The 288,358-nt window shown below is 44.3% G+C and overlaps 1 protein-coding gene and 1 pseudogene across 2 annotated transcripts; both read left to right on the forward strand.

Moving 5' to 3' along the window:
- Positions 1 to 24,653: 24,653 nt before the first annotated feature.
- Positions 24,654 to 179,351, forward strand: ercc6l2 (excision repair cross-complementation group 6-like 2). Of its 2 annotated transcripts, XM_078568432.1 has the most exons (20): positions 24,654 to 24,728; positions 46,127 to 46,212; positions 46,341 to 46,762; positions 49,049 to 49,168; positions 52,043 to 52,236; positions 53,897 to 54,058; positions 59,525 to 59,732; positions 64,327 to 64,467; positions 66,725 to 66,841; positions 70,949 to 71,068; positions 95,199 to 95,270; positions 127,912 to 128,057; positions 128,195 to 128,290; positions 129,511 to 129,610; positions 142,774 to 142,926; positions 151,132 to 151,212; positions 155,259 to 156,465; positions 159,283 to 159,437; positions 168,180 to 168,364; positions 177,894 to 179,351. In XM_078568432.1, the coding sequence occupies exons 2-20, from the start codon at positions 46,164 to 46,166 to the stop codon at positions 178,882 to 178,884; spliced, it is 4,719 nt and encodes a 1,572-aa protein (XP_078424558.1). In that variant the 5' UTR covers positions 24,654 to 24,728; positions 46,127 to 46,163; the 3' UTR covers positions 178,885 to 179,351. The 2 variants fall into 2 exon arrangements, with proteins under 2 accessions (XP_078424558.1, XP_078424566.1); XM_078568440.1 differs by lacking the exon at positions 95,199 to 95,270.
- A 31,253-nt stretch (positions 179,352 to 210,604) lies between these two features.
- Positions 210,605 to 211,000, forward strand: LOC144690482 (ATP synthase F(0) complex subunit C1, mitochondrial pseudogene; annotated as a pseudogene).
- Positions 211,001 to 288,358: the final 77,358 nt, after the last annotated feature.

Genomic DNA, 288,358 nt, shown 5'->3' on the forward strand with positions numbered 1-288,358 from the left:
CACCCGTGGATGAGATTTCATGCTTTTTCTGAAGCCCGCCAGGGCAACCTTAAGGTTGGACGGGCAGGTCCATTAATGATTTTAATTAATGTCTCAATGGCCTCAATAGGCAGTTGACAGGTCGACAGGTGCGCAGCTGACTTGGCTGCGCCCCTGCCAACCTGAAAATGGAAATGACACGGGATGATGTCAGGAGTTCCACCCGAAGTCATCCCGCGTCATTTTACGTATTGGCGAGCGGGTCCCGCCCCCGCTCGCCAACCGTAAGACCCTGCCCAGTAGGTCTGACAGCATCTGTAGAGACTGTCTCCACAGATGCTGTCAGACCTACTGAGTTTTTCCAGCATTTTCTGCTTTTATTTCATATTTCCTGCATCTGCAGTATTTTGCTTTTATCTTACTGTTTTAAAGCAATGCTTACTGTGTGAAGCCATTCTTGCGTTTAAGTGTAATTGTGTTTTTTTTCTCTCTCTTTTCTTTTAATAAACATTTACTGTACTATAAAATCATCCCAAGTAGTCGGGGGCATCATTTCCTGATTTCCGAACTTGCCTTCATACTATACAAATTGCAAAGACCATTTTGGCAGCTGTTTCAAGTTTCCCTCTGGGATTTGGGCAGCTCAGCATTTATCATCAGCAGTGCCATAAAAATACATACACAGAACATGTAACTCAGGAGAAGATGATGTTTGTGTTATTTGTGTCTACACTTAGAGGTGTCATCTTCATATACTTTTTTCCAACTCTGTTCTCTATTTGAGAATTAGATTTATTGTCTCCAGTGGTGAGGGAAATCGATCCATGCCGCTGGTCACAAAATTGGCCATGATATCGCACTTTCATTTGAAACTATGCTAACATATAAAAAATGTTAAGGACAGTCATGTTTGTCCATCCAGTAAAACGTGCGGCCTCAGAAATATAAACACCCACTTTCTAGTACTGATGTCTTCTGGAAGAGGAAAATACCACAAAAAAGAAAAATCTGCGTTGAATTCAGGAAAGTTTCTACAAAATTCCCCTCCAACTCCCTAAGGCAATCAAGTAAGCTCTGGAACACCGTGGTTTTCTGTGATACATCACAATCTAAACTAACTAACCACTTACCCCATAAAGCTGGCAATTTCCTGACCTCAAATAAACAAATTGGATGAATCCTACTTTTCTATCAGCTTTTTCAAATATAACTAGAAAAGCTGGTAAAAGAGTAAGAATTCTCACAAAAGCCCTGTCTTGCTTCTCATCATTGACAGCTTCACCATTCTACAAACCCCATATGTGCACAAACCACGGAGAAAATTTAGAGCAGATTTTTCTCTGAAGTCCTGTAAATTTTCCATCAGGACTAGGGCAGGACAAATTGGATCAGGGATGTTGAATCTCTGCCCATTTTTGTCAATGTGAAATTTTGTGATAGAGCTGACATACTGAAAATACAAATATAGTCAAATGACACAGTAATAACAGACTGGTGTCATATATAACATCTTTCAATAGCATAAGTGCTCAAACTAATAAAACTCGTATGCAACAGGCATCCAGCATTGCTAGGGCCAGCACATAATATTTTGTCTCACATGATGCCAAGCTTTTCCGGTAAGAGGAGGGAAGATTACAACTGAAGGCCTGTGTGGTAGCAGTCGAGGCTATGGGGACTTGTTAGAACTAGCACACTGGCCTCTGTCGTGAAGGACTGCACTGTAGATGGCCCTGCAACAATGCCCTTTGCAAGGTTGACTGAATGCTTTTGATGTTACAGTGTATGAGAACCTCACACATGCTGTATCCTCCACACCTGCCAACATCCGTCGAAAGCTGTTCAGTACATCGCTCAATTACTCCAATGTGTTCACAAAGCATTCTTCTTCTAAAAGCTGGGTGGATCTTTAGCCTTAGCAGCTGTGGTTAGAGGTGACCTGACCTTCTGGCTGAGTGCTTCCTGCTCATCTTGACCACTGCCACCTGCTCTTGCTCATTTGTTCTCTGTGCTGCATCTTGTGTCCTGTTCTCAAACTGAATGTCTTAACCCATCCTCCCCCAAACCCTGCACTGGATGGAGCTGTGCTGCTGTTTGCTAAAGTAAGGTGGAAAGGTAAGGTGACAGACGTAGTGCTAGGTGAGCCCTGATTTAATAGAGCAAATTCAGGGCTAAAACCTTTCCTATCCTGAAACAGATGGTAATTCAGAAAGGAATCCAGACATATTGTAAATGGATGCAACAACAACAACACTACATCTATATAGAGTATTTAATACAACAGGAGGTTTTGTGGTGCAGTGAATAACGTCCCCACCTCTGAGTCAGAAGCTCCAGGTTCAAGTCCCATCCCAGGACTTGATGGCCATGGAAGGTACATTCTTGGTGTGGCCAAGCCGGTTGACTGTCAACCTGTAAATCCTTCAGGTACACCTATGGCAGGTACAAGTGGGAGAGTTTCCTGGTCAGCCAGAGCCTGCAGAAAGCAATGGCAATCCAGTGCAGTACCTTGGTAAGCAAAACCATGGGCCAACACATGGAAGTCCATGGTTGCCAACACCTTCTTACGGCATGGTACCTGAAGAGAGATTTAATGCAGCAATACATCCTAAGGCTCTGAACAACAGCAATATCAACAAAAATGTTGTTGATTCTTTTTGATACCCAGCCATAGATGGAGAAATCAGGAAATATGACCAAAAGCTGAATCAAAGAGGAGAGAGGGATTTGGAGGTTGGATATCATAGAGGTGGAAGTGGGCAGATATGTCATCAGAAATTCAATTCAGGAACAAGCACAATATCCGAGGCTGTGAACAGTCTTGTTCAGTTTAAGACAATTACCAGGGATGTAAATTGTGGGCAGGGGATAGAGTTTTTGGTGGAAACCGAAGGCAATAGATTCAGTCTTCCCAGCAGTTAGCTGGAGGAATCTAACTCTGCTCATCCAATATTGGATGTCGGACAAGCAGTGTGACAAATCGGACAGTTAAGGATCCAAGGTTGTGGTAGAAAGATAGAGCTGTGAGTTATTGGCCTACGTGGAAGCTGACGTGTTTTCAGTTTATATTGCCAAGGGGTAGCAGGTAGATAAGAACTAGAAGGGGGCCAAGAATAGGTAACAGAGCGTGAGTTGGTATTTCCATTTCTGTCAACCCCACCCATTCCAAAAACACCCCCACTCCAATGATAATGAGGGCCCCTTACAGCTTCTTCTCCCGTATCAGCAGAAACAAAAACAGACAATGTGTCAACCATATGTCCTCAGAACAATTTGTTGCCTTCTCCAGACAACTAGCACGGAGCTGCTGATGTATGTAAGCTTGTGTTTACATGCTCATGTGAGTTAATAGAATGAAGCGAAAAGGAAGGATCAATGCTGCGCAAACTCTGAGCTGGGATCATACCTCCTGATATGTCTCCTTCTCCAAATCCTGGCCCTAAGCTTGCAAGCATTTGTATTTCAGATCATGCAATGCTGCCAATCCATCTCCAGTTGTGGCTATTTGCATCTTGTTGTGAACTGCCTTCTACAAAAGCAGAAGCATATATTAATTATTTGGCCATTGCTGCATGGAATCTCCCTAGCCTCAAGAGTGGAGGGTCATTCTATAGGATTTATGGACGGAATTGTGCAACATGCAGGTTCTGGTCAAGGAAGGAGTTAGCTATAGGTAGTATAAGGAAACTTTTGTACGAATATAGGAATTGCTGTAGGCCATTCAGCCCCTTGAGTACATTCCACCATTCAATGAGATACTGGCTGATAAATATCTTAACTCCATTTACCCACCTTGGCTTAATTTCCCTTAAAACCCTGGCTAGTAGAGATCTATCAAGCTCAGAATTCAATTTATTAATTGAGCTAGCATGTACTGCTTTTTGTGGGAAAGAATTCCACACTTCTATCACCATTAGTGTGAAGAACTGTTTTCTAACTTTGCTCCTGAATGACTTTACTCATCCCTTATCCCAGATATCCCTAGCAGCGGAAAATGTTTACCTCTATCCACTCTATCATTTCCTTCCAAAACCCTAAAACCTCAATCAAGTCAGCTTCTACATTGGTCATCCTGTTACAGCAGAAGGTTATGTGAGGTGAGCGAGATACGTAGCTAAATAGAAGGAGAGAAAGTCAAGCAATGCTCAGGTAAGATAGAAGAGATTGTGCTGGTATTACTTAGTGCCAAAATATGAGCTCAAATGAGTGCCTAACTTGCCTCCTAGTGAAGTCATTGATTTTTTTTTTGTTGCAGCCATATCTTTTGTACAGCGCCATTAGAAGTCATCATGTCGGCAATATACTGCCAAAGTCATGTCACCACTGTGTGCAAAATGCTGGCTTTGCCAGTGACACTCAAATCCCATGAATGAATAAAAAAAAAACTGCAACTGAAAACTTTCTCCTGCCCAGAGGGAACTCAGCCACCTGACTGCCCTGCTGTGGCGTGGTACTGGTACATTCTGAGGCAACATGGGAATCCTGTTGATAGTTATTTTGGAGGGACTATGCCTTATAGTAGCTACCTGTCCCTTTTGTTTGCCCTTATATCTACAGCAGAAGATGCTGCAAATCCTAGGCAGCCTCTTAGAAATGTTGTTTAGAAAGTCCTCCAGGTGCTTCTGTCCCCTTAATTGTCCTTCCTCCTCAACTTCATGGTACTGCAACTGGACTAGGTTTTCCTGGCCTGTAGCGTGTGGTTATTTCTGTGTGATGGAAAAAACACTGAAGAATCACCTTGCATATTTATTGACACCAAGCCCGGGAAATCGGGCTTGCACGCTGAGGTTAGGCTGGTGGGAGAAAACCCGGCTTTGGCACGCCCCTGGTGGTAAAATTGCCTGGAAGAAACCTAGGTGGAAACAAAAGGCCACAGAGAATTTCATGTGCCACTTTTCTCTGTGGAATTCTTTTCCAGGTGGCCTTGCCGCCTGGAACTCTATCTGCTCTAGACATTTCATTCCAGTCAGCTGTCACTGAACCCAAATTATTGGAATATCTGTAAAACCATGAGAAATATAGTGCCTCTGTGGTCAGGCCCATTGTTTTACTCCCCTGTTACTTACAAAAATAAAACACCAAAAAATTGCCATGCACATTAGTGTACATGCTTAGATATGAAGCATGAAGATAATTTTTTTTATGATGAAGAACATATGTGTGCATTATAAAGCCATCAGTTAGATGTTTGTGTCCTGACCTGAGATATTATCAGGTACACTAATACATTTCTGGCAAAACCTGCTCTTTTAACTTCTATTGGTCTCTTTGCATTAAATAAATGTAATCTGATTACTTAAGTGAAAGATGGTGGATTTCCAACAGGTGCTGTTGATCAACAAATAGAGTCAAGCTGTGTAAAGGAAATAAGAGGACTTTATACATTCTGCCTTGAACAAATTAATCCTTTGCATTTTGTAAGGTCGGTCAGTAGAAATAAAAAAGGATTCTTAACATCTGTCATTGATTTGTACAGTACTACTCGCAATAGCAATTGCAAACTGAGAAAAAAAATTAGCTTGTACTGATGAATTACATTCTTATCTATAAATTCTTAAGCTAAAAATATAATTTTGTTGCATCAGTGCATAGAGTTTTCATTACCAAGGCCTTAGGTGACCTCAGGAAAGTGTACAATACCAATAAAACAGTATCCTGCTATTAAACTGGCTATTTTGGATTTCACTGTTATTGAGGGTGAAAAAAAAATCTATGAAGATTTTCATTCTCTTTCCTTACCCATGATTTGCTTTGGATAAATTCTGAACAGAGTAATTTACTTCTTTTCACCCATTGACAACTTTCCTTTCAGCTGGGACAGGGATTTGACACAGTTTAGAGCTCCCTCTAGCCTGCGCCAGAAAATAACGAGTATTGTGGTCTTGACCAGAGCCTTAAAAGACGTACTAATGTGGCATTTCCATTTATTACACCAGTCATTTTCCTAACCTTCTGTATGAAACTTCCAAATTATTAAGCGTTTTATGCCATGCCTATCTACTGAAACATTTGTTGACATCTCTTGTACTAATTGAATAACTTTCAGAGATAAAATTTCACCCAGTCACTTCAGACTGGATTCAAACTGAGGGCTTGTGTGTGTGCTTTTTTCTTCCTCCTCTGAAAGCACTGAGTTTTTCTGTACCACAGTTCCATAGAGAAAGGTGGTTCTCTGATACCTTAATAAATGACAACATTTCATCTTTGAAGCTAGACAGTGAAAGGCCAAAAATCTGTGATCTAGGGCTGCGACTATAACTATCTGGACCTCCAACTATTTCACTTGGCCCCATGCATTTCAGGGCCATTGAGTCCAACAGTACTTCAAAATGGTGGCAAGTAAAAACAAAAATCTTGAACTGCTCATAAATTAAACAAGAAACTTCTTATTTAAATTCTGACCTACTGTTCAAAGAAACGTACAGCTCACAAGGAGGCTTCTGTAGAAATGGATGGATCCACAGAGGTTTCAGTTTAGGGGGAAAATCTTTTTGTCTCCTATGTCAACAAAGTACAGGCTCACTTTGGTCTTTTCAGACACAAGACCACCGACGGTCTGTTCCTGCAGCTGCTCATTCTCCAGAAACTCCTCCACTTTTGTAACTTCACTGTGTTTGGTCCATATCATCTTCTACTCTGCTATCTAACTCATTCCACTTCCGTTCCGTTCCGTTCCCTATAGCCCTGCAAATCTTTCCTTTTCAAGTATATATCCAATTCCCTTTTGAAAGTTCCTGTTGAATTCGCTTTCACCACCATTTCAGGCAGTACATTCCAGACCATAACAATTCATGTAAAAAATCCTCATCTCCGCTCTGGTTTTTTGCCAAATACCTTAAGTCTTTTTGTCTTCTAGCTATAGAACCTACTGCAAGTGGAAACAGTTTCTCCTTATTTACTCTATCAAGACCTTTTCATAGGATTAGAATAAGAAGATTGCAAACAGCCTATTCCACGGCTGGTTTGTGATCAGCAATAAACTAACACATAAACAAATCAACATTCTTGCACAATTATAAATCGCAATGTAAAAAAAAAAATTCTTTAAACATTTTTAACTATCTACCAACGCATCATAAAACTAGAAGGAAGCATTCAGTGTAATCTAAAACCTCCAGTTGAATATAACTTGTGTAAACTGTATTGTGTTGTCATATTAGCTTTACATCTTCTAAAACGCTCTTCTAAAACGCATTTGATAAAGTTCTGCACAACAAACTTGTGAGAAAATTCAGCGCTCATGGAATAAAAGGGACAGTAGCAACATGAACATTAAATTGGCTGAGTGACAGGAAAAATATTATAGTGGTGAATGACCATTTGTCAGACTAGTATAAGGTTTATAGTGGAGTTCTGAAAGGGTTGTGTTAGGACCTTTGCTCTTCCTGATGTACACTAATGACCTAGACTCCTAGACTTTGGCATACAGGGCACAATTTCAAAATTTGCAGATGGCATAAAACTTGGAAGTATTGTGAACTGTAAGGGATATAGTGATAGATTGCAAAAGAACAGAGACAGGTTGGTGGAATGGGCAGACATGTGGCAGAGGAAATTTAATGCAAAAAAGTGTGAAGTGATTAATTTTAGTAGGAAGAACACAGAGAAACAATAGAAAATAAAGGGTACAGTTCTAAAAGGGTTTCAGGAGCAGAGGGACCTGGGATATATGTGCACAAATCATTGTCGGTAACAGGAAATGTTGAGAGCGGGGTTAATAAAGAATACAGGATCCTGGGCTTTATAAACAGGGGTTTAGGGTACAAAAGCAAGGAAGTTATGATAAAACTGTATAAAACACAAGTTTGGCTGCAACTGGAGAATTGCATCCAGCTCTGGCCATCACACTTTACGAAGGATGTGAAGGCATTAGAGAGAGTGCAGAAAAGATTCACAAGGTTGGTCTCAGGGATGAGGAACTTCAGTTACGTAGATAGATTAGAGAAGCTGGGGCTCTTCTCCTTGGAGAAGAGAAGGTTGAGAGGAGATTTACTGAGATATTCAAAATCATGAGAGAACTGGACAGATCTCACTGGGAGAAACTGTTCCTATTAGTGGAAGGATTGAGAACCAGAGGCCAGAGTAATGGGAAAAACAAGCAATGGTCACAAGTAGAAAATATTTTTTACATAGTGAGTGCTTAGGAGCTGGAATGCATTGGCTGAGAGTGTGATGGAGACAGGTTCAATTGAAGCATTTAAAAAGGGAACTGCATCATAGGGTGGAATTTTATGGCCCCTCCCCCACGATAATGAGGCCATAAAATTTCACCCATTATCTGTAAAGGAAAATTTTGCAGGGCTACGGAGAAAAGACCATGGAGTGGCACTAGGGGAATTTCTCTTGCAGATAGCCAGACAAAATGGGCCAAATGGCCTCCTTCAGTGCTTGTGCTTCTGTGATTCTCTGATCTTGGGGTAGAAAGCCCTCTAGCTGGATTTAGCTGTGTATTGTAAGAATAAGATGGCATTTCTTGAGCACATTTGAGAGAAGACTTTGACTTTTTCCTACAGCATGTTTTCACAACACCTCACATGCTCCAGTACCTTGCTTAAGTGGCCACTATTCACACATGGGCTGTGCAGTAACATGCATCAGGTTATTTAACAACAAGGCATCAGTCAAACTTACCCTGTCCTCACTCAGTATTTACACACAATCACTTACAGCAAAGGCTTACTGGCTAACAGTCAACTATACAAACCTTAGCCAAATAACACTTTAACACTGTAAATTGTAGCCAATTGTAGCACCTCTACCAGCCTGATTGTGATTGGCCAATTCAATACAGACCACAGATCAAATCTAGGAGCAGAATTTTGCCCTTGACAGACGGGCTTGGCCGGGGCAGGCGGGGGTGTTCGGGAAGCCAACTGGCACCCGTGATCGGAACCGGACCACGATTTCACGCTGGCGGGCCAATTAAAGTCCGCCCAGCGTGAAATGCAAACGGCAGCACTGCCTGTGCGGCGGGGCGGTGGGGTACAGCAAGCGGAGAACTTCACACATGCGCACAAATGAGCGCTTCGTAGTCCCCCTGAGGCACAGAGCTGCCTCAGGGAGATGAAGCTTTGTTTAAAAAAAGTGAAGAAGATAAAAATGTAATAAAACATGTCCCCTCATATGACTCTGTCACATGAGCAGGGACATGTTATTAATTCAATTTTAAAACTTTTATTTTATTTTTATTTGCTTTTGGAAACCTCAAGCCGCCCGTGGATGAGGTTTCCAAAAAAAAGACTGTTTAAAAGCTTGGCCTTTTCGCCTGCCCGCCAACCATTAGGTTGGGTGGGCAGTGAAAAGTTTAAGTTAATTGATTACTTAATGGCCTTAACAGGCCTTTTAATTGTTGGTAGGCGCTCTGACCGAACTATCCCGTGACTGTGCGCTGATGTCGTCATGCTCGGCTGAAGTCAACGCACATCATTTCACAATCGAGTGGGTCAGGTGTGCCCCTGCCTGCCAAGCGAAAATTTCTGCCCTCTGACTCTCCTGTCTGGTTACTCAGCTACTTGCAGGGTAACCTTGTGTCTTGATCAGGGGAGCTCACAAGTTCTGTTTTAATGAAATGTATATGATATATGTAATTTACACTGTTTGTTTACATCAACATTTGAGTGAGAGAAGGTAAAGCTCTGCATGTGCATTGCACAGAACTCCACTCATCGTTCTCCAACTGATGACAGGATGAGGTCAATTGTAGCACTCCCATTGTTGTTCTGAGTAGCTACACAAACTAGGGATCAAACCTGGTCTGCATGGCTTAGTGTTCCAGCATTAATGCACTTACCTGCTGAGACAATAAGTCCATTTTGCAGTTTCTACAGTGAGAAACAAACTGCTAGTTCTGGTTGTATAACCATTATGTGTTAAAGGCAGTGCAAAGCTGTTTACTGTTGTAAAGAACATATCTTTTTATTTCTGTTGGACTGTGGATTCAAATTACAATGGCTGCAGTTTGAAGGACATGTCTACTAGAACACTGTGAGGGATATATACAAGGTTGCTGTCCGAGAATAGAGTGTGCCATGAAAGACCGGATGGTGCCAAGGAGGAGTCTGGTCTAATGGGGACCTGCCTGGCAACAATGTTTTAATTGGCTCCTGACCAGGTGGCCAGGGTTTGTTGAAGAGCAGTGCAGCAGAATAGCTCCTAGCCTGAAAGGAAAAAGACCTAAAACCTCTTGCTCCTGTGTGTGTGAGATTCCAGTAATTCCACAGCTGGCTTTCTTTCCTCATATGTCTATAACCTGCTCTCTCACTGAAAACCCCTGTCAAGAGGCAAAGGGGAAAATTACCGTTAGAGACATTGAAAGGCAAATGCTCAAACAGTGAACGAAAGACTGAAGGCACTGGAAGACCACCTTGTATTATCAACAAAGATCTGAAAGGAATTTGGAAGACATTGATCAAAATCAACCCATTGAATCCTGTACTCCAGGATTGGTGCTATTGGACTGTTTTATCCACCCTTAAGATCCATGTTTTTGTGCGTCTTATGTGTCTTGTCTGTGTGTGTATAGGGATTTAAGAAGGGGTAGAGTTAAGGTTATAGAGTTAGAAACTAGCAGTTTATATTTCTTTCTTTTGCCACCGGTTAAAGACAATTTGTTCAATAAACAATTATTTACTTATTAAGTTTACAAACCTGGTGCTCATATTCTGTTAATCTAAATTAAACAATTATATGGGTCGATCAAATGTTTTCATATTAGTCGCAGCTCGGGGAGCAATGGGGCTTGATATTGCAGCGCACTATCCCCAGTGAATCATGACAACTGGTTTTAACACACAACATTACCTAAGACCTGACCACCCCTAAAATAATAAACTACCTGGATCTTTTCAATTTACCAAACATGTAAAATGGAAAATGTCATCCAAAATTTAGTAGCTTTCTGACTAGTGGGCTACAACACAATCATATGCTGTACATTGACTATGGTTAACAAAGTATAAGCTTCAATGTAGCACCTTTAACACTGTGTAGCTATAAAAACCAACAATAAAAACAAGTTAATAAAAATCACAGAATTGTTACAGCATAGAAGGAGGCCATTCAGCCCATCATGTCTGCACTGGGTCTCCAAATGAGCATCATAACTTAATGCCATTCTCCTGCTTTTTCCCCGTACCCTTGCACGTTGCTTCTATTCAAATAATGCACTCTTGAATGCCTCCATTGAACCTGCCTCCACCACACTTCTGGGCAGTGCATTCCAGACTCGAACCACTCGTTGTGTGAAAAAGTTTTTTCTCAAATCACATTTGCTTCTTTTGCAAATCACTTTAAATTTGTGCCCTCTCGTTCTCGGTCCCCTAACGAGTAGGAGCAGTTTCTCCCCATCTATTCTATCCAGCCCTCTCATGATTTTGAACATGTCTATCAAATCTCCTCTTAGCCTTCTCCTCTCCAAGGAGAACAGTCCCAACCTCTCCTATCTATCTTCACAACTCAAGTTTCTCATCCCTGGAACCACTCTTGTAACCTCTTCTGCACTCTCTCCAATGTGATCACATCATTCCTGAAGCGTGGCACCCAGAACTATACACAATACTCCAGCTGAGGTCTAACTTGTGTCTTATATAAGCTCAGCATAACCTCCCTGCTCTTGTACTCTATGCCTCTATTAATAAAGCACAGGGTACTGTTAGCTTTATTAACTGCTTTCTCCACCTGTCCTGCCACCTTCAATGACCTATGCACATACATACCCAGGTCCCTCTGCTCCTGCGGCCCCTTAAGAATTGTACCCCTTATTTTATAGCATCTGTCCATGTTCTTCCTACCAAAATGAATCACCTCACACTTCTCCACGCCACCCATCTGCCCACTCCACCAACTTGTCTATGTCCTTTTGAGTTCTATACTGTCTTCCTCACAGTTTATAATGCTTCCAAGTTTTGTATCATCTGTAAACTTAGAAATTGTCCCCTGCACACCAAGATCTAGATCATTTATATATATCAGGAAAAGCAAGGGTCCCAATATCGACCCTTGGGGAACTCCACTACAAACCTTCCTCCAGCACGAAAAATATCCATTGACCATTACTCTCTGTTTCCTATTACTCAGCCAATTTTGTATCCACGTTGCTACTGTCCCTTTTATTCCATGAGCTATAACTTTTCTCACAAGTCTTTTGTATGGTATTGTATCAAACACCTTTTGAAACTCCATGTACACCACATAAACAGCATTACCCTGATTAACCCTCTCTGTCACCTCTTCAAAAACTCCCCTTTAGAAATCCATGCTGGTTCTTCCTAATCAACCCACATTTTTCCATGTGACTACTAATTCTATCCCAAATAATTTTCTCTAGAAGCTTCCCCGCCACTGAAGTTAAACTGACTTGTTGGTAATCGCTGGGCTTATCCTTACAACCTATTTTGACCAAGGGTGTAATGTTCGCAATTCTCCAGTCCTCTGGCACCTCTCCTGCTTTGAATGGTGGTTTGCTGTTTGTTCCAGTTTTTGCGAATACTATCACTTTCCCATTGCTTTGTTCATTAAAGCATTATGGTAAGCATAACAGTAAAGTAAGGATTTGTTCCTACTTATCTCTTCTTTGTTAATTTAAAAACAGGGGCCTGGATTTTCTTGGGTTACCACCCGTATGGTAAACAAAGGAGAATGAGCTCTTAAGGACTACTAACAATCACAAAAAAGTGCACTCAAGTTCTTTTCCCAAAAAAAAAAGCTAAGATCTGCCTCAAGACTGCTACACCAGATTTAAATGTCTCTGTATGGATGTGGCTAACCTTTCTGCCACATCCACCTCTATATCAGTGGTGGTCAGAGCATTTGCAAGGTGTGCTGGTATTTCTTTGCCTGTATAAGGACCTTCTTCAGACTTGGAGTGTTGAATCAAGCTTCAGAACCTTTGCTGCTACTTTTATTCCGCTCTGGTTAAAGTGCTGCTTTTTTTTATTTTTGGCATGGATTTCTCAATGGGAATACCTTTATTTTGATGTTATGAAGAGGAGGAGGATGAACATATGGAAAAAGCAAGGGTATGGGCTGTTGGGAGGAGATTTTTACTGGGACTGTCCAATAAACTTACTGCCCTATTCCTGCTCCCAAACTTGCCAATGCCAAGCTTAACCACTGGGCAGCAGGATCAGTTGGTGCTTCAAGCAGTAGGCCCATTTAATATGAAAATTGGAGTCCAATGACACATATCACCATGCCATGTATATGACATACATACGGCCAAGGCAACCAAAACCAGTAAGATTAAAATTATTTTTGTTGGGTTAGGAAGAGCAGGAATGCTATTTTCGGTTTTACAAAAATAATATTAATTGCTGTCTCCCTCTACAGTTATCTGCTAAAATCCCATGAGGCCGTACAAACCCTCCAATTCACCCCAGCCTCCACTTCCTTGACCACCAGCACCCCACCCCCGACTGCTGACTGCATAACTGCTGGTGGTGCAGAAGCTCAAAGTTCAAAGCTTCTCCACCAGCAAGCTGCCTGGGCATGCTCAGGGGGATTCTGCAGCTTGTCAATATTTAAATAAGTCCTGAGTCACAATATTGGGTGACCTCTTTACAGCCTTGGTCCAAGCATGGACAAAAGAGTTGAACTCAAGAGGTGAGAGTGGCTGTCCTGGACATCAAGACAGCATTTGACAGAGTGTGGCATCAAGGTGCCCTAGCAAAACTGAAATCAATAGGAATCAGGGGGAAAGCTCTCTTCTGGTTGGAGTCATACCTAGCACAAAGGAAGATGGTTGTGGTTGTTGGAGGCCAATCATCTCAGTCGCTGGATATTGCTGCAGGAGTTCCTCAGGGTAGTGTCCTAGGCCCAACCATCTTCAGCTGCTTCATCAATGGCCTTTCCTCCAACATAGGGTCATTAGTGGGAATGTTCACTGATGATTGCACATTGTTCAGTACCATTCATGAATCCTCAGATACTGATACAGTCTGAGTCCAAATGCAGAAAGAGTTGGACAACGTTCAGTCTTGGGCTGATAAGTGGCAAGTAACATTCACGCCATGAAAATATCAGGCAATGACCATCCCCAACAAGAGATAATCTAACCATCTCTCCTTGACATTCAATAGCGTTACCATCACTGAATCCCCAGCTATCAACATTCTGGAGGTTACCATTGACCAGAAACTTATCTGGGCCAACTAAAGAAACACTGTGGCTACAAAAGCAGGTCAGAAGTTGGAAATTCTGCAATGAGTAACTCACATGCCAACTTCCCAATGCCTGCCCAGTATATACAAGGCACAAGTCAGGAATGAGATTGAAGACCCTCCATATACCTGGATGATGCAGCCCAACAACATTCAAGAGGCTCAATACCTTTCAGGACAAAGCTGCCCAATAGATTGACACCCCATCCACCACCTTCAACATTCACTCCCTCCACCACCGATACTCAGTGGCAGCAGTGTGTACCATCTACAAGATGCAATGCAGCAACTTACCAAGGCTACTTAGACAGCACCTTCCAAACCCATAACCTCTATCATCTAGAAGGACAAGGAGAGCAGATGCATGGGAACACCACCACCTGGAGTTCCCTTCCAAGTCACTCACTATCCTGACTTGGAACTATATCACTGTTCCTTCACTGTCGCTGGGTCAAAAACCTGGAACTCCCTCCCTAACAGCACTGTGGGTGTACCTACAACTAATGGACTGCAGTGGTTCAAGAAGGCAGCTCACCACCACCTTCTCAAGGACAATTAGGGGTGGGCAATAAATGCTGGCCTAGCCAGCAATGCCCACATCCCATGAATGAATAAAAAGTAAGTAGAGAGGGTATGGTAAATTGAGCAGTCTGTGAGGCTAGTGGTTCAGTTGTAAGAATATGGCATTTGGGGATAAATTCACTGACCTTGACCATTATGTGAGGTCATTAAACTTCTTCTAGCATTGTATCCAAGACCTCAGAGCTACACTGTCTACATCTTCTTCTGTCCTTCTCTCTTTTCCTGTTCTCCTGCATCAAGGCCTTCAGTGCCGTGTTGGAGAACATTGGTTCATGCTTTCTGTCCTGTAGCTCTATATTCACTCCTTGCTCTGCTCAGAAGGCAGTCTTTTCCCCTGAATTGCACTTAAGTGCGGTGGTGGGCATGAAAAGAGATGTTTTTCCCCGTTGCCTGCAAGGTCAGGTTTTTGTGCCGTATTGTTTGCTTCCCGTCTCATTAATTATGCAGGCACAGGAAACACGGCATATCACTGGTGGGCAGCCTCTGAATCACCCACCATAATGTTACCTCACCGTTTCCTCACTCCAAGTGCCATATCTAAACTGCAACCGCGCACACAGATCTCAATTCTTGCAGCCCAGGTCTGCTCCAGTGAAGACATGTCCCCAAAATCCAAGAAGATTTCAGTGACCCGTCCCTGGAATGCCTTCTGGAGGACTGCTGTGATATTCTCTACCTTCACTCTGGCTGCAGGAGGTCCAGCAATCTAACCACTCCTACTTGGGCGATGGTGTCAGTGTTGGTCAGTGCCACCGCTGCACAGAAGAAGTTGGCCAACCAGTGCAGAAAGAGGATGAATGATCTCATCCATGCCACCAGGGTAAGGCAACCATCTCACCACTCTAAACTCACACACTCACAAGGCCATCACGCATTCACTGGCATCTCACTCACTGCCAGCCTCTGGGATATCACCACTCACTCTCTCACACATACCTTGACATCTCTATCTGGCCTCATCTCCTTTGGAGGCTGCCTCCTCAGCCCTCACCATCTTGAGGCCACTTGGACAGATCAACATGTGCTCCCACACACATCCTGGGATACATGCCTTCCCCAAGCAAGCCCTAGCCCTGCAGCTGTCGAAAAGCCACCCCCTGCCTTACCGTGGTCAGGATAGGTAGACACCTGCCCATGAGCCCCCCCTAAAAACAATGTGATGCTGCCTGAAAAGCCCGGCACTGATGACTATGAATGCTGCCTAAAGCAAAGTAGGCAAATGAACCTCAAAGTCCTGAGTGAAAGCAGGTTGCCAGGCGCATGCTTATGTGTCGTGAAAAACATTGGCGTACAATCAAGCCAACATGAGCTCATGATCCAGCGTGGGCTGGTGATTCTGGTGAGCAGGGCTTGTAATGAGATGCTAAAGTATTGAAATTAGGTTCCTGACGAGCGGCAGCGGGAAATATTGCCTGCCATTGACAGGGGAAGCGGACTATTGCAAACAGGTTTTATGACGATGTGAAACCGATTTTTGTGATCTCCCAATATTTTCCACTCCTGCCCGCTATGACACCCACCACAAATGGAAGTGGAAAATTATTTATTTATATTCATTCATGGGATGTGGGTGTCGCTGCCTAGGCCAGCATTTATTGCCCATCCCTAACTAAGCGTCTGGAGTCACATGTAGGCCAGACCAGGTAAGGATGGCAGATTTCCTTCCCTAAAGGACATTAGTGAACCAGATGGATTTTTGCAACAATCAGCAATGGTTTCATGGTCATCATTAGACTTTTAATCCATATTTTTGATGGATTCAAATTTCACCATCTGCCGTGGTGGGATTTGGACCCAGGTCCACAGAGTATTACCCTGGGTCTCTGGATTAATAGTCCAGTGACAATACCACTACGCCACCACCTCCCCCTGCAATCCCATCCAGAATGTTTTCCTCACTCCAGCCACTTCCAGCATCTGCTGCAGCCAGAATGCGCCTTCCCTTTAAGAGGTGCAGGTCAGCTTTAAGGAGTGCAGACAAGCTTTAAGCAATGTGTTATATATTGTTGTATTACCTGTAAATATCTGTAAAGAGCTAGGAATTAATTGTTATGCGTAAGTGTTTCAGGGGGCCATATTTCATGGCTGCATGAAAGACTCACAAGATGTATAACAGATTCAGTTCCAGCCAGTCCTTCTGTGACTACATGGCAAAATTAAACATAAAGAGTTTCTGATCTTCCCAAGCTTCAAGTGTGATTATTAACAACATCTGGGAAACAAAAGACAACAAAAACACAGCACAATGCTAGCCTCACACAAATGTGGGCTCTCGCTGAGGCATGCAGCCACTCAAAAGCACATTTAGTACTGGGCTGCATGCTACTATTATTTAAATTAGCAGGCGCATTAAGTTGTGTGCTGCCTGCATTGGAAGGATCGGACAAGAGTTAATTACACATTGTGACCCCATATCCTTTTTCAGCAGCCACCAAATTTTTCTCCTTAAACATGGTACAGACTTGGTGGGCGAGTAGCCTGCTTCTTCACAATACCTAATGATTCTATAATCCAGGTAAATCGGGTGTATCCCTAATCGGAATTTCACTTTGGGAAAACAAAAACCCTTCCTGTGTAGATTTCTCGATAGTTCACATTTAGAGGCCCTTAAATCGAGTGATGAGCATCTACTTGTTTCAAGACAATGTCTGACCAAACTAAATATATTAATGTGCAATTGATTAGAAAACACATTCTGATGTTAAATGTAAAAAGTACAATTTGCACTATAACACCTGGAATCTGCTGACTGTGTTGAATTTAAAGGATTTTCTGGATGGTTTTTAAAATTTACAACTTCAAAACTTAATTGTATGCTGTAGTTCAGTTGGTAGCTCTCGCCACTGAGTCACAAGGTTGTGGCTTCAAGTCCCACTCCAGGACTTGAGCACAAATATCAAGGCTGACACTCCAGTGCAGTACTGAAGGAGTGCTACAGTGTCGGAGTGCTATCTTTCAAAGTTGGATATGAAAGATCTCATGGCACAATTTCAAAGAAGAGCAGGGGAGCTATCCCCTGGTGTCCCGGTTAATATTTATTGCTCAATCAAAATCACATAAACAGATTAAGTGGCCATTATCACGCTGTTGTCTGTGGAGACTTGCTGTGTGTAAATTAACAACTGCGTATCCTATATTACAACAGTGACTATAATACACAATTACTGCATTGGCTGTGAAGCTGTAATATGGATAGAAATAATTGAAATGACCATGTAACTGATCAATTTTAGGCTGCATGTTATGACTACAGTTATGCCTGTCATGCTGTGAGAATGTACATAAAACAGGATGGGATTAAGTCAAATTGGCCATTACTGAATTTGCTAGCTTGATCTTTGTGGGAACACAAGAGCTAAGGGAGCGAAAAAAGAGTAAAGGTCAATTCACCTGTGAAGCAAGCACTTAACAGAAAATCAGTAAGAAGTGTTTTTGTGTGTTGCATTCCTACAGGCAGGATACAGGCAATAAAATGACTAAGAACCTGTAATTATAAGGGGTCAGGAAACATTCCAATGGTACGAATGCCTACGATCATCAAGACACTAAAAGGAAGGACCTCATTAAACAAATCTTGAAATTTTTTCTGATTTATTGTGGTCAGGAGAGTGAGAAACTTTGAAACAGTGTGAAGATGCGGCTTTGTGATGCTTATCAAACATATGGAATGTTTGGAGGTCTTGCAACAGTCAAAAAGGGCATTTTGAAACAGTTCATAGGGACTTTATCCATGAAGGTGACATCGCTTTTGACCACTCATGGAGCTGGTTATGCAGGGAGTAACCATCCCTGATTACCACAGGTTTTGAACACATGTACAGAAGGGTATAAGAAAGGTGTACCTTTCCTTTGTTCCTCGCTGTACACCCAGATGTTGGCCAATACATCAGGAGTTACATGTTTTTCCCTGGGCATCTGATCAGCACTTCAGATGTGGACAAGCACTGGGGTATTGTATCGTTTTGGGAATGTGTAACCTTTAGTCTCCTGACTGAGTTACAAACAGAAACCCTGGGTGAAAGAGACCAGTAGTTTTTCTGTGATTAAAGGGTATTTGACATTTTGAAATGATAGGATGTTATGATGTGGCAGATGATGTGTGCTGGGTGAACCAAATCTACAAGGGAAACTTGGTTGCACTATCACAATGGTTTGGCAATTTTTATTTATTATAAGATGTGTGCACTGAATTCAGACATAATAAGTCCACCAAGACCTTTAGAGATTTTTAAAAATTAAATTAAAATATTTACTAATAAAATATAAAATATTTCAAGCACATACATAAGAATACAAATTACTTACTACTATAGTGACTCCTAAAATTCCTAATTAACCTGTTACACCACATTTAAGGCAATGGTCCAAAGTAGATTTTAGATTTAAAACAAACTCAGCAAGTTAACATAATACCCTGGACAGCGGAATTCCAAATGGCTTTTCCCCAACTTCAGTTTCGTTAAACAGCAGACTTATGCACTAATGCTGGAGGCTTTATTAAGGCTTTTTCACACACTCCTGTTGGATCTTACATGGTCTTCTGACACATAACCTTTTATTATCCTTATAAATGTTTCTCTCTTTTTAATATATAAATTCTATTGTTCCATATGTCTTCGAAACTGTATCTTCCTCATAATATAAAAACTTTCATGTTGCTACTTTATATTGTCAGAAACCTTTGGGAAAAATAAACACATTCCTTAGCCTTGCTTATCTGGTTAGTTGCAAACAGACTAAGATCCCTCTGAAATCCAAATCTCCCTTAATTTAACTAAAAATGCAAAATTCCCTTCACACTTTACATGCTAAGCCAGCATCCATGTTTACTCATTAGCATGTCAAGTACCTAGCTTCTTTTGATGATTTCAAACTTGCGGTCTCCTTCTCTACAAAATGTAATTAAATCACACACAGACCCAACCATAATTACCCAATAAACCTACTTCACAATAAACCAGAAAAATATTATGAAAATTATTATATTTTCATCAAAAGGAAGCTAGGAAAAGATCATGATGTAGCTCTGATAATTAAGGATGTCATTAGTACATTAGTGAGAGATGACCTTGGTTCAAAACAACAAAATGTAGAATCAGTTTGGGTAGAGATAAGAAATAGTAAAGGTAAGAGGTCACTTGTGGGCATAGTTTCTAGGCCCCCTAACAGTCATTACACAATAGGACAGGGTATAGAGGAAGAAATAAATGGGGCATATAAGAAATCTACATAGAGATTGGGCAAATCAGATTGGCAAAGGTAGCTTGGAACACGAGTTCATTGAGTGAATTCGGGGCAACTTCTTAGAGCAGTACATTCTAAAGCCAACTAGGGAGCTGGCTATTTTAGACCTGGTAATGAACAATGAGACAGGATTAACCAATAACCTTATAGTAAAGGAGCCTCTAGGCGACAGTGATCATAACATGATAGAATTTCATGTTCAGTTTGAAAGGGAGCAAGGTGGATCAAAGGGAGTCTGTAGATGTTGTGTACATGGATTTTCATAAGACATTTGATAAGGTGCCACACCAAAGGTTACTACACAAGATAAGACTAAATTGTGTAGGGAGTAACATATTAGCATGGATAAAAGATTGGTTAGTTAACAGGAAGCAAAGAATAGGGATAAATGAGTATTTTTCTGGTTGGAAATCTGTAACAACTGGAGTGCCACGTGGCCTCAACTATTTACAATCTACACCATAAAGGGATAAAGGGACCGAATGTATGGTAGCTAAATTTGCTGAAGACGTCAATATAGGTAGGAAAGTAAGTTGTCAAGAGGAGGTAGTCTGGAAAGGGATATAGACAGGTTAAGTGAGTGGTCAAAAATGGTGTATAATGTAGGAAAATGTGAACTTTTCCAATTTGGCAGAATAGAAAGCAGTATGCTATTCAGATGGAGTGTTATATTCAGAACTATTGGTACAGAGGGATCTAGGTGTCCTGGTACATGAATCACAAAAACTTTAATGTGCAGGTACAAGTGATCAGAAAGGCCACAATAGAGTGTTGGCATTTATTGCAACGTGATTGGAATATAGAAGTATGTAAAAATAAGTTTTACTGCAGCTGTACAGGGCCTTGGTGAGACCATATCTGGAATACTGTGTAGGGTTTTGGTCTCCTTATTTGAAAAAAGATATAATTGTCTGAGAAGCTGTTCAGAGAAGGTTCACGTGACTCGGTCTTGGGATGAGGAGCTTATCTTATGAAGAAAGGTCTCACAGGAGGCCTTTACCCATTGGAGTTGAGAAGATTGAGAGGTGATCTTATTGAAACATATAAGTTCCTGAGGGGATTTGAGAAGGTAGATGCCAGGAGGATGTTTCAACTTGTGGGAGAGACTAGAACCAGCAGACACAATTTCGGAATCGGAGATCTGCCGTTTAAGACAGAGATGAGAAGAATTTTTTTCTCTCAAAGTATCATTAGTTTATGGAATTCTCTTCCCCAGAAATCAGTGAAGGTTGGGTCATTTAATTTATTCAAGGCAGTGTTAGACAGATTTTTGATAGAAAAAGGTATCAAGGGTTATGGGGGGGCAGATGGCAAAGTAGTGTTGAGACCACAACCAGATCAGCCATTATCTTATTGAAAGGTGGAGCAGGCTTGAAGGACAAAATGGTCTATTTCTGCTCCCAAGTCTTATGTTTGTAAAGTAAAGAGATAAAGAGATTGAGGGGCAAGGTGGGGGACTGTGTGAAAGATTTAGTTTTGTGGGTATCATCCAGACAACTGGATGTGTACACCTTTGGTCTCGTAGTTTAAAGTAGGTCAGGGAGCTGGATGAAACAGGCTGGTTGTCCTGTAGTTTAAAAAATAAAACACAAACTGAATAGGGAGGATTCAACTTCTGTGGGGTATTTATAAAATGAGGACATAACTGAATTGAAACAAATCAATTTGTAGGTTTTGTCTTTCATTAATACATCCTGCAGGATGTTATTTGCCTGTTCATCAGCCATCAGTTTTAATAAAATCAGTTTGTGTGCTTCATAATCCTAGATCTTTGCTAGCATCATTATTTTATTCTATTCAAGTCTGAACCCTTGTAACAGTTCAAATGTTACAAAGCTCTTTTGAATGTCCAGTGGGTATCAATGAAACTCTTTATTTTATTTTAATAATGGATCCTAATATAGAACTAGTGGTGCTCCTTTGTTTGCTAAGACTTTGCTGAGTGTGGTGGCCTTGTCTCCTCCCTTCAGTGGATGTGGCACATACCTTGATGTTACCCACACTGCTTTTGGTTTAAAGTGAAATGCTTAGGAATGAAATATAACTATTAAACCAGTGACCCCATTTGGAATGTCTTCTAATTTACAGCAACTCACATTTATATAGCAGCACCTTTAAGGTAATAAAACATCACAATTTGCTTTACAGGAGCATTATGGAACAACATTTGACACCAAGTCACATTAGGAGATATTAGGCCAAATGACCAAAAGCTTGGTGATAGGTAGGCTTTAAGTATTATTTTAAAGGAGAAAAGAGAGGAAGAGCAGCCAAGGCAGCTGAAGTCACAGCCTCCAATGGTGCTGTAATGTAAATTAAGAATGCTCAATAGGCCAGAATTTAAGGAGTGCAGGGATTTAGGGATATTGTGGGGTTGAAGGAGATGAGAGGTAGGGAGGGACGAGACCATGGAGGGATTTGAAAACAAGGATGAGAATTTTAAAATCAAGACATTGCTTGACAGGGAGCCAATATATGTCACAGGGGTGACAGGTGAATGGGACTTGGGGTGAAATTTTACCCTCCTGAGCAGACTGGCAGGTTGGGGGGGGAGGTGGAAATTGGGTACCATGGTGGCGGTGCCATGCCCACCACCTACGTGAGTATTTTATGAGTATTATTAATGGCCACTTAAAGGCTTCTTCCCACCACCGCTGATAGCTTACTAGTGGCAAGTGCTGTCCATAACAGAATGGCCTATTTTGGGCTGGGAGGATGGGGCTTCCCTCCTGTTAGGCACTCTGTGCCCAATGGAGTCAACCACCCCCAAAGTCTTCCAACCCTGTGGGTTCCCCCCCTGTTGACAGACTGAACTCGGCCCCTTCCCACCACCCCACCCCCCCTTGGCCAGTGCCTTATGACCTGGCCCCTGCGAAATCCTGGACTTATTTTGGTGTCCAGCTCCATGCCTTTAGGGACTTCTGTGGTCCCTGCAGTGAGTACTGCTTCTTGTGATGCTGGTAGGGCTAGGCTGATGACCATTTGTTTGGCAAGCAGCTCTTAGAGGTCAGTCTTGCTCCCAGATGGAGGCGGAAGTCCCATCCGAACCAATTAACAACCCAATGGCCCAATCTCTACGGGGCAACGCAGCCAAGCAGAGGCAGATTCGGCATCAACTTATCAGCTGGGGGCGGGGGTGGGGGGGCGGCAGTGCGGTGGGTGGTGGGGGTGCACCTCCATTCTGGTCTTGGTGTGGGGACATGAGCAGTAGAGTTTTGGATGATCTCAAACTTACTGGGGGTAGTCGTGGGAGACCAGTCAAGAGTGCATTGGAATAGTCAGGACTAGCGGTAACAAAAGCATGAAAGTTGGTTTCGTCAGCATATGGGCTGAAGTGAAGTCGAGTGATATTACGGACATGGAGCCAGATGATCTTGGTGATGGGTGGTTTTTTGGCTGGAAGTTCCTCTTGCAGACAAATATGACACCAAGATTGCGAACAGTCCAGTGCTGATTTTAAAATTCTCAACCTTGTTTTCAAATCCTTACATGGCCTCACCCTATCTCTGTAATCTCCTTTGTGCCCCACAATCTTCTGAGATATTTGCGTTCATATAATTATGGTCTCTTCAGCATTCCTGATTTTAATCGCTCCACCATCAGTGGACCTCCAGCTTTGGAATTCCCTCCCTAAATGTTCTCCTGGTTGTATGCATTGGGACGCTATTTGTCCTGTGTTTGAGATATTCGAATCTCATGCATGCACGAACCCCCTACCTGTACACTTTTACAGGTTTGCCAGCATCCCCCTCCCAAAGCTCTTACAATTTTGGCAGCACACCACCCCCTCCCTTACAGGTTCACAAACCCTCCACACCCCCTGTGCTTGGATGCCAAAGTATCCATTAATTTATTCCTTGCGTATTTGTCACCCTGCCAAGGAGAGGGATACTCAATCAGTGGCTAGGATGCTGAGCTTGTGGTAGGATGGAAGCCAATGGTTCAGTTTTCCCAGTCCTAGATGTTGAGGGGCAGGGGGAGGGTGGTGCAGTGCAGATGATGGTGGGGTGGTAGAGCTGGATTTCTTTTTTATATTCATTTATGGGATGTGGCTGACATCCCTAATTGCCCTTGAGTGGGTGGTGGTGAGCCACCTTCTTGAACCACTACAGTCCATGTGGCTCCTCAATATATATAGGAAGGGAGGTTGAAACCTCTCAAAGAGCAGCTGGGTGGTCTTCAGACACTCGGACAACTTCCACATTTTCCATAACAAAAATAAAAATACCTGGAAAAACTCAGCAGGTCTGGCAGCATCTGCGGAGAGGGACAGAGTTAACGTTTCGAGTCAGAAGAGTCATACGGACTCGAAACGTTAACTGTGTTGCTCTCCGCAGATGCTGCCAGACCTGCTGAGTTTTTCCAGGTATTTTTATTTTGGTTTTGGATTTCCAACATCCGCAATTTTTTGCTTTTATCTTCCACATTCTCCGTGTTGAGAATAGCACAAGTCTTTGTACCTTCCCGCTCGGGAACCTCACTAATCAGGTTAACCCGCTTGGGGTTAAACAATACATTAATAACAGTCGAAATGACAGTAGGAAAATGGAATGATATGCAGCTTCCTTAGGGATCAGGTGCTCCAAGGTCAGGGTGTGTGGGGAAGAATCTGCACTGACTTGAGCAGCAGCTCACTGCATGTCACGTGCTACAAATGAGACTTTCGGTCACGTGACCCGTGCTGTCAAAAGTACTTCCGGGTGATCGGCTCTTCCGGGCCTGCAGTGAGCGGCGCGCGGGTGGTTTGTGACACTGTTGTCGCCGTTGGTAAGTGAAGCTCCCCTGACAACAAGCGGAGGTGATACCGTACACAGAGGCACAGTAATATGATGGATATCATAGGGGTAGGGCATATTGAATTCTCATGGTGGCTGAAAAATTCATCATCTCGTCCCACTGAGTCCAGCGTCATTCCAGCTATTATGGGGGAGTGTATTATCATCCTGTCCACTTTTCCCCCTGTGATAGGGGATTGCATTGAGCAATCCTGCCCACTTTTCCCCCTGTGATAGGGGATTGCATTCAGTAATCCTGTCCACTTTTCCCCCTGTGATAGGGGATTGCATTCAGCAATCCTGTCCATTTTCCCCCCTGTGATAGCGACTTGCATTCAGTAATCCTGTCCACTTTTCCCACTGTGATAGGGGATTGCATTCAGTAATCCTGTCCACTTTCCCCCCTGTGATAGCGAATTGCATTCAGTAATCCTGTCCACTTTCCCCCCTGTGATAGCGAATTGCATTCAGTAATCCTGTCCACTTTTCCCACTGTGATACGGGATTGCATTCAGCAACCCTGTCCACTTTTCCCCCTGTGATAGGGGATTGCATTCACTAATCCTCTCCACTTTTCCCATTGTGATAGCGGATTGCATTCAGTAATCCTCACAATTTTCCCCCCTGTGATAGCGAATTGCATTCAGTAATCCTGTCCACTTTTCCCACTGTGATAGCGGATTGCATTCAATAATCCTGACAATTTTCCCCCCTGTGATATGGGATTGCATTCAGTAATCGTGTCCACTTTTCTCACTGTGATAGGGGATTGCATTCAGTAATCCTGTCCATTTTTCCCCCTGTGATAGGGGATTGCATTCAGTAATCCTGTCCATTTTTCCCACTGTGATAGGGGATTGCATTCAGTAATCCTGTCCACTTTTCCCACTGTGATAGGGGATTGCATTCAGCAATCCTGTCCACTTTTCCCCCTGTGATGGGGGATTGCATTCAATAATCCTGTCCATTTTTCCGACTGTGATAGGGGATTGCATTCAGTAATCCTGTCCATTTTTCCCACTGTGATAGGGGATTGCATTCAGTAATCCTGTCCACTTTTCCCACTGTGATAGGGGATTGCATTCAGCAATCCTGTCCACTTTTCCCCCTGTGATGGGGGATTGCATTCAATAATCCTGTCCATTTTTCATACTGTGATAGGGGATTGCATTCAGTAATCCTGTCCACTTTTCCCCCTGTGATAGGGGATTGCATTCAGTAATCTGGTCCAGCTTTACCGCTGTTTTGGGGATTGCATTCAGTAATCCTGTCCACTTTTCCCCCTGTGATAGGGGATTGCATTCAGTAATCCTGTCCACTTTTCCCCCTCTGTTAGGGGATTGCATTCAGTAATCCTGTCCACTTTTCCCACTGTGATAAGGGATTGCATTCAGTAATCCTGTCCACTTTTCCCCCTGTGTTAGAGGATTGCATTCAGTAATCCTGTCCACTTTTCCCACTGTGTTGGGGATTGCATTCAGCAATCCTATCCACTTTTCCCCCTGTGATAGGGGATTGCATTCAGTAATCCTGTCCACTTTTCCCCCTGTGATAGGGGATTGCATTCAGTAATCCTGTCCATTTTTCCCACAGTGATAGGGGATTGCATTCAGTAATCCTCTCCACTTTTCCCACTGTGATAGGGGATTGCATTCAGCAATTCTGTCCACTTTTCCCCCTGTGATAGGGGATTGCATTCAGTAATCCTGTTCACTTTTCCCATTGTGATAGCGGATTGCATTCAGTAATCCTGACAATTTTCCCCCCTGTGATAGCGAATTGCATTCAGTAATCCTGTCCACTTTTCCCACTGTGTTAGGGATTGCATTCAGCGATCCTGTCCACTTTTCCCTCTGTGATTGGGGATTGCATTCAGTAATCCTCTCCACTTTTCCCCCTGTGATAGGGGATTGCATTCAGTAATCCTGTTCACTTTTCCCACTGTGATAGCGGATTGCATTCTGTAATCCTGACAATTTTCCCCCCCTGTGATATGGGATTGCATTCAGTAATCCTGTCCACTTTTCCCCCTGTGACAGGGGAATGCATTCAGTAATCCTGTTCACTTTCCCCATTGTGATAGCGGATTGCATTCAGTAATCCTGACAATTTTCCCCCCTGTGATAGCGAATTGCATTCAGTAATCCTGTCCACTTTTCCCACTGTGTTAGGGATTGCATTCAGCAATCCTGTCCACTTTTCCCCCTGTGATTGGGGATTGCATTCAGTAATCCTCACCACTTTTCCCTCTGTGATAGGGGATTGCATTCAGTAATCCTGTTCACTTTTCCCACTGTGATAGCGGATTGCATTCAGTAATCCTGACAATTTTCCCCCCCTGTGATATGGGATTGCATTCAGTAATCTTGTCCACTTTTCTCACTGTGATAGGGGAATGCATTCAGTAATCCTGTCCATTTTTCCCACTGTGATAGAGGATTGCATACAGTAATCCTGTCCATGTTTCCCACTGTGTAGGGGATTGCATTCAGTATTCCTGTCCACTTTTCCCCCTGTGATAGGGGATTGCATTCAGTAATCCTGCCCACTTTTCCCACTGTGATAGAGGATTGCATACAGTAATCCTGTCCATTTTTCCCACTGTGTAGGGGATTGCATTCAGTAATCCTGTTCACTTTTCCCCCTGTGATAGGGGATTGCATTCAGTAATCCTGCCCACTTTTCCCACTGTGACAGGGGATTGCATTCAGTAATCCTCTCCACTTTTCCCCCTGTGATAGGGGATTGCATTCAGTAATCCTGCCCACTTTTCCCCCTGTGATAGGGGATTGCATTCAGTCATCCTGTCCATTTTTCCCTCTGTGATAGGGGATTGCATTCAGTAATCCTGTCCACTTTTCCCCCTGTGATAGGGGATTGCATTCAATAATCCTGTCCATTTTGCCGACTGTGATAGGGGGTGGCATTCAGTAATCCTGTCCATTTTTCCCACTGTGACAGGGGATTGCATTCAGTAATCCTCTCCACTTTTCCCCCTGTGACAGGGGATTGCATTCAGTAATCCTGTCCGCTTTTCCCCCTGTGATAGGGGATTGCATTCAGTAATCCTGTCCACTTTTCCCACTGTGTTAGGGATTGCATTCAGCAATCCTGTCCACTTTTCCCCCTGTGATAGGGGATTGCATTCAGTTATCCTGTCCACTTTTCCCACTGTGTTGGGGATTGCATTCAGTAATCCTGTCCACTTTTCCCCCTTTGATAGGGGATTACATTCAATAATCCTGTCCATTTTTCCTCCTGTGATAAGGGATTGCATTCAGTAATCCTGTCCACTTTTCCCCCTGTGATAGGGGATTGCATTCAGTAATCCTGCCCATTTTTCCCCCTGTGATAGGGGATTGCATTCTTTAATCCTGTCCATTTTTCCCCCTGTGATAGGGGATTACATTCAGTAATCCTGTCCACTTTTCCCACTGTGATAGGGGATTGCATTCAGCAATCCTGTCCACTTTTCCCCCTGTGATAGGGGATTGCATTCAGTAATCCTGTTCACTTTTCCCATTGTGATAGCGGATTGCATTCAGTAATCCTGACAATTTTCCCCCCTTTGATAGCGAATTGCATTCAGTAATCCTGTCCACTTTTCCCACTGTGTTAGGGATTGCATTCAGCAATCCTGTCCACTTTTCCCCCTGTGATTGGGGATTGCATTCAGTAATCCTATCCACTTTTCCCCCTGTGATAGGGGATTGCATTCAGTAATCCTGTTCACTTTTCCCACTGTGATAGCGGATTGCATTCAGTAATCCTGACAATTTTCCCCCCCTGTGATATGGGATTGCATTCAGTAATCCCCTCCAATTTTCTCACTGTGATAGGGGAATGCATTCAGTAATCCTGTCCATTTTTCCCACTGTGATAGGGGATTGCATTCAGTAATCCTGTCCATGTTTCCCACTGTGTAGGGGATTGCATTCAGTAATCCTGTCCACTTTTCCCCCTGTGATAGGGGATTGCATTCAGTAATCCTGCCCACTTTTCCCACTGTGTTGGGGAATGCATTCAGTAATCCTGTCCACTTTTCCCCCTGTGATAGGGGATTGCATTCAGTAATCCTGTTCACTTTTCCCCCTGTGATAGGGGATTGCATTCAGTAATCCTGTCCATTTTTCCCACTGTGATAGGGGATTGCATTCAGTAATCCTGTCCATTTTTCCCACTGTGTTAGGGGATTGCATTCAGTAATCCTGTCCATTTTTCCTCCTGTGATAAGGGATTGCATTCAATAATCCAGTCCACTTTCCCCCCTGTGATAGGGGATTGCATTCAATATTCCTGTCCATTTTTACGACTGTGATAGCGGATTGCATTCAGTAATCATGTCCACTTTTCCCACTGTGTTGGGGATTGCATTCAGTAATGCTTTCCACTTTTCCCCCTTTCATAGGGGATTGCATTCAGTAATCCTGTCCACTTTTCCCCCTGTGATGGGGGATTGCATTCAATAATCCTGTCCATTTTTCATACTGTGATAGGGGATTGCATTCAGTAATCCTGTCCACTTTTCCCCCTGTGATAGGGGATTGCATTCAGTAATCTGGTCCAGCTTTACCGCTGTTTTGGGGATTGCATTCAGTAATCCTGTCCACTTTTCCCCCTGTGATAGGGGATTGCATTCAGTAATCCTGTCCACTTTTCCCCCTCTGTTAGGGGATTGCATTCAGTAATCCTGTCCACTTTTCCCACTGTGATAAGGGATTGCATTCAGTAATCCTGTCCACTTTTCCCCCTGTGTTAGAGGATTGCATTCAGTAATCCTGTCCACTTTTCCCACTGTGTTGGGGATTGCATTCAGCAATCCTATCCACTTTTCCCCCTGTGATAGGGGATTGCATTCAGTAATCCTGTCCACTTTTCCCCCTGTGATAGGGGATTGCATTCAGTAATCCTGTCCATTTTTCCCACAGTGATAGGGGATTGCATTCAGTAATCCTCTCCACTTTTCCCACTGTGATAGGGGATTGCATTCAGCAATTCTGTCCACTTTTCCCCCTGTGATAGGGGATTGCATTCAGTAATCCTGTTCACTTTTCCCATTGTGATAGCGGATTGCATTCAGTAATCCTGACAATTTTCCCCCCTGTGATAGCGAATTGCATTCAGTAATCCTGTCCACTTTTCCCACTGTGTTAGGGATTGCATTCAGCGATCCTGTCCACTTTTCCCTCTGTGATTGGGGATTGCATTCAGTAATCCTCTCCACTTTTCCCCCTGTGATAGGGGATTGCATTCAGTAATCCTGTTCACTTTTCCCACTGTGATAGCGGATTGCATTCTGTAATCCTGACAATTTTCCCCCCCTGTGATATGGGATTGCATTCAGTAATCCTGTCCACTTTTCCCCCTGTGACAGGGGAATGCATTCAGTAATCCTGTTCACTTTCCCCATTGTGATAGCGGATTGCATTCAGTAATCCTGACAATTTTCCCCCCTGTGATAGCGAATTGCATTCAGTAATCCTGTCCACTTTTCCCACTGTGTTAGGGATTGCATTCAGCAATCCTGTCCACTTTTCCCCCTGTGATTGGGGATTGCATTCAGTAATCCTCACCACTTTTCCCTCTGTGATAGGGGATTGCATTCAGTAATCCTGTTCACTTTTCCCACTGTGATAGCGGATTGCATTCAGTAATCCTGACAATTTTCCCCCCCTGTGATATGGGATTGCATTCAGTAATCTTGTCCACTTTTCTCACTGTGATAGGGGAATGCATTCAGTAATCCTGTCCATTTTTCCCACTGTGATAGAGGATTGCATACAGTAATCCTGTCCATGTTTCCCACTGTGTAGGGGATTGCATTCAGTATTCCTGTCCACTTTTCCCCCTGTGATAGGGGATTGCATTCAGTAATCCTGCCCACTTTTCCCACTGTGATAGAGGATTGCATACAGTAATCCTGTCCATTTTTCCCACTGTGTAGGGGATTGCATTCAGTAATCCTGTTCACTTTTCCCCCTGTGATAGGGGATTGCATTCAGTAATCCTGCCCACTTTTCCCACTGTGACAGGGGATTGCATTCAGTAATCCTCTCCACTTTTCCCCCTGTGATAGGGGATTGCATTCAGTAATCCTGCCCACTTTTCCCCCTGTGATAGGGGATTGCATTCAGTCATCCTGTCCATTTTTCCCTCTGTGATAGGGGATTGCATTCAGTAATCCTGTCCACTTTTCCCCCTGTGATAGGGGATTGCATTCAATAATCCTGTCCATTTTGCCGACTGTGATAGGGGGTGGCATTCAGTAATCCTGTCCATTTTTCCCACTGTGACAGGGGATTGCATTCAGTAATCCTCTCCACTTTTCCCCCTGTGACAGGGGATTGCATTCAGTAATCCTGTCCGCTTTTCCCCCTGTGATAGGGGATTGCATTCAGTAATCCTGTCCACTTTTCCCACTGTGTTAGGGATTGCATTCAGCAATGCTGTCCACTTTTCCCCCTGTGATAGGGGATTGCATTCAGTTATCCTGTCCACTTTTCCCACTGTGTTGGGGATTGCATTCAGTAATCCTGTCCACTTTTCCCCCTTTGATAGGGGATTACATTCAATAATCCTGTCCATTTTTCCTCCTGTGATAAGGGATTGCATTCAGTAATCCTGTCCACTTTTCCCCCTGTGATAGGGGATTGCATTCAGTAATCCTGCCCATTTTTCCCCCTGTGATAGGGGATTGCATTCTTTAATCCTGTCCATTTTTCCCCCTGTGATAGGGGATTACATTCAGTAATCCTGTCCACTTTTCCCACTGTGATAGGGGATTGCATTCAGCAATCCTGTCCACTTTTCCCCCTGTGATAGGGGATTGCATTCAGTAATCCTGTTCACTTTTCCCATTGTGATAGCGGATTGCATTCAGTAATCCTGACAATTTTCCCCCCTTTGATAGCGAATTGCATTCAGTAATCCTGTCCACTTTTCCCACTGTGTTAGGGATTGCATTCAGCAATCCTGTCCACTTTTCCCCCTGTGATTGGGGATTGCATTCAGTAATCCTATCCACTTTTCCCCCTGTGATAGGGGATTGCATTCAGTAATCCTGTTCACTTTTCCCACTGTGATAGCGGATTGCATTCAGTAATCCTGACAATTTTCCCCCCCTGTGATATGGGATTGCATTCAGTAATCCCCTCCAATTTTCTCACTGTGATAGGGGAATGCATTCAGTAATCCTGTCCATTTTTCCCACTGTGATAGGGGATTGCATTCAGTAATCCTGTCCATGTTTCCCACTGTGTAGGGGATTGCATTCAGTAATCCTGTCCACTTTTCCCCCTGTGATAGGGGATTGCATTCAGTAATCCTGCCCACTTTTCCCACTGTGTTGGGGAATGCATTCAGTAATCCTGTCCACTTTTCCCCCTGTGATAGGGGATTGCATTCAGTAATCCTGTTCACTTTTCCCCCTGTGATAGGGGATTGCATTCAGTAATCCTGTCCATTTTTCCCACTGTGATAGGGGATTGCATTCAGTAATCCTGTCCATTTTTCCCACTGTGTTAGGGGATTGCATTCAGTAATCCTGTCCATTTTTCCTCCTGTGATAAGGGATTGCATTCAATAATCCAGTCCACTTTCCCCCCTGTGATAGGGGATTGCATTCAATATTCCTGTCCATTTTTACGACTGTGATAGCGGATTGCATTCAGTAATCATGTCCACTTTTCCCACTGTGTTGGGGATTGCATTCAGTAATGCTTTCCACTTTTCCCCCTTTCATAGGGGATTGCATTCAGTAATCCTGTCCACTTTTCCCCCTGTGATGGGGGATTGCATTCAATAATCCTGTCCATTTTTCATACTGTGATAGGGGATTGCATTCAGTAATCCTGTCCACTTTTCCCCCTGTGATAGGGGATTGCATTCAGCAATCCTGTCCACTTTTCCCGCTGTGATAGGGGATTGCATTCAGTAATCCTGTTCACTTTTCCCATTGTGATAGCGGATTGCATTCAGTAATCCTGACAATTTTCCGCCCCTGTGAAAGCGAATTGCATTCAGTAATCCTGTCCACTTTTCCCACTGTGTTAGGGATTGCATTCAGCAATCCTGTCCACTTTTCCCCCTGTGATTGGAGATTGCATTCAGTAATCCTCTCCACTTTTCCCCCTGTGATAGGGGATTGCATTCAGTAATCCTGTCCACTTTTCTCACTGTGATAGGGGAATGCATTCAGTAATCCTGTCCATTTTTCCGACTGTGATAGGGGATTGCATTCAGTAATCATGTCCACTTTTCCCACTGTGTTGGGGATTGCCTTCAGTAATCCTGTCCACTTTTCCCACTGTGATAGGGGGTGGCATTCAGTAAACCTGTCCATTTTCCCCACTGTGACAAGGGATTGCATTCAGTAATCCTCTCCACTTTTCCCCCTGTGATAGGGGATTGCATTCAGTAATCCTGTCCACTTTTCCCCCTATGATAGGGGATTGCATTCAGTCATCCTGTCCATTTTTCCCACTGTGATAGGGGATTGCATTCAGTAATCCTGTCGATTTTTCCCCCTGTGATAGGGGATTGCATTCAGTAATCCTGTCCATTTTTCCCACTGTTATAGGGGATTGCATTCAGTAATCCTGTCCACTTTTCCCACTGTGACAGGGGATTGCATTCAGCAATCCTGTCCACTTTTCCCCCTGTGATAGGGGATTGCATTCAGTAATCCTGTTCACTTTTCCCACTGTGATAGCGGATTGCATTCCGTAATCCTGACAATTTTCCCCCCCTGTGATATGGGATTGCATTCAGTAATCCTGTCCACTTTTCCCCCTGCGATAGGGGATTGCATTCAGTAATCCTGTTCACTTTTCCCACTGTGATAGCGGATTTGCATTCAGTAATCCTGACAATTTTCCCCCCTGTGATAGCGAATTGCATTCAGTAATCCTGTCCACTTTTCCCACTGTGTTAGGGATTGCATTCAGCAATCCTGTCCACTTTTCCCCCTGTGATTGGGGATTGCATTCAGTAATCCTCTCCACTTTTCCCCCTGTGATATGGGATTGCATTCAGTAATCCTCTCCAATTCTATGACTGTGATAGGGGAATGCATTCAGTAATCCTGTCCATTTTTCTGACTGTGATAGGGGATTGCATTCAGTAATCCTGTCCATGTTTCCCACTGTGTAGGGGATTGCATTCAGTAATCCTGTCCACTTTTCCCCCTGTGATAGGGGATTGCATTCAGTAATCCTGCCCACTTTTCCCACTGTGTTGGGGAATGCATTCAGTAATCCTGTCCACTTTTCCCCCTGTGATAGGGGATTGCATTCAGTAATCCTCATCACTTTTCCCCCTGTGATAGGGGATTGCATTCAGTAATCCTGTCCATTTTTCCCACTGTGTTAGGGGATTGCATTCAGTAATCCTGTCCATTTTTCCTCCTGTGATAAGGGATTGCATTCAATAATCCTGTCCACTTTCCCCCCTGTGATAGGGGATTGCATTCAATAATCCTGTCCATTTTTACGACTGTGATAGGGGATTGCATTCAGTAATCATGTCCACTTTTCCCACTGTGTTGGGGATTGCATTCAGTAATGCTTTCCACTTTTCCCCCTTTCATAGGGGATTGCATTCAGTAATCCTGTCCACTTTTCCCCCTGTGATAGGGGATTGCATTCTTTAATCCTGTCCATTTTTCCCACTGTGATAGGGGATTGCATTCAGCAATCCTGTCCACTTTTCCCACTGTGATAGGGGATTGCATTCAGCAATCCTGTCCACTTTTCCCGCTGTGATAGGGGATTGCATTCAGTAATCCTGTTCACTTTTCCCATTGTGATAGCGGATTGCATTCAGTAATCCTGACAATTTTCCCCCCCTGTGAAAGCGAATTGCATTCCGTAATCCTGTCCACTTTTCCCACTGTGTTAGGGATTGCATTCAGCAATCCTGTCCACTTTTCCCCCTGTGATTGGGGATTGCATTCAGTAATCCTGTCCACTTTTCCCCCTGTGATAGGGGATTGCATTCAGTAATCCTGTTCACTTTTCCCACTGTGATAGCGGATTGCATTCAGTAATCCTGACAATTTCCCCCCCGCTGTGATATGGGATTGCATTCAGTAATCCTGTCCACTTTTCTCACTGTGATAGGGGAATGCATTCAGTAATCCTGTCCATTTTTCCGACTGTGATAGGGGATTGCATTCAGTAATCATGTCCACTTTTCCCACTGTGTTGGGGATTGCATTCAGTAATCCTGTCCACTTTTCCCACTGTGATAGGGGGTGGCATTCAGTAAACCTGTCCATTTTTCCCACTGTGACAAGGGATTGCATTCAGTAATCCTCTCCACTTTTCCCCCTGTGATAGCGGATTGCATTCAGTAATCCTGTCCACTTTTCCCCCTATGATAGGGGATTGCATTCAGTCATCCTGTCCATTTTTCCCACTGTGATAGGGGATTGCATTCAGTAATCCTGTCGATTTTTCCCCCTGTGATAGGGGATTGCATTCAGTAATCCTGTCCATTTTTCCCACTGTTATAGGGGATTGCATTCAGTAATCCTGTCCACTTTTCCCACTGTGACAGGGGATTGCATTCAGCAATCCTGTCCACTTTTCCCCCTGTGATAGGGGATTGCATTCAGTAATCCTGTTCACTTTTCCCACTGTGATAGCGGATTGCATTCCGTAATCCTGACAATTTTCCCCCCCTGTGATATGGGATTGCATTCAGTAATCCTGTCCACTTTTCCCCCTGCGATAGGGGATTGCATTCAGTAATCCTGTTCACTTTTCCCACTGTGATAGCGGATTTGCATTCAGTAATCCTGACAATTTTCCCCCCTGTGATAGCGAATTGCATTCAGTAATCCTGTCCACTTTTCCCACTGTGTTAGGGATTGCATTCAGCAATCCTGTCCACTTTTCCCCCTGTGATTGGGGATTGCATTCAGTAATCCTCTCCACTTTTCCCCCTGTGATATGGGATTGCATTCAGTAATCCTCTCCAATTTTCTGACTGTGATAGGGGAATGCATTCAGTAATCCTGTCCATTTTTCCCACTGTGATAGGGGATTGCATTCAGTAATCCTGTCCATGTTTCCCACTCTGTAGGGGATTGCATTCAGTAATCCTGTCCACTTTTCCCCCTGTGATAGGGGATTGCATTCAGTAATCCTGCCCACTTTTCCCACTGTGTTGGGGAATGCATTCAGTAATCCTGTCCACTTTTCCCCCTGTGATAGGGGATTGCATTCAGTAATCCTGTTCACTTTTCCCCCTGTGATAGGGGATTGCATTCAGTAATCCTGTCCATTTTTCCCACTGTGATAGAGGATTGCATTCAGTAATCCTGTCCATTTTTCCCACTGTGTTAGGGGATTGCATTCAGTAATCCTGTCCATTTTTCCTCCTGTGATAAGGGATTGCATTCAATAATCCAGTCCACTTTCCCCCCTGTGATAGGTGATTGCATTCAATAATCCTGTCCATTTTTACGACTGTGATAGGGGATTGCATTCAGTAATCATGTCCACTTTTCCCACTGTGTTGGGGATTGCATTCAGTAATCCTTTCCACTTTTCCCCCTTTCATAGGGGATTGCATTCAGTAATCCTGTCCACTTTTCCCCCTGTGATAGGGGATTGCATTCTTTAATCCTGTCCATTTTTCCCACTGTGATAGGGGATTGCATTCAGTAATCCTGTCCACTTTTCCCACTGTGATAGGGGATTGCATTCAGCAATCCTGTCCACTTTTCCCGCTGTGATAGGGGATTGCATTCAGTAATCCTGTTCACTTTTCCCATTGTGATAGCGGATTGCATTCAGTAATCCTGACAATTTTCCCCCCCTGTGAAAGCGAATTGCATTCCGTAATCCTGTCCACTTTTCCCACTGTGTTAGGGATTGCATTCAGCAATCCTGTCCACTTTTCCCCCTGTGATTGGGGATTGCATTCAGTAATCCTGTCCACTTTTCCCCCTGTGATAGGGGATTGCATTCAGTAATCCTGTTCACTTTTCCCATTGTGATAGCGGATTGCATTCAGTAATCCTGACAATTTCCCCCCCGCTGTGATATGGGATTGCATTCAGTAATCCTGTCCACTTTTCTCACTGTGATAGGGGAATGCATTCAGTAATCCTGTCCATTTTTCCGACTGTGATAGGGGATTGCATTCAGTAATCATGTCCACTTTTCCCACTGTGTTGGGGATTGCATTCAGTAATCCTGTCCACTTTTCCCACTGTGATAGGGGATGGCATTCAGTAAACCTGTCCATTTTTCCCACTGTGACAAGGGATTGCATTCAGTATTCCTCTCCACTTTTCCCCCTGTGATAGGGGATTGCATTCAGTAATCCTGTCCACTTTTCCCCCTATGATAGGGGATTGCATTCAGTCATCCTGTCCATTTTTCCCACTGTGATAGGGGATTGCATTCAGTAATCCTGTCGATTTTTCCCCCTGTGATAGGGGATTGCATTCAGTAATCCTGTCCATTTTTCCCACTGTTATAGGGGATTGCATTCAGTAATCCTGTCCACTTTTCCCACTGTGACAGGGGATTGCATTCAGCAATCCTGTCCACTTTTCCCCCTGTGATAGGGGATTGCATTCAGTAATCCTGTTCACTTTTCCCTCTGTGATAGCGGATTGCATTCCGTAATCCTGACAATTTTCCCCCCCTGTGATATGGGATTGCATTCAGTAATCCTGTCCACTTTTCCCCCTGCGATAGGGGATTGCATTCAGTAATCCTGTTCACTTTTCCCACTGTGATAGCGGATTTGCATTCAGTAATCCTGACAATTTTCCCCCCTGTGATAGCGAATTGCATTCAGTAATCCTGTCCACTTTTCCCACTGTGTTAGGGATTGCATTCAGCAATCCTGTCCACTTTTCCCCCTGTGATTGGGGATTGCATTCAGTAATCCTCTCCACTTTTCCCCCTGTGATATGGGATTGCATTCAGTAATCCTCTCCAATTTTCTGACTGTGATAGGGGAATGCATTCAGTAATCCTGTCCATTTTTCCCACTGTGATAGGGGATTGCATTCAGTAATCCTGTCCATGTTTCCCACTGTGTAGGGGATTGCATTCAGTAATCCTGTCCACTTTTCCCCCTGTGATAGGGGATTGCATTCAGTAATCCTGCCCACTTTTCCCACTGTGTTGGGGAATGCATTCAGTAATCCTGTCCACTTTTCCCCCTGTGATAGGGGATTGCATTCAGTAATCCTGTTCACTTTTCCCCCTGTGATAGGGGATTGCATTCAGTAATCCTGTCCATTTTTCCCACTGTGATAGGGGATTGCATTCAGTAATCCTGTCCATTTTTCCCACTGTGTTAGGGGATTGCATTCAGTAATCCTGTCCATTTTTCCTCCTGTGATAAGGGATTGCATTCAATAATCCAGTCCACTTTCCCCCCTGTGATAGGTGATTGCATTCAATAATCCTGTCCATTTTTACGACTGTGATAGGGGATTGCATTCAGTAATCATGTCCACTTTTCCCACTGTGTTGGGGATTGCATTCAGTAATCCTTTCCACTTTTCCCCCTTTCATAGGGGATTGCATTCAGTAATCCTGTCCACTTTTCCCCCTGTGATAGGGGATTGCATTCAGTAATCATGTCCACTTTTCCCACTGTGTTGGGGATTGCATTCAGTAATCCTGTCCACTTTTCCCACTGTGATAGGGGGTGGCATTCAGTAAACCTGTCCATTTTTCCCACTGTGACAAGGGATTGCATTCAGTAATCCTCTCCACTTTTCCCCCTGTGATAGGGGATTGCATTCAGTAATCCTGTCCACTTTTCCCCCTATGATAGGGGATTGCATTCAGTCATCCTGTCCATTTTTCCCACTGTGATAGGGGATTGCATTCAGTAATCCTGTCGATTTTTCACCCTGTGATAGGGGATTGCATTCAGTAATCCTGTTCACTTCTCCCACTGTGATAGCGGATTGCATTCAGTAATCCTGACAATTTCCCCCTTTGATAGGGGATTGCCTTCAGTAATCCTCTCCACTTTTCCCCCTGTGATAGGGGATTGCATTCAGTAATCCTGTCCACTTTTCCCCCTGTGATAGGGGATTGCATTCAGTAATCCCGTCCACTTTTCCCCCTATGATAGGGGATTGCATTCAGTCATCCTGTCCATTTTTCCCACTGTGATAGGGGATTGCATTCAGTAATCCTGTTCACTTTTCCCCCTGTGATAGGGGATTGCATTCAATAATCCTGTCCATTTTTCCGACTGTGATAGGGGGTGGCATTCAGTAATCCTGTCCATTTTTCCCACTGTGACAGGGGATTGCCTTCAGTAATCCTCTCCACTTTTCCCCCTGTGATAGGGGATTGCATTCAGTAATCCTGTCCACTTTTCCCCCTGTGATAGGGGATTGCATTCAGTAATCCCGTCCACTTTTCCCACTGTGTTAGGGATTGCATTCAGCAATCCTGTCCACTTTTCCCCTTGTGACAGAGGATTGTATTCAGTTATCCTCTCCACTTTTCCCCCTGTGATAGGGGATTGCATTCAGTAATCCTGTCCACTTTTCCCACTGTGCTGGGGATTGCATTCAGTAATCCTGTCCACTTTTCCCCCTTTGATAGGGGATTGCATTCAGTAATCCTGTCCACTTTTCCCACTGTGATAGGGGGTGGCATTCAGTAATCCTGTCCATTTTTCCGACTGTGACAGGGGATTGCATTCAGTAATCCTGTCCACTTTTCCCCCTGTGATAGTGGATTGCATTTTGTAATCCTGTCCATTTTCCCCACTGTGATAGGGGATTGCATTCAGTAATCCTGTCCACTTTTCCCCCTTTGATAGGGGATTGCTTTCAGTAATCCTGTCCACTTTTCCCACTGTGATAGGGGGTGGCATTCAGTAATCCTGTCCATTTTTCCCACTGTGACAGGGGATTGCATTCAGTAATCCTGTCCACTTTTCCTTCTTTGATTGGGGATTGCATTCAGTAATCCTGTCCACTTTTCCCACTGTGATAGGGGGTGGCATTCAGTAATCCTGTCCATTTTTCCCACTGTGACAGGGGATTGCATTCAGTAATCCTGTCCACGTTTCCCCCTGTGATAGGGGATTGCATTTTGTAATCCTGTCCATTTTCCCCTCTGTGATAGGGGATTGCATTCAGTAATCCTGTCCACTTTTCCCCCTTTGATAGGGGATTGCATTCACTAATCCTGTCCACTTTTCCCACTGTGTTAGGGATTGCATTCAGCAATCCTGTTCACTTTTCCCCCTGTGGTAGGGGATTGCATTCAGTTATCCTCTCCACTTTTCCCCCTGTGATTGGGGATTGCATTCAGTAATCCTCTCCACTTTTCCCACCGTGTTGGGGATTGCATTCAGTAATCCTGTCCACTTTTCCCCCTTTGATAGGGGATTGCATTCAGTATACCTGTCCACTTTTCCCACTGTGATAGGGGGTGGCAGTCAGTAATCCTGTCCATTTTTCTCACTGTGACAGTGGATTGCATTCAGTAATCCTCTCCACTTTTCCCCCTTTGATAGGGGATTGCATTCAGTAATCCTGTCCACTTTTCCCCCTGTGATAGGGGATTGCATTCAGTAATCCTGTTCATTTTCCCCACTGTGTTAGGGGATTGCATTCAGTCATCCTGTCCATTTTTCCCAATGTGATAGGGGATTGCATTCAGTAATCCTGTCCACTTTTCCCCCTGTGATAGGGGATTGCATTCAGTAATCCTGTCCACTTTTCCCCCTGTGATGGGGGATTGCATTCAGTAATCCTGTCCACTTTTCCCCCTGTGATAGGGGATTGCATTCAGTAATCCTGTTCATTTTCCCCACTGTTTTAGGGGATTGCATTCAGTCATCCTGTCCATTTTTCCCACTGTGATAGGGGATTGCATTCAGTAATCCTGTTCACTTTTCCCCCTTTGATAGGGGATTGCATTCAGTAATCCTGTCTACTTTTCCCACTGTGATAGGGGATTGCATTCAGTAATCCTGTCCAATTTTCCCACTGTGTTGGGGATTGCATTCAGTAATCCTGTCCACTTTTCCCCCTTTGATAGGGGATTGCATTCAGTAATACTGTCCACTTTTCCCTCTGTGATAGAGGGTGGCATTCAGTAATCCTGTCCATTTTTCCCACTGTGACAGAGGATTGCATTCAGTATCCTGTTCACTTTTGCCCCTGTGATAGGGGATTGCATTTTCTAATCCTGTTCACTTTCCCCACTGTGATAGGGGATTGCATTCAGTAATCCTGTCCACTTTTCCCCCTTTGATAGGATTACTGAATGCAATCCCCTGTCCACTTTTCCCACTGTGAAAGGGGGTAGCATTCAGTAATCCTGTCCATTTTTCCCACTGTGACAGGGGATTGCATTCAGTAATCCTGTCCGCTTTTCCCCCTGTGATAGTGGATTGCATTTTGTAATCCTGTCCATTTTCCCCACTGTGATAGGGTATTGCATTCAGTAATCCTGTCCACTTTTCCCCCTTTGATAGGGGATTGCTTTCAGTAATCCTGTCCACTTTTCCCACTGTGATAGGGGGTGGCATTCAGTAATCCTGTCCATTTTTGCCACTGTGACAGGGGATTGCATTCAGTAATCCTGTCCACTTTTTCCCCTGTGATCGGGGATTGCATTTTGTAATCCTGTCCATTTTCCCCACTGTGATAGGGGATTGCATTCAGTAATCCTGTCCACTTTTCCCCCTTTGATAGGGGATTGCATTCAGTAATCCTGTCCACTTTTCCCACTGTGATAGGGGGTGGCATTCAGTAATCCTGTCCATTTTTCCCACTGTGACAGGGGATTGCATTCAGTATTCCTGTCCTCTTTTCCCCCTGTGATAGGGGATTGCATTTTGTAATCCTGTCCATTTTCCCCACTGTAATAGGGGATTGCATTCAGTAATCCTGTCCACTTTTCCCCCAAGATAGGGGATTGCATTCAGTAATCCTGTCCACTTTTCCCCGTGATTGGGGATTGCATTCAGTCATCCTGTCCATTTTTCCCACTGTGATAGGGGATTGCATTCAGTAATCCTGTCCACTTTTCCCCCTGTGATAGGGGACTGCATTCAATAATCCTGTCCATTTTTCCAACTATGATAGGGGGTGGCATTCAGTAATCCTGTCCATTTTTCCCACTGTGACAGGGGATTGCCTTCAGTAATCCTCTCCACTTTTCCCCCTGTGATAGGGGATTGCATTCAGTAATCCTGTCCACTTTTCCCCCTCTGATAGGGGATTGCATTCAGTAATCCTGTCCACTTTTCCCACTGTGTTAGGGATTGCATTCAGCAATCCTGTCCACTTTTCCCCTTGTGATAGGGGATTGCATTCAGTTATCCTCTCCACTTTTCCCCCTGTGATAGGGGATTGCATTCAGTAATCCTGTCCATTTTTCCCCCTTTGATAGGGGATTGCATTCAGTAATCCTGTCCACTTTTCCCACTATGATAGGGGGTGGCATTCAGTAATCCTGTCCATTTTTCCGACTGTGACAGGGGATTGCATTCAGTAATCCTCTCCACTTTTCCCCCTGTGATAGGGGTTTGCATTCAGTAATCCTGTCCACTTTTCCCACTGTGTTGGGGATTGCATTCAGTAATCGTGTTCATTTTCCCCACTCTGTTAGGGGATTGCATTCAGTCATCCTGTCCATTTTTCCCACTGTGATAGGGGATTGCATTCAGTAATCCTGTCCACTTTTCCCCCTGTGATTGGGGATTGCATTCAGTAATCCTGTCCATTTTTCCCCCTGTGATAAGGGATTGCATTCAGTAATCCGGTCCACTTTACCCCCTGTGATAGGGGATTGCATTCAGTAATCCTGTCCATTTTTCCGACTGTGATAGGGGATTGCATTCAGTAATCCTGTCCACTTTTCCCACTGTGTTGGGGATTGCGTTCAGTAATCCTGTCTACTTTTCCCCCTTTGATAGGGGATTGCATTCAGTAAACCTGTCCCCTTTTCCCACTGTGATAGGGGGTGGCATTCAGTAATCCTGTCCATTTTTCCCACTGTGATAGGGGATTGCATTCAGTAATCCTGTCCACTTTTCCCCCTGTGATAGGGGATTGCATTTTGTAATCCTGTGCATTTTCCCCACTGTGATAGGGGATTGCATTCAGTAATCCTGTCCACTTTTCCCCCTTTGATAGCTGATTGCATTCACTCATCCTGTCCACTTTTCCCACTGTGATAGGGGGTGGCATTCAGTAATCCTGTCCATTTTTCCCACTGTGTTGGGGATTGCATTCAGTAATCCTGTCCACTTTTCCCCCTTTGATAGGGGATTGGATTCAGTAATCCTGTCCACTTTTCCCACTGTGAAAGAGGGTGGCATTCAGTAATTCTGTCCATTTTTCCCACTGTGACAGGGGATTGCATTCAGTAATCCTGTCCACTTTTCCCCCTTTGATAGGGGATTGCATTTTGTTATCCTGTCCCCTTTCCCCACTGTGATAGGGGATTGCATTCAGTAATCCTGTCCACTTTTCCCCCTTTGATAGGGGATTGCATTCAGTAATCCTGTCCACTTTTCCCCCTGTGATCGGGGATTGCATTTTGTAATCCTGTCCATTTTCCCCACTGTGATAGGGGATTGCATTCAGTAAATCTGTCCACTTTTCCCCCTTTGATAGGGGATTGCATTCAGTAATCCTGTCCACTTTTCCCACTGTGATAGGGGGTAGCATTCAGTAATCGTGTCCATTTTTTCCACTGTGACAGGGGATTGCATTCAGTAATCCTGTCCACTTTTCCCCCTGTGATTGGGGATTGCATTTTGTAATCCTGTCCATTTTCCCCACTGTAATAGCGGATTGCATTCAGTAATCCTGTCCACTTTTCCCACTTTGATAGGGGATTGCATTCAGTAATCATGTCCACTTTTCCCACTGTGATAGGGGGTGGCATTCAGTAATCCTGTCCATTTTTCTTACTGTGACATGGGATTGCATTCATTAATCCTGTCCACTTTTCCCCCTGTGATAGGGGATTGCATTTTGTAATCCTGTCCATTTTCCCCACTGTGATAGGGGATTGCATTCAGTAATCCTGTCCATTTTTCCCACTGTGATAGGGGATTGCATTCAGTAATCCTGTCCATTTTTCCCACTGTGATATGGGATTGCATTCAGTAATCCTGTCTATTTTTCCCACTGGGTTGCGGATTGCATTCAGTAATCCTCTCCACTTTTGAGGAAATGTAAATTTGTCTAATTAATGAAACTCAGAGAAGCTGAGATAATGATTTTGCATCAGTGACTTGCTGTTTTATATGTTTAGGGAAGTTCTGTGAACGAGGAACAAAGTGGCTAAAGGGGACAAGGAATTTCATAGGAGAAAGGATAAGCGAGGATGCAGGATAAGGAGGGAAAGGAATAATGGGAGGGAGATTAGATTCCTTTTTATGACCACTGGAAGTCTTGATGTGCTTTTAAGCCAATGAAGTTATTTTTGAAGTGTAGTCACTTGTAATGTAAGAATAGCAGGAGCCAAGTCGTGCCCAGCAAACCCCCACAAATAGCATGGATTTGTTAATGTTAAATCATTTCTGACTAACTTGTTGGAATTCTTTGAGTTAACAAAAGGTTGTTCAAGGTAGTACAGTGGATGTTGCACATGTAGACTTATGAAAGGCATTTGACAAAATGCCACACAGGCGGTTCATTAAGAAAATGGAAGCCCATGAAATTAAGGGGGAAGTAGCAGTATATATACAAAATTGGCTCAAGAAGCAGAGGGTGGTAATGAATGGATGATGGGGAGGTGCCTTGCAGAGGTGTTCTCCAAGTGTCAGTTTTGTGTCCACTACTCATTTAAATTTATTTTAAATGACCTAGATTGAGCTGTAAGGAGCAGAATTAGAATTTTTCAGATGATACGAGACTTGACAAAGCAGGAGGTCATGATGAGGATATTTATAGGCTGCAGGATGGACATATATAGAATAGTGAAATTGGCAGAAGGTATGTCAGATGACATTCAATGTCGAGAAGTTTGAAGTGATGCACTTTGGGAGGACTAATGTGGAAAGACGATATGGTATAAATGACATTATTTTGAAAAGGGAAGAGATGCCTTGGTATCCATATACATAAATGCCTAATAGTGGCAGGCAAGTTGGCATGTTGGTCTAAAAGGTGTATGGGTTACTTGGGTTTATAAATACAGGAATAGAATATAAAAGCAAAAAGATCACACTGGAACTTTGTGAATCACTGGTTAGGTCTCAGCTGAATATTGCGGACAATTCTGGGAACCACAATTCAGGAAGTTGTAATGGCCTTAAAAAGGGGACGGAGCAGATTTACCAGGATGTTACCAGGGATGAGGAACTTCAGTTATGAGGAAAGGTTGGAAAAGTTAGGACAGTTCTCCATGTAACAGACAAGATTATGAGGTGCCCAAAAATAATTTTCAAGATGATGAGAGGTTTTGATAGAGTAAATAGGGGGAGAAAATGTCCCTCTGATGAGTGTGTCAATAACTTGAGGTCATGGATTCAAAATTATTGGAAAAAGATCTAAACTGGAGATGAAAGGAAATATTTTCATTCAAGAGTGTTGTCGGGATCTAGAATGCTCTAACTGAAAAGGTGTGGAAGCCGGTTCCATAAATAAGTTTCGAAAGGGTGTTGGATAACTTCTTGAGGATGAGAAACTTAAAAAAAGGCAAGAAGTGGATCTGTGGGACTAAGCACGACTGCTTTTTAAAGTGTCAGCACAGTCATGACAGGCAGAATGGCCGCCTCCTGTTCTGTAGGTTTCTATGATTTTATGACTCTAAAAGGCTCTGAAATCTGCTTGCACTGAATCTTTTTGGTCTTGCTATTGAATATTTGTTAAAACCAGGATTCTGGTTGTTTGATTGTCACTTCCTGTAATTTCCATTGTATTATATTCCAATTCATCTTTGAAGAAAGAAGAATGTGCAAGGAGAAAATATGATCCTTGGGAATCAGTGTTGTGTCTGCTGCTGTACTTATGTACGTAAATGACTTGGAATGAGATTGTAAATGCACTTTCCAAGTTAGCAGATGATACCTAATTTTGCAGGGGGTGCAAATAACAGAGAACAGACTGATTTAAAATTATAAGAACTTGGATAGACCAGGGAGTTGGGCTGATAAGTACTGGATGTTGTTTAATCTGGTCAAATGCAAAGTAATGAAAAGGGAAAAGGATAATGATCATAATCAATGACAACATAAGATTAAATTGTGTTATTCTATAGGAAACAACACAGGTGATGGAATTGAGGGTACTGGTGCCATAGATCAGTGAAATCATCGGTAGAGTGTGTGGCAACAGTAAAGAGAGCAAATAGGATCTTGACCTTTATAGCCAAAGAATGGAGATTAGTAATATTTGACTTGTGCTTTATTTTTCTAAAGAGCTGGAAAACCCATGCATTGAAAAGTTCTTCCACAAATGGAGCAAAGCGTCTCAGCCGCTGAATCAAACATCGATACCAGAGCAGGTATGCCTGGCAACCCTTGTACAGTTGAAAAATAATTTTGTTTGCAATCTGCATTTTATAATTGCTCTGGCAGCTATGATTGACATTTTGTTCTTATTTGCTTGCTTACTGGATTTCTTCGTTTTCAGAAAATTGGTTTGTTGGTGATCAGGTTTTTGCTCCCTTTCCTGGAGATGATGAGCTATATGAGGCCACAATAAAGTCCATTTCTACAGGTGACGATGGAAGAACTGTGGCAGTTGTAAGGTTTTCCAGCTTCAATGAAGAGACAGTGGCAATAAGCACACTCAAAAGAAAAAGCAAAAGCGAATGCTGGAAAGGTTTTATTTTTGATGATGATGATTTGGAGAAGCCCTTCTTCCATGACAAAAAGACACCGGGCCCCAAGGTCTCTTTCAAATTGTCTGAGGGCAGCATATGCATACCGTATACAATTAACAGATACTTGAGAGACTACCAAAGAGATGGAGTCCAGTTCATTTGTAGACATTACTTTCGTGGTGGAGGATGTATCCTTGGCGATGACATGGGACTTGGAAAAACAGTTCAGGTAATTAATCTTACTACATGACTTGCCAGGTTAGTAGTGCTGCAGCAGGGCCTATGAGAAAGTCAGTCCATCTCCATTTACCCCAAAGTTGGGTTGTTTGCTTTATTGCAGCATTTCTGCACCAAAAGCAAATTGTGACAGCATTACTTTTTCTGGTAAATTCAGTTTAGTGAGCACTAAAGTCATACTTTCTCTAGTTATTTCTGTTTCTTGAAATCTGTTCTATGGCAAGAAAATTGGGAGAAAGAGGCTTGCACCACCATGAAAGAAGAAGAGTACATGTTGTTTCAAATACTGAACAGGCTTTTTGATAATAAAGGAGTAAAACCAGCGTAGAGATGCCAATAAATTGTAAACCTAATGAAGTCTAGTGTAGGATGTATCTTTTGAAATTATGAGACATGTCAGATTACCTCCTAAAATGAAAGCAAAATACTGTGGATGCTCGAGATCTGAAATAAGGACAAAGTGTTGGAAAAACTCAGCAGGCCTGACAGCACCTGTGGAGAGTCACACAGAGTTAACGTTTCGACTCCAATATGACTCTTCTTTGGAACTTGGGACATTCACTGATGATGTGAATGGTGCTGAACATTGCACGGCACCTCAGACACTGGAGCAGTCCATGTCCAAATTCAGCAAGACCTCTACAACTTCAGACTTTGGTTGATAAATGGCAAGTAACATCCCCACCACACAGGTGCCAGGCAATGACTACCTCTAACAAGAGAGAGAATCCAACCGTCTCCCTTTGACATTCAGTGGTGTTACCATTGCTGAATCCCACACTACCAACATTCTGGGGTGTTACCATCAACCAGAAACTGAACTGGACCAGCTGTATAAATACTGTGGCTACAAGAGGAGGTCAAAGTTAGGAATTCTGGAGAAAGTAATTCACCTCCTGACTCCCAAAGCCTGTCCACCATTTACAAGGCGCAAGTCAGGAGTGTGCTGGAATACACACTTTCCACTTAACTGGTGAGTGCAGCTCTAACAACACTCGAAGCTCAACGCCATCCGGGACAAATCAGCCCGCTTGATTAGCACCCCATGCACCATCTTAAACATTAATTCCTTCCACCACCAATGCACGGTGGCAGCAGTGTGTACCATCTACAAGATGCACTGCAGGAACTCAGCGAGATTCCTTTGACAGGGCCTTCCAAACCTGTGACCTCTACCATCTAGAAGGACAAAGTCATCAGATGCATGGGAACACCACCACCTGGAAGTTCCCCTTGAAGCCACACAGCATCCTGACTTGGAAATATATTGCCATTCCTTCACTGTCACTGGGTCAAAATCCTGGAACTCCCTTCTTAACAGCACTGTGGGTGCACCTACACCACATAGACAGCAGAGGTTCAAGAAGGTGGCTGACCGCCACCTTCACAAGGGCAATTAAGGATGGGCAGTAAAATACTGGCTTAGCCAATGACACCCACATCCCCTGAAAGAATTAATTAAAAAAAAACAATCTAATATGGAGGTTGTGAATGGTAAGAACTTTGTTTATAAAGGACTGACATTTTGGAGGACATTGCTTTCTAAAAGGGCAGTAGGATCCTAGTGGAGGTGGTTGAGGGGAGCCAGAGTAGAGGAGATCAGTGTCCAGTGACTAAAATCAATGGGCTCTGCACCAAGATTTGATAAGGCAGCATGGATAACTGCTCTGGGAAAGCCAGTTGCCAAAGCCATGATGGATGCGATGCAAGACACTAACAGCAGAATCAGTTGAAGCCACGGGTCTATCCTGAACGGGTTCCATTTTGTGGCATCAGCAGGAGAACTGCAGCCAGGGAGTTAGATCAAGAGGTGGGATCTGTCACATAGGAAGTAAATGATAAACAAGGATCAAGAAAGTAGGAGATGGAAGAAAGCGAATCCAAGCAGGATGGGAAAGAAAAATTTAGTATCCCTATTCCTCACAAGGGTTAAATTACAAAATTTATAATGAAGATAATTAGTGTTGGTTCCAAATCCAGCTAGCCCATGTTTGTGCAGTCTGCCTGCAGGTCAGGTACAAAGTCAATGATGTCTGTATTTAAACTATATACTCTGCTCTAGTTGATTACACTAAAAACTAGCAGGATGGAGAAAGTTCCACTCCTGGTCATGAATTTAGCATTGAGATATCGGCAGATTTTCTTCTCAGTAGAGTCACTGATATTATGTCATCAACAATATTCATCTTCTGTAAAAGAATTGATGGAGTTGGTTGTATTTTTCATTTAAAATATAATCATAATCAACTTGGTAAACTGTTAACGTTTCTTCTCACAGGTTATTTCCTTTCTAGCAGCAGTGCTTCAAAAAACAGGGACTCGAGAGGATATTGAAAATAACATGCCCAAGTTTTTAATGAAGACTATGAGGAAAGAATCAAAAGCAACCAATGACAAAGTAATCCTTTATAGCCTGTATCTTGTTGCAAATCTCATTTTGCTAGAAATAATACATTTAATTTTGACGCTAGGAAATTGTTTATTAAACCTTAAAATAAACTGCCATTAATGATATAAATTGCAAACATTTTCTTGTGGAGACTTTGATTCACTGTTCACATTAAATTTGTTGAAAAGCTATATATTTTCCTTTTAATGGCTATTGTGGATGTGTCCACCACTGTTCCTGACAGGATAGTCAATGTCTTGACCCTTTTATTAAATAAATCTCCTAAACTCTTCCATTGTTCTTTGTTGATTATCTTAAATTTTGCCCTCTAGTTACTGACTTATTGGCCAGTGGTTACTTCAACAAAACCTTGCAATTTACAAAATCCCTACAGCATGTCAGTGGCGGCATAGTTGGTAGCACTGTAGCCTCTGAGTCAGAAGGTTGTGGTTCAAATCCCACTCTAGGATTGAGCATAAAAATCTAGGCCAGTGCTCCAGTGCTGTACTGAGGAAATGCGGCACTGTTGGAGGTGTCGTCTATCTGATAAGACATTTAAGGCCCTGTCTGCACCTTTCACTAAGACATTATAAGATCCCATGGCCATTATTTTGAAGAAGAGCAGGGAGTTATCCCTGGTTCCCTGGCCAAATTTATTCCTCAATTAACATTACTAAAACAGATTATCTGGTCATTATCTCATTGCTGTTTGTCAGAGCTTGCTGTGTGCATGTTCAAAAGTGCTTCATTGACTATAAAGCACTTTGGGTTGTGAAAGGTGCTGGATAAATGAAAGTCATCTTATCTCCTAACATTTTTTGAAGAGAGCACACAGTTCCTATTGTCTCATCTCTGGTATCACCCTGTACCTGTAAATCTCTTCTGCACCCGCTACATAACCTTCCTGAAGCTTAAACTCCAAAAAAACAGACACAGCATTCAATTTGCAGCCTAACCATAATTTGTCTAGGTTTTATCCTCCCTCAATACTAATCAATCAAGAGTGGAGATCTCAGAGTTATCTCAGTTGACTGTTGTGTTGGATACTCAGTGTTATTTTTTCCACTAATTCAGTAGATAATTTTGTAGTTGCTATTTTATATTTGATATGGCGAACGGTAAAGAGCTTTCCAGTACCCAGCTAGTTGATGCTCTACAAATCTTCAATGGTAAACCTAATAGAAAATTTACATTTGATCCAGCTCCTATCCTATCTACAGGATCTCCCAGTTATAGCAATATCTGTAAGGGTTGCAGTTACTCTGTACCTTATTTAGAAAATGGGTATAGCAAATGTACCTAGAAGATATTTCTTCAACATGCAACTGGGATGACAAATTCCAGCTGTTTACGTGGGTAGACATTCCACGCATCTGTCTTCTAACAGCACCTTGATTGAAACAGTTAATGTTTCGACCCCAATATGACTCTTATTAAGAGTCATATTGGACTCGACGTTAACTCTTGTTTTTCTCTCTCCGCAGATGCTACCAGGCTTGCTGAGTTTTCCCAGCACTTTGTTTTTATTTCAGATCTCCAGCATCTGCAGTATTTTTTTTCAGCAATTTATATATTTACATGAGCTGGCAGCTTCTGATTTAACCTGATTTTCAGAATCCGCAGTGGGCAGCCGTGTTTCCCAAGCCTTGGACAGCCTAGCAGCTAATGTGAGGTGAGGATAGTAGTGGGAGAGAAGATGAAGCCTTTACAGCACCACTTGTGGGCTGAAGGAGCAAGAGTGCTTTCTCCTGAACCATCACGCTTCCCACCCCCATATCTGTGGGATCAGACCTGACCCTACAACCTGCTCCAAAGCGTGCCCTGTCCAAATGAAAGCCAAGCCTATCAATCTAGCTAGCTTCCAAATAACAAACCTGTTAGTTAAGACTCCACAGCGTGTGGGGCAATCCAGACTTCCAGATATTCTGTCTGAAACTCGGCAACCTTCCCCCACTCACCTTCATTACTTAACTGTTAATCATATCCCCAATGTTCTCCTCGGTTCCAGGGGAAATAACCAAGATTTATAAAATCTCATCTTGTAAGTTACCCTATCTTTATTATCCTGGCCAATTATCACTTGGCTTTCTCCAAGGCCAGTATATCCTTCTGAAGGTGGGAGACCCAAACCTGAACGCTAAATTCCAAATTCCACCTGGTTAAAGATCAGAATAATTCCAGTTCCTTAATATTATACGCCACCATTCCTCTTGTGATGCCAGCATCCCTTTAGCCTTTTGGTCACCTTTTGCACTTGCCAGGTAAGTAAAATTATTTCTGTGCCTAATATTGTACGTTGCTTCTTTCAACTCCGCTGAGTGCCTTTTGTGTGCTGCTATTTTAACGTAACTGCATCATATTTGGTTATCCAAAACTGCCCACAGACTTAATTTACCAATCTTTTCTCTTCACAATTCACCAAAATTCCTGATGAAGCATCATCTGCAAACCCCCATATACTCTCCCCATATTGTCAAATCCAGATCATTTATGGGTGAGAAGTGGGAGCCCTAGCACTGAACTCCAGAGAATACTGTCAAACCATGAAAGCCTCTTTTATCCAAACTCTATCTCTGTCTCCCAGTCAGGTTGTTATCCATGCCATAGAGTTGTCTCCACTTTCACATGCTTTAATTTTAAATACAAATCTCTTGTCCAGAACCTTATCACATAACTTCTGAAAAATCTGTGTATATTACATTCTTTGATTATCCTCTCCATGAAATTGGTGGGCCTGTCAAAGAGCTACTGTTGGGTTAGTTGGACATTACTTACCTTCCATGGTACCATGACGATTTTCACTAATCAGCCTTTAGTTTTTCATGTGCTCGCTTGCTTTACCCCAGCAATGAACCTGAAACTTGTCTTTTTCTTCTTTTGCAGATTTTTCTCATAATTGCTCCTCTCTCTCTGCTGTATAACTGGAAGGATGAACTGGACACCTGGGGTTATTTTAGAGTCTGTATCTTGCATGGCAACCAAAAAGACCATACTTTCAGCTGCATTCGACGGAGGAAGTGCGAGATTGCCCTGACAACCTATGAAACAGTCCGCCTCTGTTCGGCTGATATCAATTGGTAATTGGTTCACATGACAATGTATTTAAAGTTGGATTGCATTGAAAGAAGTTATTTGTGGTATTTAGTTGTTAGGTTTGGTGCACATTAAATGTAGACGGGCCTGAGAGAGCTCATCCATTTGGGGGTTGGAAAATTGTTATCCAGTTAGCTGCTTGTTATACTCCTTCCAGAAGATAATGCGGAGGCTGATCCACAGGAGATCCAATTTGCCCTTGTACAAATCACCTTTTTCCTTAGTTGTCCAGGGGATTAAAATCTTGATAAAAGCAAGATTTTCTCCTGATAAGCAACTGCTTTAATTCCAGTGCAAAAGCTGTGATACAGAAACCAGCACCATCTGTGTGATCTATTGAGGATGCATCAAGGTTTCTATTCCACAAGTGATGATAGATAGTACAATAAGTGTGGGTCACACTCATATCTGCCAGGTCTTTATGATTCATTCTGTTTATAGAATAAGTGAATTAAGAACAGAGTTGTAAAAGGTGGGATAAAAACATAAAATGCTGGAAATACTCAGCAGGTCAGACAACGCCTTTGGAGGGAGAAACAGTTAATGTTTCAAGTCTTTTGATCAGGTTTGAGAAAAGTTGGAAATGTGATAGATTGTAAGCAAGTGAAAGAGGGGAGGATGGAAAAAGAATGAAAGAGAAGACCTGTGATAAGTGGAGGACAGGATAGGTTAAGTGACAAACTGGTGGGGTAGGGTCAAAGGTGGTGGTAATGGGACATATGAAGATGCAAAAGATATGGCTAGAGGAGATGTGAATGGCAGAATGATGAATTGCTGCAATCTGAAAGGAAAGGAAAAGAAAAGCAAGAGTAAAACTGAAACATGCAAAGTAAAAGGAAATGAAATGGGGACACAGATTACAGTCTGAAATTGCTGAGTCCACAAGTCTGCAAAGTACCTAATTGAAAGATGAAGTGTTGTTATTTGAGCTTACATTGCGCTTCATTGCAACATGCAGGAAGCTGAAGACAGTGGTTAGTGTGAGTGCAGGGTGGAGAATTAATATGACTGGTCACCATGTTGTGAACTGACTACTGATGAACCTTGTACAATCAAGATAGCTGAATTTGAGTGACAAGGCAATCACCAAGACACTCAAAATTTGGTTGGAAGTCGCACTTTTAACGGCAATGGGCCGAGCGGGATTTTTCAAATAATGTTCAGTATGAATTTTTAAAATTCAATCTTTATTTTTCTTGGCAGTAAAGATGTGTTTTTTTTAAAAAAAGGCTCAATAATTTGCTGTGACAACTGCCGTATTTTTGAATTTTATTAGTAATCGAACCAACAAATCTTAAAGAAATAAAAACTAAAAGTGCTGGAAAAATTCAGTAGGTCTGGCAGCATCTGTGGAGAAAGAAACAGAGTAAACGTTTAGAATCCAAAGTGACTTTTTGTCAAGAGTTCCGAAGAAGAGTCATATTGGACTCGAAAAGTTAACGAGCATGTTCAGTGTCCTGGAACAGAGCAAAATATTTAACAATTTATTAGCTCTGACTTCAGCTGTGAAGGTGTTTACTCCAGCAACAGCTGGAGAACTGCATTGTTACTGTTCTGGGATTTCTTTACTGGTCTGACCTGTAAATTTATTGTGCTAGGTCAAAAAAATTGTTATATATGGTTCATTTTCCATTTCTTGAACAGTATTGAGTGGTCTGCAGTGTTTGTAGATGAAGTCCATAAGATAAAGAATCCTAAAGCTCAGATCACACAGACTTTGAAGGCACTGAAGTGCAAGGTTAGAATTGGGCTAACTGGAACCATTTTGCAGAACAACATGGATGAGCTATGGTGCGTCGTGGACTGGTAAGCTGTGTAATTATTTCATTTAAACTTATGAAATGTCTAAGTGGAAAATTAGAGTAAGAAATGCACCAGTTAGTCATTGAAAGAGCAGTTGACCAGTCAACATGCAGCACTTCATGTGTTCATTTTCTTCCCAAGTGCCAATAGGTCACAACAAAAGGCAACTGTTAGAAGGATAAATGACTTCAGAATTTGACCCTGGTGGTCACCAGGTGCACAGAAAGATGTGAGAAAGTTGTACTGGCATTTCCAGGATTAAAATTGTGAGCCACCTGTCCCCATTTCAGTTGCTAACAGTTGTAAGTAATTTCCCATAGCCTAAAGAATACCCTAACAACCCAGGGTCAACGGCGATAGTGGAACCTCTACGTACAAGAGACAGAGTTCCAAGTGACTTATGGGTGAGAGGTTTTGTCACTTGCATTCTGTGCATGCACTTTTGAACTGACATTGAACATTAAGCTGCTGTTGCAGCAGCTCCAGATTAACTAATTACTGTTTGTGGAACATTGCTAGCACCGAATGTATGTACATACATAAAAGTGACTGCAAAAGAAGTTGTGTGTAGAACAACATGATAACACACTTCATAAATATATTTTTTTTCTCCAGTAATCCTGGTTTAAAACATGGAGATGCTGTTTAAATGCTTAGCGTTCCCCGGTCATTACTTTGTCTAATAAGAATTTAAATGCAGTTTATCAATTATTACCCAAGGTAGTCATCAACCTGTCTCTGGCTCATGCAGCCACCCTGCCATATGCTGGCTGACTCTAAAGTAAAACTAAGGGGCATGGAATTAGTATTGGAAGAGCCTGTTGTTTGGGTGCTGTTTGGAGTCCACAATGGTGTCCACAGCACATGCTCTCACATTTGGGGTGAGTCACACTTGATACCATATTGGTTTGAATGTGAGTGTGCCTGTAGTGAATAGCCACTGGAAGTATGTTGGCAATCAAGGATTGATGCCAACATTGCTATTTTGGAGCTCAAAGCTCCAGCTAACACCATTTATTTATCTCGCACAGTTCTCATGCGTTCAGCAACAGGAAAGACCACCTATCAGTGCTATTTAAAGGTATCATCAACTGCATACAGTTTAATTGCTGGTTGATTTCTTCTGGATGTTGCTGTGATTCTATAAGTGTTTGGTGCTTTTACAACTTACTTAAAAATTCCAGAAGTCGACAGGGAGTGGTGCGGCAGGTGATTGAGGAGTTTTTGCTAACTCCAAAGTTTCTGCATAAAACGATTTGCTCCCAGGCTTGGGTGTACAATGCTGCCCTTAGGAATGCAGGGTGTTATTGACGGCAAGCATGTTGGTTTAAAGGTTCCGCATGTTAACTCTGCCCTATACTGGAACTGAATGCAAAATTGAGCGATAGGGCATTTTCATCATCATTGTCGTCTTGCTGAACCTCTGCCTGAGAAGATGTCACTTTGAGTAGCTCAAACTAGAAAGGCAAATGGGTGTGGTGCAGAGAGGGGAGGAAAGTAAGAGATGCATGCTTCCACCATCTTCAGTTTGTAAATCAGAAGGGTTTGTGGGATGTGGGGGAGGTGGGATGCGAGAAGGATAGGGTTAGGGTATGAGGACAGCATCATCTTGGGTTTCAATACATCTGGCCACACCCTCAGCAGTGGACAACCAAAAATGGTGAACACTATTTCCTCCAGGGGATTGGGGCATGCAGATGTATCTTCCCCTTTTGGTTACCCCCTGCTTCCTGTACTTGTGTGCCAGCTTCACCTGTTTTTTTTAAAAAAAGATGTATGTGTCATTGAGTGCCAGGCAATCTGTTTGGGTGATGTGGCTGTCATGGTTGAATAGTTGACAGCGTTTTCAAGTTGAGATGTGGTTGTGAGACTTGCAGCATTGCTAAGTGTGTGAAGGTGAGGTAGAGCATAAGAATGTCACCAATGAGTGCTCATTGAAAGTGATTGTTGGTAGTTGAATGATGGGGATGTGATGTACTGAGCAGTGTGTGAGGCTAGTGGTGCAATTGGTGGAATATGTCATTTTAGGATTCATTCACTGACTGAGACCACTTGCGTGAGGTCATTGACCTTCCTGTGGCACTGCATCCAGACCCTTATGACTTTTTAAAAATTCTTTCATTCATGGGATTTCGGTGTTGCTAGCCAGGACAACATTTATTGCTCATCCCTTAACTGCCCTTGAGAAAGTGATGGTGATCCACCTTCTTGAACCGCTATAGTCCATGTGGTGTAGGTACCTGTACATGCACTGTTAGGGAGGGAGTTTCTGGTTTTTAATCTGGCAACAGTGAAGCAACAGCAATATACCTCCCAAGTCAGGGTAGTGTTTAGATTGGAGGGGAACATGCAGCTGATGGTGTTCCTATGCATCTGCTGCCCTTGTCCTTCTAGGTGGTAGAGATTACAGGTTTGGAAGGTGCTGTCGAAGGAGCCTTAGTGAGTTGCTGCAGCGCATTTTGTAGGTGGTACACACTGCTGCTGCTGTGCGTCGATGGTAGAAGGAGTGAATGTTTAAGGTAGTAGATGTGGCGCTAATCAAGCGGGCTTCTTTGTCCTGGATGGTATTGAACTTCTTGAATGTTGTTGGAGCTCCACCCATCCAGACAAGTGGAGTGTATTCCATCACATTCCTGACTTGTGCCTTTGCTTGACAAGCTTTGGGGAGTCAGCTGGTGAGTTACTCTCCACAGAATTCCCAGCCTCTGACTTGCTCTTGTAGCCACAGTATTTATGTAGCTGGTCCGGTTCAGTTTCTAGCCAATGGTAATCCCCAGGATTTTGGTAGTGGGGGATTCAGCAATGGTAATGCCATTGAATGTCAAAGGGAGATGGTTGGATCCTCTCTTATGTTGGACATAGCCATTGTCTGGCACTGAAGTGGCAAGTAGCATTTGCACCACATCATCAGCCCAAGCCTGAATGTAATCCAGGCCTTGCTGCATATGGACACGGTGTGGTTCAGTATCTGAGGAGTCGAATAGTGCTGAGCATTGTGCAATCATCCGAAATAATTAGCTGGCTGGATTTGTCCTGCTTATTGTGTACTGGGCAATTCCTCACATTGCCAGGTAGGTGCCAGTGTTGTAGCTGCACTGGAACAGTTTGGCAAGAAACGCAGCTAGTTTTGGAGCACGAGTCTTCAGTACTATTGCAGGAATGTTGTTAGAGCCCATAGCCTTTGCAGTATCCAGTGCCTTCAACCATTTCTTTGATATCATATGGAGTGAATTGAATTGGCTTAGGACTGGCATCCGTGATGCTGGGGACCTCAGTAGGACGAGCTTTTTCATCCACTCGGCACTCCTGGCTGAAGATGGTTGCAAGTGCTTCAGCCTTGTCCTTTGCACTGATGTGCTGGGCTCCCTCATCATTGAGGATGGGGAAATTTGTGGAGCCCTCTCCTCCAGTTAATTATTTAATTGTCCACCACTCATGACAGGATGTGGCAGGACTGCAGAATTTAGGCCTGATCCAATGGCTGTGGTCCTGTGTTGTAGTTTCACTAGGTTGAAATATTTTTAAGTATGCCTGGTGCTGCTCCTGGCATGCTCTCTTGCACTCTTTATTGAACCAGTGTTGAACCCCTGGCTTGATGGCAATGGTAGCGTGGGGAATATGCCAGGCCATGAGCTTACAGATTGTGGTGGTTGAATATAGTTCTGCTGGCCTGCAGCACCTCATGGATGTCCAAGTTTGAGTTGCTAGATCTGTTTGAAACCTATCCCATTTAGCATGGTGTTAGTGCCAAACAACATGATGGAGAGTGGGATCCTCAATGTGAAGGCAGGACTTTGTCTCCACAAGTACTGGGCTGTGGTCACTCCTATCAATACTGTCATAGACAACTACATCTGAGGCAAGCAGATTGGTGAGGACAAGGTCCAAGTAGATTTTTCTCTCTTGGTTCCCTCACCACCTGCCGCAGACCCAGTCTAGCAGTTATTCTTTTAGGACTCAGCCAGCTCGATCAATAGTGGTGCTACTAAGTCACTCTTGTTGACGGGCACTGAAGTACCCCACCCAGAGTATATTCTGTGCCCTTGCTACCCTGAGTACTTCTTCCAATTGCTGTTCAACATGGAATACTGATTCATCCACTGAAGGCGGGGGCGGGGGGTTGCCGTGGGCGGTACATGGTAATCAGCAGGATGTTTCCTTGGCCATGTTTGAATTGATGCTATGAGGCTTCATTGGGTCCGGAGTCAAATGTTGAGGACTCCCAGGGCAACTCTCTCCCAACTGTGTACTACTTTGCTGCGTCTTCTGGTGGGTATGTCCTGCTGGTGGGCCAGGACATAACCAGGGATGGCGATGGTGGTAGTAGCTTTTTGTTTTTATATGGTGATGGTGGTGTCTGGTTCGTTATCTGTAAGGTATGACTCTGTGAGTATGACTATGTCGGGCTGTTGCTTGACTAATCTGTGGGACAGCTCTCCCAATTTTGGCACAAGCCCTTAGGAATTTGTATGGTCGACAGGGCTGGGTTTGTCGTTGTTGTTTCCGGTGCCTAGGTCGATGTCGGGTGGCCCATACAGTTTCATTCTTCTTTGTAATGGTTCAGTTCAAATGAGTGTCTTGCTAGGCTATTCTGGGGGGACATTTAAGAGTCAACCACATTGCTGTGATTATGGAGTCACATGTAAGCCTGACCAGGTAAGGCCAGCCAATTTTTTTCCTTAAAGGATATTAGTGAACCAGATGGGTTTTTGCAACAATCGACAATGGTTTTATGGTCACCATTAGACTAGCTTTTTAATTCCAGGTTTATTTATTGAATTTAAATTCCACCAACTGCTATGGTGGGATTTAAACCCATGTCCCTAGAACACTAGCCTGAGCTCTGGATTACTAGTCCAGTGACGTTACAATTATGCCACCGCCTCTCTGCTTGATTCCTGGCATTGATCACCATGACTATCTGCTCCCACTACCTTCGCAGCATGTGTCTGGAGGTCTCCCTGCCCCTCTTCAGATACAAAACATCTCTCCTATCAAGCTTCTTCAAGACCTCCAGTGCAGCATTGGAAATGGAATGTGCACTCTCCCAGGTTCCGCTATTGTCCAGTGTTTCACAGTTCAGGCTCAATTTCTACATGACTGCCAGCAACACCTACTCCAACCATAGTGCCCTTCCCTTAAAAAGGTGCAGGCTAACTATAAATGGCGTCAGCCACACACAATATCAGCTTCTCCTTAGGCACACAACCAATTCAATAGCACCATTATATAATAGCAAGGAATTGTAATGTAGTCTCTTGAACTGTCAGGGTGGAGGAAGAATATCAACTGAAACTCTAGAATTCTCCTAGAGGATGTGGCCCCCAAGTAAAAATCTTCATGAAGGTAACAAGGCATAAAAATGCATAAGTAGTTCTTACTAATGTAGTGAGTTTGTAAATTATTGCTTAATGATATTATTTGACTGAAGGAGATAATCAAATGATTCTGAATTCTTTGTACTTGTAGGGCAGTACCAGGTTGCCTGGGCAACAGAGCTCATTTTAAGGAAGAGTTTTGCAATCCAATCGAATTTGGTCAGAGGCACACAGCAACCAAAAGAGAACTTGCTGTTGGGCGAAAGTCTATGAGACGGTTGGCAAAACGCATGTCCTTTTGGTTTCTGAGACGTACCAAGGCGCTCATCAGTGATCAGCTACCAAAGAAAGATGACCGGGTAATGAAGTACTACCTGGGGTAGTGTTTTCTATTCCTGAATGAAAATATAAGACCAACAAACTGTGGGCTCAGAATTATAGGAAATTAAGTCACATCAAGTATACAAACCTTCACTGTGAACTAGACTTGGCTCAAGACCCCTGACTTAACTTTGTGGTGATTCACTGCTGACCTTCCACAGAGTCTTCCTGGCTCTAATATAGGAGTGTTCAAACAATAGCACAGTTGTGTCATGTGAATTTGATTATCATATTTCTAAAAAAAACTGGACAGGCTTTGGGTGGAGCTCCTCCATTCAGTGATACACATCAACTGTAATATAGGCATGCTAGAAACCTAATCAAATAACACTTTCTCTCATACAGGGACTTTCGTAGAAGCAAGGGGCAGAATTGTACGCTGATTAGGTGGGCGCGTGCCTGACCCAATCGGACGTGAAATCGCATGAGATGACGTAGGGCGAGCGTCCCAATGTCATCCCGCACTCACGCAATATTTCAGTCAGCGGGCAGGCTCGAGTGCCAGAGCTGTGCATACCATCAATTAAAAGGCCACTTAAGGCCATTAAAAAGGCATTTGACCACGATTTCACTTTGCCCGTGCATTTTAGGACTCATTGGTGTCTCCAAGGCCCCCAGAGGATTTGGACCATGTAGACCCTTCCAGGTATCAGACAGCCTTCTGTAACTCTGGTAATGGGGATTGTGGCCTCTGCTGGAGTCACCTCCTCTGAGGAGGAAGAGAGGGGCAGAAGGGAGAGGAAGCCAAGTGCTCCTATGCAGCTTCCAGGGGAGTGACCTGTGGGAAGAGAGGTGCAGGGCCAGCAGGTAGTCCAAGGTGCAATGTTGAAGGAGGCTCCACCTCTCCAGGGAGACTGTGACCTCCATTTGCCAGATGATTGGGCCTGAGATCACCTCCGATTGTGTGGGTGGGCACCCATGCTATTGGTTCTGAAGGTCACAGTGGCCCTCAATTTCTATGCATCTGGCTCTTTCCAGGGGTCAGTAGGGGATCTGTGTGGAGTGTCCCAATCTGCTGTCCACAGTTGCGTCAAGTTGGTGTTCAGGCAGGTAATGGCATTTATTCATTTCCATACGGACAAGACCAGCCAGGCTGAACGAGCCAGAGGCTTTGCGGCATTTGCCTGGTTCCCCTGCATCCAGGGTGCCATTGACTGCGCACGTGGCCATCAAGGCGCCAGCAGGTCAGCCGGGTGCCTTTGTCAACAGGAAGGGCTTCTATTCTATGATCATGCAGGTCGTGTGGGACCGCAATATGCATATTTTGCAAGTCTGTGCAAGGTACCCATGGTGCTTATATCCTGAGGCACTCCCAGGGGCCGAGGCTCTTCAGTGCTCCAGCCCAACTGGATGGCTACTGAGTGACGAGAGCTATCCGTTGAAAAGGTGGCTTATGACGCCTCTCCGACACGCAAGAACAGAGGCAGAGCAGTGTTATAATAGGAGTCATGCCTCCAGAAGGGCAGTGATAGAGAGGACCATAGGTCTTCTGAAGATGCACTTCTGATGCCTGGACTGTTCAGGGGATGCACTACAATACCCCCCAGAGCAGGTGTCACTGATCGTGGTTGAATGCTGCGCTCTCCTCAATCCGGCACTAGCAAGCGGGGTCCCACTGGAGGAAGAGGATTTGATGCAGCTCCACAGGGCACAGATGATGAATCCAGTAGTGAGTTAGAAGAGAAGCACAGTGAGGAGAACGCAGAGGACATGGAGACAGATCTCTGTAACCTCCAGGGAGGCAGGGACGCCTTGATCCAGTGTTCGTTCAGCTAAGCCACCAAAGATCAGTTCCTACCTCATGCCAGAGCTGCCGCTTCCATTCAGGTTGTCCAAAATGCTCCTGTCATGTGAACCCAAAGTCCACCCAGTGACTGTATAATAAGGTTTAGAGCATCTCACATCCAGCATTACATGCTGGCGTACCCTGCACCGAAAATAAAAAGTGAAGCATACTCAGGCCGTCACAACAAAAGCAAATTTAATGTTATTGTCACAATGAAATCACATTGACATGATCATTACTGGTGTTGATGTCCAATGTGGTTGACTCTTGAACAGAAGATCACCTGTGAACAGTCGCTTTTGTGCTTATGGTGCCTTAAACTTGTGTTTGCGAGTGCTGAGTCTTGGTGCCACCCCCTTGTTGGCAGTGGCACTGGAGACAGCCTGATGACTCTGGTAACAAAAATAAAAATACCTGGAAAAACTCAGCAGGTCTGGCAGCACTGCGGAGAGGAACACAGTTAATGTTTCGAGTCCGTATGACTCTTCAGCAGAACCAGATGACTCTGGTGTCTTGTTGGCCTTGATGACCTTGGTGGCCGTTCTTTGGCCCACCTGGGAGGGAGCGGCCAGTTCCACGGCTGGCATCTTCCCAGTCATCGCAGCTTCATCAGATGCCACGGTCACTGATGGAGGGGAGGATGAGCTGCTGCCATCATCCAGTGTGCCTTGAGAGGAGCCCGCAGAGATGACAAGCAGGTTGTGCACCAGCGTGAGGTCGCCCTGGACCTCCCTGTTTGCCATTGATGGACGGGCACCAAGCTGGGATACTGGGTGCCCCAGCCATCTCCCACACTGGCCATCTGAGGTCATTGCCTGTGTGAAGGTGACCCCAGGAACCCCTGATACTGTCCCTGGAGCTGTCTCTCCATGAGAGTCGACATTCTCTGTCAATGGAGGAGGCAATGCACTTGACCATGAGGGGCAACGCAGTGCTGATGCTCCACGTGGACTCCTCCACAGCATAGACCATGGCACACAGACCCTCATGAATCTCCGCCAGATCCTCTCGTGCATCCTGTTGGATATCCAGCATCTGCCGCCTAATGGATGACTCCACAGGCTCATTACCTGCCTTCGGCCCAGCATCGACTTGGTCTGCAGCAGTCCTCTGACTGCCAGTGCCCTGGGCTCCCTGCCTCCACCTGCATCTTACGCGAGCGTGAAGTGCCCTCACTAATGTGCACCGACAATGTGGCCGAAGATCTAACTCCACCGAGGTACTGGCATCTGCGCTGGTGCCTGGTTCAGAGTGCGGGTGTGACGCAGGTGCAAATGAAGCCCGGCGGTCCTCTGGCATCAGGGGTGGCCCTTCAGGGTCCTGTGATTGAGTGTGTGCTGGCGAATCTAAGGGAGAAGAAGGACATGTCATTAGTTAAAGTCATCACACTGTCACTGTGCATGCCAGGCACCCTGGTGAGACAACGGAGATCTGCGTCACGATGCCATCATCTTTTAATGATCAATGGGGACTCCAGGTTTGAGGCTCCCATCAATGAAGAGACTACACTAGAATGGTTGCACAATCCGAAACTCTCACCTCTTTGCACTGCGCTCTTACCTTCGTCTGACACCCCAGCCTCTCCACGACCGGCTGCATAGGGAGTGTGCCGGCTCTCCAGCTCGAGGGTGTCCTGCTCGAACCTGGTCAGCAGCAGCAGGTTGAGCTGGTCTCCGCCTCTCCGTGACCTCTCCAATTGGTTATGGCTCGTCTTCTGAAAGGACAGAGGAGCATTTATTAGTGCACTCTCTACCTGCAGCACCATTGAAGCCTGGCTGACCCAACCTCAACCTGAGAAACACCTCGCAGGGCGCATCCGAGTTGTGGCCCTTGAGCCGCAAGGCGCTCAGTCCAAGCAGCCAGGGCTCACCCCCTTGGCCAACTCTGCCGCCATTGACAGTTGGTACTCAGACTCTAACACCCCTGAGCTCCATGGGGAGACGGTCAGCCCTTAACACTTCTGCACACTGATCCATGCCATCATGGTAGTACTCGCCCTTCCTCAGCACAGCAGGTCATTGAACCTCTTGCGGCACTCCACCCCGTGCGCTGCACCATGCCATGGCTGCTGACGTGCGCTGCTACCTCCTCCCAGGCTTTCTTCATCAGGTGTGGTGGCCTCCTTCCGTCCCTTGGTACAAGGGTGTCCCTCCTGGCAACCGCCTCCTCCAGGAGTACAGCGAGGCACTCATCCGAAAAGCTGGAGGCCGAGTGCCCACCTGACCTGCCCTCCTGCCTGGCGTATCCAGCTGCTGGCGAGGCTATAAGTACCATCTCCGCAACAACGTATGTTTCTTCACCGGCAGCCTTCAAGGTGCTGCTGGTGCCATTCTTAAACTGCCTGCCAGATCGCCATTGGACCCGGTGCACGATGCTCCCAGCCCTTCCCGACCATTGGGAAGCTGCTTTTCATGCTGGGCAGGCCTTAATTGGCCAGCCAGCATGAAATCGCAATAACAGGTGGCGCCTCGTTTCCCGGCCAATCTCATGCCCAACAATCGCGCCCGCCGCTGACCTGAAAATTCTGCCCTAGTTATCACTGTAATTGATCTTGGATTTCCATACCTTCATGGTTGAGTGTGTAGAAATAAAATGTGCTTCCCTTGTATGATTTAAATTTAAATAAATGTTGCCTACATCCCATGAATGAATAAAAAAATATATAATTTACTGACACCCATGATTAATTTCCAAAACTGTTTACTGGTACCCTGACTGGCCAACAGTAGATCTGGCCATCAAACAGCCCTGAATTCCCAATTTTGAAATGTATTTGTTGTTCTCAGGTGATATACTGCTCTCTGACAGAGTTTCAGAAGACAGTATATAAGGCAGTGCTGGAGACAGAGGACATAAAGTTGGTGCTGCATGGCTGGAATCCATGTGATTGCAACAGTGGCCGAAAAAGGAAAAACTGCTGTTATAAGGTCAGCCGTACAGCATCACATGTAGAGGCTCTTTTTGGAGAATAGCTGTGTTCAATGAACTTGAGTTACATTAGTATGATGATATAAAACCTGCTTGTGTTTTTTAGTAAATCTAAATTTTCCAAGTCATTTATGTGTTAACTTCATCCATACGTTCACATTCCATCTACTTTGAAAAGGGAAGCTTGGGGCCTGATTTTAACCCATTCAAAACCCAGACATGGAGTTAAAACCAGGCCCTTATTGTCTGAAATCAGCTTGCATATAGGCACAAGGTTAAGGCAAATATTCTCATCTGTTGTACTTAGATTGAGGGATGATGAGTGCTGCAATTGTAATAGTAAACACAAAAATGCTTGTGTAAATCAGCACATAATCTGATCAGAGTTCAAGCTACTATGTTGAAATTCAAACCATTCATCTGTTACTTTAAGGACATTAAAAATAGTGGACGTTCCAGAAGGTGACCCCTTCTTGGCAATTGCTCAATGTTCTGACTTAGCTAGTTTTTTATGTACATAAACATTGCTGGTTTTGAAATGTATATTTTTGGCTGGGTTTTTTTCTGCTCGTCAAAGCAAGGGGTGTCAGTGCTACTGAATGGAACACTTTGGCAGCCAGTGTGAGAATTAAATTTGGGTCAGGAATAGCACAAATTTGTCTCAAAGTAAAGTTCCCTCTGTTCTACCTCCAAATGTGGTTTAACCCTATACGAGAGCATTATGACACTTCCATTTCCTGCCCATTATTGTGACCTCTTCAGTTTTAGTACAGAATTGTGAGCAGGTTAGTGTTACCAGGCCCTGACAAGAACACATTTGAGCCTGTCAAGACCCATTTCATATGGGAGCCTTAAAGCTGACAGATTGGTACTTCTCACATTCACCTGCATCGAGTCTGAATCCAGCCAGAAAGGGCAGTATATTAACCTGCTGCATTCTTCCCTGTCTTCCATAAAGCTACCGAACATCACCTTACCTCAGTTATCATCACCAACGCTGAGTTCCAAGTGTGTGGTTCAAACCCCCCCCCACCCAAAACTAAGCACATAATCTAGTCTGACACTCCAATGCTGTACTGAGGGAATACTGTTGGAAGTGGCATCCTTTGGATGAGATGATGAGCTGTCTGCCTGTCTTGGTTGTTCAGGTGAATAACTAATAATCCCATGACACTATTCAAAGGAAATTAGGAAGTTCTGGTGACCTGGTCGAAGTTTTTCACTCTGCCAACCCCATCAAAAAAGAGATTTACTGGTCCTTCAGTTATGCAACCATGCGATTATGAAAACTGCTGCTACATTAGACTACGTCACTGCTTTAGAGTACTTCAGAGTAATTTCCTTTTATGTGAAGTGTCCTGAGATGTGTTTGTCTCATTCAAGCCTTTTTCTTAATTGTGGGAACGTCTGTCAATTCTGAGATATGTTGCATTACCTTAATTGGAGTAGCAGAGATGGCCAAACTTAAAAGCCAAGTGCTGAAATGGAATGAAAATTGCAGCTCTGTTGGGGAAGCTGCCACGCATTAGCAAAACCCTTTTTTGATATTTTGATATGGGTATCTTAGATCAGCACCAAACCTGGGAAGGTGAGGATCTGTGAGAACCCTAAAGGCTTTTTTTACAGGGAGTATTTATACTCTGGTCACCAATGAGGAAGCGTTTAAGCTGTGCAAATTGAATGTTTTGGATTTTGGAATATGATCCTCGATGATGAAGTGCTCACACCTGATCAGGTTTATCACTGTTCACAGGTACAGACACTGCACCCTTTCCTACACCCTCTGAACCGCAAGCATTTCAGCATAGGGTGGATGAAATGAATGGGTATTGACTGGGGAAAGGGAGCGCTACTGAAATATTAGAGGAGGGTTTTTTTAGGCTATAGCCCTAGGTATCGGGTATATAAAGCACCTTTACTTTAAAAAAATGTCCAAACATCTCCAGCTTGTTCAGACTAAATTGTTGGCTCTCAGGAGAGAGACAGGAAGCGCTGTTTCCCACTCACCCAGCCTGTCATTCTGATAACTGCCCTTCACAAAGAGTCTCCACAACAGAGCATCTGTTTTTGGTGTTCTAGGGGTTCTAAATATGTTTTTGCAAAGGTTGGAGCCTCCTGGATAAATTTGTAATCATATCTTCACAGATTCTAAATTGAGATCCTGGATACTGTTAAATCCGAGAACTGGAATCATTTGACCTATTTGCATTTAAATATACTCAATGCTTCTAAATGCTTTTGTTTTTTTTCCCCCAGCAAAATCAGGATGGCTGTACAGTACGGCAAATTTATTTTAGTTACTTGGCCATTCTCCGTAAGGTATCCAATCATGTTGCACTCCTGCAGCCTGATGAGAACACAAGCAAGATGCAGGTAATTATTTGAATCTTGTTATTGAATAGAGAAATCAGTTTTCCTTTTAGATTCACTCAATAGAATTCTCACTGCTTGAGTCAGAAGGTTGTGGGTTGTGGGGGAAGATGTGAGAAGTGAATGCACTATTGCTAAGTTTGCGAATGACACAAAAATAGGTGGAAAGGAATAAGTGGTGAGGATGACACAAAGAGTCTACAGAGGGATATAGACAAAGTTAAGTGAGTGGGCAAAAACTTGGAAGATGGAATACAATTTGGGAAAATGTGACGTTATGCACTTTGGCAGGAAGAATAGAGGAGCTGAATATTATTTAAATGGAGAAAGACTGCAGAAAGCTGCAGCACAGAGGGATTTGGGGGCCCTCGTGCATGAATCACAAAAAGCTAGCATACAAATTCAGGTAATGGGGAAGGCAAATGGAATGTTGGCCTTTATTTCAAAGGGAATGGAGTATAAAAATAGGGAAGTCTTGCGAAAACTATACAAGGCACTAGTTAGATCCCACCTAGAATATTGTGAACAGTTTTGGTCCCCTTATCTAAGGAAATATGCACTGGCATTGGAGGCAGTCCAGAGAAGGTTCATTAGGTTGATCCTGGGTATGGGGGGATTTTCTTATGAGGAGAGGTTGAGTAGGTTGGACCTGTACTGATTGGAGTTTAGAAGAATGAGAGGCTACCTTATTGAAACATAAGATTCTGAGGGGGCTTGACAGGGTAAATATTGAGAGGTTTTTTGCCTTATGGGAGAGCCTAGGACCAGAGGGCATAATCCCAGAGTGTGGGGGCGCCCATTTAAAACAGATGAGGAGGAATTTCTTCTCTGAGGGTAGTTAATCTGTGGAATCCTTTGCAGAGGGCTGTAGAGGCTGGGTTGTTAAGTGTATTCAAGGCTGAGACATACAGATTTTTAATCAGTAAGGGAATCAAGGGTTATGGGGAAAAGGCAGGAAAGTGGAGTTGAGGATTATCAGATCAGCCATGATCTCATTGAATGATGGATCAGACTAGATGGGCCGAATAGCCTACTTCTCCTATGTCTTATGGTCTAATGATCAGATATTTGAACACACAATTGAGGTTGACACTTCAGTACAGTACCAATGGAATGCTGTACTGTTAGAGGTACTGTCGTTCAGATGGAACGTTAAACCGAGGTTGCAACAGCCCTCTTGAGTGGATGTAAAAGATTCACAGTACAACTAATGGAAAGATTCCAGAGTCCTGGTACCTGGACAATGTTTAGTCCTCAATCGGCACCTTTTTTTAAAAAAAAATGATCTGGCCTTTTATTTAAGTACTCAATAGCTATTGCACAACACTTGGCAAAGGTCCCTAATTTGTTCATGGGATGTGGGCATCGCTGGCTAGGCCAGCATTTATTGCCCATTGTACGATGTATTAGTTGAACTATTCTTGAATTCAGAGGGCACTGAGTCAGCCACATTACTGTGGGTTTGGAGTCACATGTGGGCCAGACCAGGTAAGGTAATTTCTTTTGTGAACCAGGTGGGTTTTTACAACAATTGACAATGGCTTCATGGTCATCATTAGACTTTTAATTCCAGATTTTTATTGAATTCAAATTCTACTATCTGCCTTGGCAGGATTCGAACCTGGGTCCCTAGGGTGTTACCCTGGGTTTCTGGATTACTAGTCCAGCAACAATACCATTACGCCATTGCCTCCCCCGTTGACTAGCTGAAGAAGGATGAAATGAGTGCCTCATACAAAATAAAGTATGGTATGGCCTTAGCAAAACATTGACAGAAAAGTTGGTTAGTAATTTGAAACATACTCCCTTCTCTTTAAACATTGAGGCTACAAGTACAAATTTGCAGAATGTCCTCAGCATCTTTGTGAGCTAATTCTCGGAGTCAGAAGTTGTGGTGCAGCACCTGGCCTTAATCAGTGTAGATAGAGTGAATGCCTAAACCTTGTACGAGGTATTAGTTGAACTATTCTCGAAGCATGAACTGCCATGGATGAACCTTGAGTATATTGATGGACTCTTGCAGTGTCATGCGAGGGTCAAGGACTGGTTTGGAAACTTGTGAGAACAGTTGCTCCACACTTGCTGGATATTGATGGGGACAGATGTCATAATGTGCATAATGCGGCCAAGGCGTTTTGCAAACCCTTCAAAGATTTTCTGGAGACCCTGCTGAATGATTGCTACACTGAGTGATCTACAGATCTTTGAGAGGAAATGCACTATGTTTCTATACTCACGGGATGAAAGTTCAAAATGCCAGAGTGCTATGTATGCCATCGATGGCTTAGTGTCTGTGATGTTACAGTAGATACATTGCAGCAGATGGATATTTTGCCTTTAAGGATGAGGATGAGAAGGTACACAAATCTTGTAGAGCAAATCTACCACAGAGTAGAAGTTAGTGAGGCTGTTCAGTTGGAGATCAAGTAAAACCAAATGGAGTTGTTCAAGAGAAAGAAAATAATGACATCAGAAGGAAAGAACAGAAAGCAATGTATCGTGCAAAAGTGTTTTTGCCAGAGGAGACGAACAAGAATGATCATGCAATGTATTGTGGAGTCCTTCCCCTTCTGAAGAAGTGTGCTTGCCTTTGAAAGTAAGGGGCCAAAAGTGCACAAATTGCATGAGGAACAAAAGCTGTTACTAATTCACTTCCTTGCTTGCTGCACTCAAGCCTGAAGTGCTGAGTGAAGTGACACATAAAGCAGAGAAAATAATCTCATTGGATGTTTCATCAATGTGGTTCCCCCTAGACCGATGCAGCAAAGCTTGGTGCACAAAATCCTGAAAGTCAGGTTACCAAAAAATTCTTAACTGGTATAGGAACCTACCACTGCAGCAAAAGATGCCAGTGGAAAACAGGACTCTGAAGATGTTATCAGTAGTGGATCCACTGGCAAGAAGTCATTCCCTAACTGTGAAATAACTTGAGAGTTTGCCTGCAATTATACAGAATGCAATCACAGGTGAGGAAGATGGTGATTACCTGTTGGAAGTGCCCAGGTACCAGATTGACCAAGGCATTGGACCCAGGCAAGAAGGCATGAGATTAGATGTGTGGTGGGTAAAGATATTTGCTAGTGGCAAGTACCCAGTGTTCTCAAATGTTGTTAGATGTTTCCATGGGTCCGAAATTGAGTGCTCATTCTGCTCCATGGGCGATGTTATCCATGCAAAGACTTGTATATTGGACATTTCAACATATAGTTCAGGACAAATCATGAAGTATGCACTCAGGGCCTCAAAAACGGTTGTTGTTAAGGCATACAAGAGGAATGACATTCAACATGACCCATTAATCAGCGCCTTGTCTAGAAATATCTGAATAGCAAGCCATCAGTACAGAGAGGAAAACAGGCTTGCATGAGGAATCTTCACAGCAGAAGGACAAGTTAACAAGTTACAGTTACGAACGCAGAAGCAAGTGTCAAAAAGAAAGGCAAAGGAATTGACCAGTAAAGCTGCCAAGAAGGCTAGATTAACACACAATTCAGCTGTGTAGAAATTTTGAATAACTGTAGTGTGATCTGAATTCCCAAAGTGATTTCATCATCACTTCCTGTTTATGTGTGAAACAGTGCTACACTTGTGGGTCAAACAAGTTCTGGAATACCCCACCTACATGTCTCTGCCTCTCTCCCTCACTTTCAGACACTACTTAAAGCCTACCTCTTTTATCAAGCTTTTGGTCATCTAAAGTAATATCTCCTTATGTGGCTCAGTGTCATACTATGTTGAGAGAACTGTTTAGGAACATGATTGAAGATTATGGGGATAAGAATATGTATTGCTATAGCGTGACAACTGCTGTATTCTCGTGAAAACAATGTCTAAAAGCAAATTGATAGTTTTGAATATTGTTTGTTACAGCATTACATTAATCTCCAGGAATTCCACTTGAGTGTGTTCTGAAGTCTGGCATGAATTTATGTATTTTATGTTGAGACTTTTCTGTGATTTAGTTACGTTCTCCAGGAGATTAATTAGGAATGGATTTCATGGGACAAGTTGTCTTCTCTCATTCCATACTTCTGTTAATGCTGTTTGATATATAATAAGATTTTGATCACCAAGTTTAATTCATGTTTCTGATTTTTGTCTTTGCTTAAGGCATCTACTGTCAGAAGAGTTTGTGAACATGTATTTTGCAAGTTTCCAGAGTTTGTACAGCAGAGCAAAGAAGCTGCCTTTATGACAATTTCTGATCCTAAATACAGTGGTAAAATGAAGGTAAGCATACAGGCAAATATTGCATAAGTAGGCCCAATGATTCCATATTTGTTGAGCAAAATTGCAAATATTCCTAATTTTTGGTTGTAAAAGCAAGTTGTACTTGCATGACACCTTTAATGTAGATTGCTTCATAGAGGTGAAAATAACCAGAAATTAGGAAATTCGAGCAAGAAGGTTTTGGAGTGGTGATTAAAGAGGCAGGTCTTTAGGTGGCATTTGGAGGAAAGGAGAAAGATAGCAAGGAGAAGGTTTAACATAGGACTGAAAAACCCGGAGGCTGTGAAACTGAAAATGAATTGAAGAAAAGTGGAAGATCAGGCATCACGTAGAGAAACTTACGGCTGAATGAGGCAGCAAAGGTAGGGAACAGCAATGCCATGGGTGAACTTGGAGATAATCATAAATATCTTGAAATTGTGACATAGCAGATAGGATAGGGAGTCAGTGAAGCTTGGTAATCAAAGAAATATTAAGGGAGTGCGGCTTAATCTGAGTATGATGTGGATATGTTTTAGATAAATTGCAATTACAAAGGGGAAAACCAATGAGGCTGGTAAGGAGAGTAATGAAGTCTGAAGAGGAGCTTTTTTTCATCCAGGATGTTAGCCCAATTTTAACTTGGTGTATGAGTTTGGTCTGAATGCAGCAGGGCAAGCTGGACTGAAGCGTGGACCATTTTAACTCCCATGCCTCCTTTCTATCTCCTGCCCAAACCTAGCAAAATGGCAGGCAGAATGGAATTTGGGCAGTAGGAGGTCCTTGGCAGTTGAGTAGGTGGTTTAAGGGTGGTTGGTGTTAATTGTATCATAATTGGGTAGTTAATTGTGATCAGGTGGTGCATTTGTCCATGTCCAAATGCAGCAATACCTGGACAATATCCAGGCTTGGGCTGACCAGTGGCAAGTAATATTCCCACCACACAAATGCCAGGTAATGACCGTTTCCAACAAGAGAGAATCTAACCATCGCCCCTTGACAGCCAGTGGCATTACCATTGATTAATCCTCCACTATCAACATCCTGGGGGGGGTTACCATTGTCCAGAAACTGAACTGGACTAGCCATATAAATACTGTGGCTACAAGAGCAGGTCAGAGGCTGGGAATTCTGCGGCAAGTAACTCACCTCCTGACTCTCCAAAGCCTATCCACCATCTACAGGGCACAAGTCAGGAGTGTGATGGAATGCTCTCCACTTGCCTGATTGAGTGCAGCTCCCACAGCACTCAAGAAGCTCGACACCATCCAGGACAAAGCAGCCCGCATGATTGGCAGCCCTTCCACAAACATTCACTCCCTCCACCACTGACGAACAGTGGCAGCAGTGTGTACCATCTGCAGGATGGTACAGAAACTCACCAAGGCTCCTTGGGCAGCACTTTCCAAACCCACGACCACTACCATCTAGAAGGACAAGGGCAGCAGATGCATGGGAACACCACCGCCTGGAAGGTCCCCTCCAAGCCACTCACCACCCTGACTTGGAAATATATCACCGTTCCTTCACTGTCGCTGGGTCAAAATCCTGGAACTCACTGCCTAACAGCACTGTGGGTGCACCTACACCACCTGGACTGCAGCGGTTCAAGAAGGCAGCTCACCACCGCTTTCTCAAGGGCAATTTGGGATGGGCAATGAATGCTGGCCTAGCCAGCGATACCTACTTCCCATGAATGACTAAAAAAAAAATTAACTGGAGATTCACTTGTGTTCTGATTGAGACTGGTTGTTGGGTCCGGAGTTGCATATTTGTAATGTATATCTCTAGTCATAAAAGTTTACCAAAATGTGTAAAGGTTAGGATGCAGTTCTATGCTTCACTGCCTGGCTTTCTGGAATAGAACATGGTAGCAGAGGATGATTGCCTAAAAGTGAAGGTTTGAAACTAAGAAAACATTTTCAAACATAGATCTAAAATTCTGACGGCTGTTGAGGAAATTGGTTTGAAGTATGTCTAATTGTCATGATATGATTATCCTCTGTTTGAATTACTGGATTGTGCTAATGTATGTCATGTGGACATGCAATAAGTTCTAACTAGTGTTCGGTACGTGGGGAAAGAGACCTTGTTGGATCAGATGCCTACTGCCTTGAAAAAAATTCCTGGGGAAACATTCATTTCCTTTTAGTCTAACTGGAACAAATGAGAGACTCTACTATGACGCAAAGAATAGAAGACTTGATGATTACAAGATTTCAAGACAGTCCAGATACTGGACATAGGCATCAATATAATGTAAGGATTAAAATCGAGCAGAATGAGGATGAAAGCGCATTTAGCAGTTTTAGCTATTGCAGCAGTAGACAAAGTTGAAATAACAAAAATTGGTGAATAAATCCCATGAATACCCAAAGAACATTAATAGGCATTTTGGGTTTGGCTCCAAGGGTGCGGTCCACACTGGCAGGTTTGCAGGGGAACCTTATAAAATTCCCTGGGTGATCTTCCTTCTGTCTGTCCCCGACCTGTTCGCAATTTTACATGGGGCAAGAAAGGCCCAGCGCAGTCCATCCTCCTTTGCTCCAACTGAAGCCCTTAAGTGGCCAATTATTGGCCACTTCCCAGAATCACAGAATTATTACAGTGCAGAAGGAGGCAGTTTGGCCCATTGTGTCTGCATCGGCTCTCCAGATGAGCTTTATGACTTAGTGCCATTCTCCTGCCTTTCCCCTCAGCCCTTGCACATTGGATGATGATTTGAATAGAAACAATGCCCTCTTGAATGTCTCAATTGAACCTGCCCCCTTCACACTTCCAGGCAGTGTATTCCAGACCTGAACCACTCGTGTGAAAAAAGTTTTTCTTACATTATGCTTACTTCTTTTGCAAATCGCTTTAAATCTGTGCCCTCTCATTTTTGATCCTTTTACAAGGGGGAAATGTTTCTCTCTATCTACTCTATCCAGCTACCTCATGATTTTCAACACCTCTATCAAATCTCCTCAGCCTTCTCTCCAAGGAGAACAGGTCCCAACCTCTTCAATCTATCTTCATAACTGAAGTTTCCCAATCCTGGAACCACTCTTGTAAACCTCTTTTCTGCATTCTCTCCAATGCGTTCACATCCTTCTAATAGCGTGGCACCCAGAACTATACATAATACTCCAGATGAGGTTTAACTAATGTCTTACAGACATTCAGCATAACCTCCTTGCTTTGTACTCTATGCCCCTATCAATTAAACCCAGGATACTGTATGCTTTATTAACTGCTCTCTCCACCTGTCCTGCCACTTTCAATGATCTATGCACATCTACACCCTGCTCCTGCACCCCCTTAAGAATTGTATTCCTTATTTTATATTGTATCTCCATGTTCTTCCTACCCAAATGCATCACCTCACACTTCTCCACATTGAACTTCATCGGCCACCTATCTACCCACTCCACCAACTTGTCTATGTCCTTTTTAAAGTTCTACAATATCCTCCTCACAGTTTACAATGCTTCCAAATTTTGTATCATCCGCAAACTTAGAAATTGTCCCCTGCACACCAAGCTCTAGATCATTAATATATATCAGAAAAAGCAAGGGTCTCAATACTGACCCTTGGGGAACTCCGCTACAAACCTTCCTCCAGCCCGAAAAATATCCACTGACCATTACTCTCTGTTTCCTATTACTCAGCCACTTTTTTGTATCCACGTTGTCTCTTTTGTTCCATGAACTATAACTTTTCTCACACGTCTGTTGTGTGGCACTGTATCGAATGCCTTTTGGAACTTAAGGGTTGCTTCCTGCCAGACCTCAATTTTGAAGCTGGCGTTCAGTGGCAGGGGTAGTCCAGCAGGTCACCCGGCTCGGGCCTTAGGCAGAGGGGTGGGGGAGAATGGTGCATGTCTCCCTCAAGGGCTCCCTTTTTGCACCTCCCTGCCCCCCACCCATTTTGGGCCTCAACCCTCCCTTCCATGAGCAGCCCTGCCTCCCTTGTCCTCTCTGACCCCTGCCTACTGGATGCTGGGGCTTTGAATCTGGGGAATGCTTGTTGTCTCAGTCCTCACCGTTGGCACTGCTGGGACTATAGAGCTACTGGCCAATCAGGTTGGCTGGCAACTCTGAGGTTCGGGCGGAAGTCCTATCTCCAGTCAAGTAACACTCCTCGGAGCATTAAATGGCTGTGGGGCTGTCATTATTGGCGGGGATGTGCCCCCTGCCGACTCTTCAGGTGTTGGGGATGGAAACCCTGCCATCTGAAAAATCCTGCCCCAAGTATCATTATGCAGTGAACTGCCCAAAGTGAAGAGGCAGGATCCTTGAAATGACACATGATACTGAGAATTCTGAGGAAGAGAATGAAGGATCTGAACAAATTATACTCGTCACAAGGTGTTTTAGCTCTGTGATGAATGTTTTAGTCGTGACTCCTTTAACCATGCAGCATTGAGTAGTGCTCCCAATTCAACTTTAAGTGAGAGAGATTGGATAAAATGTTACCTTGATTTGCAAGTAGTAAGGATCGATGCAAGGTTATGTTTTGGGTTTGGTGATGCCAACACATTGAGGTCACTGAAGAGTGTTATAATTTGTTTTTTTTATTTATTCACGGGATGTGGGCTTCGCTGGCTGGGCCAGCATTTATTGCCCATCCCTAATTGCCCTTGAGAAGGTGGTGAGCTGTCTTCTTGAACCGCTGCAGTCCATGTGGTGTAGGTACACCCATAGTGCTGTTAGGAGGGAAGTTCCAGGATTTTGACCCAGCGACAGTAAAGGAACGGCGATATATTTCCAAGTCAGGATGGTGAGTGACTTGGATGGGAACTGCCAGGTGGGTGTGTTCCCATCTATCTGCTGCCCTTGTCCTTCTAGATGGTATTTGTCGTGGGTTTGAAGATGCTGTCGAAAGAGCCTTGATGAATTCCAGCAGTGCATCTTGCAGATGGTACACATTGCTGCTGCTGTACATCGGTGGTGGAGGGAGTGAATGTTTGTAGATGTGGTGCCAATCAAGTGGGCTACTTTGTCCTGGATGGTGTCAAGCTTCTTGAGTGTTGTGGGAACTGCACTCATCCAGGCAAGTGGAGGGTATTCCATCACACTACTGACTTGTCCCTTGTAGGTGGTGGACAGGCTTTGGGGAGTCAGGAGGTGGGTTACTCATCGCACAATTCCTAGCCTCTGACCTGCTCTTGTAGCCACAGTATTTACATGGCTAGTCCAGTTCAGCTTCTGGTCAATGGTAACCCTCAGGATGTTGATAGTGCGGGATTCAGTGATGGTAATGCCATTGAACATCAAGGGCGATGTTGGAAATGGTCATTGACTGACACTTGTGTGGCGCGAATGTTACTTGCCACTTGTCAGCCTAAGCCTGCATATTGTCCAGGCCTTGCTGCATTTGGACATGGACTGCTTCAGTATCTGAGGAGTCGCGAATGGTGCTGAACATCTTGCAATCATCAGCGAACATCCCCACTTCTGACCTTATGGTGGAAGGAAGGTCATTGATGAAGCAGCTGAAGATGGTTGGGCCAAGGACTACCCTGAGGAACTCCTGTATTTATGTCCTGGAGCTGAGATGACTGACCGCCAACAACCTCAACCATCTTCCTTTGTGCTAGGTATGAGTCCAACCAGTAGAGAGTTTTTCCCCTGATTCCCATTGACTTCAGTTTGGCTAGGGCTCCTTGATGCCACACTGTGAAATGCAGCCTTGATGTCGGGGGCAGTAACTCTCACCTCACCTCGGGAGTTCAGCTCTTTTATCCGTGTTTGAACCAAGGCTGTAATGAGGTCAGAAGCTGAGTGGCCCAGGCGGAACCCAGACTGGTCACCAGTGAGCAGGTTATTGCTAAGCAAGTTCCGCTTGTTATAGCACTGTTGATGACCCCTTCCATTACCTTACTGATGATGGAGAGTAAACTGATGGGGCGGTAATTGGCCGGGTTGGATTTGTTCTGCTTTTTGTGTACAGGACATACCTGGCAATTTTCCACATTGCCGGGTAGATGCCAATGTTGTAGCTGTACCTGAACAGTTCGGCTAGAAACACAGCTTGTTCTGGAGCACAAGTCTTCAGCACTATTGGTGGAATATTGTCAGGGCCCATAGCCTTTGCATTCGGCCTTCAGCCATTTCTTGATATCACGTGGAGTGACTCGAATTGGCAGAAGATTTGGCATCTGTGATGCTGGGGATCTTCGGAGGAGGCCGAAATGGATCATTCACTTGGCACTTCTGGCTGAAGATTGTAGCAAATGCTCCAGCCTTATCTTTTGCACTGATGTGCTGGGCACTTCCGTCATGGAGGATGGGATATTTGTGGAGTTTGATTGTCCACCACCTCTCATGACTGGATGTGGCATGACTGCAGAGCTTAGATCTGACCTGTTGGTTGTGGGATCGCTTAGCTCTGTCTATCCCCTGCTGCGTATGCTGTTTGGCATGCAAGTAGTCCTGTGTTATAGCTTCACCAGGTTGACACTTCATTTTTATGTCTGCCTGATGCTGCTCCTGGCATGCCCTCTTGCACTCTTCAGTGAACCAGGGTTAATTCCCTGGCTTGAAGGTAATGGTGGTGGGGGATATGCTTTGCCTTGAGGTTACAGATTGTGTTAAGAGTACAATTCTGCTGCTGCTGATGGCCCACAGTGCCTCATGGATGCCCAGTGTTGAGTTGCTAGGTCTGTTCAAAATCTGTTTGTCTCCACAATGACAGTATTGGGAGGAGTGACCACCGCACAGTCATGGACAGTATTCTGCAGCAGGCAGGCTGGTAAGGATGAAGTCAAGTATGTTTTGCCCTCTTTTGGTTCCCTCACCACCTGCCGCAGACCCAGTCTAGCAGCTATGTCATTTATGGCTTGGTAAGTAGTGGTGCTAATAAGCCACCCTTAGTGATGGACATTGAAGTCCCCCACCCAGAGTACATTCTGCGACCCATGCCACCTTCAATGCTTCCTCCAAGTGGTGTTCAACATGGAGGAGCACTGATTCACCAGCTGAGGGAGGGTGGTACGTGGTAATCAGCAGACGTTTCCTTGCCCATGTTTGACCTGATGCCATGAGACACGGAGTCAATGTTGCCTCAGGGCAACTCCCTTCTGACTGTATACCTTTGTGCCGCCACCTCTGCTGGGCCTGTCCTGCCAGGGACAGTGATGGTGGTGTCTGGGATATTATCTGTAAGGTATGATTCCGTGAGCATGACTGTCAGGTTGTTGCTTGACTAGCCTGTGAGACAGCTCTCCCAATTTTGGCACTAGCCCCCAGATGTTAGCAAGGAGGACTTTGTAGGATTGACAGGGTTGAGATTGCCATTGTCATTTCTGGTGCCTAGGTCGATGCCGGATGGTCCATCCAGTTTCATTCCTTTTTTTTGTGATTTTGTACAACTGAGTGGCTTGTTAGGCCATTTAAGAGTCAAGCACGTTGCTGTGGGCCTGGATCCACATGTAGCAACAGATTCCCTTCCCTAAAGGGCATTAGTGGACCAGGTAGGTTGTTTACAACAATGCATTCATGGACATCAGACTTTTAATTCCAGATTTTTATTAAATTCAAATTCCAACATCTGCCATGGCGGGATTCGAACCCGAGTCCCCAGAGCATTACCCTGCATTACTAGCGACAATACCACTGCGACATTGCCTCCCCGACTTCCACAGAAGTAGCTCGAGTAAGCATTTTCTGAGTTCGGATGTAGCCTCTGGCGAGATACCTATGCTGTTGAGTTAACTTTCTATGAAAAAGACACCAATGAACCTTGACATGGAGCATGATAAGGCAATTATTTTTTGGAAAATCAGTTGACCTGCAGTTTCCCCATTTGGGCCTTTTTATATGATAAGACCACAGTTGATGTTATTTGCTGCACAAACCAAGTCCCAGAGGGAAACTTGGCTTACGGGCCATACCCTTTTTTTTGCGCATTCTGAAACCGAGAAGAAGATCTCAGCAGTAAGAGGTCCAGTAACACGTTTGGAATTTAAAAAATTAAAAGAAAAAGTTTTATTAACAATAATAAAAGAAAACCTAAGCACACAAGATTACAGTTTCACATTTAAGGTTAGTCTTACAAAACATTCCCCCCTCAAAAAGACTGTCAGACCCACAAGTAAATATCTTCCAGGCAACACTGTGTTATAGATCTTTAACTATAAGAAATTCAGTAATATTATCCGAGGCAAACAGCTGTAGCTTTAATAGCAGGATACCACATGACCTGTAACTCGCTTCTACTCTGCTGTGAAAAACCAAACTTCAGAATAAAACTGCTTTTTGAAGCCCAAGACTTTTTTGGCTTGACTGGATAATCAATTCAAATTGCATCCTTTCCCAGCTCCAGCTGAACAACTCAAACAGCTACCCCAGCTATAGCTATCCTAAGCTCTCCACAGTAACTCTAAAATACTTTGATCTTACATTGCCTCTGCCCTGCACACACACAACTGCTATCCTTATACCTAGCACAGCTCATTGAATGTAAATTCTCATTGTATCACCTGCCTCTTCTAACAGTAAAACCCCTTTCCTTGTACCAATTTTATTAGTAATATAAACATATTGCTTGGTCTCTGCTAGCTAGGTGCAAAATTTCACTCGCCTTCTTGAATGCTTTGTTCAAAAAATGCAAATACACTCTACCTCTCTTACATCTCAAAACTAGTACACATCAAAGTACCCAGACCAGCTGGCATTAATCGAACTAAGACACACCCACAGACTAAACCTCTATTTTAAAAGAAAAATATTTTCCAATAATATATACACTAATAGCTTCATGACATGTATCTCAAATATAACACCCCTATCCTTTTCATGTTTCAAACCCCCCCAGACAATCTGTCTCCTATTAATTTCTGCCTAGCTTAATTAAATCTCTCTCACACACACACACTCACCCTTTTCCACAGAATAACACAATATTCCCCAAAAATATTTTTTAAAAAACATTCAGTTCTCACAAATAAGACCTGATCTTTCTCATCAAAATGTTAGACAGATATTCATGGCATCTGGTGATGGGAATAAGGGAACAAAAACAAATTGTTTTAAAGTTACATTGAAAAATTGTCTAAGGTTAAAAATCCTGCTAAAAGATGCAGGTATAGTTGATGAGTATACAAGGCAATAGAAGGAATTAGTGAGAATTGTGAAATCTGTTGTTTAAAAAATTGAAGGGATTCTGTATAAGGGACATACTGTAGAAAGTGTACCCATCGAATATTATGTAGATAATTGTCCCTTGTGGATTAATGTACACCCTACAATCTACAAAAAGTGTGGGAGAAAAGGTTACAGATTGACCTTGCTGGCTTGAAACAAACTCTGGAGAGAGAGAAAATCTCAAAAATTAAATAGGTGAATGCAAGTCATCAACTGTCTGATTGTTTTACAAAAAGCAATGCATGGACGAAGAACATGTTAGGGGTCTGCAGGAGGGGCATTTCGCAACAGAATGCTTTGTATAGAATATGGGAGTCTTTGATTAATTTTTAAAAATTATTTGTCCTTATAAATTGTTATTTAAAGAGAGAGAAGTGAATCGGTTAATTATATCATATAAATGTATAGAACATATGAACCAGGAGTGGGAGTATTTTGTGTTCAGGTGATGGCTATTAACTGGGGATTCACTTGTACTCCTGTATAGAAGTTGTGTAGGAGCAGATTGAAACTGAGGTTGTTGGGTTAGGAGGAGCGTGTTTATAATGTGTATCTTTGAAATAAAAGCTTATAAAAGTTTCTAAAGATAAGGCTCTAATTCTATCCTTCAACGCTTGGCTTTCTGGAATAGAACAGTTGATCTGGAGGTGATTATGGTGAGGGAAGTGGGGTAGAAGCTGGGGGACAGGGAAGGCCTAATATTTCTGTGAGAGGGCCAGAGGAGCATTCCTGCTCCATCTGCTCAACAAAGAACCTGTAAATTTTATTTTTAAATCTTATCTTTTCTGCCGCCTTCTGGGCATGCTCCTGCCTGTTGCCAGCTTTTCTGGCAAACTCTGCATAAGTCGTGGGGTTCCAATTGTTGTATATTTATGATACCCAATACATGCCTGTAGCGAGGACCTCACACACTGACCGAACCACATCAGTTAAACTCATGGCAGGTGTGAACATGGTTCTACTCGAAGGGAGAATGTTGCCCCCATTTTAATTCCCAAAAGCCCCATTCTTGTTGGATGTGGGGTAGGAGGGGTGTTACCATGTTCCTAAGCAGGCAGAGGCACAGTTTGGGGTTGAAAGTGCTGACAGAGATGTGAAACTGGGAGTAGTAAGTATACATGCGTGTAGGCACAGTGTCGCCTTTCATAAATGTGTCCCAAGAGGTTGGCAACATATATATGAGGAAACTACAGACACTAAGGTCGCCCTGCCCCGTGACGCAGAGTGGGGTGAAAAGTCATCATAGGAAGTGTGCTGGTTAACTGGGTCAGGTTGGAGTGGAGCCAAGCTAGGACAGGTATCACTGAAGTTGACCACAGAGCTGTAATGGTGAAGAAGTATGGAATGGTGAATTGTCAAATGCCACAGGAAAGATAGAGTGCATTTTCCCTCCCCACAGTGTGTATTGATGTCACGTGCAAATGGTGTCATTGGTGATTTTAAAGGCTATTTCTTTGCTATGGGCAGGGGCAGAAAGCAGATTGATTGGATTTGAAGGAATAATGGGAAAGGTGGATATAGAGCTAGATGATAACACGCACTTGAGGACTTTAGAAAGGATGAGGAGGTTGGAAATGGGACAGTAGTTGTAGAGAACAGAAGGATAAAGGATTTTTTGTCTGGGGAATGGTGATGATGACCGTCTTGAAAGATGGGGTGGCTGATCCTAAACAAAGGGACCCATTGGCAATGTCAGAAATTAATGCACAGAGCAATAGTTGTGTGATGAGTAATTTAGTCAGAGTCAGAGGTGCCAAGGTTATTTGAGATAACTGTAGCTATGGTGTGAAATTGGTGCAATGCAGACTGAAATCATTTGAGAATTAACTATTCAGTACAGGAGCAGAATGAAGAGATGAGATTTCAACCAAAAGTTGCTAGGGAACTTAGGAGGGCAGTAGACATGGATCTTGAAAGAGAAAGGTGTGCATAGAAAGTGAGTGTGCCAGAGGAGTTAAGGACACAAGTGAAAATAGGATCTGGCAATAATAGCCACATTACTATGACTTTGGCAAGTAGCAAGGTGGAATGAATGCCGTCTCTGGTCCTGCCAGGTTCCCACTCAATCCCTTCTGTTCCTCCCTCCTTGCTCTAATTACACACCCATGCCCTGCAGTGTTGTTTGTGGTTCAAGCAGGCCTTTTTACTGTGTTCTGCCAATAGGCCCAATCTTGAGTGTATTGGTTTCACATTCAGTTTAAATAAATCCATGCCCTGTCCCAACTCTTTGGTACTCCAGACCTTTCCTCAGTGCTCCAATGTCTGTTGCCATTGGCACTGCACCATCTCCCCAGTCTCAGCCTATGTGATCCTTCCTCCTCTAGCTCCAGAGGTATGAAGGGTGGAGAGAGGGGACAGATGCAGCCTATTGGGTAAGAGGGAACTAGAAAACCGAGACAAAAACAGAAAATGCTGGAAAAACTCAGCAGGTCTAGCAGCACTTGTGGAGAGAGAAACAGAGTTAACGTTTCTAGTCCTAATGACCCTTCTTCAGACCCTTGCCCTGAAGAAGGGTCATACAGACTCGAAACGTTAACTCTATTTTTCTCTCCACATATGCTGCTAGACCTGCTGAGTATTTCCAGCATTTTCTGTTTCTGTTTCTGATTTCCGGCATCTGCAGTATTTTGCTTTTGTGGAAAACAGAGAAATTGCTGTAATTATAAACAAGTGGAGGAGGTGCCTTGGAAGAACTGATTAAAGATTCTTTCTCCATCTTCAGTTATAGACACATTATTGCTTTACCCTGGGTACTCCATTCTTGTAACGCCTTGACTTTGCAGCTTAAGAGAGCCTGACTCCACAAATAATAGGATTAGGTCCAACCCCGGGATTTAACCCTGCATATAGGATGTGGAAAATGACTTATTTGACACTTAATTGCTGACAGGGACGAACAGAGGTCATGAGTAGCATGTAATATTTTTGCAGGACTCAAAGGAGCACTCCTACTCCTCCTAACTCCACAGTAATGTGAAAACTTGCTGTGGCCATAGTGACAGTGGCCTGAAGGAAGGTAAGGGTGAGGGAGTGCTAGGTAAGAGGTAATGAGGGGGGAAGGGAGGGGGGAACCAATCTTGTGGACTCCGAGTAAGGAACACTCCTACTTTCCCTGGTTCCGTGCCAATATTTCTTGGTGGCAGTTGCAGCTTGGGTCACGGCAGCGGCTTAGAGAATCCTGAGCAGAGCAGGCCTGGCCTCCACTTCACTTCACTTCACTCATCGCAATTTCCTCGACTGATTCTAAACCAGCCCTTAAGCCCCTTGTTCCTATTTCCAAGGGGCTGAATGTTTGTTTTAGGTGTTGTACAGGACATCAAGATCTGGAATCCTGGCTGATTCCTCCCATGCCCACTCCCTATTCCCAAAGCCCTCCCCATCCTCTGCCATTCTAGCCCAGTAGTATTGAGTGCACAGGACTGCTCGAACTGAAGACTAAAGACCAAACTTACAATTTGCTTGACTTGTATCGCTTAGAATTACATCAATTGTTGCATTTACTAACTGACCCATCAGTGGAGCTCCTGATTTGATATTCAATTGGGAAAGTAGCTTTTCCAATGTTTAGCCCGTTAGCGAACACCTGTGGATGACATCACCAGGATAAGGCTGAAGATATATCGCTAAATAAATATTTTAAGGTGCTTTAAATCATATGCGTCATCTAGATCTTTCTGGAGCAGACTGGAATTTATTTATATGTTAAGTTAGTGACTGCATGTATTTTTATTGCTCGTTCTGCTTGTCTAAATGCATGCAGCTTGTCACTACATTTTTGAGCAGTAAATTTGAACCTGCAGCTAAGTTGATGTTGATAGACGGATTCCAACCTAGCTGATTTGAAAAGCTCTGTAAATATTGAAGTACACATTAATAGTTCTGATATTTTATTACTGAATGAATGAAAGCAGTGGACATGGTGCAGAAAATTCCTCATTTCCCTTTGGTGCATTTCATCTTCTGTGTAGTTCATTCAGTCTGTCACTGCCAGATGTGGACATGCTTCCCTTGAAAATAACAGTCCAGCCATTGTACACAAGGCACCAGTTATTTGCTCCCCAAAACCATGGAACATCTTGAGAGTCAGATTATCGGCAGGTCCACATCTGTACACATTCTGGGAAGGCATGGCCTACTGTAAACAGAGCAAAACAGGAGCACCCCCTGGGCATCTAACTGATTATTTGGAGAAGAGAGTTCCAAGAAGATATTGAGTAGAGTCCTTGCTTTAGAAATATTCAGATAGACGAGCTCTGTGCAGACCCATTCTAACAGGCATTTATTGATTTTTTTTTTCACTGAATGACTTTATTGAACTCCTGATGCGTTCCCTAAATCCGCAAGGAAACGTGCAGTGTGGGCTCACAGTAAAGTGTGTGTTTTTAATATACTAGCCTATCCAACTTTCTAGAAATGTGCTTCTATGCACTTGTCAAAAGCATAATGAATAAAGTTCGATTAAACCAAGCTGGTTGTTCCTTGCAGTTTTTTCTAGGAACAATTTTCCTATATGGGTGAAAGCAAATGGATGAATACGTGTTTTCAATTCTGAAATCTTTGAATAGACAGAGAATTGTCAACTATTTGGCAATTATTGTATATTTTGATCAAATATTAAAAATGTGATTTGCAGGCATTTAGAGTTAAAAATATTTAGTTAAATATGCATGTGTTCTATTTTTCCTGTGTGTTTAAGTTTTAACAGAGCAGTGAAATACCAGCTAGTAAATTGGGAAAAATAAACTTTAAACTACATGATTGCTGAGGGAAGTGGCAGGCGGACACTTGACTGAGCCATTACTCCCCAGAACAGACGTTAAAATCTTTTGCAATAGTTATCAAAAATGATGAGTAAATGCAATGCTGATGCCTTAAAAGCAACCTCCGGCAAGATGAGACCCATGATTAAGGATAGTACCACATTCTTCTCGAAAGCTGGATTCTAAGAATAGTAGTGAGGATCAGGATATCTGGTTCATCTTGGTTTTAAACCTCATTTTCATCTCCTAACCTTCCCTCGTTCAAAGTGTTTTTTTAACAAGAATGTTGTGCCACCTCACTGATCATAAGAAATAGGAGCAGGAGTAGGCCTTTTGGCGCTTGAGCCTTCTCTACCATTCAATAAGATTGTGGCTGATCCAATTGTGGCTTTAACTTCACTTTCCTGCCTGCCCTCTGTGCTTATACTTATCCCTTTTGCAATAAAGACCAACATTCAATATGCCTTCCCAATTATTTGCTGTAACCGCATGCTAACTTTTTGGGATTCATGTACCAGGACACCCAGATCCCTTTATGCCATAGCATTCTGCAGTCTCTCCATTTAAATAATATTCTGCTTTTCTATTCTTCCCGCCAAAGTGGGCAACCTCACATTTTCCCACTTTACACTCCATCTGTCACATTTTTGCCCACTTACTTAACCTACCTGTATCCCTTTGTAGACCCTTTGTGTCCTCATCACAACTTGCCTATCTTTGTATCAGCAATTTCCGAAATATCTTTGTTTTGTCACACACAGATTGAATTCCATCAGTAAGGAAATCAAGGGTTATGGGGAAAAGGCAGGAAAGTGGAGTTGAGGATTATCATGATCTCATTGAACGGCAGAGCAGACTGGATGGGCCGAATAGCCTACTTTTCCTACATCTTATGTCTTAGCTATGTTTTGCCCATTCCACCATTTTATTAATTATCCCCTCGCAGCTTCTGTTTGCCCTTAACTCCATGCTCTATTTCCTCCCATCTAACAAGTTATTAATCCACATTGCTACCCTTCCTCTAATTCTATACCCATTATTCTTTGCTGTAGCCTGAAACATGATACCTTGTCACATGAAAGTCCATGTACACCAACTCAAACTGCATTTCCCTCATTCATGCATCTATCACTTTCTTGACAAAAACGTTTGGGTAGAATGACTGTATTGAAACTCAAGACAAGGCTCCAACCTAAGAAGGAAGGACTCAACTGAGAAATATAATAATTAAATTAATCCATCACTGTTAAACCAAAATGAAGGCTGGAAGATGGGTCCATTAACTAACTTTGAATAGAATGAGTACACACCAGTGAACTAGAAATGGCCCAAAGTCAAGAGGTAAAGTTTTAAATTATAGAAAGGCCCATTTTACTAAACTAAAAGATGATTTGGCAAAAGTAGACTGGAAACAGCTACGTGGGAGGAATTCGAGGAGGAAATAGATGGCTTAGATCTCTCAGTTCCCACAAAGAGAAAGGGCTGGATTCCAAGATCCAGCCTACACCCCACCCTCACGCCCAGATGGCTAAGAGCATCCGGATGTCAAAGAGCATACAGAGTAGCATACGGCAAAATTGGAAACTTATGTCAGATGGCAGAAGCTCAAAGTGCAAAAAGCTTAGAGGAGTATAGAAAGTGCAGGAGTGAATTTTTTTTTAAAAATGGGAAGGCAAATAGAGGACATGAAAAAGTATTGGTAAGCAAAATCAAGGAAAACCCAAAGATGTTTTAAAAATACCTAGAGCAAAGAGGCTAACTAAGACTGAAGCCAATTAGAGACCAAAAACACACCTTGGAAGTTGAAGGTGTGGGAATGATACTTAATGAACACTTTGCCTCTGTTTTCACAGAAATGGGGGACAAAGCTGACATTGTAAAGGAGGAGTGTGAAATATTGAACAGCATGCACATAATGAGAGACAAAATATTAAGATGTCAAAGTGGATAAGTCACCAGGACGGATAGAGCGGGATAATTGGATTGGATTGCTTACAGAGAACAGGCAGGGACTCAGTGGGCTAAATGGCCCACTTCTGTGCCTTGATGACCCTGACTATGTAATTATGAGGTAGTGCATTTGAGGAGGACAAACAGGCAAGGGAATAAACAATAAATGGTAGGATTCTGAAAAGTGTAGAGAAATGGAGGGACCTTGGAGCCTGAGTCTACAGATCCCTGATGGTAGCAGAACAGGTAGATAAGATGGTTGAGAAGACGTGGGATACTTTCCCTTATTAGTCTTTATTAGCTTAGAGTATATGAGCAGGGAGGTTACACTAGAACTGTATAACACACTAATTAGGCTGCAGATAGAGTACTGCATACAGTCCTGGATGCCACTTTACAGGAAAGATGATATCAGACCAGAGATGGTACAGAAGAGAGTTACAGGGATGTTGCCAGGAATGGAGAATTTCAGTTATGAGGAAAGATTGGATAGGCTGGGTTGGTTTCTTTGGAACAGAGAGGAGATTTAATTGAGATGTATATAATTATGAGGGTCCTAGGTAGAATGGATAGTAAGGACCTCTTTCTGTTAGCAAATCAGTGAATAACAAGGGGGATAGATTTAAAGTAATTGGTGAAAAGGTCAGTATTGTTGAGGATTTTTTTCACCAAAAGTGTGGTGGATTATGTGATGTGATGTACGTGTATTTTTAAGGGGAAGTATCTTAAACTACTGTCATCATTACCCACTATGAGACAGGATATGATGTAGAGTCCCATGACTCTGTGGACAGAATACAGCAGCAGCCCTACAGGTCAGACATGTCTACAAAGCCCCCCAGTTACCATTATCTATATATTGTCTTATCTTCAAATAAAGAACCCCCATTGTTACCAATCCTTGTCGTATGATTGGTACATTTGCAACAATCAGAAGAACACAAGATGGAGGCAGCATGATTTTTGAAGATTCGACAGAGAAATATAAATGTTTCCACCCTTTCACACACAGCAAGACGATTGATGTGGAGGTGAACAAGTACTCACTGCGTTGAAGTGTGTAAGTTATTATGCACCACTGTAGGAATCCTACAATCAGTACCTTCATTCTGGGACATTGCACCTCGCTCCAGCCAGCGGACATCGGTTTCCAGTAAGGTCGTTCCAATTCGAGAGAGCTTGAATAGTCTTAGGCCTACCTGCTGTGAAGTCTGTGCAGGAACAGCCATTAAATAGATGACTCCAGTGGTCTATGATCAGCAGAACTCCACAGACAGGGGACTCCATTGCTGCTACAGACCATCTCCTCTGGAGATCGCGGATGCAGGGAGGAGGGCCATTAAAACTTGAGACTGGGCCAAGACAGAAATGTCCATAAGAAATATCTCCCAACAGCTTGAAAAAGCCTGCAAACAGTTTTTTCACAACTAAATTTCCCCTTCAAGCCTGCAGTCCATTTTCACTGCTTCATGGATGGAGCTTCTAGAAAGCCTGGGAAGGCAGCAACAGCTCAACAGCACTACCATTGTGGTCAAGCAATAAGCTGTGGCCAGCTAAATTGTGGCCAATAAAGGTACTGCAAATCGCAGATCCACAGAAAAAGTCTGGAACGGCTGTGAAAACTGTTAACATTTGTTCCTGTTCCAGATGCTCGTTATAATCCTGCAAAAAAAGCCAGACGATAACCACAAAATTTCCAACACTCAGTTGGAAGGCAAGCAGACCTCCTCTCTAAGTTTACTCTGCTCTGACAACGCATAGAGTTATGTTTTCTGGACCTGGATAACTGTTCATGGTAAACAAGCCATAAAGATTACAATTTCTATAGGCAATGAAGGCCTCTGCAGACTGAACACTTCAGGTCTGTCAGATGATGACCTTAAAAATCCAGACAGAATGTGGTCAACAATTGAAGGTGAATTACGAGTGAAGCTCAACTTCAGAATACACTGTCTGGAATTTATGCCTTTTAGTATACAACCAACGGAGACCATTGATCAATTTAGAAGAAGATGCAGACACAGGAGCGTGTTTGTGACTTTATGGTCGCAGAGCTAGCCAACAGAATAATCAAGCTCGTGATAGCATCTATCCTTATAAAAGTGTTCCAAAAAGACCTCTTGGATCAACCCAAAGGTTACAGTGTAGAAGCACTACTACAAAGTGCAAAGCTATACTACTGGGTAGATAGAGTCTACAGGCTATACATAATTTGTCCATAATTGGCACCATAGCCAACACAGGCAATCCTAGTAAGCAATGTAGGTGGTGCGACTTCACACATACACCCAGAACTTGCACAGCATTCAACGATGTATGTGAAGCATGTGGCACCAGAGGATACTGGAAACACCAATGCAGAAAGCAAAGGCCAGAACACATGGTTTGACATCAAGAGAAGCCACAACCAGAGGCCTGACAGGTACAGCATTCCATCTGACCAAGATGGTACGAAGCATTGTCAAAACAAGATCCATGGAATGACCAGCTAAGCTATATGGCCAGATGATGAGGATGACCAGAACATGGATAAATCAAGTGAACAGACATTCAATACGGTGAACATCAAAGAATGTATTGGCACAGTGGTACCAACAGAAGCCTTTGCCACTATTCAGATTACCCACAGATGCAAGGACAGCATTACCTAAATGCAAAATTGGATACTAGTGCATGTGCGAGCATTCACTTTGCACACTGAAATTTATGTACCCACAAAAGTGGCAAGTGATGGCTGGAACAACCACTGCCAAACTCACCGCATACAATGGCTCGAAGATTTTGTCCCTGGGATCCATTACACTTGAGTTTCACTATAATGACTCACCTTGGTCACCCCAGATATTTTGTATTGTAGACACCACGGGTCCTGTGATTGAAGGCCTACGAGCATGCACGGACCTGTCCTCGGTCACCATCCATGGTATCATCAAGACAATGAAGAGGACTAGAGATCACAAGGAGCATCGTTGGAAACCCTGTGCTTGCACTGGGAGAAAACTGCTTAATTATGCAACGCAGACCATCAGCCGACAGACTATGTGGCACAGTATGAAATGAATCATGTATCGATTCTGAACTTACAAACTTCATCTTACTGTGGAATTACTAATCAGCAGACAAGTGTGGACATCCCTTCACACCCATCACTCGTCGGTACTCCCAGGAGTGCGTGATGCATTGATCAAGAAACAGGAAAAGATGGATGATGCCCGCGACTGGCATGCAGGCAACAAATTACCCAGCCTAAACGTCAGAAAGAAAGTTTGAGTACAATGCACAACTGATGGCACATGGACTCCAGCAGAAATCGTATCAAGTACGAACACCAAATGGCATGACAGTGAGACAAAACAATGCCAAATTAGACCAATACCACCACTAGAAACACTAACTAACTGTATTGCTAGTAGAATATAGTCTAAGATGCAACCAAAACACAGCATCCCAACCGACAACCAGCTATAAAGACATACAATAGTCCCCAATCAAGATCACCATAACTAAGTCTGGATAAATAAGTAAACTGCCTATAGATTCAAAAACTTATAAATTTATTGTTTTATATGTGATTATATTCAAGCATGACATAATTATTTTTTGATGTAATGTAAATAGTTTTGATTTTTTTGAAGATAAATCTTTAATTTAGGATAAAGGAGGATGTTGTGATGTGATGTACATGTATCTTTATGGCAGTGTATCTTAAAACTGCTATCCATCACTACCCACTACAAGACAGGGTGTGATGTACAATGCCATAATTGCAGGCATAATACCGCAGCAGTCTTACAGGTCAGATGCATCAGCATAGCCTCCCAGTTACCATTGTCCGTATATAGTCTTATCTTCAAATAAAGAACCCACATTGTTTTTTTTTTCGTTTATGGGATGTGAGCATCCCTGGCCAGGCCAGCATTTATTGCCCATCCTTAATTGCCCTTAAGAAGGTGGTGGTGAGCTGCTTTCTTGAACCGCTGCAATCCATGTGGTGTAGGTACCCCCACAGTGCTGTTATGGAGAGAGTTCTAGAATTTTGACTCAGCGACAGTGAAGGAATGGCGATATATTTCCAAGTCAGGATGGTGAGTGACTTGGAGGGGAACTTCCAGGTGGCGGTGTTCCCATATTTCTGCTGCCTTTGTCCTTCTAGATGACAGTGGATGTGGGTTTGGAAGGTGCTGCCGAAGGAGCCGTGGTGAGTTCCTGCAGTGCATCTTGTAGATGGTACACACTGCTGCCATTGTGCGTCAGTGGTGGAGGGAGTGAATGTTTGTGGATGTGGTGCCAATTAAAATTGGTGCTTTGTCCTGGATGATGTCAAGCTTCTTGAGTGTTGGAGCTGCACTCATCTAGGCAAATGGAGAGTATTCCATCACATTCCTGACTTGTGCCTTGTAAATGGTAGACAGGAGTTGCGTTACTTGCCACAGGATTCCTAGCCTCTGACCTGCTCTTGTAGCCACAGTATTTATATGGCTAGTCCAGTTCAGTTTCTGGTCATTGATAACCCCCAGGATGTTGATAGTGGGGCATTCAGCGATGGTATTGCCAGTGAATGTCATGGGGCAACGGTTAAACTCTCTCTAGTTAGAGATTGTCATTGCTTGGCACTTGTGTGGCGTGAATGTTATTTCTCACTTGTCAGCCCAAGCACGGATGTTGTCCAGGTCTTGCTGTATTTGGACATGGACTGTTTCAGTATCTGATGAGTTACGAATAGTGCTGAGCATTGTGTAATCATCAGCGAACATCCCCACTTCTGACCTTATGTTGGAAGGCAAGTCATTGATGAAGCAGCTGAAGATGGTTGGGCCGAGGACACTACCCTGAGGAACTCCTGCAGTGATGTCCTGGAACTGAGATGATTGACCTGCAACTACTACAACCATCTTTCTTTGTGCTAGGTATGACTCCAACCAATGGTGATTTCCCCCCCTAATTCCTATTAACTCCAGTTTTGCTAGGGCTCCTTGATGCCACACTTGGTCAAATGCTGCCATGATGTCGAGTGCTGTCACTCTCACCTCACCTCAGGAGTTCAGCTCTTTTGTCCATGTTTGAACCAAAGCTGTAATGAGGTCAGGAGCTGAGTGACCTTGGCAGAACCCAAACTGAGTGTCAGTGAGCAGGTTATTTCTAAGCGATACAGCAGTTCAAGAAGTCAGCTCACCACCACCTTCTCAAGGGCAATTAGGGATGGGCAATAAATGCTGGCCTAGCCAGCAACGCCCACATCCCTTGAATGAATAAAAAAAAAGTGCCACTTGAGAGCACTGTTGATGATCCCTTCCATCACTTTGCTAATGATTGAGAATAGACTAATGGGGCAGTAATTGGCTGGGTTGGATTTGTTTTGCTTTTTGTGTACAGGATATAACCTGGGCAATTTTCCATATCGTCGGGTAGATGCCAGTGTTGTAGCTGCACTGGAATAGCTTGGCTAGAGGCATGTCAAGTTCTGGAGCACAAGTCTTCAGTAATATTGCCAAAATATTGGCAGGACCTATAGCCTTTGCAGTATCCAGTGCCTCCAACCTTTTATTGACATCACGTGGAGTGAATCGAATTGATTGAAGACTGGCATCTATGATTCTGGGAACCTCCAGAGGAGGCCAAGATGGATCATCCACTCGGCACTTCTGGCTGAAGATTGTTGCGAATGCTTCAGCCTTGTCTTTTGCACTGATGTGCTGTGCTCCCCCATCATTGAGGATGGGGATATTTGTGGAGCCTCCTCCTTCACCACCATTCACGACCGGATGTGACACGACTGCAGAGCTTAGACCTGATACGTTGGTTGTGGAATCACTTAGCTTTGCCTTTTGCTTGCTGCTTGTGCTGTTTGGCATGCAAGTAGTACTGAGTTGTAGCTTCACCAAGTTGACACCTTATTTTTAGGTATGCCTTGTGCTGTTTCTGGCATGCCCTCTTGCAATCCTCATCGAACCAGGGATGTGCTGGACTATGAGGTTACAGATTGTGGTTGAGCACAATTCTACTGCTACTGATAGCCCAGTCTTGAGCTGCTAGATCTGTTTAAATCTATTTAGCACAGTGGTAATGCCACACAACACGGTGGAGCGTATCCTCAATGTGAAGACGGGACTTCGTCTCCACAAGGACTGTGTGATGGTCACTCCTACCGATGCTGTTGCAGACAGATGCATCTGTGGCAGGCAGATTGGTGAGGATGAGGTCAAGTATGTTTTTCCCTCTTTTTGGCTCACTCACCACCTGCCGCAGACCCAGTCTAGCAGCTATGTCCTTTAGGAATCAGCCAGCTCGGTCTATAGTCATGCTACCGAGCCACTCTTGGTGATGGACATTGAAGTTCCCCACCCAGAGTACATTCTGCATCCTTGCCACCCTAGTGTTTCCTCCAAGTGGTGTTCAACATGGTGGAGTACTGATTCATCAGCTGAGGGAGGGCCGTACATGGTAATAAGCAGGAGGTTTCCTTGCCCATGTTTGACCTGATGCCATGAAATTTCATGGGGTCGGGGTCGATGTTGAGGACTCCCAGGGCAACCCCTTTCCGAGTGTATACCACTGTGCTGTCACCTCTACTGACTCTGTCCTGCAAGTGGGAAAGGACGTATTCAATGATGGTGGTGTTGGGGACACTATCTGTCAGGTATGATTCCATGAGGATGACTATGTCAGGCTTGCTTGACTAGTCTGTGAGACAGCTTTCCCAATTTTGGCACTAGCCCCCAGATGTAACTAAGAAGGACTTTGCAGGGTTGACAGAGTTGTGTTTGCTGTTGTCCTTTCTGGTGCTTCGGTTGATGCCGGGTCCAGTTTCATTCCTTTTCAGCTTCATAGGGGTTTGATGCAATTGAGTGGCTTGCTGGAGTCAACCACATTGCTGTGGGTATGGAGTCACATTTAGGCCAGACCAAGGACAGCAGATTTCCTTCCCTAAAGAGCAGCGAATCAGATGGGTTTTACGACAATCAACAGACTTTTAATTCCAGATTTTTATTTTATTGAATTCAAATTTCACCATCTGCCATGGTGGGATTCAAACCAGGGTCCCCAGAGCATTATTTGTCCAGTGACAATGCCACTATGCCACCACCTCCCCCTTATTATTTTATCAATCCTTGTCATGTGATTGGTACATTTGCGACAAACAGAAGAACACAATAGTGGAGGTCAGACACACCGCCTGAAAGGGTAATAGAGGCAGAAACCCTCATCACATTTAAAAGATACTTGGATATGTACTTGAAGTGCCATAACCTACAGGGCTATGGACTAAGAGCTGGAAGTTGAGATAAGACTGAAAAACACTTTTTCAGCCAACACGGACACAATGGGCCGAATGGTCGTCTTCTCAAAAGTAAATATTTCTGTTTCTAAAGTAATATCCCAGGAGAGGGAGATATGCCTGTGAGAGGAACAACAAAAATAATACGAGTAAAGGAAAAGTATAATAACAAGTTATATTTACAAAGCACCTTTAACATAATGAAATGTCCAAAGGCACTTTGCAGGAGCATTATAAAACAAAATATGACACTGAGCCATATAAGGAGAAATTGGGTCAAATGACCAAAACCCTGATCAAAGAGGTAGGTTTAAGAAGGAAAGCGAGGCTGAGAGGTATAAGGAGGGTATTCCAGAGCTTTGGGCCTGAACAACTGAAGCCATGGCCACCAACGGTGGAGCAATTAAAATTGGGGATGCATAAGAGGCCAGAATTAGAAGTGGGTTAAAAGATGGTAAAAAGCAGGATTAAATAATGCCCGCGGCTAAACGAGAGAGTTTCACAGCATTACAGCCTTTTGGGGCAATTAAATCATTGGTCCTTTAATAAAATTTTTCACATTGCTCTGGATCTGGAGTCACATGTAGGCTAGACCAGGTAAAGGGTATTAGTGAACTAGTTAATGACAATCCAGTGGTTTCATGGTCACTGTTACTGAAACTGGGTTTTATTCCAGATTTATTTAATTAAATTTAAATTCCACTAGCTGCAGTGGTGGGATTTGAATCCAACCTCTGGATTAGTCCAGTAATGTTACCACCACGCAACCATACCCCTTGACTTAGAGCTATATCACCGTTCCTTCACTATCACTGGATCAAAAACCTGGAACTCCCTCCTCTATGAGTGCACCTACAACATATGGGCTGCAGTGGTTCAAGAAGGTGGCTCAACACCACCTTCTCAAGGGCAATTAGGGATGTGCTTTAAATGCTAGCCAGCATTCCTGAAAGAATTTTTAAAAAGCTGCCTATTGTGATCTGCAGACCCAGTAACCAGAGGGTTGAAATATCAATGTCTCCATCTGTGCTTTCAGGTTCTTCAGCGGCTTTTGGACCACTGTAGAAGGAACCGGGAAAAAATTCTGCTCTTCTCCCTCTCTACCAAGGTGGGTAACCATACCCAAATATGGTTTGCTGATGAACTGAACCAGACCATTTTACATAAGTATACAGAAATAACTTGAGATATACTGGTTAGAATTCATTTATAGGTGTACCCCCCTAGGAAAGCAGAATACTGTGGATGCTGGAAATCTGAAATTAAAACAGAAAATGCTAAAAATATTCAGCAGGGGAGGTGACATTTGTGGAGAGAGGAATAGAGTTAATGTTTCGGGTCAATGACCGTTTCATCAACATCAGAATGTTCTGATGAAATGTCATTGACCTGAAACGTTAACCCCTTAGGGTTCCAAAATGGCAGCCGCAACATGTGCCCACACCTCTGGGGAAAAACCTGCCTGATGCCATTTTCATAAAGGGATTAAAGCACACATGCTTCCACTACAGCATTCATACTTTTAGTGCAAGCTGCTTTTCCTGCAATACAAGCTGAGACACCAACTGTCAGACAGTGCATCATGGTTGGGTCCACAAGTGTTTTGATGATGTTGTCTACCAATTCCATTCTGCCAAGGTCAGGCTCCAGCCTCTGGGAGAAGCCTTATGTTAAGTCGCTGCTGGAATCCTCCATGCTCTTTGATACTGAACACATGCAGGCTTTCTAGCAGCCTTCCCAATGCACCAAGTATTTTGGTGTGTACGCTCATCAGCTTTTCTCTGCCATAAAAGGCAAAATACTGTGGATGCTGGAAATCTGAAACAAAAACAAAAACTGCTGGAAAAACTCAGCAGCTCTGAAGAAGAGTCATATGGACTCAAAACGTTAACTCTGTCTTTCCACAGATGCTGCCAGACCTGCTGAGTTTTTCCAGCATTTTTTGTTTTTGTTTCAGCTTTTCTCTGTAGTCTGCCCTATCGAAGAGCTCATCTGAGTCCTGTGCAGCCAAACTCATGAGCGACATTGCTGTTCAACGAACTGGTACCTGTGTTATCCTTGTCCCCTGTGCACTTGTGTCCAGTGTCTCACCATGTGCAGTTCCCACCTCTAATCCATCTTCTAAGATACATGCACTGTCAGTAATGACTGCAAATGTGAGATCAACTGACCATGCAAGTTCACCATCAGTGTCTTCTTAATCTTCCTCCATTGCCTGCCAGGTTACAGTTCTTGGGTACTTGATGGTATATTCCCACAACGGGGAATGATTGTGCAAGGAAAGCCAGAGCTCACAGGATGATGAAAAGAGATGGGGAGTAAGATGAAGTCAAAAAGGAGTGACTATGATAGATGTCAAGTTGATAATACAAGTGAGAACCAGGCTGAATGTAGAAAGCTCAGAGAGGAATATGACAGGCAAAGTATAAAAGGGGCTGAGTATGAGAAGAGAGTGATAGCTAACATAAAAGGGAATCCAAAACTCTTTCCACATACGTTTAAATAGTAAAAGGCTAGTAAGGGAAGGGGTGAGGCTGATTAGGGACCAAAAAAGGAATCTACACATGGAGACAGAGGGCATGCCTGAGGTACTAAATATTAAGTTATGTCTGCCTTAACTAAGGAAGAAGATGCTGCAATAACGAAAGAGGAGGTATTTGAGGCACTGCATGGGCTAAAGATTGACAAAGAAGATGTATTAGAAAAGCTAGCCATAATTAATGTTGATAAGTCACTAAGACTGGATGGGATGCATCCAAGGATACTGAGGGACACAAGGGTGGAAATTGCAGAGGCACTGGTCATAATCTTCTAATCTTCCTTAGCTATGGGGGTTATGTCGGAGGACTGGAGAATTGCAAATGTTACACTTTTGTTCAAAAAAGGGCATAAGGACAAACCTAGCAGCTATAGGCCAGTCATTTTAACCTCACTAGTGGCAAAGCTTTTAGAAAGGATAACCCAGGACAAAATTAACAATCACTTGGACAAGTGTTGATTAATAAACAAATTCATTCTTTAATTACAGTAAAATCTTTATTATCTGTCATGCACGGGAAATGGATGCTGCTGGTTAATCAAAAATGCTTATTAGAGAGTTCCATTTACCAGCGGAATACAGCACAATACTTGTAGCATGACTTAAAATGCAAATACTCAGGAAGTAAAGAACAGTATTCTTTTTACTTCTAAATATTCAGCAGTACATTGAAACATAAAGTAAAGTATAAAACACTACAGTATACAGGTATGTGTTCTGGATAGATTCGTAATTGCTTCTGCTTGGTAAAGTGACGATTCATATTAAGGGAACATTAGAAATTCTGGATAGTAGAGAATTCCGGTTGGTAGAATGCTGGATAACACAATGTTTACATTTACTATAGTTTGCTAAAGGCAAATCATGTTCAACTAACTTGATTGAGTTTTTTGATGAGGTAACGGAAGGGATTGATGAGGGTAATGTGGTATACGTAGACTTCCAAAAGACTTTTGATAAACTGCCACTAGTAGACTTGCCAGCAAAGTTGAAGCCCGTGGAATATAAGGGATTGTGCCTTCATGGATACATAGTTGGCTAAGTGATAGGAAACAAAGAGTAGTGGTGAATGTTTGATTTTCAGACTGGAGGAAGGTATACAGTGGAGTTCACCAGGGGTCAGTACTAGGACCACTGTTTTTCTTGATATATATTAATGACTTAGACTTGGGTGTACAGGGCACAGTTTCAAAATTTGAAGATGGCACAAAACTTGGAAGCATTGTGAATTGTGAGGAGGATAGTGATAGACTTCAAGAAGACATAGACAGCTTAATGGAATAGGCTGACACATGGCAGATGAAATGTAATGCAGAGAAGTGTAAAGTGATACATTTTGGTAGGATGAAGGAGGGGGAGAGCATGAACAGAGAGACCAGGGGGTATATGTCCATTGATTGTTGAAGGTGTCAAGGCAGTTTGAGAAAGCAGTTAAAAGGCATATTCGATCCTGGGCTTTATAATTAGAGGCATAGAGTACACAAGCAAGGAATTTATAATGAACCTTTATGAAACATTAATACAACCTTAACTAGAGTATTGTATCAACTCTGGGCTTAGGAAGTTTGTGAAGGCTTTAGAGAAGGCACAGAAAAAGTTTACGAGAACGGTTCCAAGCGTGAGGAATTTCAGTCATGTGGATAGATTGGAGCGGCTTGGGTGTTCTTAGGAAATAGAAGGTTGAGAAGAGATTCAATAGATGTGTTTGAAATCATGAGGGGCTTAGACAGAGTAGATAGAGAGAAACTGTACCCACTGGTGCAAGGGTTGAGATCCAGAGGGCACTGATATAAGGCGAATGGCAAAAGAACCAAAGGTGATATGAAGAAAAGCTTTTTTACACAGCATTAGTAAGGGGCACGCGAGAAAAAAGGCAACTACGCCTGATTGAGACGGAGACTGAGGGAATAGCGAATTAAGTTCACGTGGTAAGTTCTGGTAAGTATTTTTCAGGTTTAAATATAGATTAAGAATCAGGCACTGACATAGATCTAACAACCTTCAAGTAAGTTCAACTAGCTTGTTAAACAGGAAACTGTCTGGTAGTGGCCGTTAACTGTCAATAGAGGCAAACCATACGATCAGTAAAGGATGCGTGAGGAGACAGGCGACTACGCCTGAGTGAGACGGAGACCAAGTGAGTAGCAAATTAGGTTCACATGGGAATTTGGTGCACGGGGGAAAGAGGTGTGGTATACATGGGAATTATTCTAAGTCAATTACTCAAGTGATTAAATTAAGTGAACTAAACAATATAATAGAGCCCGTAAAGCAGCAGAAGTTCAGAGAGAGAAGCCATAAAGCAGCAGAGAGAGAGAGAGCCAGGAGTTTACAGATAAAATCTAAAACAGATGTCACAGGAGTCCCGTAAGTTGATTGGTTGGTGAGTATAGGCCTTTCTGGACTTGGCACAGAAGAGACAATTGGTGAGTGGCAGGTGAAATTATATTATAATAAACACGTTATGTAAAGTTTAAGGTATGTCAGTGCAGCTCGGCCATGTGGGCTGCATCTTGCGGGATGTGAGAAGTCCTGTGGGCACCAAGTGCCCTTGATGACTACATCTGCAGGAAGTGTCACCAGCTGCAGAAACTTGAGCTCCGGGTTGCGGATCTCAAGTGGCGGCTGGAGTTACTGTGGTGCATCTGCAAGGCTGAGGCTTATGTGGATAGCATGTTTGGAGAGGTGGTCACAACACAGCTAAGAAGTACACAGGCAGAGAGGGAATGGGTGACCGCCAAAGTATCTATGAGAAACAGGCAGGTAGTGCAGGAATCCCCTGGGGCTATCTCGCTCTCTAACCGTTCTTCCATTTTGAATACTGGTGAACGATATGGTTCCTCAGAGGACTGTAGCAAGATCCAAGTTCATGGCACCATAGGTGGCACAGCTGCACAGGAGGGGAGGAGGAAGAGTGGAAGTGCTATAGTGGTAGGGGATTCCATAGTTAGGGGAGCAGACAGGCCTTTCTGCGGCCATAGATGTGATTCCACGATGGTATGTTGCCTCCCTGGTGCCAGGATCAAGGATGTCACAGAGCAGCCGCAGAACATTCTTTTGGGGGAGGGTGAATAGTCAGAGGTTGTGGTCTACATTGGGACCAATGACGTAGGTAGGAAAAGGGATGAAGTCCTGAAAGCAGACTTTACAGAGTTAGGAAGAGAATTAAAAAGCAGGACCTCAAGAGCAGTAATCTCAGGATTACTCCCAGTGCCACATGCTCGTGGGCATAAGAATAGGAAGATTGAGCAGTTCAACATGTAGCTGCAGAAATGGAGTAGGAGGGAAGGCTTTAGATTTCTTAGCCATTGGGACCAGTTCTGGGGCAGGTGGAACCTGTGAAGGACAGGTTACACTTTAACAGGACTGGGACTAATGTCCTCGCAGGGAGGTTTGCTAATGCTGTCGGGGAATGTTTAAACTAGATTAGCAGGGCGATGGGAACCTGAGGGGAAATTCAGAGTGGAGAGGAGGGGAACTGAGGGGAAGTAGAGAAGTTTTAACTGATAAGGAGGATATATCAGAGAGTATTATCAAGGTAGATAGAATACTTAGAGAGTTTGATAGAATTAGAGTAGGCAATAGTAAGTCATTAGATGGGGTCAGAGTAAGGGGGAAAGTAAAAAAGCATAAATAAGGGGTAATGTTGCATGTATGTGAATACATGGAATAATATGGTTAATAAGATTGGTGAACTACAGGTACAAGTTGACAAATGGAATGATGATATCATTGCTTTAATAGAGACCTGGCTCAAAGAAGAGCAGGACTAGACATTAAATATCCCTGAGTACAAGGTGTTTAGAAGAGATTGGAAAGGAAGAAAAGGGTGGGGAGTGGCAGTATTGACTAAAGATGGCATTACAGTACTGGAGAAAAAGATGTTCCAGAGGGGTCAAGGGTGGAATCTCTCTGGCTAGAGGTAAGGAATGAAAAAGGTGCAATAACATTGATCGGTGTAGTATACAGACCACCAACTAGTGGAAGGGATGCAGAGAAACAAATCTGCAAAGAAATTACAGAGAAGTGCAAGAATTACGGAGTAATTATAATGGGGGTCTTCAATTATCCAAATAAAGACTGAGATAGGAATAGTGCAGAGGGACGAGAGTTCCTAGAATGTGTTCAGGATATTTTTCTGCAGCAGTATGTTTCCAGTTCAGTGAGAGAGCAGGGACTGCTGGACCTGGTTCTGGGGAATGGGTTGGCCCAAGTGGATCAAGTACCAGTGGCAGAGCACCTAGAGGACAGTGACCATTGTATTGTAATGTTTAGGTTGGCCATGGAGAAGGACAAGGAACAATCCAGAGCAGGGATAATTAATTGGGGGAAAGCCAATTTCGATGGGATGAGAATGCTTCTAAGTCATGTAAATTGGAATTAAATGTTGGCAGAAAAGACAGTGGCTGAATAATGAGCCACCTTCAAAGAAAAGTATTGCAGGCAATGTCAAGGTATATTCCATTGAGGGGGAAAAGTAGGACAAATAAATCCAATGCACCCTAGACAAGAAGAGAGATAGAGGTGAAGATGAAAAGGAAGAAATGCACGTACAACAGATGTCAGGTCGAAAATACAATGGAGGATCAGGCTGAATATAGAAGAACTAGAGGGCAAGTGAAAAAACTAATAAGAAAAGCAAGGAGAGAGCATGAAAAGAGACTGGCAGCTAATATAAAAGAGAAGCCCATGGTCTTCTATAAGCATGTAAATGATAAAAGGGTGGTAAAAGAAAGAGTAGGGCCGATTAGGGATAAAAAGGAGACTTGCACGTGGAGGGAGGAGAAATAGCGGAGGCATTAAACGAGTACTTTGTATCTGCCTTTACAAAGGAAGAAGATGCTACCCAGGCCGAGGTCAGAGAGGAGGTAACTGGTACACTAGAAGAAATTACAATTGAGAAGGAGGGGGTTTTAGAAAGGCTAGCCAGAATTTTCCAGCCCATCATGCTGGTGGGATCTTCTGGTCCCACCGATGTAAATGGAGATTTCAATGGCCTGCCAGTCCCGCCGTGGGGGAACCTGCGATGGGGGTCTGGAAAATTCTGGCCGCGATCTTTACTTAAAATTGATAAGGTACCAGGAGCGGATGAGATGGATCCAAGGGACTGAGGGAAGTGAGAGTGAAAATTGCAGAGATACCAGTGATAATCTTCCAGTCTTCCTTAGACATAGGGGTGGTGCCAGAGGACTGGAGAATGCAAATGTTACACTGTTGTTCAGAAAGGGGTGCAAAGATAAAGCTGTTATGACCGATGCAGTTGGTAAAGCAGAGTTATTTAAAGAAATCCCAGAGGGAAACTTTAAACAACTATCATAACCAATAACTTTAAGTGTTATGTTTGAGATGTGACTCTAAACTCAGGAATCAGACCACTAGTACTCGAGGTTTTACATCAACTAAATGAAACATTTTATTAAGTTACACAGGTTATAATATATACACATGGCTACAAATCACTACTATCATAGTTTTTAACAAATTCCCAAACTAATCTCCATTAAGGCAACAGCAAGCCATAGATTTAACCATAGAACCATAGAAAAGTTACAGCACAGAAGGAGGCCATTCGGCCCATCTTGTCCATGCCAGCCCAAGGACACCCAGGTGCCCTTTCTAATCTCACCTTCCTGCACCTGGCCCACTGCCCTGCAGCTTACAGCACTTAAGGTGCAGATCCAGGTACTTTTTAAAAGAGTTTAGAGTTTCTGCCTCTACCACCAACTCAGACAGCGAATTCCAGACACCCACTACCCTCTGCGTAAAAAAGTTCTTCCTCATGCCCCCCCTACACCTTGTGCCACTTATCTTGAATCTATGTCCCCTGGTTCTAGAATTCTCCACTAAGGGAAACAATTTTATCCTGTCCACTCTATCTATTCCCCTCATAATTTTGTACACCTCAATCAAGTCACCTCTCAGCCTTCTTTGTTCTAAGGAAAATAACCCCAACCTATCCAATCTCTCCTCGTAGCTACACTTTTCTAACCCTGGCAACATTCTTGTGAACCTCCTCTGCACTCTCACCAGAGCTATTACGTCCTTCCTGTAATGTGACCAGAACTGCACACAATACTCCAGTTGTGGCCTCACCAGTGTTTTATACAATTCCAACATTATATCCTTACTTTTATATTCAATACCTCTGCCAATGAAGGAGAGCATTCCATATGCCTTTTTTATAACCTTGTCTACTTGAACTGCTGCCTTCAGGGACCTGTGTACTTGTATGCCAAGATCTCTCACTTCATCTACCCCTCCTGGTATATTCCCATTTATTGTGTAATCCCTGTAACTGTTTGACCTCCCTAAATGTATGACCTCACACTTCTCTATGTTAAAATCCATCTGCCACTTTACCGCCCACTCCACCAACTCATCTATATCGTTTTGGAGATTATGGCTATCCTCTATACTATCCATTACTCGGCCAATATTTGTGTCATCTGCAAATTTCCCAATCGTGTCCCCCATGTTCATGTCCAAATCGTTAATATATAACACAAACAGCAAGGGTCCCAACACCGAGCCCTGTGGAACACCACTTGAGACAACTTTCCATTCGCAAGGGCATCCAACGACCATTACCCTTTGTTTCCTGTTACAAAGCCAACCTTTTATCCAGTTTGCCACATTACCCTGAATCCCATGGGCTTTTACTTACCTGAACAATCTGCCATGTGGGACCTTGTCAAATGCCTTGCTAAAATCCATGTACACAACATCCACTGCACTACCTTCAACAACCCTTCTTGTCACTTCCTCAAAGAATTCAATCAAATTTGTGAGGCAAGACCTTCCTTTAACAAATCCATGCTGACCATCCCTGACTATTCCATGCCTTTCCACATGACAGTTAATCCTATCTCTCAGGATTGATTCTAATAATTTGCTTACCACCAATGTAAAGACTAACTGGCCTATAATTGTTTGGCATTTCCTTTGATCCCTTTTTAAACAATGGAATTACGTTTGCATTTCTCCAGTCCTCCGGTACCTCCCCTGTATCTAGTGAAGATTGGAAAATCATCCTCAGAGCATCTGCTATCTCCTCCCTGACTTCCTTCAGCAGCCTCAGAAACAATCCATCTGGCCCTGGTGACTTATCAACTTTCAAGGATTTCAACCCTTTGAATACTTCCTCTCTCTTTATGACTATCCCATCCAATATCTCGCAGTGTTCCTCCTGGACTACTATATCTACATCCTCCCTTTCCTTTGTAAACACGGAGACAAAATATTCATTCAAAACCCTTCCCACAGCCTCTGCATCTACACACAAGTTTCCATCTTCATCTCTGATAGGTCCCACTTTTTCCTTAACTAACCTTTTAGCATTAATGTATTGGTAAAACATCTTTGGGTTATCTTTAACTTTACTTGCTAATCTTTTTTCATGCCCTCTCTTTGATTTCCTTGTTTCCTTTTGTACTTCGTCCCTGCATTTCCTATACTCGTCTAGGCTATCTGCAGTGCTTAGTTCTTTGTGCCTATCGTACGCTTTCTTTTTCTGTTTGATCTTCCCTTGTATTCCTCTAGACAACCAGGGGGGTCTAGGTTTGGCAGTACCACTCTTATTTTTGTAGGGGACATGTCTACTTTGTACAATTAGGATCTTACTTTTTAGTGCTTCCCACTGGTTTTCCACTGTTTTATCCTCCAGCAATGCTGTCCAGCTCACCTCAGCCAAGTCCCTTCTCATTTCTGCAAAATTTGCCTTCCCCCCAGTTCAAGACTTTTACTCCTGCCATATCTCTGTCCTTTTCCATGGTAATGCTAAATCTAACTGAATTGTGATCACTGTCCCCGATATGGTCGCCAACTGTCACTTCACCCACTTGCCCTTCTTCGTTCCCCAAGGCTAGGTCTAGAATTGCATCTCCTCTCGTTGGGTTTGTCACTAATTGGTTGAAAAAAATTTCCTGGACACACTGCATGAATTTTTCTCCCTCAGTGCCCCTTATATTGTTTGAATCCCGGTTGTTATTAGGATAGTTGAAGTCTCCTACTATTATTGCCCTCTTGTTCTTACAAGCAGAAGTTTGCCTACATATTTGTTCTTCTATCTCCCTTTCACTATTTGGGGGTCTGTAGTATACTCCCAGTAGTGTGACTGCCCTTTTTTTTATTTCTAAGCTCAATCCATAAAGCCTCGTTTGTTGACCCATTTAGTATATCATCCCTTCTCGCAACTGGAACTGGTTCTTTAACCATTAGTGCTACTCCCCCTCATTTTTTATCTCCTACTCTATCATGTCTGAAGACTCTATAACCAGGGATATTAAGCTACCAGTTTTGTCCCTCATTTAGCCAGGTCTCCATTATAGCAATGACACCCTGCTGCCATGTGTCTACCTGTGCCCTTAACTCATCTATCTTGTTTGTAATACTCCTTGCATTGAAGTATAAACAGTTTAACCCTGTCAATTTCCCTTGCTGGACACTTTTTAAACGTTGCCTATCCTGTAACTCCATGTCTATCACAACGTTCTACCTCAATTTTTCTGATCTGAATCTGACCTATCTGATCCTAGTCCTGGGATCCCATCCCCCTGCCACACTAGTTTAAATACTCCCCAACAGAACTAGCAGAAGCCCCCGCAAGGACACTGGTCCCAGCTCTGCCTGGGTGCAGCCCGTCCGTTTTGTACAGGTCCCACCTTCCCCAGAACTGGTCCCAGTGCCTCAAGAATCTGAATCCCTTCCCACTACACCATCTCTCCAGCCACGTGTTCATTTGGTCTATCCTCTTATTCCTGCTCTCGCTAGCACGTGGAACTGGGAGTAATCCTGAGATTACTACATTTGAGGTCCTGGATTTTAATTTATCTCCTAACTTCCTGTACTGAGCTTGCAGGTCCTCATCCCTTAGTTTACCTATGTCGTTGGTACCAATGTGTACCATGACCACTGGCTGTTCACCTTCCCTCCCCAGAATGTGCAGCCGCTCCATGACATCCTGGACCCTGGCACCAGGGGGCAACGTACCATCCTTGATTCACGTTTGCGGCCACAGAAGCGTCTGTCTGTGCCCCTAACTATTGAATCCCCTATCACTATGGCCCTGCCACTTGTTTTCCTCCCGCCCCTCTGATCAGTAGAGCCACCCACGGTGCTGTCAACTTGGCTGTTGCTGTTTTCCCCTAAGAGGCCATCCCCCCAACAGTATCCAAAGCGGTATATCTGTTAGAGAGGGGGATGACCACAGGGGACTCCTGCACTACCTTCCTGAGTCTTTTACTGTCCCTGATGGTCACCCATTCCCTTTCTGCCTGTGTAATCTTCACCTGCGGTGTGACCACCTCGCTAAACGTGCTATCCATGACTTGCTCAGCATCGCGGATGCTCCACAATGAGTCCACCCGCAGCTCCAGCTCCGAAATCCGGTTAGCTCGAAGCTGCATTTGGACACACCTTCCGCACACACGGTCACCAGGGACGCTGGAGGCATCCCTCATTTCCCACATCCTGCAGGAGGAGCATACCACGGGTCTGAGTTCTCTTGCCATGACGTCCCTCTCGATTAAGCTAGTTACTCCCTTAAAAAATACACTAGCTCGGGACCTTATTTATGTTCGCTAGGAACCTTGTATCTTGACTAATTATACTTGTACAGTACTACTCCATTCTTTTTTTTAGCTCCTACCTCAGTATTAAGCAATGAATTACTTTAATAGATTGAAAAAAAACTCACCAGGATTTACTTACCAATCAGCTGCTTTTTTTAATATCCACTTTCAGAAGAGTGTCCCTCGCAGGTCTAGTGCACTCCTGAAGGTACTGCCTCTCCCTCTCTCTTTTTTTTTGGTTTGAGGAGGAGGGAGGGATGGAAACACTACTGCAATGTAATGTTTGGTGCTATTCCGTTCTTTGACGATCCCCTTCTGAGTTGCGGTGACTGCGCTGACTTCTCCCAGAATGCTTCTCAGTCACTTCTCACTACCGCCCTCTGTTGGATTCTCTTCCTCCTTTGAGTGCAAGGGTCCTTCTCCTCGATCCCCTTCTGAGTTGCGGTGACTGCGCTGACTTCTCCCAGAATACTTCTCAGTCACTTCTCACTACCGCCCTCTGTTGGATTCTCTTCCTCCTTTGAGTGCAAGGGTCCTTCTCCTCGATCCCCTTCTGAGTTGCGGTGACTGCGCTGACTTCTCCCAGAATACTTCTCAGTCACTTCTCACTACCGCCCTCTGTTGGATCCAAAACACCAGGCAAAGCATTTTCTCTTTACGAATTCAAAATGAGGTTCCTTTCACTGTGGAGCCAGTTGGAGGCTTGCAGCTGCCTTTTGGTCTTACATTGCCTCTGCCTGTACACCCGAAAACTACTGAAGTTATACCTACCAGCCCCATTGAATATTAATTCTCATTGTATCAACAACCTCTTTGAACTTTACCTTTTAACAATGAAACCCCATTCATTGTACCAATTTTATTAGTAATATAAACACATTGTTTGGTAGCTGTTAGAAAGGGGTCAAGTTTTCACCTCACTTCATGAATGTTCTATTCAAAAAATGCAAATGTACGCTATCTCCCTTACAAATCAAAACTAGTATATCTCAAAGCACCCAGACTAGCTGGCTTTAATCCAATTAAGACATAACCGCAGACCAAACCTCTATTTTAAAAGGAAAATATTTTCCAAAATATTATATACATTAACAGCTTCATGACATCCCCTTCCTTATCAAAAAATAATCATAATTCTAAAAGACGGTTTTATTTTAATAACCTATCTCACACTTTCTCCTGTACTTATTACACTATTACATTACCAGGTGCATGCATTAACATAACAATATATATAGAAGTCCTTGGTATCAACAGAAATCACTGCAATTCAGTGTCCAGGTTTTTTAAAAATGTCCCATTTTCCTTTAAGCTTCAAACTCTTGACAATGCACCTGCGAACAAATCTTTTTCTTCCAGCAATATATATAATACGTGGATTAAATAGTTGTAACAATAGACTCCATCTGAAAAGCCTTGCACTTTTGTCATGAAATTTGCCCAAAAATTTCAAAGGATTATGGTCTGTATAAACGATTGTTTCTGATGATTTATTTGCAACATAAATTTCAAAATGCTGCAATGCTAACACCAAACTCAAAGTCTCTTTTTCGATCGTTGAATATCTTTTCTGTTGTACATTCAGTTTCCGTGAATCGGTTTTTCAGTTCCATTGTCATCTTCTTGTAACAATACAGCCCCAATGTCTATATCGCTTGCGTCAATGGCCAACTTGAATTGCTTGGCATAATTGGGTACTACCAACACTGGTGTCAAAGTCAATACAGTTTTCAAACTATCGAATGGCTTCTGACACTCCAGTGTCCATTTAAACTTCTTGTTCTTTTTTAATAGTTCAGTCAGTGGAACAACCACATGGCTAAAGTTTGTTACAAATTTCCGGTAAAACCCACTCATGCCCAGAAATCTCAAAACTTCTCGGTTTGTTGTAGGCACTGGGAAATTCACGATAGCCTTGACTTTCGCATCTCTTGGAGCCACCTTACCATGTCCAACGGTATGGCCTAGATACGTAACATGCGCTTTCGCAAATTCACTTTTAGCCAAGTTCATCACCAAATTAGCTTCTTGTAGTCGAGAAAATAATTCTTCCACATGCTGTAAATGCTCCTCGCAAGTCTGACTGAAAACAATTCGATCATCAATATAAACCGCACAATTGCTTAGACCTGCAATTACTTTGTCAGTCTTTGAAATGTCGCAGGTGCATTCTTCGTACCAAATGGTATGACTTTAAAATGATATAGTCCACTTGATGTTACGAAAGCTGATATCTCCTTTGTCCTCTCTGACAATGGTACCTGCCAATATCCTTTTAGCTATCAATCTTTGTGATTAGTTTCGATTGTCCCACTTTCTCAATGCAATCCTCCAACCGTGGTATGGGATATGAATCCACTTTTGTCACCGCATTCACTTTTCGATAGTCCACACACAGTCTTTGTGTTCCATCTGGTTTCGGTACCAGTACAAGAGGCGAGCTCCAGTTACTGCAACTAAACTCAATGATATCATTTTGAAGCATTAAATCAATTTCTTTTTGTACTTGTGATAACTTTGCCAGATTTAATCTATAAGGTTGTTGCCTCACTGAAGATGATATTTCTATATATACATCATGTAAAGCTAAATGTGTCTTTCCCAACTTATTTCCACAAATAGCTTTGGGTGACTGCAATAGCTTTTCCAAATCACTTTGACACTTGCTTGGAAGGTAATTCAATGTTGCATTTAAATTTTCAAGCACCCCCTCATTATCCCATTTGATTAGAGGAAAATCAATTTCAGAGTCCTGCGCTTCTACCTCTTTCTCATCATTCACCATCACTAATACCTCTTTTTGATCATCTTCCCTGTCAAAGTATTTTTTAAGCATATTTACATGACACACCCTCTCTTTCTTCTATCTGGAGTTTTTATTAAATAATTTACTTCACTCAATTTCTTTTCAATCCTGAAAGGCCCACTAAATCTTGCATTTAATGAATCCGCTAGTACTGGTAACAAAACTGGTAACAAAATTAAATGTTAATTCTAATTGTATCAACAACCCCTTTGAACTTTACCTTTTAACAATGAAACCCCATTCATTGTACCAATTTTATTAGTAATATAAACATATTGCTTGGTAGCTGTTAGAAAGGGGTCAAGTTTTCACCCCACTTCATGAATGTTCTATTCAAAAAATGCAAATGCACGGTATCTCCCTTACATATCAAAACTGATTCATCTCAAAGCACCCAGACTAGCTGGCTTTAATCCAATTAAGACATACCCGCAGACCGAACCTCTATTTTAAAAGGAAAATATTTTCCAAAATATTATATACATCAATAGCTTCATGACAAAAGCCAACAACTACAGACCAGTCAGTTTGACTTCAGCGGTAGGGAAACTTCTGTAAACTATAGTTTGGGACAAAATCAATAGTCACTTAGACAAGTGTAGGATAATTAAGGAAAGCCAGCATGGATTCATTAAGGGAAAAAAATCATGTTTAACTAACTTACTGGAGTTTTTTGAGGAGGTAATAGAGAAGGTTACTAAGGGCAAAGCTGTTGATGTGGTGTATATGGATTTTCAAAAGGCATTTGATACAGTGCCACACAACAGACTTGGCAGCAAAATTCCAGCTCATGTAATAAGAAGGAGAATAGGGACTTGGATAAGAAATTGGCTGAGTGATAGGAAACAAAAGAGCAGTCTTTAATGGATGTTTTTCAGATTGGAGGAAGGTTTGTAGTGGAGTTCCTCAGGGGTCAGTGTTGGGACCCTTGCTCTTCCTGATATATATTAATGACCTTTTTTTATTCATTTATGGGATGTGGGCAACGTTGGCTGGGCCAATATTTATTGCCCATCCCTAATTGCCCTTGAGAAGGTGGTGGTGAGCTTCCTTCTTGAATCCCTGCAATCCCTGTGGTGTTCAGAAGATGATTTCAAAATTTGCAGATAATGCAAAGATTGGAAATGTTGTCAACTGTGATGAGGATAGTCTTGAACTTCAAAAGGATATAGACATGTTGGTGGATTGGACAGGCAAGTGGCAGATGAAGTTCAATGCAGAGAAGTGTGAGGTAATTCATTTTGGCAGAAGAATATGCAGAGACAGTATAAACTAAAGGGAGAAACTCTAAAGGAGGTGCAGTAACAGAAGGACCCTGGTGTATATGTACATAAGTCATTGAAGATGGCAGGGCATGTTGAGAGAGCAGTTAATAAAACATATAGTATCTTAGGCTTTATTAATAGGGGCAGTGAGTACAAGAGTAAGGAGGTCATGTTGAACTTGTGTAAGATGCTAGTTAGGCCTCATCTGGTGTGCTGCGTCCAGTTCTGGGCGCCATACTTGTGGAGGGATGCAAAGGCATTGGAGGGAGTACAGAGGAGATTCACAAGAATGATTCCTGGGATGAAGAACTATGAGGATAGATTGGAGAGGTTGGGACTGTTTCCCTTGGAGAAAAGAAGGCTGAGAGGAGACTTGATAGAGGTATTCAAGATCCTGAGGGGTATGGACAGGGCAAATAGTGAGAAACTGTTCCCACTCAAGGGAGCATCAAGAACTAGAGGGCATAGATTCAAAATAATTGGCAAAAGGAATAAAAGTGATGTGAGAAAAACATTTTTCACCCAGAGGGTGGTTGGAGTCTGGAATGACCTTCCTGAAAGGGTGGCGAGGCAGGTTTGATCGAGGTATTCAAAACGGAATTGGAATGCTACCTGAAAAGAAGGAATGTGCAAGGTTCCGGGTTAAGACAGGGGAGTGGGATTAGGTAGAGTGCTTTTTCAGAGAGCCAGTGCAGACTCGATGGGCTGAATGGCCTCCTTCTGCACTGCAAAGATTCTGTGATTTTGAACAAGTGGTTAGGATCTGGAATGTACTGCCTGCAGGGTTGGTAGAGGTAGATTCAATCATGGCTTTCAAAAGGGAACTGGATAAGAACCTGAAGAAAAAGAAAATCAAGATATAGGGAGAGGGTAGGAAAGTGGAACTAGCTGATTTGTTCTTGCAGGGAGCTAGCATGGAAATGACAAGCCAAATGGCCTCCTTCTGTGCTGTAACCATTCCATGATTGTATGAAAGGACAAAGATAAGGCTGTGGGAATGGGAGGGGGTGTAATTAAGAGTTGAATACATATGCCATCTGCAACTTTTAAGTCAGAAGAGATTGTGGGATGAGCGGAAGTGGGTGTGAGAAGAAGGAGGATAGTCATCTTCAGTGGATCCGACTCCACCGCTGGTCAGTTTCGGTTCTATGCCAGCTTCTTCTGCAAGGGAGTGGAAGGTGTGTCAATGAGTGTCATGCAGTATGTTTGGGTAATGTGGTTGTCTTGGTTGAATAGCTGGCTGTGTGTGCATTCTGTGATGTGGGTGCGAGGCTTGCAACTGTTCTAAATGTGTGAGGGTGAGATGATGCATCTGAATATTTGTTACGAATGCTGATTAATACAGATTTTTGGTAGATGAGTGATGGGAGTGTGGTGAATTTAGCAGTGACTGAGGTTTGTGGTGCAGTTGGTGGGATTGTGGAATTTGAAGATGTTTTCACCCACCTTGACCACTCATGTGAAATCATTAAACTTCTTGCGGCACTGCATCTAGGTCCCCTTGACATTTAGCGCCAATGCTGTCTTTTCCTGATGTCTTCTCATTGTGCGTCTGGAGGGCCTCCTGACCGCCCCTATGGATACAAGACACCTCTCCTCCTTTCTAGCTCCTCCACTAAGATATCCAGTGGGGCGTTGGAAAAACTTGGTACATGTGCTCTTTCCCACAGTCAACCGTTGTAGTTTGTTGCACTACTCTGTTCCAACTGATCTCAGCAGCTTCAGCAATCTCATTGCACATTCCTTTCAAGCAGATCTGGCAAGTAATGATATTGAGGCCTGTGCTAATGTGTGCAACCAATGAACAGCATAGTTAGTGCTTACACACAGCAATTATGACAATGAGCAGGAAACATGAAGATGACGTGCAGCTGCCCACCACACTTCCTTGTCTAGAAGCTATTGTATATTTTGCCAAATGTGACATGTTACCAAGTTTTTTGAGATTAATTGCTATCTTAGTGACATGCATAAGGCAAATATAGCCCTGTGTGTGAAGTGTTGTCAGGCCATGCTCATTTAAGAAAATGGCTGCTGCTCAACTTAGTCTTAGAAAATGTAGGTAACTAATTGCTTGCTAGTATTTGATTTCCCCATATTTTCTAACCTTTGTTTTAGTCCCTAAGAGGAATACTTCATGTAACCTGGAATTGCACTATGCAGTAGAATGATTTAGGGCAGAATGTAAAATTTATTCAGTCCCACTGGGATCAGTGAAATGGTTAGATGACTAGATGAAGGAAACAAATATATGTGATTTACTCTGGAAAATATTGATGTGAAATTAGTTCTATTCTAAGCATTACTAGCAAAGCCAGCATTTATTGCCCATCCCAAATTGTCCTCAGGAAAGTGCCTTCTTCAACTGCTGCAGTCCCTGTGATGGTGGGAAGGTCATTGATGAAGCAGCTGAAGGCGATGGACCTAGCACATTGCCCTAAGGAACTATTTCAGTAATATTCTGGGACTGAGATGATTGGCTTCTAACAACCACAACCATCTTCTTTTGTGCTAGTTATGACTCCAGCCATTTCCCCCCCTGATCCCCATTAATTTCACTTTGAATGGAGCTCCTTGGTACTGCACTTGGTCAAATGCTGTTGTGATGTCAAGGGCAGTTACTCTCACCTCTGGAATTCTGCTCTTTTGCCATGTTTGGACTAAGTCTCAATGAAATCTGGATGAGTGTCCCTGACAGAACCCAAACTAAGCATCGATGAGTGGCTGTTGGTGAGTAAGTGCAGTTTGAGAGCACTGTTGACAACACCTTTCATTACTTTGCTGATGATTGAGTGTAGGCTGATAGAGCAGTAATAAACCAAACTGGATTTGTCCTGCAAGTTTCCACTTTGTCAGGTAAATGCCATTAATGGAGCTGTACTGGAGCAGCTCGGCTAGAGGTGCAGCTAACTTTGGAGCATAAGCCTTAAACACTCCTGCCATGATGTTCTCAGAGCCCACAATGTTTGCCATATTCAGTGCACTCTACTGTTTCTTGGCATCAAATGGGCTGAATCGAATTGGCCAAAAACTGGCATCTGTGAATGAATTTAGGAGGAGGCTGCAATGGATCATCCACTCAGCACTTCTGGTAGAAGATGGTTGCACATGCTTTAGCCTTGTCTTTTGCACTGATGTGCTGGGTTCTCCCATCATTAAGGATGCGGCTTTCGTGGAGCTGCCACCACCTCCTGATGGTTGTTTAAGCGTAAATTGAAATCCACTGTTATTTGTGACGGGATGTGGCAGGACTGCAGAGCTTTGATTTGACCTGTTGATTGTGCAGTCGCTTAGCTGTCTATAGCTTGCTGCTTTTGCTGTTTTGCATGCATTTGGCCCTGTGTTGTAGCTTCACCAAATTGGCACCTGTACCAAGCACACCTGGTGCTGCTCCTGGCATGCTCTTATACACTTTTCAATGAATCAAGATTGATCAGCTCGTTTGATGGTAGTGGTAGAGTGAGGGATATGCCAGACCATGAGATTACAGATGAGATTTGTGGTTGAATACAGTTCCTCATGGATGCCCAATTTTGAGCTGTTAGATCTGTTCTGAATCTATCCCATTTAGGATAGTGTTAATGCCATAAAACACAATGGGAGGTGCCCTCAGTGTGAAGATGAGTCTTCAGCTCCACAAGGACTGTGCAGTGGTCACTCCTACCAGTAGTGTCAAGGATAAATGCATCTACAATGGGTATATTGGTAAAGACAAGTTCAAGAAGAAGAACCTCATGTTGGTTTCTCTCACCACCTGCAAAAACCCAGCATGAAAGGTATGCCCTTCAAGACTCATATGCTTGGTCAACAGTACCGCTGCTGAGCTGCTCTTGGTGATGGACATTGAAGCACCTTGCCCAGAGTACATTCTGTGCCCTTGCTACTCTCACTTCTTCTTTCAAGTGGTGTTCATGGAGAAGTACTGATTCATCAGTTGAGGGAAAGCGATATTTCCTTGCCCTTGTTTGACCTGATGCCATGGGATTTCATGGGGTCCAGAGTAAGTATTGAGGACTTCCAAGTCTACCCTCTTCCAACAGTACACTACTTTTCTGCTACCTCTGCTGGTCTGTCCAGGTGATAGAACAGGACAGATCCAGGGATGATGATGTAGGAGCCTGAGACATTGGCTGTAAGTATGGCTCTGTCAAACTGTTACTTGTGTAGCCTGTTGGGGTGGAATTTTCGCATCCTGCGGCAGGTCTTGTGGCGGGCGGGAGCGGAGGATCCAGCGGCAGGCAAAAAGTCAGAATCCGCCAGCATAAAAACAGCTTGCAATTCTCCCGATGGTGGGTTTATGACAGGTTGGTTATCCCACCGATTAGTGGCGCCAACGCCATTTGCATTCATTAACACATCATGAATGCTCATTAAAACAGCTGCTCACAGGAATCTTGTCAGGGCTTCCAATCTTGCAGGAGGAAATTATGTCGGCCTCAAACCCGTTTGAAAAGCGGTGACATGCACAAGTCGCTGGTAACTTTGAGGTGAGTGAAACATACATAGCCTACCTGCCATAGTGCTGCGTCGGTCTTGTTGCGATGAACACCACACTGCTGGGGCTATAGGGTTGGTCTGCTGCTGCTCTTTTCCTGCATTGCCCCGAAGAACACCACTGTGCTGTGGTGCTCATGCAGGCCTCCACTTTCAGAAACACCTCAACTGGGGTAGGCTGTGAGGCGAGGGTGGGATTGACGAACACAAGGGGGGCAACGGGGAACGAAGGCTGTGGAATGGCAGTCAGGGTGAACACGATGGGGGCAACAAGGAGGGCAGGTTGTGGAATGGCCGTCAGGGGGAAGGGTGAATATGAGGGGGGCCTTTCTGGGGTCGGCCTCTAACCTCTTGTTGCCATAGGAGTGAACAGTTGTCTGCTTAGAAAGAAAGGAGGAAGGCGACCTTGCGATGAAAGCCACTGAAAGCCAGTGCCTTCATTAGCACTGTTAAAGGGCTACTCAGAACTCAGTAGCTACACATATAGTCGTTGCATCTCAAGAATAACACATAGGAATCTAGAATTTGGGAATGCAGGCAATAATGAAGGAGGCACAGCTGTATCATATATGGCATTCCATCAATGAAGGCCTGTCACATGTTCACCAGATTTGACACTCCTAACGGGCCAAAGGACATCCACTCATTGACCATGAGCAACTGATTGGTCATTAATATGCCACATCAGAGATTGGAGTACAGAGCTAGGTTGGGTCACATATCTCAATTAAACTTTAGCATCCCACACAGGGCTCAAGATGTTACATAACTGCAATGCCATCTTCGTCACCTCAATGTGTGTGCTAGTGTCTCAGTGACAAGGCAGCCTCAGCCACCATGCAATTAGGGCAGGAAAACTATGGACCCTTACAGTTTCTAAACATTCATCATCTGAGTTTCATTTTCATGCCCCTTGAATCATTAATGTCTTCAATGTTTCCTTCCAGAGAGAAGGCAAAAGCTGATATGGATCTAGGGCTCAATGCTGCCTTTGTCAGGGTCCTAATGCAATGGAGGAGGCGAAGGAGGGAGAGGTGACTCTGAGTGCAGCTCCGGCAGGAGGGACATGGTCAAGCGGAGCCAGAGCATGAACAGGAGGGTCCGGAGGAGAGACCCAGATAACGGGGGCGACTCGCCAGACCTATGCTTTATTGTAGAAGAGTCTCCTATTCACAAATGAGTGAGAGGCAATGCTGTGGACGTCTGCACTTGTCCCAAGCTCTGGTACATCACATATGGCATATTCTTCGTGAAGACCTGATGCCACGTGGAGTTGGAGGGTATCCCCTGCGAATGGTTTTGAAGGTGACCGCAGCACTCAATTTCTTGGCCTCTGGTTCTTTCCAAGGATCAACAGGGGACCTGTGCCGCATCTCTCAGTCCGCAACACATCGATGCATAAAGGAGGTCACAGATGCCTTTACAGGAAGGCTGATCATTATGTCAGGTTTGCTCTTACGAAGATAGTCAGGCTGCGAAATTCAACACCCTCGCTGCCATCTCAGGCTTCCCAGGAGTGCAGGGTGCAATAGACCGCACCTATGTGGCTATATGGGCTCCATGGTCGCAGCCCCTAATATCTGTAAACCGCAAGGACTATCATTCCATCAATGTACAACTGGTGTGTGGTCACCGGAAGCACATTCTGTTTGTGTGTGGGACCCTGGGAGTTGCCATGGCTCCTACATCCTGAGTCACTCCCAGGTGCCTGAGATTTTCTAGGGGCCATTATGTCTGCAAGGATGACTGCTTGGAGATAAGGGGTACCCACTGAAATACTGGCTGATGACACTGGTGCGTCGCCCTCAGAGTCCATCTGAGGAGAGGTACAACACTGCTTACAGCTCCACACGCTCCCTTATAGAGCAGACCATTGGGCTTCTGAACATGCGCTTCAGATGCTTGGACCACTCAGGTGGCTTACTCCAATACACTCCCGACAGGGTTTCCTACGTCATCACCGTGTGTTGCGCCCTTCACAATCTGGTAATTCAAAGAGGTGACCCCCTGCCTAGAGGATGACCTGGAGGAGGATGAGAGCTCTTCAGAGGATGAAGATCCTGAGGCCCAGAAACCTCAGGAGGCTGTTGAGGGTCAGTATGAGTGCAATCACGCCATGGAGTAAGGAAGACATGCGAGACGTGCCTGTAATATGTTAATTGCTGACAGGTTCCAGGAAGAGTAAAGCTAAGTGACGGAATATGGCCATTCACTCCTAGCCCTCAATGCCATTTTCTTTCATCCAAGGGGATGTCCACCTCCTTGCAGCAAGAACAATTCCTGCATTCACACTTGCACGTCGTTCTGGCCTCATGAATTGCCAGGCCATGATCTTTGCTTTGGTTTGTGGGGCCCTGTGTGTGAGTGAGCTCTGGAAACTAAGAGTCCACTTAAGAACATAAGCGAAGCGAGAGAAGACTTGAAGCCTGCGCCGCCATCTAATGAAGCAAACACTGCTGCAACTGAGATGTGGACATGCCTGGGGATCTCCTCCACCGGTGCAAGTCTTTTCTTCTGCCACTACCACTGAGGAGACACACATGCCGCTAGGATATTAATGCTGTTGAGCTGCCCTCACTCATTGGTATTCCTTGAGGAAGAAGGGTTAGAAACGCTTACATCCCACACTTCCAATAAAGATTTAAACACATCTCCCTGACATCACATAAGGGTGCGGAGACTAGTTCAACTGAGGTTGACATCACAGGAATGTGAATCTCACAGTGGGACATTTATCACCGAGTGGGAGGAGGAGGAAGGCTAAACTTCAAAATGAGAGGATTCCAAAGTACGAATTCTCAACACCTTCAGTTGCCAAGGACATTCACATAAACATCAAATGTATTCACAAAAGTGCAATTTATTTACATGTCTAGCACACCCATGACCCAAAAGTGACATCAATTTTTCTTAACTTACCTAACTTTACCATTACACCTGGGTGTAACCCCAACATCTGCGGCAGAAGTGCAGACAGCCTGCTGACTGCTGCATTCTGATGCCTGTGATGACCTTGGCAAACGGCCTCTGGTGGCCTGAGGCCTGGAGGGCCCTGGCCTGATAAGAGTCATCTGCTCAGGGGCAGAAGCGCGCTTGACAGCCTGAGAAACTGGAGTAGATGGGGTCACGGGCAGAGGGGCCTATGAGTGTCTGCACACCCTTGGAGGTCTCCCGGGGGCCCAGCTGACGCTTATCTTAAAAATGCATCCAGGAGAGCTTTTTAAGCCAGTATATAGAAGGTCCTACAAGAGAGGGGACAGTTCTGGACTTAATTTTAGGGAATGAAGCCAGGCAAGTGGTAGGGGTATCAGTGAGGGAGCGTTTTGCAGATAGTGACCATAACTCCGTTAGATTCAAGGTTGTTATGGAAAAGGACAAGGATGGGCTAGAAATCAGAGTTCTAAATTGGGGAAAGGCCGATTTTAATAAGATCAGATCTGACTTGACGAGAATGAACTGGGAGCAGCTACTTTTAGGTAAACCTGCGTCAGAACAATGGTACTCATTCAAGAAGGAAATAGGGAGAGTACAGGGCCAACATATTCCAGTAAAGACAAAGGGTGGGAACAACAAATAAAGGAAAATCCAAAGTTATTTTACGAGTACATTAAGAGTAAGAGGATAACTAGGGAAAGAGTAGGGCCCATTAACATAGGACATAGAAACTAGAAGCAGGAGTAGGCCATTCGGCCCTTCGAGCCTGCTCCGCCATTCATTGTGAACATGGCTGATCATCCAACTCTATAGCCTGCTCCCGCTTTCTCCCCATATCCTTTGATCCCTTTCACCCCAAGAGCTATATTAGATGTATATTAAGGCCCATAGTGGATGCATTGGTGGTCATCTTCTGAGATTCTATAGACTCTGGGACAGTTCCTACAGATTGGGGGGTAGCTAATGTAACCCCACTATTTAAAAAGAGAGGTAGAGAGAAAACAGGGAATTGTAGACCAGTCAGCCTGACATCGGTAGTAGGGAAAATTCTAGAGTCCATTATAAAACATTTAATAGCTAAGCATTTGGAAAACTGTGGCAGAATCAGACAGAGTCAGCATGGATTTACAAAAGGGAAATCATGCTTGACAAGTTTACTGGAATTTTTCGAGGATGTAACTAGTAGTGTTGATGAGGGAGAGCCAGTGGATGTAGTTTATTTGGACTTTCAGAAGGCTTTCGACAAAGTCCCACATAAGAGATTAGCATGTAAAATTAAAGCGCATGGGATTGGGGGTAGTGTATTGAGATGGATAGAAAACTGGTTGGCAGACAGGAAACAAAGAGTAGGAATAAATGGGTTTTTTTCCGAATGGCAGGCAGTGACTAGTGGGGTACCACAGGGATCGGCGCTGGGACCCCAGCTATTCACAATATATATTAATGATTTATATGAGGGAACTAATATCTCCAAATTTGCAGATGACACAAAGCTGGGTGGGAGGGTGAGCTGTGAGGAGGATGCAGAGATGCTTCGGTGTGATTTGGACAAGCTGAGTGAGTGGGCAAATGCATGGCAGATGCAGTATAATGTGGATAAATGTGAGGTTATCCACTTTGGTAGCAAAAACAGGAAGGCAGATTATTGTCTGAAAGGCTATAAATTGAGAGAGGGGAATGCGCAACGAGACCTGGGTGTCCTCGTACACCAGTTGCTGAAGGTAAGCATGCAGGTGCAGCAGGCACTAAAGAAGGCAAATGGCCTGTTGGCCTTCATAGCGAGAGGATTCGAGTACACGAGCAGGGATTTCTTGCTGCAATTATACAGGGCCTTGGTGAGACCACATCTGCAATATTGTATGCAGTTTTTGTCTCCTTATCTGAGGAAGGATGTTCTTGCTATAGAGGGAGTGCAACGAAGGTTTACCCGACTGATTCCTGGGATGGCAGGACTAACATCTGAGGAGAGATTATCTTCTCTGAGGAGAGATTATATTCGCTGGAGTTCAGAAGAATGAGGGGGGATCTCATAGTAAACCTATAAAATTCTAACAAAACTAAACAGGGTAGATGCAGGAAGGATGTTCCCAATGGTAGGGGAGTCCAGAACCAAGGGTCACAGTCTGAGGATACAGGGTAGACCATTTAGAACTGAGATGAGGAGAAATTTCTTCATCCAGAGAGTGGTGAGCCTGTGGAATTTGCTACCACAGAAAGTAGTTGAGGTCAAAACATTGTATGTTTTCAAGAAGGAGTTAGATATAGCTCTTGGGGCGAAAGGGATCAAAGGATATTGGGGAGAAAGCGGCAGCAGGCTATTGAGTTGGATGATCAGCCATGATCATAATGAATGGCGGAGCAGGCTTGAAGGGCTGAATGGCCTACTCCTCTTATTTTCTATGTTTCTATAGTGGTAATTTGTGTGTGGAGCCGGAAGACATAGGTAGGGTTCTAAATGAATACATTGTGTCGGTGTTCACAAGTGAGAGGGATGATGTGGGCATGGAAATCAAGCAGAAGGACTGTGATATAATTAAAGAAATTAGCATAGAAAGGGAGGAGGTTCTAAGTTGCCTGGCAGGCTTAAAAGCAGATAAATCTCCAGGCCTGGATGAAATGTATCCCAGGCTGTTGAGTGAGGCAAGGGAGGAGATAACAAGGGCGCTGGCAATAATTTTCAATACCTCTCTGGCCACAGGAGAGGTGCCAGAGGACTGGAGGACAGCCAATCAGGTACTGTTAGTCAAGAAGGGAGGAAGGGATAAACCAGGGGACTACGGGCCAGATAGTCTAACCTCAGTGGTGGGGAAACTATTGGAAGCAATTCTGAGGGACAGAATTAATCTACACTTGGAGAGGCAGGGTTTAATCAAGGACAGTCAGCATGGTTTTGTTAAAGGGAGGTCTGATCAATTTGATTGAATTTTTCGAAGAGGTGACCAGGAGTGTGGATGAGGGCAATACATTTGACGTAGTCTACTTGGACTTCAGCAAGGCTTTTGATAAGGTCCCGCATGGGAGACTGATAATGAAGGTAAGAGCCCATGGCATCCAAGGCAATTTGGCAAATTGGATCCAGAATTGGCTGCGTGGCAGGAAGCAGAGGGTGATGGTCGAGGGGTGTTTTTGTGACTGGATGCCTGTATCCAGTGGGGTTCCACAGGGATCGTTGTTGGGTCCCTTGCTGTTTGTGGGTATATATAAACGATTTAGACTTGAATGTAGGAGGGTTGATCAGTAAGTTCGTGGATGACACGAAAATTGGTGGGGTGGTAAATAGTGAGGAGGATAGCCTTAGATTACAGGAGGATATAGACGGGCTGGTCAGATGGGCTGATCAGTGGCAAATGGAATTTAATCCGGATAAGTGTGAGGTGATGCACTTGGGCAGGACAAACAAGGCACAGGAATACACAATGAATGGTAGGACCCTGGGAAGTTCCGAGGATCAGAGGGACCTTGGTATGCATGTCCACCGGTCCCTTAAGGTAGCGGGACAGGTAGATAAGGTGGTTAAGAAGGCAAATGGGATACTTGCCTTTATTAGCCAAAGCATAGAATATAAGAGCAGGAAGGCCAAGCTGGAACTGTATAGAACACTGGTTAGGCCACAGCTAGAGTATGCGTGCAGTTCTGGAATCTGCATTATAGGATGGATGTGATTGCACTGGGGAAAGTGCAGAGGAGATTTAGCAGAATGTTGCCTGGGCGGGAGAGTTTTAGTTATGAGAGATTGGATGGACTGGGGTTATTTTCCCTGGGGCAGAGGACATTGAGGTGTATAAAATTATGAGGGGCATAGATAGGGTAAACAGGAAGGAACTTTTCCCCTTGGTGGAGGGATCAATAACCAGGGAGCATAGATTTAAGGTAAGGGGCAAGAGGTTTAGAGGGAATGTGAGGAAGAATTTTTTCACCCAGAGGGTGGTGGGAATCTGGAACTCAGTGCCTGAAAGGGTGGTAGAGGCAGAAACCCTCATAACATTTCAGAAGTATTTGGATGTGCACTTGCGATGCCATGGTATTCAAGGCTATGGGCTTAGTGCTGGAAAATGGGATTAGAATAGTTAGGTACTTGATTGACCAGCACAAACTCGATGGGCCGAAGGGCCTCTTTCTTTGCTGTAGACCTCTATGACTCTGTCAAGGCCGCATTTGACCGAGTGTGACGTCAAAGAGCCCGGCCAAAACTGGAATCAATGGGAATCGGGAAAAATTCTCCACTGATGGGAGTCATACCTAGCACAAAGAAGGGTGGTTGTGATTGTTGGAGGTCAGTCATCTCAGTTCCAGGACATCATTGCAGGAGTTCCTCAGGGTAGTGTCCTCGGCCCAACCGTCTTCAACTGCTTCATCATGACCCTCCTTACATCATAAGGTCAGATGTAGGGATGTTCGCTGATGATTGCACAAAGTTCAGGACCATTCGCGACTCCTCAGATATTGAAGTAGTCTATTTCCAAATGCAGCAAGACCTGGACAACATCCAGGCTTGGGCTGACAATTGGCAAGTAACATTCGTGCCACACAAGTGCCAGGCAATGACCATCTCCAACAAGAGAGAATCCAACCATTGCCCATTGACGCCCAATGGCATTACCATCACTGAATCCCTCACTATCAACATCCTGGTGGTTGCCATTGACCAGAAACTGACCTGGACTAGCCATATAAATACTGTGGCTACAAGAGCAGGTCAGAGGCTAGGAATCGTGCAAAAAGTAACTCACCTCCTGACTCCACAAAGCCTGTCCACCATCTACAAGGCACAGGTCAGGAGTGTGATAGAATGCTGCCCACTTGCCTGGATGAGTGCAGCTCCCAAAACGCTCAAGAAGCTGGACACCGCCCAGGACAAAGCAGTCCGCTTGATTGGTACCACATCCACAAACAATCACTCCCTCCACCACCGATGCACAGTAACAGCAGTGTGTACCATCTAGCAGATGCACTGCAGGAATTCACCAAGGCCCCTTTGACAGCTCCTTCCATACCCACGACCATTACCATCTAGAAGGACAAGGGCAGCAGATAGATGGGAACACACCCGCCTGTAAGTTCCCCTCCAAGTCACTCACCATCCTGACTTGGAAATATATCGCCGTTCCTTCACTGTTGCTGGGTCAAAAGACAGAACGGGAAAGGAGAGAGACAAAGAGAGAGTGGGAAAGGAGAGGGAGAGGGACAAACAGAGTGGGAAAGGAGAGAAAGAGGAGAGACAGAGACAGGGAGAAAGGAAAGCAAGCAAAAAGTTGAGCTGAGTTTCAGGAGTGCTGTGGGTGAGATACAGAAGCTGTGCTACTCAGGGCTTCTTTGGGTGATTTAGTGTTATCCAATTTGAATTTACATAATACTTCTGTTATATTCAGTGATTTATTTTATTTTGCAAGTTACTCAAGCTAGGAAAGCACTTGTACGGTACTGTATTTCAACTTGTACATTGGTTTTTCTGGACAAGAAATGTCCAGAGTAACCTAACTCCGACTTTAACATTAATTCCTGTGGGAACCCACGATTCACTTAAAGTTGTTTCACTTAAAGTCATGATTTTCAGGAACACAACCACAACCTTAAGTGAGGACATACAGTAAATGATTACATTTGAGGGTTGAAAATCATGGCATGGAAAAGCTTCTGATGTTTGACCCCAGATGATGTTTGCACCAGGATCAGAAAACCTAGGCCAGGACTTTATGTGCCCGTCGGCGCGATTGTGTTCGGTGGCGTGAGTGGACAATATCGCGCTATCAGTTTCACGACAGCATGAAACCAGTTCGCGATCATCCACTCAGCACGTTTCCCACCATCAGACGTCGGGAACCTCATTGTAATATATCGGCATATCATTAGGCCTGCCCGCCAGAATCGTCCCCCCTCCTCCCCCTACTGGATCGTCCGTCCACGTCGGTGGGAAAGCACAATGACGTGTTTCACACCCCAAAAGCGACGTGCACTTAGCGGGCTGCGTTTCGCTTGGGACTTCAAGGTTTGTTTGCCTACCTTGCTTTGGTCAGCACTCGCGGTTATCAGCGCCAGGCTTCACAGACAGTACCACATCACTTTTAAGGGGGCTCACAGGTGGGTCTCTACCTACCAGATCAGCCATATGTGGGTGGCTTTTCAACAGCTGCAGGGCAAAGTCTTGCTTGGGGAAGGGAGAGAAGTGGCCTTGGGCAAGGGAAAAGGCTGTAGGACGAGGGCTGTACTAGGGAAGGAGGGTAACCCAGGGTGTGTATGGGGGTCACATGTTGACCTGTGCAAGTAACCTCAAGATGGTGGTGCCTGAGGAGGCAGTCTCCAGAGGAGATGAGGCCAGATGGACATGTGAGGGTATGTGTGAGAATGGGTGATGATGTCCCTTGAGCTGGCAGTGAGCAAGATGCCAGTTAATGTGCGATGGGCTTGAGTGTGTGAGTTTAAAGTACTGAGATGGATGCCACACCCTGGCTGCACAGATGAGATCATTCATCCTCTATCTGCATTGGATGGCCAACCTCTTCTGTGCAGCATTGGCACTGATCACCACTGCCATTGCCTACCAAGCAGGAGGTAATGTAGCTGCCCCTCCTGCAGCCAGAGCGGTGGTAGATGACCTCAGAGCAGGGCTCCACGGCATCCAAAGGGCGCTCGAGGGCTGCAGTCTTCTTGCCTTTCGGGGTCATGTCTCCTTTGTTGCAGTCCTGGGCTGGAAGCACTGAGCGCGGCTGTACTTCAAGTGTGGTGCCTGGCTTGATGAAGTAGTGAGGTGACAGCATGGTAGGCGAACTGGAGCCTGCCCGCCATGGAAACAGTGTGTTTCCCAGGAATGCATAAATAATCTGGCGGGTTTGGGACGATACGGCGTGAAAACCCACCAACGCAGCCAGTGGGTAAAACGTCATTTTACCCGCCCGCTATCGGCACTTAGTGCAAATCTGGGACGATTCCGCCCCAACCTCACAATCCCAGTGTAAACTCATGATGTGTAAAATTACTATGCCTGAATTTCTGTGGGTTCTCTTGCTTGTCTGCCGTAACTTTGGAGGAGCATCAAAAGCACCATTTTTTTGGATTTTGTACCAAAGTTGCGATGGTCAACAAGCCTCTCATGATAATTCACCCTCCTAGTATTTTTAGCAGATAAATGTTTTTAGCGTAAGTATTTTAAGTTACGATATCCACATACACTCAACCTTAGCTTTAGTACTAAACAGCTGTGTTTGACTTACACATTATAAAATTTTAATTTTCACTGAGTAAAGCATAATCAAAGGGAAAGGTGATTATTTTTTTAAAGAAGCCACAGGGCTTTTTATGATCTAATTTTTCAGTTCACAGTAAATGACATTGATGCAGGCACAAGTGTAAACTTGGTGCTAACTTATGTAGCAATATCTCCAAATTTCCCTCATATGAATCCTGCCTCAGAAGTAATACTGAAGCTGGGAACAAGATACAAATTGAAGAATTTAGTGTGGGATTTGGAGGTTGTATTTTCTATTGAGATCCATAATTGCCATTGTAAGAATGACTTTAGTTACAGTTCTTAAAAGTTCTGATTTGGGATGTTGCATCATATGGGTATGTTAGTTTTAATGTAAAATTAAACTGGGGCATTACCTCTACAGTAAAAACTCTATTCAGCAAAATAACAGTTTCCTGAAGAACATTGCTCTGAAGAAGAGTCATATGGACTCAAAACATTAACTCTGTTTCTCTCTTCACAGATGCTGTCAGACCTGCTGAGTTTTTCCAGCATTTTCTGTTTTTATTTCAGATTTCCAGCATCCACAGTATTTTGCTTTTATTAACGCAGTTTCCACTTTATTTGCACTTGTCAATGAATTCTTGCCTGAAAATCCATAAAATGTAAATGCTGTATATTGCTCCAAATTTGGTTGATCAAAATTGACTTTCCTTCCCAGTGTTGTAAGAACATAGTTTTCTTAAAAATTAGTTATACTTGAGGAACAGACTATTTTAAAATTAGAGGATTGCTGGCAGGAACCAGTGTTCATGAGGGAGAGCATTCAGGGGAAGAAATGAAAGTTATCCACATTAACTGGCTGTTTGCTTTTATTAACATGGAGTTATTTTAGGCATACAGCCATCCAATCATCTCTTTGAATCATTTAAAAAAAAAGAAATCTCAGTTACTCTTTTCAAAAGTAAAGTTATGTTTTTACAGAGATATCTTATACTTATGAGTATTTATTTCAGCAATTTCAGATATTATGTAGGCAGACAGACTTCCAATATCTATATTTTTATTGCATTTCAATGCCAAGAAGCACTTAGTGTGCAGGTTAATATTCTATCTTATGGAGGAGTTTTATATGAATCTAATACATAGAACCTAAGCATAAAAACAGACCATTTGGCCCAATTGGTCTATGCTAGTAATTATCCTCCACACAACTCCCCCTCTATCCCCCCCATTCTAATCACCTCATTCCAGCTTGATCTTGTATTCCTCTGTTCCCTTCCCTCTTATGTATGCATCATCAAACTGCCTCTTAATGCATCAAAGCTACCCACATTCTCACCACTCTTTCTGCAAAGAAATTTCTCCCAAGTTCTTCATTTGATTATAACTTGCATTTATGCCCCGTTATTCTGAACTCACCCACAAGTAGAAACAGTTTCTCCACATCCACACTATCAAAACCCTTCCCTGTCATTAATTCTCAGCCTTTGTATCTCCAGTTACAACTTGACAACTGGTCCTTGCAAAGTGATCCTGGTTTGAAAGGAAACATACTCCCCATTGACCATTTTCCAAATCAGTCTATGCCCCAACGTGGATTAAGTAAAATGCAAGCTTTGCAAAGTAATTTGCTTGGTTGTGGCAAGCTTTAAGAGCTGATATTATATTCATCGTAAGGATTTCAGCTCCAGAAAGTTTTGTGCTTATTCTTTTAACTTTGTGGTTGCAGTTTTTATTTTAAGATTTACTGCATTCTCTGTGACTCCATTTCTTGAGTCAAAAGCTACTCATTTTGACTATTCCCGTTGCAGGTATCAAATAGTTTGCAACATAATTCCCTCCTCTGGTATCTGATGTCCCATTTTTATTCCAGGGATGTCTGATGATGTTTTACAAGCTCCTCATATCGAGAAGAAAATATAAACTTTATAACGTATCTGAATCAATTATTTTCTAGTTTGTGATTTTACATATGCAGCATATTCAAGAGCTAGTACATATGTATTTCTTTTTTCCTACCGAATAATGTCTTCAAGCATAATGCAGACATATAAATGTGATTTAATTTATTATTTTAAACCTCCATCCATACCTGAACATCAGTGACAGATTGTTACAATCGTCCAATCCATGTCAAAACAGCTTTTCGGCTGCATTTAAAAACAGAAGTAAAATAAGAGTCATCTAAAAAGGGTCATCCAAACAATCAAATCTCATTCCTTGAGTACATAACTCACCAATCGTGGTGCCCAATTGTGTTTTGAATAATCCCATTTTGTGCTTTTATCTTGCATTCTAAATTATTGCATACTTTTTTTCACTCTTCCTAATCTATCTTTCCCTGTTTGCTCATTTTTAACAAAACAGTTGATATAATTGGAAAGCCAGAAAACATGCTTCAACTCAGAGTGAGTTTTAATGAATGAAGGTAAATCTACCCTTTGAGTATAGATGGTTTTTCTCTAATATCTGCTCCAAATTTTCCTCAGCTAAAGTGGCACTATATGAGTCACCTGCTGCCACTCGCCCTTGTTTGCTTTTCCATTAGACCTGGGGGAGGAAATAGCTCACAAATCTTTTAGCACAAGCAAGATTCACAAAGTAAATCAGTCTCTGCCCCTAGCAGAACATGTGAGTCAAGCCACTTAATTCCAGAGTGCAGCCAAAGACAGGAGAATGGATGTTTAATGGCAATTGCAGTTTACAACATGAAACCTTTTGAAAAGACAAATTTAATTAAATATGGGGGAAAAATAGAAAAACATAACTCTTATCTTAACTCAAAACTACATTGTGGCACTGTAAATCCAAAATGTTTGAAATTAAGAATTTAATTCTGTACCGGATTTAAAGTAAGGCATTGGAGAGATGCTTCACAGTCTGAACAGGAAGTGGACAATGTGGAGAATTGATTGAGCTTACGTCACGTTTGTGTAAAATGTTTGTCTTCCATCAGCTTTTGGATGTGCTGGAGAGATACTGTATGTCAACTGGATTGGATTACCGACGACTTGATGGGAAAACCAAGACGGAGGAGAGGATCAAAATAGTGAAGGAATTCAACAGTACACAAGACATCAACATTTGCTTAGTGTCCACAATGTAAGATATGTAGAATTTGCAGATTGTGCAATTTTTTAAGTTACTTCTTTTAAAAAGTAAATTACTGTACAGACAACAGATCATTACTGTTTAACTTGTTGTTGCTTGACTATATATCTGTTTTTGTTTCATCACAGGGCTGGTGGCTTAGGGCTAAATTTTGTTGGAGCTAATATTGTTGTGATATTTGACCCAACGTGGAATCCAGCTAATGATCTGCAAGCTATTGATAGGTATGTGATCAAATTTTTCTTCCATTTTTGTGTTCTACTATGTTTCCCTAAGGGCCATTCTTCTCCCAGGCATCCTAAAGCTTGCATTCTGCCAGCTACTAGTTGTCACATAATTATGGCCACAATGACAACTGCTCATCTAGTCTCCCCTCCTGTTAGAACAAGCAGACTTATTTCCATCAGTAGCAACAACCAACCAAGGGCCTTAATGAATTTATAATGAAAAGTAATGATCTTGAAAGTCCATGAATGAGATTACCTTAGGCCAATATTTTCTTCCATGTGAAGACTCACCCACCACCCCAGCCACCCCCGTAAATTTGACACGTTCACATGAACCCAATTTTCACATTTAAAAGACAGCATGAGGTATTCAAAGATAAACAGTATTATTGGTGCAGAAAATGTGTTTTATTGATGTACATAAATAATGTGTTAGTAATTCAACAAATGCTCAGAAATTCCGAAATCTTATGATCTCACAGTCTCATTGGGATCCCCTTTTGCACCTCTGAGGGTAGGGGGATAGCAGATTGAAAACAAATTTCATAGGGAGCGGTTTTAATCCACCATGCCCTGCGGAATTGTGCAGCTGCTTAGTTCAAATTACCTCAGAAAACTTGCCACTCAATTGCTGCCCACTGCTAGCTTAATTGGGTTCTTTAGGAGACCAAGGCATCTGCTGTAGGCAGGAACCTCATTATTACGTGAAAATCAGGACCCTATTAACCAACAACTAAGCAGCCTCAGTGAAATCTGGTCTGCAGGAAGAAGAGGCCTATGCTGCCTTGGCTCAAACACCTTACATGAGACCTAGCTGAAATGCCCTCCACTATTTGGCAGAGTGGCAGCAGGCAGCCTCCAAGTCACCCAGTTTTTACCACCCAGTAGGCAGACTGCTTTTTATTTTTCTGCCCGATTCAAGTGGGCAGCAGCATATGTGAATAACACCCTGTTCTTTTTGTGTTTTAAATCAGTTTTCCACCAAGTATTTTTTAATCAGGCCATTTTCACAACTTGCAAATTCAATTTACCTCTGACTTTGATCAGTTGAATACTGTAAATAATATTTGTTATTCTAATATTTACTGATATAAAGATTTGTAAAACTCATTTACTGACTTGCTAACGTATATCTCGTTATCCTTGACTGGTTACGAGTGGCGACAACATAACTACTCTTCTGACTTCAACAAATCATTTTTTTCCCACCCCTGTAGAGCATATCGCATCGGTCAATGCAGAGATGTTAAAGTGTTCCGACTAATTTCATTGGGAACGATTGAGGAGATCATGTATCTGCGCCAGCTTTACAAGCAGGTGAGCAATTAACTGGTGCTCAATATTTCTCAACTTTTCATCTGCTTCTTAATAATTCATTCTTTCTGAAGGATTTCTAAGCAGGCCAATTTAAATTGTTGATCAGCTGGGTATACTTTTCCCTCAGATGTTCTAAGCATATAAAAATGTAACAAAATGACCCCTGATAACCCTGTAAAAGTAAACCCTCCTTGCTGGATTTATTGGGTTAGTAAAAGTTTTTCAGTGATTTAGTATAGGCTTGCCCAACCTTTTCATGTGACGGGGGGGTGCCACATTTCAATTTTTCTCACACTCGGTGATGTCGATAGCAAATTTCAGAAAAGTAAGGTTTGGCACAACATTAAACGTGAATTTTTAAAAAACGACATATGAAAAGAAATGATGAACTGAAAAAAATCACAATAAATTGACAATTTTTTAACAATGAGTAATACATAAAAACAACCATTAGAGTTTGAAAGGGTGAGTGTGTGTGTCCAGCTCACTCTCAGTCTCAGGGCGCTCATTCATTCACCCTCACCCACTGTGAGAGTGGGTGAGAGTACCTGTTGGTGCATGGGGGTGAGGGTGAATGAGAATCCTGAGACTGGAAATGAGCCAGACACACCCTCCCCATCCCACTCACACAGACAAACACACACATACAAACCTCTCTCTCTCTCAAACACACACACACACACACCCCTCTCTTTCTCTCTCTCACACACACACACTCTCACCCCACCCACATACACACACACTCTCACCCCTTTCTCCCTCATACACAGACACACACTGTCACCCCTTTCTCTCTCTCACACACTCACACTCTCACTTCTCTCTCTCACACACACATACAGTTCTCACACGCACACACACCTCACACACACGCACACACACACACGCACTCACACTCTCACCCCCACACACATACACACTCACCCTCTCACATGCAATTACATACTCTCACCCCTCTCATTCACACACTGTCACCCCTTTCTCTCTCTCTCTCACACACACACATACTCACACACACACACCCCTCTCTTTCTCTCTAACACACACACACTCACCCCAACCACATACATACACACTCTCACCCCTTTCTCCTTCATACACAGACACACACTCTCACCCCTTTCTCTCTCTCAATCACATACATTCTCATCCACTCTCTCTCACACACACACTCACCCTCTCTCTGACACGCGTACACACTCTCACCACTCTCATACACATGCTCTCACCCCTTGCTCTCTCAGAAACACACACACACGCACACAGACACACACTCTCTCTCACCCCCTCTCTCTTCTGCACCGACTGAATTTTAGGTCCCGCTGGTATGCGTGCGCCCGACCTGATCGGGCAAGCGTCCTGACGTTGTTGCGCACTCGCACGATATTTCGCTCGGCAGGCATGTGCAGAAGTCAGAGGGCAGTTAAGTCCATTAACAGCGCAATTGTCTCTGATTTTTCGTGGCTTGTCCAACCTTACAGTTGGTGGACGGGCAAATCGGCCAGGTGGCCTTTGCACTTTTCATAAAACCTCATCCGTTATGAAATAAAATAAAAATAAATACCCATGGACAGCATTTTTATCAGCTATATTTTCAGGTGATTGATTATGATGCGTGGACATTTCTTTTGCAGCTTTTAAACCTTTATTTTAGCATTTTGAGGTCTGCCACTCCCTAAGGCAGCTGTCTGCTTTCAGGCAGCTTTCTCACAGTGCATACCCACAGAAATGTCGTCGCGCACCCTCTTCCCAGCGTTAGTTGGCCAACCAGTGTGAAATCGCGGTCGGGGGCCCATCACAGTTGGGGGTCCGTTTCCCAACCGCTCCCAGACCCACCAATTGCACGCACCCGCCAAAGGTAAAATTCAGGCCACTCTCTCACCCCCTCTTATACACACACACACACAACCTCTCTCTCTCTCTCTCACACGTACACACAAGCTTTCACCCCTCTCTCTCTCACACACACTCTCTCACCCCTTCCTCGCTCTCACTCTCACACACACACACACCCCTCTCACACATACAGACACATACTCTTACCCCTCCCGCCCACGCACACTCTCACCCCCCTCGCTCCCTCACACACACACAGGCCGGAATTTTCCAGTCCCATAGGCATCGGGCGTCATGGCTGTATATGGCGAGAAGGCCAAAAATCAGTTTTACACCAGCGTGAAAGCACAGTGGGATCATCCAATGGTATCCGCCATGGTGGAACGCCAATCCTGATGGAGGCCGGCCTGAAGCTGCTTTGCATCCCGCTAATGGGATGCAAAGTAAGGCCTGACCGGAATCATCCCCCCCATGCCAGATTTTCTGTTACACTGGTGGGAAAACACGCCGGTCTAGGACATGTCTGGGACTTCTCCCTGCTGTTGTCTGCATAAAAACAGATGGAGAGAGTGTGAGTAAGACATATGGCACTGTAAAGAATGTTTGTGTGGTGAGGGAGCCATGGACGGGATGAAGATATGAGCTCCAGAGGATATGAGCCTGATAGAGATGTGAGGGTGTGTGTGAGAGTTAACTGTGTAGCCCCTTGAGGTGTGGGATCCCTGTGGATGTGTGATGGGTTTGTGAATGTGTGTGCTGAGAGCGATGAGGTGGTTGACTTACCCTGGCAGAAAAGATGAGAGCATTCATCCTCTTCCTGCACCAGATGGCTGCCCTCCTTTGTGCTCCAGTGGCACTGACTGCCGCTTCCATCACCTTCCAGGCCAGATTGGTGACTCTGGTGGACCTCCTGTGGCCAGAGCAGGGTAGAAGACATTGCGGTGGCCTTCCCCTGCATCAGCAGGCATCGGTAAATTTGGGGGCTTCCATCTTCTTTGCTTTCGGGGCCATCTGTCGCCTGGAGCAGTCCTGGTCTGTAGACATGAAGTAGGCATGCACTCTGGTGTGCTTTAAATATGGCGCCCGGAATGAGGAAGCGCTGAGGTCACGGTTGGCAAGCAAATCCGAGCCGCCTGCCAGTGATCCGGCATGTTTCCCATGAATGCATTATGAATGAGGCGGGACATGTTGGGAATGGGACAATATGGCGCAAAAAGCCGCCATTGTGGCCATCCCTGGGTATGTCCTGTCCCACCAGCAGGACAAGCCCAGCAGAGGTGACAGCACAGTGGTATACAATTGGGAGGGAATTGCCCTGGGAGTCCTCAACAACGACTCCGGACCCCATGAAGCTTCATGGCATCGGGTCAAACATGGGCAAGGAAGTCTCCTGCTTATTACCAAATACTGCCCTCCTTCAACTGATGAATCAGTGCTCCTCCATGTTGAACACCACTTGGAGGAAGCACTGAGGGTGGCAAGAGTCGCAGTGTGTACTCTGGTTGGGGGACTTCAATGTCCATCAACAAGAATGGCTCGGTAGCACCTCTACTGACTGAGCTGGCCGAGTCTTAAATGGCATAGCTGCTAGACTGGGTCTGAGGCAGGTGGTGAGGGAAAAGGGAAAAACAAGAGGGAAAAATATACCTGACCTCATCCCCACCAACCTGCCTGCCGCAGATGTATCTTTCCATGACAGTATCGTAGGAGTGACCACCGCGCAGTCATTGTGAAGACGAAGTCCCGGCTTCACATTGAGGATACCCTCCATCGTATTGTGTATCACTACCACTGTGCTAAATGGGTTAGATTTTGACCAGATCTAGCAACTCAAGACTGAGCATCCATGAGGCGCTCTGGGCCATCAGCAGCAGCAGAATTGTACTCGAACATAATCTGTAACCTCATGGCCCAGCATATCCGCCACTCTACCATTACCATCAAGCCAGGGCATCAGCCCTGGTTCAATGAGGGCATGCTACGAGCAGCACCAGGCATATGTAAAAATGAGGTGCCAACCTGGTGAAGCTATAACGCACGACTACTTGCATGCCAAACAGTGTAAGCAGCAAGTGATAGAAAGAGCTAAGCGATCCCACAACCAACGGATCAGATCTAAGCTCTGCAGTCCTGCCACATCCAGTCGTGAATGGTTGTGGACAATTAAACAACTCACTGGAGGAGGAGGCTCCACAGATATCCCCATCCTCAATGACGGAGGAGCCCAGCACATAAGTGTAAAAGATAAGGCATCAGTGAGCAGGTTATTGCTAAGCAAGTGCCACTTGATAGCACTGTTGATTGTTGCATTTGACTGTTGCATTTGCAACAATCTTCAGCCAGAAGTGTCGAGTGGATGATCCATCTCGACCTCCTCCGGAGGTCCCCAGCATTACAGATGCCAGTCTTCATACACACCTCTCTCATACACACACACTCTCTCATCCTCTCTGTCTCTCACACTCACACACACTGTCACCCCTTTCTGTCTCTCACACACACTCTCACCCCTCTCATACACACACATACTCTCACCCCTCTCTGTCTCTCACTGTCACACACGCTCTCACCCCTCTCTTTCACAAACACACACATTTCACCCCCTCTCTGACTGACACACATACACACACACTCTCTTTCTCACACCCCTCTCTCTCATACACACACTCTTACCCCTCTCTCTTTCATACACACATGCACACCCCACCCTCACACACCTCTCCAACCATCACACACACCCCCACACCCTCACACTCATCCCCCACCCTCACACACCCGCCCCATCTTCACACACACCCACCCTCACATCTACCCCCACCCACTCACTCACACCCAACCCCAGCCTCACACACCCACCCTCACCCTCACACACACACACCCCCATCCTCACTTAGTCATCCTCACACACACACTCACTCATCCTCACACACACACTCACCCATCCTCACTCACTAAATCGGCTTGGGGGGGTGGGGGCGCGATAGTGAGTGCAATGAGAGTGGAGGAGACGCCTGGAGTGAGGACTGAGGCCTAGCGGAGCCCGAACGTGTGTGCCCGCCGAGAGGAGTGCTAAGAGTGAGGAGGGAAGCGGTGAGGGCAGGGGTAGAGCAGCTGGAGCCAGGAACAAGTGGTCGGGAATGACGTGCTGGAGCCGGGCCAGAGCTGCGGGAAAGTGGCTGGAACCACGGGAAAGCGTGGTGAACGGAGACCCTGCGCGCTCCAGAGTCTCCCTATTTTCACATATTCGCAATTCCCAGTGTTCACTGCTCCTCCAATCACAGCCTGTTTCTCTCCTATTGTTCGCTGCCGATAGACTCAATAGTGAGTCTTTCAGCAGAAAACGCAGGAGAAAAACAGGCTGTGATTGGAGTAGCAGTCCTCTAGAGAAATCCTCAAGCACACTGACATTGTACCAGCATTTTCACCAATCGATCGCAGCCTGCTGGCCACGGTTTGGACAAGTCTGTCTTAGTATTTTTAGCAATACCATATTCATACTTGATGCTATGCTTTTTTTCTCTCACAACAGCTATGTTATTACAAATCGCTTTTCTTTTTCCAAAATTGATTGACAATACAAACCTATCATATGAATTTAACTTGCTAAGTATTGTACTTTGCAGTTATTGTTACTGCTTCTGTTAATTTGTAAAAGGGCAACAACATAATCACGATGCTGTCCTTGCACCACTGCTCCTGATGAGAACCCTCTATTCAATAATCTCTAGCAAACAAGATGGCACCAGAGTCCATGTAGAGATGAATTGCTCCCAGACAGAGAGCCGTCACCTTTTTTTGGCTATCAACAAGTTGAGCGACCTAGGAGATATATCCTGGCTGAGCCTCTCCCTATCTCTGTAAACTCCTCATACCCTACAACCTTCCCAATATCTGCTCTTCTCTAATTATAGTCTCTTGAGCATCTTTGATTTTAATCATTCCCCCATTGGTGTCTATGCCTTCAGCTGCCAAGGCACTATGCTCTGAAATATGCTCCCTAAACCTCTCTGCCTCTCTATCTTCCTTTCTTCCTTTAAGATGCTCCTTAAAATCTACCTCTTTGACCAAGCTTTTGGTCATCTGGTCTAATATCTCCTTATGTGGTTCAGTGTCATAATTTGTTTTATACTTTCCTTGTGAAACATATTAAAAGCACTATATAAATACAACTTATTGTTGTAGGGTTCAAGCATCCAAGGCTCCTGTTTGCTGTCTAGTAACTCCTGCTAGGATTGGATGGGCATGTGTGAATGCAGAGTGCGGTCAAGGTGATGACAGGGCCAGGGAGAGAAATCATGGGGCTTGGTGATTTTCCTGTTTCCATGCCCCTTATTCTCCCCATCTCTTTTAACCCTCCTCTTCAATCATACATGTTATTTTTTTCCCTTTCAAGATTCATCAATTCTTTCACCAAACACTCCCAGAAAGATCCTGGTAAAATGATAACGCCCATTGTTGGCATCTGGTCACAAATATCATCCGATATATATATGCAGCATGGGTCATTAATATTAGGAGCAGCAATGATATAATGCAGTGTTAGCTTGTGTACGCCCTATAGGTGATCCCACCACGACTATTAAACAAACCAGTGAGTATAAATTTTATTTTAACAAGCATTGTGCAATATTGTTAACTTGACAGGATATGTACATGTTGACAGTAAATTCATATTTGAGGGAAAGATTCAATACTTGCAACCCAGACTGCAAGAAAACCTTTCAGGTTTTGTTTTATATATTTCAATTACCTGTTCTGTATAGGAAAGAAAGACCACCTCCATGCTGCATCTCACATTGTTTCATTGTTGGAGAGCTTTTGAAGGGGGGAGGGAGGGAGAGAAGGGGTGGCCCCATGCATTTCCTGCTGCCTAAGCTCCCTCCTCCCTCACTGAACATACTGACACTGCACTCACTCACCTCACTCAGGATAACTCAGTATCACTCAGTATCACTACTGAAGCAAAGTTCCAGTTCCCTGGGATTGAATCATGCTGCGGATGCGAATGACAGCCAGATTCAGCCTGGCACGAGGCTGACTGACAACTCCCACAGGCCTGCAAAGGCCTTGATACCAGCAGAGACTCCCTCCTGTTCTTTAATTTTCTGTTTTTCCACCTTGGCTTCCCAGATGATTTTGTCACAAATTGTTTAGTGCAGCTGAAGGACTCCTGCATGGTGGCTAATGGGAACGGCCAGAATAACTGCTCCTACTTCCAATCACAGGTTCCCTCTCTCCCACCCTTGCTGTTCCTCTGATCATAGGTTCTGTCTCTGGAGGAGAGGCAAGAGCGGGGGGGCGGGGGGGGCGTGGTAGGGAACCTGTGATTGGAGGAGCTGGAGCAATGAGTAACTTGAGCACTAACTGCGCAGTTTTGTCTCATTGGTTTCTCCAATAGATTGCATTCAGCAGGCCTTAGCAACCTCAAGGGAAGATAACATGAGAGCTTCAAAAGAAAGCCCTCAGCAGTACACTCAGACTTGCAAATCTGCTCATACATTATAACTTGGTCATTTCTTTTTCATAAAATGAGGTGCATTGCTAGATGACCTTTATAGACCAATGGGCAAATCAAAAGCAAGGTAAACAGCTGGAGAATAACCAATGAGAATCTACTAAATACTTAAAAAAACAGCCAATCTTGAACTGTCAGTCAAGAGAACCTGCCAATAATAAAAGGAAAATAAAGATGAACCAGTTGAATCACTCAAACGTTATTAGTAATTGAAATTTCTAAGATCCAAAATAAGGTTTTGAACAAAATAAAAATATTTTAAATTACATATTTCACGATAGCATGGTTAAATCTAGACAGCTTTTCATACCTATAGGGTCAAATTGCCACAGCTGGTAGCACTGCCCCCTCTGAGCCAGAAGGTTATGGATTTGAGCCCCATTTCAGTGTAACACCAAGGGAGTGCTGCATTATCAGAAATGTCATATTTTGGATGAGATGTTAAATAGAGACTCTGTCTGCCTGCTTATGTGGCCATAGAAGGTTCAACTATACAGCTTCTAGTGTTCTGCATAATATTTCTCCCCCAACCAGCACTACCTAAAGCACATCTTATGACCAATCATTCATTTTGTATTCTTTCAGTTTAAAATTGTCTGCCGCTGGTTTGCCTTCCTAGCAACAGGGACCACTTCAAAAGTAATCTGCTGGTTATAAAACATTACGGGATATTGTGAAGACTTGTTTACGTTCTATGTAAATGCAAGTTATTTTTATTTTCCTGTTACTCTTCACCTAAAAGCCCCAGTCTTGCCCAAAGCCCTGGCCTCAACAGTATTTTTTTCCTAGAGCTGTTTTAATCTGCTAGCTGAAGGCAGATTTGACAGTCTGAGCAGTAGGGTTTATAATTGTCCAGGATGGTCAATAGCACTTAGTGAGCTGCTCAACAGATGCTTCTATTCAATTTTTTTCATATACTTTTGGTTATTTTTCAAATTAATTGAATAAAACCTGGACTGCAAATTACAAAAACTTTTTTTGGTTGTGTTTGTATTAAGTTTATATTGAAAGAAACAGGCTGTTTGTGTATGAGTGAGGAGAGTCTATTTCAGACATTACATGCTTATACATACCAGTTGTAGTTTTTGTTTGTGTTCAAATTATAAACAATCAATAAACTTCTACCTACGAGGGATGGAGATCCAATTTTATCCTAACTCACTCAGTAGGGACAGGCTTGGGTTGGATGTTCATTTTATATCCCTGCTGAATTTACTCTCGAATGAAGTTATTTACCTCTGTAATCAACCCTCCTGATGTCCAGGACCAGGTCCAAACATTTAAAATGTATTATTTCAGGCTGTTTCTGACCTTTGGGCAGCTTTGTGGTTTTCTGGCAGGCTTTTTTTTTAAAAATCGGAGCCACAAAACTGCCCGAAGGCCAGAAACAGCAGCACAGAAACTGTGGAACTGACCTGACCAATCCAGTTTTTTTTTAACTGGTCTTTCAGGCCTGAAGCTCGGACTGCTGAGTCTGGACAACAACAAGAATTCCTTTTGCGACAGTGAGCTCAGGCTGCCAGAGCCCCAAGGCGCTGGTGTTTTGCACCTTGTGCACCCCCTTCTCCCAGGCCCTAGGTGATTACCAACATTTGTCAAGCAACCTGCAGCTGGCATTCAATATCTAGGTTTGGCTTTAACAAAGAAGTAATTTGGGCAAGGCGCTGGAATTCTGCTGGTGCCTGTAGATCTGTACCCCAACAAGAGTCGAGGCATTCAGGGAGAAATTAGAAAGTATTTTGTGGGGGTGAGCAATATGAAGAAAAATAAAATCTGAATTTGTGTGCGTGTGAGGTACAAGAATCTTGCCATTGTGAATAGCTTCTATACCAACAACATTAGAACATAAGAGAAAGGAGGAGCAGGAGTAGACCATATGGACCGTCAAGCCTGCTTCGCCATTCAATATGATCATGGCTGATCTTGGGCTCTAACTCCATTTTCCAACCCATTCCCCATGTCTATTGATTCCCTGAGAGATCAAAAATCTGTTTATCTCCACCTTTAATATGTTCAAGGATGGCACATCCACAACCCTCTGAGGTAGGGAATTCCAAAGATTCACAACCCTTTTAGTGAAGACATTTCTCCTCATCTCAGTCCTAAATGATTAGCCCCTTATCCTGAAGCTAAGCCCCTTTGTTCTATATTCACCAGCCAAGGGAAACAACCTCTCATATTCTACCCTGCCAAATCCTTCATAATAATCTTGTTATGTTTCAATGAGATCACCTCTCATTCTCCTAAACTTCGGAGAATATAGATGCAGTTTACTCATCCTCTCATCAAAGGACAATCCTCTCATCTCATGGAACAATCTAGTGAACTTTCGTTGTACTGCCTCCAGTTCAAGTATATCCTTCCTTAAATAAGGAGAGCAAAATTTCACACAGTATTACATGTGTGGTGTCACCAAGGGCCCGTACAATTGTAGCAAAACTTCTTTATTTTTGTAAAAACTCAGCAAGTCTAGCAGCACCGTTTATCTCTTTTGCCCAGTTCACCTTCATTGCTTTCTATTTCCCTCCTGGTGTTTGACTAGGTGTTTACCAAAACTCACTTTCACAGCCATATTTCCTTCCTCTGTGACTGTCTAAGTCTGCGACTTACTCCACGTGGATTCCAACTGAAGTTCCATCCCTCATGTTTCGAACCCACCCAGGATTACAGGTATCTCCGGGTCATGCAACGCTCCTTGGACTGCTGTTCTTGCTGCATCCTGAGAGCACTGACTCATCCTATCTCAAAGCTGTTCTTGTCCCCAGTTTCATTTTATTCTTCGTCTCATCCAACGCCTTAATAAGAAACTTCTCCTCTTCCTTTCAGGTGCTAAGGAACGCAAACTCCAACAACTTATTGATACCAATGCCCATCCAGGACTCTCCAACCCTTTCCATCCCTCTGACCCCATCCCGTCTTCTAATCCCAGCCTTTGCCGTGTATTCACTATACCCTCTGACCTTCCCCTCTCTGATGCTGAACGTTCGGTACTCATCAAAGGACTTGGTTTCATACCCTTATGCCCTCACCTCAATGAATTTCGGGCTCAGCACGATGCTGAACACTTCTTCCGCCGCCTTTGTCTCCGTGGTCACTTTTTTGGGCAGGAGTCCTTCCCCCCCTCCCATTCCACGGATCCTTTCACCCACCTCCAGTATTCTCCCTCCACCTGGACCCCTCCCTCTGGCCTCTTACCTGCTCTCGATCTTTTCATTGTGAACTGTCAGTGTGACATTGGCCGTCTCAATTTCTCTGTCCCTCACACCTACTCTAACCTAACTCTTTCTGAACTCACTGCACTCTGTTCTCTTAGGTCCAACCCTGACTTTGTTATCAAACCTGCCGACAAAGGTGGTGGTGTTGTTGTCTGGCGTACTGACCTCTACCTCACAGAGGCTGAACGCCAACTCACAGACACTTCCTCCTACCTGCCCCTGGACCATGACTCCACCATCAAACATCAAGCCATTGTTTTCAGCACTGTCAGTGACCTCATCTCCTCTGGAGATGTTCCCTCCACAGCTTCCAACCTCATAATCTCCCAACCCCGGACAGCCTGCTTTTACCTCTTTCCCAAAATCCACAAACAGGACTGTCCCAGTAGACCAATCGTGTCAGCCTGTTCCTGCCCCACGGAACTCAATTCTTCTTATCTTAACTCCGTTCTCTCTCCCCTTGTCCAGTCTCTTCCTGCCTACATCCGCGATTCCTGTGATGCCCTACGTCATATCAACAATTTCCGGTTCCCATTATCAGCATTCTGTAGGGACACCCTGGTCCACTCCTCCATTACCCCCAACACATCATCCCCTTCCCACGGCACCTTTCCATGCAATCGCAGAAGGCACAACACCTGCCCCTTTACCTCCTCCCTCCTCACCATTCAAGGCTCCAAACACTCCTTTCGGGTGAAGCAGCGCTTCACTTGCACCTCCTTCAATTTGGTCTACTGCATTCGCTGCTCCCAATGTGGTCTCCTCTACATTGGGGAGACCAAACACAGACTGGGTGACCGCTTTGCAGAACACCTCTGGTCTACCCACTAGCATGTCCCAGACTTCTCGTCGCTTGCCATTTCAACACACCACCCTGCTCTCATGCCTACATGTCCGTCCTTGGCCTGCTGCAATATTCCAGTGAAGCCCAACACAAACTGGAAGAGCAGCACCTCATCTTCCGATTAGGCACTTTACAGCCTTCCAGACTTAACATTGAGTTCAACAACTTCAGACCATGAGCTTTTTCCTCTATTTACCCCTTTTTTAATTCCCTTTGTTCTACATTCGTTTTCATTTTTTATCTATTTATTTTTATTCATTTATCCATAGTTTTATCTCCCCTTCTATCCCATTTTCTATCCTTTTTTCCCTACCACCGCCCCTCCCCCACCCCATTCCCAAATGGGCCATCTGTTACTTGTTCATGTTTTTTTCAGAGTGCTAGACCTTGTTCTGCTATTGTCACGTTTTGCTTTCTTACTTTTGCCACTATCAACACCTTTTTTAGTCCTTACCACGACCATTAACACTCCCTTTGTCCTTTAGTTCATGACATCTTTGTCAATCTCTTTGTCCCCACCTATCGCTGGCCTTCTATCCAGCTTCACCTGCTCCACCCCCCTTAAACAATATAAATTTCATCACATTTCCACTTCTCTTCAGTTCTGAAGAAAGGTCATATGGACTCAAAACGTTAACTCTGTTTCTCTCTCCACAGATGCTGCTAAACCTGCTGAGTTTTTCAAGCATTTTATGTTTTTATTTCAGATTTCCAGCATCCGCAGTATTTTGCTTTTATTCTTTATTCTTGTACTCTAATCCCCTTGCAATAAAGGTCAACATGTCATTTGCTTTTCCTAATAGCTTGCTCTACCTGCAAGCTAACTTTTTGTGTTCCTTGTACAAGTACACCAAAGTCACTCTGAACATATACATTTACTAGTTTCAGGCCTTTTAATAAATATTCTGCCTTTCTATTCTTATGGCCAAAGGGAATAACCTCACACTTCCCACATTATACTCCATCTCCCATCTTTGTGTCCACTCACTTAACTTGTCTATATCTCTTTGCAGCTTCTTTGTGTCCTCCTCACAGCTTGCATTTCAACTTAGTTTTGTATCATCAGCAAACTTAGATATATTACGCTTTCTCTTTTTGTCTAAGTCGTTAATATAAATTGTAAATAACTGAGGTGCCAGCACTGATTCTTAAGGCACTCCACGAGTCACACCATGCCAACTTGAAAATACCCCGTTTATCTCTACTCTGTTATATATCACCCCCAACTTCATGAACCCTTATCTTGTATAATAATCTCTTGTGGAACCTTATCAAATGCCTTTTGGAAATCCAAGTATACTACATCTACTGGTTCTCTTTTATCTACACTACCAGTCACATCCTCAAACTCTAATAAATTTGTCAAACAGGATTTTCCTTTTGTAAAACCTTGTTGACTTGCTCTACTCATGCTTTTCTAAGTGCATTATTAAGGCTTTCTTAATAATAGAAAATGGGTGTTGTTTTAAATTGTCAGACCCGTTTGTACGGAAGCAACATTAGCATATGATTAATATTCAGATTCAATGCATTCTGAATTGAACAGAAAATGTTCTGACTACTAAATGGATCTCAGACTAGCATTTAAACACAATGGTGACATCTATTAGTTTAAGTCTGACAAACTCAGCAACCCTAGGAATTGCTGCTGGTATCAACTTAAAACTGATTGTGTACTTTCAGAAAGCCACAAAACGTTGACACATTGCTGAATCTGATATTTGTGAACCTTCTATTCTCTCCATTGTATTAGCAACTGCACTGTGCCGTTGTTGGAAGTGAAAATGCAAAGCGCTACTTCAATGCAGTGCAAGGATCAAAGGAGCACTATGGAGAGCTGTTTGGACTCCAGAATCTTTTTGGCCTACGCACAGGGGGATCCTGCTTGACCCGAGATATCATTCAGGTGAGGAACATTGCAGTGAACCTGCAGAATGTAGTTAGAAGCAGTTTAGCTTCGGGCATAGTATGCCATAATTTATATTTCCTTTTTCCAGCTATTTTCTTTCACTCTCAGTCTCATACGTTCTCTTACTCCCCTTTCCCTTCCCCCATTCATTTTATATTACAGTGTAAATTATTGTGAATCTGCTACTCACGATTGTTGCCAGCTCACACAGCCAGTATTAGCTTTCTACAGAAGTCCAGGTTTCATGTTATTCATAAAGTTATTACAAAATGATTGCGTAAAAATGCTCCTTGTATAATATTTCAAGCTCTTGCTTATAGCAAATGGATGTTTATATTAACAAAAATATATTTTGTGTAACATTTATTTGAAAATGTCCCTAGAGATGATCAAAAACTTTAGGTTCGTGATCAAAATCATGACAATTTATAACTCTGTACGAAATCTCACAGAAGGGGTCTTATAGCACAGTGGGTAGAGTCTTTATCTCTGAGCCAGAAACTCTAGGTTCAAGTTCCACCCCAGGACTTGATGGTCAAGGAAGGTGTATTCATAATACAGCCAAGCATGTTGAGTATCAATCTGCAAATCTATCCAACACATTCCAGTGGCAGGTGGTAAGAGTGGGAGAGATTCTTGGTCAGCCACGTGATGAAAAGAAAGTTGGAGCCTCTACCATCACTATCCATTGATCGAGACTACAACATTCATGTAAAGGTCATATGCATGTAAAAGTTGCCACAGCAACTCAGACTCCCTAAGTGATCTGTAACACACCAACACCACCATGAAATCTCCAACTGGATTCTACACTGCTGCTCAACCACTGGCAGTGCACATCAGAAACTGCAGATCAGCTAATAATGGAAAACAGCTGGAGGACTTTCCTCACACTGCCCCTCATCACCACCATCCCCCGCCCCTCCCTGCTGAAATTCATCCCGCTTTGAGCCCCCAGCTTATTCTTGGAAAGACAGTAGCAGTGAAACTGCTTGTCTGAAACAGAGAGCCACGTGGGCATGTAGTCCATTTCCCGATTTGTGCCTAGTACAGGCGGAATTCAAAGATTGCTTCCATTATTGAGTCAGATTAGAAAGTACTGGGTATCCGGTTGTGCTGTATCTAATCTAAAAGGGCTGGCAGTGACAATGCTCAACGTTGATAACAAAATTTCATACGCACAAACACAAGTTCTTCAGAGTAAGTGCCAATTGGACGCTAAATAGTTGGACCCCATTGAGAAAGAGGATAAAATTATCAAATGCATTACTTCATACCTGTCTTAGACATCTTTTGTGGGTCATTTAAATTGTAAGAAGCCAAAAATAGGTCATCTGTGTGTTCTGTGCCAAAAGCTATGTTTTTTTATATTCATTCATGGGATGTGAGGGTGTCACTAGGTGGGCCAGCATTTATTGCCCGTCCTTAATTGCCCTTGAGAAGGTGGTGGTGTGCTGCCTACTGAACCGTTGCAGTCTCTGTGTTGTAGGTATACCCACAGTGCTGTTAAGAAGGAAGTTCCAGGATTTTGACCCAGCGACAGTAAAGGAACGACGATCTAGTTCCAGGTCAGGGTAGTGTGTGACTGGGAGGGGAACTTGTTCCCAGCCATCTGCTGCCCTTGTGGTAGAGATCATGGGTATGGAAAGGTGCTGTCAAAGGAGCCTCGATGAGTTGCTGCAGTGCATCTTGCAGATGGCACACACTGTTGTCACAGTGCATCAGTAGTGGAGGGAATGAATGTTTATTGTGGTAGATGGGATGTCAATCAAGTGGGCTGCTTTGTGTTGGATGATGTTGAGCATCTTGTGTGTTGTTGGAGCTGTACTCATCCAGGCAGGTAGAGAATATACCGTCATATTCCTGACTTGCATCTTGTGGATGGTGGACAGGCTTTGGGAGTCAGAAGGTGAGTTACTCACCGCACAATTCCTAGCCTCTGACTTGCTCTTGTAGCCACAGTATTTATATGGCTAGTCTAGTTCAGTTTCTGGTCAGTGGTAACCCCAGGATGTTGATAGTGGGGGATTCAGTGATGGTAATGCCATTGAACGTCAAGGGGCGATGGTTGGATTCTCTCTTGTTGGAGATGGTCATCGCCTGACACTTGTGTGTGGCGTGAATGTTACTTGTCACTTGTCAGCCCAAGCTTGGATATTGTTCAGGTCTTCCTGCATTTGGACATGGACTGCTTCAGCATCTGAGGAGTCATGAATGGTGCTGAATATTGTGCAGTCATCAGCAAACATCCCTACTTCTGACCTTATGATGGAAGGAAGGTCATTGATGAAGCAGCTGAAGATGGTTGGGCTGAGGACACTACCCTGAAGAACTCCTGTAATGATGTCCTGGAACTGAGATGACTGACCTCCAACAAGCACAAACATCTTCCTTTGTGCTAGGTATGACTCCATCCAGCGGAGAGTTTACCCCCTGATTCCCATTGACTCCAGTTTTGCTAGGACTCCTTGATGCCACACTTTGTCAGAGGCTGCCTTGATGTCAAGGGCAGTCACTCTCACCTCACCTCGGGAGTTCAGCTCTTTTGTCCATGTTTGAACCAAGGCTGTGATGAGGTCAGGAGCTGAGTGGCCCTGGCGGAGCCCAAACTGGGCATCAGTGAGCAGGTTATTGCTAAGCAAGTGCCGCTTGATAGCACTGTTGATGACCCCTTCCATTACTTTTCCTTTGATCAAGAGTAGACTGATGGGCCGGTAATTGGCTGGTTGGGTTTGTATTGTTTTTTGTGTACAGGACATACTTGGGCAATTTTCCACATAGCCGGTAGATGCCAGTGTTATAACTGTACTGGAAGAGCCTGTCTAGGGGCACGGCAAGTTCTGGAGCACAAGTCTTAGTGCTATTGTCGGAATATTGTCAGGGCCTACAGCCTTTTCAGTATCCAGTGCCTTTAGCCGTTTCTTGATATCACGTGGAGTAAACCAAATTGGCTGAAGACTGGCATCTGTGATGCTGGGGACCTCCAGAGAAGGCCAAGATGGATCATCCACTTGGCACTTCTGGTTGAAGATTGTAGCAAATGCTTCAGCCTTGTCTTTTGCACTGATGTGCTAGCCTCCTCCTTCACTGAGGATGGGAATATTTGTGGAGCTTCCTCCTCCAGTGAGTTGTTTAATTGTCCACCACCACTCACAACTGGATGTGGCAGTACTGCAGAGCTTATATCTGATCCGTTAGTTGTGGAATCAATGGAGAAGCAGTGGCAGACATTTAAGGGATATTTCAAAAGACTCAGAATAAGTATATTCCTACTATAAAGAAAAATTATAAGGGGAGGACCCACCATCTGTGGTTAACTAAATAAGTTATGGAAAGCATCAAACTTAAGGAATAAGCATAACTGCACAAAGAAGAGTGGCAGGCCAGATGATTGGTCAGAATATAAAGAACAGCAGAGAATGACTAAAAGGTTAATCAGGAGAAAGTATGAGAAGAAGCTAGCTACAAATGTAAAAAAGGATAGCAAGAGTTTCTAGAGATATTTATAAAGGAAAAGAGTAAGTAAAGTGAATGTTGCTACTCTAGAGAGTGACAGTAGGGAGTTAATAGTAGATAATTAGGAAATGACAGATGAAATGACCAAATGTTTTGCTTCTGTTTCACTATAGAGAATACAAGAAACATTCCAGTAATAGCTGTAAATCAGGAGGTGGAAGGGAGAGGGGAACTTAGTGAAATTACAATCTCTAGGGAAGTGGCACTGAGCAAACTGATGGAGCTGCGGGCTGACAAGACTCGGGGTCCTGATGGATTTCATGCTAGGGTCTTAAAAGAGGTGGCTAATGAGGTAGTAGATGCGTTGGTGTTAATTTTCCAAAATTCACTAGATTCTGGAAAGGTTCCATTAGACTAGAAGCAAATATAACTCCTCTATTCAAGAAGGGAAGGAGGCAGGAAACAGGAAATTATAGGCCAGTTAGCTTGATGTCTGTTGCGGGGAAGGTGTTAGAATCGATCATTAAGGAGGTTATTGAATCGATCATAAAGGAGGGCATTTGGATGGGTCAGCATGGTTTTGTGAAAGGGAAATCATGTTTATCCAATTTATTGGAGTTCTTTGAGGGAGTAACATGCGCTGTGGATAAAGGGGAGCCTGTACACGTGCTGTACTTAGATTTCCAGAAGGCATTTAAGAAGGTGCCACATCAAAGATTATTGCGGGAAATGAAAGCTCATGGGGTAGGGGTAACATATTACCATGGATAGAAGATTGGCTGGCTGGCAGAAAACAGAGAGTATGCATAAATGGGCCTTTTTTTGATTGGCAGGATGTAATAAGTGGAGTCCTGCAGGGGTCTGTGCTGGGGCCTCAACTTTTTACAATTTATATCAATGACTTAGATGAGGGGAGTGAAGACATGGTAGTTAAATTTACAGATGACACAAAGATCTGTAGGGAAGTATGTTGTGAACAGGACTTAAGGAGCTTGCAGATGGATAGAGATAGGTTGAGTGAGTGGGCAAAAATCTGGTAGATGGAGTATAATGTAGGAAAATGTGAAGTTGTTAACTTTGGCAGGAAGAATTAAAAGGCGGAGTATTACTTAAACAGAGAGTGGCTGCAGAATTCCGAGGTGAGAGGGATCTAGTGCATGAGTCCTAAAAAGTTAGTATGCAAGTACAGCAGGTAATTAAGAAGGCTGATGGAATGCTATCCTTTATTATGAGGGGAATTGAATGTAAAAGTAAGGATATTATGCTTCAGTTATACAGGGCTATCTACCTCTGCCTTAAAAATATTCAATGGCCCTGCTTCCACCACTTTCTGAGGCAGAAAGTTCCAAAGTCATCAAACCCTCTGAGAGAAAAAAATTCTCCTCATCTCTGTCCTAAAAGGGTGATCCCTAATTTTAAAACAGTGCCCTCTAGTTCTGGACTCACCCACAAGAGAAAACATCCTTTCGACATCCAACTTGTCAAGGCTGTTCAGGATCTTGTATGCTTCAATCAAATCACCCCTCACTCTTCCAAATTCCAGTGGAAACAAGCCCAGTCTGTCCAACCTTTCTTCATAAGACAACCCAGTCATTCCAGGTATCAATCTAGTAAACCTCCTTTGAACTGCCTCCAATGTATTAACATCCTTCCTTAAATAAGAGACCAAAACTGCACACAATATTCAAGATGTGGTCTCACCAATGCCCTGTATAAATGAAGCATGGCATCCTTACTTTTATGTTCAGTCCCTCTCGTAATAAAGGATTGCATTCCATTAGCCTTCTTAATTACTTGCTGTATCTACATACAGACTTTTTGTGACTCATGCACTAGAACACCAAGATCCCTCTGCACCTCAGAATTATGCAGCCATTCTCAATTTAAATAGTACTCTGCTTTTTTGTTCTTCCTGCCAAAGTGAACAACTTCACATTTTCCCACATTAAACTGCATTTGCCAGATCCTTGCCCACTCACTCAACCTATCAAAATCCATCTGCAACCTCCTCATGTCCTCGTCATAACATACTTTCATAACATATGAGTGAGGAGAGGTGAGAGTGACTGCCCTTGACACCAAGACAGCATTTGACCATGTGTGGCATCAAAGAGCCCTAGCAAAACCGAAGTCGATGGGAATCGGGGGAAATTCTCCACTGATTGGAGTCATACCTAGCACAAAGGAAGATGGTTGTGGTTGCTGGAGATCAATCATCTCAGTTCCAGGACATCACTACAGGACTTCCTCAGGGTAGTGTCTTAGGCCCATTCATCTTCAGCTATTTCATCAATGACCTTCCCTCCATTATAAGGTCAGAAGTGGGGATGATTGCATAAGGTTCATCACCATTTGCGACTCCTCAGATACTGAAACAGCCCATGTCCACATGCAGCAAAACCTGGATAATATTCAAGCTTGGATTGATAAATGACATGTGACATTCACACCACACAAGTGCTAGGCAATGACCATCTCCAACAAGAGAGAATCTAACCTTGTACACCCTTGACATTCAATGGCGTTAACATCACTGAATCCCCCACTATCAACATCCTGGGACCAGGAACTTAACTGGACCAGCCATATTACTAAAAGAGCAGGTCAGAGGCTGGGAATTCTTTGAAGAGTACTCACCTCCTGACTCCCCAAAGCGTGTCCACCACCTACAAGACACAAGTCAGGAGTGTGATGGAATACTCTACACTTGCTTGGATGAATGCAGCTCCAACAACATTAAAGAAGCTTGGTGCCATCCAGGACAAAGCAGCCGGCTTGATTGGCATCCCATCAACTAACTTCAACATCCACTTCCTCCGCCACTGATGCACAGTGACAGCAGTGTGTACCATTTACAAGATGCACTGCAGGAACTTACCAAGGCTCCTTCAACAGCACCTTCCAAACCCATGACCTCTACCAACTAGAAGGACAAGGACACCAGATGCATGAGAACTCCATCACCTACAAGTTCACCTCTCAGCCACGCACCATCCTGACTTGGAACTATATTGCCATTCCTTCACTGTTGCTGGGTCAAAATCCTGGAAATCCCTTCCTAACAGCACTGTGGGTGTAGCTACATCACATGGACTGCAGAGTTTCAAGCAGGCCGCTCACCACCACCTTCTCAAGGGCAATTAGGGATGTGCAATAAATGCTGGCATTGCCAAACACACCCACATCGCATGAGCAAATAAAAAAAAATGTAGATCCAAGTCCCTCGGCATCAATGAGTTCTGGTTGCAATTTGAACTACTGGTGTGAGTCGGCAGTCTGTTGTGACTTTCCTGCCAGGTGAAGACAGTGGGGTAGTAGATCGGTGGCCAATAGAGGCCCAAACAGGTCCGTTTTTAAAACAATTGTGTAAATGCATGAGTGCTCCTTCAGACCCAACAAGGTAAGCTTAGGTCTCCCTTGTCCCTCCTTCTCAAACACAAGACTATCCTGAAACTCTCTACTGTTACTCACCTGAGTGCCAGTGACCATTTCTTCACTACCATGGTGATTTCCTACTGCCTGAAATTCTGCTCCTGGCTGCCAGCCAGTGACCGGGGACATGTAATTGAACCTGGGAACTAATAATCAGCTGGACCTCACAATGCTGGGGTCGGGCCAGGGAGGGTGGTGCTTCTCTTGTCTCTTGCCCACATGGATGAAAATCGATAGAACTCAGTAGAAGATACAGGCAAGAGGTGAATTATGAGTTCTGTATCAACTTTAACTCATCACAAGAAGAAATGTTCTGCATTCCCTAATTGCTAACTTGCCCATTTTTTTTATCCTTGACTTAATGCTTTTAGATTTCTTGGATTTTTACCTTTGTGATGTTCTGTCCTGGAAAGTTACAGAAAAAGATATCTGAGTGTCAGCATGGTTTTAAATTTCAGCTTTAGCTTGCTTAGGCACATAATCTAGACTAACATTGCAGTGCAGTGCTGAGGGAGGCTGCATTGTCAAAAGTGCCAACTTTCTGATGAGATATTAAAACAAAGGTCTGTCTGCCCAGACAGATGGACATGAATTTACAAACATACAAATTAGGAGCTGGAGTAGGCCATTCAACCCCTTGAGCCTGCTCTGCCATTCAGTAAGATCCTGACTGATCTGATTGTAGCCTCAACTCCACATTCCACCTACCCCCGATAACCTTTGACAAATCCAATGGCACTTCTTGAAGAGCAGAGGAGTCCTCCCTGTGTGCTGGCCAACACATATCCCTCAGCTATCACCAGCATAGAAGATTATCTGGTCATTTTTCTCATTGTTATTTTTTGGGATTTTGCTGTGTGTAAATTAGATGCCAGCTTTTCTACACTATACAGTAAAGTATTTAATTGGCTGTAAAACACTTTAGAACATTCTGAGATTGTGAGAAGTGTTATATAAATGCTCAATCTTTCTTTTCTTTTAAATACAGTACTGTTGAATTTTTAATAGCAACAAAGGACCGTGCTGTTCTCTAAGGATTAAAAAGGAGCAGCATGTGATGTAAATGTCAAAGAGTCACTTCCTGAACCTATTTACCTGGGTTTCTCGCTTCATTTTACCTTCCAGAATGTAATATTTCGCAAGGCAAATGAAAAAGGAATCAAATGGATTAGATTTACATTTCTGTAGCTTCTAGTTGAAATTCCCTTTTATCATAGCATTGCAAAAATTGTCAAACAGCACTTATTAATAACTAAGTGCACTTCTGTTTTTAATATAATGAAAGCATGTGATTTCTTATATGTTTTGTTGCAGAGGACAGGTCAAGTGGAAGCAGGAGTGATGACAGCAGCTACACAGTTGAGAGAAGAACCTCCAGCGACAAGGCTGGAAACAGTGAGTTTTCCGTCATCTCTTATAAGTGTGAAATACTACACCTGAAATTCATGGTGAGTGCAGGGAGCATTAATGACCCCTAGTGACTCCTCACCACTCTGATACCTGCTACTTCCCAATGCTGTCCCCAGCTTCATAGCTCACTTTATCATAGATTAGCACTGTTCAATGTCCAAGTGGGAGGCTCATCTAGAAACTAAGATAGCTTTTGATTATATAACCTTCAAAACATTCTTTTCTCATGACAATTACTGGTGTGTGCAATGTACTGTGCTGTATTTGTACAATCCAGGCACATCCAAATATCTTAATTCAGCTCTTTCTAGATAATTAATTGAACAGTTGTCATTAGTGCTGGTTGTGGATGACTAGATTGCTCCATACTTTATTTACATGTGAAGAGCTAAAATATTGGAAATTTTTGAACTGACTATCCTGTTACTGATTTTTAAAAGAGCACTTAAAATATACCCCAGTTGCAAAGAAGTAGCATTTAAGAACATAACCTTGGAATAAGAAAGGCTCCTGCAGTGCTGCTGCTCTGATTATTTAGGACCACATTCAGGACCTTCACAGGCTAATTTTATGTCCCTCTGCTCAAATCTCCCCTAAATACTACTGACTTGAGAATCTGGCAATTTTTAAAAAATTCTTCAACCTACCACCCTGGTTCTTTTCAGATTAATTATCCATACTAATTGTCAAAGTGAACAGGTAGTTAACTTCCTATTTTGAACAGGCAATCAAGAATCTGAGCCATTCAAAAATCAGCTATTATGGTAATAGCCATAACATGGTAAGGAACTGTACCACGTTTCAAAAAAAATCAATGGAAGCAAGCTGATGCACCTATAGATTGTGGGATTTTATAGATTCCCCACATTTGAAGAATACCTAATAATCAATCCATGCCTACGCACCCTACAATTATGTGCATCTTGGTCCCTCAGTGTGAATAGTGCCGTTGAGTACCATAATATGAAATTTAGACAAGTGACCTTCAGTGAATCTGTTTAAATAGCAGCAGTACGACTACTTGGAGAGGATTGCATCCCTTGATGTGAATACTCTACAGCTGTCCATGCCACCAGTAACAGCTTACGGTCAACTGTGAATTGTGAATCACCAGGTGAAAACCCAACTAACTTTCTGACTGGCCCATGCAAGTATACGTGCTGGTGCATGTTGCTGCACGTCTAGTACGGGGCTCCCTCAGAAGCAGTGAGGTCCTTTGAGGATTCATGTTCTTGCATTTCCAGTGGCACTTGCTGTACAAGTGAAGGTCCTGGAAGACTAAATAAGTGATATAAATTAGTCACGGCAAAGTAACAATCTTGACAGCCACCATGCTCAGTATTCTCATAGTTCAGGCATTTGTGTTATCTGTGAGCCCCCAGTCTCTCCATCTCCAGCTGTGAGGATGCAGATGTGCCACTTACGTACATGGCACCTTTGTCCACTGAAAGCTGAGCGGATGTGATGAGTGATATGATGGAGTTGCATGACAAGACAGTGAAATGCTTGTAAATCAGAAGATAATGAGGGCATGTAAAAAAGGGAGTACATTAATCATGGATGACTTTAATATTCATGTAGATTGGGAAAATCAAATTGGCAGAGATAGCCACAAGCAAGAGTTCATAGAGTGCATTCGGGACAGTTTCCTAGAACAATCCTACCTATAGCTATCACTAGAGAAGTGCTAGGAAAAATAATGGGGCTAAAGGACGATAGGTCCCCTGGAACTGATGGGTTACATCCTACAATATTAAAGGAAGTAGCTACAGAGAAAGTGGATGCACTGATAGTAACTTTCCAAGAATCCAATGTAACACCCCTATCCAAAAAGGGAGGGAGACAAAAAACAGGTAACTATAGGCCAGTTAGCTTAACATCTGTCATTGGGAAAATATTAGGATCTATTATAAAGGATGTAATAGCAGAGCAGTTAGAAATATATAATATAATTAAGCAGAGTCAGCATGGCTTCATGACGGGGAAATCATGTCTGACAAATTTATTAAAATTCTTTGAGGAGGTAACAAGCAGGATAGATAAAGGGGAGCCAGTAGATGTAATATATTTAGATTCCCAAAAGGCGTTCAGTAAGGTACTGCACATAAGGCTACTTATTAAGAAAGAAGCCCCTGGCGTTGGGGGTAGTATATTAGTATGGATAGGGGATTGGCTAACTAATAGAAGACAGAGAGTTGGGATATGGGGGGCATTTTCAGGGTAGCAACCTGTAACTAGTGGAGTGCCACAGGCGTCAGTGCTGGGGCCACAATTATTTACAATATATATCAATGACTTGGATGAGGGAAGTGAATGTACTATCACCAAGTTTGCGGATGACACAAAAACAGGTGGGAAGGCAAGTGGTAAGGATGACACAAAGAGTCTACAGAGGGATATAGACAGGTTAAGTGAGTGGGCAAAAACTTGGCAGATGGACTATAACGTGGGAAAATGTGAGGCTATGCACTTTGGCAGGTAGAATAGGGGAGCTGAATATTAATTAAATGGAGAAAGACTGCAGAAAGCTGCAGCACGGAGGGATTTGGGGGTCCTTGTGCATAAATCACAAAAAGCTATTGTACAAGTTCAGCAGATAATAGGGAAGGCAAGTGGAATGTTGATCTTTACTTCAAAGTGAATGGAGTATAAAAATGGGGAAGTCTTGCTAAAACTATACAAGTCACTAGTTAGACCACACCTAGAATACTGTGAACAGTTTTGGTCCCCTTACCTAAGGAAAGATATACTGGAATTGGAGACAGTCCAGAGAAGGTTCACTAGTTTGATCCCGGGTATGGAGGGATTTTCTTATGAGGAGAGGTTGAGTAGGTTGGGGCCAGTACTAATTGGAGTTTAGAAGAATGTGAGGCGACCTTATTGAAACATTTAAGATTTTTAGGGGGCTTGACAGGGTAGATGCTGAGGGTTTGTTTCCCCTTGTGGGAGAGTCTAGGGCCAGAGGGCATAATCTCAGAGTAAGGGGTCACCCATTTAAGACAGAGATGAGGAATTTCATCTCTCAGAGGGTAGGGAATCTGAGGAATTCTTTATCACAGGGGGCTGTAGAGGCTGGGTCGTTAAGTATATTCAAAGCTGAAATAGACAGATTTTTAACCAGTAAGGGAATCAAGGATTATGGGGAAAAGGCAGGAAAGTGGAGTTGAGGATTATCAGATCAGCCATGATCCCATTAAATGGCAGAGCAGACTCGATGGGCCAAATGGCCTACTCCTGCTCCTACGTCCTGTGGTGTTGGGAGATGGGTGGATGCTGGTGCTGAGGGGGTTTACACCTCAGGATGTAGGTGAATCAGCAAATGTACTTAATTTTCCTGACCTGCTTAGGTCATTAAATTGCTTCCTGCACTGCATTCAAGACTGGGCATAATGGTCCTGCTGCCCAACTCCTCAGCTACCTCCAGCACACCTTCTCAATGAGAGTATTAGGTTTCTTCCTCTCATTGCTGGGAAAAGGTATGTCCCTCCTTCTCCTGACTGCACCCAGTAATTCAGAGAGAGTGAGATTGAATCTAGGTATAGCCCTTACTGTTCATGAATCCATCCTAAATAGCTCCTAGCTCCTCAATTCCATTTATGCATTGACCCTTTTAATAAAAGTGGAGTTGAGGATTATCAAATCAGCCATGATCTCATTGAATGGCGGAGCAGACCTGATGGGCTCAATGGCCTACTACTGCTCCTATGTCCTGTAGTGTTGTGAAATGGGTGGACAATGGTTGAGATTGTGTCATGCGGGTGTGAATCACACTACTGCGCAGCTTGGAGACTCAAAATTGGGAAGTAAAAATTTAATAATTTAACCAAGTAAAAATCAAAGAATCCGGCTTGCAAAGTTTACTTTTATCCCATCCTCGACTGGGAAACTGTCTTTGCATTAATATCAGGGTCATTAACTATGCTTCATTCTGCTCAGATGCTACCTGACCTGAGTATTTCACATCTTTTCTGCTTTTATTTTAATAATTTGATTGGTGTAAGTATACATGTAATATTCTCTTTAATATTCAGGACACAGGAAAGGTGTTGGGAGAAGAGAATAACGACTTGCAGATGCAACCTAATAAAGGGAGCAAGCCATCTAAAAGAAAGTCAGAAGAATTTTCTGACTTCAGCAGTGACAGCGAGACAGAGCCTTCAAGTATGACAAAAATGAGGAGTGGTAAACGTGATCTGGTAGATACCAGTAACAATGCAGATTCCCGGGGACAGCTTACCTTGGCCCAGTGTGGATTTTCCAAACTCCTTGACAGGAAAACAGGCACCGGAGAGGAATTCAGCGAGAGTGACTGGAGTTCTGATAATGAGATATTAGAGAACCAAAGCACAAGCAATGATTTAGGTTCGTCTGTAGATAAGGCAAAATACAGGAGCAGCGACTTGGTCTCGGAGGCCCACTCTGATGCTCAACCTGTTAAAGGGAATCATGGGTTTGTTCAGCAAGTAAGACAAAAGCTTTGTCAAAACTGGAGCACTTCTAGTGAATCTGAGGGAGAAGCTGAATTAAGAAACAAATGCAAGTATCATGGTACTTCAGAAAAAGTCGCTATTGCCATGACAACTGACAATGGTGCAGAAGGAAGCGATGATGTCATCCACCCTTCACAAATGTTAGGACAAAAGAAAAAAGTGCCTGCCAAGAAGAAATCTAAATCTAACTTCCTGGCAAAAGATTCTGGGGATTCAAATAATAAAAACTTCACAAGTATTTCCTGTGAAGAAAAGGTCTTGTTGTCCCGTAAACAATCAGGATTTCCTGGTGTAAAAGCAGGCATCATTGGTGATTGTCCCAAGATAACAAAGGGGAATCCCTTGAACTATTCTGCCAAATTAAAAGAACCAAACAACATCAGCGATGAGTCAGACGACATTGAAATATCTGCAGACTCGCCAGGGATAACGTCCATCCAATCTGAACATGGAGCAGAAAGAGCCAAAAAAACCCTGGACAGTAAATCTCAAGTCACTTTTAAAAAAGAGACAATGCAATACAACATTGAGGAATTTTCATCCTCTGAAGATGATGTTCCCACAAAACGAATCAGGTTCAGCGCAAACAGAGAGATGGGTAAAAGTAACAATAAACGAAAGTTCAGCGATGTTCAGTTTGGTCCCAAGCATAAGCCGATTGGAATTGGCAAAGGTGAAGACATACCGGGGCGCAAAAATCGGAGCCAAAATCACGGGGAGCAGTTTGCGACAATGGACAGATTGTTAGGTAACTGCAAATCTTTCTTTCAGAGTAGAATGTAAGGTCAGGATATTTGTTTTCTCTTGTTAACGTTTTGTAACTATGGGAGTTAGAAGTATTTTTGCATTCACACTTCACAAGACCAATGTGAAGTTGATAACCTCTTTGCACTGACAATAAACTTAAAGTATAAATCAAGTTTAAAGGCCCAAAAAGACTCCAAAGTGAAACATAAAGTAATATTCTCTCTACCTGAAACTAGATAGACTGTATTTACTCTATGGGGTTGACATTAATATGCTTAACGCCCTTTTTTACGTTGTAAAACAAGCACAAAGCTTATCCATTTAGATGTGAGACAGCCTATGCCCAGTCAACAAGCCTCATTGCTAACCTTGTTTCAAACACTTTTTAGGAGCCTCGAATAAGACCTAAAGGACCCCTGAGTACAATTAGTTTCCAGTGAGCAGAGCCCAATTCACAATTCTTCAGCAGACCCTGTGGCCAGCGATCAAAAACAAGTTGTTTGTTTTGTGAAGAAGAGTACTCTGACCAGGTGACCAATATGGAGACAAGTCTTGGCACCATCTGCTTACCCATATAGGATTGCCAACTGTGGCTGGACATACTCATGGAGCTCTCATCACATGACCTCCTGCTTCCAACCACTCTATCCAGTCAAACACCTTTTTTTCTTGTCTAATAATTTTGTAATTTCTAAACAAAAGTCTTCAGAGTATTTTTTTTAATGACATTATGATTTGTCTCCTGGGTTGCTCACAGCAGCATCCAGTAAAATCCAGGTTGTCCCAAATATGTAGATAAGGCTCAAAGACCAGTTCCTGGTTATCCTTGGCCCTCTTGGTTCAGGCGTGCACTGCCATTGCCAAGTCTGGGCCCAAAATCTACCCCTATAATTGCAAAGCAAAAACTACCCCAGTGTGAATGCACCAGAATTAAGGTCCGCAGTGCTGAATTTGTATGACGCATAAGCATCTCAGCTAGGATAAAAACAAAGAAGCAGCTTGCTGCTCCAACTTTATAAAAATTGTTTCCTTAATTTGGATTACTGTGTGTCTATTCAATTGCAGCTGATAATGGGGCCAGAATATTGCCGTCGGCATGTGGGGGCAGGTCTGACACGCGAAATGATGCACGCCGGAGGCGGCTGTGCGCCCACTGAAATGTCAATGGCCTATTAAGGCTATTAAAAAAGTAATCAAGCTTATTAACAACGCTGCCCGTCCAACCTTAATGTTGTGGGGCAGGCGAAGAGCCCAAGCAGCCTTCACATTTTTCAGGAAGCCTCATTCACAGGCGGGATGAGGTTTCCTGAAGGTTTTATTAAATAAATTTTTTAAATTCCCAAAATATAAGAACATGTCACATGAGGGAACATGTTTAGATAACTTTATAAATGCTTTATTTAATTAATTTAATGTCATGCGCGGAAAAGCTCAGGCCCCGTCTCTCCCTCCTCCCCCCGCCCGCATACGTAACGCTGAGCGCTACCGGTTGTGCGTCACACTGGGTGGGCCTTAATTGGCCCGCCCATGTAAAATGGCGGCGCGCAGCCAATCGCAGGTGGCGATCAGCTCCACGCCCACTGCCGACCGGCCCGCCCAGCCCACCTGACATAGATACGTTTCTGGCCTTGGAATCAGTCAGGCCAGATCTACAACAGAATATGACAAATTTGGTAAAGATTTAAAATGATATTTCCATTAAATGGTATTAAAGAAGTCATATCCTTGCAAAAATAAATAACGTGCATTGCATAAAAATGGTTTGGAGACCTTTTCTGAATAAATACAAGGATGTTAGCAGTCTGATTTTATCACAGGGCATGGGCTGAATTTTGCCGTCGTGGAGCAGGGGGCGGGGCCTGCTCGCCGATGCATAAAATGACACGGGATGACGTCGGGAGGAACCCCCGGCATCATCCCGACCCATTTAAATTTTCAGGAAGGTGGGGGCACAGCAAAATCAGCTGTCTGCCCGCCAACCTGCCAATGGCCAATTGAGGCCATTGACAGGATCATTGAAACAATTAAAGGACCTGCCCATCCAACCTTAAGGCTGGTGGGCAGGCCAGGAGCCCCAGCGGGGAATAGAAAAAACATGAAACCTCATCCACCGGCGGGATGAGGTTTCATGTAGGAATTTAAAAAGTTTAATTAAGTTTTAGAGTAATTAATGAACATGTTCCATCTCATGTGTCACATGAAGGGGACAAGTTAAGGATTTTTTTTTCTATTTTTAACGTTTTTAAAAGTGTAAGTGATCCCCCTGAGGCAGCTGTGCACTCTTTCGTGCGCATGCGCGAAAGAGCTCACTCTCACTTTTGGGGAATTCCCTCCCGCCCGCACAGGCAGCGCATAGCGCTTCCCGGAGGATGTCACACTGGGCAGGCCTTAGTTGGCCCGCCCACGTAAAATGGCGGCAGGGCCCGCTTCTCCGGCAGGGATCGGCTCCCCGCCCTCCAGAGATTGGGTCGAGCCCGCCCGCCCGGCAGGCAGAACATTCTGCCCCGTGGGTTGCCTCAAGTCTCTGACATGTATGGTAAAGTATATGAGAACTGGCTGCTTGGGGTTCCAACACTCAGGCCCATTTTGATGAACTGAGGAGCACCATATTGCATTTTAACTAATAATTCTTTCGTCAGTGTAAAGTGGATTTGAATTAACCCAACTAGGTGAAAGAGGTAAACCAGAAATGTTCCACTTTTATATGAAACTGTTGTGCAAGGTACATGACTTGTTTTCCTGAGAGATACTTGTTTCTTTAAAGTTGTTTTAAGTGACAGGGTTACTGTTAACTGATATTTAATGTTCCAATTATTAGGTGATGTACAGGAAGTGGCTTTCATTCATTCGAACCAACATGTGATTGGATCCAGCAAGGCTGAAAATCAAATGAGTCATAATGCAATTCGTGATGTATTTGAGCTAAAACAATATTCCCAGATTCCTGCCAATGTAGCAGTCCACACCAGTCAGGTAAAATGGCAAGTGAACAGTATCAATTTATGTACATTAATTGCTTTACACTATTTAATAATTTTATTCATGAGTTTATAGAATCTCATTAATAAAGGTGACTAACCCCAATTACTGTAGGGAGTTAATACTGGTTCTGAGATGATCTGACTAGATTTTCATGGGTTTGGCATTCTCTGTTGGCCTGGATTTTGTGGTCAGCAGCAAAGCAAAGGCACTCACCACTGACCTTGAAGAAAGTCTCACTGAGAGATCTAGTGATCTCTGTGGTGAGAATGTTACCTCCCTCGCCATGCTGTAAATTGCAGCATTCTTTAATGGGGATTCCCAACAGGGAGTTGCAGTGATGTTATCAAGCTGTCCAAGCAGTCAATCACATGTAAAAAATTCTCACAATCACCAACCAGGAAATTAAAAGCACTGAAATTAAGCCACTTTTTAAAAATTATATATAGAGCAAAATAAAAATGGGCATGCAGATGGAGTCGAGGTAGAAGCTGAAATTTCATGATGAAGTTTGAAGAAATTGAAAAAGTTTAATTTAAAAACTCTTGCAATTAATTGTCATTTGAAATTTAAAAACACAATATTATTTTTTTCAAGGTCAGGTCTGCTTTCTAGGGTTAGTTATTACTCAGATTGCTGTTGAAACCCAGTTATATTTGATTGAATAAAGTGTAACTTTTTATGGTATTTCTAAAAGCAATGTGTGAGCAGAAAAGTGGGAACACTCACCATATCAACTGATGTCAATGGTTACTGGCTCTAGGGAGGAGTGCACAGTGGTGGAGCAACGAGTGACAGACCGCAATTTAAGGATTTCTGTGTTAATCTGCACTTCCGTTAAATCCTGAAGTTGTGATCAATTTCAGAGGGGTAATGATGGTGAACGCTGACTATTCACTGTCAAAAACACCCACAAAATCTGGGCCATTATGCTTTCCAAAGTGCATTTCCTGCTGTCAGCTGTGCTTTTAAGAGTGCTGGATGAACCCTTTTCCTTAATTACCACAGGAGTAATTTTTCTTTAACTTTTTGATACGTGGATTTTCTTTATCTTAATAAAACTACAGTACTGATGCAACAAGAGCTCAATTTAGTCTGATAGTAGAGGCAGGAAATGGAAATTTAAAACGAGAATCACAGAATTGTTACAGCACACAAGGAGGCCATTTGGTCCATTGAGCCTGCACCGGTGCTTTTGAAGAGAATCCAATTAGTCCCACTCCCCTGCTCTTTCAGGATCCTTGTATCTTTTTCTTCTATTCGTGCAAGTATTTATTCAATTCCTTTCTGAAGGCTACTATCGAATCTGTGTCCACCACCTTATCAGGTAGTACATTTCAAATCCCAACCACTCGGTGATTAAAAAGGATTTTCTTAATGCCACTTCTAATTCTTTTGCCAATCATCTTAAATCTAGCCCTCTGGTTATTAACCCTCCAACTATTGGAAACAGTTGCTCTTTATTTATTCTATCTAAACCCTTCATGATTTTAAACAACTCTATCAAATCCTCTCTTAGACTTCTCTACTCTAAGCAGAGAAGCCCCAGATTTTCCAGACTAATCATCACCCCTGGACCAATTCTAGTACATCCTAGTGGTATGAGTGGCAGATTTCCCAAAGCCGTGTTACCCTAATATTGTCCAACCTGTCCATTTTAAATTTTAAAAATCTGAGGAATTGTCTAAAGGTTTTTGTGATAAAACTAGATATTTGAAAAGCTTTCAAAGTACCGAAGGTAGGTTGGTAACAGCATGCTGGGGTCTCCTGATAAATACAGCTGTGTTTTTGTCAGGCATGGGTATGAAAGGTAATAGAACCTAGGCAGGTAGATGGAGTTAAGATACAGATCAGGCATGACCTAATTAAATGGCGGAACAGGCGCGAGGGCTGAATGGCCTAGTCCTGTACCTATGTTCCCAAGAACATTTATTTCCCTGTTTAATAAAGTATTTTTTGGAGGTAAGCAGCACCTCTGTTGTAATTGAATTACTTCATGCAAAATAAATAGTTTATTTAGAGAAGGGAAAGTGAATTACAAAGATTGCAAATCTGCTCAAGATTATTTTCTATGCCAGTAGAAATGTGATAACAAAGACCGAGGGGTTCCCGTCCCGCCGCCTTCTGCTAGCTGTGATATTACATCATGAATTTGGTATGTACCATTGACCATGTCAGAGGTCAGAAAAGTATGGGCAGATTTTCAACTTGGCGGTGGCAATCGATAGTTGGGCGATTTCCCGACGCCATAATCCCGCTTCCAGACTGGCAGTGCCCACTGTTTTCATGGCAGGGAGTCAGGAATGGGCTGCAGTCAGCAGCAGGCCTGATACAGAGGCGGGCCAATGTCAAGGCAACCAAGTTAAAAGGCCCACCTCCATTCACTGAGATATCGGCCCAGTTCTGGAGATGATTGTGAGGCCCCCAACCCTCAATGCCTTACACCCCCCACCCCCATGCTGCCCCATACTCCCCTTGACCCCACCCCATACCCCCACAATCCCCTCACCCAGTATCAACCATTAACAGAACTGATGAGCTCTATAATAACATTGGGAAGTCTTTGAAAAGCTCATAGATTTGTTAAAATAAACAAACATTATTTGAATATCTATTTGGAAAAGCATAATCCTCTTAGAAGCTCATAGAGCTGTCAAAAGGAACAAACGTTATTTGAATTCAATTTAAAAAACAATCCTCTGAACAGCTCATAAACCTGTTAAAATCACCAAGCTCACATTGTCTCTGACAGCTCGATCAACAACCCATGCTGAGCAGAATGCATTAGTGGGTTTGGAAGCCAGCCAAGCATTCATACTAAGATTACATTGAGCAGTTGTGTCAATAGACCCTCCTGAGCTGAATCCATTAAAGCCTTTGAAGACAGACAGAAGCTCAGCCACCTGTCAAAACTTTGAAACAGCCAACCAGATGGCTGAGCTGAACTTCAAGGAAAAAATCGAAACCTCAGGGCACATTTCACAACATCAGATCTGGATTTCATGATTTAACAATGCAGAATAGCACTTAATACATGGATAATGTACTCTAATGTATCTGAAGACTTTTTCCACTTTCATAATGCTGTTCATTGCCTTCACAGCTTGCCAGATGTCAAAAGTGACAACCTGGCAAACACATTATTTAATGGTCACTTACATGTTCAAAACAAAGTCCTATTGTCACTCACTGTATTAAAACATAAATAACTTATGATACAGCATTTCATTATGACATATGGGGGAGAATTTTCTGCCTGCCGGGCAGGTGGGCCCGACCCAATCTCCGGCGGGCGGGGAACCAATTGCCACCAGAGAAGCGGGCCCCGCTGCCATTTTACGTGGGCGGGCCAATTAAGGCCCGCCCGGTGGGAAGCGCTATGCGCTTCCTGTGCGGGTGGGGGGGATTCCCCAAAGCGAGAGTGCGCTCTTTCACGCATGCGCACGAAAGAGCGCACAGCTCCCTGAGGCTAAGTGCTGCCTCAGGGAGATCACTTACACTTTTAAAAACGTTAAAAATAGAACAAAAAATCCTTAACTTGTCCCCCTCATGTGACAATGTCACGTGAGATGGGACATCTTCATTAATTACACTAAAACTTTATTAAACTTTTTAAATCCCTACATGAAACCTCATCCCACCCGTGGATGATGTTTCATGTTTTTTCTATTTTCCGCCGGGGCTCCTGGCCTGCCCACCAGCCTTAAGGTTGGACAGGCAGGTCCTTTAATTGTTTCAATGATCCTGTCAATGGCCTCAATTGGCCATTGACAGGTCGGCAGGCGCACAGCTGATTTTGCTGTGCCCCCACCTTCCTGAAAATTTAAATGGGGCGGGATGATGCCGGGGGTTCCCCCCGACGTCATCCCGCGTCATTTTACGTGTCGGTGAGCGGGCCCCGCCCCCTGCTCGCCGACGGCAAAATTCAGCCCATGAAGTTGGCAACATCTTTCAAATTTACCTTTCATACTGTTCCCAACTCCAAACAATGGTTCATGACACCTCTGCATGGTATGAGTCAAGTCACCTTCCAAAACTATCCCAACTCCATGGCAGAATTTTACGGCCCCGTTTCAGTGGGGACGGGGCCATAAAATGCGGTGAGATATTCTAAACCTCATTGGCTTCGGCGGGAACGTAAAATCCCGCTGCCGTAAAATTTTGCCCCGTGAAAATTAGAATAAGTCTGAAATGCCCACTTCTGCAATGGTGCTGGCAACGTGGGGTCTCCTGACCTGCTCCCTTACCCCATGCCACTAAAAATTGCTGATGCTGGGAATGGGGCTGGGAATCTTGGAACCGGGTCCCACCCACCATTTTTAAAGCCCGCCCAATGCACTTTGGCACCTGACAGGACAGGAAAATCCAGCCCTATATCTGCTTTAATTATAGGTTAACATAGGTTTTGCACATTTAAACAAAACATGGCCTAATCTGACAAATATTTTTATAGCCCATTGTGTTCACAGCAGGAGTTAATAAGGAAAATCAGGAGAAGACTTGCAACAAACCTAGATTAGCAGTAAATCCTCGAATCATGTTTGTTGTTGTTGAGGTGTTGTGTGACAGAAAGCCATTGTCCATGGCAAACCTCCCGTCCGTAGACAGCAGACATTCTGAGCACTTCCACACAACTATGCTAACCGCATAAGTTTTGTTTCGACAAGTTTCAAATATAATTTTTTGAAATGAAGGTCGCTTAAAGTGTATTTTCAAAAAATAGTTTAAAAAAGAACTATACTTATTTTTAAGATTTCTTCATCCTGTCTGATCCTGTTTTTTGATAACAGTATTTAATATTTTTATTCAGATTGTCAGGATTGGTGACTTAATGATGGAAATGACTCGGAGGAGTTATTCAGCCTGATGTCAGTACTTAGTTTTTAATATTGGTCTGAGCAGCAGATTTTTAATTAAACTCTTAAAACATTTCACTCTTATTCAACAAATGGAAAGCTGATTTAGCCCCCTTTTTGTTGGTTACATATGGAAGTTGGTCCATCTTTCAATATCCATCAACTCTCAGGAGTTCATTTTATTTCACCAGATTTTGATCATAAAACAAGAAAACAACTGCCAGTAAAAACTTGGCACACACAATATCAGATTTTATCTTGTATTACCAATTGTAACAAAATGCAGAAGAAATGTACTACTTTGCACACATGCTTAGTAGCTGTATTCAATATAGCCCACAAACTTCCTCTAACGTGGGGTCGATTGTTAAGCTTTATGCCAAGTAACACATTTGATATAGCTGCATATGCTACAAGCTGGGCTGCTTTTATTATAACCTTGTTTTAATTCTGATTGTGGCAGACTGATTTTCCGTCGATGGGCAAGTCTGGTGCAGGTCTTCCAGAATTTAATAGAAACAAAAACAGAATTACCTGGAAAAACTCAGCAGGTCTGGCAGCATCGGTGGAGAAGAGAAGAGTTGACATTTCGAGTCCTCATGACCCTTCAACAGGGTCATGAGGACTCAGAACGTCAACTCTTTTCTTCTCCACCGATGCTGCCAGACCTGCTGAGTTTTTCCAGGTAATTCTGTTTTTGTTTTGGATTTCCAGCATCCGCAGTTTTTTGTTTTTAGTAGAAGCAAAGCCAATGTGAAAGCAATAGGTCTTCGATGTGTATTGCAGCAGCAATGCAATAGACTGCATTAATGTAAAACAGTGCATCGTGTATTCTGGCTTTTTGTGCTCAGAATTAAGTTTGCCAACTTTTTAAAAAAGTGTTATTTCATTGAACAAAACTAGCAGCAATACCGCTCCCTCTTTATCACCACATGGCTTTCTGTTATTCTCTATGAATTTTTACCTGCATGAAACAAAAGTAATTGGGGTCACCAACTAAATAGTTAAGGCACCAGGAGAGGCCTTTGTATGGATCTTAGCAGGGTTCCATATTTACTTTAATCCCAACCAGTGCAATTCTCCTGAAACACCAGGACCAAATGTACTTATGTTTCCTCCCCTTGTTACACAGAATGGAATTTTTGGGTTGGTTAATAATTCTGCTGAGCCATGTTTGTTTCTGAATCTTTTTTATTGCTTCTCTTGATGGTTTACTGTATGACATAAACTTACTGGGAAATATTGTTAAAGTTTTCAACACTAAAGGGAGATTTGGCTTTCTAAGAGTCTGCAAACAAAAAAATGTAACCTGATAGCTGCAGCGATGTTATAGAATTGATTCAATCTTTCTGTCCTTCCAGCTCATGGTATTCCAAATTATATGGGCAGAAAGAACACATTGCATGTACAAAGCGCAAACTCAGCAATATGGTTCACTTCCCCTCAACTGGTAATTGTGCCAATATCAATATCCTTAACTAGTCTTTCACTGACAGAATCCATCTCCTGCCAGCAGCATGGATTAGAACAGTCAGTGATTGGGAACATGTACTACGACCACTTTCTGATATTGCTGTTAATTTTCTCACAGTTACCTCTGATGTAATTCATTATGCCAACGTTACTTTATGGATTGAAGGGAGATTTATAATGGCTATTAGCAAACAGGGTGATCCTCAGATGGACATATCATTTCTAACTGTGAAAATGTTTGGCAGAGTTAAAGAGTAAGATGATTCCATGGGGGAGAATTTTCTCCCCATCGGGTAGGCCAGTCGAGAGCGGGTGCGGATGGGCACAGAGCCGATTGCCGCTGGTGATCGGCTGCGCGCCTCCATTTGGCGTGGATGAGCCAATTAAGGTCCGTCCAGTGTGACATGAGCCCGAAAGCGCTCAGTGCTACCTGTGCGGACGGGGGGAGGAGGGAGAATCGGGGCATGCGTGCGAAAGAGCGCAGAAATCTCCCTGAGGCACAGAGCTGCCTCAGGGAGATTAATTTCATAATGTTAATTTTAAACAAAGAAGCTAAAAAATCATTTACACATGTCCCCTCATGTGACAGCATCACATGAGCTGGGACATGTTTTTCAAATGTTCAAAAAATATTTATCAATGTTAGAAACCCTTCATGAAACCTCATCCCACCCGTGGATGGGTCTACCTGACCATATCTACCTCTACCCCTCTCGTCCCACCCCCCTTTCGCAGGCCCTTCCTAACCTGACCAGGCATTCCCATCCTGACCTCCGAACCCCCCAGATGTCCAACACCCACCCCGATGTTCGACTCCAACCCAACCCCCACGATGTCCAAACTCTCCCTGATGTCCAAACCTCCTCACCTCCCCCCACCAATGTCCGACCCCCCCCAATCTCCCCTTGATGTTCGACCCCCACTGCGCCCCCCACCAATGTCCCACCCTCCCTAAACCCCACAATGTCCAACCCCCTCAGACGTCTGGCAACCCCATTCCCCCGGTGTCTGACCCCCCACCCTGGTGTCAAACATCCCCCCCACCACCCCCTGATGTCCAACCCATCCCCACCCCCAACTGACCTCTGATCCCCCACACCCCCAAATCCTATCCACTTAACTTAGAGACTTACCTTCTCCCTGGCCTGTCAATTTCAATGGGACCTTTAAACTTACCTGGTTTACGGCAGCTAGTGCAGTAAAAAAGCGGCGTGTCCTTCTTCAATCCAACTCTGCTGGAATGCAACGCTGGGCATCAGAGTCAGCTGCACTACCTGGATCTCGCCCAGCCTGACTCGGAAGGCCAGGCAAGCCAGGCACAGAAGAAATTTCCCGTAAGTAATTGGGCACGGAGTGGCGATCCAATGCTGATTGCCACTCCGAGGAAGTTATGGCCAGAATTTTCCTGTCGGTGATTTGGGGGCGGGGCCCGCTCGCCGATGGGAAAATGATGCGGGATGACGTCGGGAGAAACCCCCGACTTCATCCCGGTCCCTCCAAATTTTTAGGAAGGTGGACGGACAGCGAAATCAGCTGCCCAACCGCCGACCTGTCAATGGCCAATTGAGGCTATTGACAGGGTCATTAAGATAATTAAAGACCTGCCCGTCTAACCTTAAGGCTGGCGGGCAGGCCAGGAGCCCCAGCGGGCTTCTGATAATACATGAAACCTCATCCACTGGCAGGATGAGGTTTCATGTCCGTTTTGAAAAACTTTAATTAAGTTTATATCCTTTTTATTAACATGTCCCATCTCGTGTGACATTGTCACATGAGGGGGACATGTTAATAATTTTAATATAATAATTTTTATATTTTTATATTTTTAATGTTTTTGACACTGTCAGTAATCTCCCCGAGACAGCACTTAGTCTTAGCACATGCGCGAAAGAGCGCACTTTGACAGTTGGGGAATCCCTCCACCCCCCGCACAGGAAGCTCATAGCACTTCCTGTCGGGCAGGCCACTGGGTGAGTCTTAATTGGCCCGCCCATTCAAAATGGTAGCGGGCTCCGTTTCGGCAGCAGAGTTCGGCTGCCCGCCCGCCGCCGAGCCGGAGGGGCCCGCCCGCCCATCAAGGGCAAAATTCTGCCCTATGGCTCTATATATTTTATACAAGTACAACTAGATTATGTAAAACACAGTCTTTAAGTAAAATGTATCAGAGGGTTTACTTGTGTTCAATATGCAGATCACTAAGGAAAACTAAATGGGTTAAATTTTATTTCAAGTGTTGCATTTTGCCTCACTTAGGAATTCCAAACAATGTTAGGTGAAGTTGGAAGAGATTTGGGAAGTCTGTGCTTAGATCAATTGCTTGTTTATCTGGTTATGGGAGCACATTGAATCCTGTGTAACATTTTAAGACCTTATTCTTAAAAGTATTTGACTTCTATTTTTATTTTAGATACTTCAAGAACTTGATAAAGTGCTTTGTTCCCCTCAAAAATCTTCCCAGCAACACCAATCGAATGAAGGTCAAAAGTTACCCCCCCTCTCACTTGTGCATCCTGTCACACAGACAGAGGGGAAGGTGCACCGAGCAGGTGGCACTACCTTCTTGATTGGACAAACACCCAAAGGAATCTGTAGGTGAGTGAACCAGAAGACACAGGTCAGAGGTCAAAAGGGCTCCACTTCCTCTTTGTTAAGGCAGCTGTGCTCATTATCTCTCTGGCTATATAATACTTTTACCTGAAGGTGACACTTCAGGGGCTTCTTTATCTTCTGTGTGCAAGAGTCCAGAAAGAAATTGGACACTCTGGTAATGTGATTATGTGAGCTCAGACCATTCTCACTAAGTGTACCAAATTAATGTATTTGCCAAATAATGGGACAGCTACAGAATGTATAGGAAATGCTTAACCTATTCTTCCACTCACCAGTTTGTTTCTATTCAGTTGGCAAGCAGTGGTAAAGATAGCAGAGTACAGGGTCTGTCAAAGGTAGTTACACCTGCAGAACCAGGCAAGGAATATGCAGACTGAATAGCAAGTGGCTCATTTTGAGAATAGACCAGTACTTTCCCAGAAGCCATATGCTTCCTCTCATTTCTGACTACATTGCCACAGTATGTTCTCTGTGAATCTTATCTTTGTAAGGAACTTTGTACAGGATTTGGGGCTTTTGCTCTCTAGATCACTGATTCAAGAAATCTTGTTTCAACAGCCGTCACCATAATACAATGATTGAGCAATAATGAATGAGAAAGCATATGGTAAATATGGTAAATGAAAATTGAGTCTTTATTTGTAATCATGGGTGAGCTGAAAGGCCACATATGTGTTCTGGTCAGTTTTTTGTTTATGTTCAGTAGTGCTGTGCTGAATAATGCATGCAGCCCACACAGGTTCTGAAGGTAGGGATGCAGATACAGCAGTCTCTATTCGAGACCCGGTGGTGCAGCTGTGCAAGCATTCCCTGGTAATTTTTTTTTTTGCCCAGCATCACAGAGGGAACTTGCAAATAGGATTAGCCATAGATCCGAAAATAATACCAGCACATTAAACTGGTAGCAAGTGACAGGAAACCTTTCTTTCTATTGCTGTGTTTCTGTTACTAATCCAAGAGGTGATAGAGGAATTTTTAAACTTCCTGCGCTATTGCTAATTGCAATAAAAAGCACCGGATCCCATGTCTGAGTGACAGCTGAGCCAGCTGGAGAGAAAGTTTGGGGAGTGGGGGGAAGAGAGAAAGAGAGAGAAACGGGGAGAGAGAGAGAAAGGATATGTCAATAGAAGTCCAGCATTTTGTTATCACTGTGTGCTAACTGGTAATAGGACTTGCTGCATCCTGGTTAGGCAAACATAATCTTGCTTAGAAACACATTCTGGTCCGTACCACGGTGGAACTTTAGCTTATATCAGCAGGAGAACAGAAAATACATAGCATTTACAGTACAGAGGCAGGCTATTCAGCCCATCTAGTTTATGTCTGTATTTATGCTGCACACGAGCCTCCTCCCACCCTGCTTCATCTAACCCTGTAAGTACAACCTCTATTTCTTTCTCCCTCATGTATAATCTAAAATATTCACGGCCTTGCCTAAACTTTGAATCAAAATCATGATCTGGTCATGTCTTTACATGCATTCTGTGTATTTGATTTATTGAACCATAGCTGCTTGAAAGTAAATGATAAAATTGAAATTTAATAAGAAAGGGTTTGAGTGGAATATTAAATCACGAGCTTGAAGCTTGAATGGCTTCTCATTTGTTCCTTAAACAAGTTTTAAAGTACAGCTTTCTTTTCAGCTCTTGCCATATATTATTTCCTTACAATACGAATGTGTTGCAACCTGTATAATAAACACTTAGAAGTTGCTTTGAAATGAAGATTAAGCTGAGAAAGGCCATTCTCATCTTATAGGGTAGAATATTGAGCTTGGCCGGTGGGCATGTGCCCGACCTGGCCAAGCGTAAAATGATGCGTGATGACGTCGGGCGAGCATCCCTATGTCATCACGTAGTCCCACGATATTGCGTTTGGCGGGCATGTGTCCGAGTCGGCAGCGCGTCCGCCAACAATTAAAAGGCCCATTAAGGCAATTAAAAAGTCATTAAATTCAAATTTACACTGCCCATCCAACTTTACAGTTGGTGGGCAGGCGAAAAGGCCAAACCGCCTTTGCACTTATTAGGAAACCTCATCCACGGGCGGGATGAGGTTTTCTAAAGCAAATAAAAATAAATTTTAAATTTTACACTTGAATTAAAAACATGTTTTTTTACATGGGGACATGTTTTATAACACTTTAATTTTCTTCATTAGCTTTTTTAAACAGCGCTTCATCTCACTGAGGCAGCTTCATGCCTCTGGGGGCGCATTCGCAAAGTTCGCGCTAGGCCCACTCACCCTTCTCCCCCCCGCCCACACAGGCAGCGCTGAGCGGTGCAGTGCCAGTCACGGGCAGCGCTGAGCGGTGCAGTGCCAGTCAGGGGCAGGGCTGAGCGGTGCAGTGCCAGTCAGGGGCAGGGCCGTGCAGTGCCAGTCAGGGGCAGGGCTGAGCGGTGCAGTGCCAGTCAGGGGCAGGGCCGTGCAGTGCCAGTCAGGGGCAGGGCTGAGCGGTGCAGTGCCAGTCAGGGGCAGGGCCGTGCAGTGCCAGTCAGGGGCAGGGCTAAGCGGTGCAGTGCCAGTCAGGGGCAGGGCCATGCAGTGCCAGTCAGGGGCAGGGCTGAGCGGTGCAGTGCCAGTCAGGGGCAGGGCCGTGCAGTGCCAGTCAGGGGCAGGGCTGAGCGGTGCAGTGCCAGTCAGAGGCAGGGCCGTGCAGTGCCAGTCAGGGGCAGGGCTGAGCGGTGCAGTGCCAGTCAGGGGCAGGGCCGTGCAGTGCCAGTCAGGGGCAGGGCTGAGCGGTGCAGTGCCAGTCAGGGGCAGGGCTGAGCGGTGCAGTGCCAGTCAGGGGCAGGGCTGAGCGGTGCAGTGCCAGTCAGGGGCAGGGCCGTGCAGTGCCAGTCAGGGGCAGGGCTGAGCGGTGCAGTGCCAGTCAGGGGCAGGGCTGAGCGGTGCAGTGCCAGTCAGGGGCAGGGCTGAGCGGTGCAGTGCCAGTCAGGGGCAGGGCTGAGCGGTGCAGTGCCAGTCAGGGGCAGGGCCGTGCAGTGCCAGTCAGGGGCAGGGCTGAGCGGTGCAGTGCCAGTCAGGGGCAGGGCTGAGCGGTGCAGTGCCAGTCAGGGGCAGGGCTGAGCGGTGCAGTGCCAGTCAGGGGCAGGGCCGTGCAGTGCCAGTCAGGGGCAGGGCTGAGCGGTGCAGTGCCAGTCAGGGGCAGGGCTGAGCGGTGCAGTGCCAGTCAGGGGCAGGGCTGAGCGGTGCAGTGCCAGTCAGGGGCAGGGCTGAGCGGTGCAGTGCCAGTCAGGGGCAGGGCTGAGCGGTGCAGTGCCAGTCAGGGGCAGGGCCGTGCAGTGCCAGTCAGGGGCAGGGCTGAGCGGTGCAGTGCCAGTCAGGGGCAGGGCTGAGCGGTGCAGTGCCAGTCAGGGGCAGGGCCGTGCAGTGCCAGTCAGGGGCAGGGCTGAGCGGTGCAGTGCCAGTCAGGGGCAGGGCCGTGCAGTGCCAGTCAGGGGCAGGGCTGAGCGGTGCAGTGCCAGTCAGGGGCAGGGCCGTGCAGTGCCAGTCAGGGGCAGGGCTGAGCGGTGCAGTGCCAGTCAGGGGCAGGGCTGAGCGGTGCAGTGCCAGTCAGGGGCAGGGCTGAGCGGTGCAGTGCCAGTCAGGGGCAGGGCCGTGCAGTGCCAGTCAGGGGCAGGGCTGAGCGGTGCAGTGCCAGTCAGGGGCAGGGCTGAGCGGTGGCAGCGGTCGGTTCCCAGACTGCCCCGCCCGCCCCCGCCAAGCACTGCCCCACCAAGGGCAAAATTCTGCCCATAATGATATTCACCCCGAATAACGTCAAATTATTTAGAGAGAAAAAATGGAAGTTATTTTACATTTGGAAAGCAATGTGACAGAAGTATTACGAACATGTATTGTATTTGTGCACTAGGTGAACGGGTGATACTAATGTGGGGATTGAAGAGTATCACATGATTTCAGCGACCTTCAGCTTCTCCAGTACAGTGTAATCTTCTCCAATCCCCCCATACCACCTCCAAGTCTCCAACAATCACAAAACTTTGAGAAACAATTCATCTGGTAGGATTAATCTTCAGGAGGAATTGTTCCAGAAATCAGCAAAGTCCGATATCGGGCAGGGAAAGCAGCATCTGACGTGCCGACAACAGTGGCGGCTTTTTATGCCGGATCATATGGCACTTTATTGAAAAAATTCAGAAGCACGGGTTTCACATTGGATCGTTGGCAGGGCAACCTTAGATTCGCCCGCCCCGCTGTCACCTCAGGCCTTCAGTAACAGCGTCCCTGCACAGAACTAGCACTCTAAGGGATTGGAAGCAGCTGGAAATTCATGGCTGCCAAAGGGAGGAAACATGTTTCCCCAAAATTTAGTGATGCCTCCCTCGAGTGCCTACTGGATGCAGTAGAGGCCTGCCGCAAATTCCTCTATCCCTCGCTCTGGGCGAAGACCAACAAGCAAGGTCACCAATCCAGCATGGGAGGCAGTGGTCAGTGCCAACAAAAGAGCACAGCCGCCCAGTGCTGAAAGAGGATGAATGATCTCCTCTGTTCTGCCAGGGTAAGTCACTCTTCTCATCACTCTCAACCCACGCACTCATAAACCCATCACACATCCACAGGGATCTCACTCACTGCCAGTTCAAGGGACATCACCATTCACTCTCTGACATGCACCTTCATCTGCCCTATGGATCATGTCCTCATCCCGTCCATGGCACCACTCAGCATCCACATATGCCAGGCATCCTTCTCACCTGGCCTGGCAGGCATCCTACATACGCTTTCTCCATCTGTATTCATGCAGGATAAGCTGGCACTCAACAAAAGGGAGGGTCGCAGACTGGTGGAGGGATGCGTGTCATCAGGGTCCTCAAGGACTTTGAAAATAGAGCCATCCAGCTGGCCGATGATAATCTGGACCATTCCTGTGCTGACGGTGAGGTCAGCGATGCTCAACCAAGTGAGGATCCAGCAGTGCAACATCCATCAGACAACATTGCCTCCAGAGGCACATCTTGGAATCAGCCAAGAGGGTCCACGAATCAGGTCCTCGACTCCAGCCCCAACAACGGAAGAGGTATTCGCAGACACTGCCTTTGAAGACCCATCACGGCGCTCACCCACACCCTCCACCAGTGCAGAGACACACACCTCAGTGGGACCTAGTTTTAGAGTAGCCTCGGGATCACAATCTAGTGAGCACATCGTACTGTCTGATCCACAGTAGGCAGAGGCAGGGACTTTGCAGGTTTCCAGCACTCGGAGGACTGCTGGAAGCCAGAAATCTGCTGAGCCCGAGTCACTTGAGAAGCCTGTGGAATCAGTCATACCTCAGTTGCTAAAGCTGCAAAGGCAAGCTCAGGAACATCTGTCCACTGCAATCCTCAGATTGCAAGACACAATTGAGGAGTCCGTTTGTCTTCAGTCTTAGTTGATAGTGCTGGCAAGCCAATGCACTGAGGTCAACACTGATAGGATGGCGGCTGCCATGGAGACCTTGGTCCAGGACATTGGTCCTGTACTGCTGCAGGAGCTGCATTCCATCACTGAGGTACAAGCAGGCATCCATCAGTATCAACGCAAGAGGGTGGCAGGGCATCTTGAGCTCACCCCAGCTGCCCCATCCTCTCAAGGAGACAGACAGGGCCCCTCCGACACCCATAATGAGGAGGATCAGCAGGTGTACACTCTGGGGCCATCTACCCAGGTAACTCCAAGAGTGTCCGGCCCATCCGAATCCCCTCTTCCTGTGACCCCAGCAACTCCAGCTCCACAGGCCGAGGAGGGTACTACTGGCACACAGCAGGACTCTGAAAGCAGGCTGGGGACCTCCAGGTCTTGGCCCTCCAGAGGACGCCCACCAAGGTCATCTCAACAGACAATAGGGCATAGCAGCAGTAGGCCACCTCCACCTCCACTGTGCATGTCAGGGGAGCATCAAGACATAGCGGCAGGGTTAGAAAGGTCAAGAAGATTTAGTTGCACAACGTGGGCATGGACGTTAATCACCTGTTCTTAATGTTGACCATTGTAAATACACTCCCAATAATGTCTCCTTGTCTATGGCTCCTTGTTATGTTGAGCAGCGTTTGTGTCAATCAGATGTGAAACCTTGTTTCCTGCACGAAACAAAGGTTACTGTCGCTGACGGGGCCTTTCCCCTGTGCAGTGTGTAACCTTCTTAGCACAGTGATTGTCCGGCTTCAAAGTCACTGTCCGAGTTAGTGTTGTGTGCACCTCCATGTGGCTTGTGTTTGCTGCACAAATCTCATTCCCAAGTGTCACTGGGTTCCGTGATGTTCTCTGTGTGCTCTCAGCACCTTAGAGGTGAGGCTGCCCCCCCACCTCGACACCATTCCTGACAGGTGAAGGTGTGGTGCTGAAGGGAACAGGTGATGAAGCCTGCCAAAGAACCAAGTTGTCTTAAAGTCCATATGGCCACTGTATCTCAGCAGTGTCTTGATGATATGAGCCTCTTCACAGAGTGTATGTGCGCTGCCCTCAGCCAGACAGGCGTCAGACGTTCCCAGATGCAATATGGAGATCTCAGGAGTGTCCTCACTGTATCTCATCATCATCCTCCTGGGATTTTGTGGCAATTAAGGCCTCACAACAATGCCTGCCTCGTCTGGCCAGTGCAATGGCCTCATCGTCTGCACCCTCGCCTTTCAAGACCTCATCACCCTCAACCCCACTATGATGTGTGACACCCTCTCGGGAGTGTACTGCAGTGCTTCGCCAGATCTCTCCAGACACCAGAACCTCATTTTCAGGATGCCAATGGTGTGCTCAACCAAACTCTGGGTCGCGGCATGAGCCTTGTTGTACCTTCTCTCACCAGGAGTCTGAGTCCGCCACACAGGCATCATAGTCACACCCTTTGCAGGTAGCCCTTGTCTCCGACGAGCCAACCCTGTATCCTGTATGGTCCCTGAGAGATGTCATGGATCTGAGATCTGCTGAGGGTGTACAAGTTGTGGACGCTTCCGGGGCATCTTGCACATATCTGCATGCTCCATTTGTTATGGTCGCAGACCAGTTGAACATTGAGAGAGTGGGAACCTTTGTGGTTCACATACTGGACTGCTTGTTGCCATGGAGATTTAAGAGCCATGTAAATGTAGTTGATGGCATCCTGAACCTGAGGGAATCCGGAAATCCCAGTGCTTTTGCTTCCTGGCTTGCCTGATCTCTGTTGAAGTTGACAAAGGTCAATTGACCCTTGGGAAAAAGGGTGCCTGTGACCTCCTGGATACATTTGTGGGTGGAGGCTTGCGAGATCCCGCAAAGGTCCTCAGTGGAGCTCTGGAAGGAGCCACTGCCGTAGAAATTGTGTGCAGTAACTTTAACTGCCAATGGCAGTGGATGCCCTCCGAGTCCTCATGGCGCCAGATCCTCAGAAGGTGGCATAAAGGTTCCCTTGACATGCGCAGGCATCAGTGACACTAGTTCTCCCTCATCTGCAGGTAGCACATCCGCCGACTATAGACCCTGGGTCTAGCGATGTGTTTATGAACAACGACCCTGTGGGGTTCATCCTCTGCGTGCGGAGGAGGCCATGCCGCCCCTTGGTCTTCAGTGTTCTGAACACTGCTCCTCCCTTTGGCGAGCCAGGCATCTCCATCGCATTCTTCTCCTCCTTCTCTCCTGTCTATATGCAATCAGGCAAACAGCGAGATCACCAAACTCCATGCTTCTGATGGTCTCCTCACTGCAGTATCAAAGAGAGAGACGCAAGGGTCAGCAATAAGTCTTCTAAGGACCACCCTTGGTCCAGTCATCACCTGTGACTGCCTCTCAAGGTCCCTTAATGCATGCCGGAGAGTCCAGGCAACCACATGGATGCCCAGTGTTTAATGTGCCTGATGGTTCACCATGCCCACACCCAGCACCAGCCTACACCACATGACCGAGTGACGCAGCTTCGGCCTTTCGATTGCATCCTGAACTCTCGTCACAGGCGCAGGCATTTTCCTAACCTGGAATCCAAGGCTTCATGGTTTGCTTGCACCAAGAGGATAACTTTTCAATGTTAACTGAAACATAATACAAGGGAGTAGGAGCGCAGCCCTCCCTTAGTGTTCGAAGGCCACCTTTCCAAACTGGATCCTCAGGTTTGCCCAGTCGCGCAATGTTTCTGCAGCACCATAGCACTTATTCGAGTTTGAAGTGTGCATACAAGAGGTTAACAGTAGAGGAGCATTCGTTGGCACTGTGAGGAATTAATGCTGCTTGAGTTGGCACAGTTGCTTGATTAGGCTTACTCCAAGCATGTCAATTGAGCTCAAAGCCAAACGTTTTCAGTTGCAGTGGAGTACCCATCTTAGACATGCTTTGCCATTAGCCCGGCCGTTTACTTCCCCACTGCATGTGTTTGTACTCAAAGTTCAGTCGGTGCTGCCATGACCCCCCCCCCCCCCCCCCCCCCCCACCCAGCACTGTCGCCCTTGCCCCGAGATTGCATTTTCCCCTTCCCCCTCTGCATTGTCACCCTTGCCCCAAGGTCCAAGATTGCCTTTTCCTCTTCCCCTTTTACACTGTCACCCTTGCCCGGAGATTTCCTTCTCCCCATTCCCCCTTTGAACTGTCACCCTTGCCCCAGCACCACAAGCCAACCACGAAGAAGTCGCTGTGGGGATTTGCCTGTCCCTCCCCCTGCCCAGAATCCACGGAACTGCTGGGATCATTGCAAGCGCTGCACATAGTTGTGTGCACTCACCTCCAAGTTCCCCTCAAAGTTGAGGTCACCAGGTGCACGCCTTTTAAATGCAGTTGTAAGTCACGCCATCGTGAAATCATGCCAACGTAGGATTTAAATTTGACATGGGAGGATGATTCCGGCATGTGGTCACAATAATTAGATGCAAATTTATTACAGCTCAGTTCCCGATTTTCAACGGTGGGAAATGCAGCCCACCATTGCTGGGAGGAGGGGGCAATCATGTCCTGGATTTATGCCGTCGCGAAACGCTACTCGGGCCTTCTCACGAGATTCTTCGATCTCACCACCGAATATGCCCGCCACGAACTGGGGTGGAAAATCCCAGCCTTTGTCTCAATCAGTTGCAAATACCTCACAGGAGATCCAACAGGGTTAAGAAGGCATTAAAGTAATATGCAGCCAGCACCCAGCACAGTTTGATCAGGATCAATGTGCTTTTTAATTCCGAGATTCCAACACAAAGAGTTCAATCACTTATTAGTTTGTACCAGACAAGCACTCAGCAATACACAACCTATACTGAACTAGAAAATATCTTTGGAACAGCATTCACAAATGAAAAAAAAACAGTGTTGACAGAGGCACTTGCTGACTTAGGCCATTAGCTGACATCAGCTGAGTGGTACTTCAGAATCTTACCAACCTGTAATGTCAAGCATTTGGCGGGGGAAGGAGGGTGGGGAGCGGGGGATGTGGAGGGAAGAAGGGTGGAAGATAGGAACAGTGATTTAGGCAGCATTCAGAGAATTTGAAGAAGTAGCACCTTTTCACTGTACCTTTAAATATTGAATTGTTTACTTAATAGTTTTGTTTTAAGAAAAAACTGTTGTCTTTCTGTTACAGAAAACAGCTCTCTGAAATGGCTGAGCATTTCAACATGGCCTCTGTGGAAGATCTGGCAGTGCGTGTTTTAAGCAGCACCTCGCAGCACCAGCTGACAATGCTGAGGGAGTTTTACACATCCCAGTATCCAGAGCTAAGAGACATCATGCCAGTCGGGTCCCCAGAATCTGCACTTGAGGATGGTGCTACAGTGGAAAGATCAAGGGTCTGTACAGCCACAGACCATTCTGACAGTAGGGAAAAAAAACAAATCAATTCTTTGATTCAAGGAGTATCAGGTGGCAAAACAAAAAGTTTTAGGAAAGAGCATCTAAAAGAAACCATTGCATGTTTTGAAACACAAAAAGATGTTATTTCAGAAAAATGCAACCATAAATCAAGACTGCCCCATATTAAAATTGATAAAATGTCAGCAGACAAATCATTTTCTAGTCATTTTGCTGAAGGTGTTGACAGTAGCATCAACATGGATTTTTCAAGTTCTTCAACTACTCCACTCTCAAAGAATAAAGCAAATAGGAGAGAGACAAGTTCCAGAGAGGCTGTGAAATGTCAGCAGCACCATGAAGAGATAGGGCCACCAACAGAAAGGTCAAAGTGCAAGTCAGGTAACAACCAAGAATCAATGCAATCTAAAACTGGTTCAATCACAGAGCTGCTTGGTGACACCTCAATACTAGATACATTGTTTGGGAGAAAGAAAAACCATACTGCACAGCCAAGAAAGACTTCAGGGAATGTCCCAAAAGGAAAACGCAAACCAAAAGATTTCTGGGATGTTCTCAATCAAAGTAACAATGAGTATGTTAGTACACTAACAGATTTGTCTGTGATAGAGAGTTTATGTGAAAGTGCACCCTTGAAATCAAAGAAAAGAGAAGAAAAGTCAGATGGCACCCTTTGGAAAAAGAATGAGAAGTTTTTGTGGAAAAAAGGTGATCCAAAGGATGACTCTGGTGCCTCAACATCTGGCACATTTTTGGCAAATTAACTGTGAAAATGGAACTCTCAAGTGCTGGATGGAGAAGACTGACAGAAACCTACAAATGAATAATAGATTAACTGATTTAGATATTATAATCATAAAAATGAAAAGTTCTTGTATAGAAATTTATTTCTGCTTGTTTTCAAAACTAAGATATCTGAATTTCAAAGGCTGGCGGTAATGGGTCATGGTAAGGAAACCCAATAACACCCTTGCACACTGACCATTTGGGACATTTTTACAATTGATACCTTGTTTTACTTTAGTTGACCTATCGCTCTCAGAATCTGAGCATTTTTATCATTTAGGATTTTTGCTATGCATTGCCTTAATTTTATATGGAAAAGATCATGTCCTTTTTATTGTATTTATTTTAAGTATATATGGAATGTCACTTGCTGCTTTGCAGCATTGGTTGTTCTTGCTTGTGAATCTGTCAAAAACAATATAAATGCCAATGTGAGGGAGCCTGACACACCTTTACAGTTTGGTCCATTCTTTTTTCTTCTTGGTGATAGTATTGAACTTTCTGATGCAGGGGACCTTTTAATGAATATGCATGAGTTTAGCTGAAAATCCATTTACATACATAAACTTGAAAACAGTAAACTCCTTTTCTGTATTGTCAATGATCGACTTCTGAAAAGTTATGCTATAAGGATAAGGATATAAGGAACATAGGAAGAATGGTAAGATATTCAGCTCCTTAAGGCTGAATTAGATCATGGCTGATCCGGAGCTCAACTCCAATAACCCACATTTGCATTATGTCATGAAAATTTCAGTTGACCCAGCATCCGTAACATCACAGCACAGACATATTGCTATTAATTTGCAGTAGTTGGAAAGAACATTTTGAATTGTGCCCAAATAATTTAAGTTCTATTTTTGGATCTGGGAACACAGCTTTGAAGGAAGGTTTAGTTTATACCTCAAAATTAGCAATTGCAAATGTTTGATGATGTCAAGTCAATGTGCTGCTATTTCCTGGTATGGTCAAGAATACGAGATGGGAGCAGGAGTAGATCATATAACCCGTCAAGACTGCTCCGCCATTCAATATGATCATGGCTGATCTTAGGCTTCAGTTCCATTTTTCTGCCTGCTCCCCATATCCCTTGATTCCCTGAGAGACCAAGGGGAAAATTTTCCCCCCGTCGAGGGGGAACTGCAGGAGTGGGCAGGCGCGCCTCCGATCGGCGCCCCCAATTGGGGGCGCACCACCATATTAGGTGGACGGGCCAATTAAGGCCCACCCAGCGTGATGTCCGCCAGGAAGCACTATGCACTCCCTGTACGGGCGGGGGGGGGGGGGATTCCCTCAGCCGAGAGTGCGCTCTTTCGCACATGCGAAATAGCGCACTGATCTCCCTGAGGCTAAGTGCTGCATCAGGGAGATCGGCTCCAAATTTAAAAATGCTAAGTGAATGATAGCAACATTTCCCTGACATGTCCCTTCATGTGACACTGTCACAGGAGTTGGGGCATGTCCATCACTTCGACTGAAACCTTTATTCTTGAGCCCTCCAGGGCTCCCGGTCTGCCCACCAACCCTAAGGTTGGACAGGCAGGTCCGTTAATGAGGTTAATTACTTTTGAAAAGGCCTCAATAGGCCGTTGACAGGTCGGCGAGCACGCAGCTGACTCGGCTGCGCCCCCGCCGACCTGAAAATGGAAGTGATGCAGGGTGACGGGTGTTCCGCGTCAGTTTACGCGTCGGCGAGTGGGCCCCGCCCCCGCTCGCTGACCGGAAGATCCTCCCCCATAAGTCTGTCTATCTCAGCCTTAAATATAGTCAACAGCAGAGCATTCAGCACCCTCTAGTAGAGAACTCCAAAGATTCAAAACCCTCTGAATGAAGAAATTTCTCCTCATCTCAGTCCTAAATGATCGACCGCTTATCCTGAGACTGTTCCCCCAAGTTCTCAATTCCCCAACCAGTGGAAACTACCTTGTAGTGTCTATCCTGTCAAATTCCCTCAGAATCTTGTCTGTTTCATCGAGATCACCTCTCACTCTTTAAACTGGCCATGTGGCTATCAAAAGACCAATGACTTTTTATCAGCCTCATTTCTTTTACCACAAGCCAATCACAAGACTCAAAACCAGTAAGAAGTGTCAGAAATGTCAGGGACCAATGGGCTACTGTGTACTTATAAAAACACACCTTAACCCAACATGCCTTTGTCACCGCTAAGTCAGAAACCTATCAAAAAGGCATCAGTCAATTCAATCACACAAATACCGGCAGCCAATGGATTTGCTAGAAAGCAATACAAATTTATTTTTATTTACTATTTTCTAATGAAGTTGCATGAAAGCACTGCTTGACTTTAAAGGTCATGTGATCACCAGCTCAAAAAGACAACAATGCTTTTGTTATAGATACTTCTTCCAATATCTCATTTGATCTCAGTATCCTATTTGGCCTCTTATACATCCCCAATTTTAATCATTTTACTATTGGTAGCCATGTCTTCAGGTGCCTGCATCCCATTCTATGTAATTCACACCCTAAGTCTCTCCATGTGTCCAACCAACTCTCTTCCCTTTGAGACCCCTCTTAAAACCTACCTGTTTGACCAAAGCCTCTTAGAACACAAACAAGTGTGGAGAAATCAGCTCAGTAACTTACAAGTACATGCTCAAGCAAAGATCTTCAGCAGGCGATATTTAAGGCTTAATTTGAAAATCCTTTGTATAAAGAGTGGAATTCCTGATGACAGCAAAGATTGAAAGAGAGCTTCAGAGACTTGGGAAATGTTATATGAAACTTGGGCAGTTTATATATATGTTTTGGATTTATGAAGAATATTGAAATGCAGCTGCAGCATCTCTCATGTTTCTAGCACAGGCACCAGGAACACTTCACTTACAATCTTATAGAGAACTGGCAGCCTGACCACTGGAATTAGGGTTGCTAACCTTTCCAAGATTTCCTGGAGTCTTCAAAGATTAAAGGTGAACCTCTTGGACACTACTACAAGCCCTAAGAATAAAATCATCAAGGCATTAAAAAATGCCTTTTCATTTTCTTTGCATAGTTTTGATTATTTGTTGTAGAAGTATCGGAGATGGGGAAAATGACTGTCTGACTAGGCAGAGCTATTAAAAGTGAGAGGTCGTGTGATGAAGTCTCCAGGAATATGTCTATCTAGGGTTAGCAACCCTAATGGAATTGCTTAGCCTATCATCATTGTCCACCATTCTGCGTGACAGGCATGTACTAAATCCAGGATCATAAGATGGAAGGAAACTTTATTTAAGTACTTTCTTTAAGTATGCAAGGGAACATAAGGAGACTGAATAAGAAGATGGGAGTAAAAATTAGTCCTTCTTATGACTTACTTGGCAGAAAACGAGGGTGAGGAGAATGGATGGTGGAAAGGACCAACTTCATGAGGCTAACCCCAAGCTCCAAAGACTATGCAGCACTTTCTCAGCAAAGAACAAATGTCGGCATAAATTATGTACTCAGCAACCAGAAGGAGGTTTGAACCCACTAACTTCTGATTCAGAGGTGAGAGTGCTATCACATGTATGCTACATCTATGGATGGCACATTGGAATATCCTGGTGATGTTTCCTGTTCCAATCTGGAAGGAACCTAAAGTATTGAGGCCATGGACATTCTGACCACCACTAACATTGTTACAAAAACAGAAAATGCTGGAAAAACTCAGCAGGTCTGACAGCATCTGTGGAGAGAAAGACAGAGTTAATGTTTCGAGTATGACTCTTCAGGGCATTATTATCCCTATTTTCAAGATTGGTTGCAGGCCTCCGAGAAGCATCGCTGTAACTGTTCCTCAACCATTGGCGGCTAACTGTTTCATTGGGTGGGTGGTATTAGGACCTGTATGCCATTTTGACAATGGACCTATATAAGACTGTCTCAAGCTTGCCAGCGGAAGCTGGAAGTAGGTAGGATCCTGGCCACAGGAGGTGTAGGAATTTTTTAAAATTATTTTTAATAGTTCTTTGTGGGTCACTAGGTCTCATAAAGATAACTTTGACTTCTGTGTCCTAAGTTTAACACCCACTGCTAGTGGATTATACCAAAACCTCACCTTCTTCACTTAACTTACTGGGGACAATTTACCATTTACATGATCCACAGTCCTACTCACGCCCAGTCCCCTGCCCTGGATCTCTGACTCCTGCACACCTTCAGTAATGTAGTTCTTACCAGTTTTGAGTGATAGTTTCAGGATATGTTAATGAGATCCAGGAGTTAAAATCCCCCAGAGCCTCATGCTCGAATTGCTGCCTGCTTCAGTCCATGCAATCTCCATTTCTGCCCCAAGTTAAAATCTAGGGTTTGGTTTTCCATGATTTAATGATAAGAAGTGTGTGGGCTTGAGTGCTGGTGGGTGGTGAAATTGGGAAAAACAGAATGCATCAGGAAGTCTCTGACTACCACATTTAACAGAAGTGTGTTATGCTGTATGTGACCAACCCTCAGGAAAGATGAAAGGCCTAATAAAATATGCTAATTGCTCAACTGGAACAATATTTTAACTCACCTTCAAATTTAACCACATCCAGAGGTTTCACAGGTTTCCCGAAAGTTGCTAGCAAAGGCGAAGCAAGAACACAGCAGAAATTGAAGGACTGAATTAAACTCAAGGAAAAATTGCAATAAATACCAGTACTCTTTGAAGGCTTTCTACATAATACCAGTATGGGTGGCATTTTGGCTGCCTTGAATTGGCTCTCAGGTGAGGACAAATATGACCAACACCAGCAGCAGTCTCTGTTGAGAGATCCAAAGCTGGACACATGGGACTGGATTCCCATCTTTAAGGGAGTAGCGGGAGTTGGGGAAATTTCCTGGCTCGGCACGCCACCTCGGGAGTAAATGCCAACAAAGATGGAATTTCATTCCGGAGGTGTTGCTAACGAGTTCTGAGACAGTGACGGGGCTGCCAGGTGCTGAGGTGGGCTCTTTAAAAGGCCTGCCTCGGTGTAAGGCCCTCTAGTCCTCACCCCTCACACCCCCTCACCTCCCACACACTCCCTATGCTCTATCCATGCCACATCATGCCCCCCCACAAACACATTGTGCAATTGACAGTATAAATCAGAGAGCCAGAGCTGTCAGTCGAGTAATGTTTTCCCTGGGGTGCAGCTGTTTCAACAGTCTCTGGGCTCTCAGCCATCTTAGGGGCCATGGGAGTTGAGTGGGGGGCATAGCTGGGCAGGGAGGGTATGAGAGGACATGGGGTGGGTGGCAGGAGCATTGGCACAGGGGTGTGGGTAACACTTTTTGAATTTACCTTTCAAAAGGTTCCCCCATTTAAGTTATGGTTCACGACACTTCTGAGATGCTTTGAGCCACAGGCCCTTTAAAAGCGGCCCAGCGCAATGAAAATTGTGGAGGACTAGAACATGTCTATCCTCACAATGGAGCCGGCCAGGCTGGGGGTGCAGGGTGTGAGCTCATGACCTGAAGCAACCCACATCCTTAACCAACACTGGTGAAAATAGGAAACCCCGGGAATGAGGTCGTGAATCCCAGAATCAGATCCCGGTCGTCATTTTCACACTTCCATGGGGTCTCCCCAACTCCATGAAAATCCAGCCCTTAAAGCACAGACAATAGTGGGGCAATATGTTCAGTCGAGTAGAAAATAGTGTGATATCACAGGGCAACAAGTAGGTGAATGCTTAGTGAATATTACCATTGTCCTTGTTTAAGTTAGGGCGGTAGGTTAATCTAAGAAAATTGGTGGTGCAATAAGGTTTTCCGTTTGACAGGTTTTCAATTTGGTAAGTTTTGTTTTTCCGTTTGACAGGTTTTCAGTTTGGTAAGTTTTGAGTAAGTTTTGAGTAGGCTTAAGTCTAAGTAAGTTTGGAGTTCTATTTCCGGGAAGTTTAAAAAGTAGTCCAATAAGAAGAGACATGGTACGACACCTCAGGCATGGTGAACACACATGCTATGCCATGTTAGAACTCCAGGACTCTGTGTGTCCTGGACAAGTGCATGCACTGGAAGGTTCAACAGCTGGTTTTGCTCAGGTTCTGGGTTTCAAAGTTTCAGCAGAAGCTTGTGTCACTGTCGTGCATCCGCAAGGCTGAGAGCTACATTTTTCGAGGTGGTCACCCCGCAACTTAAAGGTATGGAGGGAGAGAGGGAATGGTTGACCGGCAGACAGTCAAGCAGGTCAAGGCAAATATTGTAAGAGTCCCCTGAGTACACCTCAGCATTAACCAGCATTCAGTTCTGATTACTAGTAAAGGTATGGTTCCTCTGGGCCATTAAGCTAGATACGAAAGTTGGCCATGTGGTTGATAGTGAAGAGGATAGCTGTAAATGGCAGGAAGATGCCAATGAACTGCTCAGGTGGGAAGAGGAGTGGCAAGCAGAATTCAATGTGGAGAAGTGTGAGGTAATGTATTTGGGGAGAAAAAACAAGGCAAGGGAATACAGAAATAATAGGATTCTGAGAAGCATAGAGGAACAGAGGGACTATGGAGTGCATATCCACAGATCATTGAGGGTAACAGGACAGGGCAATAAGTGGTTGAGAAGGCATAAGGGATACTTTCCTTTATTGAGCATGGCATAGAGTATCATATTAAGGAGGTTATGCTAGAACTCTAGAGAACACTACATTAATAGAACTCTAGAGAACACTACATTAATCTACAGCTAGAGGCTAAAAACAAAAAGCTAAAAGCTACTGCGGATGCTGGAAATCCAAAACAAAATAAAAACAGAATTACCTGGAAAAACTCAGCAAGTCTGGCAGCATCGGCGGAGAAGAAATCAGTCAACGTTTCGAGCCCTCATGGCCCTTCAGCAGAACTGAAGCATAGTTTCAACAAGGGAGAAATATAAATTGGTTTAAGGTGGGTGGGGGGGAAGAGACACATTGAGGGTGTGGTGTGAGCAGATAATCAAAAGATGTCAGAGACAAAAGGGTCAAAGAGGTGTTGAAGGTGGTGGTCTTTGTCTGAGAAAAGTGCTAATTAAGAATGCAAGACAGGATATTCAAAGTACAGCTCTAGTGGGGGTGGGGTGGAAAGACTAAAGGTTTTAGTTTTAGATTTAAAAATAATGGAAATAGGTGGGGAAAGAAGAATCTATATAAATTATTGAAAAAAAAGGCGGGTGGGGGGGGGAAAGAAACGGGGTGGGGATGGGGGGAGGGGGAGTTTAAGATCTAAAGTTGTTGAATTCAATATTCAGCCCAGAAGGCTGTAAAGTGCCTAGTCGGAAGATGAGGTGCTGTTCCTCCAGTTTGCGTTGGGCTTCACTGGAACAATGCAGCAAGCCAAGGACAGACATGTGGGCAAGAGAACAGGGTGGAGTGTTAAAATGGCAAGCGACAGGGAGGTTTGGGTCTTTCTTGCGGACAGACCGCAGGTGTTCCGCAAAACGGTCGCCCAGTTTGCGTTTGGTCTCTCCAATGTAGAGGAGACCGCATTGGGAGCAACGAATGCAGTAGACTAAGTTAGGGGAAATGCAAGTGAAATGCTGCTTCACTTGAAAGGAGTGTTTGGGCCCTTGGACGGTGAGGAGAGAGGAAGTGAAGGGGCAGGTGTTGCATCTTCTGCGTGGGCATGGGGAGGTGCCATAAGTGGGGGTTGAGGAGTAGGGGGTGATGGAGGAGTGGACCAGGGTGTCCCGGAGGGAACGATCCCTACGGAATGCTGTCAAGGGGGGTGAAGGGAAGATGTGTTTGGTGGTGGCATCATGCTGGAGTTGGCGGAAATGGCGGAGGATGATCCTTTGAATGCGGAGGCTGGTGGGGTGATAAGTGAGGACAAGGGGGACCCTATCATGATGCCACCACCAAACACATCTTCCCTTCACCCCCCTTGACAGCATTCCGTAGGGATCGTTCCCTCCGGGACACCCTGGTCCACTCCTCCATCACCCCCTACTCCTCAACCCCCACTTATGGCACCTCCCCATGCCCACGCAGAAGATGCAACACCTGCCCCTTCACTTCCTCTCTCCTCACCGTCCAAGGGCCCAAACACTCCTTTCAAGTGAAGCAGCATTTCACTTGCATTTCCCCTAACTTAGTCTACTGCATTCGTTGCTCCCAATGCGGTCTCCTCTACATTGGAGAGACCAAACGCAAACTGGGCGACCGTTTTGCGGAACACCTGCGGTCTGTCCGCAAGAAAGACCCAAACCTCCCTGTCGCTTGCCATTTTAACACTCCACCCTGTTCTCTTGCCCACATGTCTGTCCTTGGCTTGCTGCATTGTTCCAGTGAAGCCCAACGCAAACTGGAGGAACAGCACCTCATCTTCCGACTAGGCACTTTACAGCCTTCTGGGCTGAATATTGAATTCAACAACTTTAGATCTTAAACTCCCCCTCCCCCCATCCCCACCCCGTTTCTTTCCCCCCCCCACCCGCCTTTTTTTTCAATAATTTATATAGATTCTTCTTTCCCCACCTATTTCCATTATTTTTAAATCTAAAACTAAAACCTTTAGTCTTTCCACCCCACCCCCACTAGAGCTGTACTTTGAATATCCTGTCTTGCATTCTTAATTAGCACTTTTCTCAGACAAAGACCACCACCTTCAACACCTCTTTGACCCTTTTGTCTCTGACATCTTTTGATTATCTGCTCACACCACACCCTCAATCTGTCTCTTCCCCCCCACCCACCTTAAACCAATTTATATTTCTCCCTTGTTGAAACTATGCTTCAGTTCTGCTGAAGGGCCATGAGGGCTCGAAACGTTGACTGATTTCTTCTCCGCCGATGCTGCCAGACTTGCTGAGTTTTTCCAGGTAATTCTGTTTTTATTTTGTTACAGCTAGAGGCTGTTGGATAAGAGTGATCATCGTGTCATGGAGCTGGAGTTGGTGTCCCGCGCCCCCTCCTGACAAGAGTCGGTAGCAATCCCAGCCCTGCAACCATTTAGCGCTGGGGTGGGGGAGGGGGGTGCAGTGGAATTGGTTTAAGGTGAGACTTTCTGGCTGGAAGTCCCAAGTCTGAGAGCTGCTAGCCGGTCAAATGGCTGGCAGCTCTCTGCTCCCAGCAGTACCACCGGAACTGGTGGCCAAAGGCCCAGGGCATTTTGTGGGCTTTCCCTGCCTCAAACCTGGTGCCTGAGGCTGTAAAACGTGGCCCATAAGGTTTGGAAATGGAAAAGAACGAGAAACAATCTAAATTGGAAGAGAGCTAACTTCAATGGGACAAAAGGGGATCTAGTCAGGGTAAAATGGAAGCAAAGTTTGACAGGAAAAATTAATGAAACAACAGGCGATCTTTAAGGGAGAGATATTTCAGGTACAGGCTAGGTACACTCCAACAGGAGGAAAAGGCAGGGGAACCAAAGCCAAGGCTCCTAGGATGACAAGAGAAATAGAGAATATGATGAAATTTTCAGAAAGGATATGATCTATGCCAGGTGAATTCTTCAAGTGAAAACCAGGTCAAACACAATAAGGTGAGAGGAGAAGTGGGGAGGATAAAAAAATTGCAAAGACAGAGTATGAGAAGGGAATGGCAGTTAACATAAAAGGCAACCCAAAAATCATTTACCTGCATATACAGCCGCTGGGTGGTAAGAGGCAGAGTGTGGCCTATTAGGAACAAAGAAGGTGATATACACTTAAAAACACAGCGCAAGACTAAAATACTTCATGGCCTGAATTTTACCCTTGCGCGCGAGATCGGTGGGCCCGGGAGTGTTCGGCAAACGGACCCCTGACTGCGATCGGCCCCCAATTAACGGCCAGCCAATGTAAAACGCATGCTGTAAAACTCAGTGCTGCCAGGGTGGGGGTGATAAGGGGGTGGGCAATGACATCACCGTGGGCGCAGGTGAGCGCTGCGAGAGAGCTCCCTGAGGGCAAACAGCTGGGGGGCTGCAGACCTGAAAATGCTGAAATGAAGGTTTAAAAAGCTGCAAAAAAAAGTGTCCATGCATCACAATCAATCACTTGAAAATATAGCTGATAAAAATGCTGTCCATGGATATTTATTTTGATTTTATTTCATAACGGAGATTTTATCCCACTCTTGGATGAGATTTGATGAAAAATGTAAAGGCTGCCTGGATTCACCTGTCCACCATCCATAAGTTTGGACAGGCCATGAAAAACAGGAGATAAATGCGCTGTTATTGGGCTTAATTGCCCTCTTAATTGTCGGCGGGATCCCTCCTGACTTCTGCGCACGCCTGCCAAGCAAAATAACGCACGAGCGTGCGATGACGTTGGGATTTTATGTCCGATCGGGTCGGGCGCGTGTCCGCCCAGGGAACGTTAAATTCTGCCCATTGAATACTTTGTGTTGGTGCTTACTAAGGAAGAGGAGGCTAACAAAATATCAGTAGAAGTAGAGATGGTAAAGGTAATGGATAGGGTGAAAATTGATAGGCAGGTTTGGAGAGTTGCAAATGTGGCACCCACATTCAGGAAAGGGTGTCAGGACATTCTCATTAACTAAAGGCCAGTTAGTTTAATATCAGTGGTGAATAAGGTTTTAAAAAAAATAATCAAGGGACAAATTAACAGGCATTTGGAGAGGTTTGAGTTAATTAAGGATAGCCAGCGGTGCGCTGAGGAAATTTACCAGAATGGTTCCAGGTACAAGGAAATTTCGCTACAAAATTAGGCTAGAGAAGCTGAGGGTTCTCCCTGCAGCAAAGGAGGTTGTGGGAGATCTGATCGAAGTGTACAAGATTATGACGGGTTTAATTAAGTAGACAAATAAAAGCTGATCCCACTAGTACAAGGACTAAGGTGCACAGATTTGAGGTTCTGGGCAAGAGATTCAGAGGAGATTTGAGGAAGAACTTCTTTACATGATGAGCAGTAATGACCTGGAACACACTGCCTACGGGTGTGGTCAAAGCAGAGACGATCATTGACTTCAAAAAGAAAATTGGAAAAGCCCCCCAAGGGCAATATACTTCCAGGGCTTGGGGGCTAGAGCAGGAGAATGGGACTGACTGGATTATTCTACAGAGAGCCAGCTTGGACTTCGATGGGCTGAATTGCCTCTTTTTGTGCTGTAATGACTATGACACTAGAGCTGAGATTTTCTGTGCCCACAAGTGTCAGGCGTGTTCAGTGGCATGAGCGGACAATATGGCGGGAAGGCCAAAAATCGGTTTCACGACGTCATAAAACCAGTTTGCAATCGTCTGATCCACCTGCCAATGGCGGGCCATGTTCCCCACCATCGGTTGCCAGGAACCTTATTGTAATACATCAGCACATATAAGGCCAACCCACCGGACTCATCCCACCACGCTGGATCGCCCGCCCATGTTTCATAACAGCATATATAAGGAGTGCACTTGGTGGGCTGCACTTTGCTTGGGACTTCAAGGTTTGTTTGCCTACCTTGCTTCGGTCAGCTCTCAGTCATCAGCGCGAGGCTTCACAGCATCACATCACTTTTAGGGTGGGCTCGCGGGCAGGTCTCTACCTGCCAGATCAGCCATATGTGGGTAGCTTTTCAATGGCTGCAGGGAAAGGGCTTGCTTGGGAAAAGGGGAGAAGTGGCCTAGTGGTTTATTGTGCTCAAAATCTTCGGCCTGCTTGTTTTCCTCCTCCTCCTCCTGTTCTTCACAATCATCCAAAGAGGATCTGAACTAATGGAAACTTCACAACACAACATTTTCTCATACGCCCATGTACACATCCTTTTTCCTCTGCCTTTTCTTTCTGCTCATAAACAATATTACCCCTGTGGCTTCAGATGTAGAGGCAGGCTGCTCAGATCCCCGTTCTGATGATCTTGATCAATGACTTCTGGCTTTTGGAGACTGTGAGGGCCCCACCAAAGACTGCTGCACCTGTACCTGCACAGAAGCAGGCTTGGCCATCAGGTGCTGAATATTGGGTACTAACTGGAATGGGGGGTGGGGGGGGTTGGGGTGGAGTAGGTGGATACGATGCATTGATGAGGAGTCCAAACACTTTGTGAGGAGTTTCCCAGGTGCACATCCCCTTTTGCCATCATCCCTTTTATGATCCAGCCTCACTTTACTCCTACTACTCTGTTGGAAAGTACCTTAGTACAGATGGTGCAGTTCTGTATGGTCAGCACTAAGGTCATTGTTGTCCTCTTTAGGGTGGCAGACATGTTGGCATCTAGACTGTGCATGGCCAGGTCAAGGCACGCATGGACCAATTTGATATTGCACAGAACTGGCCATTCCTCTCATAGAAAAACACATCATCGCATTGTCCTGTGACATCAACCTATTCTTGCTTGAGATGGACTCCTCCATTCTCTAACGTCATGGTCAGTGTGCTAATAAAATCTGTCAATGCTCTCTGCTACTGCTTGATTTTCCTCATTGACGGCTCCCAGGGTCCATCATCAGTGTCCAGCTAAGCAAAGCTTGGAGAGGGCTGCATCCTCTGATAGAAACTCTCCACTATTGTCCTGGCCACCACCATCTGCTTTTGGTCTCTTCTGAATTCTGACTCACCAGGCGATAACTCAACCATCTGCCTTTCTGGTTGCACCAAATTGCAAGTATATAAGCTAGCACATGGCAAGCATGAATCTGTGACAGTGCACCCTCAGATTATATCATCTCCTGTCAGGCTTCATTACCTGAGGCCTGCACTAATGGGGCTGCACACATGAAGGCCCTGTCAGAGATGAAATATATGAATGAGTACTGGGATGTAAGCAAGTTACAACTTAGCATTGTGAAGATGATCATATTTCACTCACTGTTTAAATCAAGGCAACATGACTGATTGACATAGGACATTGGTGGTTTTTATTTAATCATGTCCGCAGCTAGCTGGGAGATCTCTGTCTCCCCAGCTCTGATGGCCAGGCATGCCAAGACTCCATTGATCTCCAGCACCTGTGGTTGTCAGCTCTGTGATCGGAAGAGGACCAGCTCCAGATATCTCTCTCTCTCTCTCTGCTTTTCTGTTCTCTCTTCTGCAACACAGCAAAGAATAGACCATGAGTAACTAATGGCATGTGTTCACCTAAAGGGCGTTGTGCATTTGCTGAGGGTAACTATCAGGGAGAGGCATGAACTTGCACAAAAATGAGGCTAAGTGGCAGTGGCGGATGGATAGATGTAGAATGTAAGGAAGTTAATCAACAGAGATGGATGGGTGCATGTGCAAGGTTACTTGGCGAAAGGAGTGATGTGATGAGAAGGCAGAATGAAAGTTTCGGGTGATATGCACAGCAGAGTGAGAGAGAATGGGCACCTGCACGTACCTTTCATGCCCTGCTTAAATCATTAAAGCACTTTCTGCACTGAATCCAGGAGCCTGGCACAATGTTCTCGCTACTCACCTCCTGGTCACCTCTAACCATGCCTGCTTGGTATCAGCAGCAGGTTGTTTCCTCCTGTAGCTGGGGAAGAGTATTTCTCTCTGGCTCCTTACTAACTCCACTAGGAGGCATCATTGAATTGCAGTGCAGCTTTTGACTTTCCGGAATCCATTCACGTCGTTCCTTTTCTCTTCTTCCCAACTCCAAATTCCACCTTTGCATCAGCCCTTTAAATAGTAGCGTTGTGACCTGTCATTGGGTGTCAAACCTGGAAGTAAAATGATAATGAGCTGTCTGAGTTAAAAAGTCATCAAGGTACAGGCTGAACACTCTTCCGGGTTTTCCATGGAATATCGGGCACTCATTCCACTGCCCACAACAACCCCCCCCCCCCGCCCCCCCCACCCCCAGCCCTGCTCCTCACATGTTTATTACTTAATATCAGGACCAAAGGGACTTAGAGAAAGACTGGATTGCAAGACAGAAGAAAGACGAAAAGAAAAGGTAAGAAAAAGTTATGTTGTCAAATTTGACTTTTTAAGTAAGTCACTACCTGAATGAATTAAGGTAGTATTAATTGTTCAAAAGCAAAATACTGCAAATGCTGGAAATCTGAAATACAAACAGAAAGTTGTTGGAAATATTCAGCAAGCCAGGCAGTATCTGTGGAGAGAGGGACTGAGCTAAGGGACTGTATTTTCTCAGCCCAGGCAAGAGGGTTGGCATTGTGGCCGTGGGAAGTTGACAGGTTGGGGTGTCCAATGTCTTCCCATTGCCATGGCATATTGCCAGCAGCAGACCCTCCCAATCACAAAGTTTACCTGGCTCTCACTTCCCCCAACCAAACTCACCACTCGGCATTGAGGTGCACTCATCCCGAAGCTGCAGCCTCAGCAGTGGCCAAAGCAGAAGGAAACCAAAAGCACTTCAACTGCAAGTTGGTACCTGCACAGTTGGAGGGGCATTCATGCTGCTGAAATCTGCAAGTGACTAGCGCAGATGTAATTTGGATAAGCGCAGACAAAGTTCCTGAAACAAACAGCAAATCAGCCACAACGGTTTTTTGACATCATGACAGCACCAGTCCTGTTCTTTCCACTGCATGCATAGCATGCCCACACTACCACCTTTGCCAGCATGGGGCACCATGCAGGCTGAACCAGAAGCAGCCAGGTGAAGTGCCATTTTCTTGACTTGGGGTTTCTGTGGCGGTAGCATCAGTGGCACTATGAAGTCCAAATTGAAATCCTTTAAGTCTAAAAAGGTGTAAGAATTAAAATCTGCACAATTTGTTTAAATTCGCCTTTTAGGAAGCTGAACAGATTTTAATATGTGAAGTTAAAGCATAGAGTGGGCTGTGTTTTTCAATTCAGCAAATGTGCTTCAATTTCTGACAGAGCCACTTATACAATTATGTAACGTAACACTATTGCAACACAAGTCTGAAAGTGGTGGCTACTGAATCAATTCACAGCCAGCTATGCCTAACCTATACCGCTTGGCTGCAGTTGCATTCTCATACACGTGAGGAGTTTGGCTCACACCTGGCGAATATTGAATGGTTTTAGAGCAAAGGTACCAGCATTCTTAAAACATTAATTAAAAGATTTGCTCAAGTTTTTTTTATTCATTCACAGGATGTGGGCATCACTGGCTAGGCCAGCATTTATTGCTGATTGCTTAAACCACTGAAGTCCATGTGGTGTAGGTACACTCACAGTGCTGTCAGGAAGGGAATTCCAGGATTTTGACCCAGCAACAGTGAAGGAACGGTGATATATTTCCAAGTCAGGATTGTGAGTGACTTGGAAGGGAACTTCCAGGTGGTGGTGTTCCCATGTATCTGCTGCCCTTCTAGATGGTAGTGGTCGTGTGTTTGGAAGGTGCTGTCTAAGGAGCCTATAATTCATCCCCAGTAGGTCTGATAGATCCCCCTGAACATTTCCTGAATGAATCATTTCACTGAGTGCTCCCATGTTCACCTGAACAGGCAGGTGGGTTTCAATTTATCATGTCACCTGAAGGAACACCTCCAACAGTCCAGCATTCCTTTTGTATGGTGCTGGACTGTCAGTTCAGACCAGATACTCAAATCTTGGAATTTGTTCCTGCACCCACAAACCTTTGACCCTGAAACGAAGTTGCAGCCAACACAAATCTGATTTGTTCTGTACATTTCATTGAAAAGCTTAAGGATTATCCACATGTATTCCACTAACTGATCCTCCCATTACAGTAACCTAACCTATGGATGACAAATAGAAGTTTCAGCAGGTCTGGCAGCATCTGTGGAGAGTGAAATAGAGTTAATGTTTCAAGCGGAATGGAAAACTGAAGGAAGGGTTTTATGCTGTCAAAAATGGGGAGGAGGAGGAGGAAGAACAAAAGGGAAAGTCTGGGATAGGATTGAGGATGGGAGAGATTAAATGACAAAGAGGTCATGTAACAAAAGGAAAAGTGAGTGGTAATGGTTGGAGTAAAGAGACAAAACATTTGGCCAGAGTGAATGTAAATGCCAGAATAATGAACAGCTCTGTCCGAAAGCAAAAACATGAAAAAACAAGGTTCAAACCAGCACATGGCAAAAAAAAAACAGAATCAAAATGGGGGATGGAGTTCATGGTCTGAAATTGTTGAACTCAGTGTTGAGTGCAGAACGCTCTAAAGTGCCTAATCGGAAGATGAGGTGCCATTCCTTGAGCTTGTGTCGATCTTCACTAGAACACTAAAAGCAGCCGAGGACAGAAACGTGAGCATGAGGGGAAGGTGGTGAATTAAAATGGCGAGCCAACCAGAAGCTCGGGAACAGGCTCGCGGACTGAGTGGAGGTGTTCCACAAAGCAGTTACCCATTCAGCATTTGGTCTCCCCAGTGTAAAGAGGATTGCATTGTGAGCAGTGAATACAGTATACTAAATTGAAAGAAGTACAAGTAAATCACTACTTCACTTGGAAGGAGAATTTGGGGCCTTGAATGGTGAGAAGAAAGAGGTAAAAGGGCAGCTGTTGTACCTCCTGCAATTGCATGGGAAGGTGCAGGGGAAAGGAGACAAGGTTTTGGGGATGAATGAGGAATGGACCAGGTTGTAGTGGAGGGAACGGTCCCTTCGGAATGCTGCCGGGGGTGGGAAGGGGAAGATGTGTATGGTGGTAGCATCATGCTGGAGACAGTGGATTTCCCTTTTGTTCTTCCTTCCCCTCCCTCTTTTGATGGAATATAACCCAGCACATCTCTACCCTCCAGTTCTGAAGAAGAATCTTACTCAACTTGAAATGTTAACTCTGTTTAGCGCTTCATGCTGCCAGACCTGCTGGGTATTTCCAGCATTTTCTGTTTTTATTTCAGATGTTCAGCATCCACAATATTTTGCTTTTATTAAATATAAGTGTTAGCCTTGGTTCAATGGTTGTATTCTTGCCTCTGAGTCAGCAGGTCATGGGTTCAAGCCTCACTATAGCAATTGTGAGCACATTACAATTAAGTGCACACTGAGGTAGTGCTTTTCAGATGTGCCATCTTGTCAATGAGGTGCTGAACTGTGATCCCATCTATCCTTTCAGGCAGATTAAAATTATCTCTTGGCGTTATTCAAAGTTATTGACAACATTGTTATTCCTCAACCAACACCTCTAAAACAGATTATTTGGTGATTATTTAGTTACTGTTTGTGGGACTATGCCGTTCACAAATTGACTGCTGATTACAGCATAGACTATACTTCAAAAGACCTTTGTTGGCTGTGAAGTGCTTTGGGATGTCATGAAAGGTGCTATTTTAATCCAAGCTCTTTATTTTATGAAGATAATATCACTGAAAACAAAACATGGATATATTTTTCTCCAGTTGCTAACTCCAGCAAAACATGGGCCCGAGTAGAAAATAATATTCCTTGTTTCATACTAACACTGACATTTTCCATTAAGGTTAGCAAACGGAGCAAAATATGGGCCGTAATTTCTGAGCTCCCCATTTGGGAGGTACCCCAAAGGTGCACTGGGGAACCCCTCTTGGAACTTCAAAGATAAGGGTTTGCACGGCAATTTCCCAGAAGTACAAACTTCCTCTGGACAATTGCTCTGCGTTGGGAACCATCCGAAAATGCGATTTGAATCACAAACTTCCTCGGATGATTCCTCGGAAAAGGCAGAAGAATTAAAACCTCTTCTAACTTCTGGGTATCTATTGTAAAGACCCAAACTGGTCCCGCCCCTGTATTCAATCCACACTCCCGACCCCCCAGGGGTCTCCCCCAACCACCCCCACATGGTATTCCGCACCCTTCTCCACCTGCCAATGGGATTACCCCTGACATGACCCGACCCAATTGCCCCAACCCCAGAGGCCCGACACCCTCCCCGCCATCCTGACCGCAACCCCCCCCACCCCCGCCCCACCACCCGATTGGACACCCACCTCCCTCAAGTCTCTCACAGGCCCTACCCCCTTCCCAACCTGACCTGACTACCGCCCCACCTCACCGACCGCCAACACCCACCCCAAGGTCCAACCCCACCCCCAATGTCTGACCCCTGTCGCTCTCCCCCAATGTCCGACCCCTCCCACACCCCAACGTCCAACACTGATTGTCACTCCAAGGAAGGTGTGACCCAACCTGTTTTATTATTGCCCCACGGCTTACGTTGTTGGAAAAGAATGTAACGTCAACATCTTCTCATTTTCCATCTTTAAATGTTTCAAATAATTTTAAGCAACTGTTTCTTTTATTTTATTTGCTGCTTACAGCTACCAGTCAGGTAGGAGGGCAGGCTATTTTGTGTCACAGCTACTTCCCCGCCCCATATCAATGGTGCTTTGTTTCAGGCCACCACAAAGCACAAGGAAAATTGTAGTGAACCAGAAAGTGACAATTTCCCCTCTTGATTGCAATCAATAACCAAAACTCATCCAACCCAGGTAGGCAAACACAAGTGGGAGATGGTGCTGGGGTTCATTCAGGAAAGAGTAGAGCTTTCACAGCTCACCCTACTTGGCCGGCTGGCATTCTTAACAACGGAGACTAGTGCAGGATGTTTAATACTCAAAGAACCATCTGATCTGTCAGTTTTATAGAAACAATGGACACTGCCACATTGATGTTCCATCAGTAGAAGCTCTATAGAGAAGCCAGATGCTTCCCATCCAGGCTGAACAGGATATTTGTGAGTAAAGCATGCTCACCCCGTAGCAGCTGGATGAAGTATTCATTGGGAAGGCTTTGGAAGAAAGTCATTTGCCCATTCTTTTGTTCAGGAATGATGTGTGCGAGCAACCTAAAGCACTGTGTAAGCTTGAGGTGATGGTTCCCAAAGTCATTCTATACATAGGCCGAATGAAAACAATGCTGTCATTTTCAATTAAATTGGAAAGGAGTTGCATGAGAAACATTTTAATGAATTTTCTTGGCCTAATCTGTCTTGTTGGAGGTCACACCCATTTGTGAGAACTCATTATGAAGACTGATCCAACAAATCCCCATGCCATTTTTCAACATTGCTAGGCTCAAACATTGTAAGGCAGTGATAATTTAATTTTCCTTCCAAAGCATCAGGTTTTAAATGTGCAAATTCAGCAACACTAAATAATGAATTTAAGAGCTTTAGTGGAGCCTCCCCAGCTCACCAGCACCTAACAGAATTCACCTCTGTACTCTTATCACCTTCTGGTGAACCATCAGTGGAATGCGTAAAAAGTTAAAACCCAAATAAAATTAATGACTTACCTCCTTAAATGCATTTATTCTGTTCTTAAGTAAGCCTCATCAGGATACGCTCTATCATAATTTTGTCACTTAAAATTTCCTGAACAAATTTAATTAACTTTGGTATTTTCTTAATTGGATGAAGAAAAATCAGGGATGCCAAGTTCATCTTATTTCCACTCTGAAGCTTATCAGCCCAGCACAAATATCTAAGAATCAGATTTGCAGCACAGTGTTTTTTCTGGCAATCAAAGACTGGACAATTCTTATCAAAAACCCAAAGTCAGCTGCATACATTAGTACCCCATGTATGGAATAACATTACACAATCTTCAGTGAAACCCAGACCTACCACGATGTGCATTTTTTTGTTCAAAAAAATGCTGTACACCAGCACAGAGGACTCGCATTCATTCTTTTATGCGTTGAGCTCTATAAGAAAACCATATGTCATGCTAAAACATGTTAACAAAACAAAGCAAAATGGATCGCTTCAGTGTTTTAGGGTTTAGCTTGTTTAGCAAACAGTCATGCAGAAACCTGTCAATAGATCAGAGAATAATCCATGCCTTTACTGTTTGAACTGCACAACAACAACCATCTTTTTTAGCTCCCTTGTTTCTCTAAAACACATTCGATAAAGTTGTCCTGCAATCAGCTTTGTTCGCAATGTCCTTTTCAGCTGTGGATAATATGTCAACGGGCATTTTACATCCCATATAATGAACCAGAATTTGTTGAGAAAATAACAGTGTGAACAACGCACACTGTTATTAATGTACAAGTCTACTAACCTGTAACTTGAGGTTTGGAAGAGATACCCCATGAACTGTGAATTGCCGCAAGTTGCTGGACAATTTTTACTACTCTGCAGATAGTTTCATAAATATGGCATCTCGTGCTTAACCTCTCTGTGATTTTCATGAAGTTGCTACATTTGGACATTAATTGCTCAGTAAAGACACCACAGACATTTAAGTTGAGTAATTAACAATGTAAGTACCCTTTTAGCACAGTGACAATTGTTCAGGAATCCCAATCAGCCCAGGTAGTGAACAATTAATATTATGTCTTTTGTTTCTTTACTTGTTCCATTACCATTCCCTTTGGCCATGCATAACCAACCCTTTTGACATCTAATCTCACCTGTCTTCCACCTTAATGCAGACCTTCCCTTTTGAGTATTGCTGAAGAAAGAGACAGTTTTTGTCAAAGCTTTTTGTCTTGCACTCAGGACAATTCGTAAGAAGATACTGATGTCAGGGGGAAACAGCATATTTATACTGTATGAGAAGAGAGTGCTGATTGGTTGGCAAGTGGACTTTGATCAGTAGAAGTGTTGCCATGGAGAATGCACCAGTTGATGATGACTGACAGTTAACTGCCAAGTATTGTTTAAAATTTAAACAGGCAGCTTGATTCTGATTGGTCAAAACATTGCCCTGGAGAATGAACCAGCAAATGCCTGTCACTTATTTTGTTTAGCTGAACCAGGTGCAATGTGTGTACATGTTCTTTCTGTCTGCAAAGAACAGAGCCCTGTGTATTAATATATGTATATCCCTGTACACGCAAATGTGCCACACTGCAGACAGTATGTCCCTTCCGCTGCTCGCAACAGGCAAGGTACAGACTGTACCCAACCAGCCCGTGCTTGCAAAATTCAGAACACAGTGTCCAATATTAAATGTGATTCCGCGATTGGACAACATTTGCTGAATAATCCTCAATGTGCTAAGAATTACGCTGACAACCAATTTAAGATTGTCAGTCAGGTTCACAGTGTGGTGCATTTGCGTGTACTGGAAGCTGCAAATATTAATACACATGTCCCGTTCTTTGCAGACAGTAAAAACATGTACACATGGTGGCGCAGCGATAATGTCACTGGTCTAGTAATCCAGAGGCTCAGGCTAATGCTCTGGAGACATGTATTTAAATCTCACTATGGCACAGAGTGGAATTTGAATTCAGTTAATAAATCTGGAATATAAAGCTAGTCTCAATAAAGGTGACCATGAAACTATCATTGATTGTTGTGAAAACCCAACTGGCTCACTAATGCCCTTTAGGGAAGGAAATCTGCCATTTTTGCCTGGCCTGGCCTACACGTGACTCCTTCGACCTCTCCAACCCTCCCTATCTCTGAGCTTCCACTGCAGTACTGAGATATTGGCTGGCTTCTGCCTGTGCTGCAGTGTGGATCATGCTGGGCTGAAGACTGAATTCATTCTAAGTAGGAGGCATCATGAAATTTGTGGCTGCCTGTCTCCACAGTAACAGATCACAAATCACAGCCCCCATGCCCAAAAACAAGGACACACCAATTTCTAGCACAAATTGTTCTAACTACTGCTTGTTCTTTACAATGGCTGTAATCACATTTGAAAACAGGGGCCAGAATTTTACCTTGGGTGTGCAGGCACGCACCCGACAGGCGTGAACATAATATGATGCATGATGACATTGGGCGTGTGTCCCAATGTCATTGCACACTCGCACAATACTTCATTCGGCGGGCGCACGCCGAAGTTGGCTGCACACCCGCCGATAATTGAAAGGCCTATTAAAGCCATTAATGAGCTCATTAAGTTGAAATTTACGCTGCCCATCCAACCTGGTGGGCAGGCGAAAAGGCCAAACGGCCTTTACATTTTTAAGGAAATCTCATCCACGAGCGGGATGAACTTCCCTAAAGCTAATACAAATTAAATAAAAACATTATTTTGAAATTTAAATCATGTCCCATCTCATGTGACAAAATCACATGAGGGGACATGTTTCATTAAGTTTTTAATGTCTTTACTTTTTAAAAGCGCTTCAATCTCCCTGAGGCAGCTCTGCGCCTCAGGGAGATTGATGCGCTCTTTCGCATGCATGTGCAAACTGTGCGCCAGGCCCGCTCTCCCCCCTCCCCCTAGCCGCACAGGTAGCACTCGGCGCTACTGCTCGCGGTGCAGTGCCGATTGCGGGCGGTGGTCAGCTTCCCGGTTGCCCCCGCCGAGCCCGCCCAACGAGGGAAATATTCAGGCCAGGGAGTTCTTCTCAGCAAACACCAGCAAGAATAAGCTAATTGGTCATTAATCTAATTGTTCTTTCTAACTCTGATTGGTTGAGACATTGCTCTGGAGAATGAACCAGTGAATGGCTGTCACTTATTTTATAAATGCAAGAATTTTTTATTTTGATAAAAATGTCCTAAAAGAAATATGGTGAAAACTGGTTTTCTCCTCCTTTTTAATAGAAACTCTAGGCTGTACAGTTTTAAACTACTGAAAATAGAATCCGTGTTTTATTTTCATTGATACAGGGTGAGAGTGTTACTATCATATTTATTAAGACAAATGGTGCCCCTTCAGAAGGCCTGGATAGAGTAGAATGTAATGTGTCATATCTGCTCAGCATTCTTCGTTATGTTCCCACTCCTGTGCCAAAATATTTTTTAATGGTTTATTAATATCAGGCAGTAGTGAATTATTGTTTCAATGCACACTTAAGGAAAGTGACCCTGATATATAATTTATTTTAATGGCTAAAAAAGGGACTAAATCTCTGAGTGGCCATTCTTTTTAGATTTTGACTCAAGAAAGAAGTAAAGTTCTTTTTTCTTCCTTTTGGGTATCCCTATAGCACATACAGAAAAAAGGATTGATCTACTCATGGACCTCTACCCGTACCATTTCCAAGAAGGTCTTTATGAAATGTCAATGTGAGCTTCCACCCTTTCTTCCCTCCCTGTGAGGATATACCTGGCTTACATGGCTCTTCCAAGAATGGGAAAAACAGCTACAAATCTATGTCCAACCCATGGCATAGCTGCTGGGACCAACTTGTACCGTGTAACAGTGCTGCAATTTGCACCAATCTGGTTAACTGTAATTCCCTTCTTGTAATTTTTTTTATTCATTCATGGGATGTGGGCTTCGTGGCTGGGTCAGCATTTATTGCCCATCCCTAATTGCCCTTGAGAAGGTGGTGTTGAGCAGCCTTCTTGAACTGCTGCAGCCCATGTAATGTAGGTACACCCACAGTGCTGTTAGGAAGGAAGTTCCAGGATGTTGACCCAGCAACAGTGAAGAAACGGCGATATATTTCTAAGTCAGGATGACAAGTGACTTGAAGGGGTACTTCCGGGTGCTTGTGTTCCCATCTATCTGCTGCCCTTGTCCTTCTAGATGGTAGTGGTATTGGGTTTGGAAGGTGCTGTGAAAGGAGCCTTGGTGAGTTCCTGCAGTGCACCTTGTAGGTGGTACACACTGCTGCCACTGTGCATCGGTGGTGGAGGGAGTGAATGTTTGTGGATGTGGTGCCAATCAAGCGGGCTGCTTTGTCCTGGATGGTGTCAAGCTTCTTGAGTGTTGTGGGAGCTGCACTCATCCTGGCAAGTGGAGAGTATTCCATCACACTCCTGACTTGTGCCTTGTTGATGGTGGACAGGCTTTGGGGACTCAGGATGTGAGTTACTCATCGCAGGATTCCTAGCCTCTGACCTGCTCTTCTAGCCACAGTATTTATGTGGCTAGTCCAGTTCAGTTTCTGGTCAATGGTAACCCCCCAGGATGTTGACAGTGGGGGATTCAGTGATGGTAATGCCATTGAATGTCAAGGGGCAATGGTTAGATTCTCTCTTATTGAAGATGGCTATTGCCTGGCACTTGTGTAGTGTGAATGTTACTTGGCACTTGTCAGCCCAAGCCTGCATATTGCTCAGGCCTTGCAGCATTTGGACATGGACTGCTTCAGCATCTGAGGAGTCGTGAATGGTGTTGAATATTGTGCAATCATCAGCGAACATACTCACTTCTGACCTTATGTTGGAAGGAAGGTCATTGATGAAGCAGCTGAAGATGGTTGTGCCAAGGGCACTACCCTGAGGAACTCCTGCAGTGATGTCCTGGAGCTGAGATGACTGACCACCAACAATCACAACCATCTTCCTTTGTGCTAGATATGACACCAACCAGCGGAGAGTTTTCCCCATGATTCCCTTTGACTACAATTTTGCTAGGGCTCCTTGATGCCACACTCTGTCAAATACTGCCTTGGTGTCAAGGATAGTCACTCTCACCTCACCTTGGGAGTTCAGCTCTTCTGTCCATGTTTGAACCAAAGCTGTTAGGTCAGGAGCTGAGCGGCCCTGGCGGAACCCAAAATGGGCATCAGTGAGCAGGTTATTGCTAAGAAAGTGCTGCTTGATAGCACTGTTGATTAACACTTCCATTACTTTACTGATGATGGAGAGTAGACTGATGTGGCGGTAATTGGCTGGGTTGGATTTGTCCTACTTTTTGTGTACAGGACATACTGGGCAACTTTCCACATAGCCGGGTAGATGCCAGTGTTGTAGTTGCATTGGAACAGCTTGGCTTGGGGCATGGCAATTTCTGGAGCACAAGTCTTCAGTACTATTGCCAGAATATTGTCAGGGTCCATAGCCTTTGCAGTATCCAGTGCCTTCAGCCATTTCTTGATATCACATGGAGTGAATTGAATTGGCTGAAGACTGGCATCTGTGATGCTGGGGACCTCCAGAGGAGGCCGAGGTGGATCATCCACTCACCAATTCTGGCTGAACATTGTAGCAAATGCTTCAGCCTTATCTTTTGCACTGATGTGCTGGGCTCCCCCATCATTGAGGATGGGGATATTTGTGGAGCCTCCTCCTCCAGTGAGTTGTTTAATTGTCCACAACCATTCATGACTGATGTGACAGGGTTGCAGAGCTTAGGTCTGATCTATTGGTTGTGCGATCGCTTAGCTCTGTCTATCATTTACTGCTTATGTTATTTGGCACCTAAGTAGTCCTGTATTATAGCTTCACCCCCAGGTTGAAACCTCATTTTTAGGAATGTTGGTGCTGCTCCTGGCATGTCCTCCTGCAATCTTCATTGAACCAGGGTTGATCCCGTGGTTTGATGGTTATGGTGGAGTTGGGGATATACCAGGCCATGAAGTTACAGATTGTGTTTGAGTACAATTCTGCTGCTGCTGATGGCACATAGTGCCTCGTAGATGTCCAGTCTTGAGTTGCTAGATCTGTTCGAAATCTCTCCCATTTCACATGGTGGCAGTGCCATACAACACAATGAAGGGTATCCTCAACGTGAAGGTGCCTCTTTATCTCCACAATGACTGTACAATGGTTACCTCTTCTGACACTGTCATGGACAGATGCATCTGTGGCAGGCAGGTTGGTGAGGATGAGGTTAAGTATGTTTGTCCCTCTTGTTGGTTCCCCCAGCGCATGCCACAGACCCAGTTTTACAGCTATGTCCTTTAGGACTTGGCCAGCTCAGTCAGTAGTGGTGCTAGTGGTGGTTATCCTGTGGGCATTTCCTGGCAGAGAGCGCAGACTGGCAGACTGCTTACAGGTTTCTGTCTGCAATCATCCTGAGCAAGTCACACTTGGGGATCTGCCCATCCTACATTCAATCTATTTTTTCAATTCATTCTCAGGATATGGGCATCACTAATAAGACTAGCATTTATTGCCCATTGCTAGTTACTCTTGAGAAGGTGATGGTGAACGGTTTTAATCCATGTAGAGAAGGTACTCCCGTAGTGCTGTTGGGTAGGGAGTTCCAAGGTTTTGACCTAATGATGATGAAAGAATGATGATATATAAAATGGGATTGGGCATGACTTGGAGGGGAACTTGGAGGTGATGGCGCACCTGCTAGATAGTGTAGGGTTATGCAGTGCTGTCAAAGAAACCTTGGCAAGTTACTGCAGTACCTCTCGTAGATAGTACACACTGCAGCCATCATACATTGGTGGTGGAGGGAGAGTTGAAATGGATGATGGGATTGGCAACTGAAGAGAACTATGCCACAGAATTGCCCACCAAGAAGAGTCACTTTTTCTATGTTGATTTTTTGTTCTCCAATTACTATATATTTCTCAGGGGCTCATTGGTCCAACAGCATTTTGTGCCCATTAATTAAGGTCACCTTTGTTCCCTGTCCTGCTAAATATCACTTACAGTGATGTAGTTAATGCTAGCCCTTTGATGTGATTTAACAAGACTGTCAACATTAGCAAAATGGCTGCTTTGAGATTCATGAAAAAAAAAGATCACAAACACATTTCATACACAGAACAGAGTTCATTTTTAGGAATAAGATTTATCGAAAGTAGGCTACGTTTTAAAGCCAAAATAACCATGACTCACTTCAAATGAGTAAAACTTGACAGGTCTTACACTTAAAATGATGTTCCAGCAACCTGGGTGGCCTAAATCAGTTGGCACAGTAACCAGAGGAATAAGGAAGCAGACAAATGTTCACAGTAATTAAAAGAAGTACAAATAATATGACTTTAGCATTTGTGAATTTAGCTCCCCTTTAATGGATGAAGTCACAGTCATGCTGAAAGCTTGATTTGCTTACGTCTGTTAAAGAGAAGCCAACTTCTTTTTCATTCTGTTTGCTTTGTAACTCACTCAGTGCCAGTTTAACTGTGATTCTTATGCATAGTATAGTGTGGAAATGTTCAATAATGAGCAAGGGTTTTACCAAACTCTGACTTCAAGCTTAGCTGCCACCCGGTGGGGAACTGAGCCACACAGCCACACAGAGCAGGCAGATCTCAGGCTCTATCACCACTTTGCCTTGAGCCAGATGATCTAATGCAGGATTGGCCTCAGTTTTCCCTAGGTTGGTGTGGGGTCCCCGTTGCTGGTGAGAAACTTGTACGCATGGACACTGAAAGGGGGCAGGATCAGGGTCAACTCTGACGCCTTAAATTATGATCAAATAATTGCTGAAATGAACTGTCTAGGCACACAACTGCAGGGTCACTGCAGCAAGGTACAGGAGGGAGATTAACAACCCTGATCCATTTCCCAGCAATGGCTGGAATTGAATAGAGTGGAGGGGTGAATTGCTGTAAGGAGACTGATTTGAATCACGTCTGCAAAAAACTCAGTTCTACATTTACAGGTTTACAAGTTCACATTTACATTTTTGCAGGTTAACAATTTCAGAAATCACTGGGGCACACACACACACACACATAAACATACACACACATAAACATACACACACATAAACATACATACACAGAAACATACATACACATAAACATGCACATACATAAACATACACACGCAAACACACACACACATGAACACATAAACATACACACACATAAACATACACACAAACACACACATAAACATATACATAAACATACATACACACAAACACACACACACACAAACACACACACACACAAACATACACATAGCTATTTCCTTAATTGATGTCACTTTCTTAAAACCAAGCTAGTAATGAATGACAGGCTAAAACTTTTTAAGCACAATAATTTGTTTCTTTGATTTTCTGAAGCATTAACAGAGGCAACTATTTTTTATGAGAGTAGGGGATACCTGAGAGGGAGCTGCACAAGTTGAGGAAAAAGGAATCTGGTCAGATTTCGAGGTGTACACTTCAGATGGGAGATTAATTTGTGTGACACAATGTTGAAAATGGCCTTCCCCTTCAGATTTGCTGAACCCAAAGTGAGGTGCATGACTGTGTGTTACTCCATGAATGTTGCCAATTTACTCTGGCCAAGTGATCAAGTGCCACATGTCACATCCAGCACACCAGATTATGAAAAGAAAAATGTAGTGTTCCCTTTCTATTTGGTACACAGGTTCACGATTTCACTGAATTTCATTGGCAACAGGCTTGACTTCCTTGTTAGTGTACACCTCAAAACCTGACCAGATTCCTTTTTCCGCCAACTTGTGCAGCTCCCTCTCAGGCAACCCCTGCCCCCATAAAAAATAGTTGCCTCAGTTAATACTTCAGTAAATCAAAGAAACAAATTGTTGTGCTTAAAAAGTTTTAGCCTGTCATTCATTACCAGCTTGGTTTTAAGAAAATGACATCAATCAAGCAAAGAAATAGCTATGTGTGTGTATGTGTGTGTGTGGCCCAGTGACTTCATTCTCTTTATGGAATACACCCACCTGAGCACTGTCCAAACTAGATCTGTGCTTGGATTAAGGGGAACAGAAGCTGTTATGCAAACAGACACAGGCAGTTGCATAATGTTTAATGGATTTTAAGTGTTCTGTAGTCACCCTTTATGCTCTATTATCTGCTAACTAAATAAGCTAAGTTCGTCCAACCAGCCAGACCCACAAGAGCAAGAATGTCTTGAAAAGAAAATAGCAGTACCAGGAAACAAACTGCAAGCAGTAAAATATGCATTGCCATTCAATTCTGGGAGTCTGGAAATGCTTTAACCATTCATTCATTCATTGCAACGGAGCTACAGACTGTAGCGTTCTTGGCTCTCTACTGGCCTCTAGAGGAAATATCAAAGAAATGTTAGTCACTGAGGTGTAAACTAATGTACCTACATCCAGGGTCAATACAAACCGAGTAAAACATGTGGAGATTTTTTAACACACATAAAATTTTAAAGAACAATAATGTATACCTTTAGAATTTTTTAATACGTACCTTTAAGAACTGACTCATTGCCTATGACTTTACACTTCATCCAGCACTATTGGACTCATATTATCACCATGCAGTACAGATTGATGGGCCAGAGTTATACCAATGGAAGTTACAGTATCAATCAAAACAGTGATACAGCTGTTTTGAGAAAGTGGCAGTTATTTAATTTAGTTTAGTGGTGTTGGTGAAATTTATGACCACTTAAAACACAGAAACACAGAAAACTACGGCAATGCTTTTCTGTTAGATGGAACCTAGTTTATAGTTGAGAAACAGGCTATTCAGCTCAACTGGTCTATGCCTGTGTTATATGCTCCACACAAGCCTCCTCATAAGCTTCCACTTTATTTATTCTAACTTTAACAACACTTCATTCTGTCCCTTTCCACCTCATTTACTTACCTACCTTTATATGCATATGCTAAATGCCTCAGCCACACTACGTGGTAGCAAGGTTGAACTATCTCTAACCTTCCCTTGTATAAAATGAAATGATCTAGGAAGACTATATTTTGGATGTAAAATATTTTCTAATTTTCAAAATTATATTAGAAATAGGAGGCTTGGTGAGTCAAAGGGAACAGCCTCAAACTACAGGCATCAGATTTACCACTTAGCAAATGTCAAATCATTGGGGACAGCAATGATAAATGAATAAAATGCTGATTTTTTTATTAGTTGGTTAGAGTTAAATTAAAACTATAGTGCTCATGATTACCAAGTGTAAGGAAAGAATTCAAGTCATGAAGTAGTATGTTGAGATGATTAAGTAACATATTGTCCAAACATCAATTTTAGGCTAAAACTAATAGATTTACTTAAAAACATGCACAGAAGTAGTAAGACTTAGTAAGGATATTTAGAAACAATTAAAATAGAATCAGTCTAGAAAGGGATTTAAACACCCTTTTCCAGGACATTTTTCTTAAGCAGCCTGATAATCAGCAAGAGTATTCAATGAAACAGACTTTTGTAGACTTTCTGAGGCAGTGGCATTTGCAGGTGATGTGATTCAAATGTCAACCCATTAACTTTAAATAATCCATTCAGAACTGAACTGAAGATATTTGGAGAAGCCTTCAGTAAATCTTCCAGACCCAAGGGCATAATTGACTAAGGAACTGGCCCTCAATCAAGTTCAGTGACACTGTGGAGCTGACTGTACATTGAATAACTTGACAAACAGTTTTTCTCACCGCATCCAGACCCCACATATCTACTAATACTTTGACCAGTATAATTTGATTTGCATCTAGCCTCTTGACTAATTTATAGATCAAACAGACAACTGGGTTCCAATCTCAGTTTTGAAGTTTGGCACTGAAAGACAACATCCATTTTAACCCATTATTTCAGAACAGCATGTTGTAAAATGCAAAAAAAAACATATTGCAGGAAGACAGCCTTATTTTCATGCAATACTAAATCTAGGAAGTGGATTACTAAAACTGGGATCATCATTAGCTCTTTGAGTGAGGGAAAAGTATAGCGAAGGATGCAGCTTCTAGATCTTAGGGTATAATTCTATCATCCTTCAGTTCTGAAGAAAGGTCCTTGACCTGAAATGTTAACTCTGTTTCTGTCTCCACAGATGCTGCCAGATCTGTTGAGTATTCCCAGTATTTTCTATTTCTCTTTAAAGTTCAAATGGGAACTGTGGTTGGACCATGAAAAGAGATGATGAACCAATAAAAAACCCAAACTGTAACCATTTCCAATTAATGGAAGTTTACTAATTCTGGATTTGAGGTGGCATAAGGGAATGCGGCACTAATAGGGAAGTTACTCACCTGAGAAAAACAAATTCACAGGAAAATTCCTTGGCTGCATGACGCTAAAATCAAAGCAAACTTGTGCATGTTCTAGTCTCATGCTCGAGTTGTCTTGTGCCAGAGGAAGACTAAGACCCTCAATAAACAGATACAGACAGGTCCTATCTACAAAACTCGTTCAGTGATCTGAGTTAGAGGAGCCCATTGGAACAAGACAAGCAACCATCAAAGTCTGTTTATACCACTGACTGATACCTGATCCTTGTCAGGAAAAAAGAAATGCAACCACTATAAACATCGAAGGATTTCACTAAAGACCATTTGTCAGCAAATAGCGAGTATGATGGTTTAGTGATTATGCTACCGGATTAATAATTCAGAGACCTGGTTTAATAATCCTGAGAATGTGAGCGTAAATCCCCGTTCAAAGTTTGAGAACTTGAATCAGTTAAAAAAAGACCTGGAAACATAGAAGTCAGTAACAATAAAACAAAATGACCGTGAAGGTTATTGGATTATCATAACTGGTTCACGCTAGCCTTAAAGAGGGAGATCTGCCATCCTTACTCAATCTGGCTGATATATGACTTCATACCCACACTGACGTTGATGGCAACTGCCTTCTGAAATGATCTAACAAGCTATTCAGTTATATCAAACAGCCACAAGAAATCTACTGTGATTTCCACCACCAAGTCAGAACAGCTAGGGATAGATAATAAATGTCAACCCAATCAGTGAGGCCCACACCCCAAGAATGAAATAAACTGTCCTTCTGTGGCTATGTAAAGCCCTGTTCCATTTAATACCATATATGGTGAAAGACATTCAGAGGTCTTTCATTGCATTAAATGTTAGAGTTTTCAATAGTTGTTTATATTGCTGATCAGAGCTCAATATGTTAATTGGCAAGTCAATACAATGAAACCTCTCCAGTCTGGAATGGTTGGGACCAAATCATTTCTGGATCTCAGAATTTTCTGGACTATAGAATATTGTTAGAACGCTTAACAACAAATGTGTGAACCAGAAAACACTGTAGATATAAATATGTGCCTGAAGCATAAGCAAGTGATAAAACATCATAACACAGTATTAAAAGTTCTTTTACTTATCCAAATACTGTATCTTCCATGTTTCTGCTCCCAAAGTGCTGTACAAAAATTATGCCATGAATTGCGTGGATTTGCTCAAAAAAATTCCAGATAACTGATGTTTCCAAACAATAGATTTCCAGATTAACAAGGTTCCAGTGTTGTTGATTTTGTCCAGCCCCTGGATATGCTTCCATGTCCTTCAGCAGCCTTCTTTGGTGGTATTAAGTTCATTTCCAGACCTCTGGACAAAACACAAAAGCATGTTCATTTCTGATGGAAGCCCAAGACATCGAGCAACGTTCAGTGTTGCAATGGCGCTGGTAACATCTGCAAATTGGGGCACTTTTTTTCTTTGCAGCCCCTTCCCATCCCTCTCCACCACCAGCTGCCTGGAGCTTTATTGCAGATACCCCAGCCCAACCCCCTTCCTCAAGCCATGGGTGCCTGCATCAAGTTTACCTCCTCAGCAACTCTGGTGCGCTCCAGTTCACGGTAACTCTACCAACCGGTCTTTGTAATGTTCCTCAGCAGACCAGAGACTGGAAGTCAACAGAATGCTCCAACAAGATCTATCACCCCCCTTTTCCAGGTGGTACGTAGGGAAATCCAGACCAGTGCCCTAAGTTGAGCCCTCGACACTGCAGCCATGTTTATCGGAGCGGCTGCTGCCGCAGTTGGAGTTGCTGGGTCAAGGGCTGGAATCGGCACTGTGTTCAGCAGCCTGATCATCGGTTACGCCAGGAAACCATCTCTGAAGCTGCAACTCTTTTTCTGCACCATTCTGGGCCTGTTCTGTTTGATGGTGGCCTTCCTAATCCTGTTCGCCATGTGAGCTTGTGGGGCCGCACTGCCGCCCTGGATGTTGGTCATTGTCTGTCCATCTTGACCGTGCACACCCTGGCTTGGGCCGCGACCCAGAGGGGCCCTACTCGTGTCTGCAGTCCAAATGTATATTTCCCATGGGCTGATGTGGTGTGGGTTGGGGCTGTGGAAGGAACATGAGGTTTTTAAAAAACATACTAATTGTTCAAAATCCTGCAATAAATCTTACTTTAAGTAAAAAAAATAAGCCTTACATAAGCTGGGTTTTCAACTTTAAATAGGATCACAAAATGTCCTTTTGTGTCTCTGTTGGCCTAGCTCATGACTAACTGTGACATGCAAACCGATAGGTCCCAATTGCAAATTTGTACTAGCTCAGCAAATGGAAGCCATGTCATAATATTGCTGATAAAAGAGGCATGTTAAAACTTTTCATCTTGCACTCATCAGGGCATTTAGCAAGAATACCAATATAAGGGGAAAACAATTTTGAAATTTCAAACAATGCTTGGCAGTTAACTGTCAGTCACCATCATTGGTGCATTCTCCATGGCAATGCCTCTACCAATCAGATTCCCAATTGCTAACCAATCAGCACTCTTTTCTCATACAGAATAAATTATATAAACTGTTGTTTTCCCCTTATATTGGTATTCTTGCAGTGTCCTGATGAGTACAAGATGAAAAGCTTTTGACATGTTTCTTTTTTCAGCAATATTCTGCACTACCAAATGACTACATGGCATAGTAAGGAGTGCTTGGCTTTAGAGGCAGTGGGCAAGGAAAGGAAAGTAAATCAGGTGAAGGCAGAATTGAGTTAAGCTGTTAGTCTGTTTGCCTGAGTAGCTTACCACTATTACTGCTAAGATTCACACTTGGATCATAGCAAAAATGTAGACAAGGTTACAGTGGGCAGCTGGAACCTATAGAATTGTACCTCAACAAGGACTTAGCATCTTCAACAGAGAATGAGACGTCAGTGGAAAGGGATCATCAATTTAAAATTATCACTGAGAGGTTGTAAAGAGATAAAAATAGAAAATGCTGGAAAAACTCAGTAGGGCTGGCAGCATTTGTGTAGACAGAAACAGAGATAATGCTTTGAGTCTTCAGAACTGTTTTATGAAGAGGGAAGCTGGGAGCAATCTATTTACATAGAGAGTTGTTGGAGCTTGAAATGCAATGCCTCAGGGAGTGGTTGAGGGACAGATCATTTTGTGTCTAGTGGGAAAATTGATAAACATTTAAAGAAGAGAAAGATACAGGTTATGAGTGTTTTGATGGCATTTCATTTACTCTATGAGTGACTTGAAGATAGCCAGTATCTAGTTTTTCTTGAAATTATTTATTTACACTCATGGTAAGTACATTATTCTCTGGACACAGGCAGTTCTGTGTCTTGCTCTCTTGGAGCCTCTTGATCACCTGATCCTGTTGCCATGCCTACATCATCACTACCATAATTGTCTGATTAACATATCCATTAATCCTTTATTCTACATCTCCCCCAAGCATAACCTCAAAACTATTACATTATTTTGTTAAACTATTTACATTACATTCCACCGTCTGTTGACCTCATGTACTGTTTACAGTTTCCAATGAACTCCTACCTACAATTCTTAGGGTAGGAGTAGCACTTTCTGTAGGTAGCGGTATCATTTCCACCTTGCCTTAGCATGAGGCTACTCCACTGCAGATAATTGGCTTGTGGGGTCAGCATGGGAGAGTTGGATTGCACCATCATCAACAATGGAATAAACCTCCAGACTTGGATCTACATGAAGTTCCTGCATAGTACTCTTCAGCTGTAGAAGCTCTGTAGTTTGGGCCTCTGCTTCTTTACTGAAAGAAGATTTGAGTGCATCCATGACTTGCTGGTGAAATCCAGATGTGAGCTACAGATTACCTTTGTACAAATTAATAAACTCTGAACTTTCATATTGGTTTGATCCAGCTTGGAGTTAAACATCTCATTCTCCCTGGATAGCTGTCTCCTGGCTGTATGCGTGTTGATGCATGTCATCAGTGGGCTCAGTGGAATAAGTAGGCAAATTCACCTCATTATTACCTTTGTCATCAAAAGAATGATTCTCCTTAAAAGAGACAACAAAGACTTCACAAGCATTGCCACTGGAATCAAAGAGTGTAGTAAGATCTAGGACCTCTTCCTCCAACAGATCATCTGCTTCTGTGGCAGCTTCATTCTCTTGAACTCTGGCCAGAAAGAGCCAGCCAAGGTCTAGAAGCTCTTCTAGTGAATGGTCACCGTCCTCTTTAATGCATCCTGTTTCCACCTCTTTTACCCTGTTTGCAAAGAGAACTGAGGGATCTGCAATTTCCTCCTGTGGTCCAATGGATGGTGATTCTGCAATAAAGCCTGGCTCACTGCCGAATGAGTGGGCTTCCATTTCTGCTGCTGCGTTGGACTTTTCCAGTCCTCGGAACAACTTTGGAAATTCATCCTTGAATTCTGCTCCGCTGTCCTCTATCATTACCTCATTGACATTTTGTAGAAGACCAGGTCCTAAACACGTTGCCCTGCCAAGCAGAGAAATTTTCTTGTTCTGTAAGATATAAAGAGCTTCAGTAATTTCTTTATCTTCATGCCTAAAGGTTGTAGTGAACTGACCCTTCACTTTGAGGTCAGCACCCCTTGGCCCCTGTAGCTTTATTTTAGATGGCTGGATTTCTACTTCCTTAATCCAGCTCCGAAACCAATCCAATTTGTCTGGTAGGACTGTGACCCAGCCCCAGTGTCCAATTTAAATGCTTGAACTTCCAACTCTACAGACCAGAACTTCTTATTGGGATCTTTGATTTCTTCTCAGAAATTGTCAGGTTGAAATGCTGTATTCCTGGACTTCAAAATGCTTGGAAGCCTGTTCCAGCTTTCTCCCTCTAATTTGAACTTTAGATCTGCAGAAGTGTTTAAATTGTCCGGGCTTGCTAAAGAGTAAACGTTCGGCTCTCTCTGCTGGGCAGTCTTCATGGTGATGCTGCCGTTTGGCACCGCATCTGGAACATTTTAAAATAGGTGGAAGGTTTTTCCCACCTCCTCGGTGCATTTGGGAGACTTTTTAGTGGGCTCTTCAGTGGGCACGGCTCCAGAATTTGGGCCTACATACTGGATTGATCCCTCCTGAGCCTTGAAGTATCCCTGAAGCACACCCTGATTCTACTGTTGCAGCTCCGCCTGCTTTGCAAAATGTTTGGCTTCCTGTAATGTTAATTTCCCTTTGATTTGCAAAAGGTCCAACAGCTCGCGAATTAAGTCATGCTTTAAAGCACTGTAGTTGCAACTGCTGACCAATCAACACAAGTCATTAATAAATGAATCAATGGAGTCACCCAGATTTGACTCTTTAGTTGAAACTCACCCATTCAGTGACCAGGTTCTTCATAGGGCTAAAGTAATTATTGTAGGATGCCAAGGACTCCTTGACTCCTTATCTCACCAGGACATCATCAGCTATGGCCCCAATTGTGTAAGGAAGGATGCTGACCTAGTATTTTTCTGCCTTTTCTTGAAAGCCCAAAGCTGTTCGGTACCTTTCAAACTGTCACCACCAGATTCCCATTGTGGTACGTGCTTGTATGGGGTTTGAGGTGTTGGAAAGTCTGTGGAAGGGGTAGTGGCTGTTCAATGGTTGCCAACATCATGAGTGGTTCATTTACGGCCCAAGGTAGGGTTATTTTTGCGCTTCCTCATTGCAGAGTCGAGCTGTTCCAGGGTCTTCACCTCTGGGTTACCAATCTTTGGTCTCAGTTTCTTAAACTGTGGCTTCCAGGGCTGCCATCATGTTTTGACACAATTTCACTTACTCCATGAGTGACTTGGAGATAGTCAGTATATAGTTTTTCTTGAAATTATTTATTTACACTATTTACAAAGACCTCATGATAAGTACATTGTTCTGTGGATGCAGACGGTTCTGTGTCTTGCTCTCTTGGAGCCTCTTGGTCATCTGACCCTGATGTCATGCTTACACCATCATTAATGTCATTGTCTAATTAACATAACCATTAACCCTTCACTCCACAATGGGGAGAGCAAAGAAGTAGAAATCATTTTAGATTGTTCTAGCAAAGAGCTGGCACAGGACCAGTAGGTTAAATAATGTTCTGTGCTGTAAAGCGTAGAAAATTGCAAAGCAAAAACAAATTATAAATGAATGTAATTCAAATATACATATATTTTTGCAAGCAGTAAAGCACTTTAGAACATAAGAACATAAGAAATAGGAGCCAGAGAGGCCATTAAGTCCTTTGAACTTGCTCCACCATTCATCACACTTTAAACCATCTTGTTTGTCCTTCGAGGTGAAGATGGCCATGTTAATCATCATGGGTCTCTGTAAGGGTTCCGGTCAGTGTGTAAGTGACTATTAAGGATTTTGTGTCTGGGTGTTTCTGCTGCAAGTAGGGCAGGATACCACAGACAACTGAGTTTTGGATGAGTTGCTGGCTCAGATTTTTCTCTCCTTGCGTTTTCTTTCTGCCTCTGATATACGCTTGCTTTCGAGGAGGCCACACCATTTTTTTTAGTTGCGCCAGATGCAGAAACCCTGGGCGAGCTTCTCCCAGGATTCAAAGTCGATATCAAAACTCCTAAGTGAAGCATTCAGAGTGCCCTTGTAGCGCTTCCTTTGATCATCATGATAGCGCACCACAGACTCAAGCTCTCCATAGAAGATTCACTTTGGTGAGTGAGTGTTAGACATTCTAGCTGCATGACCAGCCCAACTCAGTTGTGACTGTCTCTATATGGTGTGGATACTTGGTCTGCCAGCTTGGGTAAATGCCTCAGTTTCTGGTATTTTGCCCTGCTATCTGATCTTCAGAAGCTTCGATGAAAGTGGCTTAGCTTCTTGGCATGATACTGGTACACAGTCCAAGGCTTGCATGCATAGAGGAGAGTGGGCAGGACTATTGCTCTTTAGACTTTCAGTTTGGCAGGCAGACTTACTCCTCTTTATTCCCAGATTGATGTTCGAAGTCTGCTGAAGGCTACACTTGCTTTGGCAATTCTTGCATGTGTCTCGTTGTCAATATAAGCTGGGATTTTCTGTGCCTGCTGGCGTCAGGCGTGTTGGGTGGCATGAGTGGACATTATGGCGAGAAGGCCAAAAATTAGTTTCAGGATGTTGTGAAACCAGTTTGCGATCATCCGCCCAGCCCGTTGATGATGGGCCGCGTTCCCCACCATCGGATGCCAGGAACCTCATTGTAATACATCAGCATGTCATTATAAGGCCAGCCTGCCTGACTAATCCCCCCACCACTGAATTGTCCGCCCACATCGGCGGGAAATCATGTGGGGTCAGAACACATCTTGACAACTGTGACGTGCAGAAGTCGGGAATTACCGCCAGGTCTTTGCTCACATCGCAAACATCCGAGGAGCAGAAGATGCTGGAGCCTGACACCAATGACACACTGGAGGAATGTCCATGGCATGCTGGGTAGATTCTCATGGACATGGCTCTGCTGCGAAGCAGCTCACGGAAGGTGGAAAGTCACCATTGATGCTCACTATGGATGTTGGTCAACAGGGTGGGAGAGGAAGGGTTAACTGGGAGAGGAAGAGGTGCCGGGGGGTGAAATTGGGAGGGGGGAATGAATGTTTCAAGGGGGTGAGGTTGGCGGGAGGGAGTACAGGGAGGAGGGGGTAGCAGGGGAGAAGATGGCAACTGGGGAGATAGGTGAAGTGGGGTCGAAGGCGTAAGAGAAGGAATTTGGAGGAGGGGAGGAGTGTGGAGAGGGGAAGGACTCCAGGGGAGGAAGGGATGAGGAGAGGGGAGGGAGTCTAGGGAGAGGAAGGAATGCAGAGGGGGGACGGAACCTGGGATGTGGAAGGAAAACGGAGAGAGGAGGGAGTCCAAGGGGAGGAAGCGGTCTAGAGAGGTGATGGAGTCCAGGGGGATGAAGGAATGCAGAGGCAGGAGGGAGTAAGGGTGCAGCAAGAAGTAAGGGTGGAGGAAGGAATCGGGAAAAGGGAAGAAGTAAAGCTGGAGGAAAAAGTGAGAGAGTCAGGGAGGGGAAGGAGTAAGGCTGGAGGAAGAGGTGAGGCTGGATGAAGAGGTAAGGCTGGAGGAAGGAGTTGGGGGGGAAGGACCAAGGGTGGCAGAAGAAATAAGGGTGTCCAAGGGAGTCAGGAAGGGGAGGGACTAAGAAGGGGGGAGTCCGGGGGTTGGGAGGAATAAGTAGGGGTGGGAGAAAGGGGTCCGGAGGAGGGAAGGGATTCTGGGGCAGGGGGAGGGGGGAGGTCCAGATGGGGAAGGGTTTCCAGGGGGAAGGAGTCTGGAGGGGGGAAGGGGTTCCACGGGTGAAGTGGTCCGGAGGGTGCTTGTCCAGGGGAACGTGCAAGGGACATGTCTGGTGAGTCCATGACTGCCTCTTGAGGAGCAAATTGAGGGTGGGCGTGGTATGAGGGAATGGTGAGGATGACCAAAGGCAAGAGTGAGGTGGGAGGGTGAGGGTTTGACGGTAGCGGTGGAAAGGACAATGAGGGTGGCTGGTGGGGACTCGAAGGCAGACATGGACCCTGGGGGTGGGAAGGAGGAGGTTGGGGAGGTGAATGTGGATGGGGGTGGGATTTTCGGGAAGGAAGGGAAGGTGCACCTCCACCTGCACATCCCCAAAGGAAAAGGGTTGTGGCTGGTCGGTCACGGAGAGGAGGTGGAAGGCGATGCCAGCAGGGTAAACTGTGATGGGGGAAAGGAAATGGGTGACTGGGCAAGGGGAAAAGACGGGGCAGTTGACGAAAATGCAAATTCACACCAAGCTGTCCAAATCGAAAGTGAAAGGACAGTCGTGGTGGGCGAGATCAGGTGCTGCATGGGAGTGTGATCATTGGGTGGGCGGAGATGCAGGTCGGCTCAGACGAACAGCTGAAAGTGAATCCCAGGAGGCAGCTTTCAAAACACTCAGGACATTGAGGTGAGTGTGAAACGTGAAGGGTTCGAGTGTGTGGGAGAGTGCTTGCACAAGGCTCCGAAAGGCCCTACCACACACACACTTCTCCCTCCAGAATCACTCGTTGGCCAGCTGCTCCCTCTGCGGTGACTGAGGATGAGGCTGAGGGGCTCACAGGCAATGGGGACTCGGAGGGAGCAGACAGCCTCTGAGATTTCCGAGTGGATGACCCAGGGGTGTCCAACTGCTCCTCCTCCTCCCTTCGGGTGCCCAGCTGACTCCTTGAGGGGAAGGAGCACCTAGAGGGACATCAAGGTGCCCTGTTTTCTTCTCGTGTTGCCACTGCAGGAACTCGCCCATGGCTCCCGCGATGGAGTGCAGGTCTGCACACGTGTCCAGCATTCTGCTGGACCAGGGTCTCCATGGCGTCCACCATCCTCCCCATGGAAACTCCATACACGCATATGTGAGCACCACTTCACCAGAGAGCAGGCAGTCGCAGTCCTCTGACTCGTGTGTCACTCTAATGAAGACTTCCAACAGCTCTGTGTGATGTTCCCACGCCTTCTGCTGACTCTCTGGGATGAGTTGGAAGGCCAAATCCAGAAGCTCATCATCTGACTCGGACCTCACAGATGCCTCTTCCCCAGCAGTCCTTCGAGTGTTGGGGAGCTCGCATGACCCTGCCTCCTGCTGCTGCGGACATGTGTCCGCTCAGTAACCACCAGATTGTGACCCCGAGCCTGCTCTAGATCTAGGTTCTACTGAGGTGAGTGTCTCTCCGCTGGTGGAGGGTGTGGGTATGTGCTGTGACGGGTCTTCCAGGCTGCTTATTTCTAGCTCTTCAATGGAGGAGGTGTCCTCTTGGCTGGAGGTGAGGACATGGATGGAGCTGAGGGAGCATCTGGCTGTGTTGGTCACTTGGCAGAGCTCCCTGTGAACTAAAGTAGAGATAAGTAGAACTTAGCAGCAGAGTCAAAAGCAGGAGAGAGAGCACTCAAAATTGCATTGAGAGAGGGATGATGTGGTGCAGGATCCTTACGAAGGTGATTGCCACGGACCTCACCGTCACCGGAGGCAACAGTCCATGTCCTCACCAGTCAGTGCGATGGCATACTCCTCATAGTGATTGAGGGGCCTAATGTGGGCCACTCCACCCCCAGTCTGGGACCTCTCCCTGCTGATGTGAGCCAGCTTCTCCTGAATGAAAACAGACAGAGAGAGTGTGAGCAGGACACATGGCACTGCATGGAATGTTTGTGTGGTGAGCGGAGCCATTGTCGGGATGACGATGCGAGCTCCAGAGGATATGAGCCTAATGGAGATGTGAGGGTGTGTGTGAGAGTTAGTGGTGTTGTCCCTTGAGGTGTGAGATCCCTGTGCATGTGTGATGGGTTTGTGAGCATGTGAGTTGAGAATGATGAGAAGAGTGGCTTACCCTGGTGGGATGGATGAGACCATTCATCCTGTAGCGGCACTGGGTGGCTGTTCTCTTTTGCAGGGCATTGGCGCTGACCACTGTTGCCATCGCATCCCAAGCCAGATTAGTGAGGTTGCTGCCCATCCTGCAGCCAGAGCAGGGGTAGTGGACATCATGGCGAGCCTCCACTGCATCCAAAAGGCGCTTGAGGGATGTGCCATTGAACTTGGGTGCTGCAATCTTTTTGCCTTTCTTGTCTTCTTGCATGTCTTCTTGGCGGCAGTCGTTGGCTGGAAGCACTGACAGGTGTACATGCGGCTGGACTTTAAATATGGCACCCGCCGTGAGGAAGCAGCGCAGTGATGATGTGATGGGCGAATGAGAGCCCACCCGCCCGCCCTGGAAAAGGCGTATTTCCCGGGAATGCATAATTAATGCTGTGGGTTTGGGACAATATGGCGTGAAAAATCACCATTGCGACCAGCAGGTAAAACGTCGTTACCACACTTAGTGCAAATCTGGGATGATTCCACCCATAGACAGCTCGAGAGAGTATGCTGCTGAGATAAGTGTACTTATCCACTCCTGGCAGGTTTTGGTCATGGACCGAAATCTTGCGCACGAGATAGGTCTTTCCTAGGCTAGGTTGATACATTACTTCAGTTTTATTTGTGCTGATTGTAAGGCTGAAGTTGTTGCATGCGTTGGAGAACAAGTCCAAGCTACGTTGCATATCCAGCTCTGAACCGGCAGCAAGTGCACAGTCATGGTAAACAGGAAATCGTGACTTATGTCTTTGGTGAACTTGGCCTTTGCCTGGAATTGTCTCAGATTGAGTAGTTTCCCATCCATGCAATATCTGACTTCAATGTCAGGTTCAACATAATCTAGGACAAGCACAAGCATGCCATCATGGACCTGTCAACCCTCGTCATGAATTTCTCAGGCCAGCTGAAATTCTCATTTAACTTTCAATGGCCCTCAGAGCTGACTGTCTCAAAAGCCTTTGTCATGAGCAGAATGTATTGGCTTTCTTACAGATTGTAATCAGTATGTTTTTTATGGAAAGAGGTATCTGTTTTCTTACCCTTGAAGTGCATATTCCAATTAAATAATTCAACAGCAAACTTTTGTGCATTTAAAATAAAGAAGATTATTTATTCTTACACACTTACCCCAAATTAACACGTCACACACTTAGCCTCACACATGCACACACCCACAAACACACACAAAGATTGAATATAGATAAAGATAGCGCACATTTAGAGATTACAGTTAATTCAATCTCTGATTTACGATTTCTAGTCTCCCATGTGGCAGGCCTATGGTTTCTTGAATGGATTCAATGATTTAAAGTTGAAGTGAGGGTTTTGTAAAACAATGGGTTCACAGCAGGTTGTGAGGTTTCTTGTAGTCAAATATCTAGGAGTTTGGTTCTCAGGTGAACTTTAAACTAGAGAAAGGTTAAGTACTTTGGCTGCTTGATGACTTGCAGCTAGCTTTAGAGTCTGCTTCTCAGACTGGCTGATGACTGATACTTCTGATGGATCTGCTGGATCCTGGGGTAATAAAGATCCAGTCCTGAAACTAGTTTCAATCACATGACTGCTGCGTTAACACTGCTGAGGCCCACTCAGTCTATTTTGGATAGGGAAGGCCATTGTGTTACAATGGAAGTTGATAGTGGCCATTGAGTTTCAATATTCCATTTTGTCCAGTATGAAACATGGGGACTGGCAGTCTGAAAACTCCATAGTCTTTAGGTATTGGCCCATCCTTAAACAATGAGATGTATGAATTCCACAAATGGCTTTGAGATACACTCACCTATGGTCATATTTAATTAGGTATCTACTAGAGACTTGATACTTGATGCCAAATTCAAATGATTTGCAGCAACCATCTTAACAGCTTTCTTGTGTCCAATTTTTAAAAGTATTAACTGAAAGTTCATAATATGACATGCCATTACCGGGCATGATACCTTGTTTAAAGGTGTGTCAACACCTAAAGACAATGGAGTTTCCAGACTGCCTGTCCCCATGTTTCATACTGGACAAAGGGGAAGATCGAAACTCAATGGCCATCATCAACTACCCAACATATCATGATGGCCTCCCCCATCCAACTAGGCTGGGTAGGCCTCAGAAATGCTAACCCAGTGGTCATGTGATCAAACTAGTTTCAGGGGCTGCACCTTTATTACCCCAGGGCCTCGCAAATCCACCAGAACCATCGGTCATCAGCCAGTCTGAGAAGCAGACTCTGAAACTTCAGGGACAGCACCTTTATTATGCCACAAACGTGTTGCAGAGGTCCATGTTCTGTTCTTGGCATTTCTCCTGGACCTTTCTAACTGCAAGTTCCATATCAGTGGTCCCTCAACCTTTTTTGAAGCAGCACTGACTCTCTGCCAACAGACCCTGGTCATGATGTTGCACTAAGTGGTTCAGAAGGATTCTGGCAAAGGTTTTGTCAGTGATCGAGAGGAGTGAGATTCCTTGATGATTGTTGCAATATTGGCACATTAATTTCTGCTTGTACAGGTGGACAATGGAGGCATTTTCCTATTCTTGCAGGATGGTTCCTTTCTCCCACATATACTGAAAGAGTTCAGTGAGCTTCTTGACCAGGCATTGACCTTCAACCTTGTAGATTTCAGCTGGGATAGCATCAGCACCTGGAGCTTTGCTGCTAGACAGGAATTTGATTGTTTTCATCATTTCTAACAATGTGGGAGGGTCAACAAGAGACCAGTTGATGGAAACCTGTGGCAGCCTGTTGATTGCTTCTTCATTGATGGATGAAGGCTGACTGAGAATGTGAGTAAAGTGATCTGCCCACCTTTCTAGAATTTGGGTTTTTATCTATGAGCAGTGTTGATCAATCAGCACTGAGGATTGGTGATGAACTAGTAGACTGGCACCAGTATACAAATTGCAGGGCATTGTAGAATCTTTTCCGTTCTTTGTGGTCTGCATATGACTAAATCCCAACTTCTTTCTGATTCGACCAAGTGTTTTGCATCTCTCTGAACTTACATTAAACTGTTCTACAGATGTTTCAGTAGGCATTGTGCTTGGATTGTGACAACTTGTCACTGAGGCGATGTTTCTACTGCAGTAGGTTATGGATTACTTCACTGTTTTCATCAAACCAATCTTGATACTTATGAGAGGTAGGGCCAAGGTCCTCTGGAGCAGTGGAGTACACCATATCCCTGAAGGTCGCCCTATCATCCTCAGTGCAGTAAGTGTCCATTTCACTGTACAGAGCCCACTCTCAAGTTTCTCTGAGAGATTCCTTCATGGTTGCATGTATGAGACTTGAGACATTGATATGCTTCTAGACCTTCATGCCATGGGGACACCTAGGAGTATAGATCTTGACGTTTAGCTTTGAAATGTGAAAGCAGTGGTCAGTCTAGCAGTCAGCGCTACACATGGCTTTTGTTACACACATCCTGCCTGACCCTCTGCCTGGTGAAGACATAGTCGAGAAGATGCCAATTCATAGAATAGAGGTGCATCCAAAATGTCTTGTTGCGATTAGGGAGGTGGAAAACTGTATTGGGGATTAAGAGCTCATGCTCAGCACACATCATCAGCAAGAGGAGATCACTGCTGTTATATATGCCAACGCTGTTTCCTCTGATGACCCTTTCCTATGCCTGGTGATCGTCACCAACTCTTGCATTGAAGTCACCAAGAATGATCAGCTTGTCTGACTTTGGCACGATAGCAATCAAGGAGTGGAGGTCATTATAGAATTTGCCCTCAACTTCATCAGGATTTGTCATGCTAGGGGCAGACACACTGATGAGAGTTGCTTGCCGTGCAGGGGAAGTTTAAACAGCATCAGGCAATCATTAACATTCCTGCGAAGGCAAGTCAACTTACTGATGAATTGGTTCAGAGCAGCAAAGCCTACATGAGCTTTGTGCTGCTCTCCTTCAGCACAGCCACTCCAACAGAATGTGTGAGCTATACCAATTTTTTTTAGCGGACCCTCCTTGGGTAGATGAGTCTTGCTGAGCCCAACAATATGGCATTGCACCTAGCCAGCTGTCTACCAACAAGAGCAGTTCTTCTCTCAGGCCTGTTGGTTAAAGTGTTGTCCATGAAGGTGCACAGGTTCCATGCACCAAGGGTGACTAGTGCCACCTTTACTTTCTTTTTTGAGATTGACTTATGACCACGCTGATGGGATGCCTGCCTGCCAGCTGTGGCCTGCTAGCCAGGAAGGTGAAGCAGACAATGTTTAGGGCATCTTTTTAGTCCCTTCCTCATACTAGAGAAGTGAACAGTGTGGTCCTGAGAAAAGCTGTTCGGTCGCTTAGGGGGCTCTGAGTTCCACTTCTGCTCCGCTTATGTGCAGGTTCGCAGCTACAGCTCCTGGTGAATCCACACCTGCTGCTACATCACCACAGGACTTGTGACAGATAGATGATGGATGACACACAGATAGATGATTGATGACACATGATAGGAAAATGATGAACATGATTTGCACATGAATTGGATTTTAGTGAGGGAGAGTTGCACATAGACAGCTTCACTCTCTAGTCCTGACCTATCTTGATCAATGACAAGAGTCTAGATGGCTGGAGATAGATCAGGATGCCGTGAGTGATCAGGGTGTCTTTTGTGTCCTGTCAAACTCTACAACATGGTGCTGACTGTTGGACCTTAGATTGATCTAATTCGCCCAATCGGCCAGAATTATTCTTCGCATGCCAGGGTAGACAAATCCCTAAGTCGCTAATGGTAGGAGACCCGCTGGCTACCCTCACATGGTTTGGTCCGCCTGTCTAAAAAGTTTACCAGGATGTGGTAGCTGTCGCCTGCTCACTAATACTTGGGTCTACGGGTGAGAGCTGGGTGAAGGTGAGGATTAATACAGGTTGAGCACTCCAAAGAATGCGACAAGCCCACCAGTGATATGTGCTACCCCACCTTTACGTCCCCTAAACCACAGACTAGAGAATAATGCCCATAGTTAGGGAGGATTGAATAATTGAGGCTGAGGCCTCTGATATCTTCTCTCTGGCTTCAGAGACAGTGGCCAGGATTTTGCCCTCGTCAGGCAGGCTTGGCAGAGGCGAGCAGGAGTGGCCGGGAAGCCAACCAACCCCTGCAATCGTGGCCCGACCGCGATTTCACGCTGGCAAGCCAATTAAAGCCCACCCAGTGTGAAACACGCACTGCAGCGCTCAGCACTGCCCGTGAGGGGCGGGGGAGGACAATGAGTGGGGAACTTGGCTCATGCACACAGGTGAGTGCAGGAAAAGCTCCCTGAGGCACAGAGCTGCCTCAATGAGATGAAGATTTTTGAAAATTAAAAATAAAGAATTTTAAAGTGTTAAAAAACATGTCCTCTCATGTGACCTGCCTGTGGATGAGGTTTCGCAAGAACGGTTGGCCTTTTCGCCTGCCCACCAACCATAAGGTTGGACGGGCAGTGAAACATTGAACTTAATTATTACTTTAATGGCCTTAATAGGCCTTTTAATTGTTGGCGGGCGTGCTGCCAACTTGTGTGCATGCCCGCCGACCAAAATATCGCGCAAGTGCGCGATGACGTTGGGACGCTCGCCTGATGTCATCGCACATCATTTTATGTTCATTCAGGTCGGGCAAGCACCCGCCCATTGAGTGAAAAATTCTGGCCAGTGGCTTAGTCACCTTGAGTTCTACTAATCTTTTGAGAACTAACAATATGCTCTAACTTCCACCATCATCTGTAAAAATTGATGCAAAATATCTATTTATGAGCCCTGGCATATTTTGATCCTCCACAATTAATCTCTCTTGTTCACTCATCAGCAGTAACAACCTCTCTTAACCATCTTTTAATTTTTAAACGCTTAAAAAGCCTTTACTGTTTCCTTTTATGTTGCTGTATCTGCTAACCTTCTAATCTCCATTTTCAGCTTCCTACTCCACTTCCTCCATTCTTCATGATTTGTTTAGCATTGTTACCCCCAATTTTATATTATGCCTCATAAGTTGCAGGTGAACTCCTTAAACAAAAACCTCAATCATACTTCTGCACCTTTTTTGATAATGTAAATGTGCTGCCCCTGGGCACACTAAGGATCCGTGAAGGCACACCTATCACATCAATGGTGTCCTCTGTGTTTTACTTAAAAAGGCAGGGGTTGTTAGCCTGAAATCCCATCTGCATCAAACTCTCGCAAGAATCAAATTTTGCTTACTCACTTAGTATTAATTTAAGAGGGAAAAAACTTTCATCCAACAGTCCCACAACTCTGAACTCCCCCTAAGGCTGAGCTCTATATTCCACAGGCGACCCACAGTTTAAGCTTGAGCTCTCAGCTCAGATTTATCCTGTCTAAAGTTACATAATGGTTCAACTGCCGCAGGAATAAATTTTGTAAGGAGTTTGCACCAGAATCGCAGCCATCACTGCCATCCAGTGCTACCCCCACCTTTCACCCCAAAGCTTGTGAAGTCAACAGGAAGGCCTTTCCTTTGCATGGGTTCAGGAGGAAGTGCAGGCCATTAGTGGCTCATCTCTGGTGCCTGCCAACCCCATGGAGCCAGAAAATTCAGCCATTGGGGAAGTAGGTCTTCCAATTCTCTACAACAGCCCTGGAGTCCCCAGGAATTAGTTATTAATATCCTGGACACTCCTGCAAGGAAAATCATAGGGGCAACTACAAATGTGCCATTTTTCCATTTCCTTTTCTGTTGGATGGGATGTCACTACCAGTGTTGTCAGGCATTGATGATGGAGTGCCAGGCTTGCCTACCACTGAGCCCCAGCCAACACTTTTTCTGTGTAAAGGAGGCTGATTCATATCCTTGTAAAGCAAAACTGATGTCTCATCATCAAGTGTCCTATGGGCTTTACTGCTGCTGAATTAGTTGCAGCAGCAGTTGGATTCTGACTTCCATCACCAAAAATATGGCAACTGATTGATGCAGTGGAGCTTCCCAGGTCAGCAACCAACACGTGCGCTGTCAACTCTTTCAAGGAAAGAAAGAGCTGATTACTGACACTAATAAATCTCCAAGATAAAAAGGGGAGTGAGAGTCTTGTAGCACACTTTACCAAGCTATTTGAAGCCTCTAAGAAGAGCAGCAGTGATGCTTACTCTACTTATGTGCAACCTACTCAATCTGTAATTGGAAGGTTTATATATTATTGCAATTAATATTGAAGGGAAAAAAGGCATTAGTCTCCTGGTTGATCTATAAATCAAGAGGAAGTTAATCAGATTCCTTATAGGCTTATAATAATTTTGGGACCTGGCTCTATAGAGAAAATTTTCTGCAGCTTTTAGTATCAATGAAATCACTGCATAACAAATTACACGTTGTACTTTGTGTAATGAATGTGATGAATATTCTACTGTGGATTTTCAGGATCAAGATTTTCTTTTTAATGTGTTCATTTTAAGATTGGGCGATAACCAGGGTCTTAAAACTCTATAAGCAGAATTTTACATCCCCTGGGCAGTTGCGCACCCAACCTGATCGGGCATAAAATCGCACGAGATGACATCGGGCGAACATCCCGGTGTCATTGCACACTCATGCGATATTTCGCTTGGTGGGCACATGCAGAAGTTGGAAGCACGCCCGCCGATAATTAAGCAGGCAACTAAGCCCATTAACGGCACAATCATCTGCGATTTTTTGTGGCCCATCCAACTTTATGGTTGGCGGACGGGTGAATTGACCAGGTGGCCTTTACATTTTTCATGAAGCCTCATCCAAGGGCGGGATGAAATCTCCGTTAGGAAATAAAATAAAAAGAAATATCTGGGGACAGCATTTTTATGAGGTATGCTTTCAGGTGCTTGATTGTGATGCATGGACATTTTTTTGCAGCTTTTTACTGGTTCATTTCATTATTTTCAGATTCGCTGCTCCCTGAGGAAACTGTCTGCCTTCAGGGGGCTCTCTCGCAGCGCTCACCCGCACCCACGGTGACGTCATCGCCCGCCCTCTTCTGCCCCCACCCCGGCAGCGCTGAGCTTTTCAGCGCGTGTTTCACACTGGCTGGCCGTTAATTGGCCAGCCGACGTGAAATCACGGCCTGGGGCCAATAGCAGTCGGGGGCCCATTTCCTGGCTGCTCCCAGGCCCGCTAATCGCATGCACCGGACGACCGAAAGATTCAGGCCTCTATTTATTCCCTTTCCCAGTTTGCAGCATGTATGTGTTCATTTTTCTCTTGCTCAGAACTAATCCCAGGAGGCAGAAAATAGGGAGTGACAGAAATGAGCTGAGTGCAGGATTTCTATCTCCTTTCATTTCATACCTTCCTCAAGCTGCATCTTGTGGAAAAACTAGCATTGTGCTATACCCAAATATGCTGCACATAAGCAAGTGCTGGCACACATGGAACCATACAGTCAGAAGTCGTAAAGAGAAACTGAAAACGGCAAGATATTATATACAAGAAATTATATAAAGCAGCTGCAGTTTTAATGATTTCAGGTTTTATTACTTATAAAAAGGATGAGCAAATGCTGAAAATAGGAAATAAAAATACATAATACTAGAAATACACAATGGGCTGAATTTAGTGCCCTCCACCAAGGCGAGTTTGGAGGCGGGGGAGCATTTAATCGGGCTGGACGGTGGCCGGGAGGGTATCCCACTGCCTCCCAGCCTCTGCTCCGATTAATCTGGAGTGGGAAGGTGGTCTACCTGCCACTCTTTTTGTCGCATTTCTACTAATGGAGCCTTTTCTTCCATTAAGTACCCCAAAAAGCGTGATTACGTGAAGTGCAGAGAATAAGATGTAAATTGAGGCCCTAAAATGAGAAATTAATGCCCACTTAAGGAGCTCATCACACTGCCACTGTTCAACCAACAGCAGGTGGGGCAATCGACCCGCAAGAAGCCCAGAAATCAAACCATACTTTGTTTGCTTGCGGGCTCCCGGGAGATACATTATTGTCAGGCATTGTGCTGAGAGGAATCCGGCATCGGGTAGAGAGGGGCCTGCTGACACCACTCCTGCCCTTGCTTCTGACCCCCTTGACCCCCCTTAACCAGCGACCCCCCTCCTGAGAATGTTCCAAAGTGCTTTACAGCCACTTTTTCCAAGTATGGTCAGCTCATCGTATCCTGCCCCAAGATGGTGCTTTAATCCCTTCAAGAAAGCAAAATGACATTTCCTGAAAAAACCGCCTCGTAATCTCTCTCAGTGAAATTCCCAACATGGTGCCAAATTAAAGGCAACTTGTGGAATACCGTGGTCACTAGAACTAGAGTTCAGGCTGACCTAATCTAGATAAGTAACTGTAAATACAGTTAGTCCTTGTTTCAAGTTGCCTACTTTAAGTTGTTTCATTTTAAAACCGTTTAGGTCCATTCCCCCCAATTCAAATTGCAATTTCCGCCTTAGAGTTGTTTCGCACCATCATCTTCCCCCATGTTATGACCCTCCATTTTCATTGCATGCACATGATCACACGTCATCACTGCCATCTTCATTGCTGTCCATCTTCATTGGCATGTGCATCATCGCCGCCTGTTGTCATTGTGCCCCGCACATCAACTCCCTTTATATAACATCAGGTCCTGGGACCCGAATGGCACCATTGTTAAGAAGGATGTTTGTACTGTATTTGAAGCAACATCAATTTTTAAAAAACGAAAGGGATTCAAAGCCAGAGTTGTTTTTTCAACAAAAAGTTGGATTTAAATTTGATTTAAATTTTGGCATTTTGGGAGTGTCTACTGTTAGCGAGACTTTTAAATTACTTTTAAACATGAGCCAGAAATGCTCAGAAGTGCTGGCAGTGTGCCTGCTGCTGCATAAAAAGCAAGAAGAGCCATCAGTCAAGCAGTGACTGAATGTTTGAAAATGTCTTGAGGCTGGTGAGTGTTAGCTAGTTTGAACTTATAGGGAAGGCGGGCCTTCCCCTGGGATCAAGGACACAGGGTGGGGCGGGGGGGTGGCGGGTGAGTGGGGAGGGCAAACCCCCACCGAGGGCTACCAGCCAATCAGAGGCCAGCAGCTATATGAACGGCAGTGCCACCTAGGAGGCAGTAGCTGCTGCAGTACAACACCCACCCAAGGCCTAGAATCATTGCTTGATCCAAGGCCAGAAGTGAGTGATGGCAGAAGGGATGTCATGGGATGGTGGTCACGGGAGGTGCTGGGAATCATGGAGCAAGGGGGTTGGCAGCAAGGACAGGGGGTTGGCTCTCAGCGGGCCCTCCCTTTCCCGATGCCAGGTCCCTCGATCAGGTAGCGAGCGCATTTGAATGAAGAAGCCCCATGGCAGCCCGCAAGCAATTCCACATACGAGCAAACAAACAAGGAGCAGAGTAGGCCATTCGGCCCCTCGAACCCAGTCTGCCATTCATTAAGATCATGGCTGATCTGTTTGTGTTTCGAATTCCAGATTCCCATCTACCCCTAATAACCTTTGATTCCTTCGCCTAACAAGAATCTATCCACCTCCGCTTTAAAAATATTCAATGACCCTGCTTCCACCGCCTTCTGAGGCAGAGAGTTCCAAAGTCACACAATCCTCTGGGAGAAAAAATTCCTCCTCATCTCTGTCCTAAAAGGGCAACCCCTAATTTTAAAACAGTGCCCCCTAGTTCTGGACTCACCCACAAGAGGAAACATCCTTTCCACATCCACCTTGTCAATACCATTCAGGGCCTTGTATACTCCAATCAAGTCACCCCTCACTCTTCTAAACTCCAGTGGAAACAAGCCCAGTCAGTCTAACCTTTCCTCAAAAGACAACCCACTCATTCCGGGTATCAATCAAGGCTCCTTGAACAGCATCTTCCAAACCCATGACTGCTACCATCTGGAAGGACAAGGGCATCAGATAGATGGGAACACCAACACCTGCAAGTTCCCCTCCAAGTCACTCACCATCCTGACTTGGAAATATGTCACCGTTCCTTCACTGTCGCTGGGTCAAAATCCTGGAACTCCCTTCCCAACAGCACTGTGGGTGTACCTACACTACATGGGCTGCAGCGGTTCAAGAAGGCAGCTCACCACCACCTTCTCAAGGGCAACTAGGGATGGGCAATAAATGCTGGCCCAGCCAGTGACACCCACATCCCGTAAATGCATTTTTAAAAAGTAAACAAAAACAGAAACTACTGGAAAAACTCAGCAGGTCTAACAGCATCTGTGGAGAGAAAAAAAACAGTTAACGTTTTGAGTCCGTAACTCTTCTTCAGAGCTTCTTCAAAAAAAAATTAACCTCCTCTAAATTGCCTCCAATGCATTTGCATCCTTCTTTAAATAAGGAGACCAAAACTGCACACAGTATTCGAGATGTGGCCTCACCATTGCCCTGTATGGCTGAAGCATAACATCCTTACTTTTATGTTCAATTGCTCTCATAACAAAGGATAGCATTCCATTAGTCTTCTTAATTACTGGCTGCACTTGCATACTAACTGTGACTCATGCGCTAGAACACCTAGATCCCTCAGCAGCTCAGAATTCTGCAGCCATTCTTCCTGCCAAAGTGAACAACTTCACATTTTCCCATATTACATTCCACCTGCCATATTTTTGCCCACTCACTCAACCTATCTATCTACAACTGCAACCTCCTTATGTCCTCTTCACAACATACTTTCCTGCCTATCTTTGTTTCATCTGCAAATTTAGCTATCATGCCTTCGCTGCCCTCATCTAAGTCATTGATATAAATTATAAAATGTTGCGGCCCTAGCATTCTACTTGCCACATACTGCCAATCAGAAAAAGACCCATTTATGCATACTCTCTGCTTTCTGCCAGTCAGCCAATCTTCTATCCACGCTAATATGTTACCCCCTACACAATGAGCTTTTATTTTCTGCAACAAACTTTGATGTGGCACCTTATTAAATGCCTTCTGGAAATCCAAGTACAGAACATCTACAGGCTCCCCTTTATCCACAGCACATGTTACTCCTTCAAAGAACTCCAATAAATTGATTAAACATGATTTCCCTTTCACAAAACCATGTTGACTCTTCTCAATTACCTTGAGTTTCTTGCTATAATCTCCTTAATAATTGATTCTAACACCTTGACAGACGTCAAGCTAATGGGCCTATAGATTCCTGTTTCCTGCATCCCTCCCTTCTTAAATGGAAGGGCTATATTTGCTACTTTCCAGACTGATGGAACCTTTCCAGGATCTAGGGAACTTTGGAAAATTAACACCAGGGCATCTACTACCTCATTAGCCACCTTTTTTAAGACCCTAGGATGAAGTCCATCAGGATCCGGAGTCTTGTCAGCCCGCAGCTCCATCAGTTTGCTCAGTGCCACTTCCCTAGTGATTGTAATTTCACCATGTTCCCCTCCCCCTTCCACCTCCCAATTTACAGCTGTTACTGGAATGGTTTAGTATCCTCTATAATGAAATCAGAAGCAAAGTAATTGTTCACTTCATCTACTCTTTCCTTATCATTTACTATTAACTCCCCATTGTCATTCTCTAGAGAATGAACACTCAGTTTACCTACTCTTTTCCTTTTTAAACACCCGTAGAAACTCTTGCTATCCGTTTTTATACTTCTTGCTAACATGGGTTTGCTTGTCATGCTTCCTGCATGGTGAGTTAATACAAGCAGCAGTGGAATGAGGGCCTTAAGTGGGTATTAATTGTCCACTTAAGGACATCAATTGGTGACAGGCCGGGAAGGCCTCCAGAGGTCTCCGCACCACAGACTTAACCAGGGTGGAGACAGAAAGGTAGCAGGTTTCCCACCTACCACCCTCCTGCTAAATTAAATGCCCCCCCACCACCAAACTCATCATAGGGAGGACACAAGAGTCCACCCCCTATCTTGACAATATAGAATTTTGTTGTTTAAAAGGAAGCTCTGGAAAATCTCGCCACAAACTTATTTCCGTCTTTCCTGAGTGCGTTCTTTAGAACATCTCACCCACAGGACACGATAGAACCTGACAGAGTCGATCACAAAAGTGTTGGTCAAGATTGCATTAAAATGGAGACTACTTTGACTTCAGGCTATTAATAAAAACACTAACCATTTTAAATAGTGCTATTGAAACACAACGGTTACCATGCTGTGAGTGGAGCTTTAGCATGAAAGACTCCACGTGCAAACAGTGCATGAAGACTCTGTGTGCTTCAGCTTTGCCCACACAGTGTGAAGCCACTGCAGCATTATACGGACCTCACTTGGGTTTGGCACTGATCCAGTCTGTAAATTAATCTGTTTGGGTTGTGTTTCCAAACCACTAAAGATAATATGCTAGTTAAACTTCTTTTACAGAGCCCCAGAGTTTACAAATGTTACTGGTGTTTTATTTTAGTAGTTTTGATATTTTAATTTTGTTCCCATAATATAAATTCATATATACCTATTTCAGTGTCCTACCTCTGGCTGAATTTATACTGCACACTCTAGGAACTCAAACTAATGTGAGACAACCTCCTGGAGGGAATCCTACATCATAGGGTTTTAGTACATTTGGTATTCTTCTGAATTTCTTGTCACTTTTACAATAATGTGCAAACAAAACTTGAAAGTAGTAAAAATGCCACCTTAGTTTATATATATGATGTGAAATAATATTTTCATCCATACAAACACATACAAAGTTTGTAGCTAATGTTTGTATTCATAATATTATAGTGTCCTTCAAAAGGATTAAAATCATTTAACTCGTCTGCCTTAGGCTAATGTGTATCAAGAGATCATTGTATGTTCACTGGATTTTATTTTGCTCAGGTTAATAGAGTCAACTTGTGGTATTGTAACTTCCCACGAGGATTTTGACTCATAAATCCTAACAGCCAGATTTTTCTGCATTGACTAAGTGGGAATTCTGATGCCTCGCTGGTCCATCCCTGACCCTGGATGATAAATGCAGGATGCTCCCAACAGGAATTTTACTTCTGTCAGGGACCCTGCCTCAGGGGAGGAAGGAAAATTGTAGCCCAGCTGCCCCACAAAAGTGGAGTGTAAAAATATTTTGAACATAATAAATTTCATGTGGCTGCTGTGTTGAATCGAGCAGACCATGTTACTGAGGAGCATGTGATAGGAAGTACTTGGGCCCAGAACTAGTTGTCAAAATATTGGCGAGTTTAATTGAACTTGTCACTGTTAGTGCATAACTAGTCCAGAAACTTGTGATAAGAAAGAGATATCCCTGTGAATTGCAAGCTACCCTAAGTTGCTGGATGATTTGCACTGCTCCACTATTAGCTCCGTAGACACAGTGACTCGGTCTCACCCTCATCGTCCCTATAAGTTTCATGAGGTAGCTGCATTTGTAAATTATTTGCCCATTATAAATGCAACACAAAAAGTTAGGTCTGGAACTTAACAGTGTAAGTACCTTTTCCATGAGAGTTACATTCCTGCAATGCCCATGAACTTTTCCAGCCCAGAAAGGGAATACTATGCAGCCTCATTCCTACAGATAGTATGTTGGACTTTTTTTTCTTAATTAAAAGTTTAACATTTTTACAACTTTTTCCTACTTTTCCTTTGTGTCTCTTTCTCTCATTCAACCTAAATTTTCTTACATTCTTTTTGTTTCTCTTTCTCTACTTGATTTGACTCTAGTTCACCATCCTTCTCCATCATTCCTGTTTCTTTCTCAATTCTCAATAAATCTTATTGGTTAATAAGAACAGAGAAAAATGGGCAGGAGCTGGCCTACTCCAACATTCAATAGGACAATGGCAAGTTTCTACATCAACTCCACTTTCCCGCTTTATCTCCATATCCCTAGATGCCAAATACCTATTGATCTCAGTCTTGAATATACTCATCAACTGAGCATCCACAGTCCTTTGGAGATAGTTAAGGGGGTGGGCTGTTGGTCCTGGTGCTCGCTGTGGTCCCACATGCCCATAACAATGCAAAAATATTTTGAAAGGTGTGGGTAAAAGTCTAACAGGGCATGCAGCGCGATGTCCTGCTCCGCTCCAGCAAATCCTGGGACATTGTTTTGAAAAACTTAAATCTCATGTGGCTCTCCAGTTGAACTGGTCAGCCCATGTTACCAAGTTGAAAATTATGGGAAGTCACATTCCCATCACTTGCAGTCCCTTCAAGTATACGCTCAGCCATATTTGGGCAGGCATATTCTACATCCCCTGTCACTTCTCAGAAAAATATGGGAAATAGCACAGACAGCCAGTGAAGCATCTCCTGAGCAATATCCCATGCAGGATCATATTCTGTGGGCAGGTGGAAATGAAAAAAAAAATTGTGCAAGCTGGAAATCTGAAATGAAATCAAAAAACCTGAGAAATGAACAGCAAGGCATTCAGCTTCTGAAAAAGGAAAGATAGAGAAACAAATCAGGTGGCCAAACTTGCCAGTGATGTCTCCGAACATGGATAAGGAGATAAAATAGAACATCCACATACTGTAGCAAAGTACCACCAACGATGTTACAACAACATAAGGAAGAAGTAATTGAGAGCCCATTAACTTAATGCACATTTCCATTTATCCAGAAAAGTGACCCAGGAAAGCAGGTGAACATGTGCAGAATGAAATAATCATTTGGTAGTACAGAAGTTGAGCATTGCTGAAAAAAGACACAAGCTGTCAAAGCTTTTCATCTTGCACTCATCAGGACAGTTCACAAGAATACCAATAGTAAAGGGAACAACAATTTATACTGCATGAGAAAAGAGTGCTGATTGGTTGGTAAATGGACTCTGGTTGGTAGAGGCTTACAGGACAGCCATTCCCTGGTTCATTCCCCATTGCAATGCTGTGACCAAATAAAGTCAACCTGTCTGATTTGAGTTTGAACAGTTTGGCAGTTAACTGTCCCCTTGTGCATTCTCCATGGCAAAGTCTCTACCAATCAGAGTCCATTTACCATTGTTGTTCCCTTTATTTTTGGTATTCTTGTGAACTCTCCTGATGAGTGCAAGATGAAAAGCCTCAACCGCATGTCTCTTTTTTCAGAATGAGATAAAGCACCTGGGTATTTAAGTTGTACTCTAAAAAATATGGGTACTTGAAGGGAAGGTGACACTGAAGGTGAGTCAAAACCCCACCCACTTCCATGGCGGGGAGTTTAGTGTTTTAAAAGTCCTGGTAATGTAGCAGACCAATACACTTAAGGGCAGCATTTTCCTGTCGGCAAGTGGGCAGGTGTCCCGACGTCACTGCGTGTCATTTAGATTTTCAGTTTGTGGGTGTGTAGCCTTACCGCTGACCTGTCAAAGGTCTATTAAGGCCTGTTAACAACTAATTAAAACAATTAAGTGAGCTGCCTGTCCAACCTTAAGGTTGGCGGGCAGACAACGAGCTCAGGCAGCCTTTGCATATTTCATGGAACCTCATCCACAGTAATAATGAGGTTTCATGAAGTGTTTAAAAAAATCTGTAAAATTTTTTCCAAAATTTCATGTCTCAGCTCACATGAGGGGACAAGTTTCAAAAGTTTAAAAATCCTTTATTTAAAAGTTTGACACTGAAATAAATCTCCATGAGGCGCATCACAATGGGCGGGCCTTAATTGGCCCGCCCACGTAAAATGGCAGACCCAATCGGGGGCGCCCGCCCCCACACAACCCCCCCTCGACGGGGGGAAATTTCTGGCCGAAAACAACATTTCAGTAAGGAAAATAGGGAACTTCTGTTTATAAGTGTTTCATTGCCTTGCATATAATGAATTACTTTGGAGTTCACAGAATGGTGTTATATAGAAAATTCATTTTACAAATAGCAAAATCTCACAAACAACAGTGAGATGAATAACCAATTAATCCAATTTTGGTGGTGTTACTTGAGGGAGGGACATTGGACATGTCACCAGAGGAGCTTCTTGTTCTTCACATAATGTACTGCCATCATTAATATTCTTCTGAACTAAGAAATTACTTCATTATAGCATCTCAAAAACTATAACAGCCACTTAGCTTTACATAGCACCTTTCACATAAAAATAAGACCAAAGGCACTTCATTTGGGGTGTAATCAGTCAAAGATGGATGCCAAGCCAAGCAGAAAGATAAGAGGAAGGATAACTGAAGGCTTTCCCAAAGAAATAAGTTTTAAGGAGCGTCTTCACAGAAGAAAGGGAGGTAGAAAGGCAGATGACCAGGTTTTGGGATGGGATTCCAGATCCCAAATAAAAGATACCTTGAACAATGGTGCACTCCCTCAGTATCACAATTAGCATTTTCCCTGATGTGGAGATTGAACTGCAATTTTTGGACTTAGAAGTATAAGTGCCGTCAAGACAGGTCTAACAAACTGATACGCTAAACTTTTGTAAGGATTTTTTCTCCTTCATTGCTGTTGAACTGCATTTCCATTAAAGTTAAACTATTAACATTTATAAAATCATAATTCCATAATCCTATGTTGCCATCAGGGAAATAAACTTGCAGGGGAGTGTGCACCAGACAATACTGCGTCAATGGTGTAACACTAAGTCCAACCATATTCCCTTCAGAAGTACCTTCCCTACTGGAAGAATGATATCATGAAATTAACTCTAACATGTGATATTAAGTTTTCCAACAATGGTGAGCTGTTCCTGCAGGTCTAATAATTAATCATTCATTCACGGCTCAGTCACAGAACACCATTCTCTGTCTCAGGTTTAGAAACCTGTTCTTAAAAACTAAGAATATATTAGTGCAGCATTATATGTTTAGGACTTTCCCAAGTGCTGTGTTAGCAAACTAATAATGGGCGGAATCATTCCAGATTTGCACTAAATGCGGTAGCGGGTGGGTAAGACAACCGCAATGGCGATTTTTCACGCCATATCATCCCAAACCTGCCGCATTAATTATGCATTCCCAGGAAACATGCCATTTCCATGGTGGGCAGGTTCTCATTCATCCACCACGCTATCACCTCGCCACTTCATCATGCCAGGCGCCATCTTTAAAGTGCAGCCATGTGCACACCTCTCAGTGCTTCCAGCCCACGACTGCTGCATGGAAGACATGGCCCTGACAGGCAAAAAGACTGCAGCTCCCAGGTTCAATGACGTGTCCATTGAGCGCCTTTTGGATGCGGTCGAGGCTCCCGGTCATGTCCTGCACCCCCACTCTGGCCACAGGATTGGCAACAACATCACTAATCCATCTTGGGAGGCAATGGCAGTGCCAACACCCTGCAAAAGAGGACAGCCACTCAGTGCCACAAGAGGGTGAATGATTTCTTCCGTCCTGCCAGGGTCAGTCACTCTGCTTATTACTCTCAACTCACACACTCACAAAGCCATCACACATTCACAGGGATCTCACTCACTGCCAGTGCATGGGACATTACCATTCACTCTCTCACACACACTTCCGTTGTCCTCATCCCGTCCATGGGACCACTCACCACCCACACAGGCCAGGCATACTTATCATCTGGCCTGGCAGGCGTCCTGCTTACACTCTTTCCATCTCTATTCATGCAGGACGAGCTGGCACACAACAAGAGGGAGAGGTCGCAGGCCATTGGAAAAATGCCTGAAATCAGGCTCCTCACGGACTTTGAAAACAAAGCCATCCAGCTGGCTGGCGAGGATCTGGACCGGTCCAGTGCTGATGGTGAGGCCGGTGGTGCTCGACCAAGTGAGGATCCAGCAGTGCAACATCCATCAGACAACCAGGCCGTGAGTGATGTGTCCTCTTTCACAGGTCACTGCTGTGCACTAATTATCTCTCTTTCCTTTCACAGGCAGATCTGCCAAACAGCCAACAGTGTCCATGACCCAGGGCCTCCAAACAAGCCCGGAAACAACCTCTGAAGAGGAATCTGGAAGCACCCTCCCTGAAGTCTCACCCACACAGCGCTCACACCCCCACCCCCTCTCCCCCACCCCCAACCCCAGGACAGAGACAGACACCTCAGTGGGACCTAGCTTGACAGTAGCGTTGGGATCACAATCTGGTGAGCACATCGCACTTTCTGATCCACAGCAGGTAGTGGCACGGACTTCCCAGGCCCCCAGCATTCAGAGGACTGCTGGAGGCCAGAACGTTGCTGAGCCTGAATCAGATGACGATCCTCTGGACTCAGTCATGTCTCAGTTGCTGGAGCTGCAAAGGCAAACTCGGGAACATCAGGAAGGGATGTCCGCTGCACTCCTCATATTGCAAGGCACGATGGGAAAGTCCATCCACCTTCAGGTTGAAGTGATTGCACCGTCATGCCAACTCACCTAGGCCAACACAGGTAGGATAGTGGTCGCAATGGAGACCTTGATCCAGGACGTCGCTGCTGCACTGCTGCATAGACTGAACTCAATCGCTGACGCCATAATCGGCCTCCAACAGTGTGTATGAGAGAGGGGTGCGGGGCAGCTCGATCTCATTCCAGCTACCCCTTCCGCTCATGGCCCCTTCAGCCAGGGGCCCTTGGACACCAATAGGGAGGAGGATCAGCCGGTGTACCCCGCCCCCTAGGGCCATCCATCCAAGTGACTCCGGGAGTGTCCGGCACACCCGATTCCCCTCTTCCTATGACCCCAGCAGCTCCAGCTTCACAGGCCAAGGAGGGTGCCACTGCCACACAGCAGGATGCCAAAAGCAGGCTGGGGCCCTCCAGAGGATTCCCATCAAGGTCATCACAGACAGGGTGTTGCAATCAGCAGGCTGCCCCCACCTCCACTGTGGATGTCGGGAGAGCACCAAGACGTAGCGGCAGGGTTAGGAAGGTTAAGAAAAATTAGTTGCACAGCCTGGGCTTAGGTGCTAATCACTTGTACATACTGTTCACCATTGTCAGTAAACTCCCAAGAATGTCTCCCTGCCTATGGCTCCTTGTTCTGATGAGCGGTACTTATGTCACTCAGGTGTGAAACCTTTCTGCACAAGATAAAGGCAGGTGTCTCAGTCCAGGGCCTCTTCCCTGTTCTCTGTGCAGCCTTCAGAGCAAAGTGAAGGTCTGGCCTCACTTTCTGGAAACATTACTGATGTCTACACCTCGGTGGTGCTTGTCATTGCTGCCAGAATGTAATGGGCAGGCACCACAGAGTTCACTCATTCTCTCTATGTTCCCTAAGCACCTTTAAGGTGGGGCTGGCCCCCATCTCTTCATCATCTGAGACCATTGATGCTGTGCTCCTGAAGGACTCAGGTGCTGAAGGCGGATAAAGGATCAGATGTTTTTAAAGTTTCATGGCTGCGTCTCCATGATATGACTCTGATCACAGAGCGCAAGCAAGCTGCCCTCAGGCAGACAGGAGTCAGACATTCTCAGAGGCTATGTAAAACCTATGGAGTGCCCTCACTGTATGTCATCATCATCCTCCTGCAATCAAGCAACTATTAGGGCCTCCACTGCATTTCCATGACAGGAGTATTCTCACAGAGGGCATTCGCGCTACCATAATCCAGACTGGAGTCAAACGTTCACAGATGCAATGTGAAGACCTATAGTGTTTCCTCACTGCATGTCATCATCATCCTCCACAAATCTAGCAGCAATGAGGGCCTCCCGAGTGCACCTGGCTCACCTGGACAGTGCGAGGACCTCATCGCCATCATTGTCACCTTCGAGGAACTCCTCGCCCTCATCACCATCGACATTCTCCTCATTGGAGGAGACCTCCAGCTCCTGTATCTCCACCTCAGCCAGCTCATCTCCCCGTTGCAGCACCAGGTTGTCAAGGGCACAGCAGACAATGATGATGCCTGATACCCTCTGTGGACTGTATTGCAGGGCTCCACCAGACTGGCCTAGGCACTGGAACCTCATCTTCAGCATCTCGATGCTCTGATCCAAGTTGTGAGCTGCTGCATGAGCCTCTTTATACCTTCACTATGCAGCAGTCTGTGGCCACTGCACTGGTGTCATCAGCCACGGCCTCTGTGGGTAGCCCTTGTCCCTGAGCAGCCATTCCTGCAGCCTCTGTGGACCCTAGAAGACATCAGGGATCTGTGACCAACGGAGAATGTAGGAGTCATGTACATTTCCTGGAAACCGCGTGTAGACCTGCCGGATGCGTTTGTGGTGGTCGCACACTAGCTGCACATTCAGCGATGGAATCCCTTGCGGTTGACATAGTTGACCGTGTATTGCGATGGAGATCTGAACGCCAAGTGAGTGCAGTCAATAGCACCCTGAACCTGTGGGAAACCTGAGATTTGGGCAAATCCAATCTCTCTTGCATCCTGATATAAAAGCAAAAAACTGCAGCTGCTGGAAATCCAAAACAAAAACAAAAATACCTGGAAAAACTCAGCAGGTCTGGCAGCATCTGTGGAGAGGAACACAGTTAACGTTTCGAGTCCACATGACTCTTCAACAGAACTAAGGAAAAATAGAAAAGGGGTGAAATATAAGCTGGTCTGAGGGGGGGTTGGGACAAGAAGAGCTGGATAGAGGGCCAGTGATAGGTGGAGATAACCAAAAGATGTCACAGACAAAAGGACAAAGAGGTGTTGAAGGTGGTGATATTATCTAAAGGAATGTGCAAATTAAGGGTAGAAAGCAGGACGAGCAAGGTACAGATAGCCCTAGTGGGGGTGCTTTCTTGCATCCTGGCTGTCCTGGTCTGGGTGAAATGCACAAAGTTGTGTGCCCTCGTGAAGATGGCATCTGTGATTTCATAGATGTATTTGTGGGTGGAGGCTTGTGAGATCCCACAGAGGTCACCTGTGGAGCCCTGAAAGGAGCCACAGGCATAGACATTGAATGCTGTAGTCACTTTCACAGCCATTGTCAGTGGATGCCCTCCATGTCCCCATGGTGCCAATCCTGCAGCAGGTGGCAGATGTGACCGACCAGTTCCCTAGACATGAGCAGTCTTCAGCAACACTGGTTCTCAGTCATCTGCAGAAATGGAAGCCTAGCTAGGTGCCAACCAGCAACAGCTCTCTGTGGCTCTTCAGCAGTATGTGCGGGAGCTCTACCCTTCTCCCTGAGGGTGATGCTCCTCCCTCTGCACAGCCAGGCGCCTCCGTCTCTCTCTTCTCCATTGCCTTCACTCTCTGTACACCACGAGGCATACAGCTAGTTCAGCAGGCTCCATGATCCTGATGTACTCTTCCTGCAGGATGAAAGAGAGAGACATGTGGTTAGCATGGGTGTACCAAGAACCTGTCCTCATTAAGTGTGTAGACCCCTTAATGCTTCCCAGAGAGTGCTGGCCACCACTTGGATGGCCAGAGATTAGTGTGCTGCATGGCTACCCAAAACCCCACTCACCTCCACCTCACTCCACCTGACCGATTGGCAGCAACTTTGCCCACTGGACTGCATGCTGTGCTCTCAGCTCAGGCACAGGCATTCTCCTAACCCACACTGCAAGGCTGCACTGTTAGTTCGAACCATGGGAGAGACTGGTCCAAACCAGAATGATGACATTGCAAGGGGGCGTGAGCACCTCCACCAGTGACTGCTCCATGGCCCGCTTTAGCAAGGAGATTGTACAACGTGCCCAGTTGTCCAACTGTTCTGCAGTCCACTAAAATGCTCATTAGATTGCAGTCTGTGTCCGAGGGGTGAAAAGCTCTGGAGCACTTGGTGGCACTTTGATGCCTCTGCGTTGCTTGAGTGGGCAGAGAAGCTAGAAGCCCGACTCCAGTTATCTCAATGTGGCTGCACCTGAACTGTCTCAGCTGCAGAGGAATGGTCACTTTATACAGGTTTTCCTAATGTGTGGCTGCTTCCATCGTCCATCCCCCCTACCCCGCACGATCTTCTGCCCTCCCTTCAACCGCAGGGCAGTCTTTGCTCCCCCCTCCACCGACCAAAGTCACCTCAACCACAGTGCATCCTTTGCGACCCCCCGACCCCTCAAAGCCACCTCAACTGCAGGGCAGCCTTTGCCCCCCACCAACGTGTCTGAACCTTGAAGTCCAACAGGCGTCCCTCGCGGGTGCTCTGCAACTTTACTGTGCACTCACCTCCGAGTTCCCCTCAAAGTGCAGCCCACCAAGTGCACATCTTTTATATGCTGTTGTAAAACATGTCAGCGTGCAATCACGCCAATGTGGACAGATGATCCAGCAGGGAGGATAAGTCCAGTAGGCTAGATTTATAATGATATGCTGATGTATTACAATAAGGTTCCCGACGTCTAATGGTGGGAAACACAGATCACCATCGACAGGCTGAGCGGATGATCATGAACTGGTTTCATGACGTCCTGAAGCCGATTTTTGGCCTTCTCGCCATATTGTCCGCTCACACTCCTGAAACACGCCTGAGGCCAGCAGGCTCGGAAGACTCCACCCAATGTCTGATTTGCAAATTTGTTCTTTATGGATAAGTAGCTCTGGCAGATGTGACAACTGAAACTTCAAACTCAAAGGCCCAGATTTTTGCGGACCTTTGAAAATGGCGGGAGGGACCTGGATGCGTAAGTCCAGCCCCCATCCCAACAGATCCAATTTTTACCTTATTGGAAAGTGAGCAGGCATGATTCACACATGAAGCAAACCCAAACACAGCAGGGCCATCTTAATTCAGTGGTGAGTTCAAACAGACACCATTTTGTTGGCAGTTGCGAGGGCCTTAACCCACAGTGTGGGAGTCACAAATTTCTGGAGCAGACGTAAACACTCTTGAAGAGTAGATAAAATCTGTTTAACTGTCATGAAGTTGTTTCAATCACCAGCCCTTTAAAAAAAAAGGGAAAAAAACAGGCTGCAGGAGCCAGTGACAGTTAAAAAACCCTTATTCTAGCAGTTTCAGTAGTTGTTTGTTGACATTTCCCTTAGGGTCCTTTATCAACACTTGGATGATTTCCAAAAGCTATAATTATCTCAGCAGGGAGGTTCTGAGTTCACAGTTTTATTGACAGGTAAAGAGCCTATTAAAGGATTGGTTGTTTTTGATACAGGATATGAATAGAAGTTTATTTGTTTTTATAAGAGATTGAGATTTTTAAAAATGCTTTGAATGGGCTTTCATGATTGGGAGATTATTTTACTATCAAATCTGTATAATAAAATGTGAACCAGATTTATACAACATTATTTTATTTCATTACCACCTGGCTCCTGAGGTCTACTCAGAGTGGATGCTGGGTGAGTTGCCTTGAGCTGGCATGCAGGTATAAGGGACCTTTGGGGTGGGTGGGGGCATGAGTTGGAGTGGGGTATAAAGGGCCACGGGGTGGGTGGGGCATGAGTTGGCATGAGTTGACATGGAGGGTATAAGGGACCATGGGGGAGGGGTGAATGGAATGTGGAGGGTTGTGAGGGGAGAGGGCTAGAGGGCCAAAAATCTTACACATAACTGAGACCAAGTCTCAGAGAACCGAGGTAGGCATTCTAACCAGACCGCCTCAGCACTGCTCTGTTCCTGTGGCTACTTACGCTCTGTTTCTGGGGTTGGTGGGCCTGTCTCTATCCTGCACATGCCTCCCTGGAGCGAATATCGCGACATTTAAGCGGCGTTTTTTTCCAAGACCGGTCCCACAAGTTGCCATCGCCAGCTACCCACTTCAGCAGTAAGTTTTATCTTGCTTGTTAATTCTGTAGCATTTCATGGTCGCTCGGGTCAATTGAACGTGTTTTATTTAGAACAATAGGTGTTTACAGAATAGAAAGAGACCATTTGGTGAATCATAATTTTGTTAGGCTGATTCAAAACAAACCTAATCTCAATGCCTCATTCTCTCCCCACAGCTCTGGCCCCTCACAGTCCCTCTGCTTCAAATATTTACTGAATTTTTCCTTATAAGATGCAATGGTCGATGCCTCAACCCCTCCTGCTCACAAAATATTCCATGATTTAACAACCTGTTGTGTAAGGAAATATCTTCTCTTACCTCTTACTCACGGTCAGTGGTAATTTCAAATGAATAACCCCTTCTCATTCCTAACCTGAGAACATAGTATTTCTCTATTCATTCAATCTGATTTTAAAATCTGCTATTAGTCTTGCCTTATCCTTTTCTATCCCAATGGAAATAGCCCCAATAATTCAAGTCACTTGCTATAAATAACATTTCCCATCCCCAGTATCATTGTGATTAATATATATTCTAGAATCTTTATGGTTTAAATATTATTTCAATATTATGGTGCCCAAAACTGTTCACTGTACTTTGACTGTGATTTGCCTTGTATAACTTCATCATTATTTCTTTGCTCTTGTATTCTGTGCCTCCATTTTTAAACCTAAGGTGGAATTTTCCATGCCCGTTGGCATCAGGTGTCATGGCAGGAGTGAGCGGACAATATGGCAGAAAGGCCAAAAATTGGTTTCACGCCATCGTGATATCAGTTTGCAATCGGCCACTCCATCTGTCACTGGTGGGCCATCTTTCCCGCCACCGGACGTCGGGGACTTCATTTTAATACATCTGCATCTAACTATAAGCCTTGCTCACCAGAGGCATTCCCCCACCCTGGATTATCCAGGCACGTCGGTGTGTTCCACAACTGAACATAAGCAACGTGCATTTGGCAAGCGGCACTTCACTTGGGGCTTTGAAGCTTGTTTGCCTATCTTGCTTCAGGCAGCACTCACAGTCTTCAGTACCAGGCTTCACAGGCAGCACCACATCACTTTTAGGGGGTCTCACGGACAGGTCTCTACTTACGAGACCAGCTGTAAGGCAGGGGTGGCTTTTCAATGGCTGCAGGGCCAGGGCTTGCTAGGGGAAGGGGGAGAAGTGGCCTCAGGCAAGGGGAGAGGCTACGGGGGAGGGCATTACAGGGGAAGGGGGGTATCCCATGGTGTTTTTGGGGACACATGTTGATCTGTGCAAGTGGCCTCAAGAGAGTGAGGGCTAAGGATGCAGTCTCCAGAGGAGATGAGGCCAGATAAAGATGTGAGGGGTTGTGTGAGAGAATGAGTGGTGATGTCCCTTGAGCTGGCAGTGAGTGAGATGAGCTTGTGAATGAATGTGTGATGGGCTTGTGAGTGAATGTGTGAGTTTAGAGTGATGAGGTGGTTGCCTTACCCTGGCGGCATGGATGAGATCATTCATCCATTTTCTACACTGGATGACCAACCTCTTGTGTGCAGTATTGGCATTGACCACCACTGCCACTGCCTCCCAAGCAGGAGTGGTGACACTGTTCGGCCTTCTGCAGTCAGAGTGGGGGTAGAGGGCATTGCGGCGGGTGCCAGTGGTGTCCAGAAGGCGTCCCAGGAGGGCGTCACTGAATCAGGGTGCTGCACTCTTCTTGGCTTTTGGGGCCATATCTTCATTGATGCCCTCCTGGACTGGAAGCACTAAGAGATGTGCGCATGGCTGCACTTTAAATATGGCGCCTGGCGTGATGAAGCGGCGAGGTGACAGCATAGTGGGCTAATCGGAGGCCACCCGCCAGCAAAATGGTGTGTTTCCTGGTGAATGCATGATTAATGAGGCAGGATTAGGACTATCCCGTGTGAAAACCCACCATTGTGGCCAACAGGTAAAACATCCTCTTTCCTGCCCACTACTGCACTTCATGCAAATCTGGGACGATTACGCTACTAGATTGCTGTTGACTTTTCCTTAAGGCTTTAGCTATGTACATTGGCATTTTCAGAAAATTGTGTATTTGAACCCACTGGGGAAATTTTGGGAAAGCCCCAGAGGTGGGTGGGTGGGTTGGGGGCAGATGGAAGACAAAAATTTTAAAATCCTGAAACCTAAGCCCAATCTGCCCACTTCCAGTTTTAATGAAAGTGGGTTGGGGAGGCAGGGGAAGGCGTAGGAGACCAATTCATCCTCATCCTCAGGTTGGCTTTTTAAGGAAGCTCTGTTGCCCCAATTTTAACAATTTTATTCTGAACCCATGGAGGTTGAGTTTCCCAGGGTTCTGCAACACCAAAAAAACAATAGTTTGTATTTATATAGCACCTTTAGCATAGTAAAACATCACAAGACACTTCACAGGGGACGTTGCAAAACAAAATTTGACCCCAGCGCATAAGGAGATGTCAGAACAGATCACCGAAAGCGTGGTGAAAGAGGACAGTTTCAAAGAATGTCTTAAAGGAGGAAAGTGAGGTAGAGAAGTTGACATGTTAAAGGTGGAAATTCCAGAGCTTAGGCCCTCAGCAGCTGAAGGCAAAGCTGTTAATAGTGGAGTGATTAAAATTGTGATGATCAAGAGGCCAGAATTTAGGGAGTGCAGATATTTCAGGTGATTGTGGGATTAGTAGAGATCGAGATAGGGATAGTCAAAACCATGAAGGGAATTGAAAACAAGGATGAGAATTTTAAAATTGAGGCTTCGTTTCATAAGCGATGTACAGTATGTCAGTGAGCACAGCGATAATGGATGAAGAGGGTTTGGTATAAGATAAGACAGGGACAGCAGAGTTTTGGATGACCTCAAGTTTACAGAGAGTTGAATGTGTAAAGCGAGGTCTTGTGGCACAGTGGGTAGCATCCCTCCCTCTGAGACAGAAGCTCTGGGTCTGAGTCCCACTCCAGGACTTGGTGGAAAGTGTCCTCGTAACTTGGCCAACTCGGTTGACTATCAACCAAATCCTTGCAATATGCCTATGGCAGGCAGTAAGAGTGGGAGAGTCTCCTGGCCAGCCAGAACCTGCAGAAGGCAATGGCAAACCACTGCAGCACCTTGCTAAGATACAATAACCTTGGACCAACAGAGAAGTTCTTGGTTGCCAACACCCTCTTAGGTCTTGGTACCTAAAAAGAGACAGGGAGAAAGAGAGAATGTGTGAGGCCAGCCAGAAGTGTATTGGAATGGCCAAGTCTAGAGGTAACAAAAGCATAGATGAGGGTTTAAACAGTAGATTAGCTGAGGCTTGGGTGGAACTGGGCAATGGTACAGAGATGGAAATAGGGAGTTTCAGTGATGATGTGGCTATGTGACCGGAAGCTCATCTCAAGGTCAAATATGACAGCAATGTTGCAAACAGTCTGGATCAGCCTCAGAGAGCTACCAAGGTAGAAAGATAGAATCAGTGGATAGGAAACAGAGATGAGGAGAAACTTCTTTAGCCAGAGAGTGGTGAATCTATGGAATTCATTGCCACAGAAGGCTGTGGAGGCCAGGTCATTGAGTGTAGTTAAGACCGAGATAGATAGGTTCTTGATTGGTAAGGGGATCAAAGGTTACAGGGAGAAGGCGGGAGAATGGGGTTGAGAAACTTATCAGCCATGATTGAATGGTGGAGCAGACTCGATGGGCCAATTGGCCTAATTTCTGCTCCTATGTCTTATGGTCTTGTGGACCGAAAACAATGGGCAGAATTCTTCTATGCCCCTGTCGGCAGGTTTAATGGCGGGCAGGGGGAGTGGAGAATTTGGCAAGAGGTCTAAAAATCAGTTTCATGTCGGCATGAAATGATGCGGGATCTTCCACTACTGCCAACGATGGCAGGTTGCAATTCCTGCCAAAGGCCAGTGTAAAACCAGGTTGCACCCAGCTAATCAGATGCAGATGAAGGCCGGACTGGAATCACACTCCCTTGTCCACAACACCAATGGGAAATCACACTGGCCCAGAACACATCTGGACTAATGCGGCATGCAAAAGTTGGGATTTACCTTAAGGTGGCCTTGGGCAGCTCACAGAGATCCAAATAGAAGATGGAGGCCTCCAGTGACCGGACCCTGGAACACCACATGCAGTGGTGGGTGGGTGGAGCATCAACCATGTGGATCTTCTCAGCACAGCAGCATCCAGGAGGTGGTTGTTTTCGGCACAGCAACTTCATCAAAGGATTGGACCGTCACCCAGGGACTTCACCAAAGGATCGGAATTTCATCCAGGGACTTCGCCAAAGGATCAGAATTTCATCTAGGGACTTCGCCAAAGGATCAGAATTTCATCCAGGGACTTCGCCAAAGGATCAGAATTTCGTCCAGGGACTTCGCAAAAGGATCGGAATTTCATCTAGGGACTTTGCCAAAGGATCGGAATTTCATCCAGGGACTTCGCAAAAGGATCGGAATTTCATCCAGGGACTTCGCCAAAGGATCGGAATTTCATCCAGGGACTTCGCAAAAGGATCGGAATTTCGTCCAGGGACTTCGCAAAAGGATCGGAATTTCGTCCAGGGACTTCGCATAAGGATCGGAATTTCATCTAGGGACTTCGCCAAAGGATCGGAATTTCGTCCAGGGACTTCACAAAAGGATCAGAATTTCATCTAGGGGCTTTGCCAAAGCATTGGATCTGCAGGCGGAAAGCAGCAGGAGGGACTGTTGGGTGACGAGGGTCTCTCGGGTTGGGGGGACGGTGGCATGGTTTGAAAAAAGGATGGGTTCAGGCCTAATGGGGGGTGTGGGTAGTTGGGGGTGCCGGGGAAAGAGGCTATTTGAGGGGTCTTTCAAGGCCTCAGATGGAACAGTGCCGGAGGGGTGGGAAGGGCTTTGGTGGGTTGCGGGTGTGGGGTGTCTTGTGCAGCTGTTAAGGGGCTGGGGGGTTGTCAAGTTCTGAAGAGCCATGGAGGGGGTATTGAGGTGTGAAGGGCCATGGGAGGTGTTGAGGTGTGAAGGGCCATGGGGGATATTGAGGTGTGAAGGGCCATGGAAGGTATTGAGGTGTGAAGGACCATGGGGGATATTGACGTGTGAAGGGCCATGGGGGGTGTTGATAGGTTCATAGGGAGGGGTCGGCCGAGTTGATGGTGGACCCCTTGGATGAGAATTGAGGGTAGTTGTGGTATGAGGGAATAATGAGAGTTAAAGGGGTTAGAGAGAGCCGGTAGGGTGGGAGGGTGAGTGTCCAATGATGTCGCCTGAAGGAGCACCATGGGTTGTTAGTGGGGACATGGAGATGGGCACAGATTTGGGAGGTGGGCAGGATGAAGACAAGTCAAGGGTAACGAGGGGTGGGATTCTCGGGGAGGCAGGGGACTTCGATGTTTATCTGGGCATTACTGAAGGTGATGGGAGAGGGTTGAAGGGAGGTCAAAAGTTATACCGGGGGGATCAATGGTTATGCGGGATAGGGCGTGGGTGACTGTGGGAGGGGAGAAGGTGTTGGAGCGTAGGTATAATGTTTCTACCACCATTGCTGGACTGGTTTCAACTATGCAGAGCCTCGTGGCGGAGGTCTCGAGATGCTGCATGGGAGTTAGTCATTAGGGGTGGGCGGAGATGCAGGTAACTGGATAACTGAAAAGGAACCCCAGCATGTAGTATTCGTACATGACACTTTGAAGGATAAAGCACAGTGTGCACACTCGAGTGCTTGCACATGGCTGACAAGGGCCCTGGCACATAGCTCTGCTTCCATGCAGATGCCTCATTCTGGGGGAACTTTAAGCGTTAAGCAAACAGCTAAAACAAGACAGTAGACATTATTAAAGTGAAAGTGATTATATTCTGATTGTGACATTCAATTGTTCACCCATGCAACCAGTTGTGATTTAATATTTCTTAATTTGCCTTTCCCTGCTACTTCTTCTACAACCGCAGCAGGGGTGGAGGCAGCCTGCTAACCAGTTGTCCCAGTTGCCTTGGATGACCTTGGCAGATGTCCTCTGGAGAGCTGAGACCAGGTGGGTCCTGGTTTACTTTGGCTGTCCTGCTGTGGGGCAGCTGCTCCCTCTGCTTTGACAGGGGGTGAGCTTGAAGCATTCACAGACAAAGTGGATTCAGAAGAGCTGGACAACCTCTGGGGTTCATGAGTGGATGCCCCAAGGGTGTCCAGCTGCTGCTCCTCCTCACTTTGGGTGCCTGAGCCTCCCTGCCTGACTCCTTGAAGGAATCGGCACCTGGAGGGAGGCCGAGGTCCCTTGTTCCCCTTTTGTGTAGCCACTACAAAAGCCCCCCCATGGCTACCATGATGGAGTGCAGGTCTGCGCGCATATCCGGCAGAACCTGCTGGACCAGGTTCTCAATGAAGTCTGCCACGCTCCCAATGGAGACCACGATGCTTACAGAGGTCGGCACCACTTTATTTACCAGCAGGCGGACAGAGTCCTCTGCCTCACATGCCACCCTATTGAGGGCCTCCAACACCTCTGCCTGATATTCTGCCGCACCTTGCTGACTCTCCGGCATCAGTTGGAAGGCCGATTCCAGAGGCCCATCCTTAGAGTTGGACTCACAGGTGCCTCTTCCCCAGAACTCCTCCAAATGCCAGTGATCTCAGCTGACCCTGCCTCCTCCTGCTGCGGACACATGTCCTTGCGGTGACCACCAGAGTGTGAGACCCTTCCTACGCTAGAGCTAAGACCCACTGAGGCGTGTGTCTCTGGGCTGGTGGAGGACGCAGGTGTCTGTTGTGATACTTGTACAGTTGCTCACGGCTCTTGTGTTATGTCCTCGCTCCTCTTAAGGCTTGGGCTTACATTGGAGCTGGACAGAGCTTTTATGGCTCGGCCCTTGGTCTCTTCTTCGTGACACCTGTAAGTGAGAGGGGAGAGGGCGAGTGACACCATGAGTTGCCTCCAACATGGAGGCACCCTTGGCGCTGAGGCTTCTATGACATGCATGGATCCTTACTGGTTGGAGGCCACATGTCAATCTCTCCAACTGCAATGGCCCGGTCCCACTCCACGCCTGCCAGCTGGGCTTCCCGCTCCTCGAACTCAATCACTTCCTTCAGGTGTGGCCAACCCGCTCCCGTCTTCTCCCTCTCTCGCTACTTACAGTTTAACTTCTGCTCGAAGAGAACAGAGAAGATGAGTTGAGAGGAATTGTACTTAGCATCCATTTCTACAAAGCAATTTCACATTTCTTTCTATACTTCCAGTCTCCGAGATAACCCATTGGCTGGTGTGACATTTCATTATGCACTGCATGTTGCCCAGAAGTGTTCTGGGCCAGCGCCCTCCAGAGCAGTGAGCCCATCCACATAAGGATATGGGCTCAGAGAGGCATGTCCTATGTGGAGCTTGCTGGTGGCCCCTGTGCATGAGCCCCTCCCCACCCCACCCCCACCCCCACCCTTCCCCCTTCCAGACAGCATGGTGAGCACTCTGTGTGGAAGGGTAAAGGAGGCACCTGCAGAGTGAATGGACTGCAGTGAGGCTATGAGGCATCGCCTTATGAAGTTGTCACTGAGGCCCATGTCCCTGACATTCACTCATTGTGTTTACTGTGTTATGATCCTAGCTGATGTTGCTACTGGACAAGCTAAATCCCAGGGACGAACCCGGCTTGATAGTTCCTAACTTTTATTTTTTTGTTTAGATTCGTGGAGTGTGGCTGCTGAACAGAGTCACAGGAGTCCACTGATAAACTCTTAACAAAAGAATAAAGCATTTATTAAACAAGAAAAGATGAATTATATTACAATACTCCTTCACCCACAACTATACCTTCACAGATATATATACAGATTTGTAAGGATAACAGAAGTTACAAAAGCTATCTTATACTCTAACGTTCACAGTTAAGTACACAGTCCTTGTAAACCAAGTGACAGATGCTATGGATCTCTCATCAACTTTCCACAGACATTTGTCACAGTGTAAACCAACTGGTCTCACTGAAACAAAAACAGAGAATGCTGTAAAAACTCAGCAGGTCTAGCAGTATCTGTGGAGAGAGGAATAGAGTTAACGTTTTGAGTCTGTATGACCCTTCTTCAAAGCAGGTCTCACTGGATCTGCCTTTCACACACGGGGTTTCCAATCTCCACTCTTGAAGAGCTCACTTTGGAACCTTCCCCCAAACTGACGCTTTCTCTTAGACACCTTCCACAAGGGTCCACTTCCAAGGTTTCAAACTCTCCTTTCAATGCTCCTCTTCTTTGGATCGCCACGTGCATTCACGCTTTCTTCCACGCACTCCCTCTCACTGACTCAGTGATCAACAGTACACTACTGCTTCACATGCCCATAGTAAAGAGTTACAGACGTTCGGCTGTCTCTTTGGAACTTCAGGCTTCTCTCAAGCTTATATTGTTTTAAATCTGCTTCCTGCAGCTTCCTGAAGCTTGGAGCCTTTCCCTCTGCTCCTTACTGTCATTTCCACAGAACAGAACCTTTTCCATATTTCTGTTCTTCCTTTGACTAGAAGGTCTTCTTGAGACCTTTCCTGTTCCGCTTCCTGGATTTGGGGACTTTCTTCTTTAGTTTCTTTGGGGAAGCCTGCATCCTCTGCCATTCCCTCTCCTGTCCAGCTGCCCCTTGCTTCAAATTCAGTTTGGGACTTGCCATTGGCCCTTTGCTAGACTGCTTCTACTGGCAATTGCTTCCAACTGAACTCAAACTACCCTTCTATCTCTGTGGAGCCTCTGGTTGCTGGGAAACAGCACAGTTTTTTCTAACCTTGTTTGCTTTACTCCCTTCAAGAGTCATATAAATCTCATTAGAATGCAGGCACCTCTTAAAGTGAAACTAAAACTCAGCTTCTTTTCTTAACAGACAAATACACAAATAAAAATCAAACTTAAATAATAAAGATTACCTTATTCTTAACACACCCAACTACACATATAACTTACTTAAACTATCTCTGTTTCCCGACACCCCTTCCTTTGAAAGAAAGCTTCACAACAGCGAAAATTTCTTTACAATGGCCTTACATCCACCTCACACAAACTTATTATAAATCTTTAACAATAGCTTATTACATACTATACAAGTAAGCTTTCCATCTCATTTCACAATTACACATCATATTGTACAATTACAAAAATTTAAGCAAAACAAAGTCAATCAATGTAATAAGGTTAGTAGAATTTGTACATCATAGCATTATCATAACTCAACATTTGAGCCTCTTTTTCCTCTTATTCCCAGTCTTTAATTCAGCAAAGAATGTTTCACTTGTCTACAGCCCGATCGTGCTTTTCGTTAGCTGTAGGCGTAATCCCATCCTCAAGCTCATTTTCTGAACTCAAACGTGGTAAATTCTCATTTCAATTTTTCAAAGTCAAAATGGCATTTTTGTGCATTAATGCCTCATTTCTTCTCTGATTAAAATCTCTTTTTGCCATTTCAAGGATGTTGTTGAGATGCTTTTTATGTTCACACAAAAGGGTTTCATACTCCTGCTTGGTTTGATCTTTGAACTTTTTGTGATCTTGTTGTTTCTCCCAATCCCATTCCAAATAGGCCTTTTCCACTTGTCTTTGAGCAGCATGAATTATTTTCTACCTTTGGCGTTTCCTAATTCATTCTCACACTTCAACTCTATAACATGATCCACAAACTATATCGTTCCACTCCTTTACAGGTTTTGGGTGGTCTTTTCCAAACTGTCCACTTGCCTGGATTCCCACTGCTGTATCTTGTTTATTAGCACTGGCAATCACTTGTAAATCAGTATCTCTGGAAGGGTCATTTTGTGAGTTGTCTTTTTTGTTGACAATTCTTAATTTCCAATACTGCAGGCACTTTAGTTGTTTTTGTACTGCCCATTACCAAGGCTGATACATCAGTAATGCTACTTGGATCAGTTCTTTGCTCAATTGGACCTAAATTCGGCAAGAAATTTTTATTCACAGGAACAACTTTGGAACTGTGACACTCCATATCACACATCTTCCCCTTCATTTTCTCCAGATTGCACTGAAGTTCAAGAATCTCATTATTCTTCTCATGACAAAGTTCTAACAATATGTTAGTTTTGGTTTTTAATTCTGCTTTCAACCACTTATTCTGATTTACCAAAATTCCTTTTCTTGTTCAAGGCATTTTCCATGATATTTCATAGCAACTTCTGATGCTTGAAGTTAATCAAGTTTTAACTGAAGATTGACCTTTGTTAAATTAGATAATATCACCACCTTCAACACCTCTTTGTCCTTATGTCTGTGACATCTTTTGGTTATCTCCACCTATCACTGGCCCTCTATCCAGCTCTACTTGTCCCACCCCCCTTTAAACCAGCTTATATTTCACCTCTCTTCTATTTTTACTTAGATTTGTTGAAGGGTCATTCGGACTCGAAACATTAACTGTGCTCCTCTCCGCAGATGCTGCCAGACCTGCTGAGTTTTTCCAGGTATTTTTGTTTTTGTTTTGGATTTCCAGCATCCACAGTTTTTGCTTTAATTCAGTTTATGAAGTGACTTTTGAAGTTGACTTTACACAAACAAACAGATTCATAAAGTCCATTAATACCCCTTATTAATACTTTTTCCTTCATAAAACTATCCGGAACACAATTGTATCATCAACCACCATTAATGATTGATCTGCCTCAAAATTTTGGTCTATTTACTTATTTTGTTGAAGGAGTAAGGAAACACTTCTCCCTTCAAGACAAAACATCCAGAGCCTCTGTTAGCCTGACTTCCTTCACCAATAATCAAAGAAGAATTCTCTGGACTATCGTGAACCATATCCCCCTCTCTTGTCTGTTCTGAGGGAACATGTTTCACCTGTGCTACTGCTACAGGTTTAACAACCAATTATTTTCTGATGCAACCTTTCCTGTGGATTCCTTAGGTGTTGCTACTGCTGCACTAGGTATACCATTTAATTTCCAGCAATCTGCCCGAACAAGTCTCACCTTGTTACACTGAAAACACTTAGGCCTTCGAATGTCACTTCCACCCTCAGCACCTTCTGTTCTGGTCTGAGGAGGAATTTCCTGGGAATTTTCAACTGCCCCTTCCCTTCCCTGGCTACTTGCCTCTCTTTCACCTTCCCATCTTCTATTCTTCTCATGTTTATGAGGATGACAGAAAAAGGGTTTAGATCTATGCATCAGTTCATAATCATCTGCCATCTCTGGTGCCCGTCTAGCTGTGGCGAACCTCAGGTCTTCAACACGAGTTCTAACTACAGGAGGAAGTGAATCTTTAAATTCTTCCAAGAGAATTATTTTTCTAAGAGCTTCATATGTTGTATCAACCTTTAATGCCCGTATCCAATGGTTAAAATTATTCTGTTTTACCCTCTCAAACTCAATATAGGTCTGCCCAGGCTGTTTCCTTGTATTCCGAAATTTCTGCCTGTATGCGCTCAGGATAACCTTTTTCGCTGCATCATAATCCACAGACACCTCTTCAGAAAGTGAAGCATAAACCTCATGAACTCTACCCATCAACCTACTCTGTAAGAACAACGTCCAGGTTTCGTTTGGCTACTTCATTTGCCTAGCCTCCTTCTCAAAAGAAATAAAGAATGCCTCCACATCCCTTTCCTCAAACTTCGGAAGGGTTTGTACAAATTTAAACATCTCTCCACTAGGCTTTGGGTCGAAGGTTTTTTCATCATCAGAACCTTCCTCAGCATCTGAGGCCTCTATTTTAAGGGCCAGCGTTGTAAGCCGATATTCCCTTTCTCATTCCTTTTCCCTCTCCTTTGCTTCTCTTTCTTTATCCTTCCCCTTTGCCTGAAATTCCAGTTCCAGCTTCTTAAATGCCCTTTCTCTTTCCTTTTCTTTCTTCTGCCTCTAACATTTTCAGTTCCAATTCTTTTTCTTCTTCTTTTTCTTTTTGCCTCTAATTCAAGTTTTTTCAGCTCCTTTTCATGTTCAAGTTGCTTCATTTGCAACTGGATCTTAGCTAACTCAATTGACTCTCCCCCTGGAGAACTTGGTCTCTCTATTATCCGTTCCAGTTTCAAATGCTGTGCTATTATCTCAACTATGTCTGCTTTCCTCACCCCTTCAGGTAATTCTAACTCCAACTTATCCATCAATTCCGGTAGCTTATTCTTGGTTAATTTCTGTAAACCAGTCAGGGTTATATTTTCTATCTGCAACAAAGTCTTAGCAACATCCAAAAACCATTTTGAATTCCAATCCATCTAACATACCTCAAAGTAAATCCACTTCCTATGTCCAGTACCTCTGCACCTCCATGTACTCGTTAAAAGGATTCACAGATCCCAACAATGATCAAAGATTTCCAATCTCACAAGAAATCCACCTTATAACAATAAATCCCAGACCAATTATTATTCTGTATCCAATCACCTGCTGTCCAGGTTTCAAATCCCGCAAGAGGCCCCCACTTTGTTATGATCCTAGCTGATGTTACTACTGGACAAGCCAAATCCCAGGGAGGAACCCAGATTGGTGGATCCTAGCTTTTATTTTTTTGTTTAGATACATGGAGAGTGGCTACTGAACAGAGTGACAGGAGTCAGCTGATGAACTTTTAACAAAAGGATGAAACATTTATTAAACAAGAAAAGATGAACTATGTTACAATACCCCTTCACCCACAGTCATACATTTATAGGTATATACAGATTTGTAAAGATAACACAAGTTACAATAGCTATCTTGTATTCCAATCTTCACCGTAAGTACACAGTCCATGTAAACCTATGGGTAACCTGTGGTCAGGCACACAACTCTCTGAAACTAAGTGACAGATGCAACCCCAAACAGATGCTATGGATCTCTCATCAACTCCCCACAGGCACATGTCACACAATGAGCCAACTGGTCTCACTGAATCTGCCTTTCACACATGGGGTTTCCAGTCTCCACTCTTGAAGGGCTCGCTTTGGAACCTTCTGCCAAACTGACGCTTTCTCTTAGACACCTTCTACAAGGGTCCACCTCTAGGGTTTCAAACAGTCTTTTCGATGGTCCTCTCCTCTGGATCACCATGTGCATTCAAGCTTTCTTCCACTCACTCTCTCTCACTGACTCAGTTAACAACAGTACACTACTGCTTCACATGTCCATAGCAAAGAGTTCCAGACTTTCAGCTGTCTCTTTGGAACTTCCGGCTTCTCCCAAGCCTTTATTGGTTTAAATCTGCTTCCTGCAGCTTTCTCCCTTGAAGCTTGGAGCCTTCCTCCCTGCTCCTTACTGTCACTTCCACAGAACAGAACCTTTTCCATATTTTTTTTCTTCCTTTGACTAGAAGGACTTCTTAGAACCTTTCCTGTTCCATTCCCCTGGATTTGGGACTTTCTTCTTTAGTTTCTTTGGGGAAACCTGCTTCCTCTGCCATTCTCTCTCCTGTCCAGCTTCCCTGGGCCTCAAATTCAGTTTGGGGCTTGCTATCTGTCTCTTTGCTAGGCTGCTCCTGCTGGCAATTGCTTCCAACTAACTCAAAATGCTTTCAACTGAACTCACACTACCTTTCTATCTCTGTGGGGCCTCTGGTTGCTAGGCAACAGCACAGTTTTTTCTAACCTTATTCATTTTACTCCCTTCAAGAGTCAAAAATCTCATTAGAATGCAGGCACCTTTTCAAGTGAATCTAAAACTCAAATTTTCCTTTTCTTAACAGCCACCACTGATTTGTTGTAGTGAACCAAGGACCAAAGGCTGAATAGCTAGCATTTTGATAACTGGAATTGAATTGGAAAAGAGCTTTTCCAGGAACGGACAAAGAAGATAGAGTTTTTGAGGGGGGAGGGGAATATGAACAATGTTCCATCTCAGCTGAAAAGCATGGTGCATAGCAATCCAGGACTAACTGTGTAGAGAATGAACAGGCCATGCTTAAGAAGCAATGCCTTTAAGATGTGTCCATATGTCCATGGCAATCTGATTTGTCCATGGCAATCTGAAAGGGACCATGTACAGTGAAATTAGAGGGAATATTGGATGTGAGTGGCGGGGTAATACAAAGAAGTGATTGGAGGTGGCATTATCTGTGATTGACATAATGGGAGTAACGAAACCATGTGAGAAGGCAACGTCAAGGAGATGGCTGTGAATATGGGTTAGGGAGTTTATGGATGGAAATATTATGTTGGTGGGGGCAGAGAACTCAGATGACAGACTGCCTGATAAATTGAGGTGGAGATTGAAATCTCCAAGGATGAGAAGACACACAGCCCAGAAGCTGAAGGAGGAAAACAGTGATATCTTGGTGGGAAAACTTTTGTGGTACTTGGGTAGGTGGTAGAGAATGAGATTTTTAAATGAGAGGTACAGGTTTTAAATAAGATGAGATGCTCAAAGGAGGACCAGGGGGACAAGTAAAGGTATGATTTGGTGATAACCATACAGCCATGACAATGGTCTTAATAGGACAAGTGGTGGGAAGTACAGCCAAGTATGCAGACTTCATTTAGTGGGATAGAGGTCATTGCCCCTCAGCCAAGTTCCCATCAAGGCCATAATAATGATGTAATCATCCAAAATAAGCCTACAGATGACAAGGACCTTGTTCATTAGTGAATAGGCATTCTGGAAAGCATCTCTGAAGGTAAAAGAAGACAAGCAGGGTCAGATCCCCAAAGTAAGTGCATTTATAGCACTGCTTGTGAGCCAGGAGGAGCAGAAGTCTTTCCCACAGGCCCTCAAGCTTATCTATTTACTTATCCAGCAATCAAACCTCATGATATGCCATCCCTGATTGGCAAAGGTCCCCAATCAAGGACTGCCAAAAGCCCGCCCGACCCCAATTAATGGCTGCCAAACCACCCCCTGACAGATCAATGACTGCCAAAACCCCCCCGATCAGTGACTGCCAAAAACCCCCGATCAGTGACTGCCAAAGCCTCCCAATCAGTGATTGCCAAAACCCCCCCGATCAGTGACTGCCAAAACCCCCCAATCAGTGACTGCCAAAACCCCCCAATCAGTGACTGCCAAAACCCCCCAACCAGTGACTGCCAAAACCCCCCCGATCAGTGACTGCCAAAACCCCCCAACCAGTGACTGCCAAAACCCCCCAATCAGTGACTGCCAAAACCCCCCAACCAGTGACTGCCAAAACCCCCCCCGATCAGTGACTGCCAAAACCCCCCAGTCAGTGACTGCCAAAACCCCCCAATCAGTGACTGCCAAAACCCCCCAATCAGTGACTGCCAAACCCCCCCCGATCAGTGACTGCCAAAACCCCCCAATCAATGACTGCCAAAACCCCCCAATCAGTGACTGCCAAAACCCCCCCGATCAGTGACTGCCAAAACCCCCCAATCAGTGACTGCCAAAACCCCCCAATCAGTGACTGCCAAAACCCCCCAATTAGTGACTGCCAAAACCCCCCAATCAGTGACTGCCAAAACCCCCCTGCCCGATCTGTGACAACCAGAACACTCCCCCAATTAGTGACTGCCAAAACCCCCCAATCAGTGACTGCCAAAACCCCCCCGATCAGTGACTGCCAAAACCCCCCAATCAGTGACTGCCAAAACCCCCAATCAGTGACTGCCAAAACCCCCCAATTAGTGACTGCCAAAACCCCCCAATCAGTGACTGCCAAAACCCCCCAATCAGTGACTGCCAAAACCCCCCAATTAGTGACTGCCAAAACCCCCCAATCAGTGACTGCCAAAACCCCCCAATCAGTGACTGCCAAAACCCCCAATCAGTGACTGCCAAAACCCCCCAATCAGTGACTGCCAATCCCCCACCAATCAGTGACTGCCAAACCCCGCCCCCATTCAATGATTGCCAACCCCCTCTGATCAGTCACTTGCCATCCGCCCCCCCCGATCAGTGACCGCCAATCCCCCCTGATCAGTGAATGCCAGAGCCCTGCCCACGATCAATGACTGCCAAACCCCCTCCAATCAGTGACTGGCAAAACCGCCCCCTCATTCAGTGACTGCCAAACCACCCCACCCCGATCAGTGACTGCCAAACCCCCCCTGCCCGATCTGTGACAACCAGAACACTCCCCCAATTAGTGACTGCCAAACCCCCCCCCGCCCTGCCCAATCAGTGACTGCCAACTCCCTCCAGCCTTGATCAGTGACTGCCAAACCTCCCCCACCCCGATCAGTGACTGCCAGATCCGACCCACCAATAGGTGACTACCTGAACCACCCTGATCAGTGACTGCCAGACCGCCATCCCCCCGATGTGACTGCCAAAGTTGCACGATCCATGACAGCTAAATCCTCCCATACAAACATATGAACATACAAATTAAGAGCAGGAGTAGGCCATTTGGCCCCTCGAGCCTGCTCTGCCATTCAATAAGATTGTGGCTGATCTGAATGTAACTTCAGCCCCACATTCTTGCCTCCCCCCAATAACCTTTCATCCCCTTGTTAATCAAGAATCTTTCTAGCTCTGCCTTAAAAATATTCAAAGATTCTGTTCCAATGCCTTTTGAGGAAGAGAGTTTCAAAGACTCAGAACCCTCTGAGAGAAAAGATTTCTCCTCATCTCTGCCTTAAATGAGTGACCCCTTATTTCTAAACCGTGACGCCTAGTTCTAGATTCTCCACAAGAGGAAACATCCTCTCCACATCTGCCCTGTCAAGACCCCTCAGGATCTTAAAGGTTTTACTCAAGTCACCTCTTACACTTCTAAACTCCAGTGGATACAAGCCTAACCTGTCCAGACTTTCCTCATGACAACCTGCCCATTCCTGGTATTAGCCTAGTAAACCTTCTCTGAACTGCTTCAAATGCATTTACAGCTTTCTTCAAATAAGGAGACCAATACTATACACAATACGCCACACCCCCCCACCCCGAACCTCCCTGCAGTGTCTGACTGTTCACTCCTGTGATCTCTGATTTCTCCCACCGTGATCCCCAATTTGACACAGCCCCACAATCACCGACTCGCCTCACCATCCCTGTGACCCGCTAATGCCCTGGCATCTACTCCATGGCTTCTTTCCTGCCCAACAGGCAGTCAGCCTGTCAGTCTGTTGGGCAGAAAACCCTGTGGGAATTTTTAAAAGATGTCTTGCAGTTACTTTCAACAGCACATCTGGGAAACGTATTCTTCCAGGCTTCGCATCCAGAAATCCTCCCCTTGTCCCCTTCACAGCCCTGAGTAAATAATGAATCTTGATGTCTAGCCATGGAGTATATATTTCTTCTCCAAAATGTTATGATTTATATCTCCACATTAAATTGTGCCTTTTTGCCCATTCTGCTAATCTATGTCCTCTTGGGGTATTTTACATTCTTCCTCACTCTTTGCCAAATAATTTACTTATGTATTGGCAACATAATTTGACGTTATGCTTCCTAAATCCAAGTCCAAATCCTTTATAGATACTGGGAGCACTGACCTCTGAGATATACCACTTCCAACCCCATGGACTTGCAGTTGCTGTTTAGGTTCACGTAGGGTCAGGTTATACGCTGAGGATGGACTCCTGCACCCCAGGATACATGCCGGGAGGTGGGGGGAGCCTGCCTCCAGTTAGCCGGCTGGCCCCATTTTAATTTTTCAGGTGACAGCCCTTTAATAAGTATGAGGCGGGACTTCCATCCGTCTCCAGGGGGAGGACATCCCACCTCATAGAGCTACTGGCAGCTCTGCACACTCAGAGCGCTGGCAGGGGCAGTGGCCACAGCCAGTACTGCAGGTATGGAATGGACCTGAGCATTCAGGTAAGTCCAGGATCTTGCTGGAGCCAGGCTGACAGATAATAGCAAAATATTGCGGATGCTGGAAATATGAAAGAAAAACAAAAATTGCTGGGAAAACTCAGCAGGTCTGACAGCATCTGTGGAGTGAAAGACAGAGTTAACGTTTTGAGTCCATATGACTCTTCTTCAGAACTAAAGAGAAGTAGAAATGTGGTGAAATATATACTGTTAAAGGGGGTGGGACAGGTGAAGCTGGATAGAAGGCCAGTGATAAGTGGAGGCAAAGGAGAGGTTGCAAAAGATGTCATAAACAAAAGGTCGAAGGGATGTTGATGGCGGTGATACTGGATAAAAGAGGTGCTAATGGTGCCATTAAGGGTAGAAAGCAGGATGAGCAAGTGGCAGATGGCTCTAGTGGGGGTGGGATGGTGTGGGAAAAAAGATCGAAATGAGCTAAAAGGTGGGGATAAAACAATGAATGGAAATAAATTTTAAATATAATAATAGAAATAGGTGGGAAAATATATATATATAAAAATTTTAAAATAAGTATTGAGGAAAGGGGATCAAAAAGGGGTGAGGATGGAGGACAGAGTACGTGATCTGAAGCTGTTGAACTCAATGTTAAGTCTGGAAAGCTGTAAAGTGAAGGGAAGATGCGTTTGGTGGTGGCATCATGCTGGAGTTGGCGGAAATGGCGGAGGATGATCCTTTGAACGCGGAGGCTGGTGGGGTAAAAAGTGAGGACAAGGGGGACCTTATCATGGCTCTGGGAGGGAGAGGAAGGTGTGAGGGCAGAGGCTCAGGAGATGGTTCAGACATGGTTGAGGGCCCTGTGAGTGGGAAACCTTGGGTAAGGAAGAAGGAAGACATGTCAGAAGCACTGTTTAGGAAAGTGGCATCATTGGAACAGATGCGACGGAGGCGAAGGAACTGAGGGAATGGGATGGAGTCCTTACAGGAAGCGGGGTGTGAGGAGCTGTAGTTGAGGTAGTTGTGGGAGTCGGTGGGCTTGTAATGAATATTGGTGGACAGTCTATCACCAGAAATTGAGACAGAGAGGTCAAGAAAGGGAAGGGAAGTGTCAGTGATGGACCATGTGAAAGTGATGGAGGGGTGGAAATTGGAAGCAAAATTAATATACAAGAGCATGAAGCGGCACCGAGACAGTCATCGATGTACCGGAGAAAGAGTTGTGGGAGGGGGCCTGAGTAGGGCTGGAACAAAGAATGTTCCACATACCCCATAAAGAGACAGGCATAACTGGGGCCCATGTGGGTACCCATAGCCACACCTTTTATTTGGAGGAAGTGAGAGGAGTTTAAGGAGAAATTGTTCAGTGAGAGAACAAGTTCAGCCAGACGGAGGAGAGTGGTGGTGGATGGGGATTGTTCAGGCCTCTGTTCAAGGGAGAATCAGAGAGCCCTCAGACCATCCTGGTAGGGGATGGAGGTGTAGAGGGATTGGACATCCATGGTGAAGAGGAGGCAGTTGGGGCCAGGGAACTAGAAATTGTTGATATGATGTAGATCATCAGAAGAATCGCGGATGTTGGTGGGAAGAGACTGGACAAGGGGAGAAAGAACAGGGTCAAGATAAGAAGAAATGAGTTCCGTGGGGCAGGAACAGGCCGACACAGACGGTCTACCGGGACAGTCCTGTTAGTGGATTTTGGGGAGGAGGTAGAAGCGGGCTGTCCGAGGCTGGGAGAATATGAGGTTGGAAGCTGTCCCTCCAAGACACCCTGCCCACTCCTCCATCAACCCCTACATCTCAACCCCCTCCCAAGGCACCTTCCCATGCAACCGCAGAAGGTGCAACACCTGCTCCTTTACTTCCCCCCTCCTCACTGTCCAAGGGCCCAAACACTCCTTTCAAGTGAAGCAGTGCTTCACTTGCACTTCCCTCAATTTGGTCTACTGCATTCGCTGCTCCCAATGCGGCCTCCTCTACATTGGAGAGACCAAACGCAGACTGGGTGACCGCTTTGCGGAACACCTTCGGTCCGTCCGCAAGCATAACCCAGACCTTCCTGTCGCTTGCCATTTCAACACACCGCCCTGCTCTCATGTCCGTCCTTGGCCTGCTGCAATGTTCCAGTGAAGCTCAACGCAAACTCGAGGAACAGCACCTCATCTTCCGACTAGGCACATTACAGCCTTCTGGAATTAACATTGAGTTCAACAACTCCAGATCATGAACTTTCTCCTCCATCCTCACCCCTTTTTGATTCCCTTTTTTCAATATTTATTTTTTCATTTTTATATATATATTTTTTCCCAATTATTTCTATTATTGTATTTAAAATTTATTTCCATTCATTGTTTTATCCCAACCTTTTCGCCTATTTCGATATTTTTTCCACACACCATCCCCTTTCCCCAGGCAGGCGGTGGGAATGTCGTTAGTGGCATGGCGCCCTCTTTTACGGGTCCACGCACCTGCTTTCCCGCCTATGGAAAGCCTGTAAAATTCAGCCCATAGGGAAATTATTCACTTGAGAAAGATAGAGCAGAGAGGTCAACATCAATAGATCTGTACCCAAACATGAACTATGCGCTACTGGAGGGGAGAGGAAAAACTGGAGGAGGAGAGAAAGCAATAGCTATTGAATCATGTAGAGTACATGTTTTAAATCAATCAGCATAAAGATTAATTAAAATTTAAAAGCAAGAATAGGAGGTTTTGTTTTATTGTGCAGAATAAAATTGCTCATTAGAGGATTTTGCTGGACATATGACCCCTATAAAAAGCAAAGAAGGCACCTGGTAATAAACTGTCAGCTTCCTCCTATCCTTACGTCCGGTACATATAGTCTTTCAGACAATATGCTTTTTTCAGATTCCAGACCTTAGTTATCTCTCATTCTCTATAATCCCACTACTCATTTGGAATTAGCATTTGATCAAAACAACATAAAAAGCAAATCCCTTCCCCCACTCAAGTGAGGGATTTGTGGGCACTCATCTTCCCTTTCCCACAGCTAGCTGAACTGGCCTGACCACTTCTGCCTTTAGCCACTCTTGTTTAACTATTACCAATTAACATTGGCTTTACCCTGTCATCAGATTAAAAGAATGTCGAGAGTTAAAGGAATCTTTGAACAACTGAAGGAAAGTTCACTTTGAAGCATATTGAGGTAAAAGTACAAGAGCACAAACCTGATTAATCTGCACTTAGCACTGACACAAATTACTAAAAGCCTGCAGTAAGCACTGACTTCAAATGCTAATGCTTGGATTCAGAATGGAAAGCCAGAATCTACATAAATAAAGATATCTCAGAGATATTAATCCCTTTTTCGGTCATTTGATGTCATGACGTTCACTTATTAATGCTGCCTGTCTCTGTGCAGTTCACTCATTTTTACCAGATCCCAGTGGAGAGTGAATACCAGTATGAGGTATTCAATCAAATTCTGCTTAGCCCTTTAATTAAATGAAAACAAACATTTGATATGCCTCATACAACAAGAGGCCAGAGTTTTACAGAAGAGAACATTTGTGCGATTGGCAGGCTCTTTGATCTTCACAGAAGTAGTCTGCAGCTTTTACAGTGCCTCAAGCTTAAAATGAAGTGACCTATGGGTGGAAGAAGAATTGGAAGTCAGGTCAAGAACAACTTTAGATTTTGTAATAAGTGACTTTCTTGTTAGCATAAGAGCATAATCTCACTTTCAAAGAAAGAATTTCAGTTCCTAGGGCCTGAGATGTGTTACAGCTGAACTTTGTGGAGAGAATATCACCTTTATCTTATTATATACAACCTTCAGATAAAATAACAATTTTTCCCCAGTGAATTTTGGTGAACTGAAAATGATTTTTGTTTAAAAATGTACATGGTACTATGCTCTCTACAGAGAGTAAACTAGTTAAGAGTGTGAATAGCTGAGCTATATAAACCAGGAAAATCCCATGTTCAATCCCAGTCTGTTCAATTGATCTCAGCAGGGGAGTGGTAGTGGAAACATTATCAGTACTTTCTATGTCATGGGCTAAGGAGGGGAGAAGTGACCCCACAATCAAATAACCTGCCAACAATCGCCATTACATGGACAAGGTACTGGAGGACAATCGGCTCTTGTGAAACTGTATCTCTGTATGAAACTGTGCCTTCAGGAAAGGAGAAAGAGAGGAAATGGGTGTAAAGAAAATAGTAGAAATAAATAAATCATCGTTTGAAAAAAGAGTCAGAGAGGAAGGGAGAAAATTGGAAGAAATGGAAAGAAAACACACACAGGTCCACTTCTTGTTAAAAAGCACTAAACTAATAGGCTGGTTGTCAGAATGGAAGTCATGATTCTCACTGCAAAAAACAGCTTGTATGGAGCCATCTATAAGTTGTAAAAACTTCTTTAAATACTATATTTAAAAGCAGTACTTATATTAAATTACTGCACTCTCAGCGATCCTTTTCCATGGATCAAAATGGAACAAGACACAAGTCAGCTAAGTGTATTAGAATGTAAATACTGTTAATACACTTTTGTTTATTGTTCCAAACACACAAACATGACCATTTATTTGATGTCTTGTTAACATCATCCTTGTTGTTATGACAAGTTCTAATTTCAATAAACATTAAGTAAAAGTATTTTTAACAGTGCATTATGAATTGCTTTGCTCCCCAGTGAGCTGTGGAATTTTGCTTTCACAGAATATCAAAGACTGTTGAAAGAAGCCACACCTCACATTTTTTGGCATTAATATTGCTTCCAAAAGGAGTGTTATGTCTTCTTGCATTTTAGTTTCCACATCACTTCAAACATTGCTTCAATAATATGACTAAAAAAAGTTGTAATAGAAATATGGAAATATCATTATAATACTGTTTACATTTTCCATAAGTACAAATCTATCATGCGTTCCATAGCCTCCAGACATTAACAAAGAAGTACTTTTAAAATATTAACTCTTTGTTCAAGTTGCTTTATTCAAGTCTATCCTCACCTACAATTTTCTACTCTCCCTACCTTCCCCTTCTGCCCTGAAGGCATTGGCTTCTTGGTGGAGTGCAGTTCCACAGGCACCTGCACCTTTCCAGTACCATATTCAAGTTTTTTTTAATATCAGAAAGGCTTGACTGAATGCCAAAGATCTTATATATTTCACCATTGTCACCTCTCATTCTTCCAAACTCCAATGGGTATAGGCCCAACCTGTTCAACCTTTCTTCATAAGATAACCCTTTCATCTCAGGAGTTCATGCCGAAGATCATGGAAACTCAACTGCGTTGAATGTAATTTGCGTTTAAAATTCTGCAATCTTTTACGCTGCTTTGACTGATTTCAGGCAAATTTTGCTGAAAAAACTAATGCAACGAAGCTGAAGCTCCAGGTCCAGAAGTTTTTCTTCTTAATAATGTATGGTCCACACCACCTCACCAATATTAAGAAGGAACGCTATAGGATAGAGAATAATAAATAGGTGTGAGAGTCTGCAAACTGTAACAAAATCATGGCATTTAGGCGATATGGATAAATGGTTTGAGTTTCACTGCCACAGATCATTATATCATGAGAATCTCTTGATTGTGTTACTGTCTTGCATTTTCCCTGTGAGCTGTCCATTATTTTAAACATACTTTACATGTGCTTTTAGCAAAAATGTATAAACAGCTGCCAAGGAAACTGCACTAGTCAAGGTTACAGTGAATGAAGCCAGGAAATTGGAGCCTTCAGTCTGGGTGTGGGATGTGGGAAAGAAACTAAACACCTGGAAAAACCTTATATCAGCCATTTTATACTGATCACCCCCGGGATCTGCCTTATCTTTCTACAAGAACATTAATGGAGGATTGAAATAAATAATCACAATATGGATAATCCAACACAGAGCAATAAATGTAAAATTAAGCTTGATTCTTCGGCATTTTCTGGTTTAGGATTTAAATGTGTTATTTTTTTATACATCCACCTGTCTTATACAGGTTCATATTTTTTTGCACACAACATCTTTCAGTTTTTGTCAAGAACTCTATTAACTCCAAATGTTGACAGCCTTGATTGTTTTGACTTTAATTTGCTAGGCTAAAGAGTTGCTCCGAAGATGGCCTGCTGACTGTGGCATATTAAAGTGTTATACTTTCAGTTCAGGAATCTGAGCATAAACCCTAGTCTCAGCGGACGTTCATGCTCAGGCTTCTCTAGGGTTTGAATTTGTCAGTTTTGACAGGATAAACTAATATAGCCAGTGTTGGCAGGAAGGTGCAGTGGCTTGAGAAAACATCCCTTTTTATAGCACACATAAACACTTACTAGTGTTGAGCAAGAAGCAGCATGGAACAGCATCCCGCAAATGGACAATCATTCCCTTCTCACTATGGAGAACAATGGGAATAGAATGAGATTACTGAGCAGGAAGCCCAGTACATTTTGGCGGCTGGCCTCATTGTCATGCTTCCAATAAGGAGCAGGCACCATGCTGGCTCCTTATTGGGTGGCCCGCAGACCACAGGCAGATAGGTAAGTCCAGAGGGGTATCAATTGTGGCGTGCGGATGACTCCAGTGGCAGCAGCCAACACTCCTGTTCTTCCTTGCCCCACAAAAATCATTTTAAAACTTACCTTTCTGCATTTGTTCAGTTGTAACAACAATTGGAGGTCTTGTGGCACAATGGGTAGCCTCTGAGCCAGCAGCTCCAGGTTCAAGGCCCTCTCTAGGACTTGTTGGTCAAGGAAGGTGTGATAATAACGTGACCAAACATGCTGAGTACCAACATGTAAATCCTTCCAAGATACACCAAAGCCAGGCAATAAGAGCAGGACAGATTCCTGGTTAGCCATGTGATGGAAACAAATTTAGAGCTTCTACCATCACTATTCATAGTTCCAAGCTACAATATAATTGTAAAAGTACATGTTGTCATAGCAACTCGGACTCCTGGGGTGGGATTGGGGGTGGTGGGACTGGTTGAAAGACTGGTGTGGATCAGATTGGTGCCTCGAGCACCAAGTTTGATTCCCATTCCAGCTGGGGTGAATTTGGGACCTGCCTCCTTGACCTACCCAAGGTGAAAGTTGTGGTGCTGTGGGCCAGGCCTGCCTTCGGGCAGAGAACAAGGGAAGATGACTACAAATTGGGCAGCATCCTGGATCCCATATAAGGCGTGAAACCCTGATTTACATATTAAAAGTGCCAACTGCCTGGAGCAGGCAAATGCTGGAGCTGATCTTTCAGGATGGCATCAGGAGCAAAATGGTAAGCTCTTTCTCGCAATTTTCAGGCCTCTATCATTCCAATTGCGCCCAATGGAGCCACAGGTAATCTCACCTTAAAACTTGCTGATCTTGACTATCCCACCAACAGGGAAGAGGGAGGGGAGGGGTTTGCAGAATAAAGATCATAGTAATTGAAGAAAAGTCACCTTGCTCACTCTTGCACATTTCCTTTCATCCAGTTCGAGATCAGCTGTGAGAGATTGCAGAGAACGTGACCTGTTCAAATTTCTTAGCTGCAATATGTTGCTTGCTTCAAGAATAACTCTAGAGAATGAGAAAACAAAATGCAAGCTGATTTATAAACCAAATTATAAGTAATCTCTAACCATGTTTTGTGTGATAATGAAGTTGTTTAGATATCAATGATCTTTGCATAATACTGACATAATATTGAATTTGCATTTGCTTTTACCACTTCATGCACACACACACACACATACACACATAATTGCTGCAGTTTTTGTAATTGGTTGGTATTTTTACCAAAGATTGTATGCAAATGAATAAATTAGTGGACTATTTGACACTGGTTTTAGGGAAGGTATACCTAGCTGCTTGACAATTGAAGTTAAAAATAAGTATTAAAATGCATGTGCCTTCTTGGCTGGAAGACCAGTTTACCTCTTTGGGAATTGTATTTCATTCTAATAACATATTTGTTTGTCTATTGTTATCACTGTCACCAGAATTATCATCAAATTGTTTCCCTCTCCCCTGCAGCAACTTTATGGAAGTTTACACATGTAATCAAAGTTTTGGTTGAAATTCCACCAAAATTACAGTGGTAAAGTGAGAGAAGTTCTGACAAAATTCCCAACGGCTGTACAATTACGCATGGGAGCAGATATTTCTTGATTTCTTCCCTAATTATATAGTGATGGCAATTTGACCGCAATAAATTCATGATTAGGATTTGCCACTTGTGTCCTGTTAGAAAATGTAGGTAACATCTATCACTGTAGTTACTTTGCTCCAGAGCCCAGTATTTCCTCCTTCTTTCTATTAATTCACAGCTCATGTGATTGGAATCATAACTGTTTCATTCAACTTTAGGGGAATCAATACCCATGCAAAAAGAATTCTTAGAAACCTGAATAGGCTTAGTCTTGATATTATATTAGTTCACTTTTCAAGCTCTTAAACTGAAGTGGAACTTGGTGGGTGGTCGATTGGTAACTGATCTATTCAATTCAAGAGTTGTGGAGATTGCAATCCTAATCAGAAAGCAAAGTTTATGTGTTGATTTAGCAGCTGCGATGGTTTAACAATTCAAACATAAATTGAGGAAAGAACTTTATTCCTGATTCAATTTACTTGAGGCCAGTTGTGGATGGGCCAATTAACATGCAACCTGATGGTAATTACATAACAATAAAGTTGTCGTTTGGCAGTACAGGACTTGAGTATTGCTGAAAGAAGCTTAGACATGTCTCTTTTTTCAGCAATAGTAAAATTATTAATTAAAGTTTGCAGAGATTAAAAAGGACAAAGAAATGCATCAAGAAAAGGTCTGGGATTGTCACTAGTGAGCTTTGCCAATAGCAATCCTCTGAGCTGGCATGCTCAGAATAAACAGGGTTGTGGAAAGATGCCCTGCAGGTCAGGCTGCTCAAAACGTGTTCCATGTGTTCTTGCTTTGTGGCACATTTGTGTTGATCTAGACTTATCTTCCCAGAAAAGGCCAAATTAACAAACCACTGATGGCACAAAAATCTGATGTAAATGCCTAACTGACCATTATGTAAGAAGTCTCCTCATAAACATCCTAATCACAATATTTGTTTTACATGGTATTGTATGAAAAAGGACATGTCAGGATGCCATTAATCACTACTGCAGGCTCTCACAAAGTTGCCTAGGAATGACCACTGGAACCTGCCTTCTCAGGAGCTCTTGGACAATGTTCCCTCCTAATTAATGCCATCAAACACAAGATGTTCAGTTTTTCATTATTTGCTGTTTGTGAAACCTTGCTGTGTGCAAATTGATTGTTCCATTACCTATCTAATTGGTTGCACCTCAACAGTATTCAAGTGGCTCCAAAGCACTTTGAGATGTCCTGAGATGTGAAAGATGTTACATAAATGCAAGTTCTAAGTTTATATTATTCCCATGAGTAATTTAATGATGGGATAATTTTCCAGCTGGTCTATTAATACTAACACATAATATTATCAAGACTTAGTGCACACCTCAAACAGCCACACACAGAGATTTCACTCTCTGGCAAGGTTTTTAGGTCAGTGGATAGGTCAAATCCAATGGCTAAAAATCATGGATCCTCCATATGATCTTTATAATAATAAGATAAAAGAAAACGTTCAGTAATTATTGTACCTTTGCTAACAATGCTAAGAGGTGAGGAACATCCATCACTACATCAGCTGCCATGTTTGCTGCATGTGTATCCATTCCAAGTTAATGTAACTATCAGAGTAAAAGTTATAACTTCTTGGATCATTTGCTTGTGGTTATTTGGTGCCAAGAGAGATTAATTAAATTAAGCCGTGTCCTCAGCACTACTAACAATACACGTAGCCTTGAAAAAAGTGGACTGAATGGATCAAATAACCCTTTTTCATTTTAATGTTTCAGTTAACTAGTTGTGTTTCTGTCCCCTAGTGTATGAGAATAAAAAATGCCACATGGTTCAGCTTCCTTAAGTGTTATCATCCAGAATTAACTGTTTATGTTCAGGTCTCTGAAGGAGAAAGCAGGCCACAGTGTCATAGCCAATATAGAGCTGCATAAAACACCTGCTTTCCATCAATCAGTACAGCATGTTAACATCGGGTAAAGTTAGGAGTAGAGTTTTGTTGTGTTGCCTCCTGCTGTGAACAAACAGTCTGCCTGGACTAATGTTCAAGGCTAAGACATGAAAAATATATAGTAAAATTGACTGCACTGGAGTATGTGCACTTGTAAGGATGAGAAAGTACAGTAGACAAGGGGAAAGTACATTATAAACAGTAAAATACAAGGTTAGCTGAAGGGGTTACTCTTTCAGAAATTATACCCTAAAGTAATTTGCCCATGTGTAACCATCAAAAATATCACTCCAATGGAACCAGAATATGAAATGCGACTGGCAGCCAAAATAAAAGGGGACCCCAAAGTCTTCTACAGGCATATAAATAGTAAAATGGTGGTAAATGGAGAAGTAGGGCCAATTAGGAACCAGAAAGGGGATTTACTCATGGAAGCAGAGGGCATAGCTGAGGTATTAAATAAATATTTTGCATCCGTCTTTACCAAGGGAGATGCTACCCAGGCCACGGTGAAAAAGAAGGTAATTCAGACACTAGCAGAGTTTAAAATTGATAAGGAGGAGGTAACAGATAAGCTATCAGTACTTAAAGTTGATCAGGCACCAGGACTGGATGAGGTGCATCCAAGGATACTGAGGGAAATGAGAGTGGAAACTGTAGAGGCACTGGTCATAATTTTTCAGTCTTCCTTAGACTTGGGGGTGATGCCAGAGGACTTGAGAATTGCAAATGTTACATCCATTTTCAAAAAATGCTGCAAAGATAAGTCCAACAACTACAGTCCAGTCAGCTTAACTTTGGCGGTGGGGAAACTTATAGAAACAATAATTAGGGACAAAATTGATAGCCACATGGATAAATGCTGGTTAATTTTAAAAAGTCAGCATGGATTTCTTAAGGGAAAATTATGTTTAACTAATTTTCTGGAGTATTTTGAAGAAGTAACAGAGGGTTGATGAGGGCAATGCAGTTGATGTGGTGTACATGAACTTCCAAAAGGCGTTTGACACAGTGCCACAAAACAGACTTGTGCGCAAAGTTATAGCTCATGGAATAAAAAGGACAGTAGCAAAATGGATGTAAAACTGGCTGAGTGACATGAAACAGAGAGCAGTGGTTAATGGATGCTTTTCAGACTGGAGGAAGGTTTGTAGCAGAGTTCCCAGAAGTCAGTGTTGGCACCCTTGCTTTTTCTGAAATATATTATGACCTAGACCTTGGTGTACAGGGCAAATTTCAAAGTCTGCGGATGATATGCAACTTGGAAGCATTATGGAGGATGGTGTAGAACTTCACAAGGCCAAAGACAAGTTGTGGAGTGGGTGGACAGCTAGCAGATTAAGTTCAATGAGGAGAAATGTGATTAATTTCATTGGAAGAACATGGAGAGACAATATAAAATAAAGGGCAAATTCTGAAGGGGGTGCAGGAGCAGAAGGACCCAGGTACATATTTGCATAAGTCATTGAAGGTGGCAGGACAGGTTGAGAGAGTGGTTAATAAAGCACACAGTATCCTAGGCGTTATTAATAGGGCACAGAGTACAAGAGCAAGATGGCTATGCTGAACTTCTTTAGGACACTAGTTCAGCCTCAACTGGAGTATTGTGTCCAGTTCTGGGCACTGCACTTGTGAGGGTATATGAGAGAGTGCAGAAAAGATTCACGAGAATGGTTCCAGGGATGAGGAACTTTCGTTATGAAAATTGATTGGAGAAGTTAGGGCTGTTTTCCTTGGGGAAAAGAAGGCTGAGAGGAGATTTGATAGAGGTATTCAAGATCATGAGGGTCTGGACAGAGTAGATAGGGAGAAGCTGTTCCCACTCGTGAAAAGAGCAAGAACGAGAGGGCATAGATTTAACGTAATTAGCAAAAGAATCAAAAATGACCTGAGAAAAATGTTTTTCACACGGCGAGTGGGTAAAGTCTGGAATGCATTGCCTGAGTTCATGGTGGAGGCAGGTTCAATTGAAGCATTCAAAAGGGAATTAGACTGTTAACTGAAGAGGAAGAATGGGTTATGGGGAGAAGGTGGGAGAATGGCCAGTGCAGACACAGTGAGCCAAATGGCCTCCTGAGCAGTAACAGTTCTCTGATTCTGTGATAAACAGCTGCAGAAGAGTGGCCCTATGGAGCAGATTTCTGGCTTCTGTGATGAACGTCAATCTTCTGTATTCCTTCAAGAAAGACTTGGCTAATTTCTGGCTGGGGTGTAGATCAGCTGGTAAATAGGAAGGTTTCCTATAATATAAATCAACGTGATCTCCTGGACTGGTCTTGATTTCCAAGTATTTTGTCCACAATTTGCCTGGGCTTTTATCTGTGTTTGTTTTTTGCTTCTACCCGGTAATTGCATGGCTCTGGATAGATAGTGAGTATTTGTCTTGTGATGCTTAAGGCATCATGCATACATGGGGCTGGATTTTACCCTCCCCGACTGGTGGCTTTGAAGGCAGGGGGGCATGTAAAATCCAATGGATGGCCTCCTCGCCACATACCGACCTGCCCCTGACCTGTCTGAAATTTTATGCGGGGTGGGGGAGGCATTAGGCAGCCCATCCATCCTTGGGCCAATTGAGAACCTTAAGTAGTCAATTAATGGCCACTTAAGGGCCTCAGCCAGCACCGCTGGTATTTTACCCATGGCAGAGGAAAGGCCCACACCATACCGGAAGTCCCCAGCTTTAGCTGTGTAGGCTGATGTCGGGCAATGGGAAGGGGAGCTTCCTTTGGGGACCCCTGCACCCATCAGAGACAATCCCTCAAGTTCATTCCCCCCCTTAACCCGTCCTCTGCCTCCTCATTCTGGCACCCTCACTCCACCACCTCACTGCGAATCCCCAACCTGGACTTACCTGTCAGTCCAGGCTCCTCAGCATTGGCGACTGCTTGTAGACCCAGTAGTGGCTCCCGGTGGTGTAGCTGAGACTGCAGAGCTGCTGGCCATCCGATTGGCCGGCAGTTGTCTAAGGCGGGACTTATTCTGAGAGACTGGCAGAAGTCTCACCTTAAAGCCGCTAACACTGCTCCCAGTGTTAAATTGCTGCAGGGCAGTCATTGGAATCATGGGCAGGCTCCCCTTAATTTTTTAATCAGGGGATAGCAGGGGGCATGGCGATCACAGTGCCCGTACAATCAAGCTCATGATGTCAGCTGTGATTCAGTAATAGCACTCTCGCAACTTGAGTCAGAAGGCTGTGGGTTCTAGTCCTTGTTCCGGAGACTTCAGCACAGAATCGAGGCTGACAAATCGAGGTGTCGGTCTGACCTCTCGATTGGGCATATAAGTTCCCATGGTATTATTTCAAAGAGGAGGGGAGTCCTTTGATGCACATCGAGTCAAGGGTTATAAGGGGAAGGCAGCAAAGTGCAGTTAAGGCCACAATCAGTCCAGCCATGATGGTGGAGCAGGCTTGAGAGTCCAAATGGCCTACTTGTGTTATTTCTTTTATTCTCTCTGCTGTACCAGTCAATACTTATCCTTCTATCAACATCACTAACACAGATTATCTGGCCATTATCACATTGCTGTTCGTGGGACCTTGCTGTGCACAAATTTGTTGCTGTGTTTCCCACGATGCAACAGTGACTAGACATCATTCACTAAAAAGTGATTTGGACTATTAAGTCCTAAGGCCATGAAAGGTGCTATATAAATGCAAGTCTTTCTTATTTACTTTGAAATAAAAGTATTAAAAATTTATATTCGAACTCATTCGTAATTTCTAACTTAATTTCTTTTGTTCCAATTTTGTACCCTATTTGCTTTACAGCTTAAATTGCATGACTAGGTCTATTGTAATATTCTTCCAGCACATAACAGGTGATGATAGAATGAAGTAAATAAAAGTATAGGAAAAAAATATGTAGCAAAAAATGACACTAATATTTCACAATGCATTTTTGTGGGGTGATTAAATGCAATGGGAGATAGGTTATTCACTGGGCAGGAAACGGCTGTAATTGGTCTAGTTTTAGTATTGGTTCTGTTGACTATTCCTCCAGATGCTGCTATAACTGTTGGGTTTATTCCCACAGTCTCGATAGCTATAGTTTTGCTTGATGAAGCTCAGGATAAGTATCTAAGAGGGTAAGATGGTAACCCATTCTCTCTGCTAATGCTGACCTGTGCTAGCCACTGGGAGATTGGTTTGGGACAGTAAACCTAAGATGAGTCTCTCTTCCTCCTATGCCTTGGGCAAGAACCTGGTCTCCATTGTAGTCCTGAAATTAGGGAGCCACCTATTTTATTCATTCATGGGATGTGAGTGTCACCCATCCCTAGTTGCCCTCGAGAAAGTGGTGGTGAGCCGCCTCCTTGAACCGCTGCAGTCCATGTGGTGTAGGTACACCCACAGTGATGTTAGAGAGGGAGTTCCAGGATTTTGACCCAGTGACAGTGAAGAATCGGCAATATCGCTCCAAGACAGGATGGTGAGTGGTTTGCATGGGCACTCGCAGGTGGTGGTGTTCCCATGAATCTGCTGCCTTTTCTTCTAGATGGTAGAGATCACAGGCTTGGAAGGTGCTGTCGAAGAAGCTTTGATGAGCTGCTGCAATGCATCTTGTAAATGATGCCCACTGCTGCCACTGTGCACCAGTGGTGGAGGGAGTGAATGTTTAAGGCGGTAGATGGGTTCCTTATCAAGTGGTTTGCTTTGTCCTGGATGATGTCAAGTTTTTTGAGTGTTGGAGTTGCACTCATCCAGGCAAGTGGAGAGTATTCCATCACACTCCTGACGCCTTGTAGATGGTGGACAGGCTTTGGGGAGTCAGGAGGTGAGTTACTTGTCACAGAATTCCCAGCCTCTGACCAGACAGTCATTTCTTGGCACTTGTGTTGCACAAATGTTACTTGCCACTTATGAGCCCAAGCCTGAATGTTTCCAGGTCTTGCTGCATGTGGGCACAGACTGCTTCAGTATCTGAGGAGTAGTGAATGCTACTGAACACACTGAAATCACCTGTGAACGTCCCCACTTCTGACCTTATGATAGAAGGAATGTCATTGATGAAGCAGCTGAAGATGGTTTGGCCCAGGACAGTACCCTGAGGAACTCCTGCAGTGATATCGTGAAGCTGGAATGATTGACCTCCAACAACCACAAACGTCTTCCTTTGTGCTAGATATGACTCCAATCAGTGAAGGGTTTTCCCCCTGATTCCCATTGACTGGAGTTTTACTAGGGCTCCTTGATGCCGCATTCTGTCAAATGCAGCCTTGATGTCAAGGGCAGTCAGTCTCACCTCACCTCGGGGGTTCAGCTCTTTTGGGCTTAGGCTGCAATGAGGTCTTGAGCTGAATGTCCCTACTGGAACCCAACTGGGCATCAGTGAGCGGGTTATGGCAGTGTAAGCGTTGTGTGGTATCTCTGTCACCGATACACTCCATCACTTTTCTGATGATCAAGAGTAGGCTGATAGGGCCGTAATTGGCCAGATTTGTATTTGACTTGTTTTTTTGTGGACAGGACACACCTGGGCAATTTTCCAAATAGTCCGGCAGATGCCAGTGTTGTAGCTTTACTGAGACAGCTTGTCTAAGGGCACAGCTGGTTTTGCTGCACAAGTCTTCAGTACTACAGCAGGGGTGTTATCAGAGCCCATAGCCTTTGCTGCATCCAGTGCCATTTCTTGATATCATGTGGAGTGAATCAAATTAGCTAAAGACTGATATTTGTGATGTTAGTGGCCTCAGGAGGAGGCCAAAATGAACTATTCACTCTGCACTTCTGGCTGAAGATGGTCGCAAATGCTTCAGCCTTGATTTTTGCACTGGCATGCTGGGCTCTCCCATCACTGAGGATATTGGTGGAGCCTCTTCCTTCAGGTGGTTCCTTATTTGTCCACCACCACTCAAAAGGAGTGGTAGGAATACAGAGCTTTGATCTTATCCATGAGTTGTAGGATTGCTTAGCTCTTTCTATATCATGCTGCTATGTAGCCCTGTGTTGTAGCTTCATCAGGTTGGCAAGTCATTTTCAGGTGCTGCTCCTGGCATGCTCACCCACAATCCTCATTAAACCAGGTTTGGTTCCCTGGTTTGATGGTAATGGTAGAGTGAAGGGTATGTCAGGCTATGAGATTGTAGTTGAATACAATTCTTCTGCTGCTGATGATCTACAATGCCTCATGGATGTCTAGTTTTGAGCTGCTAGATCTGTTCTAAATGTATCCCATTTAGTATGATGGTGGTGCCACACACCAAAATGGGGATATCCTCACTGTGAAGACTGGGCTTTATCTCCACAAGGACTATGCAGTGGTCACTCCTACTAATGCTGTCATGGGCAGATACATCTACAATAGGTATATTAGTGAAGATGAGTTCAAGTAGTCATTTCCCTCTTGTTGGTTCTCTCACCACGTGCTGCAGGCCTAGCCTGTCAGCATTGTGCTTCAGCTCTCAGCCAGCTTAGTCAGTAATGGTGTCACTGAGCCACTGTTGGTGGTGGACATTGAAGTCCCCCACTCGGAGTGAATTCTGTACGCTTGCTACCCTTTGTGCTTCTTTTAAATGATGTTCAACATGGAGAAGTGCTGAATCATCAGCTGAGGGGTCAGGGGGCGGGGTGTGTGGTGGTGCAGTAAGTGATAATCAGTAGGGTTTCCTTGCCTATGTTTGACCTGATGCCACAAGATTCATGAGATCCAGAGTCAACATTGAGGACTCCCAGAGCCACTCCTTCCCAACTGGAAGCCTCTGTGCCGACACCTCTGACAGGTCTGTCCTCTAGTGAGACAGGACATACCCAGGAACAGTGATGGAGAAGTCTGGGATATTGTAAGATCTGATTGAGTGAGTATGACTCTGTCAGGCTGCTACTTGAGTATATTATGTATGACTATATATTATATATGTTGCTTGAGTAATCTGTGGGACAGCTCTCCTGATTTTGGCACAAGCTCCCAGACATTACGGAGAAGGACTTTAGAGGGCCGACACTACAGAGTGTGTATCTTTGTAGCTTCCGGTGCCTAGGTTGATGCCAGATGGTCAAGCTGTTTTTATTCCTATTTGAATTTTCTGTAGCAGCCTGGTACAACTTGGTGGTTTGGTGGACCATTTCAGAGAACGGTTAAGGGTCAACCACATTGATGTGGGCCTGGGGTCACATGTAGGTCAGACTGAGTAGGGACAGTAGTTTTCCTAAGGACACTAGTGATCCAGATGGGCTTTTATGACAAATCGGTAGACCAGAACAAGATGAGAATAGAGCAGGATTGGGACAGGGAATGGAACTCTGAAATTTACTTTGCTGCTGATGAAAATTCATCAAAATCTTAATTACCTCAAACATTAATACTTCAGCATCATCAGACTGAAGAGTAATCAGGGGGAAAAAAGTGTGTTCTTATTTTAAAAGACTTCTGGGAGCAGGGAGTGTCTGAGACATCTGCTAGTACCTTATTGGAAAATTATATATAGAGTGCCCATGAATTTTTATGGATTGACGTTTCCTACAATTGCCTCATCATCAATAAGTCACCCAGTTGTGCTAAGCTGCAAGAAACTCTGCACATAACAGAATGTGCCTGATTAGCTAAAGAGGAGAAAATTGGTCAAATTCCAGTATGAGAGTGAAATCTTCCCTCCCAGATATTTCTCTTGACATTCTTCCTAGGTAATGAATAACATATTTTAAGTAAAGACAATGAAAAGTGCCTTATGATTTCCAGATTATACCTGGAGATTTCTGGAGCACTCAGAAAGCTGGATTGTCCAGTCCAAAGCTGTATCAGGGGCAACATTAAACCTGTGTTGCTGCACCATTCCACAACAAATTATACCTTTCCTACTTAAATAAAAGATGATAATAAACTGGCTGCTTTTAACAGTGAGTTATTCCTGGCATGGTAAACAATCTCACAGCTGCTATTCTTCAGGCATATATCACCCAATATCAAACTGGAGTCTATGTTATAATTTAACAGGTAACATGATACTGCCAGGTTTAAATTATACTGAAGGAAAAGAAATAAATGGCCAAAAGTGAAAGATGCTAATTGATATTTACATTAACACAATACTGATCAATAGACAGTGAATTTTCATCAGCTGTTGTGAATCATATAACACTGCATAAATGGTCTCAACCATGTAAAATGAAAAAAGTGGCTGAGGTTATGTACTTTAAACACGCTGATCATAAACCAAACTTTAGAATTGAAGACAAACTTATGTAGGCTTGGTAATTTCGTACAGGATGAGATATAAGGCCAAAACAAACTTATTTTTGGGTCCAACCAAATTAAAGGGGAAAAATGGTCAATCTGCCTTTTTTGAACATTCCCTTAGTTTGATTTTCACCTTTTCTCCCTTGTCTTTTGAAGGCTGAGGTTTATTTTAATTTTTATTGATGTAGGACAAACTCTTTTGCCTACCCTTAGAGCAGAAATGTCCCAGATCTGCACTAAATGCAGTAGCGGGCGGGCAAAAGGACGTTTTACTTGTCGGCCGCAATGGCGGCTTTCACACCGTATCGTCCACTTCCTGCCTCACTAATTATGCAGCCATAGGAAACACGCTGTCTCACTGGTGGGTGGCCTCTGACGCCATGCCTTTACCACACCATTTCCTCACTCCGGGTGCCATATTTAAACTGCAGCTGCGCACACAGCTCTCAATGTTTGCAGCCCACGACTGCTCCAGTGAAGACATGGCCCTGAAAGCCAGGTAGAGTTCAGTGACCCGTCACTGGGCTGCCTTTTGGAGGCTAGCCATGGTGTCCTCCACAGCTGCTCTGGCCAAAGGAGGTCCAGCAACTTCACCACTCCGGCTTGGGAGGCGGCAGCAGGGTGGCCATTGCCAATGCTGCACAGAAGAGGATGGCCATCCGGTGCAGAAAGATGATGAATGATCTCATCCATGCCACCAGGGTAAGGCAACCACCCCATCACTCTAAACTCACACACTCACAAGCCCATCATACATTTACTGGCATCTCACTCACAGCCAGCTCAAGGGACAACACCACTCACTCTCCCACACACACCATCACATCCCATCTGGCTTTATCTCCTCTGGAGACTGCTGCCTCAGCCCACACCATCTTGAGGCCACTTATACAGGTCAATCTCTGCCCCCACACATGCCCCGGGACACCCTCTCTTTTCACCCTGCAGCCTCTTCCCTTGAGTGAGGCCACTTCTCCCCCTAACCCAAGCAAGCCCCAGCCCTATTGCCATTGAAAAGCCACCCCTACCTTATGGCTGGTCTTTGAGAAGCCTGGCGCTGATGGCCACGACTGCTGCCCAAAGCAAGGCAGGCAAACAAACCTCGAAATCCCGCGTTAAGTGCAGCTCGCCAGGTGCACATAACTTACATACAGTTGTGAAACACATCGATGTGCTCTGGATGGTCCAGCATGGGGGCATAATTCTGACGAGAAGGACTTATTAGTATGCAGGTATAGCAGGTAATTAGGAAGGCTAATAGAATGTTATCATTTATTGTGAGGGGAATTGATTACAAAAGTAGGGAGGTTATGCTTCAGTTGTACAGGGCATTGGTGAGACCACATTGTGATATTAAGAAACGGCTGAAGGCACTGAACACTGCAAAAGTTATGGGTCCTGACAATATTCCGGCAATTGTACTGAAGACTTGTGCTTCAGAACTTGCCACACCCCTAGCCAAGCTGTTCCAGTACAGCTACAACACTGGCATCTACCTGGCTATGTGGAAAATTGCCCAGGTGTGTCCTGTCCACGATAAGCAGAACAAATCCAACCCATCTAATAATTGCCCGATCAGTCCACTCTCGACCATTAATAAATTAATGGAAGAGGTCATCAACAGTGCTATCAAGCGACACTTGCTTAGCAATAAGTTGCTCAGTGATACCCAGTTTAGGTTCCACCAGGGCCACTCAGCTCCTGACCTCATTACAGCCTTGGTTCAAAAAAGCTCAACTCCCGAGGTGAGGTGAGAGCAGCTGCCCTTGACATCAAGGCTGCATTTGACTGAGTGTGGCATCAAGAGCCCTAGCATAACGAGTTAATGGGAATCAGGGGGAAAACTCTCCACTGGTTGGAGTCATATCCAGCACAAAGGAAGGTGATTGTGGTTGTTGGAGGTCAGTCACCTTAGCTCCAGGACATTATTGCGGGAGTTCCTCAGGGTAAGTGTCCTCGGCACAACCATCTGCAGCTGCTTCATCAATGACCTTCCTTCCATCATAAGGTCAGAAGTGGGGATGTTCGCTGATGATTGCACAATGGTCAGCACCATTCGTGACTCCTCAGATACTGAAGCAGTCCATGTGCAAATGCAGCAAGACCTGGACAATATGCAGGCTTAGGCTGGCAAGTGGCAAATGACATTCACAGCATACAAGTGCCAGGCAATGACCATCTCCAACAAGAGAGAATCTAACCATCACTCCTTGAGGTTCAATGGCATTACCATCACTGAATCCCCCACTAGCAACATCCTGGGGGTTACCATTGACCAGAATCTGAACTGGAATAGCCATATGAATACTTTGGCTACAAGAGCAGGTCAGGGGCTAGGAATCCTGTGCCGAGTAACTCACCTCCTGACTTCCCAAAGCCTGTCCACCACCTACAAGGCACAAGTCAGGAGTGTGATGGAATACTCCTCACTTGTCTGAATGAGTGCACCTCCCATAACACTGAAGAAGTTTGACACCGTCCAGAACAAAGCAGCCCACATGATTGGCACCACATCCACAAACATTCACTCCCTCCACCACCGATGCACAGAGGCAGCAGTGTGTACCAGCTACAAGATGCACTGCAAGAATTCACCAAGCCTCCTTAGACAGCACCTTCCAAACCCATGACCACCACCACCTAGAAGTTAAAAACAGAATTACCTGGAAAAACTCAGCAAGTCTGGCAGCATCGGCGGAGAAGAAATCAGTCAACGTTTCGAGCCCTCATGGCCCTTCGGCAGAACTGAAGCATAGTTTCAACAAGGGAGAAATATAAATTGGTTTAAGGTGGGTGGGGGGGAAGAGACACATTGAGGGTGTGGTGTGAGCAGATAATCAAAAGATGTCAGAGACAAAAGGGTCAAAGAGGTGTTGAAGGTAGTGGTCTTTGTCTGAGAAAAGTGCTAATTAAGAATGGAAGAACTTTTCTCAGACAAAGACCACCACCTTCAACACCTCTTTGACCCTTTTGTCTCTGACATCTTTTGATTATCTGCTCACACCACACCCTCAATGTGTCTCTTCCCCCCCACCCACCTTAAACCAATTTATATTTCTCCCTTGTTGAAACTATGCTTCAGTTCTGCCGAAGGGCCATGAGGGCTCGAAACGTTGACTGATTTCTTCTCCGCCGATGCTGCCAGACTTGCTGAGTTTTTCCAGGTAATTCTGTTTTTATTTTGTTTTGGATTTCCAGCATCCGCAGTAGCTTTTAGCTTTTTGTTTTTACCACCTAGAAGTTCCCCTCCAAGTCACTCGCCATCCTGACTTGTAACTTTAGCGCCGTTCCTTCACTGTCGCTGGGTCAAAATCCTGGAATTCTCTTCCTAACAGCATAGTGGGTGTACCTACATCACATGGACTGCAGCGGTTCAAGAATGCAGCTCAACACCACCTTCTCAAGGGCAACTAAGGATGGGCAATAAATGTTGGCCCAGCCAGCGAAGTCCACATCCCGTGAATTAATTTTTTTAAAAATCTGGTGTATTGTGTACAGCACTTGCCTCCTTATTAAAGAAAGATGTAAATGCATTGGAAGCAGTTCAGAGAAGGTTTACTAGACTAATACCAGGAATGGGAGGGCAGTCTTATGAGGAAAGGTTGGTTAGGTTAGGCTTGAATCCACTGGAATTTATAAGAGTAAGAGGCGTCTTAATTGAAACCGTAAGATCCTGAGGGGCCTTGACAGGATGGATGTGGAGAGGATGTTTCCTCTTGTGGGAGAATCTAGAACTAGGGGTCACTGTTTAAAAATAAGGTGTTGCTCATTTAAGGCAGAGGTGAGTAGAAACTTTTCTCTCAGCGGGTTGGTAGTTTTTGGAACTCTCTTCCTCAAAAGGCGGTGAAAGCAGAGTCCAAATATTTTTAAGGCAGAGCGAGATAGATTCTTGATTAACAAGGGGCTGAAAGGTTATGGGAAGAGGAAGGAATATGGAGTTGAGGTTACATCCAGATCAGCCATGATCTTATTGAGTGGTGGAGCAGGCTTGAGGGACCAAATGGCCTATTCCTGCTTTTTATTTGTATGTTCGTATGTATGTTCATATATGCAGATATATTAAAATAATGTTCCTGATGTACGGTGGAGGGAATGGCGGCCCACCATTGCCAGGCAGAGCGGACGATGGCAAACTAGTTTTACAACGGCGTGAAACCGATTTTTGGCCTTCCCGCCTTAGAGTCCGCTCACGCCCGTCATGATGCCCGACACCAAAGGGGATGGAAAATTTAGTCTTAATAACTATTCTTCATATGTGAAGACTTCACTAAACAATGAACGTTCATTGATCACTAACCATGGATCTTTAATACAAAATTTGCAAGTAAACATCAGGTAAGGACAGAACCGAGCTTGGCTGTGATGCCCCGAGAGTCAAATCGCTTACAGAACCTCTCTCTAGGCTCACACAACAGATATTCCTGTTGGCCTGCCAAGTACATCCTGGGTCTTTGGGAAAAGAATGTCAGGCCAGGGACCTTGCACTTGATCATTAAACAATCTCTTAATTCGGAGTCTTTGGGACCCAGTTTAACTGTAACATCTCAACAACTATAGACAGCCTTCTGACACACACTGTCAAATTCATACATGAATAATGGCAACTGAGTGTTATACCAGCTTATGGCTATGTTGATAACTTGTACCATCATCACTTGGGTGAGAAATAGGTGAAACGGATCACCTGCACATATAGACTCAAGTGATTTTCATTTCCATCAATTTCAATTAAATTTAGATTAGCTCTGGTACATTCTCAGCCACGAGATCTGCTCAAATGATGAAGTTGAAAATTACACCCCATTTTTCAGCATGAATTCAATTGTCTGCCTTTGCCACGGGAAGGGATAAAATTGGGGCAAAACCTTAAAGAGGTGCACTCAAAGGCATTATATTATAATTTCCCAAGCAACTGGAAATAAGACATTTAATTTTTCATTGCCTACCCAACAGTTTAGTAAATTTTATTAATATTGAACAGAAAACCATCAGTGTGAAATGCCATGGGTAATATTGTAGAACCTAGGCTACAATGTTCACAAGTTGGTATCTCAATAACACCAAATTCTTGGAATGTATTGTTTTGCCCTTTCTTTCATTTGGAGCATTATTAACTCAAAGCTGACGTCAACCTTGCATACACCAGGAGACAGCATTGAGTGCAGACCTGAACTTACAGAGCTTACAAAAAACAAACCTCCACATTGAGTTTTTGATAAAAATGAGCAGCAAAAATGAAAGCTCCAGAGAATAATAACACTTTCACTTCAGATCCTAGATCTTGACAGTTTGGTATATGAAAGATATGAAAATGAAAAGACAATAAACTAGAAAAGGGCATTCAGTGGTAGTCACAGCAGACTCAGAATCTTCCAACATGCACTACTCTATACAAATTTGCTTAGTATAAAACAAAACTTTCCACTCTGCTATGATCCTGGACCAAAACCCCACATTTTTGGTATGACCCTTTTAGGGGTTAGTAACTTTCTGTTTAAGATAGACAATGTTTGGTACTTGCTAAGAGAATAAAGCCACAAGATTTCAAGGCTTTTGAACAAACAAAATAAACTTTACATAATCAGAAAAGTAAAACCATTTACAATATCTATCTTATGCTCTAACATTCAGGATTAACATGAGGTACATGTGGATTAACAGGCAAACTGTGGTTGAACACACTACACTGCACAATAAATAGCAGATGCAACCAAGGCAGAACCCACCCAGGCATCAGTGTCCACTGATCCCAGCGATTTTACTGGCACCCTGCCTCCCTTCCCGCCCCCTGGGGGCTAGTAAAATTCAACTCTATGGCCAGGATTTTATGGCCCCTCCCGCCCACGGGATATTCCGGTCCCCCCGAACTGAACGGGGATTTAAATGGCTCGCTGCATCCACCAGGGGGGAGACACATCGCAGCAGGGGCTGTAAAATCCTGGCCTATGATTCTAGAGGGGGCTGCCTGACAATTCCTTAAATGTAAAGCAAACAATTTGAACCAAATGTTCTGAGATACATCAGAATGACAGGGGTTAACTTGTCAATTAGAATCGTTGTGAGTCATGCTTTATCAAGACAAAGGTGACATGGAGCACATTTTCTTTTGTTAATTTAGAAGAAAAGTAAACTTTATACGCAGGTCTACCTTTTCCCCCCAAAATAACTGGACAAAAAGAAATATATCCCATGTTTTTCAGCAAAATCACTGAAATAAGTGTCAGGGTTATTTTTTCACAACATGATACACAAGGAAGAGTGTCAATTATTCAAAAAATAGTAATATGATTGGATTGTTAGGGGGCTGATTGGCAATTTTTTTACTCATTCATGGGATGTGGGCATTGCTGGCCAGGCCAGCATTTATTGCCCATCCCTAATTGCCCTTGAGAAGGTAATGGTGAGCTGGCTTTTTGAACCACTGCAGTCAATGTAGTCTAGGTACACCCACAGTACTGTTAGGGAGGGAGTTCCAGGATTTTGACCCAGCAACAGTGAAGGAATGGCGATATAGTTCCAAGTCAGGATGGTGAGTGTTTTGGAGGGGAATTTCCAGGTGGTGGTGTTCCTATCTGCCTGCTGCCCTTGTCCTTTTAGGTGGTTGTGGTTGTGGCTTTGGAAGGTGCTGCCTAAGGAGGCTTGGCGAGTTCCTGCAGTGCATCTTGTAGATGGCACACACTGCTGCTACTGTTTGTCAGTAGTAGGGGGAGTGAATGTTTTTGGATAGGGCGCCTAATAACGTTCATTAAAGAAGCTGCATGCTATTTTGGTTGATAACACCTCCTTTAACAATCTCTCCTAACAGCGAACAGTTGAACAAGAGTAAACAAGTCATTGCTGAGAATTTCAAGCACAACTGAAGGCTCTGCTCAGCTTTTACTGATCACTTGCTGGCTGAAATTGATTAACTACACTGTGCTTGAAGAGGAATTTTCATTGGGAAACTTTCTGGGACACTTTGTCAAGACTTCACCAATACTCTAGCAATGTTTATTGCTGAAATTCTCTGGCGTTCACCTTCAAAGTGCAAGTGCTGTGCTACTGTCCCTTTTTGGGCACCTTATATGAATTACCAGGAGAGAGGGAGTTCTTGGTCATGGGCATCTTACCAGGAGTACCCCTTTCTCTGCATGAGAAATCAGAGGCAGAGATGAGAGCAGGCAGAGCAACACTGGTTCCTACAGGAGAGGGGGACAGGACAAGGGCTGTCAGTGGGTGACTCTACTCACCCAGTGTATTCAGAGAGCAGTACTCCTGCATTCACATGACCCAAGACCAGTGCATAAGGAGGCTGAGCTTTACCAAGAAGGTCGTCAACGAGATCTGTAGACTCTTGGAATGAAGACTCAGATCTCAGAGTACAGGTAAGGCTGCATTGCCTGTGGCACTGATCTTCACAGTAGTATTTAATTTTTATGTTACTGGAACCTTCCAGGCAGTCACAGGTGACACCAGTCACATTTCACAATCCTGTGTGCATTTCTGCACATAGGAGGTCACTGAGGCTCTATATTGCTCTGAGAAATAACTATATATCATTTCTTATTGCCAAGAAAGACCAGGGGCAACAACCTTTAAGGTTCAACAGGATTGCAGGACTCCCCATGCTCCAGGAAGCTATTGCCTGCACATGTATGTTCATGCGAGCCCTTTATTTAAATAACAGGAAGAGATTCCATTCCTTCGGTTTGTAGCTTGTCTGTGATCACTGATAGTGGATCATGCAGATGAATGTCTGCTATCCAGGGAGCTGCTACAATGTTTTTAGGCAGCCGCCCTACAATCTTTGTGAATCCATGCAATGTGCATGGCTAGTAACTAGGCGACAAGGGATATTCTCTGGGATATGGCTCATGACTCCCATGAGAAAACCCTCACCACCAGCTGAAAACTCATATGATGAAAGCCACTCAGCCACCAGCAACATCATTGAGCAGACCTCTAGAGTCCTGAAGCGGAGGCTCAGATGCTAAACCAGTCAGGAGGTGTCCTGCAATGCTCGTCCAGATTCATGGCGATTTTCCTGCACGCTGCACCATTTGACGATCATGGCATACCAGTTGTTACCACCATCAACTGTGCCAACAGGATCAAGCTGAGGAGCAAGCAAAAGAAGAGGAGGAGGGGAGTGGGGGACAGGGGCCACACAAGAGGGCTGCAGGTAGCTGGCCCACATTGGGATGGACAGTCACCACCATCTAACTGAGGAGTGTTTTTGAGAGATGTGGTCCACCATCAGACCCCAGTGTACTATTGTTACATGATGTATCTTCCACAATTTAGAACCCATCAGACAGTCCATCATTTACACTCAATACTCTCTGCCCCTTCCCCATGAAGATCACAATCAACCACCAAGAAATTGCCATAGGGGAGGGGATGGCATAGTGACATTGTTGCTGGACTAGTAATCCAGAGACCCAGGGTAATGCTCTGGGGACTGGGGTTCGAATCACACCACGGGAGATAGTGGAATTTGAATTTAATAAAAATCTGGAATTAAAAGTCTAATCTAACCATTGTTGCATTGTTGTAAAAACCCATCTGGTTGACTAATGCCCTTTGGGGAAGGAAATCTGCCATCCTTACCTGGCCTGGCCTGCAACGTGGTTGGCTCTTAAATGCCTTGAGGACTACCAGGCATTGACCTAGGCACCCAAAGCAACAACGGCAAACCCTGCAAAGTCCTCCTTACTAACATCTGGGGGCTGGAGCCAAAATTGGGAGAGCTGTCTCACAAACTAGTCAAGCAACAGCCTGACATAGTCATCCTCATGGAATCATATCTTATTGATAATAAGCCAGACACCACTATCACCATCCCTGCAACAGAGGTGGTGGCACAGTCACAGTGACACGCAGTCGGGAGGGAGTTGCCCTGGGAGTCCTCAACGTCGAC

Source organism: Cetorhinus maximus, chromosome 2 (genome assembly GCF_964194155.1).
Source record: "Cetorhinus maximus chromosome 2, sCetMax3.hap1.1, whole genome shotgun sequence".
In the NCBI taxonomy this organism is placed as follows: domain Eukaryota; kingdom Metazoa; phylum Chordata; class Chondrichthyes; order Lamniformes; family Cetorhinidae; genus Cetorhinus; species Cetorhinus maximus.

What these genes read in the sequence shown, in the direction of transcription:
- ercc6l2 (XM_078568432.1), top strand. Translation starts at nt 46,164, where the DNA reads ATGGAGCAAAGCGTCTCAGCCGCTGAATCAAACATCGATACCAGAGCA. An exon ending in GGAAAAACTGCTGTTATAAG is followed by an intron (nt 64,468 to 66,724) that starts GTCAGCCGTACA and finishes TTTTTCCCCCAG; the next exon opens with CAAAATCAGGATGGCTGTAC. An exon ending in TGCGCCAGCTTTACAAGCAG is followed by an intron (nt 129,611 to 142,773) that starts GTGAGCAATTAA and finishes CCATTGTATTAG; the next exon opens with CAACTGCACTGTGCCGTTGT.